The following is a 240,190-nucleotide window of genomic DNA, read 5'->3' on the forward strand; positions in this document are numbered from 1 at the left end:
AGGCCTATGGTATGTCATCATCGTCATGCTCACTCAGAGTGAGCATTTATTGAAGGATATCACTACTGAAAGATCATTATTACAACTGAGAAGGGAGATTGTAAATTATAGCTAATTGCTCTGTCCACTGTCATTCATCTGTTACCTGTTTTGTGCAAGGCATGGTGAGCCATGAAGCCACGAAGCCACAGAGGTGAATCCTACAGAAACTTTGCTCTCGAGTTGGCTAGCACTTTTGCATGTATATCCCAATTATGTGATGAGTTGCTGCATGGAGAAGTCACCCCATTGCACCAGCCCAGCTATGATTGAGTCAGGACTCTGTACATTACAGGACAATGTAAAGTGTCACAGGGTCTGATAGCCAACTCATTATTTCCTTTAAGGCTTTTTAAATTACCTCACCTTTGTCAGTGATCTCTGCACTTGGAAGAAGCCCAGGGCACCAGAAAAGAACCAATTCCTAGTGACCTCTAAAAAGGTGTTATTGTATGTCACTGATTCTAAGGCTCACATTGTTTTCACCTTTTTACTTCTGTGAAATCAGATGCAGCTAGATAGCCTTCACAGGAGCAAACATGATCATAGGCGCTCAGCAGTCGCTTCAGTTGAGTGATGTGCATTGTTGGTACCAAGAGACTTGAGATTTATTGTCTGTGAAAATGTCTTCCAAAAGATTACACTATGATTTAGATTAAAAGTTACTGTACAAACAGGAAGGCACAGAAACAGAGTACTGCAACATATGATTTAAAAAAGAACAACTATCCCTAGTGAGAATAAAAGAGAGCTTTCATTAAACCTAAAACAAAGTTCTAAGTGCTAAGACAGCGTGGGCCATAGTTTAGTTGGCAGCATTTTCTTGTTTCTTTGTGATATGTAGAATAATGTTTCATTTTACAATTAAAAGCTTCTTAGATTTGATGAAATAGAGTACATTTTAAAGCCCTAGAAATAATTAGGAGTTCCTAAAATAGTTACCTTGAAATTCTCCCCATCATTCCAAATTTCCCATTTTTGGCAGAACCAAATTCTGCCTACCTTCCTACTTGATTGATTTTTAAACTCATCTCATAAACCTAAATGCATTTATTTTCAAAGAGAAAGTGTATTATTCTTATAAAATGAAGTTTTTGATGTGCTAGTGTAATGGCTTAAATATGAATTACAATAAATGCATAATCATTATAATGAAAAAAAATAGGTTTGAAAATTTACCGCCTAAAATCATCTTACAACAGAATGCAGGATCCCTCGGGGGAAATCCCCCGTTTAGATGAGCTTTCACATGCTCAGATCCATCACTTCCTCCCAGCCACTGAGCCATTTACACCATTTCTAGTCTCTCTTTCTGCATTTGCTTTCAAGAAGTTCATGCTGAAAAATCCTGCCCAATCTGAACTCACAGAGAGCAGCTGCCAATTTAGTATTCAATTCCTCAGTTCCCCGTAATTCCCATGTTTATTTCTTTTACCAAGGGATAGAAAGTTGATGCGCTACTCCAGCTGTGGCAACTGACTCTAAAGTTGCCTGAGATTTTGCCATGAACTCTTACCAATGTTTTGACACTATAATTTTGGAACTTTGTAGAAGGTGTCTGATATTAGCCTAGGGACATTATTGTATGTATGGTACTTGTTCCTTCAATTTACTTCCCATTTGTAAACCCAGTCAGACATCTTCTGTGACTCAACAGAGCATCACTTTCACATTTGGGCAGGATTCTCATATCAACATGATGAGGAAATTCTGTTTATCAGAAGTGACACTTTCCCCACTTTGCACTTCCTACTAATTGTGTCTGTTAAGTTTTCAGCATCCTATCACAAAGAGCAGCTCATTAACTTTGATTATTTTTGAAGTTCGTTGGTTCCAATACAGAATGAAGCTGGCAGGTGCCAGAGGGTTAGAATTGCAAAAATTAATTAACAAAGAATGAAAGCTCTTATTAGCTGATTTTTTTTTTCTATCTTCCTTTTTCTCATTTAACCAGTTCAGAGTGGGCCTAAGACCCTTCAATCTGGAAGCAGGGAAAAGGTAAGAGATGAAGGTTCAAGACCCAAGAAATCCAAGTCTCAGGCCTCAGCCAGGAGCAGCGGACTTGGTCCCTTGTCCACCATTTTCCAACTAGTATATCATTGTCAGGTCTGGACTTAGAAAACCCCCAGATCAGTTGTGTCCCAAATCACCTCCAGCTGTTGTCAATGTTTAGTTGATTCCAGATAGAAGCTGACCCTTAAAAGCATAACTGGAATCCCTCTGGGTGGCAACCTGTTAAAACTACATTTCAGTGGCCGGTGGATGTTCTCTGCTCTGTGAAGATGTGGGCACTTTGCTGTTATTCATTAAACAGCAACCTGGTTTGAATCGATTGTGGTAGATTCCACTATTAAGTCCATGTCTGTTTCAATTTCTCTTTTTAAAAGTAACTTCCTGATGTGGCAAAGCAGTACTCTCCAACACAACTAGAGGCAGTGTAAATTGGTACGATCTGTCTTTCATTTTGTACAATCTTTCCTGAAAGAGAGCCAAAGGCATAAGATGCCATCAAGTGCACAGACTGACCAAGATTCCCACATGTATTTTGTCCAAAGAAATAGTAAGAAATGGGGCAAAGATTTATCAATAAGGAGGTTCATTGCAGCACTAATTATAGTAGTGAAATATTAGAAAAACCTAAATATCCCAACCACTTGAATATTATACAGCCAGCAGAAGTAATGTCATAGAATATGACACAGGAAAATGTTTATCTTATGTTGTAAAGTTAAAGAACTATGTCACACAACTATATAGTGTTTTTCTGATTTTTAAGATTTGTCTATGTTTACAGCACTTATGAGGGGTAGAAGTACCATGCATTTTAATTTTCATCACTGTATGTTTCTGTATTTTTCAATCTTTCTACACTGAAAACTATCACTCTTGTAATCAGAGAAGGAACGTTAAAGGCTTTTAAAAAGAAATAAAAGAAAGCAAGCATCTCCTTGAGGCATAGTACAATTGTTGAAATTATAAGTTTATCAAACTCAAAGATATTATTTGGCCAAACTACCAACAGTAGGTAAAATTAGATGAAAGGAAAATATTTCCAAAAGCGATTCCCTCCTTCATTCAACATCAGATTCATTGAGCTTCTGCTGTGTCCTAGGCTTTGTGCTTGACACAAAGAAGAGAAAATCGAATATGACCTGGTCCCTGCTCTCCACTTGCTGACATGAACACAATTAGATATACAGTGTTCCTCAGAGTGGTAAGTGCAGTGATAGAGTTATGACCAGTGTGCTGTAGAGGCATAGAGCTTGATAAATAGAGAAAAGGAAACTATGGAGCAATTTCAGTAATAGACATAGATTTTAAATTTCTAATAAATACTAATAAATAAAATAAAATACTGTATTACAAGTGGAACCTAGCAGCATAGTGAAGAAAATAAGGCCATATCCAAAAATGACTGATTTCAAGAATGCAAAATGCTTCAACAGTTTAAAAAACCTATAAACATAACAAGTTAAATGAGAAAAGACATAGATTAAGTGGAATTGTGTCCAGAGGCATTTGACATAAGCTGACATTCAGCAGCTCTTCCTAATAAAAACTTGAAGTAAGTAGGTTTAGCAGGATTCCATCTTAACATGATAAAAGATTAGTTGGCAAAAACTAAAAGCAAACATTGTATTAAATAATAAATTGTTAAATGCATTTCCACTTAAACCAGGAGTAAGATACCACTAGTAATCACCTTGTTTTGAAAGTCTTAGATAATAAAGCAAGTTTTTTTCAAAGAAAGAAAGAAAAATTAAGCATGTCACAAGCATCTAATTGGAAGCTATGATACTGCTATTAAAATAGAAGGGTGTTCATCATATATTATTAAATGAAAGGGAGAGGGGAAGCAAATTACAAAGTCCTGTGTGTAATGTGACCCTCTTGTGTGTGAGAGGATAAGAACAACCTCTGTGTGTGTGTGTGTGTGTGTGTGTGTGTGTGTGTGTGTGTGTGTGTGTGTGTGTGTACATGGGTGTGTACCAGCTTGTATCTGCCAGAGAAAGAAATGGCAGTATACATACTCAAATCTTAACATTAGTTATCTCAGAGGGGTAGAGTTAGAGAATGAGAGTTAGTGGACTTTTTATTGCTTTAATTATACATCTCTGTAGTACTTTTAAATGAGCACGCATCACTTTTATCATCTGGTAAAGTAAACAAAACTTTCCGTCTGTTGGGAGGTAGTCAAGGAAGCCTTGCTTTCTTTTTTTTAAATTGAAGTATAGTTGATTTACAATGTTGTGTTAGTGTTCGGTGTATAGCAAAGTGATTCAGTCATACATGTATATACATATTCTTTTTCACATTCTTTATTATAGGTTATTACAAGATATTGAATATAGCTCCTTGTGCTATATAGTAGGGCTTTTTTGTTTATCTATTTTATATATAGTAGTTTGTATCTGCTAATTCCAAACTCTTAATTATCCCTCTCCCCTGCGCTTTCCCCTCTGGAAACCGTAAGTTTGTTTTCTATGTCTGTGAGTCTATTTTGTAAATAAGTCCATTTGTCTGATTTTTTTAGATTCCACATATAAGTGATACCAAAGGAAGGTTTTCTCTAGTGAGGCTTGAGCTCAGTTTGAAAGATGAGCAGTAGTTTACTGAGGATAGAATTGGTAAAAAGGGTTTCTAAGCAGGAACAATGAGAGCAAAGGCAAAGAATATACTAGCATGAAAACTCATCAATTTTCTCTTCCTGGACTGAACTTTCTCACTGAGAGAAATCTTCCTCAAAGATAGGGCTGGAGAAGCACTTTCTGGCTGTGTAGCAGAGACATATCCCCAAAGACAGAGTCGAGACCAGTGGAGGGGGTGGCCTCAGGAATATGGCATCCTTGGCTCATGCTGGAAGGCCCTGGTTGGGGACACAGGCTCGCTGGAAGCAGGACACTCCTGTCCCTGCTTGGACAACTCTGGCCCTCAGAGCCTGCTTATTGGCTGCATAAGGTGGCACTCAGTCAGAGGGAGACCTTTTTGGGGTGCTGTGCCCTGAGAGCTCTCAACTCTTCCCCCTTCACCCATGTAGATGTCCCACCATGCTAGTGCCACTCTCTTCTCCCCTCCTTGTCCCCTCCCTTCCCCAACAGTCTAATCTTTTGCCTTTATTACACAGAGCAGTTCACCTGTCCCAAACCCCTGCTCCAACTTGCACACCCAAACCCATCTTAATTTGAGAAGCCATTGAGGTTTTTTCTTTAGCATAACCCATCCTCTTCTGAAGACGTATTTGAAACCATATGTAGCAATACATTTGGTTTGTTTTGAGTCACAATTATGGTTACTTCCTCTATGAAGAGTTTCTTAATTTTTCTATCCACTCTGTCTTTTCACCAACATCTCTGTTGGCCTCTCAATACTTTTTTTTCTTTTAAAATTATATATTTCATAGAAGAATTCTAATTTTCTAAGAAAACATTAAGCCTCACTCTAGAAGCCCAATTGATATGTTATAAAAATACATTTTCACTCAGTTAGATTCATTTACGAGATGGAGATATGTGTGCCTGCAGCCAGGCTGACACTTTAATCAGGAATTGTAATCAATTTCTTTCGCTTATCCCCACCCCCTGGCCAGGATTAATCTGTTTTCTGACCCTATAATTTTGCCTTATCCAGAATGACATATAAATAGAATCTATAGTATGTAGCCTTTTAAGTCTGACTTCTTTCACTTAACATAATGCTTTTGAAATTCATCCAGGTTGTTATCAGTAGTTCGTTCCTTTTTATTTCTGAGTAATATTCCACTGTTTGGATGCACCACAATTTGTTTATCCATTCACCAGTTGATGAACATTGGGTTGTTTCCAGTCTTGATGATTATAAACAAAGCTGTTGTAAACATTTATATAGGTCATTGTCTAGACATTTACCTTCTGTTAATATCTAGGAGTGGGATCACTAGATTGTAAGATGTTTATTTAATTTCAGAAGAAACTGCCTAACAGTTCTCTAATGTGGCTGTACCACTTCACATTTCCATCAGCAATGTGTGAGTGTTCCAGTTTCTCTGCATCCTTGCTAGTGCTTGGTATTGTCGGCTTTTTTTTAAATTGACATATAGTCAATTTACAATGTTACGTTAATTTCTGGTGTACAGCATAGTGATTCAGATATATATATACCTTTTCATTACAGGCTATTACAAGATATTGAATATAGTTATCTGTGCAGTAGGACTTTGTTGTTTATCTATTTTATATACAGTAGTTAGTATCTGCAAATCCTAAACTCCCAATTTATTGCTCCCCATCCCCTTTTCCCCCTAGTAACTATAAGTTTCTTTTCTATGTCTGTGAGTCTGTCTCCATTTTGTAAATAAGTTTATTTGTGTCCTTTTTTTAGATTCTGCATGTAAGTGATATCATATGATATTTTTTCTTCTTCTTTCTGGCTTTCTTTACTTAGTATGACCATCTTCAGGTCCATACATGTTGCTGCAAATGGCATTACTTTATTATTTTTTTCCTTGTATTTTATATATATATATATATTTATCCAGTTGTCTGTCGATGGACATTTAGGTTGCTTCCATGTCTTGGCTATTGTAAATAGTGCCGCTATGAACATTGGGGTGCATGTATCTTTTCAAATTAGAATTTCCTCTGGATATATGGCCAGGAGTGGGACTCTAATAAGTGTGTAGTGGTATCTTACTGTGGGTTTAGTTTTCACTTCCCTAGAGCTAATGATGTTAAGCATCTTTTCATGTTCTCATTTGGCATCTGTACTTCTTTGTGTGTGTGTGCGTGTGTTTGTGTGTGTGCGTGTGTTTGTGTGTGTGTGAAACATCTGCTCAAGCCTTTTGTTTGTTTTAAAAAACTGGGTTTTCTTATTACTGAGTTATGACAGTCCTTTATATATTGTGTATATATTTATTAGGTATGTGTTTTGCAAATATTTTCTTCAACTATGTGGCTTACCTTTTCTTTTTCTTAATAAGCATCTTTTGAAGAGCCAAAATTTTAAACTTTGATAAAGTATTATGTACCAATTTTTCTTTTATGGTTTACATTTTCTGTGTCCCTATATAAAAATATCTGCCTATGTTTTCTTCTAGAAGTTTACATTTTTTAAGTTTTACACTTAGGTATATTATCTATTTTGAGTATTTTTGTACATAATGTGAAGTATGGGTTGAGATTCTTTCTTTTTTCTTTCTTTTTTTGAATGTTCAATTGTTCCAGCACCATTTTGTGAAAAGACTATCCTCCCTCTATTAATTTCCTGAGTACCTTTCTCAAAAGTCAATTAACCTTACATGTGGGTCTGTCTATTCTACACCATTGATCTTTGTGTCTGCACTTTAGCCAGTATTACTGTGATTCGATTACTAACACTTTATAGTAAGTGCTTCATGAGCGCCTCCCTTGTCTCAAGGGTACGTATCAATTCATCTAAATCAAGCCTGATATTTCTATTCTATTTGTCAGAATCTGGTTCAGGTGTGATACAATCTTGGCTGATAAAACGTAAGTGTTCTGGATGGCTTCTAAAAGAGTGTTCCTTGGTCTTAAAAAAGAGACAAAGCCAAAAACATATTCTCTTCTCATTTGTTGTCACATGACAATGTAACATGTGGAGCTGCCACCACCGTCTTGTTTTCACATGTGAAAAGTTAAGAGAAGCAGAGGGATGCTCACCCTCCATGTACCCTGACATCATTGAGACCATGAGTTAACCAACTCTGGAATCTCTCTATCTCCAAACTTCTTGTTATGTGAAATAATAAAATTTCCTCAACTTATAAGCCAGTCTTAGTTGGCTTATGTTACTTGCAACTGAAAGCATTCCAATGCAGCCCACATTGAAAGCAACACAAAGGAGAAAGACTTTACTGAAAACACAGTAGGAAACATGAGGACAGGATTAAGAAAAGTAAGAAAAATGAAAAAGAGATGAACAGAGTTAAAGAGGATTAGAGAGAAAATTATAGATATAGAAAATAGCCAAGGAATGTCCTAATACAGAGACATTTAATGTTTTAATAGTGAGAAAAAAATATTAAACCTGAACATATATTTGAATATATAGAAAAAATTTAAACATTACTAAGGGATATCAAATAAGCATTAATCAAATAGGAAGTCATTTCCCATCCTAAGATAAACTCAACATCATAAAGGGGTCAATTCTCTTTAATCTATAAATTTAATGTGATCTCAATAAAACACTAAGATCTTTTTTCTTTTATCTAGGCAAATGGTTTTTCTAATTCAGGGGCCAGTAAACAATGGCCTATGGGCCTAGTCCAGTGCATTCTGTTTTTGTAAAAGGAGTTTTGTTAGAGCACAGCCACACCTACTGACTTACTTCTTGTTAATTGCTACTTTCACTATACAATGGTAAAGTTGAATAATTGCTATAGAATAATTGCTATATAGGGGCTGCAAAGCCTAAAATATTTGTTATCTGGCCTTTTACAGAAAAAAAATTTGCTGATCCTTGAACTATTTAATATGGAAAAACAAGCAAGCAAGAATAGAAGGGTAATTCTGAAAAGAGAAAATAATGAAGTGACTAGCCTACTAGCTCTTAAAATATATTGGAAGACTGTAGTAAATTATGAAATATGACACTGGTTCATGAATAGATAATGGAACAAAGTACAAAGACCATGGATAGAATCAAATACATATATAGGAACTGAGTATTTGGTAAAGGTGGTATTTCAAATGATATTTCTTCTGAGAAGAGTTGGATAATTCACTAAGTAGTTTTAGAACAACTGGGTAAGTATTTGGGAAAAAAATAAGATTGGTTCTCTACTTACTACTCTCATCAAAATAAATTACATCGAATGATTCCACCAGGATACACATTGGTTGCCTCCAGGGAAGGGAATTCTTGAGAGGCTTGGCCACAGTGATGAAAGGGAGACTTATTTTTCACTGATCATTCTTCTATACCCATTGACTTTTGTTGTAAATAAGTGTATTGCCTATTCAAAAAGTAATAAAGAAAAAAATTTTTAAGTAATCAGATCTAAAAATATCACAAATGATGCAAGGGAAGAAAAATCGTTGAAAAGCCCAAAGCCCTCACAATTTTTTATGTATTTCTAAAAAAATAACTATTAACACATCTTTAAAAATTTACAATAGTTTTTAATGTTTGTAGAAATTGAGATGCAGAGAAGTTAAATGATTTGTCCCAGATTCCGCAGCTAGTAAATGGCAAAATCAGAGTTCAAACCCAGGCCCACCCATTGATTCCAAAGTTCATGCCCTTTAGTTACATCATCCTGCCTCCGGCTCCCCTGGGAAATGGAAGTAGAACTGAAGGGTTGTATCTGAATTTACACACTTACCTCTCTTGCCAAGCTGGAGGAGGGAGAATCCAGCCCAGGACACACAGAACACTGGAGGTGGTTGGAGCATTTGTCCTGTTTCCACAGCCCGGTGTGGAACAGGGTAGGGAAGTTAAATTAGGGACCTCACTATTAATGTTCTTAAAATCTCATAGCTAGCTGGAGAAGCTCTGTTACTGTAGAACACATTTTATAAAAGTTTAGAGACTACATCTAGGTTTCAGTCAGAAAATGTTAATGGAAATATTGCTACATTGATACTTATAAGATATTGTGAGGTAAAAAAAGCCCTCCAATCTGATCAAGTTTCTGGAAACTGATGACACACTTTCATGACAATAAATGCTTTTCTTCATAATATGCAGTTTTCACATTTTCCCAAGTGAGCCCAAAATGTTCTTTACAGTGCATCTCTCCCAATCAGCTCCCAAATCAGCTTTCATTGCATCTCCTGGTTATGTCCTTCATATGTCTTTTGATCCAGTGTAGACCCTTTCTTGTCCTGACTTGATGGAAAAAACTGGCCAGCTGTTTTGAAGAACATCTCACTTCCTGGATTTTTTCCTGGTAGCTTCTTTGTAAAGTCATTTTACTTGTTCTTCTATCCTCTGTATTCCTGAAACTGGAAGATCTAACTAAAGGTGTGAGAGAGGCAAGGTAAACATTTTGGGGTAGAATACTTCGTGGATGATAATGGGTACTTCACGTTGCTTCACATCAGAATACGTATGTTCTGATATCTGGTTGATCCACTGTTAGTGATGGTCAGATTGACCCCTGGGCAATAGCTATAACTGAGGATTTTAGAGGGAAGGGGCAAAAGGAGCAATTGAACAGGAAAAGTGTGAATACAGCTTGGCTTCCTAACCAAAGCTGCAGGCGGTGGAACGCCAAAGTCATCCACCTGTGCTTCCCACTTTGACATCGTTTAGACTGTGACCGATCTTGCTGTCTTAAATAGAGAAAGCAAAAAAACAAAAACAAAAACAGAAACAGAACTTTGATAGGTCCTCAATGACCCTTAAGGACAGGTGTTTTACAAAGGGAACGTTTTCCTTTATAAAACTGAGCTGCACTGAGCGGACGCGGTAGTCCGTCCACGGAGGGCCACTACAACGCTCTTCTGTACAACCTGGGGGCAAGACCTCCAAACCCAAAGAATGGGGAGTTCTCAGTGTTTGCATCCACCCCTCTTCTTTTCAGTCGCAACCCCTCCGCGGCATCTGACCACCAGGGGGAGCTACAATCAAGCAACCGCGTTTTAGGCGAGCGGGAGCGCGTCTAGATGAATCTTGACAAGCCCAGGGACCCGTAGCAAGGTGCCGGGGCTGGATGAACCGTATTTCTGCTCTCTCGCGAGCACGCGTCGGCCCCTCCCCGCCCTCCCGCTCCAGCCCTCCTCCCCGCCTGGTGCGCTCAGGCCCTTCCAGGTGGCTCGCGGCAGGTGGCGCTGTCTGCGGCGTCGCAGCGGCCCTGGCTGCCGCGGCGACGATCTCCCAGCGGGCAGTGCGGCCCGGCTCTCCTGAGGCAGCGAGTGCCACGTCCCAAGTGCTACGCGGAGGAGAGGAGCGGACGGTGTGCGGGGGGCGGGGAGCAGCGCTGAGCCCGGTCCGGCCACACTAATCGCCCGCCGCCATGGGCTCCTCGCAGAGCGTCGAGATCCCAGGCGGCGGCACGGAAGGCTACCACGTCCTGCGGGTAAGGGCTTCGACGGCGGCCCTGGGGCGGCCGGCTGGAGGCGGGCCCCGGCCGCGGGGAGGCGGAGGCCCCGACGGGCCCCTTCCCGGCACAGCCAGGCCCGACCCCGCGAGGGATCGGCGACCGCGGGCGCTGCCTTGGCCCAGGCCAGTTCGGGAGGCCGCTCGCATTACGCTTCCCCGGAGCGCCCCGGGCCCGGTGTACGCCTCTCTGGCTGCCAACAGGCGGCAGGCGGAGACTTGGCCGAGGGCGACCCAGGCGAGAGGGGCAACCTTGACTCGTTTTTTTCTTCACGGCCTTTTCTGTCCCCTCCTCTCATTCTTAGCTCCCAAAGTTAGGGGAGGCTTGGGGGCAAAATCTGCAAAAGAGGTGAAGGTAGCATTTGAGTTGCCCTAGAAAAGGAAGCCTGGAACCCGCAGACCAGAGTTGGGGGATGCGACGGCAGGTGTTAATTCACCGCGGCGCTCTCTGGATGTCCAGAAAGGCCAATGAGGCAAACAAACGGAATGGCCTAGAAGGGGGTTGACGGACTTAAATCTACTAAATTTGGGCTGGACTTTTTTCTCTCCAGTGTCGCTCCTGACCTTCCTAAACCTTCTCTTCCACATTTCCTGGCGGGGAGAACTTCCGTTCTCTTTTTCTGAGACTGCTCAGGGTGTGGTGGAGATTATTGTTTAGATCCACAGTGTAAAAGAGCTACTGGCGAGGAACGTTTTTAAAAAACAACCCAGGTAAATGAAGGACAACAACCTCAGGCACCAGGATGCAGAGAGACATAGTATCTCAAAAAGCGTTAGCTAAGCCCTTGCAATGAACAGCCTGAGATACACGGAGCATGTGGTCCTTTCCTCCTGAAACTGGGAGTCTTTAAAAGTAGCATTGTTGGTTGTGTGCTGTGACACCTCCGTGAGTGATAACGTGATGGACTGTCAACAGAGTGGCCCCAATCAGTAGCGCCATTTCAGGGCATAGTGAAGTGTCACTAGGTAATTGCTCCTCACAGACAAGAGCGTTTTCACCGAAAATGGGAAAGTGCACTACCTAGTTCAACAGTCATTTTCTGCCTTAGGTCCGATGTTTTAGGTTAGACAACTTTTTTTTTTTTTTTTTGAGACAACATTCTTAAACTAAACTACCAGATATTTGCTTGATAGGGCTGTGATCAGTCACCTTTCTGATCTTCAGGATTATCAAGTCTAGCTGCCACTCCATCCCCCCAAAATCCCTCTTGAAGCTACACTCTTGGTAAGAAAGGATGATTTTCTCAAAAAATAAAGGGAATCTATAAATCATATTGCCTCCCTATTCACCTCAGCTAAGCCAACACACAGGTGCCACTCTGATTGGGGGAAAGGGAAGAATTGTCAGATCCCAGCTGTGAAGTGTAAGTTAGTGGCAGTACTTTTCTATTTTCTAGTTTGATTCTTAGTTCTCTGCTTGGGGTATGTTATCCAGTGTTACAGTCGCTGATTGTGGCCATGAGTCCTTAGGGACTTTGTGGTATGTTTATAATACATGCTCTAGGTAAATCAGTGAGTTTTAAAAGTCTGTTAGGAAGGTGTACATGTCAAAAGGATTCTGATTCAGTGACTTCTGTTAATGGCTATGTTTGATGTTAAACAAATTGAAGTGTGTTTTCTTTACATAAGTGCACTTCAGGAAATCAGCACTTATACATGATCAGTAGTATAGATTTTATTAATCTGTAAGTATGATTTTTAGAAGCACTAGGGACAACCTTAGTTTCCAACTGCGTCTGGAGCATGAATGTTGCAAAAGATGAAGTAATTCTTTCGTTTGAGTTTTATTAGAGAGAGCTTAAAAGTAGTAATCATCATCAAGTTTAGGAGAAGTTTTTTCAATATATGGCCAAAAGTTATCATAAGATGTTGACTTTACAACCTAAATATCCAATAGCTGCGGAATTGTTAAATAAATCAGGGCCTAACTACAGACTGGAATGCTCTGCATTCAGTGAAAATTGTGTTTCAAAATACTATGTGGGCATAGGTATGCTTCCATTTATGTGCAGGTACATTCCAGTGTCCAGGAAAATAAAATGGAAAGATAATAAGCTAGGATATTGAAAGGATTACTGGTGGATGGTGATATTTGTATTCCTTTTAAACTTCAATATATTTTTTAAAAGTTTAACAGTGACTGTGAAGTACTTGTATTTTCACAAAAAAGTTATAAAAATCATTTTTAAAAAGTAGACTCCTTGTGAAAGATTTTTAAATTTGTTCAGAATCTTTCTTTTAAAAATAACATTATATTTCGGATTCCCTGATGCAGTGGATCCAGTTCCATGTTCGCCATCCATATCATCCTCTTATCCCCATCCTCTAATCCTAACATTAGGCAGGAAAAATGTTAGCAAGGGCTTCTCAGTTTTGTTTGAAGTTATTGTAATTTACTACAGTTGAAGTATGTTGAATAAAGAATTCTTCTTTTCAGGGTTGGGGGGCGATTAGGTTTGTTTGTTTGTCTTTAATGGTGGTACTAGGAATTGAACCCAGGACCTCATGCATGCTAGGCAATGTACTCTACCACTGAGCTGTACCCTCCCCCCCAAAAAAGGATTTTTGCCTATATTTTCTACTATTAAGTGAACCCAACAAGACCATTTTCAAAATTAGGTTTGGGGAATTGCCTCATGGATGCCCATTATAAGATGTTTCTAAATCAATATATTCAAATTAATTTCAGTGTACACTTAATTCTCTTTGATTTGGGGGATAGCTGAGGATGTTCTGGAACCAGTGTTCACACCAGTATGGGGACATGGAAAATGTCATGTTCACTATTCCTTATAATTTCCTCTGAGAGAGATTTTGAGATGATGGATGTTTTGAAGGAAAGACCATTCAGATGAATTGTGTCTCCAGTGTAATAACAGGCCTTTATCTTCTGAGCCATTCGCTGCAGACTGGGCACCATTAGGTGTACTCTCCTTAGAGGAGAAAGTGACAGTTAAGTGGAATTATTTCCATAGAAAACGGAATACCTAAGTCATATCTACTGTTATATGGATGTGCTCTTTTTTAATGGTGCCTCATTAATCTATATGAAATCCTGCAGGATTTCAGCTTAGTACTTATTTTGAGAAAGTCAATTCCCATTATTTGATAGTCATAATTTTTTCTTTATTCTACTCACACGATGTTTCTCAAACCTTTTAAACTCATGTCCCCATTTGAAAAGCATTAAAATCTCACTATTATTTCCTTCTTGTCTCACTCATTTTGAAAACAGTGGGTGTAAAAAGAAAACCTTTGAGTTGTTTGATGTTTTCCAAATATAAAGTTATAACCGAAAAAGCTTTATAAACACCATCTAAAGATTCTGACCTGCTCCCAAAATTGATCTCTTCAAATAAAAGACTGTGAAATTGTTTAACTAATAAACATTCTTTGAAATTGCTTTCAAATCAAAAAAAAAAAAAAAAAAAAGAAATTGCTTTCAAATGTAGGAATCAGAATATTTCAGTTTATTAATGCCATGGGATACAATGTATGTGAACCGTAGGACACTTTTAGGAATTGTGAAGTATCATTAGACATAAACTTTCCCCAGTGTTAATAGACCTCAGACAAGTTAGAAGTGTCATGTTGTTTATATACCCTTTCATGTTTTTCTGATGAAGTGTGTTCTAATGTATGAATCCTCAGGATCTTCGTTTGGGGAGACTTGCTGTTGCAGGGTAATTATGGTTTCTGTCTCTGGTCAGTAAGTAGCAGAGTTCACAAGACTGGCTCCAGTGCCTTCTAGGTCAGATACTGACAGTGCTTTTTAATAATTCCCCTGAAATTTTCATAAGAGTTGAACTTAGAACAACGATTAACATCAGTATATTCAGCTGGCTGCCTTTGATATTCTACTAAAAGGGTTATATTGATTGATTGACTAATAAAATATTAGTTGACAATATAAACTAGAAAATATCCATTCTGTCCATTAAGATTTGATATGTGCTTTGGAATCTGACTATAGATTGCCTTGGGAGTTGTGATTTATCAGGTAGGTTGGCTTTTTTCCAAACAACATATGCAAAACCAAAGTAGTTACTTTGATAGGCTGTACATATCCCTTTGGCATTGCAAATAAATTTACTGCAGCATGAAGAGAATGATGCTAGGGTTTTCTTGTTTTTGTTTGCTTGCTTGCTTGTTTTTTTTAAGCACCAATAAGAGATCATTCAGGCACATTATCAGCAATAAGGAACCTTGTCATCCGTGGACATGGATACATTGAGGGACATCATAGTAGATCATTGGAGACCACCTTTGGGAATCACTGGATTCTAGTATCATCACTTTATTGCTTTTCCTTGGGCAAACCCTTGAACTTTCTTTGAGCTTCATTCTTTTTATATGAAAAATAGGGATAATAGTATTGCCTCTGTCACCTTTTTTTTTTTTTTTTTACTAAAAACTACATTAGATACTGTACATGAACATATTTTGGGAAAAAATGAGCACGTTAAATTTCTTTATTAAAACAATGCTGTCCACCTCATTGGTTTATCCTGAGGATTAAATGACATATTCCATGTAAAGCACTTAACGTCTGGTCTAGAATATGATAAAAACTCAATAAATGTTAGCTGTGCTTTTGTTACTCGTTTTGCATTATTGTATCACCCGTTGAGAACCACTATTGTAGTGGCAATACTAGTTAAAATATACTTATAAACATTTGAAGTAGTATTTCCATTTAACCAATTACTCAGGAGCTACTTTTTTCTATGTACCTCACCCTGTACTGCTGTTTAAGTTTTGGATCAAATCTGACCCACTAATTTCGTAAACGTGCCTGTTAATTTTTAAATATCCTCATTTTTGAGGAAATTTTACATCTGTATTTTTAAAAGTAGGTGAGTACCTGCCACAGTGTTACTAAACTAAAATGACTAAAAGTCTATAAAATTAAAGTGATCTTGTTGGGTTTGATCTACACTGTAGAATCTATAGATAGGTTAGCGACGGTTAGACTTACTTCATGGTGAGTCTTTCAGTCTTAGTATCTAGTCAGCCTCCTCCCTTTACAGCTAAAGGAAAGGAACACAGATTATTCCCTAAAGTCACACACAGCAAGTTTTCTTTCCCTAAGAAACAAATACCTTGAGCCGGTTTCAAGGTAAAGGCAGTTTGCCTTGCACAACCGAGTTTGGGGGAAGGCCTTTCAGTATATGAAGATAGGCTTGTTTCCCGAGCACAAAAACTGTGTTCCCAGCAAGGCAGATGAAGGAATTCTTCCACACACATTCGGATCCTAGAATGGAACATGTGTAAAAGATTTCATTCAGCTAGGCTAAAGTTGAAGGGGATCTCCCTAAAGTTGAAGGGAATCTAGTATTTGAAGAGTACAGAGTGTGGCATATGGTCAGAGTTTTAACTTCTTTTAGAATAGATTTCGGTTTCTTTCAACCTACAGATCTTTTCTAACCTACAGATCTTTTCTAGGAAGCTACTATGTAATGATGGGTTTTTATTTCATTTAGTTGTCATTAGAATTTTATTTCATATTGCTTCCTACGTTAGAAGTTATATCATTGGGTCAGTATCTGGAGAACATGCTCTTTGAGTTGTTTTGGTAGAACACGTGAGGAGAATGTTTTAGCAAGGTGAGCCTCGAACTCTTCTAGTCTCTTGCAGAATTATTTACCACACATTTGTGTCAAGTCCCAAATAGGGAAACTGGCCTTTTACAGATGTAAAAAAGCTCCCCTCTCCAAAAGTGCCTTTTAAAAAAAATAACTATGACGAATTTAGGGTTTATTTTTGTTACAGCACATTCTCAGATCTTTCCCTGTCATTTTGTTCACCTAAGCACATACATATAACATGAAGTTTTACGTGTTTAATTTAAATGAGTCATCATTTATGTCTTATTTGGATTGAATTTAATTTTTAGTCTTATTTAACATCTCTACTATTTTTAAAAACAGTACTAAGGCAAGAATGTTAACATTAAATTGAGAGCTAGAGGAGATGATGGTGCAAAAAAGTCATTCAAAGGGACTTATCTGCCTTGTATGTGTGAAGAAGGAGTTAGTGCTGCAGTAGTAAAGAGGAGACAGTTATACTTCCACTGAACCGATTTTATGGAAACATCTCCATGGTTAGAAAACTTAAGGGAGATAATTCACATGCGAGCCAGGAACTTGGGTATCTTTGTATATATCACCTTATAAAATACCTAATCTGGTAATATCCTGTGTTCGGAAAGTAGCCTGTGGTTTCCTTTCTTTGTTACTTTAGAGTATCAGTTGCTTAGCTGGAGGTACGTAAGTAAGTGGCCCAGATCAGTTGGGAGAATGCCTTACTCCCACCCCACCCCAACTCTTCTTTCCTTCTACTCTTCTGTCCCTCTCTACCCCAAGCCAGAATTTAAAAGAGAGATGGGTTCAGGCGAAATGACCTAAGCCTAGTATAAAATACTTTATACTTTTAGTCCTAGAAGAATAGATGGATGCTTCACTGGAAAACAACCAGTATAGAACAGTTAGGTCTGTACACAGAGAAGTCTGTCACAGAGACCATGTATTATACGAAATGTGCAGAATACTCAAATCTGTAGAGATAGAAAGTAAGGTTAGTGGTTACCAGAGGCTGGGGTTCGGGGGAATGGGGAGCAGCTGCTAATGGGTACAGGGTTTCTGGGGTGACCCTTATTAAGTTGTGAAGTTTTGTTGTCTATTCTGATATTTTTGTATTTTGACATTTGTCTAGTCTGTCATGATGCACTAAATCGATCTCAGAACCCACTCAAACTCCCTGTAGTAAGTGAATGACTCCACCTTAGGGATTATTTATGTAGAGTTGGTGATTCACAGTCCAGCTGCCAGTCCTTGGTGCTAATATCTTTCTATGTAACGGGGATGGCTGCCCCTTCACTGTGCACTTTCTATTGTAAACTCACATTTTACTTCTTGAGGAGTGTAAAATGTCTAGCAAATTTCATCTTGTTATAGCTGTTTTTTCTAGAGTGCTTATGAAAGAAGTATTTCTTCTCATGTTGTAAAGATGAATGAGCATTGGGGCAAGTTACTTTGCAGTCTTTACATTGACTGCTCACGGTGCTTTTAGACTTAATTGTTGGTTCAGACTGTGTTCTTTACAGTTGAGGTGTTAGGTATGTTCTTAGATTGTAGTAATTTGATTGCTACTTTTTGGATAGAGAGGCATATCTTAAAATTTTTTATATTAAAAATGCACATAAGTGTACCTCTTGATGTATTTTCACAAGCAGCACTCTAATGTAATCTCTTTCTGGTCACGTGCCAGCTTTCCCCTAACTCCCCAGAGTGAATACACTATCTTGATTTCTAACAGCAGAGATTAGCTTGGCTTTTTCTTACACTTTATGTAAATGAAATCATATGATATGTATTCATTTGTGTCTGGCTTCTTTTGCTCAAATATTGCTTGTGAGATGTAGCCATGTTGTTGTGTATTGTAGAGCTTTCATTTCGTTAACATATTTTATGCCATAGAATATGCCAGAATTTATTTATCTTTTCTGCTGTTGATGTTCATTTGTATGATTTTTAGTTTGGAGCTAATACAGATAGTGCTGCTGTGAATGTTATATTGTGTATGTCTTTTGGAGAACATATCCTGTTTCTGTTGGGGATACTAAAGAGTGAAATATTTAACAGAGGTGTGCATATTTTAACATTAATACATATTGCCAAATAGTTTACTGATTTCCATTCCCACCAGCAGCAGTTCAGATTTCTCATTGTTCCCTATCCTCATATCACTTAGTATTTTCCATCTTTTTGATTTTGGCCATCCTGATAGGTATGTAGTAATATCACACTGTGGTTTTAATTTGCATTTCCTGATGACTGTTGAACACATTTTTATATTTACTGGCCACTTCAACATCCTCTTTTGTTTAGTGTCTGCTAAAATCTTTTCTATTTCTTTGTTGTCTATCTTCTTTTTAAAGCAGCTTTATTGAAATATCATTTACATACCATTAAATTCAATGTTTTAAAGTATACAGTTCAGTGGGTTTTTTTGTATACTCACCGAGTTGTGCAACCATCACCAATATCTAATTCCAGAACCTTTTTATCACTCCAGAAACAAACTCTGTACCCTTTAACAGCTGCTCCCCATTCCCTACCCACCAGCTACTGGTAACTACTAATCTACTTTCTATGGATTTGCCTATTCTGGATATTTCATATAAATGGAGTTATACAATATATGGTCTTTGTGACTGGCTTCTTTCACTTAGCATAATATTTTCATGGTCTATTCATGTTGTAGCATGTATCAGTACTTAATTCTTTTTTTACTGGCAAATAATATTCCATTCTGTGAGTGTACTACATTTTGTTTATTTATTCATCAATTGAGGGATTTTAGGTTGTTTCCACTTCCCGGCTATTATGAATAAAGCAGTATGAAATTTGTTTACAGATTTTTACATGGATATATTTTCATTTCTCTTGGTTATATACCTAGGAGTGGAATTGCAAGGTCATACGATAACTTTGTGTTTAGCATTTCGAGGATTTGCCAAATGGTTTTCCACAGTGGCTGCACCATTTTACATTCCCATCATCAGTGTATGAGGGATCTAGTTTCTCCATATCCTTTCCGATCCTTGTTACTCTTTTTTGTTTTAGCAGTTTTTGTAAATGTGAAGTAGAATCTTATTGTGGTTTCACTCAGTCTTTCTTAATGATTGCAGTAATTCTGAATTAGTTCTGAATACTGTTCCTTTGTTGAATATATGTTCTATCTTCTCACTTGTGTCTTCTGATGAGCAGAAGTTGTTCATAGTTTTAGTATAGTTTATCAAATTTTTTTAGTTTATGGTTAGTGCTTTTGTGTTCAGTTTAAGAATTCTTTTCATACTTAAAGATATTCTATGTTTTTCTCTAAAAGCTTTATTGTTTTACCTTTGATCTTTAGATCTGCCATACATATGGGATTGATTTTTGAGAGACTTTTTAAAAAACTTTATTTTATTGAGTTATAGTCAGTTTACAATGTTGTGTCAATTTCCAGTGTAGAGCACAAATTTTCAGTTATACATGAACATACATATATTCATCGTTGCATTCTTTTTCACTGTCAGCTACCACAAGGTCTTGTATATATTTCCCTGTGCTATACAGTATAGTCTTGTTTATCTATTCTATATATACCTGTCAGTATCAACAAATTTCAAACTCCCAGTCTGTCCCTTCCCACCCTCCTCCCCCCTGGCAACCACAAGTTTGTATCCTATGTCTATGAGTCTGTTTCTGTTTTGTATTTATATTCATTTTTTTCTTTTTCTTTTCTTTTCTTTTTTTAGATTCCACCTATGAGTGATCTCATATGGTATTTCTCTTTCTCTTTCTGGCTTACTTCACTTAGAATGACGTTCTCCAGGGACATCCATGTTGCTGCAAATGGCGTTATGTTGTCATTTTTATGGCTGAATAGTATTCCATTGTATATATATACCACAACTTCTTTATCCAGTCATCTGTTGATGGACATTTAGGCTGTTTCCATGTCTTGGCTATTGTAAATAGTGCTGCTATGAGCATTGGGGTGCAGGTGTCTTTTTGAATTAGGGTCCCTTCTGGATATATGCCCAGGAGTGGGATTACTGGGTCATATGGTAAATCTATTCCTAGTCTTTTGAGAAATCTCCATACTGTTTTCCACAGTGGCTGCACCAAACTGCATTCCTGCCAGCAGTGTAGGAGACATTTTAAAAAATAACTTATCTCCTTTTCCTAGCTGACTAACATTCCATATCTTTTTTCTTTTTCTTAAGGGATGAGAGATAATTAATACAAGGTTATAAAGATAATGTAGTATCTAGAAATTAATTGGTTACAAAGATTTCCCCTCAGGTGGTGATTGCGGAGTTAGGAAGATGAGCTTAAGATTTGTAGGACTCCTGTCATATGTCAGAGACTTAGCTAGTCATTTCATAAATTTAAACTCATTCAGTCTCTTTACAGTATTCTTGTAAAGTAGATGGCAGTATCTTTTCCTTACAGATGAGAAAACTGAGGCCCAGCAAGATAAACTTTCCCAAGCTCAAAAAGCTAGTAAGTAGGCATACCATGACTCAAAACCAAGTCAGTCTGACTCTAAAATTCTATTATCTATTCACTGTACATTTTTTCAAAATCATGTAAAATCTTAATTATTAAACTTCCAAATTTAATCTGTTCATCTTAAACTGCTATATTTGGTCGAATAGTAAATGTTAAATAGCCTATGGAGCCAGGTATATATTCTTTTTTTTTCTTCTTCCTTTTTAAAAAAAATTAAGATGGTTTGAAAGAAGCAGACAAGGAATCAACAATCAAGAGATCTCATAGGGAAGGAAAGTATTGAGCAGTAATCTGATGCTTGAGAGATTAGGTGCCTAAGAGATTCTTATCAGTGGATAATATTGCCAGAGAAACTTACCTGTGTGGATGGTTTAATTTGTAGTGTTGTAGATCTTACTTTCCACGTTAAGAAATGTAGGAAATTTCCTTAAAATGTGTTAGTCAGTGACCATTTTCTAGGGCTCCCTCTGCTGGCTTCTTAGTAGTAATTAAGATAACTGGTTCAGAATTGTGCTGGTACTAATGATGTAAATAAATTTAGGAAAGAAATTAATTTCAAGGTCCGTTAAAAACAGAGAGGAGATTGATGTTTGTAGAAAATTAAAATGGGAAAATAGAGTTAGAGAAAGAATTATTTAAGTTTATTTATTTATTTTAGAACACAAATTTAGCTGCTGAATCTTTTTTGAGTTATGGGGAAGAATAATTCTAATGGTATTGGAGATTTTCCATTTCAAACAAATAGTGGTAAAACTCGATACTTGGATGGTAGCATGATGAGAAGCAGTGTGTGGGATCAACTTTCTTGGGTGCTGATGACATTACAAAAGTATTGTCTTTAGCCGTTTTTATCTAAAAGATAAACTGTTGGCAGCCTTCGTGGAGAAATCTGAAATAATCATTGGACTAGTTGGTTTCTACAGAAAATGGTCATTTGGAAAGATTCAGATTCAGAGAGTTAGATAATTAGATGTGGACCCTATTAAATGAGAAACTCCCCTCAGAGGGGGCTCCTAAGATCTGTGCTAATTATCCTCTTTTCACACCTGAGACATTTCACATCTAATTGATAGGCACCTACTGGAGAGGCATTTCACATCTAGGGGATCATGACTTCTTCCCAGCTAGCTGCGACTTGACCTCTCTCTTCTTGTAATAGCTCCAAGCAGCCACTATTTTCCTTTCAGAGTTGCTATTTGAGGAGAAATCTATCTGCCATTTTGGGTTCTAGACATTTTGCTTGATAATATATAGAATATAAAATATCCCTTATTTAAGGAAACTGAGTATAAAGAAACAGGTATGTACTGATTATTTTTATTAGAGCTAACACTTTAAAATCATAAGTCCCTTTGCTGTTTAACTTGTTTAACTTACAAAAATGATTTAGTCCCACATTTGTAGGAAATTGTACACAAAGCAATTTCAAACAGTTTCAGTAAGTTAAACATTGAACCATCTTTATAACGGGCAACTAACTATTCCTTACTGTGACAAATGAAGAAAATCTAGTTTCACTTCTTCAGAGGCAATGATAATATATTTTGGCTTTAAATGAATAAAAGGTAACATTATTCCAAAAGTAATGAGTGTGTCATTAATCCAAGATTGTCATTAATCCAAGATTAAGTGTCATTAATCCAAGAAGTCTAGTATTGGGAACAGTTTGGGTTCCATTTTGAAAGCATTAAAATGATTTGTTACCTTGTGAATAGCTACAAATGTATATATGAATGATGTGGCTCTGTTATTTGCATAGCCTCAGAATTGACTATTAGAACTGTTTAGATTATTATAGAAAATCAGCCTATAAATATCAATGTAATCTTTGTTTTCATAGGATAGTTTTGACAGTACTTAATAACATGAAGCAGAATAAAAATTCTTTAAAACATTATGAAAATATTTTAGAGGAAATGCAAAATGGTTTGTATTAACTTTTTGCTCTTTTGTCACATTACTACTGTTACTAGCTACTGTATTTGTATTACTGCAGATTTACAAAGTTTAATAGTTTATTTTAATCCATTTCAATTGTGAAATGGTAAACATTTGTGTCGTTGAGAAGCTAAGTAATCTTAATCTTCCATGTAAAGTCCTCTGTAAGTCTAGCTCCAACCCTTTTTTCCAGCCTGCTTACTGGACTAATAGTTACAAGATATACTTTTGAGTTTCACCTCTGCCACTAGCCAACTATGAGACCATAGGCAAGTCACAGGATGACTTCTTCACCTATAAAATAAAAGAACTGCACAAAATCCATGCTTTTAACACTTTATTTGGGTCATGGAGAAACCTTTTGAGAACTTGATGAAAGCCATGGACACCCTGAAAACTGCTGGTTGAAGTAAAATGTTGCATATTAATTTATTTCAATCCTATACCACCTGTTGTCTTAACTACACTATATTGTGATTCTCATTTTTCAGACTCCTTCTGGGTTTTTACTCATATTATCTCTTCAACTTTCAGATGTCCTTCCTCATCCTCTTATCCATCTTCACCGTTGAAAGAAAGTTCTACCCCCCTTTTAAAGCACAATTCAAATGTCTTTTTTTTTTTTTCCTGTGAAGTTGCTTCAATCAGATTTAATCTTCCCCTTAGAACTTTGTGCGTTTGTATAACCTTTAAGCTTTTTGGTCTTGTATTACAGTTATTAGAGGTCTGTGTGTCCTCTGTCTCGCCTTCTTATTACCTGTTCCTCGACAGATTATAAATGTTTTGACATCAGTGGCTACGTTCCTATGTTAGTTTTGTAACTAAATGGTGCCTTGCTAGTAGTAGTCGTGGAATAAATAGAACATAAGTTAATTTGAATTTGATGCTTAATTATAATGATTAACTGTCTGCCGTGACATGTGCTAAATTCTGGGAAGATTGTCCCCCTACCCCCCAACAAGTAGAAAGTGGTGTGAAATGGAACTGTAGAGGAAAAACCTCATATCTGAGGATGAGTTTAGAGAATGAGTAGAATTTAGGGAGCTGCAAGGGCATTACCTGGGAGTTGAAGAGAAATGAGAGAACTAGTGAGTACCTGTATTTCCTTATCAATGAAATTAATCTATTTTTACTGAAAAGTGATAGGTGTCACAGTTTGTAAGTAAGCTTTGCATTTTTCATTTTTGACATTTTTGTTTTTACAGGTACAAGAAAATTCCCCAGGACATAGAGCTGGACTGGAGCCATTCTTTGATTTTATTGTTTCTATTAATGGTTCAAGATTAGTAAGTTCAGCTTTTTGTATTTTTGCCTATGGTATTTTGCAATCTTTTGAAAATGGAAATTTTCAGATTACCTGGGATGGATGTTCATTCATCAGCCAATTTGTAAATGTAACCAACTGTGCGTTAGTAAACATATGAGAATGTCAAATACGGAATAGTATACTTCACGCTCGAGCAGTTATCTTAGGGGAAGAATATCACTGGAGACTTCTACTTTATATGTTAAATTCTCAAGTTTTTTCTGTTTGTTTTTTAATGGAAGTACTGGGGATTGAACCCAGGACTTCCTGCAAGCTAAGCATGTGCTCTACCACTAAGCTTTTACCCTCTCCCCTACTTTAAATGTTAAATATTTACTTTTTTTAATCAGGAAGACATGATTTTGTTGCTTTTTCAAAGAAGTCTGACATTTTTAGGTTATTGAGAAATAGATTAGTTAAGACTCATCCTCAAATAACTTGTCAGTTTTCTTGTTGCTCAGTTCCCTTCCCTGATACATAAAACTGTTATAAAAATGGACAGAGATGTGTTCCAACAGTGCAGAATTAAAACCACTTTTTATAAGTTGCTCTCAGTTTACATGTAGTGAATGTCTATAGGAAGGAAATTGTATAATTTCAACAAAGGAAATTCTTAATGAAAATGGCTAGTTGGTTAGTTTATTTTTTCACAATGGTCTTAAGTTTTTGTTCATTACTTACCAACATCTATGTAATGGCCTTTATTCATTTATGTAATGAAAATTTAACATACTGCTTCCATTTTCTTTTCCTGCTAGTTCATAATAAAGTGTACATACAGGAGTAGAGTCCAAAATTAAACTTCAATCCTACCAAATGTTTTAGATTTTAAAGTTAAAGTCATACCAATTCTGTAAGTAATATGACTTCTTCTGGGTGTTTTAGTTTTTTAATCACTGAAACCCTAGATCATTTCAAATAATGTTGAGTTGCAAATTCCATAATCCATAGTCAGCTATTAGAAAAAAGTCACATGTTGTTGCTAGCATAATAGTTGCTCTGAATTTCTTGACATTCTTTTACTTTGGGGAATATTTGAATGTTAATGAAACCTCTGCCTGTTGAATGTTTATGCTAATTATTAATATTACTCCAGTAGGGCTATAGGATGCTTAAACTAAGATTGTTAACATTAGCTTTTTATTTACTAAGAAAAATTTCTGTGTATTTACAGAATAAAGACAATGACACTCTTAAGGATCTACTGAAAGCAAACGTTGAAAAGCCTGTAAAAATGCTTATCTACAGTAGTAAAACACTGGAGCTGCGAGAGACCTCAGTCACACCAAGTAACATGTGGGGTGGCCAGGGCTTGTTGGGAGTGAGCATTCGTTTCTGCAGCTTTGATGGAGCAAATGAAAACGTTTGGCATGTGTTGGTAGGTATCAACTGTGAACTGTTACTTGCAGTTTAAGAAGCAGTGTACAAGGGCGTTTTAGCAGTGGTTGTCTCCAATTGGGTGAGATTATTAGGCTACCTTTAGTTTCTGAAAATCAGAATTCATTGCTTTTAAAATATAAATTAATAAAAAAGAATAACAACTTGAGGAAGAGAAGCAAATATGATGCCTAAGAACTTTTTTAAATGATTTATCCATTAGAAGAAGAAATGTTAAAGCAAATAGCTATAGAAATATTTCAAATATTTATTAAATATTATGTGATTTTTTTTTTTATGCTTGGGAGATTTGAATATATATATTCTATAGTTTCTGACATCTGACATCTCTAACAAGACATATAGGGGTATTAAAATCACTATAATTAAGGACTGTGAACTCTACAATTTGGTAGATTATTTTATATACATTAATTGGGGGGGCTGTTTTTGTGTCATCCTAGGAAGTGGAATCAAATTCTCCTGCAGCACTGGCAGGTCTTAGACCTCACAGTGATTATATCATTGGAGCAGATACGGTTATGAATGAGGTAATTAGTGTGTGTATTTATAATGAAAATTATTTAATATTTTCTTATTAATGTTTAAGTTCAGAAGTATATTTGGGTACACTTTACATTTAAAGTTGAAATTTTGGTCTTGCTGATCAAGACAGCTTATGCCTCATGGTGTAAAAAAGCTAACATCTGGGAGATGTCTTACTAGGTATAGCTGTGAGGAAAGACATGCTGTGTGGCAGTTGCAGAGATTTTGTGTATGGTATGTGGAAATCTCTTCTGTACCTCCAGACTAAATCAGATCCTCATTTTGATTATTGATTTCATTTTCTCTTCACCTTTCTAAGGTAATAAAATTGGCTCAGCTATATTAGTTGGATCCTTTTCCTTGTCTGTTAGCTAGTGGAGGTATATATTGCTAAATCAAAAATGAGAGAAAAAATAAGGTGCTCAGGTAACCAGATTTTAATAATGGAGAGTAAAAGCAGGATATGTAGAATTTGGGTATAGAAGAGTTTTACTAAAATTGCTAACTAGGTCTTCCAGAACTGGACATAAGTCCCTGCACGTAGTAGATAGGTAATATATTGAATTAAACCTTGTTTGGAGTATTGGTTTTAAGAAATGATTTTTATGTCTAGGGACAGGGCCCAGAATCTAGGGGGTTTTTTTGTTGTTGTTGTTTGGTTGTTTTTTAAGTTTTCCAGGTGATCCTGATATTAGCCAGGTTTGCAACCTACATTCTAAAATTCTGTAACAAAAAAATTTTCCTCCTATGATGCTTTTGCAGTCTGAAGATCTGTTCAGCCTTATTGAAACACATGAAGCAAAACCATTGAAACTTTATGTGTATAATACAGACACTGATAACTGTCGAGAAGTGATTATTACACCAAATTCTGCATGGGGTGGAGAAGGCAGGTAAGATCATTTTTTAGACTGAGTTACGACTGCTTAAATTTACCAGTCAGATATGTTGTAAGCATTGTTTGTTTTTATTTTGAAACAAGTTATTGGTTTGTGTTAAGACTTATCTTGTATATTCAAGACCTTGTAGTAGCTCACAGTGAAAAGAATATGAAAATGAATATGTATATTCGTGTGTGACTGAAAAATTGTGCTGTACACCAGAAATTGACACAACATTGTAAACTGACTGTAACTCAATTTAAAGAATAAAGAAGCTTCTCTTGAAAATGACACAATGTTGTAAACTGACTATATACTTCAGTTAAAAAAAAAGACTTGAGGAAAGAGCTGACCTAGAATATTAAATTCAATATATTTTTTTAAAGCACATATTTAGTGAGCATGGAATATATACTCTAGTCTTTTTTTTTTTTTAATTGATCCCTGTTTAGGTCTTTTGACAGTTTAAATTGTATAAATTTTAAATTATTTTGAAAGTTCTAACAGCCTTTTTTGAGGAATTGTTGAGCATAAGCCATAATTATAGGAAAGCCTAGGGTTTGGAAACTTCTTCAAATGTTTTGTGAAAGTTCCAACATTTGCTGGGAAAAGAGCCTCTGTTTGCTCACAATATCTTTACCCATACTGCCTGAGATTCCACAGCTGAATGTATGTTGCCATCAGAATGCTAACATGTTGCAATTTGAGAAAATGAGATAGAGCATCAGGCAGATCTGGGGGCCATACTTGATCAAGTCGTCATTGTCCGCTGTCCAGATTTGTAAACACACAGAAGTATGATCTTCTCAAGGTCCTCAAAGTTGATTCATTTCAGAGGTACTGCCTCATATAAACTAAATTTGCAAAGAAACTTCTGCATTCATTAGAACAGCAAATTTTCAGTGTACAGTAGAAAAATACCCCCTCTCCAGTTGGAAGAATACTTAGATCCGATCACTACCACAGGCGTGCTTGGAGAGCATGAAATCAAAGCCTAAGGAAAAGATTCTGCAGGTGGTGAGGTCCAGCCACAGAGAACATTACTAGTTCTTTAATTTTAAACTGTGCTGACTAAATACTGCTACCTTCGTGTTCTTGGAGCCCTTCTTTTTAGACTTTAGCAGTTACGTCTTTTCTGTGGAAGACGTTTTTCCTTTTGACACGGTTTAGTACCATTGGTCAGCCATTGCTTTAGACAGGCCCATAGAGACCATTTTCCTGAGTCTGTCCACATTTGGTATTTTTGTGCCTCTTGTTTTCATTCCTTCCTCAGAGGCTGACCACACTGCATTCATTACAGCACATTTTTCTTGGTTTCATTCTTTGGCTATCTTTGTTTGCAGAGGGTTTCTCTGTTGCCTCAAGTGCCTAATCTACCACCACTTAGTTATTTTGATTAATAAGCACCTTGTTTTGAAATAAGGCTACCTCTGAAAGGCTTTCATTGATCAGTATAAATTATTTAATCTTAATTTCTTCCTCTAAATCTATCTGAGGTCCAGTTCAGCAGGAATTGCAGTTTGATGGTAGAAGGGAAGAAAAGTGAGAGGAGAAGGAGTGAGTAATTTTGTAATATGAAACATTGATATTAAATCAGATTTGGATAAGGAAGAGCTGAAGTTAGCCGTTGCCTGCTCTCCCAGCTTTTGGTGGTAGTAGTACCCATGGAAATAACAGATGCCTTGGCAGGGGAGAAGCACAGAGATACCTGTGCATGTCCTACTCAGAAAGTGCAAGTAGTTTGGAAAATAAAAGCAGTCATAATGGAGGCATAAGTTGAAACCTGATTGTGAAAAGGTTTAAATACTGTGGTCAAGAATTTGGACATACTTTGGGCAATGGGACTGTGATACTATATCAGTGAGGATTCTTTGGTTCCAAACAGTAGAAACCAGCTGCAACAGACATGACTTCATTGCTGTAGAGTCACTCATATAATCAAAGAAACAGCTAAAACATCAGATTTCGAAAGGACAGGACTCAGAACACCTTTAGGGATTAGAGAGGAAGAACTAATTGGCAGTTTCATCAGTGTTCTACTAAAAGGATGAAGCCATTTGGTTTTTTTTTTTCTGTCACTCCCAAAATCTGAAGCCCTGGGTAAGAGAGGTAGATTGTCCTGGCTCTGGTCATGAGCCACTTCTTGGTTTGGGCAAGACAGGCCCCCTGATTGACAGTCCCACCAACACTGCATACAATAGCAGGGAAGTAATTCTCTGAAGGAAAAAGAAATGTGGGGAGGCCAGCAGGTTCTGGAAAGAAGCATTGTGATCATTCGTATCTTATTAGAAATATGTTTCTGATGGCATTGGGAGGATGAATTAGAAGGAATCTGGATTAACTTGGATTGATTTGTGTCAGGTTCTGAAATAGAACTGTGGGATGTGTAAATGATAACATGCAAAAGTGCTTGGGGCTCTTCAGTGGAAAGGCTGTATGTCGTTCATTCAGCAAATAATATATTAAGTGTCTGCCGTGTGCCAGGAACTGTTAAGGCAGTAAACAAAACAAGGACCTTAACATTTTATTGGGGGAGACAGAAAATAAACAAATAAATATGCAGTGTGTTAGGTGGTGATAAATACTTGAAGAAAAATAAAGGAGAGTAAGGTTAGTCTCCATGGTGGATGGAAGGGTCATCAAAGGAGACCTCTGATAAGATGACATTGTTTCAGAGAATGGAGATTTGTTTTTCTATTTCAAAACCTCAACAAATGCAAGCTGTGATTGATATGAATAACTACAAGAAAAAAATATTTTCATAGCCTAGGATGTGGCATTGGATATGGTTATCTGCATCGAATACCTACACGCCCTTTTGAAGAAGGAAAGAAAATTTCCCTTCCAGGACAAATGAGTGGTACACCTATTACTCCTCTTAAAGATGGGTTTACGGAGGTAAGATGACTTTACTACCCAATTATGTCATAAAGTTTCTGCCCAAACAAGTCAAGTGTTGTGTATGGTGGTAGCATTAATTGAGATAGGCAGATGAACAGTTAAATATTGACATGTTGGATTTGAAGTTCCTGTAGGCTATCCGGATGGATATCCTATGGTATTGGATTTCAGGAAAGAGGGCAAGGCTAGAGATACAGATTTGGGAAATCAACAAAGAGAGGGTAATTTAATCCAATGAGCATTGATAAAAATTGTCGAGGGATTGGGCTTGGGTGTGTCAGAGGACTGAGGCCAGAATCTTGAACATTCCTAATATTTAAATGGATGGGCAGAGAAAGGGGATTCGGCAAAGGAAGCTCAGGAGAAGCCCAAAGGAAGAACAAAGCTTCAAGAAGAGGGCCATAGGCAGCTGTGTGAGGTACTACAGAGAAGTCAGGTGAGAGAAGGAGTGAAAAAACATGCCCTAGGCTAGAGCAGTTTAAGTCTTGACAGGGTGCAGTTATCAACTTACAGGAGACAGAGGGTGAATGGTGGGTGATAAGGTGATGATAGCTGGTGCTTACTATTTCAGGCACCTTGACTGGAAAAGCAGAGAGCTAGCTGTGTGGGGACTATTACAGAATCAGGGTGAGGCTTTTTAAGGAATGAGCGGTGTTTGCACAGGCCTATAGGCTTTTAAAATGTTTCCTATGCAGGCCTTACAAGTCAGTTAACTCTTGTTTGCATGACTAAATAAAAAGCAAACATTCAAAAAAGAATGCTCCAGTTGTAAAGAAAGGGCTGCTGCCACTGTCATTTTGTGGTGCGTGGTTTGACCATCCCCAGTTCTAGAGGAAATGTAGGGGTGCTGTGGAGCAGTGTCACCTCTCCTCACTCCCCACCCTACCTTAAGCTCATGACCACAGAACCAGTGTTAGGTATTCAGACTCTTGCTACCATATCTGCTGCCCCTAATCAGTGCTCTCTGCCCCAGATGAGGCCCTGTGGGCAGTCTGAGTGGACCAGAGTGGGAAATGGCAAGGAGAAGGGCCAGAATACAAGTTGTATTGGAATGTGTCAGAGGGCACTGGAGCTGGCAGACAGTGGAGGATTCAGAGGTAAAATCTGTCGAGCCCATATAGACTCATTCTCACCCCCACCGCACCCCATCTCCCAAAAGATAAGAGATGCAGCTGCCACAGTCGTTGTGGATGAGAAAAGAGAAGACGGACTCATGAGGTTAGACATCTTAAGAAACATCTAAGGAATCTATCATAGTATTAAGACTTCAAATGACTTCTTCCATGAGCAATGAAAGTGAAAAACAAATAACTGGCTGAGAATTCAGAGAAGGGGAAAGCAGTTGAGTAAAATCATTTTGGGGTGACTGGGAAGGAGGAGAGAGTAGAACCTCCACCTAGTGTTGAAGTAGCACAGTGAACGCAGTGAGAGTAGACCAGTGTGTGTAATGGGCTAGATGCCGTGTGTCAGGAGACTGGAAGTGGCAGGATGGGGAGGAATTCACAGTGCACAGTCCTTGGCATGTATCAAAATCAGGAAGTGTCTGAAAGCCAGGAAGGAATGCCGGGTGAAAACCTTTGACAGTTAGTGCATGATCAAAAAGGTATCTCTAGGACCAGTGAGAGCCAATATTTCTATTTTCAAGTAAACTTGAGTAATTTTATTTTTTCTTTGTCTTTTTTTGGAAGGTCCAGCTGTCCTCAGTTAATCCCCCATCTTTTTCAACACCAGGAACTGCAGAAATTGAACAGGGTCTGTCTGGACTTTCTATTAGTGCAACTCCACCAGCTGTCAGTAATGTTCTCAGTACAGGTGTGCAGAAGAATGTATTCTGTTTTCAGTCTACTTTGTTTTACATGATATTCTTCTCTGTCCCAAGTCAGAATTTAAAAAATTAATGCCAGAGTACTTTGAAAACTGTGAACATGCTCTGCAATGACAGGCCCTGTCTGAAAGCTGGTACTAAATCACCTCATTTAAACCTCTCCTCAGCAAATTTTAGACCTTGGGCTTCTCTTGTTATAGAGTCAGGATTCTACCTTTAAATTCTGTTTAATTGCTCTGTTTAATTTACTTAGGAAATGTTTGCATATTCCCTGGGTAGTGACAAAAAGTGAGCAGGGGATACAAAAGCGGGAAGGTTACCATTCCTTTCCTAGGGGCTCAGTCTTGCTCAGGGGACATGTCTCTATCTCTCTTTTTCTGCTTTCCTTGTTCTACCTAATACAGTCCTTTTTTGTTTTAGTTTTTTTCAACAGCTTAATTGAGATGTAATTCACATAGCATACAATTCACCCACTTAAAGTATACGGCTTAGTGGTGTTTTTAGTGTACTTGGAGAGTTTTGCAACCATCACCTTAATCAATTTAGAACATTTCATTACCCCAAAAGAAACCCTGTACCCAGTCACTCCTTATTTTTCTCTAACCCCCCCAGGCCTAGACAATTACTAATCTACTTTCTCTTTCTAATCTGGACATTTCATATCATATGTGTAGTCTGTGACCTTCTTCTATGGCTTCTTTCATTTAGAATGTTTTCCAGGTTCATTCACGTCATGTATATATTAATACTTCATCCTTTTTAATGGCTAAATAATGTTCCATTGCATGGATATGCCACGTTTTGTTTATCCATTCATCAGTTGAGGGACATTTTGGTTGTTTCTACTTTTTGGCTATTATGAATAACGCTGCTGTGAACATTTTTGTACAGATTTTTACGTGGACATATGTTTTCATTTTTCTTGATTATATACCCAGAATTGGAATTGCTTGCTCACCTGATATAGTTCTTGGTATGTTGGTAGAGTTCATTTTTGTCTTTCCTAATTTTTTTTATTTTCTTTATTCATAACACCAGAGTATATTATAAATTCATTGTTGAGTAAGTAGATGAAATACTGACATGTTTTAGTTTTATTTTGTTAATAACCTTTTCTTCTTGAGCTCTTTTTAATATTTGTGTTCCAAATTTGCTCATTTTTCACTTTGTTCTGGAATGGACTTAAAGCAGTCCATCAAGATGCAGTTAAGGTTAATAGTATGATCCTTGGAGTTTGTCTCCTAGTTTCAAATCCCAGATCTTTTCAGAGTCTTTGTTTTATTTCCCAAAGACATTTTTCTAGATGAAATTTTAATTTTAATTTATTTTACAATTAAAAATTGGAAACATACTCAAAAGTAGATCAACATTAATAAATACAGATATTCGTTTGTGTAACAAGGAGTGTAACAAACCTGTACCACGTAGCCTCACCATTTATCAGTGTAGTGACATACTTCCCCACCCCCTACTCACTACTGGGTTTTTTCCCAGCTTTATTGAGGTATAATTTGTGTACCATAAAATTAACTCACTGCAGGTATAGAGCTCATTTTTTTTTGGAAATTTATGGAGTTGTGCAGTCATCATCACAATCCAGTTTTAGAATATTTCCTAGATGAAATTGAATATTAATGTCATCAGTATCAAGTCATAGTTACAGTTGGAAGAAGTTTTAAAGTTTATTTCATCCAAGCAGTGTTTCAGTCCTTTTTACAATATTTAGATTTTTTTTTTCTTACATCCCATCAGTAAGAAATGGTCCTTTAGTTTATTCCTGATTACCCTTAGTTAAAGGTGGGTTGGGTACTTCCCAAGGCAGCAACTCAATCTCTGAATAACTCTCACCAGGTTTTAGAGTGAGTGTTCAAATGCCATATGAGAGCCCTTCTGGTTTTAGGAGATAACTGACATTATCTCTTTTCAAGTTCCAGTTTCTTATTAGAGATGTTTCAAATCTCCCCTCGTTACATTACAGTTATACTTCTATACTTCTATTGTTACAAGCGCAAGCACTGAGATTCCTGGTCTTATATTGTAGAGAAGTGGCTTCTTGGAATATTAAAAGACAGAAACATAAATAAAGCAGTAACTGCTCAAAAGAGACCAAAAGAAATCAACATTTTTCACTTTGAGCAAATCAGCTTAAAGACACTCAAATATTCTAGCATCATGACATGTGAGAAACCACTTTTTCTTAGGCATTTATCTTCTGTCTTTGCTCTTAATTATATTGCTGCAAAGTAATCCAAACAGTAACCGCAGAAACATAGAAGTATGTGGATTTTTTTTAAGAAAATGTCTCCTGTGGATTTGAAAATTTTTGGATTGAGAAATTTTTAGAAAATGAAAATATCCTTTTGAAACGGCATTAATCAGTGTGACCTTTTTTGGTTCACTCCTCAACACTTCCTGTCTTCCTTCCTTCCTTGATTTTTCTGTGGCAAACTTAACATTTTTCACATGCTGTGTATTTTACTTGTTTGATATCTGTCTCCCTTCCTTTTCCTGCTCCTCATCAGAATGTAAATTTCCTAAAAGTAGTGATTTCTATTTTCTTTATGCTGTGAAGTCCCTCAGTGCCTAGAACAATGTCTAGTATATAGTAGGTGCCCCCTCAAACTTGAAAGGCTAAATAGACCAGCCAACCACTCAGCCCCTTTGAGAATCTGATAAAGCAGAGAACCCTCCTCTACTTTTGCATGCTTTCAACTTCTGCCAAAAAGTAAATACATGACGAATAAGTTAATAACTATCTGAAAATGGGTGCTTCATACTTTTAGGCACAATTCATTCCTGCTACCTTATTTAAGCAGATCTCTATAAGACAAAATCTAGAATCCATGTGCACTATGACTGTTGTTTGAACACCAACAAAACCTCCCACATGAGTAGGTGGTAAACATTAATAGGTAATCTTTATTAGGTATTATGCTAGGAGTTACTTAAATGTAAAGAACATAACCTCCTCAAGCCAACATCAGTAGAAATGGGAGTGCCCTAGACTTCAAGAGTGTCACAGAACCTAAGGTCAAAAGGAAATGGAGATTCAGGAAGCCAGGTCATTCTCCCCATCTCTGGAGTTCTGCGTGCTTATCTGCCTTTCAGGCCATCTGTGTCATTCTCCTCTTTCACAGACCCAGCATCTGTTTCACAGGTCACTTGGCCCCCCAGCATCCCCAGGTTTACATGGCCTTCTAGGTCAGGAGCCCAGTAGAGACTGGCTAGAAACCTTGTGTCCCGTTTCCTAATTTCCAAAACAGTTCTCTAATCCAGCCCTGCTTAAGCCAGTTGTAAAACTCTTGCCTGGTGAGCTTAGCTGCAGAAGATTTGCAGAGCCTCCCACCCTCTTGGCCCAGGCTCTGCTCGTGGTCTTTGTTAAGGGCTGAGGGCAGAGAAGGAGCAATGGCAGTGACGCAGCTGGAGACCTGGACTAACTGGGGTCACGCTGAGTGAAGACCTGCCTGGCAGAGGGGCGGGGGGCCAGGGAAGGGGGCTGAAGGCTATCCTAGATAGTTTGTTCATTCCTTAGCAACTGAAATTTTTTGAAAGATTGTGCTTTTATTTTAGGTGTACCAACAGTACCATTATTGCCACCACAAGTAAACCAGTCCCTCACTTCTGTGCCACCAATGAACCCAGCTACAACATTACCAGGTACGCGGCAGGAGACTGGAGATGTAGGAAATAATAATAGTTTTATTGATATTTTGCATCCTAGAAAACAGTGGGAAAAAACTATACCTATGTGTGGGACTTTTTATGTCTTTGATTCTCATTTTATCTCTGCTGTAACTTTGTGACAAGTGAGAGCGAGTGGCAGTGAGCTGCTCGTCACCAGCTAGTTAGCTGCTGAGACCTGGGCGTTTAACCCCAGCCAACTCTCCACCCTCCTCCCTAGTGCAGCCTGAGGCAGGAGCAAGGAGTGTGTGGAAGCTCCTTCTTCTGTACTTCCTTAGTTAGGGCTTTCTGGTCGTTGTTCAGTGAATAAGACCTTGTGTCCTGGGGGAGAGTGCTCCTTACTTGGGTCTTCAGTAGCTCTGACATTAGGTGAGGTTTCCGTGTATTTCTCTTACTGTTCCCAGTGAAGACCGAGTCCCTTTACCCACCAGAAGACGATCAAATATTATCAGTGATCAAATATACTTGCCTGTGAGAGCCTGTAATTATATGGCTAAAGATGTTGTTACACAGACATATTAAGCCATTAGCCAAATGTGTACACATACAGAATGATAAAGCAAGTGTGGTAAAATGTTCAAGTTTGGGGAACTTGAATGATAGGTCTACATGGGGGTTCTTTATATGAAATAGCAACCATGAGTCTGAAATTATGTCAAAAGAAAAATAAAAGACTGAAAGACTGTAAACCTCAACCATCAAAGAAAATTCAGTTCATACTTGCTGAGATGAATCAGCCCTTTCTCCAAGACACTTAGGCTAGCGACATTCTTGCTCTCGGGTTTAGAAGTATTCATACATTTTAACCCTCACCCACTTGGCTGTCTAATCACTTAGGTATAGAAAGATGCTTCACTTAGGTGAGAGTTTGCTGTTACTGTTGTTAGTATACAAATCTGCCACACAGTAAGTAGACTTCTGGTATGCTCACCTTAAGTGGGTAGTATTTTTTCCAATACACAGTGATTGAATGGTTTATCTTTTGTCTCTGCCTTCTCTTCAGGACTGATGCCTTTACCAGCAGGACTTCCTAACCTACCTGCCCTCCCCAATCTCAACCTCCCTACACCGCACGTTGTGCCGGGGGTCAGCTTACCAGAACTCGTGAACCCGGGTATGTTGCCCGTCTTGCCTTCCTAGGACTCTGTCTAGTAAAAAGCTTTCTTCAGGAACGGCAGTCCTCTATTTCAGTTTTTTTCTGGAAAGGGCAGGTCAGTTTAACAAATTTTAGCTGTTTTAATAAAAATTAATCTTTTTTATTTAAAAAGTTTGAAAAAGAAGAGGAAGAAGAAAATCTTTGTGATTCTTCTCTGCCTGGCTGCCTCTCTACCCACTTTCTCCTCTCCCTGCACCCTGACAGCTCAAACAGCCTAAAGGCTACTTGTAGAAATAAAGAGCAGTGACATGGTCCGGCTGTAACTGAGCTGGATGTCCAGTTTGCCCAGTGGAGGTGAATGAGCTCCCTGTGGTTCTCCTGTGTTTTGGGCAGCTGCCATCTAGGGGTAGTGATACCTGTTTTGCGTGGCCCAGAAACTTATCACCCTTGCTCAGCTGGCTGGGTTTGTTATTTGATAAACATTCTCCATTATTAATAAATGTTTATATAATAAAAACTGAGGGATTTTAGCTGCAAATAGTTGTTAGCAGAAATTCAGAGTGTTTCCACTCAGATTTTATGCCCTGATGAAAATGAAGCAGCAGAGTGCCCACAAGTCTGCTCTTTGGTTAATGATTACCCAGCTTACCTGTAGCTTTGAGACAGTCGTATGCCATGGCTGTCTTTTAATTGTTAATCTCGGTAGTTTGGCCCATCAGTGATGTCAGTGAGTGAGTTTATTCCACCATGGTGCACACTGTCACGTTTCTGTCTAAATCATAAATGCCCTTGCGTTAACACTCACCATCTATATATATTCACTGCCCATCCTCATAAACTCATTTACTTCTCAGCACAGTGGTTTAAAAAAACAAGTGAAGTCGGTAAACTCAAACTGATGTTTACTTTTTTTTAGCACTCCCTTTGTCTTTTCTTTTGTGCCCTGTATTCCTGGCTCCTGGCTCTGCCCTTTCCCCAGATTGGCAGACTCTAAGAGCACTGAGGGTTCCACCAGGCCACTGGTTGCCCTGAACCTGTTGTATAACCTGCCTTTCCTGTTTCTTAAAGAAGTAATTTTCTCTTCTTTCTGCATTTCAAAATCGTTACAATAAAGCCGCCAAGTATACTATAGTTATCAGTCAGTCTCAGGGTATGAATAAAGGCTGAGTACTTCTGGTGAGACCACTGCAGAGGGCTCCATGACAAGCCTCTCCCTCATGACACCTTCACGGGATGCCTGACCCCTGTGTCTCTTCCTGTTGTCTGTCCAGAGAGCAGCTTTAAGTCAGCCTGTAGCTTGCCTGGCTGAGTGGGAGTCCTCCTGCTGGACACAGTGTAGCTGCGTCGCCCGCTGGGTGGGCTCCTGTCTTTCCCAGCTGGGAGGTTCATTTCTTCCCTGAGTTGGGCTGAGGCACGGAGGAAACCTTTCCTCCTGGCTAGCTGCTCCTGCAGTGAATATTTAACTCTGTCCCGGCCTCCAGCTGAGGATAAACAAAGGTTGTGATTTGTGTTGTTTCTTCTCAGCTTCAGTTTTCTTAATGAAATGCAAATGAAAATAGTCATGTGATGACGACTACTGCTCTTTAAGTGCTGGGACAATGTGTGATCTGTGCCGTTTTTGTCCTAGGTTTGCCACCTCTTCCTTCCCTGCCTCCCCGAAACTTAGCCGGCATTGCCATGCCATCCGAGTTCCCCATGCCATCCGAGTTCCTCCCGTCATTCCCTTTGGTTCCAGAGGTCTCTTCCTCAGCAGGCTCAGCGGAGCTGCTGTCCTCCCTCCCACCCACCGGCAGTCCACCCTCCGACCCCGTCCCGGCCACTGCAAAGGCAGACGCTGCCTCCGCACTCACTGTGGATGTGACGCCCCCCACTCCCAAGGCCCCCGCCACTGTTGAGGACAGAGTCGGCGAACCCACCCCAGCCAGTGAGAAGCCTGTCTCTGCGGTTACGGATGCAAATGCCTCTGAGTCACCTTAGCTTTGGACCAGCCTTCGGAATTGGCGTGGTGTGCTTATGTAACCACAGGAGCGTGTCTGGAAATGCAAACTCGTTAATTTCATACTAGTTTGTACCGTATCTGTAGGCGTCCTGTAAATAATTCTAAGGGGAAAACTAAGCAAGAGGATGTGGGCTTGTGTCCTGCCAGGTTGGGGTGGGGCTCACCAGCTGGGGAGGGAACAGTCAGAAAGCGCTTGTATTTTAAGACAACCAAAAGAATAAGGGTGGCTTGCTGCCAGGTTTCCACGGCCATTCTTGGGGGTGTACATCTTTGGGAAAGGTGGTGATGGGGTGTCCACAAGGCTCCCTGTCCTCCTGCTGCTCCTTCTGTAAGAAAATGAAATATTTTATGCCTAATACCCACACGCAACATTTCTTATATTTTGTAAATCATTTGCAAGAATGCAGACCACCTTGCTGAACCGTGAAAGGGAAAGATAGTTTATGTTTGGTCTCTGTGAGCCACATCTCTATTAAGGTTTACACAAAAATTCCAACTAAAGATGTTTGTTAAAGTTACACAATGTGCACTATTAATTGAACATCTTTTTGTTCAGCCTATACACAGATGTTTGTTTTGAGATCTCAAAATTACTCAGACAACATTTTGTAACTGCTGCTGTTGCTTTATACGTCCACCATAAAATGACATTTAAAAAGAAATAAAGGAGATGTTGCACAGTTTTAAACCAGAAGGTGGCACTTTGTAGCTACTTATAATATTATAGCTATACCGGGAAAGCAGAGATACAGCAATAAATTACAGTAATTTTGCTTTTCTTCTTGTGGTACATTTAGATTACAGCTCCTGATTGCCACTTGTGCACTTGTTCCTTCCCCATGTGTCACACTGCACTAATGTAATTTTTCATGTCTGATGTCTGCTTTCTCCTAAGTTTTCTAAGAGATGGTAAGTTACGTGGAATTGACTTATTGAATGAAATTAAATGCATATTATATCTCTGTTTTTAAAAAAAGATGAAAGAGATTCTTCGGTTATTGACCTGGTACAATCGTGAACGTTCCTAAGGGAGCAGGGTATGGAACCGATCTGTGACCACCCAGCTGGAAACTAGAGTTATCAGCGCCCTCCCAGCACCTGCCACGTTTTAGGGTATATCCATTTCTGGAGCTAGGTTTATACTTAAAGCTAAATGATAAAAGAAGGCTGCAGCTCTGATAGCTTATTCTGTTTGCATTATAAATACTTCTAGACTATTTCTCTCAGTTACCAATCCTGTTTTTTGAAAAGGAGATTATAACAAGTAGGGGAAATAGTCACAAGTATATTTAAGTTACGATTTTTTACTTTCCAGGATAGGAGAAGCTGAGCAAGTTGTTACTGCTTTCTAAAAAATGTTCATTTTTTTTAATGTTAAGGAGATACCATAATGGAAAGCACATAAGTAATTTTTAAGCCTTAAAGATATTTCTTTTTCTAATAGCAGTTCTTCCAGTGCAGTGAGTGATTCTTAACTCTTATGAGGTCACAGTTCTCATTTGAGAATGATGACAGCCCTGGATCGTCTTCCCAGAAAAATGTCCATAAGCATGTAAAAAGTACTAAGCTCTGGGGAGAGAAAGGGATTCTTAAACTCACTTGGAAGTTGGGCACAGACTTGGCTGATTGGCTCATTTGATCTTCCTGAGGTGGAAAGCACTTATTTTAGATAGTCTCTGCTTCCTTCAGAAAAACCAGTTTTGGTATTTATAAACAATAGCAGGTCCTGTTCCAGGGGCCAGAAACCCAGATTAAAAGATAGCATCCCTACCAGGAGGTTACGTACTTGGCCTTCTGGAGGTCGGCGTTGGCAGTGAGTTCTCAGGGCACCGAGGATAAGTGCTCCAGCCATGGAGGGGAGCCCCACGGTGAGAACGGCCAGCAGCCAGAATTACCTTCCAACCCTTGGATCATTCAGTGGACCCACATTCACGCAAGAGGCACAAGGCAGTGATGAGGGAGGACATTAGTTTGAATAGGCTCAGTCATCATAACAATTCTCAAAATAACAGTGGCTGAAACAAGTTTATTTTCTCTCCCATGTTCAGAGAGTTGGAGGTGGTGAGGCTGAGGCAGGACCAGCCCACTGCGGTGTCAGAGACTGTGGCTCCTATTTTGTAGTTCTGCCTCGTGTGGCTTCCATTTCCAAGGTCATCACATGGGCCCAGATAGCAGCTGGAGCCCCTGCCATGCCCTCCTTGTTCCAGACAGAAGAGAGGCCAGCCCCCTTCCTTTGGGGACAGTTCAGAGATGTTTCACGCAGCATGTGTCCTTATATCCTTGTGGCCAGTGTGGAGTTGTGTGGCCACTGCTAGCTGAAAGGGAGGTTGAGAAATAAAGTCTGTCCTGCCACATGCCCAGCCATTACTGAGAAGGAAGAGTAGTGAGGCCCGGTGAGCAGCCCCGCTGTGTGTTGTGTGCAGCAGAGCAGAGCCGAGCCCTCAGGGGCCCCCACACAGCACCACTGTTTGCCGGAGATTTGATGGAGCCAGAGGAGGCACTTTGGCCAGGGCGCTGGGGCAGGGAGCAGGACGTTTTCTGAGATGACATTTGGCTTGAATTATTCAGGCAAAGGTGGGGCAGAGACCATCTGAAGTTAGGAAAAGTCTTAAGAGTGTTAGAGGAACGGCAAGGAGCAGAATGCACAGGGCCAGATCCTGAAAGGCCCTGAGTGCTGGGCGCTGGAGCTGGGGCTGTGTCTTAAAAACAGGAGTCACTGGAGGATTTCCATGGAGAGGAGCTCAAATCTGCCTTTGAGGAAGCCTGCCTGGAGGTGGAGGCTGAAGGGGCAGCAATAGTGCCTCCGGGCAGAGGACAGGCTGCTGTCACCTGAAGGCGCTTTGTAGCTGACACTGAGTCTGTGTTGCCTTCGCTTTTCCCCTTTGCTTTGTGTTCCTGTTCTGCGCTTGGTCCCTTACTAAAACACCTTCCTTATTTGTGTGACTGCAACTAATATTCAAGGATGGCCCTGCCTGGGCCCGAAGGGAAAGGCGTCCCCTTTACTTATCTGACTGCCCGGCACAAGGGGGTCAGGCCTGGCTGCAAATTAGAACCACCTCAATTAGAATATGGATTCCTGGGCCCTTGGAGTTTCTAGAAAGCTTTTCAGGAGATGAGAGCCACTAAACTTTGTCTCTTTCATTCAACCTGACCCTCCCCAGCCCCGGTGAGTAGCAGGTCTGGACCGCCTCCTAGCCTGGTCTATAACTTGAGGAAGTAATAAGGCAACAGAAGGGTCACTGTCTGCTAACACACTTTCACCACTTAGCAGGCGCACACGTTAGAGAAGGGACCCTTTTATCCATGGCACTGTTTGTAGCAGATCTAGGAAGAACAATTTCTAGTCTCGCTAACCATCATGTTCCTTCAAAGGCTTCTTGCACGTGAGCCAGTGTGATTAACTAGAAGAATGAGGAGTTAACGCCAGAACCTCAGGCCAGTGAAAGGGCAAGTGAAACCACTCCCAGGCTGGCGTCACTCTGGGAGCTGGAGAGAGGGACGGGGACAGAGAGAATGCGCTGTTCACAAGGATGCAGCCAGGCACAGGCACCTGCCTGCCAGCTGCGGAGGGCAGGGACAGGTTTATATCTGTTCAAGAGCAGCCGAGGACTAACAAGTGCAGAAAAAGCTGATTTTCTCAGGGGTTATGCGAACGCGGGTGCCCTCTGGCCACTCTTCACCAGTTCAAACAAAACATGAGAAAACATACCATCCACTGATGCACGTGGGCCAGGGATTCTGTGTTACCAGAGTTGAGGTTGCAGCATATTTCTTGGCACTAGACAGACACAGGCCCAGCTCCACAAAGGCCACTGGGTGTTAGGATAATAACAGTAGCCAACATTCCGTAAGTGCTCCTGGCTCATGGGGTGAATACTGAAGCGAGTACTGAGCCAGCTCTGGGCAAGCTCTTTTGTAGAAACAGTCTGCCCAGTGAACAAGATATGGTTCCTTTGAGCCACCTGTATATTTTTAAACGTTAATTGACTACCAACATTTACAAGTCAGAAGATTTCACATAAATCCGTATTTCTGGTTTTATGTGAAACTGGTTGCCCACCTCTGGCAACATTGGCTCTTCAGTCCCACGAGGAAACAAGTGCATACACCCTCCAGTTTGCCACCTCGCCCTCTGGTTTCTGCCACTTGCCCAGCGTCTGAGGTTCAGAGTTATCTTGGTAGGGTGGGAAGCCTGGGCTTCAAAGAGTTGGAGAGTTCAGAGCCTAGGGATCCAGGATCAGAAAACAAGCTCCTTCATGGACTTCATTCTTTTGGATCCATAAGTCATGGTGAAGTGGGCACTAAGCTTGACAAAATTTGAAGCAGTTGCCTAAACTATAAACCTGGGGGAGAAACAGGTTTCTCCCTGGAAACAGGTCCCTGGACAATAACAGGGACAGGGACAGGGACAGGGGTTGGGTTTCCTCAGCCTCTTTCGGAAGCCAAGTCTGGGACCAAGAACCCATTAGTTATCTACTGTAACAGCCAAATCTATTGAAAGGTATCATCAGTTCTCTTTTTTATGGACCAAGGAGTAGATAATGAGAGGTCCTGAATTCCCCAGTGACGTCCTTGCACTCCCCTCTCTATGGCCTCATCTCCTGGTAAAAGGGAAGCCATTGCCCGGCTCTGGCCAGGCTGACCTGGTTTGAGACCAACTAGTAAGTTCCTCCGAGGTTGGGGGGAAAAGTATCTTCAAGGAACACTTGAATTAGGCAGGGTTATGGGAACTTCTCATTTCTTCTCTTGCACTCTTGTGTATCAACAGAATTTTTAAGAGCACATTTGAATTACTTTCTAATCGAACACACTAGGATTATTTTCATGTAGGGGAGAAATGAGAGACTTCTATATAGAGCCAGGCTGCCTAGCCTGGAGGGGAGGTGCTGGCCATCTCCAGTGGCATTTAAAAGCTCTCTACTAAGAAATCCCTAACACTGGCTCTAGATTAGAATGATCAGTGATGTTTGCCTGAATAGACTTGCACTTTAATGATCTGCAATGTTATGTTGTGTTTGTAAATCGGTTTGGCCAGAAATGTCCCTGTGTGGTTCAGACAGCTATGCTGAGCAGAGAGGCCCAGAGACATGATGGCAAGAGTCCACATTGTCTCTAGCGATTGTTCTGGCATTTAGACATCCTGGAAATAATGTCAGCTGTCAGGTACATGAAGTAAACACAGTTCTAACATTGTTTCATTTGAGAGCAGCAGCTGAACAACCTGTGCACTTAGGGGTGGTGGGGAACAGAATTGTGAGAGCAAACCCCATCTGTCCTGTTAGGGAGCTGAATGAAAGCAAGAAGAAACAGACTCCTACTACATGAGTCCAGGGGCTCAGAGCTCATTCCAGTTTTAATAAACAAACATTTTCCCTCCTTGGTCTCTGCCAAGTTTTTGTTTTTCTTTTCAAGGAATGACCTGAAATAAAAAGGGCATGAAGCCTTAGAGACAGTGAAATCCATTTTTCCAGAATCAGATCTCTACTAGGCAAATGAAATGAAAACTCAACCCACTGGGGTCTTCCAGGAGAGGACAGATGAGGGTCGACTGCGGACATGGAGGGAGGCAGAAGAGAAGGGAATGGGACTGGGCAGGCACAGGTTCTGGATTTGATCCCATGGTTTGAGATTACCGAATGTACACGGAGAAAAGTTGTGTTTTCCAGTTTAGTTACTATATATATTTATTTGAGCGTGTATTGAAAAAACAGCTGCATTGGATGAGGCTAAAGTAGCTTCCTTTACAAATAAACTTTAATGAAACAAAGGAATCAATTTAAAGAGAAGTATTGAGTTGAGAGCAGGTGCCAGGTGCCAAACTGGGGGAGTTTTCCTAATTAATTCTCCCGGGCATCCCACAGGTGGTACCGATATCTCCACTAACCAGATAAGAAATCTCCTCCAGTTCCTACAGCGGGAAACTTTGGGGGTAGGAGCTGACTCCTAATGGGTTCGACCCGTCCCAAGCCTCAGTTTTGTCCCACAGGGCATGTGGCCGCAGGGCCCATCATTGACTGCAGTTGTCTCCACCGCCACGTGGAGCGGAAGCCCGGCCTGCAGCGCTCTCCGCGACCACTAGGTGGCGCCGGGAACCTGGAAAAGCCGCGCCCCGTCGGAGGCTGCGGGGTCTCCAGGCCGGCCTCGCAGGGCCCCTGGGCGGGGCTGGGGCATCGCAGGAGCGGCCCCAAGGGTGGGGGCGCTTTTTGTTCTTCAGAAAAGGGCTCGGGGACTTAGCCTCCAGCTTCCCTTCCACCGCAGGCAAGTTCAGCCGGATGGAGATGCAGAAACGCATTCAGCAACAGCAGTCCTGTTCCAACACAATTTTAAAGTAACTGTATCAACCTGAGGGTTGTTAAGATAGAAATGAAAATCCCTTCAGGTGTCTGTGAAACCCTCAGATACTTAAAGAAGCATCAGAAGTCTGAGCCCCTGGTGTGGGTGGTGCGGGGATCTTGCTCCCCATTCCGCGCCCCCACGCTCCCTCCCGCTGGACCCCCAACCTTAGGCTTCCCCCTGAGGTTAGAGCCTGGCCATGGTGGGCGCACCTCGCACCGCCCAACAGCCCTCCGTGGGCAGACCAGACTCGGGCCTCTCTCGTCCTCCCCACTACTCCACAAGGCAAACATTCCTGCTTCACAGGCAGGCCCAGGCGCGCCTACGTGGGGCAGCTGGGGTTCGACCCAGGTGATCCTAATCCAAAGGCCTTCCCCCAACCCCGCACCGCTTATAAGTAGCCTCCACGGCGGTGCGCACGCGCTTCGGGGGCCGGAAGCGGGAGAAGAAGAGCAGGAGCGGGAAGACTTGCACGGGGAGGTGACGTCAGGGCTTTAAAGGATGGATAGAGGCTCTCAGACGAAGTGGAACCAACTTGCACAGGCAACAGCACCCGCAGTGAGTGAAGGTACGTTGTACACAGAGTGTTCTGGAACTGCACTCGGCTCTAGGTGCCTGGAGCGGGAAGAGCGGCGCCTGCAGCGGTAGCAGTTGCCGCGGGGTCGAGGTCAGGGCCTTGGCTGCCGTGTTGAGGACCTCAGGCTGCACCTTAGTGGGGAGTTGATAAAAGCTTAGTTGTTTTTAGCAGGAGAGTAGAGTTTGCTTTTTGCAAAGATCGGTGGTTTAAAAATCTTCCTCTTTAGCAAGCAGACAGCCTTTTGAAAATGGAATATGTGGAACATAGACTTGAAAACCAGATCAAGGTGGAGCTGCTGGCAGCTCCGCTCTGAGCAGGAGGGAGAGGCATGGGCAGCATCCCTGAGGAAGGTGGGCACAGTCACCCCAGAGCTTTACGACGTGAGAGGAAATTTTAGGATCTCATCTTACCCCCAAAGAGACCCCTAGAGAAGTGCTGCAATGCCCTGATGTCCCGGCTCTCCAGCCTCTGGATCCACCTCATTCCCAGCCCCCCAGTGCCCTGCTCTCGGTGTGGCTGGGGAGCACCCGCCCTTTCTCCTGGTCTTTTAGCGGTCTGGGAGAGCCGGGACCCCAGAGGGGTGAGACCTCATCGTCTCCTGCTGCTCCTCTCCAGCCAAGGCAACCCTTTACACCTGGGCGCAGAAGAGCGATCCACGGACCAGTGCTTCTCAACCCCGGGTGCTTAAAAAAAAAAAAAAAAAAAAGCCAGTGCCTATGATCAGGGAGAGCAACTTGAGGGGCCTTGGAGATCTCCCTGAAGTTCTCATGTTACGGATGAAGAGAGTGCAATCCAGGGAGGTGAAATGACTCTCCCTCACGCTCACAGCTGTAGGGGTGGTAGAGCTGGGCCTAGGACCCAGGTGGGAATAGCAACCATTCATTTGTTTTTTCAGCCTGGCCGCAGCGTGTGCCCCGTGGGGATGGGAAGGGTGGAGCTGCTCACAGCCTCGAGGGAGACACACGGAGTTCTGAGGCCACCGGAGGGCTGGGTGGAGGAGGTAAGTGCAAGGTCCTGTGCGTGCTCATCGGGGATGCTTTTAAGGCAAACCTGAGCTAACAGGACCCTCACTTTTATCAGAATTTAAAATGCCAGTGATTTTTCCTTTTTGTCAACAGTAAGACAGTGCAGTCATCAGGAGTCAGTTGTGATGAGAATCTAAATTGAAGCAGCCTAGTCAAACGGTGGCCACAAGGGCGGGCTCCTGGAGGAGCTCCTATAGCTGGAGGGGAGCCTGGCGCTTGGGCTGCAGCCCTCTCTGGGCATTGGAGTCTTTCTGCCCCTGCAGACGGGCAGACAAGTGGATGTGGAGTGGGTGACGCGGGTGAAAAGGTGTGGCAATGTGACATTTGAGGAGGCGAGGCTGCTCCTGGGGTTACACCCCTCTGTTTTTGCTCCTTGGTGGCAGGGACAGTGCTGATGGTAACCATGTCTTCAGCACCTGGCACATCCCTGGCTCACAGCAGGCACCTGATGGCTGCTGAATGCGCAACCATCAGGCTTGGTCCTTGAGACAGGAGGGAAGGGGGCAGCACACCACCAGTGAAGGGATGGCACAGCAGTTGAGGACAGGACAAGCTGGTTAGAACCAAGATGGTGGAAGGTTAGACTTCCAGTGGAGCTTGAGCCTCATGGCACACCCACAGGCGCCATGGCAGTTCCTAGACTGACCTTGAAAGGCCAAAACATAGGAGTGAGGAGCTAATTCTTGGAAATCCCCACCCCTCCCCCAGTATAGTTGGAATAATCCTCCTGCTCATTAGCATGTGATATTACCGAGCCCATAAAAACCAACAACCGCCCCCCCCCCATCTTGGTTGCTCTCTCTCGCCTTTTGAGACAGCCCTCACTCTGTCTATGGAGTGTGTATCTACTTTTACTTTAAACTAAACATCTCCACCCCTCTTGGTCTCTTTCCCTCTTGCCTTTTGAGATGGCCCACATTCTGCCTATGGAGTGTTAGCTCCTAAGCCGCTCTCCTTTCTGAGTGAGAGGACCCCTGAATAAACTCACTTTACGATGCCTCGCTCCAGAATTTTCCTGTGTGAGGCAAGAACCTACTTTCCAGCATCATCCTCATCTAGCTTGGGGTCTAGCAGTGGGACCCAGATGAGAGTGAGTCCATGTGGTGATGGTTAGAGTAGGAAGGGCAGCAGAGGGCACCCACCCCCACATTGTCCCTCCCTCGGCCAGGGACCTTTAACAGGGATGTGAGGGGTAGGGGCATGGCTTCCTTGAAGGAAGTACAAGAAATGGGGATGGTGCATGGAAGGCGGGCTGGGGAGACCATAATCCTCCCTCCCCCAGGGGGTGAGAGCTTTTAGGACGAGAGCGCGGTCTGGCGGAGGTGTGCTGTGCATGTGACCTGGGTGACATGAGGGCGAGGGCTGCTCACACCTGCTCTGCCTCTCGCACCAGGGCCAGGCTCTGTATTCTTTCCCCATCTAATTGAGGGGTGAGGGGCAGGGAGTTCAAAACAGCAGGTGTTTTTGTTTTATTTTGTGTTAGGATTAGGGGGCTTAGCTCTTTTCTCAAAGGTAAACAGGAAGTTATAGGAAGGAATTGAATCTAAAGAGAGTCTCACTTTCAAAAGGTGCTATTCAGGGATTTATTTTTTTAACTTATAACAGGTGGGCAGAATTCATAAAGGTTCTCAGCACTGAAAAAAATACTGAAATATCTGAACATGTGAGAAACTAGCAGCTCTTTGGAAACTTCAGAGAACAGAGTGGTGTCTGGGCAAAACTGCATTGGATAAAACATTAGCAAAAGTATCAATAACATAACTATGGAAGGACTTAAGTTTATACAGGTAACAAAAGCAACTCAAGTTATGTGAGAACCTTGTTGGAGAATTACCAGGGAAAGATTTTTGGTTTAAATGATTTCCAATTTTTCAGTGCAAACATTTATCCAAAAGTTTCTCTTTTGAAAAGTCAAGGAGAACAGACTGTATTAAAGTGTATCTATGAGCTTCTTCAGATTAGAATTCCCTAAATATCTGGAGTATTGCCGGCCATTATTGCCAGTATTCTCAGTTGCAGCCTAGAGTATCCTTTTGCACTTCTGATAATTTTGTGGGTATGACTGTCATATTATTTCATCTCCAAAATGAGGAGTTTTCACAGTGAAATGGTCTTAGTTATTTTATGCTAGAGTAGCATGGACCTTTGACTTTTTCAGTAGCACTTATCACATTATTGTCTTACCACAAAGTAATTTCACTTTTTTGTGTGTGATTCTCTAATTGTCTGTTTCCTCTATTGGACTCTGGGCTCCACAAGGACACTTTTCTGCATCCTGTATCGTCAGAGCCAGCAAAATGTCTGAAACAGAGTATATGCCCTGTAAATTCTTTTTGGATGAATTGGAGGGAACTTTGAGGAGTTTTCAGACTAAATAAGACCCCATTTTACAGCATCCCTGAATGCACTATTTTCTAAATACTTTAGAAGAATGTGTAAAGGGTGGGATTCTCATTTAGCAGCCTAAGTAGCTTTTAAGTGATACCTTTTCTGATATTTTAAAAAATGGCCAATTTTATGATGATATATACAATAAACAAAGAGAACAAAGGAAAGAACTTTTTGATTCCTCATGAGTTTAGGTGTGGGCAGTTTGCATATCGAGGAAACAAAAATCATTCTGAGCAGTTTTTGAGCATTTTTTAAAATGTAATTTATACTTAAGTTTTCATAAAGGTCATTGAATATGGAAAATACTAGAAATTGTTCTGAGCAATTCCTTAATTTCATCATAAAATTCTGTTTCTCTTATCTTAGTTTTTTGTAATTTTTTTTTTACTTAATAGATACTCTTTATTATTAAAAACTGGAAATATCTTTACCTTTGTTTCTAATTATAAAACAATGAGTTTTGATTTTAGAATCTAAAACTGAAAACAGAAAATTAACATTTCCCCCAACTCATCAGTATTAGTTATTCCTTCACATTTAAAAATATCTAAACATATATGTGTACTTTAAAAAGTAAAAATATAGAATCTTACTCTTTGGCAACTTGGTTTTTTTCATAAAACTATATCATAGATAACTTTCTATAGCAGTATATATGGCTCTACCCCATTTTTAAAAATTTACATATATGTACTGTTCATTGTTTCTAAGAACAGTTTAGAGCTTTAGCTTTTTAAAACGAATTTTTATTGAAGTACAGTCAGGTATAATGTGTCAATTTCTGGTGTACAGCACAATGTCCCAGTCATGCATATACATACATATATTTATTTTCATTAAAGGTTATTATAAGTATTGAACATAGTTCCCTGTGCTATACAGAACAAACTTTTTTAAAGTCTATTTTTATATATAGTGGCTAACATTTGTAAATCTCAAACTCCCAAAATCTCAAACTCCCAAATTTATTCCTTTCCCAGTAACCATAAGATTGTTTACTATGTCCGTGAGTCTGTTTCTGTTTTGTAGATGAGTTCATAGTGTCTTTTTTTTTTTTTTTTAAGATTCCACATATGAGTGATATTATATGGTATTTTTCTTTTTCTTTCTGGCTTACTTCACTTAGAATGACAATTTCTAGGTCCATCCATGTTGCTGCAAATGGCATTATTTTATTCTTTTTAATGGCTGAATAGTATTCTATTGTATAAACACACTACATCTTTATCCAGTCATCTGTCGATGGACATTTAGGTTGTTCCTATGTCTTGGCTGTTGTAAATAGTGCTGCTGTGAACACTGGGGTGCATGTATCTTTTCGAATTAGAGTTCCCTCTGGCTATATACCCAGAAGTGGGATTGCTGGATCATATAGTAGGTCTATTTTTAGTTTTTTGAGGACTCACCATACTGTTTTCCACAATGGCTGCACCAAACTACATTCCCACCAGCAGTGTAGGAGGAGTCCCTTTTCTCCACACCCTCTCCAGCATTTATCACTTGTGGACTTTTGAATGATGGCCGTTCTGACTTCTGTGAGGTGATACCTCATTGTAGTTTTGATTTGCATTTCTCTGATAATTAGTGATATTGAGCATTTTTTCATGTGCCTATTGGCCACTTGTATGTCTTCATTGGAGAATTGCTTGTTTAGGTCTTCTGCCCATTTTTGGATTGGGTTGATTTTATTTTGTTATTAAGTTGCACGAGCTGTTTATATATTCTGGAGATTAAGCCTTTGTAGGTCGCATCGTTTGCAAATATTTTCTTCCATTCTGTAGGTTGTTGTTTTGTTTTGCTTATGGTTTCCTTTGCTATACAAAAGCTTACAAGTTTAATTAGGTCCCATTTGTTTATTTTTGCTCTTATTTCTATTACCTGAGTAGACTGCCTTAGGAGAACATTGCTAAGATTTATGTCAGAATATTTTGCCTATGTTTTCTTCTAGGAGATTTATCGTGTTTTGTCTTTAAGTCTTTAAGCCATTTTGAGTTCATTTTTGTGCATTGAGTGAATGTTCCAACTTCACTGATTTACATGCCATTGTTCAGTTTTCCCAGCATCACTTGCTGAAGAGACTGTCTTTTCTCCATTGTATATTCTTGCCTCCTTTGAAGATTAATTGACCAAAGGTCTGTGGATTTACTTCTGGGCTCTCTATTCTGTTTTATCGATCCATATGTCTCTTTTTATGTCAATTCCACACTGTTTTGATTACTGTAGCCCTGTAGTATTGTCTATAGTCTGGGAAGGTTATTCCTCTAGCTTTGTTCTTTTTCTTCAATATTGCTTTCGCAATTCTGGGTCTTCTGTGATTCCATACAAATTTTAGGATTGTTCTAGTTCTGTTAAAAAAAAAAATGTATCCTGGGACACACATAGGGATTGCATTGCCTTGGGCAGTATGGCCATTTTAACGATATTGATTCTTCTAATCCAAGAGCATAGGATATCTTTTCATTTCTTTGTCATCTTTAATTTCCTTAATCAATGTTTTATAGTTCTCCATGTGTAAGTCTTTCACCTCCTTGGTCAGATTTATTCCTAGAGCTTTAGCTTTTTAAACTTACATAGTTATCAAAGGAATAAAGCCAACCACAAAATAAGAATCAACAGAATATAGTAATCTAATCATAAAGGGCAGATGTGCATGCACATATTCAAGAAATCATTTAAGTTAAAATAATAAGTAGTTCATTTGTGTCCTTTTTTTTAGATTTCACATATAAATGATATTATATGGCATTTTTCTTTCTCATTCTGGCTTTACATAGAATGACAATCTCTAGGTCCATCCATGTTGCTGCAAATGGAATTATTTTATTTTTTATAGCTGAGTAGTATTCCTGTGTGTGTGTGTGTATATGTATATGTATATATGAAGATGTATGAGCTGTTTGTATATTTTGGAAACTAGTCCCTTGTCAGTTGTATCATTTGCAAATATTTTCTTCTACACTGTAGGTTGTTTCATTTTGTTGATGGTATCCTTAGCTGTGCAAAAGCTTTTAAGTTTAATTAGACCCCATTTGTTTATTTTCGCTTTTATTTCCATTACTCCAGGAGCTGGTTTAAAAAATATATTGCTGTGATTTATGTCCAAGCCCATCTATGCCCACTTTCTGGAGAGTTTTTATCATAAATGGATGTTGAATTTTATCAAAAGCTTTTCCTGCATTTATTGAGATGATCGTATGGTTTTTATTCTTCAGTTTGTTAATGTGGTGTATCACATTGATTGATCTGCAGATATTGAAAAATACCTGCATCCCTGGGATAAATCCCACTTGATAATGGTGTATGATCCTTTTAATGCATTGTTGGAGTTGATTTGCTAGTGTTTTGTTGAGAATTTTTACGTCTATAATCAGATGTGATACTGGCCTGTAATTTTCTTTTTTGTAATATCTTTGTCTAGTTTTGGTATCAGGGTGATGTTGGCCTCATAGACTGAGTTTAGAAGCATTCCTCTGCAATTTTTTGGAATAGTTTCAGAAGGATAGGTGTTAACTCTTCTCTAAATGTTTGGTAGAATTCACCTGTGACGACATCTGGTCCTGGACTTTTGCTGGGAATTTTTAAATTACTGATTTGATTCAGTACTGGTCATTGGTCTATTCATATTGCTATTTCTTTTTGGTTCAGTCTTGGCAAGTCATACCTTTCTAAGAAGTTGTCCATTTCTTCTAGGTTGTCCTTTTTATTGGCATGTAGTTGCTCACAGCAGCCTCTTATGATCCCTTGTATTTCTGTGGTGTTGGTTATAACTTCTCCTTTTTCATTTCTGATTCTTTTTTTTTTTCTTACGAGTCTGACTAAAGGTTTATCAATTTTATCTTTTCAAAGAACCATCTTTTAGTTTCTTTGATCTTTTCTATTTTTATTAAGTCTCTATTTCATTTATTTCTCCTCTAATCTTTATGATTTCTTTTTTTCTGCTAACTTTGGCTTTTGTTTGTTCTTTCTCTAGCTGCTTTAGGTGTAAGGTTAGGTTGTTTACTTGAGATTTTTCTTGTTTCCTGACATAGGCTTGTATCACTGTAAACTTGCCTCTGAGAACTGCTTTTGCTGTGTCCCAGTGGTTTTGGATTGTTGTGTCTTTGTTTTCATTTGTCTCACAGTGTTTTTTTTATTTCCTCCTTGGTTTTTTCAGTGATCCATTGGTTGTTCAGTAGCATATTGTTTCGCCTCCACGTGTTTGCAGTTTTTGCGGCTTTTTCCTCATAGTTGATTTCTAACCCTATAGCGTGGTCAGAAGAGATGCTTGGTATTATTTCAGTTTTCTTAAACTTACCGAGGCTAGCTTTGTGGGCCAGCATGTGGTCAATTCTGGAGAATGTTCCATGTGCGCTTAAGAATGGTGTTCTGTTGCTTTCGGATGGAATCCTCTATAGATATCAATTAAGTCCATAAGGTCTAATGTGTCATTCAGGGCCTGTATTTCCTTATTGATTTTCTGCCTGGATGATCTGTCCATTGGTGCAAGTGGGTTGTTAAGGCCCCTCACTATTACTCTATTATTGTCATTTTCTCCTTTTATGTCTTAACAATTGCCTTATGCATTGAGGTGCTCCTATGTGGGGTGTATGTATATTTACAGTTGTTATATCCTCTTCTTGGATTGATCCCTTGAGCATTATGTAGTGTCCTTCTTTGTCTCTTGTAACTGTCTTTATTTTAAAATCTATTTTGTGTGATGTAAGTATTGCTACTCCAGCTTTCTTTTGGTTTCTGTTTGCATGGGTTATCTTTTTCCATCCCCTTACTTTCAGCCTGCTTGTGTCTCTAGCTCTGAAGTGGGTCTCTTGTAGACAGCATACATATGGATCTCATTTCTGTATTTATTCCAGTCTGTCTTTTGATTGGAGCATTTAATCCATTGACATTTAAGATAATTATTGACACGTATGTTCTTATTGCCATTTTGTTCATTGTTTTGGGTTTGTTTTTGTAGGCCTTTTTTTTCTTCTTTTTGTTCTCTTTGCTTGTGGTTTGATGACTAGAGACATTCCTTTAACATTTGTTGTAAAGCTGGTTTGGTGGTTACTGAATTGTTTTAGCTTTTGTTTACCTGTGAAGCTTTTGATTTCCCCTCAAATCTGAACAAGAGCCTTGCCGGATAGAGTATTCTTGGTTGTAAAATTTTTCCTTTCACCACTTTTTGTGCCACTCCACTTCTGGACTGTAGAGTTTCTGCTGAAAAATCAGCTGATAACGATATGGGAGTTCCCTTGTATGTTATTTGTTGCTTTTCTCTTGCTGATTTTAGTATTTTCTCCTTATCCTTAATTGTTGTCAATTTGATTACTATGTACCTTGGCGTGTTCCTCTTTGGGTTGATCCTGTGTGGAGCTCTCTGTGCTTCCTGGATTTGGGTGACTGTTTCCTTTCTCAAGTTAGGGAAATTTTCAGTTATTATTTCTTCAAAAAATTTCTCAGGTCCTTTCTCTCTTCCCTTTCTGGGACCCCTATAATGCGAATATTAGTGCCCTTCATATTGTCCCCGAGTTCTCTTAAACTGTCCTCTTTTCTTTTCATTCTTTTCTTTTGTTCTGAAGTAGTGATTTCTACTAATCTGCCTTCTAGGTCACTGATCCATTCTTCTGCCTCATTTAGTCTATTCTTGGTTCCTTCTAGTCTGTTATTCATTTCAGTAATTTTATTCTTCAACTGTGGGTGTTATTTATATTTTCCAACTCTTTGCTAAAAACTTCACTCTGTGCATCTATACCTCCTCTCGAGTTCTCTGAATATATGCCACCATTATTCTAAATGCCTTCTCAGATAAATTATCTATGTCCTTATCACTTATTTCTTCTGGGATTTTATCTTGTGCCTTGGCCTGGGAGATGTGCCTCTGCCACCTCATACTGTCGACCTTTCTATTTGTATTTTTCGGTAAGTTAGTTACATTTCTCGATCTTGGAGAAGTTGCCCTCTGAGGAAGACATCCTGTGCTTCCCAGCAGTACCTTCCTCTTTTGTCACCTAAGGACCAGGGTCCAGCCAGTCCCAGTGTAGAGTCTTGCCTGTGTTTGTGGGTTCCTTCCACAGACTTTGGGATTGTTGTTTTCTTATTTCTGGTATCTGCCTCCTGGTGGATTAGGCTGGGCTAGAGGCTTATGCAGGTTTCCTGGCAGGAGGAGCTGGTGCCTGCCCACTGCTGGGTGAAACTTGGTCCTGGCCCTCTGGTGGGTGGGGCCGTGTCTAGAGGCTCAGGAAGTCTGCTGATGGGTGGGGCTGAGTTCCCACTCAGTATGTTGTTTGGCCTGAGGCTTCCCAGCACTTAAGCCTACAGGCTGCTGGGTGGGGCTAGGTCTTGGTGCTAATGACCCAGTCAAGATGTCAGCCTGCAGTAAAGCTTGTGTAGACGAACACTCCTGGAATGCCCGCCACCAGCTTCTATGTCCCCTGGGTGAGCTGCAGTCGTCCCCTACCTCCCCAGGAGACTTTCCAAACCAGCAGGCACATCTGGCCCAGCTTCCTATGAAATCACTGCCTCTGCCCTTTGATGTGGCGCATGTGAGATTCTGTGTACACTTCCCAAGAGAATGAAGCCTCTGTTTCCCCCAGTCTCATGGGGCTCCTGGAGTTAAGCCTCACTGGCCTTCAAAACCAGATGTCCTGGGGTCTTCTCCCAGTGCCAGAATCTGGGCTGGGGAGCCTGACATGGGGCTCAGAACTCACTCCTGTGGGAGGGCCTCTGTAACTTAATTATTCTTCAGCTTGTGGGTCACCCACCCAGGGGGTATGGGGCCCAATTATATTGTGAGCATGACCTTCCTACTGTCCCACTGTGATTCCCTCTTTATGTTTCCAGTTGAAGATTTTTTGCTAGGTTCCAGTCTTTTTTTTTTATTGTTGTTTTAGCAGTCAGTTGTGATTTTGTTGTAGTTGAGAGGCTAGCTCATGGTCCTGTTACTCTGCCATCTTGACTGGACTCCTAAATGATAATTTTTCCTATTTTGAAAATCCTTCTTTGATTTACTTGAACCTATTCATAACTTAAATCCCTTAGATTTGTTGACTTGTCTGATTTTCCAAGCAAAGTTTTTCCTTGAAGAAAATAATAAAATGATCACCACAATGTCTAGTTAACATCTGATACCACATCTAGTTAGCAATTTTTTTCTTGTAATGAGAACTTTTAAGATCTACTCTCTTAGCAACTTTCAAATATAGAGTAGTATTATTAACTGTAGTCATCATGCTGTATATTACATCCCCTTGACTTACAACCAGAATTGTACCTTTTGACCCCATTCATCCATTTCATTCACCCCTCACCCACCTACCTTTGGCAGCCACCAATCCTTTGTATCTATGAATTTGTTTGTTTTTTTTTTTTTAAATTTGTTTAGATTCTTCACCTACATGAAGTCATACAGTGTTTGTCTTTCTCTGATATATTTCACTTATCCTAATTCCCTCAAGGTCTATCCATGTTGATACAAATGGCAAGATTTTCTTTTTTGTTTGCATAATACTCCATTATATGTACATTTATATTTATCACATTTCCTTTATTCATTCCATCCCATCAGTGGACACTTAGGTTGCTTCTATGTCTTGAGTATTGTAAATAATACTGCAATAAACATGGGGGTGCAAATATCTTTTTAGGTTAGTGTTTTTATCTTCAGGTAAATATTCAGAAGTGGAATTGCTAGCTCATATAGTAGAATGATTTTTAACTATTTGAGGAACCTGCGTCTATACTGTTTTCGTGGCTACACTAATTTACATTTCCAACAACAGTGTGTGAAGGTTTCCTTTTCTTGATATTGCTCCAGTACTTGTTACTGTCTTTTTCATAAAAGCCACTCTACAGGTATGAGGTAATTTTGCAGTTTTGATTTGCAGTTCCATGATGATTAGTGATATTGAGCACCTTTTTATGTACCTCCCTTGGAAATCTTCCTTGCAAAGAAGTCTATTCAGATTCTCTGCCCATTTTTTTTTTAACTGGATTTTTTTTTTTTTTTTTTTTTTTTTTTTGCTGTTGAGTTGTATGAATTCTTTATATATTTTGGATGTTAACCTCTTACCAGATATGACATTCGCAAATATTTTCTCCCATTTCTCCCAGTCTGCCTTTTCATTTTGTTCATAGTTTCCTTTGCTGTGCAGAAGCTTTTTCATTTGATGTAGTCCCACGTATTTACTTCTGCATTTGTTACCTTTGCTTTTGGTATCAAATCCAAAAAAATCCTTACCAAGGAGATTACTACCTATGTTTTCTTCTAGGAGTTTGATGGTTTCAGGTCTTATGTTCAAGACTTTCATCCATTTTGAGTTAAGTTTTGTGTGTGATGCCAGATAGTGATCCAGTTTCATTCTTGTGCATGTGGCTATCTAGTTTTCCCAACACCGTTTGTTGAAGTGGCTGTCCTTTCCCATTGTATATTCTTGGCTTTTTTGTCATAAATTAATTGACCATATGTGTATGGGTTTACTTCTGGGCTCTCTACACTGTTTTATTGATCTGTGTGTTTGTTTTAATGCCAATACTATCCTGTTCTGATTACTATAGTTTTGAAATACAGTTTGAAGTCACAAAGCATGAGGCCTTTAGCTTTGTTCTTCTTTTTCAAGATAGCTTTGACTATTTGGGTCTTCAGTGATTTCATATGAATTTTAGGATTGTCTGCTCTATTTCTGTGAAAAATGCCCTTGGAATTTTGATTGGGATTGCACTGAATCTGTATTTTGCTTTGAGTAGTATGGACATTTTAACAATACTCTTCCAATCCATGAACATGGAATATGTTTCCACATATTTGTGCCTTCTTCAGTTTCTTTCATCAGTCTTACAGTTTTCAGTCTACAGTTTTTTTTTTTTTTTATCTCATTCATTACATTTATTCCTAGGCCTCTTATTCTTTTTGATGTGCCTTCAAATGGGATTGTTTTCTTAATTTCTCTAATAGTTTTGTTGTTACTGAATAGAAACACAGTATATTTTTTGTGTATTGTTTTGATGTCCTGCAATTTGTGCTTAGTTCTGACAGTTGTTTTGTGGAGTCTTCAGGGTTTTCTATATGTCATCTGCAAATAGTAGCAGCTTTTACTTCTTTCTTTCTGATTTAGATGCTTTTTATTTCTTTTTCTTGCCTAAATGCTCCAGCTATGCCCTCCAGTATTGTGTTGAATAAAAGTGGTGAGAGTGGGCATCCTTGTCTTCTTCCTGATCTTTGAGGAAAAGCTTTCAGGTTTTCACTGTTGAGTATGATGTGAGCTGTGGGCTTGTCATATATGGCCTTTATTATGTTGAGATTTGTTCCATCATTTCGTTGTGTTTTTTTTTTAATCATAAATGGGAGTTGAATTTTGTCAAATGCTTTTTCTGTATTGAGATGAGCATAGGGTTTTATTCTTCACTTTGTAATGTAGTGTATTAGATTGATTTGTGGATGGTTGAGTCCTTGCACTCCTGGAATAAATCCCACTTAGCCAATCATGGAGTATGATTTTTTTTAAAGCATTATTAAATTAGGCTTGTTACTATTTTGTTGAGGATTTCACATCTGTGTACATCAGTAATATCTGCTTGTAATTATTTTTCTGTATCGTCCTTGTCTGATTTTGGTACCAGAGTAATGTTAGCTTTGTAAAATGAATTTGGAAGTTTCTTCCCTTTTTGTATGTTTTGGAAGAGTTTGAGAAGGATTGATGAGTATTCTCTAAATGTTTGGTAGAATTCACCAGTGAAGCCATCTGTTCTGGCACTTTTCTTGGAGGCTTTTGGTTACTAATTCAGTATCCTTAACTAGTAGCATTTGGTCTGTTCAGATTCTCTATTTCTTCATGATTCAGTCTTGATAGGTTGTATGTTTCTAGGAGTTTATCCTTTTCTGTAGGTTGTCTAATTTATTGGCATGTAATTATTTATAGCTGTCGCTTATGATCCTTTGTATTTCTGTGATATCAGTTGTAACATCTCCTCTTTTATTTCTTTTAATTTTTTTTCCTTCCAGTTTTATTGAGATACAGTTGACATACAGCACTATATAATTTTGTGTGTGGTGGGGGAGGTAAACTAGATTTTATTTCTTTATTTATATGGAGGTGCTGGGGGTTGAACCCAGGACCTTGTACATGCTAGGCACGCACTCTACCACTAAGCTATACCCTCCCCTCTCCTCTTTTATTTCTGATTTTATTAATTTGAGTCCTTTTTTTTTCTTGGTGAGTCTAGATACAGGTTTGTCAATTTTTTTTTATCTTTTCAAAGAGCCAGCTCTTAGTTTCATGTTTTCTATTTTTTAAGCGTGTATTTATTTCTGCTCTGATACTGTGATTTCCTTTCTTCTACTAATTTTGGGCTTTTTGGTTTTTTTTTCTAGTTCCTTGAGGTGTAAAGTTAGGTTGTGATTTTTCTTGTTTCTTACTGTAGGCATTTATCACTATAGAAGTCCCTTTTAGAATGGCTTTTTTAAAATTGAGGTATAGTCGCTTTACAATGTTGTGTCCATTTCTGGTGTACAGCACAATTTTTCAGTCATACATGATTATACATATATTCATTTTCATATTCTTTTTCACCATGAGCTACTACAAGATCTTGAATATATTTCCCTATGCTATACAGTATAATCTTGTTTATCTAGTTTATGTATGCCAATCAGTATCTACAAATCTCTAACTCCCAGTCTATCCCTTCCCTCCCCTCTACCCTCTGGCAACCACAGTTTGTATTCTATGTGAATCTGTTTCTATTTCATATTTAAGTTCATTTGTCTTCTTTTTTTTTTTAATTCCACATATGAATGATATCATATGGTATTTTTCTTTCTCTTTCTGGCTTACTTCACTTAGAATGACATTCTCCAGGAGCATCTATGTTGCTGCAGATGGCAGTATGTTGTCATTTTTATGGCTGAGTAGTATTCCATTGTATAAATATACCACTTCTTCTTTATCCAGTCATCTGTTGATGGACATTTAGGTTGTTACCATGTCTTGGCCATTGTAAATAGTGCTGCTATGAACATTGGGATGCAAGTGTCTTTTTGAATTAGGATTCCTTCTGGATATATGCCCAGGAGTGGGATTGCTGGATCATATGGTAAGTCTTATTTTTAGTCTTTTGAGGAATCTCCATACTGTTTTCCACAATGGCTGCACCAAACTGCATTCCCACCACCAGTGTAGGTGGGTTCCCTTTTCTCCACACCCTCTCTAGCATTTATCACTTATGGACTTTTAAATGATGGCAATTCTGACTGGTGTGAGGTGATACCTCATTGTAGTTTTGATTTGCATTTCTCTGATAATTAGTGATATTGAGCATTTTTTCATATGCCTATTGTTCATTTGTATGTCTGCATTAGCAAATTGCTTGTTTAGGTCTTCTGCCCATTTTTGGATTGAGGTGTTTGTTTTTTTCTTAAGTTGTATGAGCTGTTTAAAATTCTGGAGATCAAGCCCTTGTCAGTTTCATCTTTTGCAAGTATTTTCTCCCATAGAATGGCTTTTGATGTATCCCATAAGTTTTGCTATGTTATCTTTCCATTTTTATTTGTCTCAAGGTATTTTTAAAATTTCTTCTGAGTTATTCTTTGACCCATTTGTTGTTCAGTAGTATGTTGTTTAATCTCCATATATTTGTGAATTTTCCAGTTTTCTTGTAATTGGTTTCTAGTTTCAAGCCAGTGGTTGGAAAAGATGCTTGATATGATCTCAGTATTGTATTTACTTAAGACTTATTTTATGGCCTAAAATATAATCTCTCATGGAGAATTTTGCATGTGCACTTGAGAAAAATGTGTATTTTGTCTTTGGATGGCATGCTCTGTTAAACAGTTGACCCTTAAACAACATGGGGTTTGAGCTGCATAGGGCCACTTACACATTTTTTTCAATGAATATACAAAAATATATGTGTAGAATACATATCACGTGCAAGACTTGTATTGAAGTGGATAGCCTATCCTGACATAGACATAAGGTGACTGATATTTAATATAAAACTGATTTTTTTTTACTGTTTTATAACTTTGCTTTCGAAGAATTACATTGCCATAAATGGAGAAACTGCATATCAAACTATCATCACAGTTAACTGTTTTTTTTAAGTAATAATATTACCAATACTATATTATGAATATGACTATAATCCTGTATGCCATTAAAATGTTTATAATGAGTCAGTCAATAGTGTATAGGTTAGGCTACTGTGAAGCATTCCTAGAGATTTCATGAAACTACCATAAAGCAGTCATATTACTGCTTCTTTGTTACCAGTGCATGAATTGTTACACTTGTAAATAAATGAATGTATTTTTCACATCATTTGTCACTTTTGTGAATGCCTAGTAATAATACTATAACATCTACGGTGTTTTGTTTAAGACAATATTGATGTAGGTACTGACAGATGATTCGTCTTGTAAACAATGTGAACTTACATTTAGAGTACTAATTTATTGATACTGTATCTTTTTTTCTTATCCTTTTTTTCTTATTTTCTTTCCTCTTGCTTACTGTATTGTAGGAATGCAGTATATAATCCATATAAAATGTATTAGTTGATTGTTTACGTTATCCTAAGGCTCTGGTCAACAGTTGGATATTAGTAGTTTTGGGCGAGTCAGGGTATATGTGTCATGGGAGATCGCCACCCAAAACCCTGTGTTGTCCAAGGATCAACTATTTGCTAACTATTTGTTAAGTCCACCTAGACAAATGTGTCCTTTAAGGCTGGTGTTCCCTTATTTTCTGTCTGATTTATCTGATGAAAGTGGGTATTAAAGTCCCCTGCTGTACTGTGTTACTGTTTCTCCCTTTAGGCCTGTTACTATTTGCTTTATGTATTTAGGCACTTCTATGTTGGGTGTATAAATACTTACAAATATTGTCTACTCTTGTATTGACCCCTTCGTCATTTTGTAATGCCTTTGTCTCTTATTACAGTCTGTCTTACAGTTTCTTTTGTCTGACACAAGTCTAGCTTCCATTTGCATGAGTATCTGTTTGCATCCTTTCACTTTCAGGCTGTGTGTCCCTACACGTGAAGTCTCTTGTAAGTGGCACATGGATGGATCTTACCTTTTTACCTGTCAGTCACTCTGTATCTTTTGATTGGAGAATCAAGTCCACTTTTAAAGTAATTATTGATAGGTATGTACTTATTGCCATTTTGTTTTCTTGCTGCTGCATTGGTCCTATGTTCCTTTCTTCTTGCTCGCGTCCTTTGTGAACTTTCTGTAGTACACTTAGATTCCTTCAGCTTTTTCTTTTTTCATTTTTTATTGATTTATAATCATTTTATTTTATCTATAATGAAGTCATTTCATGACTTTATTTTATTTTATTTAAACATTTTTTATTGATTTGTAATCATTTTACGTTGTGTCAAATTCCAGTGTAGAGCACAGTTTTTCAGTTATACGTGAACATATATATATTCATTGTCACATTTTTTTCTCTGTGAGCCACCATAAGATCTTGTATATATTTCCCTGTGCTATACAGTATAATCTTGTTTATCTATTCTACAATTTTGAAATCCCAGTCTATCCCTTCCCGCCCTCCGCCCCCTTGGCAACCACAAGTTTGTATTCTATGTCTATGAGTCTATTTCTGTTTTGTATTTATGTTTTGTTTGTGTGGTTTTTTTTTTTTTTTTTTTTTTTTTTTAGATTCCACATATGAGCGATCTCATATGATATTTTTCTTTCTGTTTCTGGCTTACTTCACTTAGAATGACATTCTCCAGGAGCATCCATGTTGCTGCCAATGGCATTATGTTGTCAGTTTTTATGGCTGAGTAGTATTCCATTGTATAAATATACCACTTCTTTATCCAGTCATCTGTTGATGGACATTTAGGCTGTTTCCATGTCTTGGCCATTGTGAATAGTGCTATAAACATTGGGGTGCAGGTGTCATTTTGAAGTAGGGTTCCTTCTGGAGCGGGATTCCTGGGTCATATGATAAGTCTTATTTTTAGTCTTTTGAGGAATCTCCATACTGTTTTCCACAGTGGCTGCACCAAACTGCATTCCCACCAGCAGTGAAGGAGGGTTCCCTTTTCTCCACAGCAAAACAAGCTTTTGGATTGATTGATTTTTTTCTATGTTTTTTTAAATCTCTATTTTATTTATTTCCTCCCTGATCTTTATAATTTCCTTCCTTCTGCTGCCTTTTGGGGTTTTTTGTTCTTCTTTTTCTAGTTCTTTCAGTTGGTGGGTTAAATTGTTTGAGATTGTTCTTCTTTTTTGAGGAAGGCCTGTATCGCTATAAACTTCCCTCTTAGCACTGCCTTTGCTGTGTCCCATAAGTTTTGTGTGGTTGTGCTTTCATTTTCATTTGTCTCAAGGTATTTTTTAATTTCAGCTTTGAGTTCCTCATTGACCCATTGGTTTTTTAAGAGCATATTGTTTAATCTCCATGCTTTCCTTTTTTTTCTCCTTTGTTTCTCTGTTGATTTCTAGTTTCATGGCATTGTGGTCAGTAAAGATGCTTGAGATTTCTCTTAAAATTCTTCTTCTTAAAATTGTTGAGGTTTCTTTTGTGCCCAAGTACATGATCAATCCTAGGAAATGTTCCATGTGCACTTGAAAAGAATGTATATCCTATTTTGGGGGGGGGTGTAATGCTCTGAAAATACCCACCAAATTAATTTTTCTATTGTATTATTTAATTTCTCTGTTGCCTTATTTATTTTCTGTCTGGAAGATCTGTCTAGTGATGTTAATGCGGTGTTAAAATCTCCAACTATGATTGTATTCCCATCAATATCCTTTACCTCTGTTAGTAATTGTTTTATGTATTTAGGTTCTCCTATATTGGGTGCATATATATTAACGAGTGTAATATCCTCATCTTGTATTACTCCTTTAATCGTTATAAAATGTCCTTCTTTACTTAGATTCCTTCATCTTTTGTGTATCTACTGTAGGTTTTTGTTTTGTGGTTACCATTAAGCAAGCTCAAATTCTTGTAAAGCTTTTTACTAATAACTGTACGTATATATTCTGTATCTCTGGGAAGGAGGCTCACAGGAATGAAATTCTAAAATATCCCTACTGATGTTTAAATTGTCAAAAAGAAACATTTTTTTACATCAGTCCAGCGACCACCATGGATGTTATTTAATCATGTGGCTTGAACATAAACAATCTTGGGATTCCAAATAGCATTTCTGAAGTAGGGGGAAAAAGTGCTCTGGACGGAGACCAATTAGGTCTCCAAGCCACGATAGTCATGTGCCTTGGATGTGCAAGTCACTGGATGTACAAACTCCCAGAATAGCTGCATGTACTATTATATGAGTAAAAATCATTTACAGAGCCTGTCTTGTCATTGATGATAGGCAGGGCTCATACTAAGCAGTTATGCCCAGATAAGTGAGTTAAAATACAGAAACATCTCCACACTGATTGACAAATGGCTGCTGCTTGGAGTCTTCTGAGCTCCTCACCCCAGTGGCCCTGACCCCTTCCTCAGGGACTCCACAATGACTCAGTGACAAGGGCCTCTTGACCCTCTCTTCTGCACTATGGCCAGCATTTGTTCTGACTGGTCAGAGCCCGTATCAGCTGGACAAACTTCTGAACTCACTTCTAGTGCTAGGTGCCTGCAAGTCAGATGCTATTACAGATGTAGAAGGAAAGCCTAGAAAAGTTAGTGACTTCTCTAAGGTCATCAATTATTAAGTAACAAAGCTGGGATGCAAAGTCAGGTCAGACTTCAAAACCCATGCTTTTCCCACTTTTTACGGTTTTGAATACCTCCTTAGAAGGAAGTTACTTCAGAGTCATTCTTTGGATCTGGTAATTTTAGTATCTGAGTTTGATATCTGTCACATTCTAGAAATAAATCCTCAGTATCTCTCTGATCATATCAAAAGTATTTAAACCAGACATACCATATACTCCACTAAGAACAGTGGGATGTTGGCCACACACATCTACTGTCTAGCTTAGGTATTTGGTGATGGGAACAGCCTAAGTTCCTTCAGGTAAAAATGGATCACATATTTAAAGAAAATTTTAATTATAGTTTTTTAAAAATTAAAGTTAAGAGTCATTTGAAGTCAGGACTACTCATTTGTGATTTTGGCACTGGAGCAACATACATGGGTAATTCCATTAGACTTAAAGACTTTTGAGAGTTTTTGACTTAATAAACTTTACAGATTTCTTCTTGGAGACCAACTGGTACCACTGCAGGGAGAGGAGACAGAAAGTGGGCTGAGGATGAGAAAGGTGAACCCCTCAATCCCTGTAAGTTAAGCAGAACCTGATCTGATCTGTGACTTAAAAATGCAACAAAAAACAAATGTGGGAACAGGAAAAGGTTTGTGACCCATACTCAGCCTTGCCTAGAATGAGTCTGGGACAGAAGCCCCTCTCAAATGACTCACAGCCATCAAGGCACAGCTCAGATGGCATTCTGATCTAACAGTTGAATTCTTTAGATTTCCTCTTTTATGGTGACAGGTAGGTTTGTATCTATTCATTTTTGTGTCACTTTGAAGAATCATGATGACTTAATACATTAAACAAATTTCATAATAAAGAGGCAAGATGTCAGCACAGTATGAAACTTACTCTAGGGTTCAGTTGTGATGTCATTTACTAGTTACATGGCCTTACCAAGTTATTTTTCTCCAAATTTGTTTCCCCTGCTGTAAAATGGGGATAATACTGCCTATTCTACCTCAAATCGTTGTTACTATCAAGGAAAACTCTCGGGAAGTATGAAAGAATTTCCTCTGATGAACTAGCATAAATGGTTCGGGTGTGGTCCTTCTGGTGACTATAGTTTAGACAATTACTTTTGTCACTACATTGCACTCTTTTATTTTCAAGTAATCTTATCATTGTTTGAAACTTGAGTCAAGTGTTGTAAAACTATTTCTTAACAGAAAAGAATTTATCACAGAAAGCAAAAACATACTGCATCTTATATATAGGCTTATATATAGGCTAAACACAACAGAATAATTATTGAGTTTAAAATAGAATGACGGTAATAAGACGTACTACAATGTGCCGGGCATGGTTCTAAGTGCCTTATATATGTGAGCTCATTTATTCCTTGCAGCCAGTCTGTATGATAGGTACTATTACCTTCATTTGCAGACGAGGGACCTGAAACACAGGTAGTAGATGGCAGTCAACATTTGAACCCAAAGAATCTGGTTCTAAAGTATGAGCTCTTAACCAGTATTACTGATATTGCCTCCCTTAAAACTAGTATGTACGTAGGCAGTGTTGTACATCCCTAGTGTTTTAAATGAGTGAGAATTTCTAGGTGAAAACCATGCATTTTGATCCTACTTTAAAACTAACTCTTCTAAGTTCTGTGGTTCTATGCAACCTTTCTGAAGTTGGTTTATACACATTTACTCAAATCTTTCCCATTCAGAAATTCAAGAATTCTCAGGGAAGAAAACCCTCAAAAAAAAAAAAAAGAGGGAAATGAAAGCAGGGGAAAGTAAATGGAGAGATGTGTGTGTTCTAATTCAAACTGACAGATGTTACATAAATTCTAAAACTGTTATAGAATTCCTGAGATCCAGGAACTGGAATTCTAATTTCACTTAAAAACTAGCTGCTAAAGCACTTTTAAAATTAGATTAAGCCACGAGAACACTAAAGTCTAGTATATTTGGAGGGAAATGATCAGATAACACATCTTAGAGTAAGATCTCACAATATGATTTTAAAGGTGTAAGAGTAGGGCTGTCTTTCACACACAAGTCAAACAGCAATGTAAATTCTAAGAGTAAACTAATAAAAGGACTGCAGAGTGCATTACCACTGCGCAACATAGCTAATAACATCTGATGGTAATCAGCATCATTGCATTTAATAAGTCACAATGAACAGCAAAACACACAATATACCCTTTAAATTTGTTTCACTGAAACTCTACCATTTTGGTTTCATGTAATGAGGTATTTGTAGAAGTATTTGTTCACATTATATGTACCATTCAAATTGAACTTTTTTTTTTTTTTAAGGAGAAGGGGATGGTGGCCAGTAAGAAAAATAGACTTGAGACTTTATTTTTGAAAAACAACCAAATATCTACCCAACTCCAGACATATAAATTAGGGTGGTTTCTACACTTACTTCCTCTCATCATGCACACAGTAAAGCTAATTCATTTAAAGATTTTAAATTATATGCAAAAACTGTACATTTACCTTACATCAGTGCTTATTAAAGGGAAAAGACCTTGGCTACTATCTTACAGATATAAGAAATGCTGTAATTTTAAGGACAGAATTCAGGAGACGAAAAAAGTTTAAGCTTCAAAAGATATTACAGCCAAAGATTGCCAGAGTGACTGAAATAAATGTGATAAATGCCAGTTTCTCAGGTGAAGGTACAGTATTCATTTTTGCTCAGTCAACATGCTGGGCTATGAGCATACCACCTAAAACCTGTAGCGTTTGTTTGGACGAACTTTAGGAGGACTAGATGGTCTTGAAGTTTGATTTATTGCCTATACATCTTGGATTCTAAATAGATGATTACCTAAACCCAGGCCAGGGCAGCAGTTGCATTTTATGGCTTGTTTCCCTCCTTCTCTGCATTGACAGTAGCAGTCACATTCATTCGTTTGAAAATAACCTGGTCACCACCAGATCTAGGTCTGTACTTCTTCAATCTCATGTTAGATGTGCATGTCCACTTAAATACCTCACCAAATTTTAAAAACCTGGGTATTTTCTTTTAATTCAGGACTTCAAATAACAGTTGCTATACGAACGTAGGATTTTATGATTCAGAAAGTGAAAACTCAAAAAATTTGTGGGCAGCACCTAAAGCACTCAGTCGATGCAAACATTCCATTACCATGTCAATTAAAAAAAATAGGATTTCTGTCTTCATCTACAGAGGAACAGGTAGAGCCCTTAAACCACTCCTGATGGGGCTAAGTGTTACTTACCCAGGATTAGCACTGATAACGGTTATTAGGTATACTTTAACAGCTTGAAATACTTCATACTTATCTTGAAGTATACTTGAAGAATTTATTCAGCTGATTCTTAAGGAGCTAGTCAACGTCCTAAATCTTGAAAGCTCCCTTCAAATGTTAACTTCATAGTCTTTAAATTTTAACTGTCATTGTTTATTACTGTTTGGCTACATTCTCTACAATTTCAGCAGCATCTTAAAGAGACAGTGTGTCTATGTACAATGAAGAACAAAATGACTTGCAACATCAGAAATAAGAGCCACAGTTTAACTGTACAATATTAAGGAGAATCTGTGGTAAGTTTAGCCTCCTTTTTCGGCAACATGGACAACTTACATTAAATATCAGCCTTATGAATGTGATGATAAAGAAATATTTCTTAGGAGTGAAACACAGCATCCTGAAAAAGAATGGTTTCTACCATACAAGGCAATTAGAAAATGTTCACATTTTAACAAATCTGTACAAATCACAAGAAACTTGTTTGTGGGACCATCATCCCACCTTGCTAAGAACCTTCTAGAAATGTAGAATAACCATGAATAATTTTTAAATCTAATCTATATGTGCTCACAGCCCTAGGACCCAAGACACTGATTTAGAGAACTCTTTATGTCCAACAGGGATCATTTTTACATGCCTTGATTGTTAATGAATGCCTGCTTTTATCATTCTATGATGTACAGTCAACTTGCACCTTTAAGGAGGTCATTCAATTTTTTTTAGCAAAGAAGCAACATCATTTAGCAGCAATTAAAGCGCCTTCAAGAAGACTTAAAAAAAAATACAATATCCAATTAGAAAAGCCGTATTTTTAAACATTTGTACAAGAATAAGCTGCTGAAACTTGGTAATTGAAATACAACATCTGTACAACAATTTACAATAGAGCTAGAAGGGAATTTATCATTATCCTGCATAGAACTGGTCTGCATTTGGTTACATACTGTCACTTGTAACAAGGCCTGGTAACAAAAGAAAAAGATCTGTTAACAATTCTAACACGTTGAAAACACTGGAGATATTATGATTTAGTGAATTCAACTGATTTCAAAACAAGCAGCTCATTTTGTCAAAGGTGTAAAGTATCTAGGAATAATAACTCTTCCTTTAACATAACCAGTGAAAAAACAGACTTTTGATTTCGAGGTACAACTTAGTAAAAGCCAGAACAGGCAGATGACAAAGTCTAACTTTGTCCAAAGACTCTGACTCCCACATTCTGTTACTATAAACATGACTGTCACTGTCATTCAGTTCTTACTTTGGTTTCAGCAGGTAAACTGCTGAATGCTGAAGAATGTATCCAGGCACTATATAGCTCTTGTGTTAGAAATATGTCTCATTTTTTTCCATGTGTTTTTAAATAATGAAAAACTACCCTTCGTATTAGAACTCTCTAGTAACAACCAAATGTATTATAAACGTTATTTACAGTGTTCCCCCAAACAAACAAAAAACCATTTCTCTTCTATTTTAACATGGTATTCCTGTTTCTGTGCAACAGGCAGTCACCCTTTACTGCTCAAGGTTACAGTCAGAAGTGTAAATTTATTCACTGTCCATGATCCACTCTCATACAAATGACGCTAGGAAGAACTTCAGTTCACAAACAGTTCTCAACCAAATCCTGTGTAAAAAAGAAAACAAAAACACTCAAATGCTGTCAAACTCGTGTGCATCTGGAAGCGATTCAAAGATACCATGCCGATTTTGTAGCGAAGTCAGTAAGTCATTATGCTTGAAGAAGGGGGCGTAGGGGATGCTGTCAGCCCGGCCATGTGTAAGTTTCCTGAAGAATTTGATCTTCTCATGTGTGGGAGAAGGTAGGGGTCATTTGCCAGTTGGTGCACATCAAATCTGTCTTCTTTTCGATATGCCAAGCAGCGTCTTATAAAGGCCTTAAAAAAAAAAGAGCAATTAAAATGTTTCCGTTTTCCAAATATCAATCAACTGAATACTACAGATAATGGACACATTTAAGACAAACAGATTTCATTCCATTGGGTATTTAAATATTTTTAAAAATTTTTTTTTGTAGCAATAAAATTATTACTTCAAATTCAACTCTCAACTCACAGCCCCTCATTTACAGTCCAAATATTACTGCTTCCATGTAAACTTACTACAGAAAGCTGCCTTTAAAAAAAAAATTTTTTTTGGTTGTGATTAAAATATACATAACATAAAAATGAGCAATTTTACCCTTCTGAATGTACTTAATGTCACTTAATTGTACATTCACACTGTTGTGCAACATCAGCACTATCTTATCTCTAGGACTTTTTCCATCATCCCAAACGGTAATTCATTTTCCTCCTTCCCCCAGCCCTCAGTAACCACTTACATGATCTGGCTATTCTAGGTACCTTATATGAGTCGAATTATACAATATTTATTTGTCCTTTTGTGTCTTTCACTTAATGTAATGTTTAAGAGTCATCCACATTGTAGCATGTGCCAGAACTTCATTCCTTTTTAAGGCCGAGTAATATTCCACTGCAAGTGATACCACATTTTGTTTACCATTTACCTGTTGATTGACATTTTGGTTGTTTCTACCTTTCAGCTATTGTGAATACTGCTGCTATGAACACTGGTATCTAAATATCAGTTTGAGTCCTTCCACTTTTTCTTTTGGTATTGACCAAGAAGTGGAAATACTGGATCACATGGTAATTTCAAAAAAAACTGATGTATTATTGACACAGTATATTAGTTTCAAGTGTTCAACATAATGATTCCATATTTGTATTGTGACATGATCACCCCAATTGTCTAACATCTGTCACCATATGTAGTTACAAAATTTTTTTTCTTGTGATGGGAACTTTTCTCTTAGCAACTTTCAAATACGCAATATAGTATTATTAACTATACTTCCTATGCTGCAACATTGTATCCCCATGATTTATTTATAACTGGAATTTTGTACCTTTTGTCCCCCTTCACCCACCCCTCACCCACTCGCCTCTGGATATCACCAGCGTCTTCTCTGTATCCACGAGCTTCAGGTTTTTGTTGTTTTTTTAAGATTCTACATATAATGGAAAGATTTCTTTTTTTTTTAATGGTCGAACAGTATTCCATTTATATATACACACACACACACACACACATTTTCTTTATCCATTCATCCATCGATAGACACTTAAGTTGCATCCATGTGTTGGGTATTGTAAATAATGCTGCAATGAGTATGGGGTGCAGATAGCTCTTTAAGATAGTGATTTCATTTCCTTTGGATATATACTCAAAACGTGAGTTGCTGGATCACAGGGTAGTTCTATTTTTAATTTTTTAAGGAACTTCCATACAGTTTTCCACAGCAGCTGCACCAGTTTACAATCCTAGCAGCAGTGCATGAGGGTTTCCTTTTCTCCACACCGTCATCAACACTATTTTCATCTTTTTGGTAACAGTCATTCTCAGAGGTGTCAGGTGATCTCTGTGGTTTGACCTGCATTTCCCTGATGATTAGTGGTTCTGAGTACCTTTTCATGCTACCTGTTGGCCACCTGTGTTACCTTCTTGAAAAACGTCTACTCAGATCCTCTGCCTGTTCTTAATCGGACTGTTTGATTTCTTTACATATTTTGGACATTAACCCCTTATCACATATGACATTTGCAAATATTCTATCCCATTTTGTAGGCTGCCCTTTCATTTTGTGCATGGTTTCCTTTGCTGTGCAGAAGCTGCTTCATTTGATATAGTCCCACTTGGTTTCACTAAGACTGATGTCAGGGAGCTTACTACTATGTTTTCTTCTAGGAGTTTTATGGTTTCAGGTCTTATGTTCAAGATTTTCATCCATTTTCCTTCTTGTGCATATGGCTAAGTTTTCCCAAAACCATTTGTTGACAAGACCGTCCTTTCGCATTGTATATTCTTGGCTTCTCTGCCATAAATTAATTGACCACGTGTGTATGGGCTTTTTCCTGGGCTATTCTGTTCCACTGACCTATGTGTTTGTTTTTCTGCCAATACCATATTGATTTGATTATATAGTTTTGAAATTACAGCATGAGTCCTTCAGCTTTGTTGTTCTTTCTTAAGATAGCTTTGACTATGTTTGGGTCTTGTGTGATTCTATACAAATTTTAGGATTGTCTCCTCTGTTTCTATGAAAAATGCCTTTAGAATTTTGATAGGAATTGTGCTGAATCTGTATATTATTGCTTTTAGTAGTATGAAAATTTTGACAATGTTAATTCTTCCAATCCATGAAAATAGAGAACTTTTCCACTTATTTGTGCCTTCTTCAGTTTCTTTCATCAGTCTTAGTTTTCAGTCTACAAATGTTTTTTATCTGCTTGGTTAAATTTATTCCTAAGGTCTTTTATTCTTTTTGATGCAACTGTAAATGGGATTATTTTCTTAATTTCTCTGATAACTTACTATTAGTGTACAGAAATACACAAATGTGTTGCACTGATTTTGTATCCTGCAACTTTACTGAATTTTATTTATTTATTTTTTTGGTAATGTCTTTGATAAAAGGCATCCAGATTAGAAAGGAAGAAGTAAAACTGTCACTATTTACAGTTAATATCATTTTATTTCTTTTTCTTGCCTAATGTTTTGGCTAGGACTTCCAATAGGCACTCTTCATTTCAGTGCACTTTGCTTTACTGTGCTTTGTGGATAAATCATTTTTGTTCTTGCTTTTTTACAAATTGAATGTTTGTGGCAACCCTGCATCAAGCAAGTTTATCAGCACCATTTTTCCAACAGCATTTGCTTTGTGTCTGTGTGTCACATTTTGGCAATTATCGAAATATCTCAAACTTTTCACTCTTACTATATTTGTTAAGATGATCAGTGATCTTTTAATATTGTAATTGTTTTGGGACATCATGAATTCTGCCCATATAAGACTGCAAACTTAACTGTTGAAATGACAACAAAGGATTTAGAATATTACATAAGCTTAGCTGCTAAAGCAGTGGCAAGGCAGGGTTTGAGATGACTCACTTCAAATTTTGAAAATTCTACTATGGGAAAAATGCTGTGAAATAGCGCTGTATGTAACAGAGAAACTGTTCATGAAAGGAAAAAGTCTACTGATGCAGCAAACTTCACTGTTGTCTTATTTTAAGAAATTGCCTCAGCAACCACCACATTGACCATTCAGCGGCCATCAACAGTAAGGCAAGACCTTTCACCAACAAAGATTACTACTGGCTGAAGGTTCAGATGATGGTTAGCAGTTTTTAGCAAGAAAGTATTCTTTATTAAGGTATGTACGTTTTTAAAGACATAATGCTATTACACACTTAGTAGACTAACATTATAGTGTAAAAATAACTTTTAAACATACCTAGAAACCAAAAATTCCATGTGACTTGCCTTCTGACAGTATTTTGCTTTACTGCGGTGGTCTGGAACTGAACCCACAACCTCTCTGAGGTGTGCCTATAACTGTTGAATGTACACTGCTGCATTTCTCCTTACAGTATTCTGGAGACTTCTCTTCCTGGAATTTTTCTTTTGTAAAACACTCCTCTCACCCTTACTCCACTTTACTGTCAGTGCGGTCAGAGAGTATGATGCCATTTTTGGCCATAATGTATTTTTCCTACTGAGCATAGAGCGTACAGGACAAAGTGAGTATTTAAGTAAGTGGCAACCAGATCAAGAACTTTATCAGAACCTCCTAAGGACTCTTCATGCCCCATTTTAGGCACTGGATCTGCTTCTAATCTGCTGGGGTAACCACTATCCTGACTCTGAACACCACAGTTGAGTTTTGCTTGTTTTGAGCTTTATGTAAACGTAATCATAGATTATGTTCTCCATTGCCTGGTTTGTTAAAAAAAAGAAACAGGGACCATACTTGGGTCCTTAAAAGATAAAACAGTCACAACCAAAGGCCTACGCAACTCTTCTCCAGAGTAATCACCAGCCCCCACAGGACAGATTTTCTTGTGGCTGCAATTCCTTTTACTTTACGTAAATTCTGTAAAATATATTTCATAAATTGTGTTTAAAACAGAGTAAGTACCTATTTACATAAATTTCATACCTTTGCTTCACTGCTTACAACTGGTTTTACAGGGAACTGGACTTCTGTGGCTTTTAATATTGTATTTTCTTGAAGAATGTCTTGTTGAGATTGATTGTGACCAAATGGCTTTAAAAAAAAAAATTTTCTCAATATTTTAATCTCACAAAAATATTTAAACAAATATTATCAGTTAATCCCCAAGATATAAATGATCTGTGTTCTAAAGTATCTTTTCTTCAGTTATTTGGAAGTTGGGATGCATTCTCATAGACTTTCTTGGCCTGCTATCAGTTACAGCTGTATTTCTATGTAATCAATCCTCAACATAGCCAAAACACTGAATAAGCAATAGAAAGTAATACTATTGCAATTAAGTAAAAAAACAAAACAAAACAAAAAAAACTTACAAAAAGAAACTTAATTTTCAAACATTGAGAATAAAGTTTTAAGTTTGATCAGAGAAGAGAGGAAGCAGTAGTGGAAATGTCTATGAAAAGGCCAAAGAATAAAATACTCTGAGCATGACACACTAACTTACATGAAATAGCTCTGGCTTTGGTACTAACATGCAGTGACTTCCTAAACAAGTTCATTAAACCTCTCTACTCACACTGAGAAACGGATTGAATGGGATAAAGATTTGAGAATATCTACAGTCACTTGTAGTTCTGACTTCAACATAAACAGAGGTTTGGAAAAAACTGGGACTAAGTTTAAACAGAGGCTACTGAAGTGTTTGACTCCATTATCCCTAACAAACAGAATAAAAATGTTATTTAGCACCATTAACACATTAGATACTTCTATTCCTTAAATTAAAAAAAAAAAAAAAGGCAAAAATGAGGCCAGATAAGCTGTTGTGACATTAAAATAATTCTGATCCGTGCAAATTTTAGGAAGTGATGATATATGTAAGATCATTTGAAAAATCTAAATGGAGTAATTATGGTTTAGGCATCCAACATGGAGCTGGGAGGCCACTACAGAAGTGGCATCACAGAAAACCTGAACTTTCTAAACTGTATCAAAGTCAAGGACACATCTAGCTGTTTTCAAAACCGTATCTGCTAGCAGCTGCCAGCTGCAACCTTGCAGTTTCAGAGTTCCCCTGCTTTCCTGGATTTCTACTTCCCAGGCTGCTCCTGACTCCAAATAAATGTTTTGTTTGTTTTGGTTTTTCCCTCAACCAAGTCTCCATTCTTGGAATTCTTGGGTAACAGTAGATATAGAGAAGAGGACTGGCACTCCTTGGAAGGATCTAAATTGACTTCAAGTTAACGAAACTTTAATATGGGAAAATTCAACTGATCTCTATACAGGTGAATCTGGTATACTTTAACTTACCTTTCTACCATAAAGACACTGAAAAAAGATGACTCCGACTGACCAAACATCAACCTTGTTGGAAATCTTTGGTGGTTCCTTTCCAACTACAAAACACTCAGGAGGTAAATACCTAGGGTTTTGTTTTTTGTGTGTGGGGGGAGAGAGAAAAAAAGGAAAAGGTACTATTAACAATTTATAACTTAAAACCTTATAAATGCAAAATCTTAGAACACTCATTTTATCCATACAGAAACTATGAGTGATTTCACTGATGAAAGTCCTAACTTCTATTTATTTTTAAATTGTAATTGGCTGTATTTCAAGTGTCAATTTCTGGTGTATAGCACAATGTCCCAGTCATGCATATACATGCACATATTCATTTTCATTAAAGGTTATCATGAGATATTGAACATAGTTCCTTGTGCTATACAGAAGGAACTTTTAAAAAAAATTATTTTCATATATCGTAGCTAACATTTATAAATCTCAAACTCCCAAATTTATCCCTTCCCACCCTCTTTCCCTGGTAACCGTAAGATTGTTTATGAAGTCTGGGTGTCTGTTTCTGTTTTGTAGATGAGTTCATAGAGTGCCCCCCCCCCCTTTTAAAGATCCCACATATGGGTGATATCATATGGTATTTTTCTTTCTCTTTCTGGCTTAGTTCACTTAGTATGATAATCTCCAGGTCCATCCATGTTGCTGCAAATGGCATTTTATTCTTTTTTATGGCTGAGCAGTATTCCATTGCATATATATACCACATCTTTATTCAGTCATCTGTCGATGGAAGCAAGTTAAATGTCCACATGTCTTGGCTATTGTAAATAGTGCTGCTATGAACACTGGGGTGCATGTATCTTTTCACATTAGAGTTCCTTCCGGATATACACCCAGAAGCGGGATTGCTGGGTCATATGGTAAGTCCATTTTTAGTCTTTTGAGGAATCTCCATACTGTTTTCCATAATGCTGCACTAAACTACATTCCCACCAGCAGTGTAGAAAGCTTTCCCCTTTCTCCACACCCTCTCCAGCATTTGTCACTCATGAAAGTCCTAACTTTTAAAGCATTTACACCCCTATATCATTTGACTCTAGAGCCAAAACATACAACTTTGTGATAAAGTATGTAATAATACAGTTGACCTTGGAACAATACGGGTTTGAACCTCATGGTTCCACTCACATGAGGATTTTTTTCAATAGCAAATACTATATAGCACTATACAATCCATGGTTGAACTGTGGATGCAGAGGAACCACATACAGGAAGAGCAACTCTAAGCTATACTCAGATTTTTGACTGTGCAGAGGGTTGGTGCCCCTAACCCCTGCATCATTCAAGGCTCAACTGTATATGGATTTATCTACAGGAATGAAAAACTGTCATTAGAAATGGCAATATTCTATTATTAACAGAAGTAATCTTTTCCTCTTCCCCTTCACCAATATTCAAACTGTAGGCAATTCTCTTGCTAAACATATAGAAAACAAGAATGGCTGTTAAACACTATGCTATACCATCTCTCAAGGTAGAAGGCTATCAGCAAGGAGAAGAGCGTAGGAATAGATACGAAAGCTATCCAGGAAAAATGACCACCAGGATTTAGTGGATGACTACATTTGAGACCTGTCAGGGAGAGACAAAACTCACTGTCTTCTAAGTTATACTGAAAACAGTTTAAGCTTTTGGGGGGATGAAAGGCAATCTGTGAATTCTAAAAGTCTGTACAAGACATCCAGTTTACCAAATACATAGCTAAAAAACTATGACTAGAAAACTAACCATTACTTTTTAGAACACTGTTTCTATGAGAAGTATAATTCCAGGTTACTAGATGGAAATGCCATGACATATCTCCTTCCTGCACAGCATCCTAAACATAGTTTCCGTGTCTCATGCCCATCTGTCAGGAAAATTTCCTTGCCCTGCCCTATAGTAGGGCAGCCAGAGTGAGAAGGTACAGTGGGAGTCTCTGCAGAGGAAGGATGATCTATTACTTACAGCATGGTTTCCAAGCTGTTGTCCACAGAATACAGGTTTCTACCAAGAACTGTTTCTTTGTTTATTAGGATTCTAAGATTTTGTTTGTTGTGGAAAAAAGGAGACTTGTTGCTAAAAGAGGAAAGTCTAGAGGCTACTGATTGAGGATACTGACTAGCTACTAGTTAAAATTAATAATGAAAAAAATCCATGATGTAATTCATATTCCTAAAAAAATGCCACATGCAGAATTTGAAATACTAAAATGGCTTTAAAAGAATACATGGCCATGACTCATCCCTGTTTTGAAAAGTAAAGTCCATTCAGACCTGTGGCATTTTATGGAACTGGTTATTACTGGCCAGGCTAATAGTGAAGACTGTTACAGAAAACCTAATGTCACAATTATGTTTGTAGTCACCATCCTGCTCAATGAAGGTGATTACAGTTACCTTCCTTCCAATTAAGATTGCATTCCTTTTGCTAAACTAATTTATTCTGAAAACTAAATTTGTTTTGAAACTTTATCACCTATGTTCTCCACTTGGGCATATTTGGTTAAGTTTGAAAATTCTCACTGAAGTAATTTTTGTCAACACCTAGGTACCCTAAGGGCATGACATTCATTTAGACTTATAAATCTAGATAGAACCCTAGATTCACAGATAACTCTCAGAACTCTTAATGACTTTAGATATAAGTCCAAGGACCAAGATTATGCCATATTTCTTCCTCATCTATGATCAACAAAACAGCCATCTCCAACAAAAAACTGTAAATTAAAAACCTCTACAGAGAGGACTTGATGATGTTGTATTATATTAAATATTTTTAATGATAAACATCACCGTAACATTATAGAAGAAGACTCATGAATTCTCCATGTTAGGAGTTTCTGGCTGGGAGGTAATGAAGTCATCTGCTAATGCCAAGATTTTCTTTCTCCAGGTTGCTCATATTTACAGTTAAGCCCAGATGAGAAAGAGGACTGGATGACAGTAGTCTCCCTCTCAACTCAGAGATTTCACCTCAGTACCCTCACCACACCAATTGCAAAGGTACATGAAAATATAAACTCTTATAAAAAGATTGGGCACTTATCTAGATAATTTAGTGTTTTTCAAAATGCACTTACCAGTAAGTGCCTGCCCCCTGGGAAGTTAGATCCATTCCATCTACACCATAGCTATCGTCATCCATAATCTTGGACAGACCAAAATCAGTGATTTTGATTTCTCCACATGCTGTTCCATCTACCAGAAGAATGTTCCCTAAAAATAAAGTATAAAGTTCTTTTAATGATACATAGATGAAAGACTTATCTTTACTACTAAAGCTGATTTTGGGGAAATGATATGTTTAATAAAATACATATGTAAAAATTTTAATGTAATTAAAAAATATATTTAAGATATGATTTTTAAATGTAGTGATATAATAAAAATATTTTAAATTCTACTATTCCACTGACTTTTAAACACAGAACTCAAAAACTTAATGACTTTTAAAAACTACACTCTATAGCTTAAAATTAGATACATTTTATTACTTACCTGGCTTAAGATCATAATGTATAATAGGGGGTTTGATTTCATTGAGATATCTTAGTGCATTGACAATTTGCATTACAATAGACCTAGCTTCTTTCTCTGACATTAATTTATGTTGCTTCAGATAGAAATCCAAGTCATTGCCTTCACAGTATTCTAACACTGTACAAAACCTACAATGGAAAAGAAAAAAAATTAGACATAAAATATTATCCAATAATTCAGAATCACAATGGACAAATGAAGAGGTTATATTATCACTACAGAAAGGAGAAGCAAAAGCCAACATGTCTTTTCTTAAAAAGTAAATCCTTTAATATTTGCTTACGTATCTGTATCCAAGGAGAAATAATCATAGAGTTTAACTATTCTGGGGTGATCCAGTTCTTTGTGTATTCTATACTCTCTGCAGGCATGTCTAGGAGAAGAGAACGTGTATTAATTCTCCATGACCATTACATACACTTACAAAATTGATTTAAAAAAAAGTCATAAAGTGTTAATATTTACTTGTGGTAGTTTTCCTTCTTCTCATCCCTCCAGCTTTTATTGAGCTGATGGATCTTCACAGCAGCGTATCTTTGTTCATAAAGGTCAAAAGCCTAGGATTCAAGAACAGAAGAGTTTGGACCAAAGCTGAAGAGATTTTTTTTTTTTTTGGTGCTAATCTTTGCTATATGAAATTAGAATATATATTACAGTTCTTGGTAGTCATCTCTGCTAAGACTATATAGTTCAGTGGCACATATAGTATCAGAAATAAGACAAATTACATGGTGCTAAATCAGAGAAAGCCTTAAAGTGAATGTTCATATTCAAGTTTCATAAATGCCAATATATTGAATCAAGATAAAACAATAAAGCTATCATTTGTTTTTAATATGGACCCGCTCCTCTGCACTGGCAGTAGCAGTAAGAGGCCAGGAAAACAGATGGCTGTAATGCTTTTTTTGGTGGGCTGAACAAAGCAAAGCCTCTTCTCTATCTTTACCTAGCAACTCCACTTTTTTCCCCCAATTTGTTTGAAAATTAAAAGTTCTTAACAATTTCCTAATTATTTTTAAAAGATTCTAAACTTTTATTATGAAACTGTTCAAACATAAACATAACCATATGTAATTATCACACCGAACTATTTTAGTAATAATTCCTTAAACTCTTCTCAAAAAACGTCTTATACTGTTTTATTCAAATTACCAGCCTATTTCTAAAATACAAGAACAGTATTCTTTTAAGACTTTAGGTGACTTATAAATGTTTTTAAAAAACAGTATCATTGAAGAAAGATTTAATAATTTAGGTTCCACTGTGACTTACACACAAAGGTACTCCTTTAACACTGAAAGCTTCTATATTTATTAGGAAGAAGGCCCGAGTCCCCCCTACCCCCATCAATTTAACCTTAAAATAGCAGTAGGGGTAAACTGCTTGTCACAAAATTATAAAAGCATGAAATCAAAAATAATATGGGATACAGTAATTAAGAATATTTACTTTGGAGCGGACCTTTTAGCTGCATGACTTTGTGCTAATACCCTCTTCTCCGCCTTGGTCTCATTTATAGTTTGGGTTGTTGAGAGAATTAAAGGGGGTAAAACATATCTGTGTATTTAAAGCAAGAAAGCATAAAGGATAAAATTCAAGGCACTCATAACAAAAGATAAGAGAAGAAAATAAAAGCCTAAGTATACTACAAATAAGGTTATCGTCAGTGTATATTGATTATAATAATACAATCATCTTTCTCCCAAGTTTAAGAGAGTATGGTACACCCTCCCATAAAGCTAACATGGTAATCACAGAGCAACTGATTCAATATTTCCTACTGTGGTATAGATAAAAGTCTGTTCTTTGACAACCTGCTGCTTTGTTTCCCAGTGGAACTGGCAACCATGAAAGGGCTTTGAAGAGATTGGACAGAGCTGTCATTAGTATTTAAGTTAGTACTGAAAGTTCAAATCATTAGGCTCCCCACAATCTGCATCTTCTAATTTCTATAAAAGTCTTCAAAAAGAAAAGCTCCTTTTAACCACTATCTGTGGGGCTAAACAACAGCTGAAATACTGTTGGGCAGCGGCAGAAGGCCGTTGTGAAAGCTAGCCATAGTCTCAGTAGCTATGCAACTTTCAGGCTGAGCCAGTGCTGGCCAACTGTACTTCTGGTGGTTCTTAGATCCACAGTGAGCTGTCAGGATATTCTCTACCTTACAGCCTGAGTAAGACTGCTCAACCATTAAATGCTTCAGGATGAACTATCTTTAGAGTCAGAGAAATAGGAATTGGAAGAGAGCTCAGAGATCAGTCTTGATGAATGAGGAAGATGAGGCCTATGACACTAAATACTTGTCTAAGTTAACAAAACAAAACCAAAAAATAGTTCAACTGTCAGATGATCAGAACTGAAGTTCCCTGAATCCAAATCCCATAATTTTCCCCAGAGTCAGAACTAGATAGATACACAGGTTGTTTTCTATAAACCAAAAAGACATAGTTCTTGTCCCACTGAACAGAGAAGACGTCTAATAGTAATCTGACGAGCTTACATTTACTCCACACCAATGTTTTATGTGATTTTACCTGTGATACTCATTTCATCACTGCAATGATCCTGTGATGTAGCTACTGTTATTGCAAGATGAAGACAGTGAGGTAGAGGATGGTAAGCAATAAGCCCAAATTTACATTTAGTAAATAGTCAGAATCAGGATTCAAATCCAGTCTATCTGGCTTCAGAACCCAAGGTCTGAACCACTGACTATACTAAAACATAATGAAGCACAAAGTGTCACAAGGAGCCTATACAACGCAGACTCAAAGGGAAGCCTTCTACAGGAACTGAAGTTTAAGGTGAGAGTATGACCTTCAACATGACTGTATCCTAAGAGCAAATACGAAGCCACTGGGGCTTATAAACAAGGGAGTGAGATGATCAGACTGCATTTTATAAAAAGGTCACCCTAGGCTGCAGCAAACATAAATGAACTGGAGAAACCCAATGCCTAAAAAAGGTGATCAGGCAGTGCGATGCAAACAAGAGATGATGAGGCCTTGAGCTAAAAGAGATAGGAGAAGGGTCATTGCGGGACTTAGGAGAGCTTAATGACATTGATAACAGCAGGCACCAGGGACTGGTTTATGTGTTGGGGAAAGGGGTTAAGGGAAAGGTGGAGTGAAGGATGGCTTTTAAGTTTTTCACTGAAGGGAATGGAGAGATAAATGGCAGCGCTGTGTATTAAAGTAGGGAGTGGTGTCAGAATAAGGGGCTTTGGAGAAGAGGAAGATAATTTCTATTTCAGATGTGTTTATAGTACTCATGAAACATCCATGTGAGGCAAACAGACTCAGTCATGTAAACCAACAGGTATGAAGCTCAGAAGGGAAGTGTGGGGTAGATATCTAGGTACCTGTGTATCTCTATCTGGGAGTGAAATCAAACAGATGGTAACTCAGTGCATGGGGAGGGATATATTTGCAAAGGAGAATAAGAATGATGAGGAACTAAAATATTTAAAGGTTGGGCAGAAACTGAAAAAAAGGTATAAAGCATTAAACATGATGAGTAAAAATCTACATTTACTCATACATATTTGAGAAACACTGACCTTAAAATAGGTAGAAATTTGGGTAAACTCAGGACATGTGAGACTTGTGACACATGTTTAAATTAAGGGACACCACCTTTTCATAAATGTACCATTACTAAATGGCTACCTGCCTATCTTGATGCTAACAGCTGTTATTATTTGTATCGGACTCACTAGTGGTAAACAGGTACCAGGTATCAAAGGGACTTCGAAGGCACAAAGATAGTTTTTAGACTCTTGAGATAAGACAACAACCTAAGCCACCACAGACCCTCTTTTTGTAAAGAGAGGCAGGACATAAAACCAGTCCAAAGAAAAAAATCATAAAATCAATAAAAAGACAAGTACTTCTTAACCAAGTACTTCTCTACCTTTGCTGTATTAGTGTGAAGAACAGAAAAAAAAAGTACATTACCTTATATACTTCACTAAAGCCACCTCTACCAAGCAGATGAAGTAATAAATATCTCTCATTTAACGTCGGATGATCTTTGAACCTTAAGGATGAGGAAAAAAACACTCAGCACATGAAAACACACACTAAAAGCTTTCTTCCACAATAAAGTTCCACTGTCTTATTTTACTCCTAGCTATTTCTGTTTCAGCTAATTTTGAATTCCGTTCCATACTTCTTTTCTTTCTCTACCTGCATGACTGTCACCCATCTCAATGCTTTGGTGTTCACAAAGCTTAACATTTATAGCTAAATATTCAGGTTCAATGACCAATGATAGCACTGTGATAAAGAGCTATCAACTATTGTATCACCAACAGCTTTATGAAATCCTGTACTTAGTCACAGGAATTACTTCCCTTAGAAAAATATACTTTTATGTTGGGAGTCACAGTTAATGAAGTTTTACAGTACTGACATGATTAAAAATAATTATACTTATAAATTGGTTTTCATCCATGATTAAATTTTATGATCTCTGCCTTCTATAAATAAAATTTTAGTTCCCAATTTAAAAAGGAAAGGTTTAAAAAAAATTTAACCACAGACAATACTGCTATTACTATTTAGTTATTTACTGCACCTGCTATACATTAAATAAGCACTCACATGTATTTCCTTTTAGTTCTTAACCAACCCTTTGAAGTAGGCCCTGCTACTATCTCTATTTTACACATGAGGTCACTACAGCACAGAAAGGTTAAGTAACTAGTCCAAGGTCAACAGCTAATATACAGCAGGGTTTAGCAGAAAAATGTGGTTCCAAAATGTGCACTCTTGAAATTGAAAAAAAAAAAAAAAAGTCAATGCAGCTCTATAATTCTTCATGCAAATACATTATATTCTATTCAAAATCATTGCAGCTTTGATAATTTAAGCTTTCCTTGAAAACTTGTACATAAAAGATTTCTGCTTAGTTTTAAAGCAAGTTATAAAACTGTAATAATTCATTTAATTTTCATCAAGTGGACCAAGTTATGTCCACAAACAAGTTTGGACTTAACTTTCAGAAAAGCCAATCATAAATTAGTTTTGTCTTACATGCTTTATTAGAGTTTTCATCTGGTACAATTAAGGATATTCCATAACTATATTATTTCGCTGACTTTATAAACTGGAATGAACTGTGTTCATACAGATGATTGTGAACAGGACTTCTTTTAGGCAAGATATTTATATTTCACAGCAGAAATAGGTCACTGCCAATTCTGATACTCATATTAGGTCATGAAGATTTAAACTATGTAAGTCTTAGAGGGAAAGTATAAAAAAGACATCCCTCCTCTCCTCTACTTTGCACTACTAAAGCCAAGTGGTGCCTTGCTTAATTTCCACTTTCTTCATAAAGCTCCCACCAGTCCAGATAATTTCTCTTCTTTGAATTCCTTCAGTATTTAATATCTATGGCTCTCATTTTGATAACTAGGGATTAAGTACAGAGACTATAACTTAAACGACTTTTCTATTTCTTCTCCAGTTTCTACATAAAGCTGGACACATGGCTTACTGAAATCTCTCTAGCTGAAATAATTTCTCCTTCAATACTATAATATTAACTTCGGTATTCAGTCACGTGCCAGGCACTGATCTAGGTTCTGGGGATAGAGCAAGAACAAAACTAAGTCCCTGCTCTCATGTAGCTTACATTCTAGTGGGAGGAAACCAATAAAATAAGTGAAAAAAAAAAAAAGAAATCTAATACCAGATAGTGATAAATGCTATGAAAAAATAAAGTAAGGTAAGGCTCCTGGGACAGGGAATGGAATGCAGCAAGGACTGCTATTTTTGACAGGGTGGCCTAGGGACAGCCTCTCTAATGACCACTTGGAGTAAAAATAAGAAATAAGCCACTCGGAATTTAGAGGAGGAACATTTCAGGCAGAGGAAATAGCAGGCACAAAAGACCTGAGGTGGTAAAGTGCTAGACAAGTTCAAAGGGGCCAGTATGTCTGTGACATGGAAGTGAGGGGAGGATGAGAGAGAGGGCGTTGTGAGGTGGCCAGAGACCAGATGAGACAAGGCCTTCTGAGCTGTGGACTTCCAGTCTATGATGAAAAGCACCCCCAACAAGGAAATACTGTGTTCATGCTCTCCAAGGGAAGAAAAAACTTTTACCATGTAAGACTGTGAAATACAAATAATGACTTACTGTGAATTATCTTCATTATTTATTCTTTTGAGCTCTCGAATGTGAAGATTCCTGACTCTTTCCAAACGTTCAAGTTCTGCCTGGATTTCTGCCTCTTCCTGAAAATGAAGAGAGGGGACTATAACAAGCTCACTTTATTTGCGATATAAAAAAGATATTTTTACCCATGCACCAATTTTTTACAGTGATAGGAAGAACAGTGTATTATAAAGTACCACTGAGTTGAAAGACCAAAGTGTTCTTTTCAATGCCTGAAAGATGGAAAAAGGTAAGGCAAAAAGCCTATTTCAAGAAACCATCCTCCACATGAAAATCTATACCTAATGAGATGCTGAGTTTTATGCTGTACTACAAGAAATCTATTTTTATGTCTAAACTGAAAATAACTGCAAGGTAGCCTGAAACTGACTTTAACACAAAAATTTTATTTCTGGTACGTCCAAATTTTAATTTAAGGGGAATAACTTACTAGTACAAAACAAATGAAATGAAGATATTTTACAACAGTTAAAAAAGGAAGAAAGAAAGAAGACAGAACCAATTATTCTGAGACCTTACAACATTTGGAATACACAAACACACACATATAATCTGACCTCGTTTTGGATAAGTCCCACTACAATCTTAAAGAGACTAACACAAAAATTTTATGGATAGCTATGGCAGATCCTTAGTTATCAGAGCAGATGCAGGAAAATCCTAAAGAAATTTTAACATTCCATTTAATCCAAAAATTTTGATGTTTTTCATGTCCAAAACATACAATTTTAGAAAATTAAACCAGACACCAAAACAATCACTCATCACACACACACACACCTTTGTCAATATAAATTTAAATAGTGCTTAAAACACAAGGATATACCAAATTTCAGTGGAAAGTTCTAGAAATGACCAATTTTATATTTTTGAATAAATGTGTTGAGTAAGTAAACACAGATTGCCTTGGCCCAGATGTGTACCACTACCATTATAAATCTTTACCACATGGAGTAAGAGGTATTTCAGAATACTGTACTTAAATATTTTTGGTTTTCATTAGCACCATCTCAGTGATTTATCTTCTGATATTATAAATCCTTTATCTCAAAAAGTTAATAATTCTGAAACTTACTTTGAAAATATAAATATTACTTCATTGTAAAGCAGATAGTAGTGATATAGTCTATAACATTTTCATCCAAGGCTTAAACTGAAAGGAATATTTTATGCATCATAAAGAAAAACAAATGTTTACAGATTAAAAAATATATTTCAGTATTTAAGTATGTTGTTTTGTATTCCACTTGACTTTTAAGGTTATTTCAATTATTTAATTCCTGCATAGATATCTGATGTAGATTAGGCATTAGACGATAAATAGAAACTTTCAAAATAAATTTAAGATAAACCTTTCTAAAAATTTGGGGAGTTTTCTAAAATAGGTACACTAAATTCTTCTAATTTAACTGATATTTCCTCACTTAAAGTAGCTTCAGTCTCAAATATTTCTAATTTTCATGAAAAGAGAAAAAAGATAAGGTAATATCTTAGGGGATTAAATAGTTGAAGATTCATTAAAAGGACAGGGAAATAGATTAAGAAGCTTTCGAACAATAAAGTCAAACCACAGTTTAGTTATATAAAGTAGAATATGAAACTGGCCATATAGGTGTACCCATGAGTATGAAAAAACTCAAATTCATTTACAACACAGAACACAGAAAGTGGTAACTTACTTTCTTCAGATTACTAACGTTTGCTGCCTTAAAACTTCCTATTAATTTCTTACATGTGTAGGAAGCTACTAAACACTTAGGAAGCTGGTGGGAATTTAAATAATCTGATAAAACTGTAAAATGCCTATTAGAATACCAGCTGAAATACTTATTTCAACTTTCATTTGAAATTCTAGTATACTATTGCAAAAGTGAATTTACAGAACTTAAATTTTATTAAGTCATAAATATACAATTGTAAGACTCAACTAGATAGCTGATACATAATCACTTTTTTTTTTGTAGTCTTCAGATGTTTATGCAATGGCAGTAATAAATACCACAAAATACTAAACCAAGAAAGATGTATGTCTGTGCCAGTTAAGCAAGCTTTTTATCCTCTATAAAATGTAACAAATGTGTCCCTAAGATCTTATACAAAAGCACAGGCAAGCTTCATTCAGTTTGAACTGTAAAGTTTACAGGAAAAAATGAAATGTCAGGAGCACTAGGGGGAAAAAAGCTGGATCCTAGGTATTTAAAAGGAAATGTCAAGAAAAGGAACTGTAACCAAGTCATACACAAATAGACATAAGTCCTCCATAGTCATCAATGAAATACATTTACATCTTCCATATTGTAACAATATTTATTCCACAACCTTGGACTTTAAAGTGACACACTCCTAGGGGAAAGACAGTTCAGCAACTCTAAGTAATTCTTCTCCAATCCCACTAAGAAAAAGTTTACATGCTTTTTATGCATTGAAGGTTTGTGTTCCTCCCAAATTTTGTATGTCTAAGCCCTAAAACTCAATGGGAGGGTATTTGGAGATGGGAACTTAAGTGAGGTAATTAAAGTTAGATGGGATCGGTGGCTCTATGAGGAGGAAGAGAGAGCTCCTTCCAACCCCTCCACCTCTTTGTGGGAGCACAGAGGGAAAAAAATCACGTGAGGACTTGAGAAGGCGGCCATCTGCAAACTAGGAAGGGAGCCTCACCAGAAACTCAACCCTGCCGAACCCTGATCTTGGGACTTCCAGCCTATATAATTGTGAGAAATAGATTTCTGTAGTTTAAGCCACCTACTTCCTCTGGTACTTTGGTATGGCAGCTTAAGCAGATTAATACACACACTTCTAGGCAAATGCTATGGCAATACTGCCTAGCATCCCCTCCTTAAAAGAATGGGGCAAGGCCCAGTTTAGGTCCGGCTCGGGTGCTGGGGTCTAGAACGCGGCAGTCTCAGCAACGGCCGCAGGTTCAGGGCAGGCCGCCCGCCCCTGCCCGAACCTGCCCTTATGCCCGGGCCTTCCTCGTCAGCGATCGTGCTTGGAGGGTTCAAGAGAAGCAAGGCTGACCTGGGCTCACAGCTGACCTGAATCATTACAGAATAGAATCCTCAAATAAATGGTAAAGGTAGGCCAAATTGCCAAAATAAAAGACAGGAAATACAACTAGCCAAATCATGCTTGGGTAAGAATACCAAGTCTTAATCCTCGAGTCACCCACAAGCTGAGCAATTAAAGGAGAGAAAGTCTAGAAGAAACAAACAGCATGTCTAGAAAGGAACTGATCTCTGTAGTCAGTTATGGTGTTGAAGGGACATGAGGAAGAAAAGACTGTACTAAAGAGAGGTAGGTTCGGTAATCACATACAATAAAAGGACATGGCTCTTTTCTGTTTAAACAAAAAGATACAGCAATGGAAAATTTAACAATACATACTACAACTATTTTAACAGTATTTTAAAATAAGCTCTAATATTCTGAATTACTTATATATATTAAAAAAAAAAAAACCCAGGTCACACAAATCAACAAGAGATCAATACTGTATCTTTTAAGTAACTTGAAAAAAACACCACCTTCCAAAACTTTTAACTAACTTTAAAAAATGTAAATGGATGGTAAAACTGGTCTGCCTCTCACCAGATATTCAGCATAGAAATGCTTTATATTTGTAATCAAAGTCCCTCTGGCAACTTAATATCCCCTTGGCTCAACATTCTAAGCCAAAAGTATCTCACAGCAATGTAGAAGCTCTGTAAAATGCCAGGTTAAAACTGCTAGGCAGGTTTGGGGTATTTCTGAGCAGATTCCTTAATGGCAGTTTTCAAACAGACAATTATTAAAAGAAAGGTGGGGTCTGTACACATTAAAGCTATAAAGCTTAAAGACTTAGAAAATGCTTTTTCACATGTAAAACTGATGCATTTCCTGAAAAAAAATTCAACATACTAGTTTAAACCTCTTTAATAAATCTTTCAGGTATGTTACATGCTAGCCCCACCTCAACCCCTCAGTGTTGAAGAGTTGCCTTTCTATAAAGCCAAGATAAGACAGAAAGTGTTTTCTGATGTATCATTCTCAGCTTGCCTATGATCCATGAGGGTTGGTAAAAGAAAAGAATTCTGTGTAGTATATTATGAAGATGGTGGAAGCAGAGAAAAAAGCATACCACTTCCAATGGTCTATTCAGTGGCACCATAACAACATTAGCTGGTCTGGGAAAACTAGTTCAGAATGAGGTTTCATCAAGTTTAACACTAAATTCATTGTGGTAATATGAATATGAATCCCTCAAAAGTTAGTATCCCTAGGTCCTCAAATTAAGTTTTAATTTCATAAACTATTTATAATGTCATTCTAAAAGTTTATCATCAGGAAAGTGAAAGCTGAAATTAAAAGGCACCATTAAAAGCTAATAGAAACGTCAGTACAGAAAAAAAGAATTAAGGAGAAAATTATTACCAATTTATTTCAAATTTATCCTTATTATATGTCCCAGATTTCCTCTATTATATTCTTTCATATATTTAACTATGGATATGAGACAGGAACCACTGGAAATAGGAACCAACCAACAAAAAAACCCAGCTAGACAGAATTTTGAATTTACAGAGATGAGTTTTGAAACTACTGCCTGTAATCCTATTTTTGCTTGAGCAATGATTGTGCAGATTGAGGAGCAGGGTAGAGAAGAGACAAAATTATGAAATTCCTAGGGAGATTTTCTTTCCTAACTATATATATATTTATTTCCTAACTAACTAACTATATATATATACATATACATATATACATATATGCTTCCTCCACTCCCATCCTCAGTCACTAGCTGGATATTACTGATGGGAGCATACTGTGTCTCCCTCAGGTGTGTTTAAGTGGCATTAGTAATTACTTTAAAAACCTTCGTGTTTTCCTCTCTCTGCACTTCATTTCCTTCTTTGGGGGGCAGGGGGTCATTAGTCTCTCTTCACATGCACACATACATACATTAACACTCCTAACTGGGGATAACTAACTGTTCAAAGGGTCAGGTTTTGATTCTGTTAGTTCCCCCATTCTGTTTAAAAAAACCAAACCCTATCTTCCCAGGAGCAAATAAATGTTAACAGTTCAACTGAATGGCAAAATTTAAATATTTAGTATACTTCCTGAAAAAGAAAGCACAGCTACTATTATTAGAGGGATGAAACTCCTTGATGTTAAACACTAACTAAGATGCTGACACCACGCCCTGGAATTTACAGAGGTACAATGCCTTACTGTATTTTCTCCCAGCTTTCTACTTCCTTTTAACCTTTTCCAAGATTTTGGTGGATTCTACTTTATTTAAAGTATGAAAAGATTTACCTTTCTACACAATAATGAGAAGAGCATAATGTTCTAGATTCTTTCTGTTCATTTGCATCTAAATGGCACTAGAATTGTAGTTCTGATGGCCAGTGGTCAAGTAACTGTTTTCTCTTTTTTGTGAAACAGTAATCTCTAGACTGAACTTACAAGCCTGAATTAAACCCTGCTCTAATCAATGGTTAACATGATTTCTAAGACTCTTCCCCAAATTTAAAACACTCCATTGCCTATACAACAACTGGATTAATATTAAACACTACAAAAGTAAAACACATTATCTCTAAATTTTCATTTTAGAAACTGAACATCATCTACTACCAAGTTAAGATGTATGACTATAAATGGGAAAAAAAGAGCCAGGAATATGTTTGTAGGTTCATGAGAGTAGGAAGAAGAATATAAAGACTGAGAGCTTTCCTAACCACAGTGAGTTCCATATTCTCTCAGCATAGTCATCTTTCATAAAATAGTATAGTTTTTAAATGAGAGGCAGTAATAAGGATAAAACGTCAAGTTTAGAATTCCAAAGCTCCTCTTGGCACTTTTCTTGCCCACACAATGCCAAGAAGTCAGGGATCTCATAATATTCTTCATGGGCTTAACGGTGACATTTTCATATAGTGCATTTTCACAAGACTTGCACTGAAAACTACTTCCTACACAAGTAGCACCCTGTGTTACGTTCTAGAGTAACAGAACGTACAATGTGATTGGCTTTAATTGAGAGAAAAATTTCCAAAAAATTTCTTCCAGTTACGGCCAGGAATATAAAGGTGAACACACAGTTTCACAGATTAAGCCCTCTAACATTATTACTTTCATATTTTTATTCAAACCTAAAGTGACAAGAAATGTCACATATGCAAACTTATTCTTTGTGGTCATACTGAGGATTTGATAAATCAGATGACAGTGGTATTCTAGAAAGAAAGACCAAAGGAGATATCAAACTTCAAGAATATTTGGGGTTAATTCACCTAAAACCAATGCCCTGTATTCTCCACTGTTCAAAAGGCTTGCAGACAATCCATTGTCTTCCATTTCAACTAGTTGCATGGTCCTCTGTGAAGGAGTGAAAAAGAGCTGTGTGCTTGTTCTTGACCTGTAAAGATTTCATCATGGAAGATTAATACTGATGCTGCTGCTGCCTGTTACTGGTTGTTTCTCTTTGCAGGTGCCAATATCGGTCAGAGAACAGGATTTCAGTGGCAGAGTTGTTGCTATACTGTTATCTCTTCAGAACGGAGGCACAAGGAGAGATGAATGCCACATCGCAAGGAGCAAAGGAGAGAGAGAGAAAGAAATGGTGTCAGGTGGCATGTTGGATGCGATTTTTGTTTTAGTAGAGATTGAGATGACTGCAATTGTTTAGCTGATTCCTTCGGTCTGCAAAGATACATTTGTGTTGGTGCTGATGTTTCTTGACTAATCCTGTTTCAATTACAAGTTGGTTATGTTCATCCAATAAAAACTTCTGGCACTTATATTCAGGGCATGTAAGTCTCTCTCTCACACACACACACTCACACCCAAAACACATACATTCAAGCTCATCCCTACTACACTAATATTCCATACTGAGATGTCAGATCTTCTATATATGCATTCTCTCCAACTAATCAAATATTTAAAATCTGGAAGGCAACAAAAATTCGAAGACTAGAAAACAAGGAGCAACACATATCCACATGCTTTTCACATCACAAACTTGCATAACAGCAGTGGCATGACAGTTATAGGTCCTAGTAAGTTTTAAAATTCTTATTTCCTCTTCATTTTTGGGTAACCTATCTTTTAAATAATATTACAGACTACAGAGAGAATCCATTACAAGAAAGACAGTTTTTTAGGGATTTTTTTTAAAAAAAGTTGTCTGTGTTAATTTAGTACGAATTCTTGGAAAGCAATCAATGTAATTTTCTTCAATTCCAAAAAAATTATCTGAACTATACAAATAACAATCTAGCAGAACTCCTCAAATTACAAAGGTAAATTACTTTCCCATAACTAGAACATTATCAAAGACTGGTATCAAAGCAGGATCAACCATAAAAGCTAACTGGTACATGGTTTATTTGCTTCCTTAAATCCACAGATTCCACATGTGGCACAAGGACATAAAGTGGCAGTGAGTAGCTTTGCTTCAAAGGAACAACTTTTTAAAGATAGGAAATTATTCCCACTGCAATTAGAAGCTTTCAATAAGTGATAATTAAGGAAGTTTCTGCATAATGACTGGTAGCAAAAAAAGTTATTTTTGAAAAAGTTTCAGGAATAATATGTATAATCTCCATATATTTTACTACAGTTCTTTCCTGTTCTACTTTATTAAATCCTTAGCTATATAAAAGGTAAAATTATGCTAAAGAGTATTACATATTTTACCTGAAAAAGTGTGTTTTCTGTTGACCTTTAAAAATAAATCTAGAGTGAAAAGCAATAAACCAGCTAATAATAAAGAAATATTCCAGTTGATCAAATAGTCACTAAGAATACCCGAGGAAAGTAACATATGACAGAAAGAAGTATGTATGTGTGAAAACCTTAACTGATCTCCTTTACCTGCAGTGAAAATGAAATAGCATGTTTCTGAAAAAATGAAAAGCAAACAACCACTCTTCTTTAAGATGCAAAGAAAGCTACAAGTACAAAGGATCAACTTGCTATCCATCTTCAACTGAAGAATTGTAGGAGTAAAGTATAAGGGTACTGCCACTGAAATAGAAGTGAGAAAATGGTGATGTTTTGGCTTTGCCCGTTACTAGCTGTATTAATTTAGACAAAGCAAACAGAGAAGATCTTGGCATTCAAAAGTTAACATTAATGTTCACTCTAGAATGGTTAAAACATCAAAGTCCATAAAATGTAATATTATGTAATTCTCCTGAAAAGCATTTTGAATCATGCCTGTATCAGGTAGTATGGAAATAAATCACTTAGTGAATGAGTGAGCAATGATTTCATACAATGATAACTAAAGCAACAAATACTAAAGAGTTCTTGATACAGTTTTAAAAAGGTGATGCTGCACAATAATTTTCCTAATCTTAGAGGATAATAAGCCCTTAAGTAAGTTTATATTTACTATTTGGTGCTAACCAGAAATAGGTATTTATTTTAGCATGGACTTACTGTTTAACTCTCATTTTTATATTTCTAACCCTACAGAACAGTACAGAATATGCACTGGACTTTATGATTTATTCAGTGGTAAATATACTTTTATGTATTCAGTTTACCTATTCAATTATTATGATTACCTTTACAAAATACAATGCACATCATAAATTACTAATTTTAAGAAAAAGTAAATAGGTCTTCTGGTCTCATATGTCTAAATGGCATGGGATTCCTCAACGACGGAAGTTTTTTTCCTTTGGTGCCAACAAATTTAATTAATAATTCCACCTAATTTTAAGTGTTTATTAAAGGGAGAGTGAAAGTCAGCTTTGCCAATGCAAGAGTATGCTGGGCTCTCAACGTAAACCCTAAGCTGATGTAGGTTACATGGTTAATTCTTATGCAGGTTACATGGACATCAAATACTCACAGATCAGATCCAGCCTACGGTAGAAGCTATATCGTTACAAGCTGGGGTATAGTTCATGTTGGTTTAATAACCCAAAGAGCACAGGGAGCTGATAAGACAAAGGTGATAACATCTTTTCTCTCAACACAAGCTTGTTTTCTATGTGTTAATAGTGTCCAATCTACCTGTGTTTTAGAAAACAGAATGACCTATTTAATGATCTACTTTCCAACTGTGCTTCTGAATGCCAAATAACTTACTTTTAACATATGTAACTTATTTTTTAAATTGTACAACTCAAAAATTAATTCCCACTGGTAAGCAGACAACTGCCATTTATTTGTGCTCTAAGGTGACACTACTTACTCAATTTTGTTCTCTGCATATACTACTAGCAACTTTCTTCATTATGCATTCATTCTTCTCACCCAAAATAGTCTCTCAGAAGAAAATGTGAGAATTCAAAACAAAGTTTCAGCATTAATCCATCCACTCTCCCCAACATATTCCATAATGGAGGTCAAAGAAAAGTAATGTTGTAAATTGGTTAAGAAGATAAAGTTAGAAATCTAAAACTACTCAGTAAATTTGATAAAAGCTGAAAAAAACAAAACAGGAAAAAAATTATGGAGGGGACAATTATTAGAAAGAGTGAGTAAATACAAAAAAATGGAGAAGTCAAACACTGGGAAAGAAGATAATATGGAGATGAGAAGAGAAGGTGTAGTCATCTAGAGCAGTTTACAATGTTTATGTAACATCTAGACATTTAGGTATATGTACCTCACTTTATAAAACAGAAATATTTCAGAGAAACCAAATATTTTCAAAGTACCAGGAAAACTTTAACCAATCAAACCACCAACCAACCAAAAACAGCAACAAACCCTCTTCTGAAGCCTTTTAAGAAGTATTTTTGTAATACAAACAGCTGATTCCTTATTTAACTGCTTTATAATTTGATTTTATAGCACTCGTTTTCATAAAATTACACAAGTAAAATCTCATCATTAGAAAGAGTAATTTGGAATTCACTATTATATGTGAAAATAACAACCTTCCAGTTAATTACATACTTAGTGTCCCATTATCATGAAAGGCTCGTTAGAAAATAATTCATGAATCATTATATGGGACATCAAACATAAGTCTCTATAAACTTATTACCAAAACAGCTTAGGTGGGCACACAAATACTTGTATTCATTCTGAACTACAAAATCCCCTCTTCCCTTCTATACTCCCATGACAACTTCACTGGTTAAAAAGCAGACTAAAATTGCCTACTGTATCTCAAAGAGCAAGAGAAATAGTTAATAAATAATAACAGAACAAAATACAAAAACAAAACAAAACAAAACAAAACAAAGAAGACCAGAATAAATCATTTAAGAATTTACTGTTCAAGTAATTTAGGTTGAAATTTTTCTGAACAGGGACACAGACAGATAATGGCATATGGCAAGTAAAGAACACTAATGCAAATTATACACATATATATGTATGTACGCACACACACACACACATATATATGTATAAAAAATATAATTTTTTCTGTTCCTTGTAATTAAATGGTAGGGATCTGAAGTACGTTGACAGCATTCCAAAAACAGAGTAATTTACAGTGAGATGGTAGCTGCTATTAGAATGGGTTTCTCTGACCTACCTCACCCAAGCCCAGGAGATGACTTCATAGATACTGTCTTCAATTAGTTTACTAACTCAGTTTTAGCTATAACCCAGCCTATTAAAAAAATGTAAGTAATCTGACAAGCAGAAAGCAGAATAAAAAAACTGGATCAAAGAAAAAGAATTTTATATCTGACAGTAACTTCATTTTTAGGGGGAAAAATCTATTATTATTTCTTTGAAATGGTTTGAACTAAAAATATGAACTGTTAAAACAATGAACTGATTACAATTTCAGAACTTACAAACAAGTAAGAAGCTATACATTATAAAAATTTACTAACATATAGCAACATTTTCCTAAATTATATCACTTCATACTATTACTGATGATCAGGCTCTTCTAAATTTCCCAATGTACATACTTTAACTGAAATATTTAATCAAGCATTCAACAGCTTTAAATTTAGGTCAAAGAAACATGTTTGTTATTAATTTATAATTATTTAAATTTATTATGAAATGGACAGAAACCATATGAAATCTTACTTTCATCTTAAAAAATGAAGCATTTTTCACAAAAAGATAGTATTTAAACACAGTAATCTTAAGACCCTGGAGATAAGGCCAGGAATCTCTACTATAGGGACATGTTATTATCAGCATCTCAAATATCTGTAAGTTGCCACAGGTAAAGGAATGTTATTTAATAAACTAAACATAAAAATGCAACTTTAATGCCTCTCTTTTTTTGTCTAAGTTTTTAACCTGGGTGCTTTCTCTCTCATTTTGACTTTGAAACTTAACAACACAACTCTCTACAACCTCTGGTAACAAACTAAAATCCAGCATATGCTTCACATACCTTTTTGAGATGTCCTAGTCTAAGTTTGAAAATTTCTTCCTGTTCATGATATTCTGCCAAAGTCAACCTGTCAAAATGAAATTGTAATTCTAGATATTAAGGTTAATACTTATATTTTATTAACAACCAGCAAAATAAGATAAATTTAATAAAGTAGAAATACTAAAATGTTGACAACTTTCAGCCCTAAATACATAAGCCAAAAGTGCCTTAAAGTATAAATTTTTCAGAATACTTCTAATACTTATAGATGGAACAACTGATTCATATCCAGCAACTATGTAATAAGTACCGTGAGTCAAGTGATGTTCTAGAATTTAGATCCTAAGGACACAAAGAAAAAGACAATTTCTCCTTACACTTTGGTTTGAGCTTACACCCCATAGCAGGGATAAGGAGGTAGAAGAGAAACAATTTGGTAAAGAAATAAAATAATCCTAAATAGCAGTAACTGTTATGAAGAAATTAGAAAAGGTGGTATGATAATGACTGATTGGATTTACACTAGTTTGCACTGAGAGTTAGGGAGGTGGTCTTGGTCTAAATGTCAAAAAGACAACCACAAGAGGTCCTGGGGAAGTATGTTCTAGACACAGGCGACAGCATGTGCAAAGATGCCAAGATGTAAATAGGCTGGCATATAAGAAGAGAAAAACATGCAAGTACCAGAACACAGTCACAGAGGCCATCAGCAGCAGAGGGAAGCTGAGATAGGGACTTTCAAGGAAAGAATTTCATTTTACTCGAAGAACACTGGGAAATCACTGCAAAGGGAATCAGTCCAGTTTGGGCACTGGTTTTATAATAAAAAGAAAGAAACTAAGATATTTTCCCCTTCTCTACTTCCATGTACCGAGTAAGTGAGATACAGGAATGCTAAAACTATAGTCAAAGCACCAAACTAGTAATATATATAAACAGATGTAAGACGTGAACATACTTTATGATTATTTTATTATTAATTTCAAATATCCTTATATAATTTGAAAAATAACTTAACAGTTGACTCCAGAACAACACAGGTTCAAGAACTGTGTGAGTTCATTCATATGAAGATGTTTTTCAGTAAATACATAGTACAGTACCACATGATCTGCAGTTGGTACCACATGATCTGCAGTTGGTACCACACAATCTGCAGTTGGTTGAATCTGTGGATGTGGAACTGCAGATACAAAAGGCCAACTATAAACTTACATGTGGATTTCTGACTGTGGGATGATTGGAGCCCCAACCCTCATGTTGTTCAGGGGTCAACTGCAGTTTAACGCATGTAGAACCCTAACAAGACATATACATATTATAACACTTTCTAAGAAAAACATGATTCTGTATCATTAAAGTGAAAGAAGTGAGGAGAAAAAAAAAACACTTAACAAAACAACTTCCATTTCATAACCAATATTGAACGAACTGCTTTTATCTATCACATTCAAGCCCCGTGTTTGTTTACTTAAGTGTTCTGGTATATTTAGTTAAACTTCTAACCCAAGTGTGATTTATTTATGTTTGGTTCAGGTCTCTCAGCAACATTTAGTATAAATACTATTTCCCTTTAGCTAGATGCTAATTAAATTTACTCATTCTAAAGAAAGGGTATTCAAATGAAACAAACAAAAACCTCCAAGAAATTCAATTAGTTTTCCATTAGAAATACCTTAAGAGTTAAAAAAATAAATATTTAAAATCAAATCTCTCTACTTAGTCTTAGGTTAACACAACCACTGGATTTTATTACACTGAATACAGCAACAGTGGATAGTTGCAGCAGTTGCTTAAAGTAAATTTAGAAAACTAAACGTTGCAGTGTGAATATGAAACATCCATGCAGCTGGAATGAAAGGAGAAGAGGGGAAGGCGATTTTTTTTTTAAATAACGTTTGGAAACTGAAATCTATTATATCTCAACTAACCCAGTAAAGTAAAGCTGTAGGAATTTTGGCAAAGAGCTTCTGGATAGGCATATATGCCACTAACGGACATTTCTTTACTTTGTAACAATGATCCTAACTTCCTATTCTTAAAGTATAGTTTTGGGCTTACTGTTAAGACTATAGGATGGGCTCGGTACAAACTTTTTAAAAATATGTTAATATTTCATTTGTTTCTATACAGGAATAAAATACAACTCTGTACCTTTGGTTTTTACTGAGTTACATAGTATAGCTGCAATTTAGTATTCATAAGCTAAAACTACTATGACTTTTGAGTTTCCTAAAATTTTGAAACTACTCAACTAAGAAGTTTGGCTATCATGCAAAATTGCACAGCTACTACACATGTAGATGGCTGGGAATTTCTATAATTTGAAAAGAAGGTATTTTGTTGTCTTGAGTTGGTAGCAGTTTTCAATAGCTACTATTCTTACGAATTAATAATAAATTAAAGTCAATTAGCTCCATGATAACTTAGTTTGTTAAATATTGTTTGGTTAATCTTATAGTATAATACAATGCTATTTACCAGCATTTAGTTCCAATTGTTAATATGTTCGTGCTGTGCTTCAAATATAAATCATTCACATCCCTACAGCTAACCCAAATGCACACAAATACTCCCTTCCCTAAATTTATTTACTACAGTGATACTTCACTGATTTCAAAAGCCCTGACCTCAGAGTATTACTTCATAGGTCTAATCCTAATATGAAACACATATAATTCTGACTAAAGATTAGTAGTAACTTTCAGCAGCAGAACTTTGCTATTTACTTACTGCATTTTGATTACTACTACTGTAAAGCTTCAAATAAATAGTAAAAAATATATATATATATTTACTAATTTTTCTCTGCTTGGTTTTAAAGCAGTAATAAACAAATTTTCCAGATAGTACTAAATACTGGGCTACTGACTTCCTTGGGTAGTGAGTGATTCTTACAATTTTATGATCATGAATATAAAAATAATCTAACAATTTATAAACACTCTCTCCAGAAAATTTCACATAAACACAATTTTGAGGTTCACAAATATCAGTTTAAGAATTCCTATTCCTGTTTCACCAAATAGAATGCAAACCCCAAAACAGCAAGAGACATTTCTTACACTCCCCTATCAGAAAGTACTTGACATACATTAACATTTTAGGTATCTCTGTTGTCTATTTCCATTAATGAAAAATGCTTTTAGATAAAATGTAAATGTATTTAGATAAATTAATTGGAGACAATCTTCCTTAAAGAAACAAGATTTTATTACATAGAATGAAGAGCTAAGCTAGGATAAGGTTAATTTTAATAGCTTTTAATTGCCACATCAATTATTTTTATGATGTGTTTTTTTTAAGATGCTTAAAAAACATCCACCCTCTTAAGCAAGTCAGTTGATTAAATTACTCAGCAAATCTCTTATTCACAGAGTGTGAAGATAAACTCAAGTAAGAAAACAAAATGAAATGCACTGAAATTGGAAAAGAAGTAAAACCATTTCTATTTGCAGATGACTTAATCTGTATGTAGAAAATCTCAAAGAATGAACAAGAAATAACTCCTAGCTCATAAACTCAGCAGAGTTGCAGGGTATGAGATCCATACACAAAAATCAGTTGTGTTTTTATAACTAGCAGTGAACAATCTAAAAAAGATATTAAGAATACAATACCATTTATAATAGAATCCAAAAGAAAACCTAGGAATAAATTCAACTCAGGAAATGATCTGCACACTAAAAACTACAAAATATTGCTACAGAAATGAAAGAATACTAATTAAAGGAAAGGACATCTATGTTTACAGATTAGCAAATTAATTATTATTAAGAGGGCACTCCTCCCCAAAGTGATCCATAGACTCAATGTAATGCTGACAAAAGTACACATGACCCAGTTTGCTAAAATGAAAAAGCTAATTCTTGAATTCGTACAAAAATGCAAGAGTCCTCAAACAGACAAAACAACATTGAAAAAGAAAAAGAGGACTCGCAATTTCAAAAATTAATACAAAGTTAGTTATCAAAACAGTGTGGAACATATATTCATGTATGACTGAAAAATTGTGCTGTACACCAGAAATTGACACAACATTGTAAACTGACTATAACACAATTAAAAAAGAAAAAAAAAGAAACAAAACAGTGTGGTACCACCATAAGGATAGACACACACTGTATAATTCTTTTTTATGAACTATCCAGAAGAGGCAAACACATAGAGAAAGCAGATTATTGCTTACCAGAAGCGTGTGGGAAGGGAGGAATGAGGAGTGATTCATTAATAAGCACCAGGTTTTATGGGTTAATAAAATGTTTTGAAACTAAAGGGAAGTGGCAGTTGCACAGCATTGTGAATACAGTAAATTTCACCTCAATTTTTTAAAGTATCACTGGAAAAAGAAAGAGGGGTGTATGGGAAGGATGAAAATAATCTGCCTCTGAAGAGCCCAATGTTCATAAGCACAATAAAAACTGAAAAGAGAACTGATGACTTACACTAAGTACTACTGTGGTGTGTAGAATAACACCACCACCACCCCACAAAGATGTCCACATCCTAATCCCTGGGCATGTGAGTACGTCAAGTTACAAAGCAAAGGAGGATTAAAGTTGCAGATGGAATTAAGGTTGCTAATTAGCTGACCTTAAAATAGGGAGTTATTCTGGATTACCCTTTGTAGGGCTCAATGTAACTACAAGAGTCCTTAAATGCAGAAAAGAAGGGCAGACCTGTTGGAATCAGTGATGTGACATGAGAAAGACATGCTTGCTACTGATGTCTTGCAGATGGAAAGGGATCACAAATCAAAGAATATGGGCAGCCTCTAGGAACTGGAAAAGGCAAGAAATGGATTCTCTTCTAGAGCCACCGGGAGTAACACAGCCCTGATGACATCCTGAGTTTAGCCCAGTGAGACCCATTTTGGATTTGTGATCTCCAAAACTGCAAGATAATAAACTTCTTGTTCTAACTTACTGAATTTGAGGTAATTTGTTTCAGAAGCAATAGGAAACTACTACAGATCTTCATACCTGGAAGTGAGATGTTACTATAACAAATACCTAAAAACGTGGAAGTGACTTTGGAATTGGGCAGTGGGCAAGAGGCCAGAATAATATTGAGAAGCATGATTAAAAACAAAAAGCTTAGATATATGCACCCCAATGTTCACAGCAGCACTATTTACAATAGCCAAGACATGGAAGCAACCTAAACGTCCATTGACAGATAAATGGATAAAGAAGATGTGGTATGTGTATATATACACAATGGAATATTACTCAGCCAAAAAAAGAATGAAATAATGCCATTAGCAGCAACATTACCATATTAAGTGAAGGAAGTCAGAGAAAGACAAATACCATATGATATCATTTATATGTGTAATCTAAAAAAATGATACAAATGAACTTATTTACAAAACAAAAATAGACTCACAGACATAGAAAACAAATTTATGGTTACCAAAGGTGAGGGTGGGGAGGATAAATCTGGAATTTGGGGTTAACAGTTACACACTACTAAGTATAAAATATATAAACAAGGACCTACTGTATAGCACAGGGAACTATATTCAATATCTTGTAATAACCTGTAACAGAAAAGAATCTGAAAAAGAATATATGTGTGTTTATATATATACACACACAAATATGTGTAACTGAATTACTTTGCTTTGTACTTGAAACATCGTAAATCAACTATAACTATACTCCAATTCAATTAAGAAAGAAAGTTTAGACTACCTTGAATAGATTCTTAGCAAAATATGAATATTAACAAACTGTGCTGGTGAGGACACAAGGAATTTCACAAGGAACATAGCAGAGAAAACATGTATTGCCTTAGAGAACACCTAAATTGTCATGAACAGACTGTTGGTAGACACAGGTCTGTTGATGAGAACACAGAAGGAAATGAGGAACATGTTACTGAAAACTGGAGGGATCCTTGTTACTATGAAAGAAGGCTTAGCAAAACTTTATCATATGGTTATGCAAAAGGCCAAACATATAAGAAATGAACTTGAATATTTAACTTAGGAGATTTCCAAAAAAAACTGCTGAAAGTGTGGACTCGTTTCTTCTGATTATACTAAAATGTGAGGAGAAAGATAGGTCAAAGGGAAAAAAATTTTCAACAAAAGGAAACAGGATTTAATGGTTTAAGAAATTCTTATCTTATTCAGAGCACAAAATGTACTAAAATTGAAATTCATGGTCAAGGCTACTCTTAAAAAGGAGTGTGTAGCTGGACAACTTTTTGCTAATATCCAGAGAAGTCAGAGTATTCAGTCACATAAATGGTTCTTAAAAAGATGAAGTGTGTGACTCATAGATCCCCTTAGCCTTCTCAGTAGAAGCCAAAACTAGTGATCAAATTACTTAGAAAAGATTTAATGGAGAATCAACCTTTTGTTTAATGGAATGAATCCTTGTGTCATACATGAAATATCCACAGGATTCATGAGAACTTTATACCTTCAGAAACACTGCCAGCTTGGATTTTAAGGGACAGAGAAAGTACAAAACGAAATGTCAGACACTCAAAACTCTACAGAAACTGGCTGATAAAGCTATTCAGCAACAATACATGTTAACTTTCATGAAAAAGCAATCTTCATGAAAAACAGAGTATATGAGCTCGCAGAGCCAAAAGCTACAGAAAAATTCTTACCGGATCTTAAAACCATAGTCTGCCCAGGTGGATTTCAAAACTGCTTGGGGTTAGTGACAGCTTTAATTTTTTTCTGTTTGAACAAGTGTCTAAAACTATTATCCTATGCCTGTCTCCACCATTGTATTTTGGGACATTGTATTTGGGTAACTTGTTTCTTCAGGTTCACAGGTTTATAGATTAAGAGGAACTGTATCTTAAGGTGGGTTATACACAGAGTCTCATTCATAACTGATTTACATACTAAGATTTAAAATGACTGAGCTGTTGAGATTTTGGATGTGGAATTTAGGCTGTAGTGAGGTTGAGACTCTGGGTATATATAGAATTAATGAATTCTGTGTGTGGGAAAGATGTGACTCTTGGGTCAGAGGACAGACTGTATAGGTAGAATAATGACTTCCCAAAGATGCCTCATCCTAATCCTTAGAACTTGTGAATATGTTACCTTACAAGGCACAGGATTAAATGGGGTTAATGTTGCTACTTTGCTTATCATAAAAATAAGGTGATTATCTTGGATAATACAGCTATGAGTACACAGTGCAAAGGAAAAAAAACTTATCTAAGGAAACTGGGGAAAGTCACAGAAGAGGTAACATCTGAGCTTCATTAAACAGGAGCACCAGAAGGAAGTCAGGAGGAAGAAACAAGGCATACGGGGCCATGGTGACCCAAGAGCACAACATGTAGATATATAAGCAAAAAACAAAACAAAAACAACAAACAAAAAAGAATGTACACTGTAGATTAAGGAAGTTATTTTCTACTGATTGTTTGCTAAGAGTTTTAATGAAAGAGCACTGCTGAAATTATACAGTATTTTTTATTTATGAAGATGATCATACGATCTTTCTTGTTATGTGGAAAATCACATCGATTTTCCTAGTGTTAAAACAACCCAGCATACCTAAAGTAAATCTAACTTTATAAAAACGATAATTTATCAAGATCAAGTATTTGTGCCTTAGCTGTTCTTCAAAAGTTTTGAAAATATTGATTCTATTTCCTCCTTGAATGGTTGGTAGAATGCATAGATGAAGCCATTTGTACCTGAAGTTTTCTATGATCAAACATTTTGATTACAGATTCAATTTCTTTAATAATAACAGAATTATTTGATTTTGTTCCTTTGTAGTGTTAATTCTGTTAAGTTGTATTTTTCTAGAAATTTATTCATTTCATAAAAATTTCAAGTTTAAGCCATTGATAATATTTTGTTTTCCTTTAAATATCTGTAAACTCTGTAGCAAACATTCCTTTTTTCACTCCTGATAATGGCTGTCTTTTCTCTCATTTCAATTTTATTAGTCCCCTCTCCCCCCCAAAAAAAAACAAAAAACAAAACAAAACAACAACAAAAAAAACCTCACACAGTTTTTATTGGATTGGTTGATTCTCTGTATCATATGTTTGTTTCCTTTATCATTACTTTCTGGTCTTATCTTTCTCCCCCTCCTTTTTTGGTTAATTACACTACTCATCTTCTGACTTGCTGAAACAGATGTTTAGTTTATAAAGTTTTAGTTTTTCTTCTTTTCCTATATATGTATATAAGGCCATAAATCTCCCTCTAGATATTGTTTCATGCTTATCTCACAAATTTTGCTACGTAGCACTTTCACTATCATTCATCTAAAAATATCTTCTCATTTCCACTGAGATTTTTCCACTATCTTTTTTGTTACTGATTTCTAGTTTAATTCTACTATGGTAAGAGAGCATGTTCTATTTAAGGAACATTTAAGGAAGAAACAATGCCAGTCTTACAAAAACTCTTTCAACTCTTTAAAATTTGCTGAGACTTTTATGACCTAACAGGGTCAATTTTTGTAAAAGTCCATGCTTAAAAAGAACATACATTGGGCAAATGTTAGGTGGTGATTTTAAAACATCTATAGTTATGAAATAACCATTTTATTTCTTGTATTTTTTTCTTTAACTTTTACTGTGTCTGATATAATACAGCTTTCTTTCAGTTGGCATTTGCCTAGAATAACTTTTTCTTAACTTTTATTTTTAACATATCCTCCCCTCACCCCTTTTTGACTGCTTTTGAGAGTTTTTGCTCATTTTCTTGATTATCTCAAATTTTATTATGGTGTTTCTGGGTATTTCTTTTTATTCATCCAACTTGGAATTCTCTGGCCTTCTTGAATCTATAGACTGATCTTGCTCTTGTTTGAAAATATTCTTCTTATCTAACCTTCAACTATTGCTTCTGCTCCATTCAAGATCGTCTTTCTACAGACTGTCAGCTGACTGACTGGTCAATAGAAACAAGCAGGAAGACAGAAAAATAGTACCTTCAATTAACTACCAACCTAAAATTCTAAAGCCAGTAAAAATATTTCAAGAATAAAGGCAAAATAAGGCTATTTTCAGACCAATAAAAACTGAAAGCTACCACCACCAACAGACCTACACTATAAGAAAATTTCTAAATGGTATTCTTAGGCAAAAAGATCTTACTAGAGATAAAATCAGAGATGTATGATAAATGCAGAGCAAAACAATGATAAATACATAGGTATAGCTTAGATGAACACTATGCTAGACAACGTGTGTGTGTGTGCGTGCACACACACATACTTCTAATAGAGAAAAATAATCGAATAAACAAAAACTAAGCAATCCAAGAAAAGGTAAGAAAAAATGACTAGGAAGGATAAATAGAAAGCACAAAGGAAGATCAGCTTTAAGCCCTAATAAATAAGTAAATACATGAAATGAAAATGGATTAAATGCTCCAATAAAATAAGTTTTTTCAGACAGGATTTAAAAAAATCAATCCCTATACCTTTGTCAAAACCCATAGAATATACAATACCAAAAGTGAACTTTAACAAACACTGCACTCTGAGTGACTATGACTTGTCAATGTAGGTTCATCAGAGGTAACAAATGTATCACTCTGGTGCAGGATGGTGACAGTGGGGGAGGCTGTGCATGTGTGGGGACAATAGGTTTATGGAAACTCTGTACTTGCCTGCTCAATTTTGTTGTGAACTAAATAAAACTGCTCTAAAAATAAATTTTATTAATTAAAAAAGTCAGTTATGGCAATTACCAGAGACAAGTAATACACCAAATAATAACTTTATGCTATATAAAATATAATCTTGAATTAAAATTAAAGCTTAAATGAGAAAACAGTGATCTTTAAAACTTCATTAACATAAAATAGAAAGTAAAATATTACTTTGCAAGTATCCTCTGTGAAACAGAATATAGATAAAAAATCAAAACAATTTAAAATATATTTAATATGAAGTTAAAATTTTGATTAGCATGTTTTAATAATATACAATTTAAAGCAAGAATCACTTAGACATTATTCATAGGTAATATTAGCTATGCAAACTATTTACTCTGAATAATAAGTCTCTGCGACTAAAATTAGAAATTACTACAAAAAAACCTGACTGAAACTTGCTGGTAGTTAAAAATTAGTTAAGTATTTTACGTGCATTACCTCATATCATCCTTTCAACATTATGATGTAGGTACTTTCACAAGAGAAGAAATGGAGGCTCTAAGAAGTAAAACAGTTTACCAAAAAACAACCTAGAAGAGTCAAAGTTGGATTCCACATCTTCCCAACTACATAGCTTAAAATCCTAACCACTACATAGCAGTAACTTAATTTTCTATGTTAAATTTCTCAATAGAGAAATAATGAAAGGTTTATGATCTCCATTCTAATAATTATACTATACGTTCTTCAAGGCAAAACCTAGTTTCCACCAAACAGTGATTCAAAAGAAATTTTTGGAAGACAGTTGCAGAGTATGGCTGCTAAAATCAAAATAATATACATGAATCTAAGTGCTTCTGTGGCTTTTTCCCTACTTAAATTGCATTTGTATAACGATGTAACCCAATTTTACGTAGTATTACTTTCATTGCCACTCCAAGAACACACAGCAGTATAACTTTAGGGTTAGTTCTACGTCAATATATGCACTAAAATGGGATGGAAATGAGACAAGTCTACGGTTATTAATAAACTACAGTTAGGGCTGTTAGCATCTTGGAAGACAGTGGGAAGCAAAATATCTGGGACAAACTAGAAAAATGGTATGTTGTGAAGAAGAAAAAGAAATTCAATCAAATGCTTATGTTTTGTAATTTAGTATTTACTGACCACTTTCATATGCCAGGAACTGTACCAGATATTGGACTACAGAAATAAAACAGTGAGATAAATGCTACAATATTAACAGGCGTGTACAAAAGGCTATGGGCACCTATCTTGAGGGCAAATGGGGAATAACCTAGGAAGAACAGAGGCCAAAGAGGACTTCCTGTTGAAATTGGTATTTGAGCAAAGCCTTAAAGGATGAATAGGAAATAAGACAGGTAAAGAAAGGTAAGGAACAAGATGTACAAAGGCACAGAAACAAGAAAGCATAGTCCATTTAGAGAACTCAAAGAGTTTTAATGTAGGAGATATAGGGCAGACACTGGAGAATGAGAGAAATGAGAAGGTCTATAAAAGGTCTTTATGACAGTGAATTTTATCTTGAAGGCCAGTGAAGGATAAACATGAATGTAACATAAGACACGTAAGAAACAGTCATCTAAGTTAAAAAAGAGAGACAGAGATGCCGTCCTATAGTAAGATAGTGGCAATGAAGATGAACAGATTAAAAAATGTTGTGGAAACAGACATAGAGAACAAGGGAAAAGCAAAGATGTTTCTAATATCATTAACTGAATGAACGATGATACTGCAACTGAAGCACAGAGGGCACTGTGGCAACATTTCAAAGTGATAATTAACTCCTGTCCCTCAGAGGTTAAGGAAAAGCTTTCAAGAGGAGGAAATATCTAGCATGGGATTTAAAAGATGAACAAAAATTAAGACAACAGTTGGAGTTTAAAAGTTGGTGGTGAGTGGGAGGCACTGGTTAATGATAAAAGATGAGGCTGGAGAGGTCAGAAAGTGCCAGATCAAGAGTGCTTTATAAGCCATTTTAAGACTTTTGGAGAAAATCATTCAAGCAATGGAGAGCTATGTTAGGTTTACAAGGAAGAAAAAGGATCATATTTTTATTTTGGGGAAAAAAAGACTGACTACAAGATGAAAATGGATTGGAGGATTAGACCAAAGCTGAAATGTGAGCGGAGTGGGTGAGGGTGGAAAAGAAAACATAAGAGATGGCAGTGGACACATCTGAGATCTAGAAGGACTGAGAGTCTGTCTATAGGGGAGGAGTTAAAGCTAACACACACTCTCTTCTCTATGACCACTCACCTGCCCACTCATCCATTTTTTTAAGCAATAAGTTTATTAATTTATGAAAAGTAAATCACTTTAAAAAAATATCAATAGCCAAATGCTTTACTTACACTTACAACAACACCCCCTTCCCTCTCCCTAAATTAGGAAAGATTTAAAGAAGGAAGCAGATTTTGGACTTTAAAATCTAACATTATCATCAACTATTTATTAATGGAAATAGATTAATAAAAAAACAAATAGAACCTTAATCTAAAATGCTAAGGGTGACGACCAGAATTTTAGCATGTGGAACTGAGAGGATGGCCACACCATTCACTAACAGAGAAACCACACAAGAAGGAAAGGGCAGGGTGTGGGTGTGTGTGTGTAGACAGAGAGAGAGACTGAAATATGAAAGAGAATAATAAATACAATTTTGTTGTGTGTTTGTGTGTGCTTAGTAAATGCAATTTTGAAAAGACTACATTAGAGGTTCTTCTGAGGCATTTAAGTACCAATATCAACTAAACAAAGATATGACATTCAAGACTGAGATATAAACCTTTGATACTTAGAGAGAAAACTGGGCTGGAGACAAAAATTTGGACATTAGTAGTATACACATGGTAACTGAAACCCTAGGAGAAGCTGATAGTCAAGGACACTAAATACGCAGAGTAAGAAGTAAGATGGCCTAGGACAGATCCTTAAAAATCCTACATTTTACAAACTGGTAGATTATATGATGTCCACAGAATAGACTGAGAAGATGCAGTCAGATAAGTTTGAATGAAAATCAGGAGAACAAGGTTATTTCAAAAACTAAGGCAAGAAAGATTGGGGGAAAAAGTCAGTCAACACTATCCAAAGCTGCCAAGTTAAAGACTCAAATGTCTATGGTATTTAGCATCAAGGAGATAAAAATCTTTTAAAGAACAATTTCAGTTAAGAAAGGAGAGAATGGAAAGTGAGGCAGTAGAGACTGCAAGCACTGGCAAATCTTTTAGGAAACCTAGTGATGAAAATAGCAGAATATGGAAAATAGATTTATAACAGCGAGTTTTTTTGTTTTGTTTTCTAAAAGTAAACCAGTAGAGCAAAAGGTTGAAGATGTAAGATAAAGGAAGTATAGCAGGAGAGGTCCCTGCTATAGCAGGAGATGGGATTCAAAGCACAGATGAAGTATCCTTCAACAATGGAGAAAAAGAATACATCCTCATAAAACATCAATCAGAGGGGGTGTGTATTTTCTACTCACACATACTTTATATTTAATACATATTTTAACATTTTTTTATAGAACAGAAAACGTATATAAGTTAGGTTGCATCTGTACACTGAAATTTTAACAATTGTATTATTCTCTGTGGGATGGGATTGTGGTATATATTGTATTATATGTTCTTCTATATTTTCCAAATTTTCTATGATAAGCATATAACTATTTTTTAAAATGTCTTTGTCCCTTGAATTATAAAGAGTAATTTATCATTAATGCAGAAAACTTAGGGGGAAAAAAGCAGAAAGGGGAAAAACAATACCTACAGCTTCCCAACGTGTTGCTTTCACAGGCTGAGAAAATATGTCAGTTATACTACTTAAACTAACATTCTCTCAGGAAAGGAACATTAATAGGAACACTGACTTGGAATAATCAAAATTCATGACTGACTTACTCAGACCTGGAAGAAAAAGTGGATTCCAGCTTCCTCTTAGCTACCTAAGCCTCCATTTTAAAAGAGGATTAGTAAATCTCCACTTACAAAGGTAGAATTCAGACATTCAGGGCTTATTAATTCGGAGGTAAAATTTTTAAATACTGCCCTGATTCCTGGCCATAATGATTTTTATATTCAAGTATTTAATTATCAGTAACATCCATTATACTAACATACATGCCCACTGGCAACAATTTAAAAAAAGGAAAAGTAAAAATGTAGGCTTACAGTTGTGGTAAATTTGGTCTAACGAAGGGATCATTTTCTGCTCCATTGACTGCTTTGTTTTTCCTTTGTTTTTGTTCAGAATTGGTAGAGGGTGCCTGAGAATTGTTAGCTGTGGGAGGTTTGCGTTTTGCTAGAAGTTTCCTTTGCCTTTCAATATCTTCTCTTTGCTGATTCACCCATTCTTGTTGCCTGAATAAAAATAAATGTAAAAAAATACATATTAACCTTCCATTACTTTTCACAGTTAAAACATGAAAATACATTAGTAAACATGAAAAATCATAAATATAAATTTGTAACCTTATGTCCTGCCCCTGTGAATCAACTAATTCTCACTGTCCAGGTCTCATCTGAAACATTCATTTCTAAACGAGGTCTTCCTGAAACCCCCTGGACTAGGGAGAGAGGTGTTGCCCTATATAATCTCACGCTATCCTGCAGCTCCCACCTCCTCCTTTCTAACAAGTATCATTCCTACGGACACTTGATCAGAATGTGTCTGGTGAGACTACATCACTCCATGAGAACAGAAACCACAATTCTTTTATATCCTCTTGTATCCCTAGTGCCCAGCACAGTGATTGGCACATGCTAGGCATTCAATAAATATCTGCTGAATGAAATAAATGAGCTACTTAAAAAAAAAAAAAAAAAAAGGACAGAGTTAAGTATGGAGTAGGTTTTATCCATGTATCTCATCATTTAGTGTTTCCAGAAAAACTTACAAAAGACAGATGTGAATTTAATGGAGTATTATTTTCTCAATCTATCTTTATCAAAAAGAAATTTCGGGAATGGTGAAGTGATATTTTGAAATGAAACAAAAATCGACCTTATATAAGAAATGTAGGAGGAAAGAAGGAATTTTGACCCTTTAAAGAAAGGAAATAGCAAGAAGTCTGCACAGCTTTGAAAAATGGGCAAAAAAATATTACTGCTTCCCATTCAAGAATCTAAAGCTTACCAATTCTAAAAACTAATAGATATGTCTACTATAAAAGTAGAGGTTGGAGATTTTAGCAATTTGATCAGAGCATGAAGTAGGTAACAGTGAAGCTTTAAAAAGCCACCCCATTATACAACATTAAGCTTGTTTTAATAGTAACCATGTTCTTAGGTCACCTCACCACGCTAAGAAAAAATTTTAAATTTAAAAATCTACATGGTTGTGATACTTAGATTTAGAACAAGTCAAATGCTTCAATCCTTTATTCCCCTACCCCCGTTCAACCCAGAACTAGAGAACTTCTACTCGGCTGGTACGGAACTGGCTTAAACACATTTCCTTGTCCTACGGTTCTAGCCAGATAGTAGTAGAACATGGTAGCAGTGAAAGAATGAAGAACCACCTAGGTAAAAGAGCAAAATGGGAGAGAAAAATCTCAAGAATAGCAAAGCTAGAATAAGATTGTAATCCAGTATTCTTTTGGAAGTATTAACAATTTCAGTTTATTTTTAAAAATTAATTTTAAAGCTAGTTTAGGGCTCAATCAAGATGTTACAAGTGAAAATAAGCAGCAATAACCCTACTGAAATAATGAGAGTAAAGAATTACTAGAATATATAGCTAATAACTGATTATTCAGGAATGACCATATAATTTAGAGATTGTTAATTTAGTATTACTAACTTTTTCTCTCTCTTCTCATCTCCAACTACTTTGGGTTATATCACTGGTATACAGCTTGATGTACACCGATAAAATAGCTTGATATAAAATGTATATGTAACAACACACAGTAGGCCCTCAGTAAATGCTTATTAGTAATAAAAAATGCAAGTAAGTTTCTTAAAAACTAATTACTGGTTTGTTATAAAAGGATACAACTCAAGAACAGCCAGATGGAAGAAATGCACAGGGCAAGGTATGGGAAAACGGTGGGGCGCTTCCATGTTCTCTCTGAGCCTGATACCCTCTCCAAACCTCTACATGTTCATCAACCCACAAGCTCCAATTTTGCTCTTTTTTGACAGCTCAATGGAGAATGTTTAACTGGCACAGTTTATATTTTAGATTTATATTTTTAGTTTATATTTAAGGTTATATTATGTAACCTCCTCTTTTATTCATTACCAGGACAACTGTATGTCTGGGTTTAGTAACTCATATAATACTCAAAAACCTTTAAGTTCTGTCTCAAATGTATTTCCTACTCTCTACTTTTACTGTTAATATTTTAGCTCAAGCTAAATCACCTTTCATTTGGCTACTTCTCCATCTGAATTGTCAACAGTTTATGTTCTTTACAATATTATTCCCACATTACCATCAGTCATCTTTCTAAAACTCAATTCTGACCACACATACTACATAAAAAACTTCAAAGTTCCCCATTATCCACAGAATAAAACCCAAATTCCTTACTATCACAAAGACACTATCCTTTATGATCGTATACCTAACACCCAGCACAGCTGTGTTAAAAAAAAACAAAACTTGAATAAATCAACCAAGATAGAAGGCCATTCTACGGTAAGTCCTGGGAACCAGTGTTTGAAACAGCAATGTTTATGTGATACTGTGTGAAATAAAGCTTTACTTCCATTTTCCATTTAAGTGAACTGACTCTGGCAAAGATGATTAAGTGTTGGCACTACTTGCTTTTCAGGTTTTTAACAGTTTTCCAGCAAAAAAAGGAGGAGCATATAGATCCCAGCTCTTTAACATAGTCAGCCTATCCTTATCCAGACCACCTGAACTCAAGAAAACATGGTAACGATTTATTTTATTATTATTATTTTTTTCACCCTTCATCTACCTCACTGGGAACACAGAGTCTCTGTGTTTGGGGGACAAGCCCATCTATATACAAAGGAAGGCATTCGCCCAAACTAGGTTTTACAGCGCAAACTTCCTTTAACTTGAAACTGGTTCTAGGAACAATGATTTATTTTAAACTTAACTTCAAAAATGTTAAAGCCACATATTCAAATGACTTATGAGTTATTGCATCTGAGGCTGTAGAGAAAATGTTTCTGTCTTTTACACAGGAATAGAGAGCAGCAGACAAGTGCTGAATATAAACATTGGAATAAGGATTAGGCAATGGAGATTGAGGGGAGGGAACCTAAGTAGAAAAATCCCAAAACATATATAGATATAAATCTTGCAATGAAAGTTAAAACTTTTAACAATTTCCTCCCAAATAATCTATAAAAAGCTAGGCCCGTTTATGTTTTGCAAGGTCCTTTAGAATAATACATCATACTGTATGGATGAATGCTAAACAAAAAGTTTGCTAACGCTAAAACTAATACCTCTGTTTTATGCCCCTTTCAAATGTACTAAATTCTGTGACTTTAAAGAGTAATAAGGAGTAGAGGTAAAACATAATTCCAAATCTATAATCTTTGAAAGCAATGAAAACCCAAATGAATACTAAATTTTTTAAAATGTAAGAATGACTAACTTTACAAGATTCTGAAATGCAAAACCATCTGTCCATTGTTCAGTAAATGAAGCACCATGTCTAACTGTTGTGAAATGCCCAAGGCGTAATCTGTCTTGCATACTCTTCTCTCGGCTTGACAGTTTTTCTTGTGTACTCTGAAAAAAGGAGGAAAAATTATCATTCAATTTTATTAATTTAAATTTTAAAAGCATACAAGGTTAAGAGGTTAGTGAAAGGAGAGGCCAAATGTACTGAACTTTTAACTTACCTTTTCAATAAGCAGTTTCTTGCTCATTGATATGCACTTATTTAATCGTTCCTTGTATTTTTCAAGTAATTTCTGTTGTTCATCTATCTGCCGTCTGAGATCACAGTTAGCCTACAACATGAGGAGACAATGAAAAAGGTCTAAAATTTGTGTACATGAAACACTTAATACTTTTAACATTCTGAGCTTACATAAAAGAATGATTAATAAGATTAAATATTTGAGTATGATACTAAAAAAATTGTTAAAACATCCACTTACCATGGGACAATATTGTTACGTGCTGCTTAATTGTGAAGTGGAAAGAGCATAGAATCCATACTCCATGGGTTCAAACCCACACTCTAAGGTATATAATCTTAGCTAAGTTAAATCAGTTATCTGAACCTCACTTCAGTTTTCTTACTTCTAAAACAGGGCAACATCATCTATCTCAGTTAAAAATAACTGAAGTACAGTAATATAAAGTGACACTTAAAAAGGAATTAGTTCTCTTCCACGGTTTGTAACTAATAAAACTTTTTCTCTGTTAAATGGCACTGCAGATGCCTATCCAATAGCCAACCAGTGTCACCATCTTTCTGGGCCATATGAACAGCAGTTTTATTGACTCCGTGGGCAGCCATACACTCACGGAAGGGGCCTCTCTCTAAGCTCAGAAGATGAGTGTTAGTCTGCTTAGTTTGGTAGAGTCACCAGAGAATAACCTGAAGAGGCTGTTGGAACACAGGTTGCTGAGATCCATCCTTAAGAGTTTCTGAGTTAGCAGGTCTAGAGTAGGATCTGAAAGTCTATTTCCAGTAAGTTCTCCAGTAATGCTGATTCTCCTGGTCTAGGGAGCATTCTTTGAAAACCGTAGGTCTAGGCAAATCATGGTGGAAGCGAAAAGACGGTGGTGTAATAAATCAAAAATGCTGGGAGAAAATATAGCTGCCAACCTAAAATTGTTTTTCAAGGAAAAAGGGTAAAATAAAGATACTTTCAGAGGAACATATATGGAATTTAGCACCAGACCCTCATCACTAGGTTCAATTCAAACAAAACCTCAAAAAAGCGCGCGCGTGCGCGCGCGTGTGTGTGTGTGTAACTTGAAAAACTGATTTTAACACTTCTCTAAGACTGCAAAGGGCCAAAAAATAGCCAAAAAGGAGAGGATATTTGTTCAACCACATGTCAAGATTTAAGATTACTAAGATTAAGATTAAGTAATTATAATCACCCAAGTCTATTTTCTCCTTTCTTAATAATGGAAAACCAACATTTTATTCTGGATTGACACTTGCTTAGCTAAAAGATCATATTTCTCAACTTCTCTTGCAGCTAATGGTGGTCATGAAATATAAGCACAAGTTGTTTGATGGAATACCCAAGAAGGCTATACACAGAATTGTTGCATTTTATGTTAGTCCCTTCTATTTACTGTTTTCTGCTTAATAACACAGGTATCATCACTGTGACTCTAATATTTCGTACCTTGATATCATCTTTAAGATGAATGCCATGTACTAAGGATGAAGGAGCAGAAAAACTGAAGGAGTCAAGATCCCATATTACACTGTGGAGCCATCACACCTGGGCTGCCCCCCTTCCATTCCTCTCTCAAAAACTGATACTGGTATCTCACTTAAAGTGCTGTTGTTTATGTTCTCTGCTACTAACAGTCAAAGCCAACTGCTAAAGATAAAAAGATGCTGTGGTATCAGTACAGGAATATACAAATAGAACATGGTATATAGCAGAGAATACAGAAATAGACCCACGTGTGTATGAAAGCTAGAGTGGACTTGTAATTAAATGATCTGAATAACTGCTTATCTATATAGAAGAAATTGAAATGAAACCCTACTTCACACCATACCCAAAAATGAATTCCAGTGAGATTAACAACTTGTACTGAAAAACTATAAAACTTTTAGAAGAAAATATAGAACATCTTCATGCTCTTAGGGGTAAAAACAATTCTTTTGGTAAATCTATGGTACAAACAAAATAAACTATAAACAAAAACATATGTTTTTAAATGATCTAGTCATTAAGACAATAGGAAGAAATAAAAACACAACTCACACTGGGAGAAAAATCAACATATATGATCAACTAGAATGACATCAATTTGAAAAAAAGACAGCAATACAATAAAAAGAATGAGCAAAAATATATAATCAGTTACATCACAGAAGAAATACAAATGGTTAATATTTTAAAAGCTTCTCAAAAAATAAAAGTGGATTCATAATAACAAACACCATGATATGTCCATTAAATTGACCCCCCAAAAAACTTATATATGATTATAATAAACCTTGGCAAGGATAATGAGGAGTAAGGTTATTTCTTGCCCATTCTTGGCGGGAGTGTAAGCTGACCCAACCACCTTGGAAAAAATTTGCCATATAAAGTAGAGCTGAAGATCTGCATGCCTTGTACTCTGGCCACATCTCTCCTAAGTATACACCAAAGAGAAATTCTTCCACATTTGCCATAGAAGACATGAACAAGAATGTTCTTAGACATGTACAAGAATTGTTCACATTAGCAAAAAGTGGGAATAAAATATCCACCAAATTAGAAAAAATAAAGAATGGTACATTCATATAATGCCTTACTATATAGCCACGAAATGGACAAACTACATGACAATCCCATGTAAAACGCTTAGTGAAAACAAGCAGGGCAAAAGGGTACATACAGTGTAATTTTGCTTATACGAAGTTCAAAAATAAACTGAAATAATGTGTCATTACGAATGTATACGATATATGGACTGTAACTACAAAAAAACCCACAAAAGGCATAAGAAATAAATACAAAAAGTAGACTAGTGATTAATGGTAAAGGGATGTGAGAGAGAGAGAGTGGGATGGGATCAGAAACACACTGAATGTTTCAAAAGTATCGGTAATTATGGTATGATCACAGACGATGGTTTCATTGAGTTTCTATACTAATGGTTCTCAGTGCTGGCTTCAATTAGAATCATTTTGGAGAGGCTTTTAAAACCACCAATGCCCAAGTGCTACGTCACATTAATTTAACAGAATTCCTCAGGGTGGAGTTTAGGCATCAGTACTTATATAAACCGCCTCCCATCCTTTCCATCTGGTGATTCTAAGGAGCAGCAAGGGGTGAAAACCAGTTTCATCCCTTACTCACATATTAAGTATACTTTTTGATGTGTCTTTTTATAAGTTTCCATTAAAAATCTCACTAGATTGCAGCAGTTACTTCATCTGGTATAGGACCAAATGGCAATATAGGTTTAAGCTTAACAAAATCAACTAACTTTAAAACTAACATGATATGGGTATCTGTCTTAGGATAGCTGATCAAATATAAATAAATTTTATAAACTTCCTCCTATTTCTCCAACTGTTTCTCATTCACATTTAAAGAGCTAATAAAAGTTTTTTCTTTAAAAAGTCGGTATTTTCAATGACGTATTACACTACCATAAAAAGCTTATTTTTTCCCAGCAATATATATATATATATATATATATATATATATATATATATATTTTTTTTTTTTTTTTTACAATGCTAAGTATTTTCTCAATAGTCTTACTATTGCCAAATAATTTACTCAATTTTTTTCTGCCCATGACTTATTACTTACCCTGAGCAAGTCATCTATACGACCTTCCTTCTTTTCCAGGTCCTGGTTTTTATTACTTTCTAATGCTGCTAATTTCAGCATTGTAAGATCAGTCTAAATGAAAGAAAGCTATTTTATTATCTCCATTATATACATACATACATACATATACATATATACATATATATCATTGCATGCAGACATAAAATTAAGATTTTGCTCTGATTAAAAAGCAAAGAAAATGTTAAGAGTTTGTATGTGTGTATATATGAAGGTATCCCAAAAGGTTTAGTTTTAACTTTTAATATTTTCAAAAGTACAAGTGCTACAAACTTAAAAAACATTTAAAAGGTTATTTAAAATTTTAGAATATTGATATGTTGTTCATTAAAATCCAATATAACCACTACTTTGTGCTATCAACTCTAGCTGATTTTTGAACATGTCAAAAACTTTCATGAAGTGTTTGCTGACTGAAAGCAATAAATCTGTAAATCCTCGCCTAAACATTATCCAAACAAAGAAGTTTTGATGCATGCACAACAGTCTGGACAAGACCTGACAAAAAAAGTCGAAAGGCAATAAATTGCACAACTAAGGTGGTAAGCAAGATGATCTACTTCTTCAATCCCTGGTCTGAGACACTGTCATCCAAAAACTGTCACATGTATAAAGTTAAAATGAAAAAGTACTCAAAATCCATAAAACTAATTATAAAAGATAGCTAATTAATTTTCAAATGATTTTTGTAAGTGTGTTAAGTATATATGAATATACAAAAACAGACACCCAAAATGAACTGCTTTAACGTCCATTTGTAACAAATATAACACCTTCATGAAGATATCAATTATATGTACTTTGATATTAAGTTCAGAAAGAATCAATAAACAGGATAGACATGGTTGTTCTATTTATTTAATTTGCTTAAAAGATACATATATTTAATCACTGTGTAACAAAGGACAAGCTGATAGTAAATTAGTATTTCAATTTCTCACCCCCTATAAATTGTTTCTTTTTGTTTAGTAGTTAGCTTTCTTGATATAGAATTTTACTTTATGACTACATCTAAAACAAAGAGAAGACATCTTATTTGTGATTACAAAGTTGGTCACTGGTTTCTTATAAGTCATACAAAGAAATTTTAATTACAACTTACCTGAGTAATTTTAAAGGATAACTGCTTTGGTTGTAAAACAGGGTGGTCCCCAAAAGCTAATGCAGTAGGAGAAGGGCTATTCGGTCGAACCTTCATAAAATATTAAAAGTTTTACATTAGCAAGGGAAAAAAAACAGGCTTCTACCTCACAACTAAACATTTCTTAAATTTTTATCAGGAAATTAAATAAATTAAAATAAAACTGACTTTTTAAAACTTCTAATCACCATTTATTCAATAAGCATTCACCTCCTTCACATCAGGCCCAGTGAAAGAAATAACCAGCCATATATTTCCCACCCTTGACAGCTTCCTTTATAGGGCCATAAAAGAAAATTTAATGTTTTCAATCTGTTGAATATAATAAGGCCAAATATATCATTTTAAAACAAAAATATTAAAAACAGATTATGAGGGTTCAAAAGTAAAACTAAAAGGACTTAATACAGAACTCTTTTAGTACTAGGGACAATAATGCACGCCCATATGTAGTACAATATCATTCACTGACAAGTGTCATGGTTTATCTATGCACTAGTTTTAAAATACATTCATTGAAAGCAGCAGGTTATATTCTGTACCAATGCTATCACTACAACTCAAAGTTATTGTTGTATCTTATGCTTTACTTGGTATATAACAATATGATGTGCCCCAAGGTACAAAATGAGTAAGACATAAAAAAGCATATGTCTATAGACAGGACTAGGAGGAGACACTGGAAGTAAAAACAGGGTACTTGAATAAATAAGAGATACTCTGATTTTTTAAAGTCTTTAATTCATCTTTAAATTACTGAAAACCAACATTGTTTTATGGTTAGACAATGAACTTTCACATAATGAAAGTAAAAATATAAAGTGAAATCCAAAATCCAACACAAAATAATTTGTATAAAAGAACTAGATCTTAAAAAGCTAGAAACAAACCAAAAAGTATTTATGAGATTTTTAGGTCCAAGATCCTTCTCCTATACCAAACTAAACTATCTGAGGCTGATGGCTGCCTATTCTTTTCTCAAGGATCCCCAAAAGGAATTATGCTATCATTTCAGTGGTAAGAAATTTAACTGATAAGAATGTTAGACATTAGAAATCAGTAACCATATGGACTGATACAAAGGATTCATTTTAGTCCACAGACTCAACAGCATTCTTTTACAGAAAACATTAACTTCTTGGATATAATTAACTTAGTAAATCTTTAAGTTAAGAATCTCACTTTCTGAAATAAAGTTCTAATAGCATCAAATCATTAAAAAAGATTCAACTCACCTTACAGAATAATTTTTTTAAAAGATAAACACTAATATATAAAAAGTCCCCAATAAAGACAACAAATTATAAAAGTTATTCATTCAATATACGTAACATCTGAGACATAAGACTACACATGTAAAACTTACAGATGAGGAAGGAGTGGAATGTGAATGTGAATTCTGAGGAGAACGGATTGCAGGAGGTATACCTCTTACTGGACTGGAGCCATTCCCACCTTGGTACTGAGGGAAAAAGAAAAAATATCTATTTATTAACAGAGGTTTAGACAGATGCTATTTTAGACACAGCATTATGAATAAATTTAAACATATCTTATCATTATTATTGTGGCAGACTCAAAGACAAATTCCCCTAAGGCGAAAAATGTATTTCATTTTTCTTCCAAATTTTAGAACAGTTCCCTTATAAATGTTTGTTAAACCAGCATGATCCTTAATCCCAAAAAACTTTAACATGTTTACATGTAGGTGTTAGTGAATATAAGCAACCATCTTAAAACAGAACTGTCATTCTCAAGATCTGTTAAATACCCAAACGTTCATAGCACTACATAAAAGAACTATATGGACCAAGTCCCCTTCCTTTTTAACAGCACAAAATCTAATAAAAATCAATCCTTTTTTACATGCATGACATGCATTACAGTGCATGACATAGCTGCATACGAAGAGAAGCCATCTAATCTGCTTCACAGCTTTCTCATTTCTCATGTTTTCTGAACAAAGAATGGGAGGAGAAACCAATTTACTGCTGATGGCTTCCTCTCAGGGAATCAGGTATGAACAAGAGATGGGGACTTTCTAATGTGCTCATTTTAAAAAACTTCCTGCAACATAGGGACTCTGACTAAATTTTTTTATCTGTAGTGCCTAGCATAATGCTCAACACATAGTAGGCATTCAAGACACCTGAGATTTATCTGAACTGATTCTACTTTTGGTAAAGATTTTTAAATGATATTGACACTGAAGGACTGACCTCAACTAATGGGCATTAGGTGTATCTTATAGTCAGCAACTGTTTTACCTTATATTCTGTAAACCCAAGAAAGAAACACAAAGGAGAATAAAAAAAAATATTCTGGAAATGTAGGCCTTTCCCTAATCAGCAAATTCTGCTCTCTCAAGTAAATACAAATATTTGTTGTTTTAATAATCACTTTAATATTTTGTAATTTAAAACTGGTAGTTAGAAATGTTTCTGTGTAGAAGCAAGGAAACATTCCAAATTGGGTAAGAATTTGAATTTACCACTGTTTATTATTTTCAGGGACTCTTTTAGATTCCCATCTCTGTCATTATTTATATTGGAGATTTCACATGCATATTTATATGTTATATTTATATACTTATATATATTTATATTTACATATGGAGATATACTATTATATATGGAGATATACTATTATATATGGAGATACACTATTATATCTCCATCCACAGGGCTCAACTATTGCTGTATTACAATAAAGCCTATACTGACAGCAGAAAGAATTCTGAAGTAGAGGCTGCTAGACTTGAAGTCCTACTCTTTGCTCTTCCATTTGGAATTTGCCTTTGGGTAGGCTACTTTACATCTCTGGTCTTCAGTTTCCTCATCTGTAAAATAGGACTACTAATACCTATTTTGCCTATCTCCTGGGCTGCTGTAAGCAAATATGTTAGAGTGTAGTTTGAAAATTATGATGTGTCATGTCAAAGTAAAAATAAATACTAATGTTCTTAGGAAGACAAGACATCACATAGTACTGAAGTTCTGCTTTAATCAAGTAGATAATCAAAGTTGACCTTATGCTTCAAACAAATTATCGTCCATAGCAAAATTATAATAAGAACTGAAGATATTCATCAAAAACTTACTTCAAAATAGTCACTAATTTTGTGGCCACGTCCCCCAATACTTTTCCCTAAAATATAAAAGGGAAAAAATTTATAGTCAGTCATAACTATCCATGATATACAACATCAGAAAGAAAATGTGCCAAATTTAACTTCCCTAATTAAAAGAATATGATGCTTTAGTTGGGTAGTGATGGGCATCAAAGGAATATTAAGTAAGAGTCCTTAGAGGGTCAGATGCCAACTTCAGAAATCCAAAAATCAAATGTTGTATCAATAGATACAGGTCAATTTTTTAAGGTCCCAATAACAGGAGATCAAACAAATCACATTAAAGGATCTGCTTTAAAAACTACATTATTTATATTGCTCAATGGCTACTAATTTCATAAAAGCAAAGCAACGAATTAAAAAAAAGAAAAGACAAGTGGCAGCTGCATAACTGACAAACCAATTCATGTCTGTAAATAATAATAAAGCTTGGTCAACACAAACCGTAACAAACTGACAATAACATGCTTTAATATGAACGCTATTTGGTAAAATGTTTTAATTTTCTAAAAGGTATTTCCAAATTAAAAGGATTTTTAAAAATAAACTAGATTTCAAATATTGTTCTTATATGATCATATTGATAAAGTGATCCATATTATTACAGATCACAGTTCTTTAATTAGAAGTTTTGCTCTAAAATGGACTTTTCATCAGTTTTATGAATACTGAATTAAAAAGTTGCTAAGAAATACAACTTTTTTGGATGGGAGGCATCCATCCTTCATTGGAATTATACTGAATACACAATTTCTTCAAGTTTCAAAAGAAAAACTAATGATATCACAAAGTCAAAATCTTTGGATAATACAAACATACACATTTACCAATTCAATACTGACTTATCTACATTCATTGATTTTATTCAACAAGATTTCTTGAGTGGTAACTACGTGCTAGGCACGACTGAGATGAACAAAAGATATATTTAAAAGTTCAGCAACCTTAAATTCCTTTTTGGGACAAGGCAGGGGGAAATCTTTAAAAAATTAAGAAGTAATCATGACTATAAATACTACCTAGAAATTTTGAACAACGGTTTTATACAGATTTATTCTGAGGTCAGAGAAGACTATAAAGGTTTTATATTTCCCTTCAACCTGTAACTTCCCTGCAGATTCTGAAGAGGTGCTATCTTTTAATGAAGACAGAGACTTTTTCTGGTTGCCTACCCGGAAGCTATTTCCCCAATTCTTTTCCCCTAATTAAATCCAAATTTTGTTGTTAGCATTCCCTCCTCTATATAGCACATGTAACTTCAGGGCAGTCTGACTCCTATCTGGCCCCCATTCCTAGTTTCCCTTCTCTCCTGATCAAAAATCCAATTTTGTTCAGGTATCTTGCCTTGTCCACAAGGCATATATATTTCTAAGGGAAACTTTACTGTGTTTTCAATTTCAGAGATGGGCCTAATTTTAAAGGCAATAATACCTCTCCTAGACATAACTGGTTTTGGAATGGACATATGACCCAATTCAGGCCAAGAAGATGACAGGAGAGGTTTGCTATGGACTTGAAGAAGCTTACTTCAAAGGAAGAAGGAAAAGAAAACAACAACAAAAACAAAGCACATGCACAGAAAGCTAGCCTCTCTCTAAAGCAAATATGAGAAATATGTGTGGAAAGTGAAATGAGTAAATGTAATCAGAACTGGCCACCATCCTAACTAAAAACATAAGAGAAAAGTAGACAATGCTGTGGATGGCAGACCACAAAGAAAAAATGTGGCTTCTTATAGAGACAGGTTCAATCAACCAACCCAGAAGTCCCAGCCTATTTTGGGACCTGCTTTTAAGTGAGTTTTAAAATTTGAAGATGGAACTATCATAACCAATAACTAAATCAATCTCCAAGTCCAATAACCACAACTTGGGGAAACTACACCAAAATCCAAAAGGACCTCGGGGCCGACTGAGCTACAAAGTACCATACACTCAAAGAAAAGTGCCAGAGTGACTCAACTCCCTCTTTCCATAAAGACATTTGCTGCCAATATGTTACAGTGCCACATGTGAAAACTAGTAAGCCATGGATTCATGGCCTTAGACTCTGTGGCTAAGAGTGGCTCCAAAACACATAATATATGTATAAAATCATCATGACATACGATTTAAGAGCCCAATTTATTGTATTTAATTTTGAGCAGCCAAATTAAATGACAATACTATTTTGTCTACTACAAGAAGTTTTGTAGTCTAATGAAAGTAATATTCTTACCTTATAACACAAAATGCAGGTGTGCAAAATAGGATGAAGAACAGGTATGGAAAGAAAAAGACGGTGCTTTAACGAAGTATCTATCATTTTTACATAGTCTTCTTTAAACAAAAGGGATGAGTAAGTTTGGGTACTTGTTTCACAGCAAGATCTATAGTTCTTATTCAAAACCAAGAAGCCATTTCAATACCATAATTCATATAAAAAGAGAAAAATGAAAGGTGATAAAGGTAATGCTTGCCAGGTCTAGACGTGACACTTGTCTAATTCTCAAATTTAAAAAATAAGGGAAATGTCAAAAAGCCTAACAACAGTAACCACAAACTAACTACCTGTGATACAAAAAGATTCCAATTTCATATTATCATTATTTCTTATACAAAATACATTCCTATACTATTATTAATGCAGAAACTACATGGTATCTATAGAAATCACAAAACCATGAAATTATTTTTTTACAGTTAAATTATTAATTGATTCAAAATCAGAGTATCTAATTGTAAATGCCTCTTTGGCTCTGAGGAAGAGTTTGCTTCACTTACCCTGACTACTTTCATTCTGGTTTTCTGCTTTTCTCTTTCTTCCTCTGGATGATTCTGATTGTTTCTTCTCTGGTGTCTACAGAAAGCAAGTTAACAGAACTTTATAGTTTTAACAGACAAAATTATTACAATCAGCATAAAAGTCCTTTTTATTTTTGAAATAAAAATTTTTGTTCAATAGTGTTTATGCAATGTAAATGTTTAATTATTTCCATAAAATTTACTTAAGCTAAAATTTCCATTGTGTAAACTTTTAAAATTTGAAGTGTTAATTTTGTATACATTACTTGAAATTTATGTTTACAAAATTTGACTTGAGGTAGATGAAAAAAATCTGAGAGTAATCAACCTTCAAAAGACGTCCTTCAAATTCTTAATTGGCTAGGGCAAAAAAATCCCACAAAATAACAACAAAACACATACGTTTTTCCTATTAAATTTTCTACTCTTCATATGTATTTAGTTTATAAGAGTAAATAAAACCTGGATGAGAAAAAAAGCACAGAACACAAACTTTGATCTATATATAATCCCTAATAAAAAGGACCATTCACCTAAATGCCTAAAAATGATTATCCAACAACCATCATAGCAAATTTGTAGATTATGCCCTAAATCAGAGGTCTGCAAATTACAGCCAGTTGGCCAAATTTGGCTGGCCACCTTTTTTTGTAGAGTACATAATCCAAGCATAACTTTTATATTTTTAAATGACTGAAACATATAAAAACCAAAATAATATTCTGTGATACGAAAATTATAAGAAATTCAAATTTCAGTATCCATAAATAAGGTTTTATTGGAATTCAGCCACACTTACTCATTTATGTATTATCTATAGTTGCTCTTACACTACAAAAGCAGAGTTGAGTAGTTTGAGTAGTTCTAACAGAAACAGTGTGGTCCATAAACCTAAAATATCTGGCCCTTTACAGAAAAAGTCTGCAGACCCCTCTCCTCAGTGATGGCTTATTCTCAAATTACAGCTTTGCTCTTTTAACTGATAGAAAGTATTTTCATCAAGCTAAACAAATAAGTAATTTCTATGGAGTCTGACAGAATGTTGTGCTTAGTAGAAAATTAAAACCAAGAGGAAATGTGCACAAGTCAATGGCACAGGGCCCTCAAACACTAGAAGTTTGGCATATACATCTGGTGCCAGAACAAAGAAAATCTGAATGAATGAAACATCAAGGCAACTTAAAATAAATCTCTAAAGGCAATGTAGTCCACCAATAAGGAAAGAACTTAATCTATATTTTGATGTCTCTGAGTAGTTCTATGATTAAATAGCATGAATGACAATATACAACCTAACTCATACTAAGCATCTACGGTTTCTCTAAGTATTATCTTGGGCATTTTAAGTTTTATCACTGCCATTTGTCAACAAGATAACAGATACAGAGAGGTTTAAGTAAATCTTACTAATTTCTGAACTCTTTCAAGACAGAAGTTATATCTTCTCCCCACTTACCCTTCCACGCCAAGCATATAGTTATTACTTGATAAATACATGAAGATTAAGTAACTGACTGAAGGTAACCAGGATTCAAATCAAACTCAATTCTGTACATTTCCAAGGCCTAAATGCTCTTTTTATTCTCTATATGTCATGATTATATGTCCTACATCACAAAGTAACTAAATTAATGAACTATACAAAAATATTTCAAATTTTCATTAAGTTTATAAATAAAATTCATTATATCCAATAAATCACCTATGTGTTTTCACATCACAAGCCTGAGATCTTAAAAAAATCCATCCTAACTAGCAATCTATTCAGGAGGTATACTGACATACTAGCAATTTAGGGTAAACAGTTCACTGGTTTAATTTCATTGTCAAAATTACCAAACTCAAATTTAAACAATAACCAATCTTCTGTTTTCTTTGGAATAAAATTACCACCAAATTAAAAATTCTAAGTTAACAGTTTTATAAAGAACACTAAAACCTATTAAAACAAAGGAGGATTCCCAAATAACAATTTATTCATATACCTCCCAATTTAATCTACATAAAAATATAATTTAAGGTCAAGGAAATATGGTTTTTCAAAACAGAAAACAGAACATTATGGTTTAATATTATATTTAAGCATGGCACAACCCCATTTGATTGCCATCTTAAATCCTGACTAGCTACTTTTGAATAAACAAAAAAGTCACACAGAATAATAAAATTCTGGAAGTTATATTGGAAACATTGTCTTTCTAGAAAACTAATGAATATATAATGTTGTAAATGGCTCTGTGTCATTTTCTAAAGTATATTCCAGGGAACACAGGTCAGCAAGAGACTGAGAGCTACATTTTAAATGGAAGGATACAAGGGTGGTTCAACTGAGGGTGAACAAAGTTAGATTTATTCACCACAGAGCTTCTAAGAACCATTAAAATGCTAACCCTCATTGGCCATCTCCAAAAGGGGGATGGGAGGATGGAAAGATACAGTATACGTAGGAATTCTCAGATTTATTTGGGATAATATTCATTAAATACTTCACTGGATATAGACTTCAAGATATTTAAGGTCTTTTTTGTGTGTGTGTGTGACATATAGGTTACTTAGTGAAAAACTTTTTCTCCAAGGAAAAAGTTCCCTAAATTTAAAATTTTCTGGAATGGGGAAGTGGGACAGTCTTTTGGGGAAAGTGTCACTTTGCTTAAAACAAACAAACTCTCAAATGCATAACATTTATAGCAAAGAAAAAAAGGTAAGAGATTTCCCTCTTTTAAACCAGAGAAGAATCTGAGGAAGGAGGATGAAAAGAAAAAGGATGATGAATGGAAAAAAAGGATGACAGGACTAAACAATTTTAAGACTAATCTAATACTAATGTGGGTAAGAAGTTAGAAATAGTAAATATAAAACTGAAAAGCTGAACAAAGCAAAAGATGAGAAAGGGAAAGCTAGATATACCTAAATTAGCCTAAGTAAATGCAGGCAATACAAACACATCATTTTGCCTTCCCACAAACTTTAATCTTATTTTACCCATGTCTTGGTATGACTACCTGGTGCTGACCTTTGACCTCATTCTCACCTCAAAGAATTTAGGGTTGTTCTGTCAGCCCTAATGGACCATAATTTCCTAAAAACCAATTATCGTGGGTCTCTGAAAATACAGACTAAGAATTCAACTCTGGGTCCACTATTTACTACAACCTTCAGCATGTTACTTAACCCAAAGCTCAATTTTTTCATCAACTTTAAATGTGATAATATAGACATAAAAGGACTGTAGGGATTAAATGAGACACATACCAGAAACATACTAGCATAGCATCTGGAACAGAGTGTATATTCTATATCAGTAAGCACCCAATTAATTATCTAAACTGAACGGCTATCCTTCTATTACTCCAAATATCAGTGTACTTTTCTGTTTTAAAACTTCAATCATATTAAATGATTAGCAGCTTCTGCCCTAATAGTTTACAAATAACTTGTGTGGCTTGTAAAATCCTTGTCAAGGTCCCATTCAACTCTGATCTCTACCAGCCACGGAACTTGCAGTCTAGGCCCAAAGTATTACATCACTAAACCTCAGGCAAATGTGCTTTAAAGTTTTCTCCTTTTGAATCAAATAATCTGAGTAACACCTATGTTGGAAAAAACCAAAAACTTTCAATGAAGCCTACTGCTGCCAATTTTCCTGAGTCATCCTTTGTATACTGGCCTTATTTGGAGATTTAAGAACTTACCGATTGAGGACAGGCAAAAAGTCACCAAGTATTTAATCTCTAAAATGGCTCATCACTGAGGAAAAATTCAGAATATCTGCGATTTTCAAATTGTACCCCAGAGACATCTTAAGGGAGAGGAGGTTGTACCTCAAAAGTTACTGAAGGGAAGGAAGGCGCAGGTGGCTGAGCTAAGGTTCTAGCCACCAGAGATATATCCTAACTCACCTCTACCCCTATCTCTGCAAACACAGTATCTCTTATTTTAATATCAAGATTCTATATTAAATTTACTTCAAAGAAAGAACTCAATGGCCTTAAAAAGGTTTGAAAAACCACTGATGCTGACCAATGATTCCCTAGAAAATCTAAGGGACATTACCCAGGCCACCTTTGTATTTTTGTAAGGTGTAAAATTTGTACATGTTAAGCATTTTAAATAGAACATTTTCAAGCTTATTACCATTCTCACTAATGTTATCACTTCTTTTCTTTTTTTGTATTTTTTTATTGAAGTATAGTCAGTTTACAATGTAAGGTCAATTTCTGTTGTACAGCCTATCACTTCTTTCTTTTCTCTACTTTTTCTTAATTATTGTACTATAACTGACCACAATAAAGGATTATCATGTAAGGTTACAAATAGTAGACTTGGCTTTAAAATAAAGATGGAAAGACTACACTAGTTATAAAAAGTCAAAGAATTCTGACATACAGTGAAGCAGTGGTTAGGAGAAAATGTTGAAAGAAGAGATCGGTGTTCTTTAAACCAATTTAGCTTTATAATGCTAATTTGTAATCATATCAAAACCTGAATGATTATTCTGGCATTTAAATGTTTCAAGATATCATGTGAATTTACACAGTATTTTCCAGTAGTCAAAAGTAAGTCCAAAAGACAAAGATATATCTAAAGGACTCAAGTGACAGTGACATATATATAACTAATGCTCCAATTTCATTTGGAATTTAAGTCAATGATTATTAAACAAGGTTTTCATTATCTAATCATGTGGGTTCTTCATTTATCTTACAATAAAAATAAATGTGTCTTTCTTCAATGCAAATAAGACCAAATATAAGAAAATAAGAATCTTAGCACTGTCACAAAATGAGGGAGAGAAATTAATATGGACTGTTCCATGAAAACATATAACCACCTCTATAAATCTCTGATGAGAGAGATACTTTAGATTATTGGCATAAATGCACTATAGAAAATTGTAACAGTATGTGAAAAAATACCAATATACCACCAAAGAGGAGGGAGTGGATATTAAAGCTTATTCTTTGACTCTACCTTAGGTAGAGTCCATCAGCCCTGATTGAAGAACAGGTAACAAAAAAGTCAGATAGCATCACCTGTAATACAATTACTACAGTTAACAGACATAGCTATACTTAATTTCTTTCTGTTAAATGAGAAAATACTTCAAAATAGAAAAGTTAGTCTAATATTAAATAATACCTGTAACAAAATATTCAATCCTCAAACTTGTCAGAATAAACTTCTTCTGACTGATTCATTTAGCTAAAGACTGGTTTCAAAAATGCAACTCACTGGCTATCAAAGATTCATATAGTTACTTGGGTATGAAATTCAAGATCACCATATTTTGAACAAACCGCACAGTAAATCTTTTTGCCTGTAGCTGGTAATAACAATGTTCAATTTTTATCCACGTTTCTAGGCAAAATTTGCTGAACTAGATGTGAGACAGGAAAATGAGGGAGAAATCGTTGTTACTTAATGGCACATATCAAAACAGCACTGAACGAAAAATCTGGAGCATTATAAAAATAATCAATGTAAAATACAGTAGGTGTTCTATTCAAGAATATCAAATGTACACAATACCATTTCTTATAAATTATTGCTATAAAAATTAGGCTACAATTAATGCACTATAAGAAACCTGAAATTCTGTAGTAAAAATTTTCTTGCTGCTTTGTATCCAATTTACATTCATATAAAACCTATCATAAAATAAGCATATCCTAATTCTAGGATGATCTTGAGCTGGCATGACCTGAAATTCAGTTTGTCTCAGCCTAAGAGTCAGACTTTAATACCAAGAACAATTATCTGTAAATGTTTGCTTGAATCTTTGACACCTAAAAAAAGATCTGTTATTACTGCTGATTTCAATACTTAGTATAAAAAGTTTATGTATGCAACACTTTTATCCTATCACCAAATAAGAGCATTTTCTTGCTGTTTCGAGTAAATCCAATCAACATATCATCAATTTTGAGTGTAGCCTATTTTCTACGGTATTGCATTTATTGTTCAGCAATACATAATATCAAAGATGGTGGAGAGCCAAAAAGATGAAACTGGATAACTCTCAAAACGTATGCTGCCTTACAAGTAAAAGTGTGCCAGCTCACAACATTTTAAAAAGCCTCGAGGATTTTTACTCCCTCTACAACTACATTAGCACCTAAAAAATATGATACTAAATCAATCTTAGTCTCCATTTTTAAAAACTACCTTGCCATCCTCACAATTGTACTTATTCTTAAGCTCCTCCTATCACCAGGACACATTTTAATTTACATTCATGTAAGCTGAAAAGGTGCATACTAAGTCCTCAATATTGATAAAGTACAATTTTGTTTGTCATTTTCTTATAACTTAATTACATAACGTAACTATATCTTGGCATTTTCCTTCTCTGGTTTTCCCTCTGACTTAAGGCTTTATTTTTAAATAGTACAAACAATAAAACTGGAAAAAAGCTGGACTTCCTCCTTTGTTCATATTAGTTTATAAGTAAAGTTTTCAAATCATACAATCAGAATAAAACAGCCATACAGAGCAACTGCTGTGGGGGAAAATGCAAATTTTCAAGATAATTTAGTCTGCAAATGTTGGCATCTTGAGAGTAACTATAACAGTAAAATTTAGAAAGTGATTTCACAATTCTTCTCCCATTGTGACACTCATGATGAAGTAACATGATCCTGTATAATATCCCTATAGATACTAGTTTAACATGAATCCCTAGGTCCTTATATGAAGACATAAAAATTATGTCTTTGGGATAGACATTTTTAAGTGTAAATGCTGTGCCACAATATTTAAAATTTTAAAGATACTGCAAAATTGTACTATCAAAGGCGAGATCAATCTGTATGCACATGACACCATAAAAGAATGCCCACCAATCCTATAAGATGTGTCTATTCGATGTGTTTAAAAAAAAAGTGTTATTTCATTTTACTGTTTTCTCTACAGCAATATTGCATTTATAGCCCAAAAAAAGTGGTTTGTTTCATTTCTTAAAAGAAACTGTTCTATTATTTATCTATCAGCACTGATTCTCAATGTTGGCTACACAACATAATCACTTACAAAGCTTTTATTTAAAGCTCATGCTGGCACCCCTAGTCGAAATCCAAACAAACCAAAGGAATCTTTATTTTTAAAAAGCTCCAAAAGTGATGCTGTTGTATCATCAGAATTAGCAATAGTCAATCTAATACATATCACGTATTTCTTGCACACTTCACTTTAGAGAATCTCTAAAATTAGTAAGTTATTCTTTAAATAGTCTTCCATTAAGAATTACAGACCAAAATTGTGCCATATAGCAGAAAATTCATTAGGACTTGATAAGTCTAATGGGTTGTCATGGTTACTCAGTTATTTTAGAAAATGAGAATTAATTTTAAAGAAAATTAGTAAAATAGTCACTGTTCTGCTGATATAAAAATACATCTAATATTAAAAAAAACTCTAATATAGTATAGGCATACCTCATTTTATGGAGCTTTGCTTTACTGTATTTTGCAGATACTGCACTTATTACAAACTGAAGGTTTGTGGCAACCATCACCTAGCAAGTCTTTTGGCACTTTTCCAAGAGCATTTGGTTACTTCCTCTCTCTATATTACATTTTGGTAATTTGTGTAATATTCCAAACTTTTTCTTTATTATTATATTTGCTATGGTGATCTGTGATCAATGGTCTTTGATATTACTATAATTGTGTTGGGGCACCACAAACTGTGCTCGTACGACAGTGAACTTCATCAGCAAATGTATGTGTTCTGACTTACTCCACCAACCAGCCATTCTCTCCCTCTCCTTAGTCCTCCCTATCCCCTGAGACACAACAATATTGAAAGTAGGCCACTTAATAATCCTACAATGGCCTCTAAGTGTTCAAGTGAAAAGATGAATTGCAAAAAGCTAAAAATGATTAAGCTTAGTGAGGAAGGCATGTCAAAAGCCAAGACAGACTGAAATGCTAGGCCTCTGTGCCAAACAGTTAGCCAGGTTGTGAACTGTAAAGAAAAAGTTCTTGAAGGAAATGAAAAGTGCTACTACAATGAACACAGAAATGAAAAGAAAGTGAAACAGCCTCATTGCTAATCTGGAGATTTTTTTTTTAGTGGTCTGGACAAAAGATCAAACCAGCCACAACATTCCCTTTAGGCAAAGCCTGATACAGAGCAAGGCCTTAAGCCTCTTAAATTCTGTGAAAACTGAGAGAGGTGAGGAAACTTCAGAAGAAAAGTCTGAAGCTAGCAGAGGTTTAAGGAAAGAAGTCAATAAAAGTGCAAGACAAAGCAACAAGTGCTGATGCAGAAGCTGAGCAAGTTCTCTGGAAAATCTAACTAAGATAATGGATGATGGTGGCTACACTAAACAGTGAATTTTCAGTGTAGATGAAATAGCCTTCTACTGGAAAAAGATGCCATCTAGGACTTTCACAGCTAAAGAGGAGAAGTCAACGTCTGCCTTCAAAGCTTCAAAGGACAGGCTGACTCCCTTTTTAAGGGTTAATGCAACTGGTGATTTGAAGTTGAAGCCAATGCTCATTTGCCATACCCAAAATCCTACAGCCCTTAAGAATTTATACTAAGTCTATTCTGTCTGTGCTCTATAAATGGAACAACAAAACCTGATGATAGTACATCTTTTACAATGTGGTTTACTGAATATTTTAAGCCCAGTGTTGAGTCCTATTGTTCAGGAAAAAAGATTCATTTCAAAATATTACTGCTCATTGATAAGATAAACATTTTCATGTCTGCTAACACCCATTCTGCAGCCCATAGATCAAAGAGTAATTTCAACTTTCAAGTTTTATTATTTAAGAAATACATTTCTTAAGGCTATAGCTGCCATAGATAGTAAATGGAAAACCTTCAGGAAAGGATTCACCATTCTAGATGCCATTAAGAACATCTGTGATTCATGGGAAGAAGTTAAAATATCAATATTAACAAGAGTGTCAAAGAAGTTGATTCCAACCTTCAATGATGACTTTGAGGGGTTCAAGACTTAGGTGGGAGAAGTAACTGCAGGTGTGGTGAAAATACCAAGACAACTAAAATTAGAAGTGGAGCCTGAAGATGAGACTGTATTGCTGCAATCTCATGATAAAACTCTGATAGATGAAGAGTTGCTTCTTACGAATGAGCAAAGAAGTAGTTTCCTGAGATAGAATCTCCTGGTGAAGATGCTATGAAGACTGTTGAAATGACAACAAAGGATTTAGAATATTACATAAGCTTAGTTGATAAAACAACAGCAAGGTTTGAGAGGATTGACTCCAATTCTGAAAGAAGCTCTACTCTGGGTAAATGCTACCAAACAGCACTGCATGGTACAGAGAATTCATTCATGAAAGTTACGAGTCAATTAATGCGTAAACTTCATTGTTGTTCTATTTTAAGAAATTGCCACAATCTCCCTAACCTTAAGCAACCATCACCCTGATCAATCAGCAGCCATCAACATTAAAGCAACAAGACCTTCTACCTTATAGCATAGGAAACTGTTTTCAATATCTTGTAATGGCCTATAATGAAAAAGAATCTGAAAAGGAATATAAATATATATATAAATGCATCACCATGCTGTACACCAGAAGTTAACACATTTGTAAATCGACTATAATTCAATTTTTAAAAAACCAAAAAAACCCTCCACTATGCTGTAAAAAGGTTACAACTTGCTGAAGGCCCAGATGATGGTTAGCATTTTTTAGCAATACTATTGCTACAAAATACTATTTAATTTTTAATTAAGTATGTACATTGTTTTTTCAGATATAATGCTATTGCACACTTAACAGACTACAGTATAGTTTAAACATAACTTTTATATGCACTAGGAAACCAAAAAATTCATGTGGTTCACTTTACTGTGATACTCACTTTACTGCAGTGGTCTGGAACTGAACCTGCAGTATCTCCAAGGTATGCCTGTACATGACACTGAAACTAAATTTCTCTGGAATGTCAATTTGTACTGAATGCCCTTAAATCTAAAAGCAATACTTATCAGAAAAAAAATCTGTTAAGTACTGTTAGTCCAGGCATATCCTGGACTAGGAAATTCGATGATTCCTATACATCATTTTATTCCACCATCTTAGCCGAGATCTACTATGAATCACCTTAAATCTAAATATTTCCAAAAAAGAAACCACTTTTTTCAAAAGACTAACTTAGGTCATTTGTCTAACTAATAAGTTATACACTATCTTAGTTACTCAGAGATAGAACAAAAATTGAGGGCATCACTTTGAAATAAAACACACATTGGAATCAGAATTCTGACTGCTCAGAAAGAGAAAGACAAATGCCATATTAAATCATTCATATGTGGAATCTAAAATATGACACAAATGAAACTATTTATGAAACAAAAACAGACTCAGACAAAGAAAACAAACTTACGGTTACCAAAGGGGAAAGGGGGTGACAGGGATAAATTAGGAGTTTGGGATTAGCAGATACAAACTACTATACCTAAAACAGATAAGCAACAAATTTCTACTATATAGCACAGGGAACTATATTTAATATCCTGTAATAAACCATAATGGAAAAGAATATGAAAAAGAACATATATATAGATATATAATACATATATAACAATCACTTTGCTGTACACTAGAAACTAACACAACATTATAAATCAATACTTCAATAAAGAATAAAATGTTTTATCAAAGAATTTTGATGGTTAAATTACTATCTGTGGGCAAATCAATGTCTCCGGGCTTCCGTTTTCATACCTAGAAAAGTGAACCTTATAGAGTAGTAATCTAGCTCCACAGGTAACACACTAAAACTTTATTTTCTCTCCTTCATTAATGTTGTGATTCTCAACCAGAGGAGATTTGCCTCCACTCCCAAAGGATATTTGGTAATTTCCGGAGACATTTTTGGTTGGGGGGCAGCAGTGGGCTACAGATGCCTAATGTATTAGGCAAAGATGCTGCTAAGCATCCTATGTTCCAGGGAACAACTCCCTACCCATCCCAAGAATTATCTGACCCCAAATGTCAATAATGTTAAGGTTGAGAAACCTTGCTTTGATGAATACATAAGAATCACATGCAGCTGACACAAAAACTACCTATATATTATGCTACAACTAAAGTACACTGTTAAGTATATTCATTCAACAAATATTTACTGAGCACCTACTATGGTAAAGTGCTATACCAGGTTCTACTTCAAAGTATGTCTTCATTCTTAAAATGACCGGGCATTTTTCTCTTCCTATCTTGTCTTCATCAATCAGCTTAGAACTTTCTTGCTCTTGCTAAATATACTTTAAAAAAGGGAAACATTTAATAGCTGTGTGTTTGCTGGCTAAATAAATGGCTTACAGAATCAGTATTTCAAGATTTATTGATTTATAAGAAATCAAAAGATTATCTAGTCAGAGTAGATCAGGGTTTCCAAGAAGGGAGCCTGGGTGCTTTTATTTTGAAAAGGTGATTCTGACAGACAGTCCTCTACCTTTATGGAAACAGAAGCACAGGGCCAGTCAGTATCAGACCCTCACGTGGTTTTTTCCTTCCAGGAGACTATGGACACACATACTCAACCAGGAAAGACCCATTTCCTTAGCTGTGAACCCTATCATATAACGTATTACAGGATTAGACGTTCTATAACTTCTATCTGAATATACCTCCTATAAGAGCAAGTCCTTTAATGTTTAGTGGTAGAATTAAAAACAGTTTTCTCTTTTTAAATAAAAGGAAAATTTACAAAGTAATTCCTGGTATTTCACAGGAACTGTCATTTGTTAAGTTTGAATATTAGTCTTAGTAGGGAGAGAAAAAGCAAACATGCCCCTACTGAGAAAATGTTCTTATTAGTGCTAAAAAATACACCATTCTGCATATACACAAAGTACTATCCTTCAAAATAACATTGTTACTGTACATTGTATATAGCAACACTGTTATCCATAGTGTCTTAGTAAAACAACAGACAATAATACCTGGTAAGGTTTAGGGTTTGGCCCACCTAACACAGTAAGAATAAGTGAGAAAATACTGCCAGAAGGAAGATAAGTAAAGGAAAAGACAGAGGAACTAATCAGGTAGAAAGCCACAAAGATCATTTATCAGGCTAAAACATTTCTGAAAATAATGTAGGCTACAGGATACAAAGACTATTTCTTCAGATTGATGAGGCACTAAACTAGGTATCTAACAATCTTGAGAAGCTAAACAGATTTAAACAATAAAGTAAAAAACAAGGTAATTCATTCAGGTGGGACTAGGCATAAAAATGTAACTTTCATTAACACTTTATATCACTAAATTAATTTTTCAAGTTTTTTTCTTTCTTACTGGTTCTCAGACTAACACACTAAAGAAAAGATCTGTCCACAATATAACAAATATATATATATGTAAGTAAAATGAATTGTTTTTAAAAAATTAACCTAAAACCTGAAATTTAAGGCCAGTATTACTGTTATTTTCAAGTAGAATCATAACTTCCAATCAATCCAGAGTATCTAAATGTTCACTGAGGAAATATTATAGCTAAGCTTTAACAGGGGAAAAAGAAATATGATAAAGTAGAGATGGATATGTATGTAAAAACAAGATAAAAACAGAAAATGCTCTCTTAATCCAGCCAACTCACTAAAATCAGAGACTTCCTATTTGATCAATTTATATATGTTTATGTATAATTTTAAAAATCAAAACAGAATTTTTACATTTTAAAAACCCACTAAAGAACTCCATAAATAATATCACTTGTTCTAGAAATGAAAATAGTACCCCCCCACCACAAAGCCAGGTCTAAGGTAGTTTTATTTCTAATTCTCCAGTGTTATTTTAATTTCTTCTTCCTCCAAAATATGAAACTAAGAAACACACACAACATGGGCCCTTTAAAAATTATTTTTAAAAAAAGAACAGAACAAAGCATTAATGCTTCAAAGTGTCTTCAACACCGTAACTTCAACTCAAATAAAGAGAAGAAAAAAATCTGATTTAAATTTCAAGACTACTTCTAGAAACTAAATTCAAATGAGAAAGCTAATCAGATCCTCCTTCATAAAATGGCCTTCACTGACCAATGTCTTAATAAATTAAGGCAATCACGGCACCATATCTATATTATATTCCTTTTTCATTACAATCATTACAATCCTGAAAGTGCATCTCTAAGTTTAACTGTCTCGATGTAACAACTGTCCCAGATTATGTCTATCTATAACTTAAAATTCTGACTCCTAAATAACTCAAAAATTACAAATGCACTTGGATCAAAAATAAACAGTAATTCAGCATCGGTAGACAGAGGGTTAAAGAACTGACAACTACCCAGAAGGAAGGGGAAAGAAACTTCAGTTCTAGAAAGAGACAATATATTTTAATTACATTTTAATTAATATTTAGTATATTGTCCAACTCTGATTCAGATTACATACAAGCATTATAAAAGATGAATATTAAAAATTAAATTGAGGTAAAATAGAATAATTTGACATATGTCTGCTTTACAAATATTATTACAAGTATATTATTGTATGGAAGGATGCATATAAATATATTTAAATACAATTCAATGATATTTATATTCAGCCCTATATTCGTTCACAAATATGCCAATGTCAGTAAGAAACAAAGCAGAAAAATATATTCTAGGACATCTAAAAGGAAAGGTAGAGAGGAGGAATGGTTATAGTATTAATATTGATTTTAAATTCCAAATGAGCTACAAGATACATAATTTATCTCACCATCTTGGGGTAAGATATGGTGGGGACAGCAACTGTATAGGATTTAGAGCAAGTGGAGAAGGTCTTTATGTTTAGAGAGAAGGGTCCTGCAAAAAGAACTGCAAATAGGTGGATCAAGGCAAGTTCTAAAACTTCAGAAACACTGATAGAAAGAAACAAGGGCTCCTTGTCTCATCTTCATAAAATAATCTGGACTTTCAGCCCGTAGACAGGGCACAAAGACCATGTTTCTAACTCCTTCAGGCATTCTGAAACATTTAAATAAGATGAGTGATCCCTCTTGCCCTGTAAACTCCTCCTAGGTCTCACCCAAAACATTATTATTCTCCTCACACCCACAACCCACTCATGATTCTTTCCTTCAGCTGATAACCTCTATTTTCACTGTGAAGTAAGAGAAAGATTATCAGGTATGGAAGTTCATCTCTTGGAGGAAAGGATGTTCCTAGTCAGTCCTGTCCACAACTAACCCTGTCCACCCAGGTCTGGATCTCACCATTCATACCACCCCCAGGAAAAGGTGTTTAGTTTTTATTCTATCTTCTTCTCTCCAGCACTTGTCCCATCACAGCTCTGCTATGACCTTTCCGCAGCACACGCTACATCAAGTCAAGCCTGTTAGAATAGACTCTAGATACTGCCTCCTATCCTTTACAGTCAAGCTGTTGCCAAGGGTAGTCAATATCTGCTCACTTTCCAATCACTTCTTAATCAAATATCATCTGGCATCTTGCTCCCATTGGTCTACTAAAACTAAGCCTGTGTGACAAATTCTTAGTCACTTTTTTAGTCATTATCCTAATTAATTTTTGTAAGAGTTAATTCTATCATTATTTTCCTCCTTCTCTTTTCCTTCTCCTTTTATCTACCTCCTTACCAGGCTACTACTTTTTATGCACAACACCCATTTTGCTTGCTCAGATCTCCCAGCATTACACATGCTGTCAGGATGAGTTCATCTGTAAAAGCAGTTTTTAAACTTGTGGGTTCCAGAACCCCTCTACAAATTCTTAGAAACTGTTGGACTCCAAAGAGATTTTATTTATGTGGGTCATAACTATTGATATTTACCATTTAAAATTTTTAAAACTAAAGAAGTTTAAAAACACCAGAATATGCAAGCCATAAATCATTAGAGTAATGCTGTTATCACATGTCTTACAGCCTCTGGAAATGTTCACTGTAAACTCATGAGGAAATGAAAGTTAAAAGGCCCAATGTGTCTTAGGCATTATTGTAAAAAAGGCAAATAATGTCTTAGCACTATTATAAAACTTGCTTCGAATTTGTGCACCATGAAAGAGTCCTAGGACCCCCAGGAATCCTCAGACCACCCAAGCCTTTAACATGTTTGCCAAAAACTACTAAGCCTTCATCTTTAGCCTGATCTCTTTCCTGAGTTCCACATAGCTCCTACTGCCTATACTTGGTCATTTCACAGATATTCAAACTCAGTGTTGTCCAGAATTTAATTCATTACCTTCTATGTTAAATCTTTTCACCTTCTCTCTGTGTTGTCTGCCTCAAAGGCACTATGATTCATGTAAAGCTAGCTACTTTTAATTAATCCTAGGCTCCTCCCTTTCCTTCTTTACCTTCATTCAGTCTTCAAATCATACTGGTTCCATTGTTAAAAACTAGTAGAATCTGAGAGCTTGTTAGAAATGCAAACGCTCACCCCAGACCTATAGACGTAAGAACCTCTGGTAATTCACTTGCACATTAAGGTTTGAGAAGCATGGGCCTCGGAGGTGATAGCATCAATAACCAACACTGGAGAATCTGAAGAAGGCAGAGCCCAAGAGGCAAACTTGAGAACACTATAATTAGAACCCCTACCTACGTGAAGGTTTTCCTCCTGTTAAACCTTGGAGGTTTGAAGTTTTGTAAAGGCAGCAGCATTCTTAACTAAATGATCTTCCCAACTTAGGTTTTACCTCCCTCCCATCCTATCCTCTACACTGCCCTCTGAGGGAAACTTCTTCATCTCTACTGATCTTGTCTTCTCTGCTTCAGTGGCTCCCTATCTCCCAGATAGAAGTCCAAATTCCTTACTATGAAATACAAGGGCATTCAAACCCTGAACTCTGCCTATCTTTCACTATCCTAACATATCTTCTCTATACCAGAAGTTTGCAAACCACTTGGATCACCTAGGGAGCTTGGTATTTTTTTAAGCTCCTCAGGTGAGCTAAAAGTAGTTAAGTTTGAGAATCACTGCCCTACATCTTGAACAAAACTATGTGCCATGTTTCCATGCAAAAGCAAAAGCATATCCTGTCCCATTGCCTGCCTTCTTCTTATACTTTGTGCTTGTCCTCTGGGATGAATCCATAGGCTTTCCTAACTCAACTATCACCTCTTCTTTGAAGGAAGATCTCTCTTTCTCTTCCTTCCCCTCCTTTTCCCTTGCAGGCAGATGGAATTAAGGGTTTCTTGCTCTTTTCTCCCACAGTACCTTGTGCTTATCTCTACTATAGCAAAGTCCACACTATGAAACAGTTTACCTGTCCTAAAAGACGCTACTCTTATGTGAAAGCAGGGACTGTATCCTATTTATCTTTATATTCTCTGTGCTTGGGCACAGAGGCTAGAAGATAATAAATATGTAATAAATACTTACTGAAAATACAGTGAATTTTTGGAGCCTGTTGAACAGACCCAGAGTGATAGAAAATAAGCTAAAACAATACGAATACCTTTCTATCTGCTAGACAATTTCATTATCAAAAGGAAAACCCTTTTTGTTCTACAATTCTACTCTTAAGAAATAAAAGGCAAATTCATACATAAAGCAATTCATATATAAGCTGAAATGAAAATTTTCAGCTGAAGTAGATTTAATCAACAGAACAGTGAATATATCAGATGATTTTCAGTTTTAATAGTAAAAGGACAGATGACAAGAAGGGTGCTGGGTATCTGAAAACAGGGGGAGGAGGACAGAAAGCAGTGAAAGGGGTATTAGTAGGCTAACATCTTCATAAATACTAAGAGGGAGTCAACAGATAGTGTCCAATTGATGAACCAAAATAGCAAGATATGCATATTATTTATATTAAAATGTAGAAATAAATACCAAGGAGAAAAGCTAAAGAAACAGAGTGGGTAAGGGTAGAGATGGGTGGTAGAGAACTGCTATTTTAAAAATTTTAAATACATATATATATACACACACACACACACATATATATATATATATATATATATATAAGTGCTACTTGTTCATATAACAAAAAGTATTATTTAAAAAAATATAATGGTTCAGGGGATGGATTACCAAAAGAATAAAATGACATCAGCAGACAACAGAATACTAAATAAACTTTACTATCACTTGTACTGGGGAAAGAAGAAGTACTTCTATCCTGAAATTGTTTACTCCCAACAGCTTTACTTCAATGACCTATGAATATCTGCATTCTGATATACATGAAATTTTAATCTGAAGGAATTCATAATTAAGGCATCTAGTATAGACATAAAACCTGGGAATCATCTTCCAGACAAGTTGCTTCTTAAATGGAAAAACAGACCTCCGTCCAACAAAAATATATTTTTTTTAAATTTTAAGGAAAATGTATAATTTGTAGTCATTTCTAAAATATCATGCCACTTGACTTAACCTTTAATTTATAAAAATTTCAGATATAAAACACAAAACAGCAAAAGCCAAAAGATTTTAAGATTTTTCTACTGAGGCCCCAAATTTGTCAAACTTTCTATACAAATAAAGCTAAGTACATCCAATGATTAATCAAATTGTATTTCACTGAAAATACCATTAATGTCTTTAAAAAAATTTTTTTAACTAAAAATACAGTCAAAAAAGGTCCTTAGAATTCTTTTAAGGGAAGTATTTTCTTATAGACTGATTCTTTTGGAAGAATTCAAATACTGCATCTATCCTATAACTTATATTAGAAATATGGATACCTATAAAGAACATGAAAATATATGTTCATTATAGGTGATCTAACTTTTACTACATTTTTCTATTTTAAAAAGTCTATTAAAAATACCAGGTCTGGTGAACAGAAAAGAGAAGCATCTAAAATTATTTCACTGTCCTTCGTGACATAAAAGCCTTTGAAAGAAGAGGCATGTGAAATTACTATTTAGACCTAAATCTGTGGAAATATCAAGAAATGTTCCAAAATCCAGGAAATATAAGGTGAAAACATTCTTGATATGGTTTTTGAAAAAAAAGTACTTTGATAAGATCTAAATCTGTAATTTTTAAGGACTTAATGTGTGTTAACTTGAAAAAAAAAACTAAACTGTGATAATCTGGTGCTACAGGGGCGACTAACGCTTACCTCAAGGGAACCTACTGCAGATAAAGTCCCGTCACTTGCACAGTCCTTTCAGCTGCCTGCCAGTTGTCTCTGTGGAAGGGAAAGCCTGATGAGTGAGAGCCCTATGCCATACTCCTTTGGAGTGTCAGGGTGCCTGCACAAAACTGCACAAGACTGTCTACCTAGAGATGCTTTCAATAACACAGGACTTAAAAAGATGCCACCTTTGATTATTCCCTTTCCACTGAACACCAAAGCCAAAGTAGCTGAGTTACTGGGTGCTAATGACCTATTGGTGTTACTGTCAAGATGATGTATCTACACTAACCCAGGCAAAAATAAAAGACTAAAATGGATCAAGTAGAAGTCAAGTAAACATTGAAAGAGGGGGAAAAAAACACAAAGACACAGACGCAAATGTTGAAAATTAAGTGACAGAACTCTATAATCTGAGAAGAGGAAACATTACAGGCTATATCCACAGAAAGTGAAGTTGCAGCAGCAACAAATGAACGTTAACACCCAAAGAACTTCCTGTCTGAACATTTCTAAAATGCCATCGAGAATATCCAGCTCAACATGAACTGTACCATGAATCCAAATACCTACTTATAAAGTTCCATGTGTTTTCTTAGTGGGGACAGTAAGTGGGTGGGAGGGGAGGGATTTTTCAGATATTTGAAAATATGTAAAAGTGAAAACCAACAGCATGAAATCCCATAAGAAATTCCAAAAAGAGAAAAAAATGCACATCTCTATCTCAGAAAGTAAATAAACCCCTCATCAGGACCAAACTAAGAAGGAAGTATAACAAGAAATAACAGAAAACTATGAAACAACATATTGCAAAAACCACATTCATCTCCTAGAATTATGAATGGCTAGGAACTTAAAATCTCTACACCACTAGTGCATAAGTTCAGGTACACAACCAAAGAAACTACATTTTCTTTCTAATGCGAAATAGTCTTTAGTCTAAATGCTGTGTTTCATAAGACAGAATAAAATGCTCCTACAAAAAACTTTAAAAGAATTAACCTTTTAGTACAAGGACTGAAGAAGGAAAAAAATTTTTTTAATTAAAAAGAAAAGGTGATTCCAGCTTTTACTTTAGTATCACCGTATTTTAAATGAAGTTACTTACCTCTGATTCTTTGTCACTCAAAGATCCCAAGCTTCCAAAACTGTGATTAGAGCTTTCATTATTTGTTGAGGCCTGTTAAAGATTTTTCAAAAGGTAAAAATTAGGAATAATTTTAAATGGAACATATTACAAAGTAAATAATCTATCTTCATAATTAAAAATAAGTATGATTTGCTTAAGCAAGGAAGACAAATGAAGTAAAAATAAGAAATACCAACTTCTTAACACTATAAGTATCTTAGAAAGTTTTATCAAATCAATTAAAGTTCTGCTGTATTTCAGAAACTGATTTGTGTTAAACTGATTTTTTAGAATATCAAATTCAGGAGTAAAGGAAATGGGCCATTGTTAGGATAACAAGGTCTCCTAAAATTACTACCCACTGTATAAAAACCAATGCTTCCTTTAACCAAAAGTATTATTTATTCTCCTTAACACCCATTTCAGTCTTCCATCATATCCATCTCATCCACTCCCCTTTGCCTCTTTTCATATTAACAAACCAGGCAATCTTTGGTTTTTGTTTGGTTGGGCTTAGCCTTTTAAGAAAATCTTCTTCTGTCCTGACTATTTTATAAGTGATTCACTCAAGAATTTCTACGTTTCCTTTCCAATATTTTTGAACTGTGACCAACAGAAATAAGCTATCACTCTGTAGGATGACATTTTCTATGTTTCCAGTATGTTTCTATGATGCTTATTATTCTGTGGACTTTTCTGGACCATCAGTACACTAGATCAATGTCTTACAGGAATGTTTAGACCAGAGGCTGACAGGCTATATAGCATATACGCCAAAGTATGAATGAACTTCATTTACAGGAAGGCCAGCTGATATTCCTGTTTCCCTTCAATATCTAAGAGTAGCTCCTAATTCTATTACAAGGTTGCAAGTTGGCCTACAGCTACCCTCAGACTGACTAATTTCCAAACTGATGACTCTGGGTCATTGCATATATGTCCAGTGCCACAGTGGACACTGTAAACGCTATTTTCAACACAAAAATAACACTGGAACTGATTAAAATTCAAGCACTATTTGGAGGAAGTTATAATCTAACGAGGACAAGATTATCAAACTTGAAACAGAGAACACCATAAATAGCAATTAGTAAGTGATAAATTAGAAAGATTCAGGGACAATGGAGGCAGGGCAACGTTTCTGAGCATGCGTAAATCCCTACATAAAAATATAAACCCCAAATCCACAAGCAACATTTACAACAAAACTAGGTGACATAAAAGAGCAAGTGAGTACAAATTACCAATAATTGCAGGACCTGCATAGTATGTGAGGAAGCAGAGGAAGCAGAAGGTGTCTCCCAAAACAGCAACAGCAAATTGACCAAAAGGTCATTCTGAGCACAAGCTGTAACTGGAAGGGTTTCTGTGCTTTTTCAATAGTGACTAAGTGCAAGGGGTCCATGGTGAAATCTGAGTAAGTTGGAGCATTTTGCTTACATGAACTCTTAAAACTGATCCTTCACTAATGGTGTCACAAAGAGGATAAACTACTGGATGTGGAATCAAAACTGAACACATTAGATACAATGAAGACAGAGGAAAGAGAACAGTAGGGAAAGAAGCAAAGCATAGAAATCACAGAAAGCAAATGTCACACTTTTGAAGAGTGCTCAAAAACAACAGCAGAGGGAGCTCTGTAAGAAAAGTCATCCTAAACCACAAAAAAAGTAACAGAAAATGATGTAGGTCAATCCTATGAAGCTCTAAGAGAAAAAAGAGTAAGATACAGAATTATACCCTGAAAATAAAAGCATATCAGGAATACACATCCACAACATAGGTGAAAATTATAATCTACTAATTCAAAATGAGCTAAAAGTCATTACAAGAATAACTTAGGACATGAAAGAACAACATAAATCAAATTTCAAAAAACTCAGTAATGTAAGGTAACAGAACTCAGGAAAACATCAGAGATTGAAAAAAAAAATTTCAGAAATGAAGATTAAGCCTGAATGAACACAAGATAAAATACATACAATAAACAATGCTTTAAGAGAACAAGAAGGTAAAAAAGAAACAGTTCTGAAATCAAAAGAAATGGAGAAATTAAAAGGATGAGAGAAAGCAGCAACTTAATGAACTAACAATGATCCAACATTCAGATATCAGAAGTCTTTAAAGAGCACTATCGTAAGAGAAAAAATAGTAAAAACTACAATTCAAGAAAACTTTCCTGAAAATTAAAAAAAGTTGAAACTACTGATTCAAGGAGCACCACGTTACACTCAAGAATTCAGTCTAGAAGGACAACATCAAAATTTTCAAAGGCAACACTTAATGCAAGAAGAAAACAGAGTAACAAATACCAGAAAATCAAGAAAACAAAATTTGAATAAAATACCTTATATTCAGTAAAATTGATTTTTAGCACACAGAGGACACAAATTGTTATCAAAATGCCAAAAAATTGGGAAATACTGCTCCCAAGAGCCCTTCCAAAAGAACCTCTAGAGAACAAGCTTTAGACAATCAAAATGAAAACTGTTTCAACCCAAGAACTGATGGTAAGCAATATTATTACTTACTTGTTGATAAATTTATATGGAACCACAGAAGTCCCAGAATTGTCAAAGCAATAATTGGGGAAAAAGAACAGAGCTCAAGGCATAACCCTCCTAGACAATACTAGAAAAACTACAGTAATCAAAACAGTGTGGTACTGGAACAAAAACAAGTGTATAGATCAATGGGATGGAATAGAGAGCCCAGAAATAAACCTACAAAACTATGGTCAATTAATCTTCAACAAAGCAGGCAAGAATATACAATGGAGAAAAGACAGTCTCTTCAGCAAGTGGTGCTGGGAAGACTGGACAGCTGCATGTAAATCAGTGAAGTTAGAACACTCCCTTATATACACACAAAAAAACAAAATGGCTTAAATGTAAGACATGACACCATAAAACTCCTAGAAGAGAACACAGGCAAAACATTCTCAGACATAAGTTGTAGCAATGTTTCCTTAGGTCAGTTTCCCAAGGCAACAGAAATAAATGGAAAAATAAATGGGACCTAATCAAATTTATAAGCTTTTGCACAGCAAAGGGAACCATAAACAAAATCAAGAGATAACCTACAGAATGGGAGAAAATATTTGGAAACAATGCAATAGACAAGGGATTAATTTCCAAAATATACAAACAGCTCATAAAACTTAATAACAAAAAACAAACAATCCAATCCAAAAAGAGGCAGAAGACCTAAAGAGATATTTCTCCAAAGAAGATATACACAGATAGCCAATAGGCACAATGAAAAGATGCTCAACATTGCTAACTGTGAGAGAAATGCAAATCAAAACTACATTGAGGTATCACCTCACACCAGTCAGAATGACCTGGTCTACATTAAAAAGTCTACAAATAAAAAATGCTGAAGAGAGTGTGGAGAAAAAGGAACCCTCCTACAGTGTTGGTGGGAATGTAAACTGGTGCAGCCACTATGGAGGTTCCTTAAAAAACTAAAAATAGACTTATCATACAATCCAGCAATCCCACTCCTGGGCATATATCTGGAGAAAACTCCAATTTGAAAAGATACATGCACCCCAACATTCATAGCAGCACTATTAGTCAAGACATGGAAACAGCCTAAATGTCCACCAACAGATGAATGGATAAAAAAGATGTGGTATACATATACAATGAATACTACTCAGTCATTAAAAAAAAAATGAAACAATGCCATTTGCAGCAACAAGGATGGAACTGGAGATTATCATACCAAGTGAAGTCAGAAAGAGGAAGACAAATACCATATGGTATCACTCATATGTGGAATCTAAAATATGATACAAATCAACTTACTTACAAAACAGAAATAGCCTAATAGACATAGAAAACAAGCATGGTTACCAGGGGGGAAGCAGGTGGGAAAGGATAAATTGGGAGTTCAAAATTTGCAGATACTAACTAGTACATATAAAATAGATAAACAACAAGTTACTGTTGTACAGCACAGGGAACTATATTCAATATTCTGTAATAAACTGTAACAAAAAAAATATATATGTGTATGTGTGTGTGTTATACCAGAATCACTTTGCTGTACACCAGAAACTAATACACATTGTAAATCAACTATACTTCAATAAAAAATTGTTTTTAAAGATTAAATAAGAAATACAAGGAAGAGAGTATAACATTTAATGGCTAAATGCATACAAAGCTGTTAATAATACAATTTAAAAAAACTTTGGAATGAAAATTTATGGAAAGCACAAGCAAAAGAATTTTTAACTGTTTTCAATAATCTCTTTGGTCATTGTGATAGTACACAAATTGTTATTTTGAGACTGCTGTGTATATGAGACATAGAAAGGAGTAAATGTATAGAATAGACAAACCAGTTCACACTGTATAGCACAGGGAACTATATTTGGTATCTTGTAGTAACTTAGGTGAAAAGGAATTTGAAAATGAATATATGCAGGTTCATGTACACTATGCTGTACACCAGAAACTAAAACCAACACTGTACACTGGCTATACTTCAATAAAAATATATACATACAAAAAAAAGTTCTTACACTCAAGGAACTTAAATTCTAAAAAAAAAAAGAAAAAAAGAAAGAAAAAGAAAGGAGTAAATGATGCACACACATAATGTACATATGTCAAGCTCTGTGACATTGCCAAGGCAAAGTCTGACCTTGTTTATTATGGTGGTGACCAACAAACCTTCCATTTTAAAGGCACATTTTCTCTTTTATAATTAATAACTAATGTATAGGATGAAGCTTTCAGACTTTGTAAATATGTTGTTGTCCAAAACATTTTACTAAATTATTTTAGCATTCATTGATGATCCTTACCTTAATCAATAATTACACTGGGAAATATTAAAAGTTGGTTTTCTGATTCTACATTAATGTTGACACACTTCTAAGAGACTACCACATAACAACAAACATACTTAGCTTGGTTCCTAAGTACCACTCCCCACTAAAATAAAGCAGGGCTCTTTGAAAAGATCTGTTCATGTTCATCACTGAGACCACAGTGATAACTAGAGAGAGATGGCAGAAATGTGTATGTGTACATGAGCACAAATTTGGCAAAAGTGTTGACATGTCTTAAATCTAGATAAAGAGTATGCAAGTATTCTTTGTAAAATGTTTTCAACTTTTCTACAGGTATAATATTTTTTTCAAAGTAAAAGGATGTTTAAAAGGGGGGGGGGGACCCTGAAGGATGTATAAATATCAGTTTGAGAGAACAGAAATCAATGAGTAGAGGGTCATCATAATACTAAAATTAGAATATGTAACTTTAAAACATCAGGAAAAACTCCATTTGTCCAGTGGAAAGCAATGAGTGGAAGGGACTAAAAGTAAAGTAAAATTAGAAAACACCAGACAACAGACGATAGATAGCAGGACCAAGTCAATAAATAAAAATAATTATAATAAATGTAATGGACTAAACCCATCACTTAAAGAGATTAAAATGCTTGTATTCCATCAAAAGAGAGAGAGAGAGAAAGAGGGAGAGAGAGACATGCTGTCTAAAAGAAATATATTTAAAAAGAATAAAAAAGAAAAATCATATACCTAAAACAATTATGAACAGAAAGAAAACTGAGGTTAGTATTCTTAAGATTTGAAAAAATGCTTAAAAAAATAATTATAGTCCTAAAAGGAAAAGCAGAGTAAGACACATGCATGTAAAAATAAAACCCCAAAACACATGAGGCAAAAACTGATAAAATGTTAAGCTGAAATACATAAATCAATAATCATAATTAAAGATTTTAAAATAACCTCCTCAGAAAAAGACAGCTCGAGCTGACAATACAGGGAGATTTCTAAGATCTGAACAAGTAAGAGCTATTGGATATGAAATATTTATATATTTAGCCACAAAAGCATTAAAATATTCAGGAATTAGCCCAAATATAAAAACCAGCCAAATATTAAGAACTCTACAGGGAGAAATGAATAAATGGAGAGACATTTCACGTACTTGGATGGGACAACCTAATCTTATAAAGATTTCAGTACTCCCAAAATCAATCTATAAATTCAATGCATTCAGAATAAAAATTCCATTTGACTCTTAAGGAAAGAGATTCAAATAAGTTATGACAGAAGAATAAGATCCAAATGCTAACAAGTAAATGAAGAGATGCTCCAATTTTACATAAGGGAATAAAGATCCAGAACTAATTAAATCAACCTTACAAAAGATTAAAGGAGCCTGACATGGGGCTCTATCATATAAAGATATACCAAAATACAACAGTATTTTTTTTTCAATGTTTTACTGGGACAAAAACAGAGAGACCACTGAAAATATAACAGAAATTTCAGAGACAAACTGGTATATATTACATGGCAACTTAATATATGATACAGGGGGTGTCACAAATCAGTGGAAAAATATGGATGATTTGAGAAGCACTGTGGAAAAAACTGGTTCACTAATGGAGAAAAATAAAACTGTACCTCTATCAATACTGTGTAAAGGAAGGACTAAAGAGCAAATACAGAAGTAAAACTATAAAATTACACAGAACTCTAGAATATCTTTGTGCCCCAGGGGTGGGGAAGAAATGTTTAACCTTTAGAATATCATCAGAATCCACTGGACCAATTTTACTTTTTTAGCTTCTTTTCCAAGTAATTCTAACTATTTGTAATAATTACTATTTCACAAATTTTATTTTTTCTTAGGGATCATCCAATGCATAAAAAAAAATGTATTTTTAATAGAATAAAACACATTCTACCTTGTAATTAATTACCCTTTCATAAATCTAAAACATTATGGGATCTTATCTTATTCTTCTTATATTTTATTATTATATCATCCTAGGAACTCATCATTACTCACCACTGTTCATCAATTACTACGAACTATGCTAAAACAAACAAACGAAAACCACTAAAATAAAAAGAAAATGAAGAATGATGGTATGAGAGGCAGAATAATGACCCCCAATGGTGCCAATGCCCTAATTCCCAGAACCTGTGAATATTGTTTTAAATGGCAAAAGGGACTTTGCAGATGTGATTAAGGGTAAGAATTTTTGAGATGGGGAAATTATAATAGATTATCCAGATTGGGTGGGCCCAATACAATCACATCAGTACTTAAAAGTAAAGAACTCTTCTAGGCTATGGTACAAGAGATGTGACTTCTGAAGAGTAAGAGATCCAACATTGCTGGCTTTGAAAACAGAGGAAGGAGACCACCAGCCAAGAAATGCAGGAAGCCTCTCAAAGCTGGAAAAGGCAAGGCAAAAGATCCTCCCCTAGAGTCTCCAGAAAGGAATGCATCCCTGAAGACACCCTGATTTTATTCCAGTGAGACCAGTGTCAGACTTTTGACCCTGAAAGACCCATAAGATAATAAATCTGTACTGTTTTGAGCATCTTATTAGTAATTTATTATAGTAGAAATAGAAAAACAATACAGATTTAATGACCTAAAAGGAGGATGCAATAGTGAAGTAAATCATAATCTTTCAGTTATCTTCTTGCTTTCCCAAAGTACTGCATCATCTTTCTAAAATGTATAAATGACTAAAAAACCACCTTTGTACTTTGATTTTAGCCTTCACAGACTCCAGTTGAGAATTAAGAAATTTTCACTTTCCAAGGTGGTCAAGAGAAGAAAATTAAAGAGGAAGGCAATTTATAATTATTAGATAAATCAGTACACATGACGTATGTAGATAAACAGATAACAGCACCTAAAACTGATGATGGTGACACTGACTATGCAAGTAAAATCTCAGAGTCTTCAAATGACATTATCTAGATGACTTTTCTAAAATTCAAGAATCAGTGGATTTCTGGTCAAGATGGCAGAGTAGTAGGACAATGAGCTCGCCTCTCCTCATGACCACAAAAAACCACAACCAACTACTAAACCACCATTGGGGGAAAAAAAAAAGACTGAAACCTATCAAAAAGAAATCCTCTTCACTGAGACACAAAGAGAGGGAACCTCAGAGTGATGGTAGGCGGGGCGTGCTCACAATATAATTGGGTCCCATACCCCCTGAGTGGGTGACCCACAAGCTGAATAATTAAGTTGCAGAGGCCCTTCCACAGGAGTGAAAGTTCTGAGCCCCATGTCAGCCTCCCGAGCCCAGGATTCCAGCACTGGGAGGAGACCCCAAAGCATCTGGTTTTGAAGGCCAGCAGAACTTAACTCCAGGAGCCTCGCAGGACTGGGGGAAACAGAGACTTCACTCTCTTGGGAAGGGCACACAGAATTTCATGCATGCCAGATCCAGGAATAAAGGCAGTGATTTCACAGGAACCTGGGCCAGACCTACCTGTTAGTTTTGGAAGGTCTCCTGCGGAGGTAGAGGGCAGCTGTGACTTACCCTGGGGACATAAAAACTGGTGGTGGACAGGACATTCGGGGACTGTTTCCCTACATGAGCTTTCCTGGAGGCTGACATATTGATTGGATCATTAGCACCAAGACCTAGCCCCACCCAACAGCCTGTAGGCTTAAATGCTGAGAAGCCTCAGGCCAAACAACATACTGGGTGGGAACTCAGCCCCACCCATCAGCAGTCTTCCTGACCCCACAGCCTCTAGGCATGCCCCTACCCACCAAAGGACCAGGACTAAGTTCCACCCAGCAGTGGGCAAGCACCAACTCCTCCTGCCAGGAAACCTGCATAAGCCTCTAGTCCAGCCTCACCCACCAGGGGGCAGATACCAGAAATAAAAAAACAACAATCCCAAGGTTTGTGGAAGGAATCAGCAAACACAGGCCAGACACTACTCTGGGACCAGCTGGACCCTGGCCCTTGGGAGACAACAGAGAAGTGTACTGATGGAACTCTTAAGACATATTCCACAGATGGGCACTTCTCCAAGGTCAAGAAACAAACCTACCTAAAAATACAAATAGAAAATTAGACAATATGAGCCAGCAGAGAATATCTTCCAGGCCCAGGCATAAGATAAAATCCCAGAAGAAATAAGTGATGAGGAGATAGGCAATCTATCAGAGAAAGATTTTAGTGTAATGATGAAGATGTTCAGAGAACTCAGGAGAAGTACAGATACACAGAGGGAAGTGTTCGGCAAAGAGTTAGAAAATATAAAGAATATTCAAACAGAGTGAAAGAATACAATTACTGAAATGAATAACAGACTAGAAGGAACCAAGAATAGACTAAACGAGGGAGAACAAAAGAACAACAGGTAAGTGAACTAGAAGACAGATTACTGGAAATCACTACCAAAGAAGAAAAAACAAAAACGAAAAGAAATGAGGACAGTTTAAGAGAACTCTGGGATAACATGAAGCGCACAAATATTCATATTATAGGGGTCCAGAATAAAAGAGAGAGAAAGAAACTGAGAAAATATTCCAAGACATAATAGCCAAAAACTTCCCTAACTTGTGAAAGGAAACAGTCACCCAAGTCCAGGAAGCACAGAGAGTTCCACAAAGGATTAATCCAAAGAGGAACACACTGAGACACATAGTAATCAAACAAACAAAAATTAAGGATAATGAGAAAATATTAAAATCAGTAAGAGAAAAGCAACAAATAACATACAAGGGAATTCCCATAAGGTTATCAGCTGAATCTACAGACCAGAAGGGAGTGGCACAATATCCTTAAAGTGATGAAAGGGAAGAACTTACAACGAAGAATACCCTATCCTGAAGGCTCTCATTGATTTGATGGAGAAACCAAAAGCTTCATAGATAAACAAAAGATAAAAGAACTCAGAACCACCAAACCAGCTTTACAACAAATGTTAAATGAACTTCTCCAGTCATCAAACCACAAGAAAAGACAACAAAAAGAGAGGGGGAAAAAAAAACAAAAAAAAGACCTACAAACAAACCCAAAACAATCAACAAAATGGCAATAAGAACATACTTTTCAATAATTACCTTAAAAGTAAATGGATTAAATGCTCCAACCAAAAAGCACAGACCGGCTGAACAAAAACAAGACCCATCTGTATGCTGTCTACCAGAGACTCACTTCAGAGCTAGAGACACATGCAGGCTGAAAGAAAGGGGATAGAAAAAGATATTCCATGCAAACAGAAACCAAAAGAAACCTGGAGTAGCAATACTTATATCAGACAAAATGGATCTTAAAATAAAGATAGTTACAAGAGACAAAGAAGGACACTACATAATGCTCAAGGGATCAATCCAAGAAGAAGATATAACAACTATAAATACATATGCACCCAACACAGGAGCATCTCAAAAAGGAGAAGTCGACAATAACACGGTAATAGTGGGGGACCTTAACACCCCACTTACACCAATGGACAGATTATCCAGACAGAAAATCAGTAAGGAAATACAGGCCCTAAACGACACATTAGACCAGGTGGACTGAATTAATATCTATAGGGCATTCCATCCGAAAGCAACAGAATACATGTTCTTCTCAAGTGCACGTGGAACATTCTCCAGAATCTATCACATGTTGGCTCACAAAGCAACCCTCAGTAAATTTAAGAAAATTAAAATCATACCGGGTATCTTCTCCAAATGCAATGCTATGAGGTTAGAAATCAACTATCAGAAAAAAACGGAAAAAACTGCAAACATGTGGAGGCTAACCAATATGCTACTAACTAACCAATGGATCACTGAAAAAAAATCAAAGAGGAAATCAAAAAAATCTAGAGGCAAATGAAAATGAAAACACAACAATCCAAAATCTCTGGCACCCAGGTGACAGGGCTGGAGTGTGTTAAGTGGGTGGTTTTGACTGCTTAGATTTTTCCTTTTTGGTGTAATGTTTTACAAATCCTTTAGCCTGAGAACTAATGTTAATTGCCTTAAATAAATTAATAAAAATCTAAAAAAAACAAAACCCCCAAACCTTCAGGATGCAGCAAAAGCAGTTCTAAGAGGGAATTTTATAGCAATACAGGCCTACTTCAAGAAACAAGAAAAATCTCATATAAACAACCTAACCTTACACCCAAAGCAGCTAGAGAAAGAAGCACAAACAAAACCCAAAGCTGGCAGAAGAAATCATAAAGATCAGAGCAGAAATAAATGAAACAGAGGCTAAAAAAACAATTTAAAAAAAGGTCGATGAAACTAAAAGCTGGTTCTTTGAAAAGGTAAACAAAATTGATAAACCTTCAGTCAGACTCATCAAGAAAAAAGGGAGAGGGCCCAAATTAATAAAATCAGAAATGAAAAAGAAGTCACAACTGACACCACAGAAATACAAAGGATCATAAGAGACTACTATGAGCAACTATACACCAACAAAAAGGACAACCTAGAAGAAACAGACAACTTCTTAGAAAGGTATAAAGTATAATTTGCCAAGACTGAATATGGAATAGAAAATATGAACAGATGAATTACCAGTACTGAAACTGAATCAGTAATTATAAAATCCCCAACAAACAAAAGTCCAGGTGACTTCACAAGCGAATTCCACCAAATATATAGAGAAGAGTTAATACCTATCCTTCTTAAACTATTTCAAAAAATTGCAGAGGAAGGAACACTTCTGAACTCATTCTTTAAGGCCACCATCACCCTGATACCAAAACCAAACAAAGATATCACAAAAAAAGAAAATTACAGGCCAGTATCTCTTATGAATAAAGATGCAAAAATCCTCAGCAAAATACTTGCAAATCAACCCCAACAATGCATCAAAAGGATTACACACGATGATCAAGTGGGATTAATCTCAGGGATGCAAGTTTTTTTCAATATCCACAAATCAATCAATGTGATACACAACATTAACAAATTGAAGAATAAAAACCATATGATCATCTTAATAAATGGAGAAAAAGCTTTTGATAAAATTCAACATCTATGTATGATAAAAACCCTCCAGAAAGTGGGCACAGAGGAAACATACCTCAACATAATAAAGGCCATGTATGACAAACCCACAGCTAACATCATACTTAATGGGGAAAAGCTGAAAGCATTCCCTCTAAGATCAGGAACAAGACAAAGATGCCTACTCTTGCTACTTTTATTCGACATAGTTTTGGAAGTCCTAGACATAGCAATCAGAGAAGAAAAAGAAATAAAGGGAATCCAAATTGGAAAAGAAACAGTAAAACTGTCACTGTTCATAATACTATACATAGAAAACCCAAATGAAGTGACCAGAAAACTACTAGAGCTCATCAATGAATTTGATAAAGATGCAGAATACAAAGTTAATATACAGAAATCAGTTGCATTTCTGTACAATAACAATGAAATAGCAGAAAAAGAAATTAAGGAAACAGTCCCATTTACCATCACACCAAAAGAAAAATACAGTACCTAGGAATAAACCTACCCAAGGAGGCAAAAGACCTGTACTCTGAAAACTGTAAAACACAGATGAAAGAAATTGAAGATGACATAAACAGATGGAAAGATATACCACGTTCTTGGATTGGAAGAATTAATATTGTTAAAATGGCCATACTACTCAAGGCAATATGCAGATTCAATGCAATCCCTATCAAATTACCAATGACATTTTTCACAGAGCTGGAACAAGAAATGTTAAAATTTTATGGAAACACTAAAGACCCTGAACAGCCAAAACACTCTTGAAAAAAGAACACAGCTGGGAGACTCACTCCCTGACTTCAGACTATACTACAAAGCTACAGTAATCAAAACAGTATGGTACTGGCACAAAACAGACACACAGGTCAATGGAACAGGATAGAAAGTCCAGAAATAAACCCATGTACTTATGGTCAATTAATCTATGACAAAGGAGGCAAGAATATACAATGGAGAAAATACAGTCTCTTCAACAAGTGTTGGGAAGGCTGGACAGCCACCTTTCAAAGACTGAAATTAGAACACACATGACTTAAATTTAAGACCAGACACTATAAAACTAGAGGAAAACATTCACAAAACACTCTGACGTAAATCATAGCAGTATTTTTTTCGAACCAGCTCCTAGAGTAATGGAAATAAAAGCAAAAATAAACAATTGGGATCTAATTAAACTTAAAAGCCTTTGCACAGCTATGGGTACCATCGACAAAATGAAAAGACAACCCACAGAATGGGAGAAAAGATTTGCAAATGATGCAACTGACAAGGGACTAATTTCCAAAATACACAAACAGCTCATACAGCTTAATATATATAAAAAAAGCAACCAATCAAAAAATGAGCAGAAGACTTAAATAGACAATTCTCCAAAGACATCCAGATGGCCAACAAGCACATGAAAAGATGCTCAACACCACTAATTGTTAGAGAAATGCAAATCAAAGCTACAATCAGATATCACCTCACACCAGCCAGGATGGCTATCATTAGAAAGTCCATAAACAATAAATGCTGGAGATGGTGTGGAGAAAAAGGAACTCTCCTACACTGTTGGTGGGAATGTAAATTGGTGCAGCCACTATGCAGGACCACATGGAGGGTCTCTAAAAAACTGTAACTAGACTTACCATATGATCCAGCAATCCCACTCCTGGGCATATATCCAGAGAAAAATATAATTCAAAAAGACTCATGCACCCCAATGTTTGCAGCAGCACTATTTACATTAGCCAAGACATGGAAACAATCCAAATGTCCACTGACTAATGACTAGATAAAGAACATGTGGTGTATGTATATATACAAGGGAATACTACTCATTCATAAGAAAAGAATGAAATAATACCATTTGCAGCAACATAGGTAGACCTGGCGATTCTCATTTGAAGTGATGTCAGAAAAGAGAAAGAAAAATATCATATAATATCACTCATATGCAGAATCTAATAAAAAAAAAAGGACACAAAAGAACTTATCTACAAAATAGAAACAGACTCACAGACATAGAAAACTTATGATTTCCAAGTGTAAAGGGAGTGGGAAGGAATAAATTGGGAATTTGAAATTTACCCCTCTTGGGGAGTGATGGAAATGTTAGCTACCTTGATTGTGGTGGTGGTTTCATTAGTGTATACTTCTATCAAAATTCATCAAACTCTACATCTGAAATATGTGCAGTTTACCATACAGGAATCATACCACAATAAAGGTGTGAAAAATTTAAAAACAAACCAAAAAACCCAACAACAACAACAAGAATCAATTAATCAATAAATTGGTCAATACATGTCTAAGAAAAGAAAGGAAACATTCTCATCAATCAGTCATCCAATTGAAGGACTACATCACATAACATTCTGCAACAAGAAAAAACCTGGACCATCTCATTATGTTCAAAGGACATAGGACAATATCCTTCGTCTTTTATGATGTTTGTGCACCAAGATTTACTTGATACAAGAGGTTTTAGTATGTTTAAATTCATATTAAAATTTCTAAGAAAGTTGGTTTTCATTACACTTTTATTCCCATTGCTATAAATTAGTGGTAAAATAACTTAAAATATAAACACAGCAAAAGGGTCTATTTGACCCAGATGGTTAATGATGATGACTGTTTTTCTTAGTATACCAAGAGTTAGGCAAAACTTCAGAGGTAAAGAATGTAAGGCAAAAAACTGATGAATTCAAATACAACAGAATTAGAGTTCTGTACAATGATGGACATCATGAATAAAGTTAATAGACACAACAAAATGGGAGAAGTTATTTGTATTATATACAACCAACATGGAATTAACATGTAGAATATACAAGGAACATGGGAAAATCAGTTTGAAAAAGAAAGATTTAATCCTGACAGAAAAAAAAAAAAAGGCAAAGAATTGTAACAATTATAAGAGACTCCCAGGAAGCTAACAAGCATATGAAGAAATGCTCAAAATAACTGATATTAAGTAAGACAATGATATATTATTTTATCCCTACTGGACTATCAAAAATGACAAATCTGATGATGTCAAATGTTTCTAGGATATAGAGATAGAGAAATACTTATGCATTATGCTGAAAGTGCAGATTAGTTTTCTGTAACTGTTCTGAATATCAATCTTGCACTATTTATTCAATTTGAATCTACACATACCCTACACCCTAAAAATTCTGCTCTTGGGAATATATCCTAACTAAATGCTCACAAGGTTCCATAAGGAAACAAGTACAAGAAATTTACTGCAGCGTGAGGCAGTGAGGAGTTGAAGACAACCTGATGTCTATCACTGGAAAGCCTTACACATACGCTATTAATTTTATGCAGCAGTTAGAAGTGGTGGATTAGTGTACAGAAAGAAACATACACAGATAGGAACATGTGTGACAGGGGCAAGGAAGAAACAAAGTACAGGAAAGGTAAAAATTATGTAATGGGAGAAAGGCAGTACAGTCTAAAATTCCTTTTTACCCCAAAACCTATTACGCTGTATTACCAACATAATGCCCCTGGAATATGTTATATTTGAAGTCAGTTATATAAACACTGAATTTTTTCCTATATATTATAAAAATTATAGTAAGTTATAATTTGTTGTTAAGTACATATGTAGGGATCCTCTACAAAATACATTTTATATCATTTAATGTAAGGAAAAAATGTCAAATAAAGATTACAGTTTTACTCACTTTAGCTCCAACACTGCAACTACCCGTGCTCCCAGTGCTTCCACTTGCAACTCCTGTGAATCTAGCTTCCAATAATTCTTGCCTTCTTGGATCCAGACTATGAAGTTCATCCATTGCACCTATTAAGAAAACAAAAAATACATACACATATATATATCTCTATATACACACATCACTATATATACATACATATATATGTATGTATATATATAGTTAGTTGAGATGTAAATATAAACTTAATGAACGAATTCTAAAAACAGATGAAAGTAAGGACTTAAAGATTTTTATAATGTCCACACTCATTTATCAAAACCACTTATGGTGGACTTCCAACACTTTTGACTACAATCCATAGTAAGAAATGTATTTCCCACCCAACTCAGTATATACTTACATACATATATTAAAGGTTCCACAAATACTTCTTATTTAGTGCACTCCAATATTTAGTTCTAGTCTATTCTAGTCCATTAAAAAAAGAAAAACACTGGTTGTGAGCTATTAAATTGATAAGCCATTAATAGATGCAGGTCCACAGTTTGAAAAATACCACTTCTCATAGTGTAATCTTCCTAGTTTTTATACAGAATTTTGGCACTAAGTCATATTAATTATTTTGCTTATATATACATTATCTGACTATATTTTAAACAGGGTAAGAGTGTTGTATTACTGTCACATCCCAAAGATTTTTTTATACAGTTGATAGTTTCAAACTGTTTTTTTTGTACAGTTGATAGTTTCTATCAAGTAGATGAAAAACACACTTATATCAAGCAGATCACTGAGGTAACACCTATTGTTAAACAATAACCCTGAGAATTAAGGGGGGAAAATTAGCATTCTCATGTAATTGCCACTATGCAGACTGAAGTATCACAAATTCTAGCTAAAGTTCCATTAAACGTTTAAAAATTCTTGTATCCATGTCTGCTAATTCTCTACTGATACAGCTTCAGAACTGACACAGATGAGTGGTTATCAATGGGAGCAGGGAGGATGTCATCAAAATCCAGAATCATATGTGGAACACTTTCAAAGTACACTAGACCCCTTCCATACACCCTGACACTCCTCTCCCAACGGTTAAGAGCTATTCCTATAAACTTTACCCTTTAAAGTTCCCTTCATTACCTTCCATCTCCATCTGGATAGAGGACTAGATGGAAAATGGTGATCCTTCCATGTTTATTAGCATTCCTGTACCTGCAGATATCTTCCTATCTACCCCTCCTTCTATCTCAGACAAAAAGGAAACTACCTTCAAAAAACTGGTGCCTTCAACTCTTGCTTTTGATCTCATTCCTTTTTGATATTCAAGGGATCTTGTATTTGCATGTATCCCGTTTTGTATCTTTTCCGTCCTTGCCTCCTTCTACCTCATTTACGTCTTTAAGAAAAATAAACAAACACTTTAGAGCTTAAACTTCATGCTATTATCACTTAATTCTTTCCTTAAACACGACTTATTAACACTCGCCTCCTTAGGTCCCTGGAATCTGGTTTCTATAAGCATACTCCTAACAATGTACTTTCAAGTATCATCAATACTTACTTTTTCTGATCCTGCTATTATATCAGAAACAGTCACTGTCAGATGATAGATTGAAAAAGGATCTGATTTTTTTCCCATTTCCTTTAGTGTTTTGACAAACAGAAGCGTTTAATTCTAATTTATCTATTTATGGTTATTGTTGTTCTATTTTTCCAAGAAAACTTTGCACGCCTCAAAGTAAAAAATATAATCTTTGTAAGTTTTATATTTTTCTGCTAAGGTCTATGATTTACCCTAAATTAACATTTGTATATGGTAATAGGCCAAGGATTTTTCTCCCATGTATTTTTCCTGTCTTATTACCATCATTCACTAAAAAACAAAAAAGCAAAATTCTGCATCCACCAATAAACAGTCTTGGTGGCTTTGTCAAAAGTCAAAAAAAAAAAAAAAAGTATATGATACTGGTATAAAGACAGACATAAAAACCAATGGAATAAAACAGCCCAGAAATAAGAGTACCAAGACCATTCAACGCGAAAAGGACAGTCTTTTCAACAAATGGTATGAGGAAAACTGGACATTCACATGCAAAAATATTAAGTTGGACGCTTAACACAAAAAACAAAACTTAACTAAAATGGATCAAATACTTATACATAAGACCTAAAACTATGAAACTCTTGGAGGAAAACATAGGTGGAAAGTTTTACAACACTGAATTTGGCAATGATTTCTTAGATATGAAACCAAAAGCTCAGGCAACAAGCAAAGAAATAGGTAAGCTGGACTTCATCAAAACTAAAAACTTCTGTGCACCAAAGGACACTATCAAGAAAGTGAAAAGGCAGCCCACAGAATGGGAGAAAATATCTGAAAGTCACATATCTCATAGTGGATTATTTGCAGACTATATAAAGAAATCCTATAACTCAACAACAACAAAATTTTTTTTAAATGGGCAAAGAGCTGAATAGGTATTTCTCCAAAGATAGACAACTGGCCAATAAACACATGAAAAAGAGCCCAATATAATTAATCCTTAGGGAAATGCACATCAAAGCCACAATGAAATACCACTTCATATCCATTAGGATGGCTATTATTAAAAAACAGAAAATAACAAGTGTTAGCAAGGATGTGGAGAAGTTTTAACCCGTGCGTGTTGTTGGTGGTGATGTAAACTGGTGCACAGCCACTGTGAAAAACAGTCGTGGTTCCTCAAAAAATTAAATGTAGAATTACCACATGACCCAGAAAGTTCACCCACAGAAGTGAAGGAAAGACTCAAGAAGATATTTGTACATCCATGTTGATACCAGCATTATTCCCAATAGCCAAAAGGTAAGAGCACCCTAAGCATCCATCAATGAATGAATGGATAAACAAAATGTGGTATATACATAAAATGGAATATTAATCTGTGTTAAAAATGAAGGAAATTTTGACAAAGGCTACAATATAGGTGAACACTGAAGACATTATGCTATGTGAAATATACCAGACACAAAAGGACAAATCTGTATGATTCCACTTATACGTGATTCCTAGAGTAGTCAAATTCACAGAAAGCAGAATGGTGGATGCCAAGGGCTGAGGGGCATGGTGGAATAGGGAGTTAAGTGTAATGGGTACAAAGGTTTGGCTGGGGAAGATAAAAAATTTCTGGAGGTACGGTGGTGATGGTAGTACAACAATGTGAATGTATTTAACACCACTGAACCTACACTTAAAAATGGTTAAAATGGTAAACTTCATTTATGTACATTTTATAATTCTTAAAAATAATTTTTAAAAAAGAAAAAGATAAATTGGACTTCATCAAAAATTTTAATTTGCTAGTTCAAAAGACACAGTTATAAAAGTGAAAAGGCAAGCAAGAGACTGAGAGAAAATGTTTGCAAAACATGTATATGCTATATATACTATGTCTATTCTTTGGCTTGGAAACTGGTTGTTGGCTTACTAGAATTTAGCAGGGAAGATGAGGACATCAGCCCCTACTTTGACCTGCACCAGGCTAACAATGTGGTATTTTGTTTCCCATTGTTTTTGTTTCTTAGATGCACAGCTTCCTCTAGGACCTCAACCATCTCCATGAGGTCTTAGAGGAAGCTATACACCTAACAATTAGTTTCTAATCAAAAACCCTTAGTATAAGTCCCAACCTCACTGTAGTCCTTAATACCATCTAACAAGTTTTTATGACACTTTAAAGATACAATATATACAAGAGCCCCTGGTATAACTCCTTACACATAATAGACACTTAACAAATATTAGTGTACCTGTCTAAAAACCTAACCTTGAATTCTAGACCTTGCTTCTCAAAATGCAGTCCATTGACAGCAGCATCTGTTATCACCTCAGATGCTTATAAGAAATGTAAAATGTTGGGTTCCACTCCAGACCTACCAAATCAGAACCCACATTTGCAAGATCCTCAGGCAATTACTAAGCACATTCAAGTTTGAGAAACACTGTTATAGAATAGGGGATACTACAAACTTTGTAAAGAGCCCAATCCTAAGTATTTTAGTCTCTGCAGGTCACTGGGCAAAATCATGTAGATGCTTATATAATAAGAGAGAGGAAAAACTTCTCATAAACTTTTAACTGACAAAATTTAAGCTATAATAATTACATATAGTATTTTATAATAGTTCAGTCTGCTAATGAAAAGAAAGGAACTGGTTGGGGGGTGGAGGGGACATTTCACTTATTTTGAGTTTCTTATCATCAAAATATATTGTAAATATTCATCTGATAATCATCATCAGATTTTATGTATTTATCTTTGAAAATGTCTTTTCTGATAGGTAGGTACTGCCAAATGCTGGTATCAATCCAGAAGCATTTGATGTTAATTGAGCATATTCGTTACTTCAAAGGCAGTTATAGAAGTTTATTAGATAATTCTTTTGATATTTGCCCTTCAGTCTGTCATTACGGTACAGATTAATCACTTCCAATTGAAGGTTAGTCAGAAGTTCTTCAAGTGTACAATTAAATGGATTTTGAATTATGGAAACCTTCTTGGCACTTTGCATCAACGTCTGAAAAATGCTACTGGAACTGTAGTTTGAAGTTGAAAAATATATTCATACAAATTCATGTGGGAATGAAGATCTCACTTTGAAAGGGTAAGAAGTGTATAAAGCAGCTTGATGTTACTTGTAATTCAGATACTGTTGCCACTCAAATGATTTTACTGAGACTAAATTTTGCATATGAAGAATTCTGCTTTGTAATTTTAGCTTAAAATTCATTTAAAAACATTTCCAAGTCTGCAGAAAAAACTAATTTCCAAAGCCAATCAGTATTTGATAACAGTGGTTGAGCACTGTCTTTTTTGTTCAGAAAAATTTCAATCTGTTTTAAAACTCAAGAAAATTACACTAAAATGTTACCACTGCTAAAGCCAGTCAGGATATTCAACTACTATTCCTAACAAAAATTCGTGCAGTTGATGCTTGTTGAGTCCATAAGAGCAAATGGAGTTCACCACTGACAACAGTAGCATATTAGCTACACGTATTTTTTGCAAAGCACCTGCTGATGAATAATACAATGAGTAACAGTAAGCTTTTGAACACCTCACATTTTTACAAGCTTTGTAAATGTCTCCAACTAAGCCTTTTTCTGTTTCACACTTATTATTACCACCATCAGTTGTAGCACATCTTAACAGATTCCACTTCAGATTATAGTGTTTCCTCAACTTTGAAGATATTCTTGCCTGTACTTGTTCTACATAGACTATTTATAGAAGATAATTTTTCTGCCATTTCAAACTTATCATTGACACCTCAAATAAACAACAACTGAGTAGTATCAACACAATCTGTGAACTTATCAAAAGTCAAGGAAAACCATTCTAAGCCTTTTGCCTTGTTTTTTAATTGACTATTGATGCTGTTTCAAATGTCCTCAACTTTTAAATCAACTATTCTTGCCAAAAAGTTAGCAGTCTAAAACAACTTTATTTTCTCTGGACACATTCCTTTGACTGCTGCAATCAAACACAATTTAATTAACTCACCATCAGTAAATGGCTTTCTTTGCCTGGCTAATAAATTGAGTCACTCTGAAACTTCTTTTGGTTTCTATGAAAAGGTTATGCTGTGATGAGATATTCCACTTTAAATGGACTGTGACTTTAAAAATTTGAGAGTTGAGAATTCTGTGGTGAATGCTTACAGTTTAGTAATGTCAACAGATACTGTATTCCTCTATCATAGCTACAGTGTTACTGCAAAGAACAATGTTTTGCTATCTAATTCAATAATAAACTAATACACACTCCTCTGTGCCTTAAAAAGCATGCCACTCAAAGTCCCTTTTTTTCTTCTCTTGTTTTGATGTGATGGATATGCACTGGTATAAAAAAGTTAAATATTGCAGACTGGCAATACACATTGCACTCAAAATACTGTCAAGTTATAACTGCAGTAATGAAATCTGCAGTGCACCAAAGCAGTACTAAGTGACAAGAATGCCATATAGGTCTCTGTCACAATTACTCAGCTGGGCCACCATAATGCAAAAGCAGCTGTGTTCCAATAAAACTTTATTTATGGGTACTAACATTTGAATTTCACGTCACAAAGTATTAGTCTTCTTTTGATTTTTTTTTTTTTACCATGCAAAAATAGGTAGTTTGCTGACTCCTGTTGTAGCTAACAGCTAACAAATTTCAAACATTTTAATCTTTCATAGAATCAAACTGGCATTTCTGACACATCCAAAAATTTGGCCCTCAATTACAAGGTGTGAGATTTTCTGAAGAGCATGTAATTTTACCACAACCTATTAAATTCCTCATTATACAATAAATATTCATACTTTTGAAAAAGATGAAATTATAGAAGCCACTATAAAGGCCATACCATCCTTAAAGATTACCCCATCTCAAAATACAAACCACCTGCATCCCAATTATGCTACTCTTACTAAACTGCTTCCCGAAATTTATCATAAACACAAAACTTCACATTAAACATATAACCAGAGATGTCACAACCCAAATTAGAGATCACACCCTATTTTATGAAGAACAAATTTAGAGAAACAAATAAAACCACAATTTGACCTAATAGAGCAGTTTGTCATGGCCCCTTCTAATAAACATTTTTCCTCTTTTTCCCTTTCACACACACTCAACAAACTCATTTAATAAATGTTCATTAATTATAAAAGAATGCCCTCCCAAAGTGGTCAGTCTAAAAAAGAATGTATGTATTTGGACACATTATTAGTTCTGATTAGTCAACATTACTTTATAGTTATATGACTTTTTCATGACAATGAATCAATTTTTCATTATGTCATTTTTAAATTACTGAAGTCTTCATCTTCCTTAGCAGATAGTCAAAACAAAATAGAAATATTTAGAAAGCATGTTTTCAAAAGGTTAATACCAAAATACCAGTTACCAAAAAGTAAAAGAAATTATTGTTAAATAAGACCTTTCTAATAGATTCATCTACTCAGGCATCACTTCACATTTTTAAACTTAAAACTTCCTTTAGTCTGAAAGTATTTTAATTCAGTCCAGATTTTAATTGTTATTTTTATATTACATCTGATAAGCTGATCTATATAGAACAGTTGTCTTTCTTCTATTAATACTCTTTAATTATGACTGATAAGGCAGAAAATTCTGATTAAAAACAAAAAACCATGATAAAGTTAGAAATTATGTCAACAAGATAAAATACTCCATTTAAATCATTCCTTTCCATTAGTTTTTAAATGCATTTTTTTTAAGTACAGGAAACAAAAAGAATTCAAGAAGTTTACACTGTTTAATGCTCTAGAATTATTTCTGACTCTTGTCTTTAAACATCCACTCTAACATAGCTAATAAAAGTATCTATTTTCATACAGTGCTTTGTATCATATATTTAGTGAACATACTTATTATTTTTGTTGACTACATTGCATTCCATCATATATTCCAGTTTCATCTCCTACTTAAAGCCAAATTATAAATTTTTGGCAGTTAAATGAACATGTTAAATGAGCTATCACAAAAGTAGCCCAATTCTTTAACTTACTAAACTTTCTCCCCCAGGAATCTAATAAAAACATCTCCTACACTTTTTGCTAATGATTTAAAATATTAACATTGGAAATTTAATCCATTTAGAATTTAACTGTATAAATCTAGAATTTTTTCCAAAGGGAAGTATCATACAATTTCTCACAAATTCAACTTTTCCCCATTGATTTGAAGTACCTCTCTGGCCACCTATCACATTCCCATTTAAACACGGACTTCTTTATACTTAATTCTGTTTCACTAAACTATTTCTGAGCCATATGTATCTAGCCATCTATCTACACATCTAAATATATATGTATTGTACATATACACAAATACACTCACACACACGCATCAAATATTTCACCTAGAATGAAAAGGATAAGTATATAAAGCCAGGTTCCTGAGTTTATTGTATACATTCAATTACATAAGCCTATGGTAAAGAGAAGACAGGTCTGATCCAAGTCAGATTAATACCTCACTTTAAGATATTGATTCATTTTAAAGACTTTAATGGTAATCCTTACAGCAAAGAATTCAGAAAACCTGAGACCAAATTTTCATATAAGGATATGTAGCCTGCATCTGAAGTAAAGCATATCATTTTTGTTCTCTACACTGTCTTGTCCTTGGAAGAGGATAATTTAATTTCACTTTTATTCTTATAAATAAAAAATGTCTGACAGCTAATTTTTCTTCCTCAAAAATAAACATGCACAGATAGGTAAGCTGTGTAAGCGTGGCCAAGTTCCTTAAGCTCTCCATGTTTTAGGTTACATATGTGTAAAATGGAGATAATAAAAGCACATACCTTATAGTTGTCAGAGTAAAATAAGTTTATATGAAGAGTTTAATTAAACTTGTCACTTAGTAGTCAATAAATGTGAACATACATGAATGCTAAAATACAAGTGCTCAATAAACACTGGCTTATATAATGTATATAAGCTCCCCTCCAGCTTTCTCCCTGAGGTTAGAAGTTCTCGGTAGGCAGAATGGTATATAATTCAATGCCTAATTTCTTCAATGTATTAGTAACATATCCAACTCCTCTTTCTCTAGTTTCAGGCTTATAATAATTTATTTTAAAAATCAATCAATCTACATATACATACACATAAATATACACATACATATAAATGAATGTATACACCCACATATATGTATCTTGATACTAGGCTATTTTTCTAGTTTAATATATAATTCTCATTTTAAAGATAAGGAAATTGACACACTGTGAGATTAAGTTATAATGCCTTTTGTTAGAACTTATACCCATTCAACTAAGCATCCCTGTCCCAAAAGAAGGGTAGAAAGGGCGCTGGGAGGTGCGGGGCAAGAAGGAGTGCATGCAGAAAGAGCACATGCTTGCATGTCTAAGAAGGGATGTTCTCCAAAAAAGCTCCAAAAAACAGGAATTTAGTAGAACCTCCTCACTACTAAGAAGTCAGCTGGTATCCTGTGCCTAACCAAAGTGCTACTTAAGAATTTTTTTTAGTTTCATGCCTTTTTCCATTATTAATATAGCACATGCCAACTGAAATAAACAGAAATATAAAAGTGAAACGTTCCAATACTTTCCTGTCTCCCAAAATTCCACTCCTCTGAGGTAACCATTTAATATGCCTTGAAAAGGACAGTGATGACTTATAGCCTACAATAGTCCTTGGTCTATTTTTCTATCCCAATAGTGCAGGATGAAAGAAGGGCTATAGAACAGTTTTTATTTCTTAGAGTCCACTTGCAGCAGGGAAATAAATCTCTAACGAAAAAAGAAGCTGCATGTACTATATGTAAGAAGTCCCACTTCAGCACTATTAAAACACTACTTAAAACAATGCATTACAATGAACAAGGATAACATATTCTAAATGTTTATACAGTGATTTCAACGTAAGTATTATTTCACCAAAATTAGCTCTATCACAGCCTCAACAAGACTCCAAAAATGGGATTTCTGTGGACATTTATTGTAGCAATATAACTTCAGGGATAAGATGGGCTCTCTGCTGCCAGACTGAGTTCAAATCCCAGCTCTGCCACTTAATGACCTCACCCATAAAGTCCTGGCAATAACAAAGCCTATCTCACAGGATTGTTAAGTGAATTAAGTGAGATAATACTTTTAAGCCCTTAACAGGTTTCTGGAATATATAGCCTCATTAATTTCAGCTTACTCTTACTGAATGCCAGAAAAATTAGCAACTTAACCCCCAAATTTCATGCTAAATAAGTGATATGAGAAGAGTAAGCAATAACAGGTTACCAGTGGACATTAGAGCACCACAGTTTACTCACTTTCAATGTCTATACCCTAAGCCTTCAAATAAGGAAGAAAATTATAGCAATTTAGTTTTTAATTAATAAATTACAAAATTTCCAATAAGCAGACTAGTCTGCTTAGGAACCTACCTGCTCTAAATGTCTACCTACATAAACATGTTTAACACAAATTACACTACTTGTTGAAAATAAAAAACAATCTTTAACCATCACTTTCAACTCTAAATTGCTGTAAAACTCCAGAGTGCGCCAAAAGTTTAGGATCCAGATACATAAATTAGCGCATAAATCCATTAAGATCCTAATATTCCTTTAGAAAGACACATTTCCCAATAACTGAATCATCCAAAAAAACCCAAATTTTTAATTTTAGTAATAGTTTCCATTTACCTGTAACCTTAATAGAAACGTAAACCTGTAACTTGAGATAAATATATAAAACAAGCTAAGTAAGTCAACTGGAACAAAAGGATTAAAAATTGTAATTTTTAACAGGTTCAACTGTATGAAGTTACAGATATTCAACCATTTTTAATCTATAAAATAGGTTCATATGGTTCAACCTAAAACTCAATGACCAGAATGGCCTATGGTATAATCAATCCCCTAGTCTTTACAAATAATTATGACTGCCTTTTTTTTTTTTTAGGTGTTCAATGACTCAGAGAAATTGTGGGTCACATCATTCTCATATATCTCATCTCTATTAGTGTATTAATCTCAAAATTGTCAAAACAGAATGACAGATATAAAGACTTACTAAGTTTACACCTTGTAAGGTTTGCCCTCAAATTTACACCACGGTCTAGTAAATCTATACAATCATTTAAAAAGTCTGATTTATACGAAGTTTTCTTTCAATTATAGTAATTTTCTGACATTTCCTTCCCAATGCCAATGTATTTACCTTATACAAAATAGGACATATATTTTCATAAGATAGTAATGATAAAGAAGCAAAATTTCAGTTCCCTTTTTTACCCTTGGTCATGAACATAAAATAGCCAACAATAAAGAAAGATGCAAAAATTCAAAAAACTAGGGCCTAAAAAAATCCCACCCATTGTCTACTATTCAAAGATAACCAATGTCAACATTCAGGTTTATTTTCTTCCAGTATTTTTTCTATATGCTTTTTATTCAACAATTAAGATTATACTTTATATAAGCTCCTGGCATTCATAGACATTTCCACATTTACAATTTCAACCATTTACAAAAGACCCTGAAAGTTGATGACATTTATGCTGAAGTACTACTAAATGAAAGAAACTTATATCACTTTCATCTTTTGAAGTCTCAGTTTGGGTTTGTTTTTCATCTGTAGTCATAAATCCAGAAACTCTCAGTTACCCCAATCCCCCATGAAAAACATTTTTTGAAGAAAATGTTCTCCCCAAATAAACCCAATTAATAATATTAACAATGAACATGGCAGTGGCAGTTCTTTGCCATAAAAAACAAGCTTCAGATAAATTACAAACTTATATATTTAAACAATATATTCACTGCCTGTTAATGTTACTATACCAATAATATAATGCAGTGTACATGTTTTAATGAAATGTATTTAAATTTCTTTACAAATAACTTCAGCTTTTGTGTTAAAACTGATGATGGGTACATTAAAACTGTGTGATGGGTACATTAGGGTTCACTGCAATATTCACTCTACTTCAAGAAATTAAAAATTTTTTCTGTAATAAAATATTAAGTTTTCATAATTTTCCCATAGTTTTGTAAGGAAATTTGTGTTTTAAGGGCATTTGCAAATTTCAGAACTAAGAAGTTGTCTGCCACCCATCTGTAAAGATCCCACACTAACTACTACTTTGTATCCTATGTTCTTCCATTTATACAAAAACGATTTTCTCCATCATGCTTTCATGAACATTATTTTCATGACCACCTAATATTCCATTAAATTGATGTACAGTATTTAATTAGTCCCCTACCATTAGTAATTCAAGCAGTTTCTAATTTCTTGCTATTAAAAACAGGGCTGTAACAAACATTGTTCTACTTAAAATGCTTTATTTGAACTTAAGACTATTTCTTTAGAACAATGACTCCCAAAGGGTGGTAAGAAAGACTACTGCAAATATTTATCATCTTTCCTCACACCCACTCTAGCAATCTCCATCCACAGTCAATAGGTCACTGTGCAGAAAAGAGTTAAGGCCTGAGGATGTTATCTTTATAAAGGCCTGCCAACAAAGAAATCCCCACCCTTCCCTAACTGATAAGGCTGGCTCACAGTGTCTAGACTGTATGTACAAACAACGTAGTACACCTCGAAGAAGGTGCCGCCAGTAAAAACCTTTAAGTGCAGAGTCTCTAGTGGACTTCTCTGGACAGACATATTGCATACATGTTGCTGTAATTTCACTGCTGGGGGAAGTGTGTGCACTCCATGTGCCCCATCTTGTGAGGGAGAGAACATAAGGAAGCCTATATATGGATCCCTCCAGACTCTCCCTACACCTTTTTCCCTTATGATCCGGCTGTGCATCTTTACTATGTCACTGTAATGTATCTCAACCATAAATACAACTATATGCTGAGCCACTAGTCTTGTCAGCAAACCTGACACAGTATCTGAAGCCCATAAGACCACTTTAACACAGTCTGAAAGAATACATGGTCACTAGTAAAGCACCATGTTCACAGCTCTAGGCAAGAATTGGCAATTACCCTGCTTTTTGAGATTATGGAGAACCCCTACATAAGTTAATTTTACATATCTCCTTCCCCTGTCAAGACAGGTGAATGCTTCCTAGTTTTGAAAATACTCGTAGGCAGCCAGAGCCATCCTGAGCCTGCAACTGTATCGATGAGCTGGCATATCTCCCCTCACAAGAATGTAAGCTCCAAAAGAACAGGAACTGGGGGCAGGGGGTGGGGGGCAGTTATTTGTTCACTGAAGTAATCAAGGTGCCTAAAAGAATGCCTAATACATAGGAGACTCTCAATAAATATTTGCTGAATGAATAAATGGGTATTCTCAGGCATCCCCAAATTCTCAAACTTAAGAAACCTAGTTTAAAAAACATAACTAAATTTGTAACTCAGTTCCACTGCCTAGTAATTCTCAACCTGTTCCCTCAAATGGAAATAACCATCTAACTTACTGGTGTGAAGATGAATGCAATACTATGTATGGATAAACTCCTAGCTAGCACATAATAAACAATCAATAACATAATAGATTTTATTTAGAAAACCAAGCAACTAATATCCTATAGATTAATGTGTAAATCTACATAATTTTTTAAAAGATACAAGCTAAGCTACTTTAGTCAAGTAGAGTATTAAATGCTGTTACTTGGGAAGTATGTACTATAGCTTCTGCATTTCTGCCTAATCATAGATTCCAGAGTGGATTCAAGGATACCAGACAGGCGGCTTAATGCAGTGATCCAAGTAAGAGAAAACAGCAGCATGAACAAGAGCAGTAGCAGATCAAAAAGGTAACCAAGAGGCAAAAAAAAAAAAAAAATGACAACGACGATGACAAAGGAGAGGAGAGGAAAGGAAAGGAAACAAGTACTTGGGGATAGACCGAATCTGAAAAGTAAGGGGAGGAAAGTGGTTCTGGATTACACGTGGATAGGTGGTAATACAGTCACTAAAAAGGACCTGGTATGGGAAGATACCATGAGTTCCTTTTTGAAGACACTGAATGTGGTGTGTTTAAGGGACAACAGTGAGTTTCTCCCTGCAGGTCTCACTTGTCCTATTCACCTAGCAGCCAAGACTAAGGCTCCATGAAAGGCCTATTCTATGAACAATGGTTCAATTATCATCAGCAAAGAGCATGGGGTGGCAAAAAGGAAGAAAAGGGACAAAGTAAATCCAGCTCAATATACAGAAAATACAAGTACAAAAGATGAGGAAAAACTTTTCACTGACCATCTAGATTTCCAAAAATTCATCCAAATTGTGATCATTTATATGATCACTGGGCCTTAAAGGTAATTAAGACAATGCTGGAACTCACACTATGAATAAGGAGAAAGCCAAAAAATGTATCAGAAAATAACTTGAAATGATTTTGGCTGGGTACATGAAAACTAATTTTATAAACCAGTCACCAAGTAAGTCTGAACAGTACACAGTATAACAACAACTCAAAACATAGTTGCTTAATGTACTATTTATTTGATTACAATATATAGGCAAGATGTGACTGAATAATTCTATGTAACACACAAAAATCAATCATGCTTCTTTTTTAGTCACATTATATGTACTTCATGTTCCCAGGTTTCTGTTCATATACTTTAAAAACAATTATGGAATGTTTAGTTTCGATATTAGATTTGCTTTCAGCAAATCAGAACTTCCACTTACTGTGCTCCTCATTCTTACAAGATATTACCCTACCTTTATAACAGTAAATTATGTTAATTTACTTATTTGTATTTGTAGACACACTGCAAGAGAGGAAAGAAATTTTACTGTTAAAAATAATATGGTCAGCTAACAAATGACCTGATTTTAAAATGGCAAAGGACTTGAATAAAAAATTTTCCAAAGATGATATACAAACAAACATGCATATAAAAAGATGCTCAGTGTCACTAATAATTAAGGAAATGCAAATGAAAGTCACAATGAGATCCTGCATCATACTCATTAGGATGGCCACAATTACAAAAAAAGAGTTGACAAGGATGTGGAGAAATTGGAACACCTGTGCACTGTTGGTGGGACTGCAAAAATGGTACAGCCACTAAGGAAAACAGAATGGCAGTTCTTAAAAAACACTAAAAATAAAATTACCATGTGGTCCAGCAATCTCACTTCTGGGTATATATCCAAAAGAACTGAAAGCAGGATCTCAAAGAGATATCAGCACACCCATGTTTACTGCAACATTATTCACAATAGCCAAGATACGGAAGCAAGTTAAGTGTCCATCAAGGGATAAACAAAATGTAGTATACACATAAAATGAAATATTATTTAGCCTTAAAAAGGAAGAAAAGTCTGATATGCTAAATAAACCTTGAGAACATCATGCTAAGTGAAACAAGCCAGTCAAAAAAAGACAAACAAGTATGACTGCACTTATATGGTGCACCTAGAGTAGTCAAATTAATAGAAGTAGAGAATAAAGTGGTGATTCTTTAGGGGTTGCAGGCAGAGGGGAACAGGAAGCTGTTACATTTTGTAAGGTTAAACAGTTCTGGAGACTGGTTATATAACAATGTGTGTGTGTATTAAACACTACTGAACACTTAGAAATGGTTAAGATGGTAAATTTTATGTTATGCGCCTTTTACTACCATTAAAACTTTAAAAAAAGTTTTTTTCACTATAATATAGAGCTAACAACTTTTCTCTTTCTATTGAAAGAAGAGAAACATCTACTCCTTAACTTAAAACTTAACAAAATTATTTGGATAAATGGTTAACATGAAGGGTTCACCTTCCTCAAGGAGAGTTAGTCTACACGAGGGATGTGTAGGACCACCTGTTTTTGTCTATCCACAAAGTAAGAATTGTTTTTAATTTTTTAAATAATGGGGAGGTGAGGTTGGGGCACGGGGGAGAGTCACGAGTATTTCATGACAAGTAGAAATTCATCATCTGAAATTCAAATTTTAGTCCATAAATAAGGTTTCATTGAAGTATAGCCATTGCCCATTTGTTCACATATTGTTATGACTGCACTTGCACTACACAAAGGCAGAGAGCAATTACCACAAAGACCTTATAGCCCACAAAGCCCAAAATATTTACGAACATGCCCTTTACAAAAAAAGTTTGTCAACTCATGCTCTATATCTAATTCCAAAATAAGGAATTAGGTGCAAAGCAGAAATAAAATGAAGTACATAAAAATAATAAGTATAAATTAAGTGTTAAGTCAGTGATATAAAAAAAATTTAAAACCGGTATTTTATGTGGCTTTTTATTTTACTTCTACCACCAAGACATCTCCACATACACAGGCACATGCACATATGCCTCATTTTTAATACCTACAGTACCTGGAGTAAGCTTCAATCTTAGGATAAGCCTTGATTAGTCGTTAAGCTCTTTGGGTACTCTTAATAAATACTGCTAATTGCACGGCTTTGTTTTTTCACACAACTGAGCTAAAGTAATTTTTACTTTATACAAATTTAGAAAGATATCCTTAAAATAGCAGTTAAAATATGCAATAAAATTGCTAAGAACTCATGTTAATTAATGAAAAGTTTGCATCACTTTTATTTTCTTGCTAAATGCCAGCTCAATGGGTAAGGGTGGGGATGTAATTAATCATGTTAGCTTTCACCAGACAATTAAAATTCTTCAAATATCAAGTTTTAGACAGTGTTCTAACTAGCCATGTATTTGTTTTAGCCAGTAATTTATTAACAGAAAATTTAAGAAAGAACAACATTTGTTAAAACTTAAGTACTTAAAACAACACACTTAACATATTTAACTTGGTTTCAGCAAGTAAAGAGCAAACTACTATAAACTGATCCTAGAAAGGAAACCACCGTATCATGGTATATCTGAAAAATGTCTATTTCAAACCTTCAAAATTCAGATGCCAGTATTTGGGGAACAAGCTGAAATAATTTATACTCGCTTAAAACTCCTGACCATTTTTTCCCTCTGCTGTTCCCTAATCTAGAGAAGTAAATTAGACAGTACAAACAAATGCAAGTAATTTTAACATTAGAACTGTCACACTCCTTGTAGTCAGTAAATATTGTACTAAAAGTAAGCTTGGGCAGTAATAAGCTATAGTAATGGGTCCATGGTATCAAAGATATGGCCTCAGTTAATTAACTCTGCTCCCTTAAAAAAAAAAAACTTATCTGAATAATTTTATGAACAAGCAATTCAAAATGTCAAACTTCTAAATAAATTTTAAGAAATTTGAATAATTGTTAAAACAAACCACAAAGAGAAAAATGTGATAACCATGTGGCAAATTGCTTATGTTCTTGGTAATCAAAAATATGCAAGAAAAATAACCTGAATACCACACTTACTTAGCAAGCCAAACACTTAAAGTAACACTAGACCACTAGAGCAGTGATGTTTCTACTGAACTGGTTCATAATGTGTCTTGCTGATGGTACTGTAAGTAGGTACAACTTTTACAATACAGCAACATCCAGAAACTCCTATTTTGAGTAAATAACTTAAAATGAAACAACAGGTACAATGTATGAGGCTTGAAAATTTCCAAAGGCATACAAAGTGTTTTATTTAGCAACCCTAAAAGTCTGTTTCTAAGGCTAAAACGGCAATATATTAAAAGAAGCACAGTAACAAAGTAAGGATATGTATCACATTTTTACCTACAGTGAAAAGAACTGAGAACAAAGAACAGGGAAAATAATCCAATCTTAAAGGAACAGTGTCTATGTCCATCAACAAATTGGATTCCAGCTATGAAATCATGACAGAAAGGTGCAAATATTAACTATGGCCTTTAAAACCAAATTCCTGAACAAGACAGAACTCCATTATGAGGTGTAACTCATTAGAAAACAGTCTGTTTAGACTCAAGAAGCTGTATTTGAATGGTAGGATTGTGTGCCACGTATGTTAGTTTAGAATTTTATATCTGCTGATTCCAGAACTAGTTACTGAGAGGGGACATTTTAACAAGCCTTTCTCTGAATAAGAGTAAATAAACAAAAGTAATGATAACAATTTTAAAAAGAAACAAACTTGATACAACTGATATACGTATTACACATCTAACAACTATAGCTGACAAAAAATTTTTTATCCTTTATACAAGGAATATTTAACCAAGACAGACCATATGTTGGATCATAAAGCAAGTCTCAAATTTTAAAGAACTGAAATCTTACAGATTTAGTGCTAATCACAGTCGCGCTAAGTTAGAAATCAGTAACAAAAAGCCATTTAGAAAAACATTATGTTTAAAAATTAATAATCCATAGCTCAAAGAGAAACCATGGAAATTATAAAATGTTTTGAGGTAAATGAAATGCACACACACACACCAACACACATAGATACCTGTTCATACACATACATACAAAAACCTGGGGGAGTAAATTAAACACTTTAAAATGATTAATTGTATGTTAAGTGAATTTCACCTCAATTTTTTAAAAAAGCAAAAGAGTCTGAGGAAGGAAGCCAGTCATGCTTAAGGAACTTTATAACCTCAAATATATGTATAGTGAAGAGGAGGCACTGAAAATCCAAGAATTAAATAAGCATCTGTCACAAAAATCTAGAAAAAGGAACACCAAATTAAATCCAAAGAAAGTTAAAAAAAAAAAAAGGAAACAATAAAATGAGAACAAATACCAATCGAATAGAAAACAAACATAAAATAGAATGAACAAAACTAAAAGGTGCTTCCATGAAAAGACTTATAAACTGGTAAGATGGGGTCAAGAAAAGAGACAAGAAATGACTATCTGGAATGAAAAAGAGGACATTACTACAGATCCTAGGCATATAAAGATCACAATATCTTATTATGCAGACATATTTGAAATTTTAGATAAAATGGAGGAACTCCTAGAAAGCACAATTTACCAAAACTGATATGAAAATTAAAACTCGAGTATTATGACATTATAGCAATCAAAGCCATTACTTAAAACGTCTTCATAATGAAAATTTCAGTCTTAGAAAGCTTCTTCAGTGAATTCTGCCCAATACAGACTCTACCAAAAAAAAATAATAATAAAGATGCTGTAACATCCTTCTTACACGAACTCTTTGAGATAAAGATAAAAAGAGAAAAAATACTTCCCAACTCATTTTTATGAAGTGTCACCTTGGTAAAAAACCTAACCAGGGCATTATGAGAAAGTTAAGTTATAGCCCTATTTCATGAACAACATCGGTATAAAAGTATTAAACAAAAGATAAGCAAAGTAATTTGGATAAAAAGAGTAATAGCTCACAATTAAGTTGGGTTTAGTCCAGGAATACAAGGTTGGTTTAAAACTTAAAGAGCAATAAAATAATTTACCATATTAAGAAAATCTGGAAAAAAGTTAACTGATTGTCCAAATGCAGAAAAAGCACTTGATAAGTCAAATCCATTCATAGTGTAAACAAACAAAAAAATTAGTAACTAGTCACAGAAAGGAATTTCCTTCACCTGAGAAATGATAGATCAAAAATACCTATTGTACTAAATTGTGAAAAACTGAAAACTTCTCCCCCCCACTTCTAAAACTAGTAACAACGCAAGGATTCCCACTATAACCAATCTATTCAATGCTGTACTAGAGGTCATAGTCAAATCTCTCTGACCTCTCCTTCTGCCCCATCTCTTACCTCTCCTTCTGCCCCCATCTCTCTTTTGCTTCCTTCTTCTGCCCCTTCTGTTTTTTAAGGACTTGTGATTTTATTGGGCCCATCCAAATAATCCAAAATAATCACACTATTTTAAGGTCTGTTGATTAGTAACTTTAATTACATCTTCAAAATCCCTTCAGACCACTACCTAGATTACTATTCAACTAAATGTTAAACAGGTGACAGAAATCTTGGCAGAATATCTTCAGAATTCTGTCTACCAAAAACCAAGAAAGTTTGTTTTACTGGATATCAACGTAATTATAAAACAATAGTAATTAAGAAAATAAAACAAACATGATACAGAATATAGAGCCGAGAAACAGACCTATTTCTGGGTACAGACACGATTTACAGACACTTGATTTACCAAAAAACGGTAGCACCACAGAACAGTGAGAAAAAAATAATTCTTTTCAGTAAATAGTGCTAGGACATCAGGATAGTCACACGGAAATGAAATCTATTCCTACCTTGCACCACACACAAAAAATCAATTTCAGAAGGATTGTATGAATCCTAAATACGAAAAGAGTAATAATAACAGTATTTCTGACAGATAGTATGGGAGAGTGGGACTTCAGGAATAGTGGACGATCTCTACAGTGAAACAACTAATTTAGTGAAAAAAATTGTTTAAACGACCAACCATTTAATACCTCTGGAAATTGTACTATGGGCATACAGCAAATGGAGAAGCATTTATTCAAGAAAATATACTAAACAGAGGTGAGAAGAGCAAGTTTCTGTGACATATGAGCCACAAGTCACTCCCAATTACACCCCATTACTCAAGGTGACAAAAGTTCAACACCAGACAGGTGCTACAGCAGCCCCACACTCCAGTCTAGGACTACTTCACCCCAGGAGAGAAAAGCCACTGGCATCTCTTACCTACTCCAACCTCTAGCTCCATGTTGCAGAAATTCTATGCCAGGCAGGCATGGATGAGAAGATTGGGGGAATCCCTCCACCCAGCCAGCCCCCACTTATAAGGCAGAAAAGCTCTACTCCAGGTAGAGTAGGCCAAGAATACTAGATCCCAATTGCTCACTCATAAAGCAGAGGTTCTTTACCAAGAAGGCCAGCTGAAAGTAGGATTCACTCTCCTTGCGCAGTGCTCTAGTCCTGGAGGGGGGGTGTCACCTCAAGAGAAGTGATCTCCTTGCCTTTGACCCCCAACTCCACTGGAGTAAGGCAGAAGTTCTTCCCAGGGTAAAAGGTAGGTCGTTAAGAACAGAAAACTGTTCTTCATCTAAAGGAAAGACTTTTACTTCAAACAGACTGTGGGATACTTCATTTCTAAGGGCAATGTCCAAAACTACGGCAATCTTGGAGATGACAACTATAATGAAGCTGATAGTTTCATGAGAGTAGTAGCAACAAGGAAAGCTACAAACCACCTACAACGTTTACAGAGAGAACTAGGTAAGAAAAAGGCAGTAAGAACCCTCAAAGTAAGCACAAGTCTCAAAGGCTAGCAACACGTAGCTTCTGCAAAGACCTAACTTAATGCAATCAGAGCAATTTATGCCCTGGGATGTTGGTGAAAACAATAGATCAACCAGCTAGCAATTAGTGGAGGCTGACAGTTGGGTGTGATACCAATAGAGGCAGACCAGCCAAAAGCTTAATAAGGTGATCAAGCAAAGAGGCAAAGAGAGCAAAGCCAAAACCACAGTCATCTCCAGTGGTCAGGGAGACTGCACATGACTTTTGAGAGCGCCCAGATGTTGGATTCAGCAGACAAAGAGTTCAAAGCAGCTATTATAAATATGTTCAAAGAACTAAAGGAAACCATGTTTAAAGAATTAAAGAAAGGTATTATGACAGTGTGTCTTCAGAGAATATCAATGAAAAGATAGATATTATACAAAATAATCAAATGAGAAACAATGAGTGCCAGTAAAGGGAGTATAATAGTGTATTTCTTCTCCTTTCTTCTCTTAATTGATTTAGAAAACAACTGCACATACAACGTGTGTAATTGTACTGTTGGACCTATCACATACAGAAACATACTTGACAATAACAACACAATGAAGGCAGGTGGAGACAAACTTTATTGGAGTAAGGAAACAACATCAGACAGTAAACCAAATCTATAGGGAGAAATAAAGAAAACCAGAAATAATAAAAAAAGGTTAGTATAAAAACTATAAATGTGTTTTCCTTTCTTATTTCTTTAAAAAGACTTTAAGTTATATAAAGTAATAATTATAACAATGTAGTCTGGGGTAACATGTATCAACATGTATAACCAAAAAATTGAAGGGCAGCATTATATAGGAGTAAAGTTTTTACATATCACTGGAACCAAGTTAGCATAAACCTGAAGTAGAGTCTGATAAGATGTGTAACGTAAACCTTAAAACAATCACTAAGAAAATAACAAAAAAAAGTTTAAAAAGCATGAAAGGAATGAAAACATTACACTAGAAAATACACTATGCAAAAGAAAATGGTAAAGGAGGTACCAAAGGATAAATAGATATGAGACACATAGAAAACAAAAAGCAAAACAGCAGGCATAAATCCAACCATATCAATAATGTTAAATGTGCATGGGTTAAGCATACAATCAAAAGGCAGAGACTGTAGGAATTGCTTTTTTTTTTTTTATTTCCACTTAAATGCTGTCTACAGAAGACATACTTCAGATCCAAAAACACAAACAGGATAAAAATGAATGGATGGAAAAAGACACCATACAAATAGCAACTATAAAAGAACTAAAGTGGATATACTGATATCAGATAGCTTCTAAAATGTTTTCAGAGGTGAAGAGGAACATTTTATAACAATTAAAGGATCACTCCAACAGTAAGATAAAAAAATTATAAATATATGCACCTTAGAGCCTCAAAATGCAAAAAACAAAACTAACAGAATCAAAGGGAGAAAAAGACAATCTGACACTAGCTGGAAGTTTTCAATACTCCACTTCCAATAACAAATAGAAGTAGGCAGAGGATTAACAAGGAAACATGAAACAAACAATAAAACTAGACCTAACAGACATCTGGAGGATACTCCATCCAATAATCAAATGAATACACGTTCTTCTAAAGCACACACAGAACACTCTCCAGGACAGGCCATATACTAGGTCATAAAATAAGCATCAACAAATTTAAAGGGATTGAAAGCACACAAAGTATGTTCTGTGACTACAATGGAATTAAATTAGAAATTAATTACTGAAAGAAATTTGGGGAATTCACAAATACGTGAATATTAACATACTGCTAAATCACCAATAGGTCAAAAGAAGAAATCATAAGGAAAACTAGAGAATATTTGAGATGAATAAAAACAAAAATACAACATATCAAAACTTACAGGATAAACTAATTGAATGCTTAGAGGGAAATTTACAGTTGCAAATGCCTACATTAAAAGAGAGAATATACAGGAAAAGATTTTTATGAACTTGAGATACTTCCTAAATATCATAAAGAAAGGGGGGCAACAGGCCACAGAACGGGGGGAGGGAAATGTTTACACTGAAAAACAGAGTATTTATCCAAAATACAAAAAAAAAATTTCATTTTTTTTTGAAAAGACAACACAAAGGAAAACTGATCAAAAGTTTTGAACAGGCGCTTCACAATAGGTAACCAAAAGTCAATAAAAAAAAAAAGGAAATCTCTTAACTCATGGAAATAAAAATTAAAACCACAAATACCATCTCATACCCATTAGAAAATCAAAAATAATATTAACAATTCCAATTGTTGGTGAGGAAGTAGAGCAATGAAAACTCTCATACACTGTTTACAGGAATGTAAACTGTTAAAACCACTTTGGAAAACTGGCAGTATCTACTAAAGGCAAACAAACACACAGCCTATAACCTGGTAAATTTATGATTAGGTATATTTCAACAGAAGTTAATAGTACATGAAGAGATACGTATAAACATGTTCATACAGCACTACCAGTAATAGTCAAGAAGCAGAAACAACCCAAATATCTATCAACAGATTGTATTAATAAACTGTGGTATATACAAAGTAATGTTAAAGAATAATGAATATAAACTCCAGTTACAGGAATTAACATGGACAAACTCAAAACCATTACATGGAGCAAAAGTAGCTAGAAACGAAATTTATATGATGTGAGTCCATTTATATAAAGGTCAAAAATTGCGATAACTAAATCAGAACTGTGACTGCTTAGGGAAGGGAGAAGGTAATGAGTGATGAGTGCATGAAGAGGGCTCTGAAATGCTGGCAATGTTCTTTTTCTTGACTGAGTGGTAATTACACCATGGTTTACAGTAATTCACTGAGCATTAATTTATGCATTATGCTTCAATAATGAAAAGTAAAGCACAATATAATATTAAAAAATAAAATCAACAGAATCACAATAAAATTAAGTACTTGAATTTAGAGGTTAATAACTGTTGAAGACTAATCTTTTGATATAAATATGAAGTTCAGTCTCACTAGCAATCAAGACATACCAACTGAAACAAGATAATACCATTTAATAGTTAAACTGGAGGAAAACTGTCTAATTCCCTTCTCCAGGCAGCACTCTATTCGTCCCACGTGATAAAAATACAATTTCCTCCCGTCCCACTTTAATTTTTTAAAGAACTTTCCTGTACAGATGAAGGAATGAAGCCTAAAAGTTACTTTTCAATGACTCATTATATGAGCTTGTTTTTTGTTCCTGCCTTTCTTCTCAAAAGAAAAAAATCACCAGTGCATGAACACATACACAAACAACAACTACAGCAGCAAGTAACTTGCCCAAAATCACACAGCTCAGAAGTGACCAAAAAAAGATCCAAATCCGGGTCTACTTACAGTAAACCCACAATCCTAACCTCTATGGCTACACTGCCTATAAACCCACTAGTAAACACACATTTTTAAGCACCTAGTCCACATAGAGCATTCTCCTTGGTACAAATAAGAGCACACAAAAACACAATGCAGGCCTCTTTTATGATTTTCAATGCAGTGCTGTAAAGTGTAATTCTGCATATCAAAAATAAAGCATAAACACTGCTAATCTAAATCTCGTTCTTGATGCTTGCTTAAATGTTATAAGCATGTCTCATGGTTTGGTCAATTCTCAAGCCAAAGAAAATTTCAAGAACTAAAATGCTGAAAGTAGCAACTTAGAGTATCATTTGATATTTGCCTCTGTCACACATAAACTCCACCAAAACTCTTCAATAAGCCAGGGAGACAATCTATGTCTTATGTGCTTTGACTGTAAGGATCTTTATACCCAGATAGTACTTGTTCCCTATTTTTGCTTTAAACAAAGAAGAAAAAATTTAAATTCTAAAGCATCTTTGTATCTAAATATAATAGTAATAGTTAACACACACTGACTGGTTAATGTACTACAAATTTCTCATTTAATTCTCACAACCTAATGAAGGAGCTACTATTACTTATTCCATCCTACAATGAAGAAAATCTATAGATGAGGTATTGAGAGGTTAAGGAACTTACTACATTAAGCGGCAAAACATAAACTAGAAGCCAGGTCTAACAAATATGTGCTTGTAACTACTACATAATAATGCTTCTAATACGCAGTATCAATACCCAAAAACTAAGTATAATGCTGTCAACTAGGTCAGAGAAGTAGGAGACATTGGGAGGGAAGAGGAGCAAGAGGCCAAGAGTTTGCAGGGCACTGCCATTTATTAGCCTTTGGTTTTGCTGTTGTTTAAAACTATAAAATTTTAAAATAGTGAGAGTTGAGAAATGTTCAGAGAAAATATAATAAAGTATTTGATAAGTTGAATTAGCAACATGGTCAGTGTCAGAATTGCAAACCCCTGGTTAAGTACAAGGCACTGTGTTAATAATATTTAAACCCAGTAATTCCAGGGATGAGATGAACCCTACCTGGTTCAAAAATACATGCCCTTTTCCGGCATTGCTGGTATATGAGCTCAAATATATAAATCAAATAATAATTTGGCAATAGTTATTAAAAGGCCCTTAACAGGTTTATACTTTTTGCTCTGATAATTCCATCACTGGGAATCACTGGGGAGGTGGGGGGCTTTTACTCAGAGACACTGATTATACCATTATCTATTAAAGCCAAAAAGTAAAATTAAAATTGTAAATAAAATGAAAAGATATCATCTAAATAACTAAATATAATAGTTAAGAGACAGAGTTTTCACCATGATCCTTTTTTCAGGAAAACTACAACTCACCTAATCTTTGTGATCTTAAAGGGACTGTCAATTATGGCTTTCTGTGGATTCCCCAAATCACCCTAACCACAGCCATAGTAGCTGCCTTGCCAAACTTCATCTGCCAGGTCCCAATGATTGGTTAAGGAATTGACAATCAGAATACATTAGCATCAACCCAGAACTGACATGTGGACATCAGGAAAGAGTTTTCTTTCAACTGTGGTTGCTAACCCAAAAGGTATGTGTCTGGGGTTCCTGAAGCAAGAGGTTAGAAGAACTCAGAAACAGAGTCCAAGAGGCTCAATGACATTATTTGAGATCTTGGAGCTAAGCTGCTTCCAAAGCCATTCCATTCTCCTCCATACATACAATTCCCAGTTATGTGAACCAGTACATTCCTTTTTTAACTTACCAAAGCTTGTGTTAAGTTTTTACCACAGGTAAGCAAAAAAATCATGACTAACACACTACCAAAAGAAGAAAGGTTAACTAAGCATATTATAGCACGTTCAATTTCCTAGTAGTTAAAATTCAACGGAATGATGTTGACGGAATAGTGTAACTGTTAAGAATATGCACTCAGGAGCCTAGTCTGAATTCTGACTCTGCTACATATTCTCTGTGCCCTTGGGTAAGTTGGTTAACCTCTCTGTGTCTCAATTTTCTCATCTGTAAAATAGGAATACACTAGCACTTATTTCACATGATTGTTAGAAATAAATGAGTTACTGTGTACAAAGTGCCTAGAACAAGTCCTACCATTAATAAGTATGTGCATTTTTTAAATAAAAAAAAACATAGTTAACTAAACCATATAATTATACTGATGTTTTTTTAAAATCTGTGCACAGAGAAAGGAAAAAATCTGTTCTTTAAAAAGGAAGCAAAGAAAATAAATGAAAATAAAAATAAAAAGCAAACATACACTACTTTCACACACACATACAAAAAAAAAACATTCCTCAGGTCTCATTAAAGACAGGATGGATCTGACTGGCTTCACCTAAATTCCCCTGATCTTCTCCAGTGGCACCATATTCACCATCACATAGGAAGCACATACATAGTGTCAAATGTGGAATGATGAAATCCAATGTATCAATTTAATCCTAGAAGAATGTCATTTCTCCAACTAAACTAGTTCCCAAGGAAAGGCAAAAGTTTATGAGTACAACCAACTCTTAATAATCCATATAAATGAAGAACAAATATTATAAGTCATCCCCTCTCCTCAAAAAAAACCACTCCTAGTTGGCTTTGTAATGCATCTTTGTAAAATACAAACATTTTCACTTAAATATAGGCATAACTTGTCTTTTTCAAATTCACAAAATTTGAAAAAACCTAATAATGAAGCCATTATTGGGAAGATTTAAGTTTCACAACCTACCACCTGTTTCAGCTCTGCATATCTTTTTACATCATGCTTTGAATTCCTATTAACCCATCAAATTCTCTTATCTCTCATTAGATTTACTAAATAATACATGTTACCAAAGGATTTGTTTTGTATGCGATAAGGTAATTAAAACTAAGTGTTTTAAAAAATACTTCTTATAAGATGAGCCAGACTGAGCGTCAAGCCTCCTTTCCTGCCGTACTGAATACTAGTAAGACTCAAACATCTGCCACTAAAGCATCTCAGATTTGTTCAGAGCCTCATGCACCAGGTTAAAAGCCTCCACAGTAAGTGGACTGCTTACTCCCGTAGGGACAGTGGAAAATTCTTCATTCAAATTCTAACATTTATTTGTTATGGCTATGGTGAGCTTATGAGGCCAATAGGTTAGGATAAATAGTAATCCAATTTAGATTATTAATCATGAGAGTAAGATTTTTTCATTAATGTACCTCTAACATTTTCCATGAAATATAAGATTTGCAGAGCTGGTACAGTTTTTTTAGTTGGTTTTGGGTTTGTCATTTAAAAAAAAAAAATCTTATCTTCACACACATATAAAACTATTGCAAAAAAATTAACAAAAGTTTAGCAGTAATCTGAATGAGCCTAAAAGACTGATTAGTAAATTAAAAATTGTTAAGGAAAAACTAAGAAACTACCCAAAATCACATTTCCATATCTTAGGCAATATATCCTAGTGGTTAAAATGCACTTGGTTCAAATTTCAGCCATTTATTACTTTGTGTTGCAATGAGCAAGTTTCTTTATTTCTCTGTGCTTTGGCTTCCTCATCTGTAAACTGAGAATAAGTGTATATACTTCAGCTATGAGAATTAAATGAGCACGTACAAACAATATGTTTTGCCCTTTATTTTTACTGTTATCCATCATCACTCTCTGAAATATAAATTGCCTATGAATTACTAAAATAAGTATCTTCCTGGGTCTGAAATACGTGCATACTAAGTGTATAATCACTCTTTAAAAAAAAACTTTAACAGTGCTTCAACAAAACTTTCTGTTGGGTGCCAACTCTACAGAAGCATCCCACTATGCACTGAGAATATGGAAATGAACAAAACACAGTCTGAATTTAAGACCTTTCTGTCTAGTAGGCAACATAAATAAAACTATAATAAAAGGTAGTGTGATGGAGGTGCTATATCGTAGACGATCCTATAGGCCACTAAGGAACAGAAGAACCAAACTCAGGGAAGCAAATACCCCAGAAATAATTTCTAAGGAACAATCACCTAGTTACTTCACTTCAGAGCACCACATTGCTATTTATACATATATATATTCATAAGTGTTTTAGAATGCAGATCATTAAAAAGACAGGATCACCCAGCACACTACTTACATGTTCATAAACTTAAAAATCTTTTAATAATAAAGACAACTATGTTCTCTTCACAAGCCACAACATAACTTTAAAAAGGTCACATTGCTTCTTCAAGAAGCATTTCTTTCACCAATAAATAAAAGCTACAAACTTTCCTCCAGTAAATTATATTAGGGCTAATGGCAAAAGAACAGTATTTTTGAGCTGATAGAGACCTCTGAGGGCTTCAAATCTAACCCCCTCATTAATGTTACAGATGAAAAAGAGCAACAAAGTATAATGGAAAAAGTACTAAGTTCAGAGTCAGAAAACTGAATCTTGGTTCCAACCCTCATACAGTAAAAGCCCGGGCAAATTAAGTTTCCTCATCTGTAAAATGAGTGGTTTAGACTCAACTGCTTTCAAGATCCCTTTCAGCTCTGTAATTCTCAGTTTATGAAAGTGAAGCAGAGAGAGAAGCTACTTACCCAAGGTCACCCAGCTAGTTAATGGCAAAGTAGGGACTACACCTGGATTCCAATTACAATCAATGTACTTTCTCTTCTGTATCTTACTGCTTCTTCTACTTCATAAAACCATTCCTCAAAATTGTTCTAAGACTTTTGGAAATTATTAATAAGCATGAAGGATTTTATGACACTAAAGGATTTATTCCGATCCCTGTTCTATAGAAAAAAACCAAATGCAACAAATACAAGAAGTCTCAAGCTGTGTGTCATTTACTACACTTAAGTTGATCTTAACAAAGTCATAGTTTATCCTCAACTTCTCAGCACCTAAAATCTAACCTTTTAATCCAACTCACAGAAGAGGTTATGTTCCATATGAAATTAAAATATGAATTGCTATAGGCAATCATAAACATTATATGCATAATTCTCTGAATAAGATGAGAATTAAAATTCTTCATTTTATATCCTGGTTATATTTAATATGCATTTTTAAATTCAAGAGAGATCAATTTAAACACTTCTTCATGTATCCTCTTCAGACTCTCTAGCTTTAAGACCATTAAAAGAGACTAACCATATTACTTCTGAAATCACATAAACAATTACAAATAAAAGGCTATACAGACTGCTGATAGTTCCTCTTTTAAAAATTGAAAATCAGCCCCCAACAGTATTTTAAAATTCTGTGCCCAAATATATTACAACTCTCCTAAACTGCATTATAAGCAGCATCTGATTCCCCAAAATGTCTTCAAAGCTTATTATATTTCACAGGGAACTTAGCAAGATTTCAGGAAAACTTACAGTATTGATTCCAGAAAATACAGGAAAATCCTCAGAGACAAAACACAATAAAAATGAAAAATAGTAATAAAGCCAACAATAGCTTCATACTACTGTCTTAAGAGAATATTTTAAAACATTCATGGATATATAAGCGCAGTTTAACTATATTTTATGATTTTCAAAGAATCACAGAATGTTTGCATTTTTTTAATTGGATGGGTCCATTAAGTCACTTAATCCAATAGCACACAAAATAAGAATCTACAGAATTTATCTCTGCCTCCTCCAAAAACATCCCTGTAGTCTGCTTTAAATTCTCATAGCCACATACTTCAAGAGGCAGTTCGTTCCATTGCTGGCCGAGTTTAATTGTTATACAGTTCTTACATTCCTGTCAAAAATTATACTGAATTCATTCTATGCCTTCCTAATTTTCACCTGCTGGTCTACCTTCTAAAATAGCAAAAATGAATCTATTCTCTTTCCTATTTATGTTTCTGAAATACTTGAAAACAGCTGAACTTTTCCCCACCTCTTTCTTTAAATGTACGGTCCACAGATTTCTTGCGGGTCCTGAAGACACTTCTGGAATAAAATGTGCCTCTACACTGCAAGTTATCTTTAAAAAACTTGCCACTTGTCGAATTTTGGTGTAATACCAAAGAATAAAGTCTGTAAAGGCTATTAAAATACTTCTTTACTAACTACATATCCATGTGAAGTTGGATTCTCTTCACACATCTCAATCAAAATATATCACAACAGACTGAAAGAAGCAAAATCCAGCTTTCTTTTACTAAGTCAGAAATTTAAGTGATTTGAAAAAATATAGAACAATGCCACCAGTCTCACTAAAATTTTTGTTTTAGAATATGTATTCTTCATTTAAAAATTTGTTAACATGTAATCAAGATTGTTATTTTTAGGTAAATATTTCTCAAGTTATTTTACTTCAAATGTAGTAAATATCAACAGACATAACCCACATAAACAAAATCTCTTTACGTCCTCAGTAATTTTTAAGGGAGTAAAGAGTTCCTGAGACCAAAAAGGCTAAAAAAAAAAAAAGCATACCTATTTCTCAGGGGCAGATTCCTAGACCTCTAACTACCTGGGATTTCACTCCTGTCTCTCTCCTCTTGTATGTAAATATGCCTCTATAAAGGAAGCACTTACCACATATTTACGTATTCATGAGCTGGAATCCTTAAACATACCACCCTGTCTAGCTCCAGCAGGTGACTTCAAGAAATTAAAGGGTCATCTGGAACTCCTAACTTTTAACATCTCCCTAGTTATTACTCAATCGTCTGGAGTCAAATACTTTAATTCTTCTGTCCAAACGATGCCATCTAATAAATATGGAAACAGCAACAGTTTATACTGTGATGACATCTTTTTGACCAAACTACTTTTGCTATTTAAATAAAAGTAAAGCAAATTATTCATATCTGACAAGATAGAACAGAAAAGACAAGTCTTTTGTATAATCATTTATTTGATTCTTAGCAATAGCCCATTCAAAAGTACCCATAGAAAAAAAACCATCTGCTCATCTAGCCAGTACACACCAGGTTCCTAGGCCTCAACAAACAAGACTGACTGTTACTTGAAAATTTAGTCAATTTCTCACCTTCCTACATCCTTATTCACAGGATTACTAGAAGATAAAATGGGATAGAGAATTTAGCCACAGGTTTAAAAGATTTAACGTAAAATCTGGAGCTACACTGCTGAGCACCTCTCAGAGAATTTTAAGATTGATAAAGGAAAAGCTTTGGGACTCCAAGGGGAAAAAGTAGTCTACACTATAGCATATAAATTTCTAAATTCTAATAAATTTCTGAATCTAATGATTTAGGCTTATGGATACTTATGGCATATCTTTAAAAATAGCCCATTTTCAAAGTTAAGTTTGCTTAAAAGGAGTTCATCACACATATAACCTATATATACATATATACACACGTATGTATCCTTCTTAAGTTTAAAATTTTCTATTACATATTACATTAATTTAATAGCTCAATTTTTAAGAAACAAAGTTTGTTCTCTCTTTGGCACATACATTCAAGTTCCATTCATTAATAGTAATAGTTCTTACTAGCAGTCACCAGAAATCAAAACTCTCAACTTAATTTATACAACATCAATTTATACAACACATTAACATGTACACCTAGAACAGATGCTAAGCACTCGTTAAAATAAAAACTAGGATCCCACTCAATAGAAAACATTTCTATCTTAATAAGTGAGGCTTCATATATGCAATTCCTGTTAGCATTAGTGAAATCTGAGACTACAGCTTCAAGATGAATCTATAACCTCAGAGAGGATTAACAGTTTTAATTTACTCGCTGGTTGGTCAAAAAAACACATACCACTGTGACCATACAGGTACTTGATGTGAAGTGTAACTTTCACGAAAGCATGTCCTGTTATTTCTTTAAGAGACTCACTATTTAGGTTACATAAAAATCTATTTGTAATCCAAATTGATGAAAAAATTGATTATTTGGAAGTTCAAGCTAAATTATTCCAACCCCTCAAAATTTTCAAACATCACGAAAAGTGCAGAATAGTGTTAAGTTTTTTAACTAGGGTTGAAGATAACTCAGAAATGCACAATCTAGATTTTGCAGCCCCAAAATTACTAATACTGATAACAGATGTTACAGATGAACAATTTAACACTAATCCTCAGTATCTAGTACAGCGCCTGGCTTACAGAAAATGACTCAATAAATATTTGAGAAATGAATTTTAAAAAGGTATAGCCTTAAAGTCTCAAAACCATCATTTACTGTCACTCATTACACTACCATTCATAACACTATCATTAAGCACTTTAATGAAAGTATTGACAAAAGTTAAAGCACGCTAAAAGCACCAACTGCTCTGTTTACAAAATAGATTTTAAAACATTCATTTACAAATTTTCAGGTGTAGAAAGAAAAGTCATCAGGTGTATCAAACGAGTTACTTAAACTTTTATATGCTTATAAAATAAACTTTTATCTACTAATAATCATAACTCAGGGGTGAGATGGAAAGGGAAAATGTCTGTCAACGTATTTAGCATGCTTAATGGGTGCCATAAATCAAATCTTTCCATGATTTTTCTAGAGCAAATTCATGCCAATCTTTGAGCCTATTGTCACTTTCACACATGCTCACAGGAACAAAATGACAAAGAATGCTATGCTTCAACTACTGGATTCAGGGCACAAAACACTTAACAAATGTCAAGACTCTAAGTTGTACATACTGACAGATATTTTCAAAATAAATTCATCCGACCAACTCCTACATAAATGAAAGCTCCTGATATCTTTAAAGGATTCACTAAACTACTGGACTTCCATACGTTATTTTGAAAATGTGGCTACAATCTCCCTGCGTGACACAACCGGGAGTGAACAACCCATTTACCAACTGCTAACGAATACCGTTAAACGTTTTCCAGACAAAAGAGCGGTAAATGCGATTCCATGCACTTAATTCTTCCCCCATAAACGCGTGTTCTCACAAATTTCATTTTATGTCGTATACTTAAAGTTAAATACAGCAAGTTGAAATTTTAGTCAAAAGCACCCCGGTGTCTTACTAGCTGTGTAATTGCTACATCTGGTGGCAGCACACTTGCATGCAAGAAGCCAGAAAACTTAGAAAACAATTGTAACCGATCTGGTGCGTGTTCGCAGTAACCTTTACGCACATATTTCCCACAAAACCCAGGACCGTGTCAGAGAAAAACAGTAGCCTACTAGCTGTAGAGAGAATGCACAAACACGCAGGAGGCGATGGCGAAGGAGAGAAAGTTGCAACCATCTGGTGGGGTGGTTTTAAAAGCCTGCCCACGAATCAGTCTGTCGTTTAAATTGTTCGAGGGGGCCAAGTAGGGGATCAAAGTCGGCTTTGGTAATTTCAGCGACTCTTCCCAAAGGGCATAGATCCTGCAAGCGAGGGGCATCCTCCAGGTCCCGGGCAGCAAAGCTCGCAGAGCGGGGACCGCCTCTAGGGGAGGAGTGCGCGAGGGAAGGGGAGGGGGCTCGAGGATGAATGCTTCACCGAGAGGGAAAACCCACCAGAGACCGGAGGCCAGGAGGTTAAGAGTACTGAGTGTACTAGCAAATGGAGCAGAAAGGGGCTCGCGTCCGGGGGGAGGCTTCCCACCCCAACAGAACCGGCTCTTAGGATCCTCGGGCGAGTCTCTGCGCCTCACCCCGTCCCCTCCAGCACGTACTCCCTCGTCCGTCTCCTCCACCACCCGCGAACCACCACCCACAACCGGAGCACTACCTCCTGGGAGCCCGGCGGCCTCGCGTCCACCTCGCCCCCATCCCCCACCCCGGGGTCGGGGGAAGGAAACCCGGGGGCGCGGGGGCTGCGGCGCGGCAGGGGAGGCCCGCGAGCGGGCGCGGGCGGACGGCGCTTACCTTCCCTGGGCCTCCCGGATGGCGGCGTGTGATTCAGCAGGGACCTGGCCGCCGCCGCCGAGCCTGGGGTTGGAGACGTGGAGAGCTGGGACCAAGATGGCGGCCCCTCCAAACTTCCACTGCTACTTTGGACACTCATCAAGCTACTTTCTGGGAACCCGACTCCCCCCCTGCGACGGCAGCGGCGGCAACGGCAGCGGCAGCGGCACCGGCACCCGCCTCCGTCATGGCGGGGGCCGCGCTGAGGGCGAGCGAGAGAGTGAGGGCAGGGAGGGGAGAGTCAAGGGGATGGGGGAGGAAACCCAGAAGGGGGGAGGTGGGGAGGGAAGAGGTGAGGGGAGGAGAGGGGACGGGGAGGAGGGAAAGGGGGAGAAGCGAGGGAGCCGGCGGGCGCGCCGGGGAAGAGGCGGAGGAAAGGAGTGCAGCGGCGGAGGCGTCGAGGGGGCGCCCGCCGCCGAAGGGGTCGGAGCGCGGGCGGAGAGCGGGCTGCGCCGGCCGAGGAGACTTCCGCGGGCGGAACCTGCCGGCACCTCTGCAGTGCGTCGGCCCCCGGCGTCGCCCGGGTGGCGGCGGCGGCGGCGGCGGCGGGCGGTGGGTGGCGGCTGAGGCGGCGGGGTAACCTCTGCATCAGTTACAGACGGCGGCGGCGTCACGCACCGCCTGTGCAAACACTATCGCGAGGCTCCTGCGCCTCCGGTAGCGGCGGCGGCGCCGGCGGCCGCGGGAGCAGGCTTGGGGGAGGGACCTGCCAGGGGTTGGGGGCGGGGGGGGAGGGAACGAGCGTGCGAGGGCGGAGACGCGGGCGCCCGGCGCTCCTGGCGCACCCACGGATCGCGACGCGGCGCGGGAGCCCTGGGCCAGCGGGCTGGCGTGCGCGGGGGCGGCTTCCCCGCGCCGGCCGGAGGGAGGCGCCCCCCGCACGCGCCCCCGCCGCGCTACACCGGCTCCCGCGCCCGCTCCGCTACCACCTGACTCCCCCTGTCTCCCGCGGAAGCGCGCCTGGCTTCCGACCCACACCCAGCCTGGGGAGAAATGCTTCTGCTCTAACTGGGCTGTCGTTTCTCAGGAGTTCTGTGTGATCATTTCGCAAAATGGAACTGAAAAGTTGAGAGTTGCTGCTTTCTTGCCTCTCCGTACTGTGAAAAAAAACACAAAAACCTATGTGCGTCTCCCAGTTTGCAGAATGGGAGTGATTACCGAAAAAAAAGAGCTAAGAAAATAAGTTGGGGGTGGGGGGCGTGGAAATAAAACTTATGTTTTCCAAAAAGGGAGACTCTACCGGTGTTGTGCACTCTATGTGGGGTCTAGCAGTTCTTTGTTTAAAAACTGTAGGTGTAAAATAAAAATAGAAAATTTTGATCACCGAATTGACATATTAAAGGAAACTAGCCAGGGTTCATCTTGTAGAAGAGGGTATGGTTTCTAGAAAGTTCCACTGCTGGTGAGTCCTGACTACAAAATCCTGAAGCAAATTACAGCATTCGCTAAAATTTATAGATACAGTGTAACTTTCCACACCCACACAAGTACAGACACATCAGGGGTTGGGCATCTTGTATGTAAAAGAACAGCCTAATAGTTCGGGAAAAATACAAGGTTATTGCTCTCTTTTAAAAAAACAAATTGAATAGAACACTAAAAAGATTATGATACAGAGCAACTATACAGGCATGAGGAAATGGCATGATTACCAGAGGGACAAAAATGTCATTTCTATTTTTTATGTTTATGACTTTGCATTTCTCAGAGTAATGTTTTGTTCTGATAAACTATCATACTGGAATAGAACCTCGGTTGTCAGTAATCTCCAGAAGTAATTTTAGTTTCTTATGGTTCAGATTCTTCAGTGAGTTATTAGTCATGTTCTGCCTTTAAAATGAAGAGGTACATCTCACAAATTAAACAACTTTAATGAGGTATAATTAACATACAATAAACTGCACATATTTAAAGTGTAAAATTAGGTAAGTTTTGATGTGTATACAATCCTGAAACCATCTTTACAATCAAGATAGTGAATATATCCGTTAGCCTTCAAAATTTCCTCTACCCCTTTGTAGTTCCTGTCCCACTCCACCCCCATCCCCAAGTAACCACAGATCTGCTCTCTGTCACTTAGAGTAGTTGGCATTTTCCAGAACTTTAGACAAATGGAATCATAGTTTGTACTATTCTGTCTGGCTTCTTTTACTCAGGATAATTATTTTAAGATTCATTTACATTGTTGCATTTATCAACAGTTCATTTCTTTTTATTGCTGAGTATTCCGTTGTATGAATATACCACACTTTGTTTATCCATTCACCTGTTAAGGACATTTGCATTATTTCCACTTTTTGGCTGTTATAAATAATGCTAGTAGGAATGTGTACAAGTCTGTGGATGTATGCTTTCCTTTCACTCGGATGCGTACCTAGGACCTTACCATTAGATTTTGATACCAAAGAACGTGCACCCTAAGGCAAAACAAGAGTTCCTATGTGATAGGTAACTGTGCTCTTTCTGTATTTTAAGCGTAAGCTTACTCAGCTGATTGTAGTGAAAAGAGCACAGGACAGGAAGACCTGGGTACTAGTCTCAGCGGGTAACAATCCTTCTTGATTCAATTTCCTCATCTATGAACAAGAGGTTAGAGTCATTAGATGATCTCTAAAGTTCCCACTAATTCCAGGACTTTATACACAGCTCAGCTCCTCTCAAGAGTAGTAAACAAAACCCAACCAAAGAGATTTGATAGTAGGTTATCTTCCTCTCAACCCTCTCCAGAGCCTCACATTACCTTTACACCAACCCCAGTTACATTTTACATGGACTGACTCCTATTTTAAATGGTAGCTAGAGGATCACAGCAGATAAATAATCCAATTACTTTAGATTTATTTTTGTTATGAGTGCTACCTAGGAAAGACAAATGATACGTTTCTGCTTTCTTGTAACTTATGATAAAGGTAGTCAACGCTGACTTGCTTATTAAAAAGAGGCTACTGCCAGCAACAGGAAGCTAATTAAATAAACTGGCTTAGTCTGAAAATGGAATGTCATGCCATCACTTAAAATCATATCTTCAAAGCATACTAAAAAAGAGTAAGATTTTCGTGTATATTGTAAGTGAAAAAGTGGGTATGACCCCGATTTGTTTGTAAGTGTTCTGAACAAATGCCTGCAAGGATGCACCCCAAGAAGTGCATGGCTAGCCTTGGGTTGTGAGATTGTGTAATTATTCCTTTCTCCTTTCTGCTTTTCCAAATTTTGTACAATGAATGAATCATATATTTCTTAAGTAATTTAAGCATAAAAGGGGTCTGGACACAAATTGTGCAAATACATAATTTTATTAAATTATTATGATAAATGAAAACTTCTAAATGGTAGGTAGAGGCTCCCCCACACCTTGCACATTGGCTCATACATAGGCATTCAAATCATGCTTGATAGAGAGATAGATGGGGTGGCTAGAGCGATAGCTCACACAATAGAAAAAAATACAGAAAAGTCAGGAGTCTGGATTCAGACAGAAAGGAATACATGCCATCCTGGGGAAGAAGAAATCTCAAGAAAAGCAAGAAAAGATCATTGTAAGGGGGTCTGGTCTTTGGAGAAATACTCCCAGTGGGGAAAGGCAACATGAAAACACAGGCATAAACTGAGTGAGTGCCTTATGGGCCTCCATTTCACCACCTTAGTTAAAAGCCTAGGGAAGTCAGAGACCTTGTCTGTCATGTTTACAGTTATGGTTCCAACATCTGGCACCTGCCCAGCATACAACTGGTGCTGATACATATTTGTTGAACCAATCAATTAACCACATAGCTGGTTAGTAAGCACTTGAGCCCCCTGAGCTAACCTGATGGTAAACAACTGGGTTGGCTACACTAGCAGAAAAAGAAAAGGCCAAATACTCCCCACCTCCTCACAGTTACACTTCATTGGCCAATGTTTGTGATATGGCAAAGTTTACCAATGTTGTTAGGGTTGCCAGATGAAATATAAATGTTGCATGGGCCATACTTACAGTAAAAAAATTTTTGTTGTTTACATAAAATTCAAATTTAACTGAGCACCCTCTATTTTTTATTTGCTAATTCTGGCAACCCTAGCCCTTTTGAAGGAAGCAAGAAAATAGTTAATGAAGTATGACCTAGTAAAGTTGAAGATACCATGACTTGGCAATTCCTCTCCAAAGAATATATCCTAGAGGAATTCTTGCTCATGTGCACCGGGAGAAAGGACAAGAATGTCCATAGCACAAAAACCTGGAAACCACCCACATGTCCATTAACAAAAGAATGGATAGAGTTATCTACATTAATACAGTAGGATACTATACAACAATTAAAATGTTCACAGGCATCGTGCTGATTTAAAAGAACAAACTAAAGAAGGATGAAGTCAGTTTGATTCATTTATAAAGCATTCAAAAACATTCACAACTAAATAACATAGTGTTCAGGAATATATATGTGGCAAAACTGGAAAGAATAAAGAAAAGGGATTGAGAAGCCAAAATCAGAGTAGTTCTTCCATCAGGGAGAAGGGGGATGTGATCATGGGGGACCCACAGGGGCTTCAAAAGCATCCATAAATGTACTACTGTTAAGATGGGTGGGAGTGTGGAGGTATTTGTCTTATTCTTTTCCTTTAAACTGACACATGTATATTATATCTGCTCTCATGTGTATGAAATATTACATTACAAATGTTTAGGAAATGAGGAGTGCTGGACCTTCTTATCAGCCTGTCCCCTTTTGCCCCCAGATTTGATTTTCTTCTTTTGTCTAAATGTATGCACACATAACCACAACTCTCAAGATACCTGCCCTACCATCACAACACATCCCCCTAGTAGTCTTTTTGATAGATGCCTAGACAAATGATTCCATTGTATTGGATTATGAAGAATTCTCATTTCACTGAGTTTGTTCTACCAGCCGTGCACAATTCACAAAGCCACCATCTGAAGATTTTGGTTTCTAAATCCCTGCAGAGATAGTTCCAGGGTTTCGTGCATGAGAGGATCTCTATAGCAGTGGAAGTGGTTTCCTTCAGGTTTGTCAACTCAGCTAGGGGGATGGAGGAGCCTTAGTCTATATGTAACAAAAACTGGAATTACTAGATTCTCAAAAATGATTCATTTTGCCTGAGGTTAAAAAATTACAATCAACTTCAGAATAATATTACCTCCCCCAGAGTGCACTAGAAGCTGTCCTCCAAGGACGTGAATATTATGAAATGTTTACAAAAACAAAGTACAACAAGCAAACGGTGCTCATAACAGATTTTAAATCAACAATGTACCTCTTAACAAAGCAGTCTATTTAGAAAACTGATTAAGAAAACATATAAAACCAATTATAATCTAGTGTTCCACTTCACTCATCTTAAATTTTACTGATTAAACTAAATATAAATTCATCACATTATAGGGAAGAACAAAGATTCCCAAAACCTTACTTATGCTGGACTTTGTTTCTGCAATACAAATTTTTTTGTCGGCAAAGAAATTGATGTTCCTTTTCATAGTAATATCAAATATTCTTGACTTTTTGACAATATCTTTCCAACTGTACAGTTTAAGAACGTTGAAAATCACTTAATGCTTTCCTAGCAAATAAAAAATGCTAAATCTTTCTTAGTTATATACATGACAAAAATAGTGTGGGATGTATATAACCTCATACATATTTAGAAACTTTGAAACAATACAAAAATGTCAAATATTGAGGAGAATTTCTTTTCCTTCCCCCTCACCCAAAGTAAAAAATCTACCATGAAGAAAGAGGGGTTTTCTGAGATGCAAATAATATTCTGTTCCTTAATCCAGGTGCTGGTTAGAAGTGAGTGCCTAATTTGTGAAAATTCATCAAACTGCACACTTATATAAAAAGTTAGAAAACAATTTTTAGAAAAAATAACCTGGTCTTTGTGATTCTGAGTACTTACACACATACATACACTTAAGGGAAAATTTGTTTAATGAGAAAATGAAAAGAAGTATTTTTCTTAAGGGAAATGTTAATGTGAGGGGAAAATGAATGGTTTCTTAAGAAGTGAAGAAAACAGTATCTTAAAATTAATAAACACAATGAAATTTCTAAAACTGCACCAGAAGAAAGTCCTGAAGTAAAATATTTATCTACTTAATTATTGCTAACCTTGAGTACTTAATGAAGTTGTTTGGAAATGTTTTATAACCTGTAAATTCATTGATTTCAAAAACAGTTATGGACTGATAATCTTTTGTTCCAGGAGTTACCTATTGAGCACTGATCCTGGGTAAAGCAATTTGCCAGGTGCTGTGAGGGTGCAGGTGTGAGTCACACATGGCGCTTAGAGGAGATGATCAAAGAATAGTCCGGCAAATGACTACCATCCAAAGTAGAAAATGATCCATTTTCTAGAAAAATGGGAGAATTTGGAGGCAGGAGAGATCACATTTGAGGCTTCCTAAATGAGGAGCAATTTGAGCTGGGCTTTGAAGTGCATCAAAGTGATCTAAATTATTATTTTCTTTTTAAGATTCAAAACTGAGCCATCAGAGTTGGGATGTATTCCACACACCAACTTAAGATTCTATTATATTTTTTATTATATCTTCAGAGAGTTTTGAGCATCTAGTTCAATCTTTGCTTTTTTCCCCTTTTCCCCCTTGTTTAAGGGCCCCAACACACTTTCCAATCCCTCCTAGGACTGCATCTTTCAATTTACCGTTGGCTTCTCCTTGCTATGTGGGTTGGAATGGATTGGGAGAAGACAGGGACACTAGCATCAAAAAGTAATTTTCCTCAGTGAAACTAAGTCACCTCCTATGCAACACGTAGAAAAGGAACCTAATTAAGTCAAATAAAGCATTGACTTTGTTGGTAATCAACAGCAACAAAAAAAATCAGGAACATTCTCTCATGAATGTGACACAATTTGATGAATCATACAATCATGAATCATTGAATCATAAAAAGAACTCATGATTTGGAAGATCAGGGTTGGAAAGAGTTGGTGGAGATGTCCAGAACAGACTTTAGCTACAGGTACAAGTTAATATAAACACCAATAATGAGAGATGAATTGATGTTAAGTCTGAAATGCTAAAAGAACTATAGCAACAATATAATTATATTGAGATTTTATTTATAATGATGGGGTTTCTTTTGGAAAGCAACTTAGCAATATGTGCCGAGTCCTTTAAGAAATGTATTCCTTTTGACACATCAATTTCATTCTGGGAATCTGTCCTAATAAAATAATCCTAAATTAGAAAAAAAATATGCTTTTTCTCCTTTTGCACAAAAATAATTCTATTCAACATTATTTATGATAATTAAAAATTGAAAATAACCTAAATGTACAGGAATGAAGATGGTAATAACTTAACATCTTATCCAATATGATAAGGTCATTAAAATCATTGTGAAGATTTTTGTATAACCAAAATCAACTGATTTGCTTGTAAAAGCATTTCAGTGAATAAAGCAGCATAGAAAAATCATATATACAATATAATCTCAATCATATAAAATGTATAAATTAAAAAGATTAAAAGGAAATATACTAAAATATTGAGTGGTTATTGCTATGGTAAAATGATGGCAAATTTTTGTTGCTGGCCTTTGTACTTTTTGGTATTGTCCAAATATTTTATAGGAATAGCAACTACCTTATGAGAAAAAAACTGTATTTTTTCAAGTGACTGGGTTTACTACCCCAGATTAGATTAATGAAGACAAACAAAAGGAGGGATTACCAGGGGATAGCGAAAGAAAAAAATGTTTGGTGCCTTCTTTTCCATAGAGTTTCCAGAAGTTATTGTTTGGCTTTTTAATAGGTACAATTAAACGAACGTAGATTTTTAAAGTATTTGCGGAAAGCTCTCAGAAACCCACCAGCAGAATCAGAGGAATGTCCACCTTCAACAATCACAGGAGCAAGTAAGAGCAAACAAAACCATGTCTGCAAAGCAAATGGCAAAACTGAAAAGAAACAGCATGCATATATGAAGACAAAGGCACAGAAACATGGCAGTAGGGAGACTAAACATGATCAGTTTAGTTATAAATTTAGATTCTCTATTAATAGAAAAATCCTGTCAGACTGTTAAAAATTAAAACCCAATACTTTGCTGCTTATAAAAAATACATCTAAATAAAATAACACAAAAAGACTAGAAAGAAAAGGATGAGTAAAATGTAGTAAGCAAGCTTGCAGTAAATTACAGATAGCATTATTAAGTTAAAAGAGAATTCAAGGGAAGAAATCTTAAAAGTTATTTTCATTTAATATAAACATTAGATTCTAAAAAAAGATAAGTGGCAATAGACACAAACAATTCACACAGTGGAAAATATGATTAGTTAATTAAGGGAACATGATGGCATCACTGCCTCTCTGGTATTTGCTTTTCCTTTCCACCCTGGGCACATGGGAAAACGATTCTTCCCAGATTCCCTTCAGTGAGGTGGGGCCATGTTACTGGATATAGACAACAGAACATGATCCGAAATTGCGTGTGTCTCAACCAGGGCAAGAATTTAAGAGTCAGGGTGCCACCATCTCACTCTCTTCTCTTTTTTCAGGGATTATAGAGACCACATACTAATGTGAAGTCACAAGATGGAAGTGACCTGGATGTCCCAGTCACTGCAGGGAAACCAGCTGCCTTATAAATTGGCCCACTGGTATCGGACTTATAAGGAAAAATAAACCTATGTTATTTTAAGCCTCTGAAGTTTGGTGCTTTATTTGCTACTGCAGCATAGTCTGTCCTGTCTTAATACAACAGAGAAATGGCAAACTGCCCAAATAATCAAGAAATTCAGATTAAACAATGAAGTTCCACTTTCCATGAGTTAAACTGAAGAGAGAAAAAAACCTTTAAAATGTTAATACCCAGTGCAGTGGGGGAAAGATTAATTTTTTCAATAAATTAGAGTGTGTCAAACAGATATCCACATAGAAAAATAAGCATCTTGACCCCGACTTTATACCAAATACAAAAATATATTGCAGATGGATTTCAGATCTAAATATGAAAATAAAAAATAAAGCACTTAAAAGAAAACATAGGGAAATACCTTCATGACTTACAGGTAGACAAAAATTTCTTAAACAAAATACAAAATGTGCTAACCATAAGGAAAGAATTTGACAGATTTAACAATATTAAGATTAAGAACTTCTCATCGCTGAAGACTATTTAAGATACTGAAAGCAGAGTGGGAAGATATTTAGAAACATATACCTGATAAAGGACTCATATTCACAACATATAAAACAGCAACAATAACCTCCTACACATCAGTTAGAAAAAGACTAACAATACAGTAGAAAAGTGGACAAAACTTGAACAGTTGCTTCACAAAAGAGAATATCCAAATGACAAAAAACATATGAAAAGATGCTAAACATCTTTAGTTAACAAGGAAATGCCAAATGAGATACCACTTGCCAGAAGACTAAAATGAATAAGACAAAATGTCAGCCAACATTTGGAGCCCCAGGAACTCCCATACACTGGTGGGAGTGAAAAGTGGTACCCTTGGAAAACAGGGCAGCTGAAAAAATATATGTCTTATGATCCATCAATTCCATTCCTAATTATATTCCCAACAGAAATGCATACATGTATCCATCAAAGAACATGTACAAGACTTTATAAAGCAGCACTATTCATCACAGCCCCAAACCAGAAACTACCCAAATGCCTACCAGAATAAATACATTGTGGAACATTCACACAATGGAATACCATACAGAAACAAAAGTTAACAAATCACAGCTACACACAGTGACAAGATGAGTTGTACAAACAATGATGAACAAAAGAAGGTAGACATGAAAGATTACATACTATATGATTCCATTTATATAAAGTTCAAAAACAGGAAAAACCATCCTATAGTGTTAAAAATCAAGACAGACATGGAAGTAACCTAAATGTCCATCGACAGATGATTGGATAAAGACGGTATGATATATATATATATAATGGAATACTACTCAGCCACAAAAAGGAATAAAATAATCCCATTTCCAACAACATGGATGGACCTGGAGATTGTCATACCAAGTGAAGTAAGTCAGAAAGAGAAAGAAAAATACCATATGATATTACTTATATGTGGAATCTAAAAAAATGAGACAAATGAACTTATTTACAAAACAGAAACACTCACAGACATAGAAAATAAACTTATGGTTACCAAAGGGGAAAGGAGGAGGGTAGAGGGACAAATTGGGACTTTGGGATTTCTAGATACTAACTACTATATATAAAATAGATAGACAGCAAGGTCCTACTGTATAGCACAGGGAACTATATTCAATACCTCTTGATAGCCTATAATGAAAAAGAATATAAAAAGGAATATATATATATATATATATATATATAACTGAATCACTATGCTGTACATGAGAAATTGACACAACACTGTACACCAACTACACTTCAATTAAAAAAATAAAAGAATCAAGACAGTGGTTACCTTTGGGGGTGTATGAGGGAGACTTCTGAGATGCTGATAATGTTCTATTTCTTGATTTAGGTTCAGATTATATAGTGTGTTCACTTTGAAAATTCATCAAGCTGTACACTTAGATTTGTATACTTTGGTGCATGTATATTTTACTTCAATAAAATGTTTAACATATGAAATAAAATATGTACATGCCACAAATACATAATACCAAATTTGGTAAGTATACGGTTAAATTTGCATTCTCATACATTGTCAGTATCAAGGAGAAACTGGTACAACCATTTTGAAAAGTAATTTGGATGTGTATGTGCAACATATGTTAACTATATAACACATGTGTATTCCCATTTCTGAGACTCTTTCCTAAGGAAAAATCCAAAATATGGGGGGAACTATAGACAAAAATGTTTATCACAGAGCTAAAGTCAACTATAACTATGGCATATCCTCCTGGTATATTTTTATTTAGTTACAGTTTTGACAACTTTGAAAACTTTAGTGCCACATGACACAAGCTTTTGGTATGATGTAAGGTGAAAAAGGAAAAAGGAAATTACATACACCCAATTATTATAATAAAATAAAGATATGTTAGAATAAAATGACTAGAAAGGAAAACACATGATATATATACTACATCCCTGCCTAGTCTCATCCACTCCATGAATCACATATGTGACGATGCCTCTTAAACCTGTATCTCCAGCCCACTCATCTCTTTCGAGCTGCAGGGTATTTAAACTGGCCACTACATATCTTCCTTTAGATGTTCCACACACGAGCCTAATTCCTCCTCCTTCTCTCTTTATATATATATATATATATTTTTTTTAATCTTGAGTAGAAATGTGGCCAGTAATAAGAACAGGGATAGAGATTCAGTTATCCAAACAAGAGATCAGAGTCATTCTTTTTTTCCCTCACTTCTCATTCCCAATACCCCCATCCTTTACATTACCTTAGTCCGCACTGTCTCCTAAAGAGCCCTTCGAATTCATCCATCCATCCATCCATCCTTCTGCCATTTCCTTTGTCATTTCCCACCTAGATTATTACAAGATCTTTCTAACTCCTCTTCCTGCTTTCGGCCCCTTTCAGTTCGGCTGCTGTGGTTATAGTTATAAGACCAAATCAGAATATGTTTTTCCACCTCAAAATTCTTCCACAGGTACTCCTAAGTGACTGGATAAAGTTCAAATTCTCTAGCAGAGCCCATGTGATTCTTCTTTATCTTGTTATCATCTACCTGTCTTTTCAGTTTTACACGCGGTTACTCCCTCTTGGGAATCCCACACTCCAGCAACACCAAAGTTATTATGGTGGCCAACAGGTAATACACTCCGTTTCACTTCCCTTGCCTTTTTCCAGCTCAGAATTCTCTTCTTTCTACCAGCTTTCTCTGACTCTATTTACCTAGCCCATCATCCAAGATTCAGTGCAAGACTTTCTCTGACTGGGAAACCTTCAGGGACTATATTTTTATATGGTTGCAATCATGGGATACACCCAGTTTTCCATCTTGTTCTATCACCAACATTAAAGCATGAGCAATTTTCTAGTTTTTCAAGGTGTTTTTCATAATTATCATTTAACACGCAGTAAGTTCTCTGTCTTCTCTGCTCCCACAGTAAACTGCATGTAACCTTTATTACATCACTTATCACTTTGTCTTGTAGCCATTCTTTTATGTGTTCACCTCCCCAACTAGGCCCTGAATTACTTGAGGGCAGAGATTTTTGTTGTATTTATTTCTATATTCCCAGCACAGAGTTTGCTGAAGAGTAGAAATCCACTAAGTAAAAGTACATGAATGACTAAATAGTGGTTGCCTTAGCACAACAGAATAGGCAATTTTTTTTTCCTTTTTTCAATTGCCAAAACTTTCTGTGGTTGCTTATGTATTTAGATTTACCATCTTAAAAAAAGGGGGGGGGGTATTTAGAATACAATTTTCAGTAATATTATATTACCTTTACCATTTTAAATTATTTTTGATTCATCAAACTTATTACAATTCCCAATTTTGCTTAAGATGTATGTATACAATGAAGACAGATTGACAAGCATTTGTTATCTCCTGTTGTATTTGTAACACACTTCATTGTGCCTAATTAACAGTTAACGCTCGGTCCTTATCTTACTAGTCCTTCTGATAGTATTTGACTCAGCTGATTACTCTGTCCTCCTTGAACCTCTGTCTTTCTTTGACCTCTGGGACACTATCCTGGTTTCCCTCTTACTTTGATAGCTTCTTTTGACCAGTCCTGTTGCTGGACCCTCTGCTTCCTCTTCTTATCCACTAAATATTGGAGGCCACCAAACGTCAATCCATGATCTCCTTGTATTCTCTGTTTCCTACAGTCAGTTATCTCACTCTCTTTGGCCCTGGTTCTCAAGCCTGGCTACACATTAGAATCATCTGAGGAGCTTCTATAAAGAAATGCCAAATCCAGATCCCTTTTGTATCAGAACCTCTGGGGGCAGAGCCAGGATGTTACAGGTTTTAAAGCACTGTAAGTGATTCTAGTGTGGGACCAGCGTTGAAGATCACGTCAAGTGGGTTTAAATAACATCTCTATGCAGATTAGTTCCAAACATATGTCCTTAGCCCTGACCTCTCTTTGAGCTTCAACCTCAAATATCCAACTGGTTCTCAACAACTTCTCCTGGGCTGTCAAATAACTACCGTCCAAAAATAAACTCTTGACTTTTGCCCCTAGACCTGCTCCTCACCCAGTCTTCCCATCTCTGCAAACAGTCCCATTATTTAGTAGTTGTATTACGTAGTTCAGATAGAAATGAGCACTGGGCAGGAGAGAGGAAGGGGAAAGGAACAATCCAGAGCACAAGGAACCTGAGCTGTCAATCAACCAGAGCACAGGGAACTTGAGTTGTCAATCAATCAATCAATCAATCATTCAATCAATCATGAAACCGGGATATAAAAAAAGGAAAAAGGGAACGGCGCCATTTTTCCTCTCTTGGATTGGCCCGCTCCCAATTCTCAGGAGTGTACAATCTCACTATTTTTTCTTTTTACTTCCCTAATGAAAATCTTGCTTATATCACGCTTTTTGTCTCTCGTCAAAAATCTTTTTTTTGAGTGACTAAGAACCCAGGTAACTCTTATTTTCCTTTTCCCACCAAAGTCCTGGGAATCCACATTTCTCTCACTTCCCACATCCAAACAATTCAGTCCTGATCTTTGTACACTAAATGTATTTTCTGAACTATACCATTTCTCTTCTCCTCCAAGGCTACCGCCCTAGCCTAGGCCAGTATCATCTCTTACAGAGCTGAAGCAATAACCTGGTTGTTGGTCTCCCTGCTTCCACTCCTGCATTCCCACCCTTCATTTTTTTTCCCCTTGTGATGAGAACTTTTAAGATCTACTCCTAGTGACTTTCATATATACCATACAGCAGTGTTAACTAAAGTCATCATGTTGTATATTACATCCCCAATACTTATTTACCTTCTAATCGAGGTCTGTACCTTTTGACTTCTTTTATTCAATTCCCCCACCCCCTACCAATAGTGCATTTTAGGCTCAATGAAATATGGTAGTCAGCACTCAATAAATAACATAATGGGCTGGGGAGACTGAATAAACATAAAAGTAATTAGAATAAATGTTGTACATCTGGGCCAAAAAGGTTATATCCTAGTTAACATATATGTAGAGGAAATGCACCATAAAAACAGGAAATTTTCTTTGGTGGGAGGAGGGCAGAAAACCCTGGGTTGCACCTCAAACACATGCACTGGGAGCCTAGGTGACTTGAGGGTAGAGGGACAGTCACTGGAAAGAGAAGTCACATTTGGAACAGAACTGGTCATCAAAGAAAAAAGTATCAAAGATACTGGACAAAGGTTTGTCCAGAACCTGCCTCTTCTCAACTAAAAAAGTGGTGGCAAGCACAGCATTTTTTTTTTTTAGGCTAAGAGTTGTTGCTAAATAAGGCCCCCAAAAGGATATGGGAGCAACTTCTACCAAGGGTATAGTGCATTCTTTTAAACACAAATAGTTCTGCATTAATAGTACCGATGTTTTATTAGCTAGTATTTTTTAATGCTTGCCATACGCCAGGTGCCCCGTGGAGTGTTTACATGCATTATCTAACTTGATCCTAACAGTAAGCTCTCTGGAACGGGTCCTATTGTTATCCTTGTTTTACAAGTGGGAAAGCCGAGGCTTAGAGGGATTAGGGAGCCTATCCAAAGTCATGCAGGTGTTAAGGGAAGAAACCAGAATTGAAACCCAGGTCTGCCTGAGACCAAAGTCCATGCTCTCAACTGCTCTGGTGACTGCCTTTTATACACTTCCATCCCCAAAGACTATGCTTCTTAATTTCTGGATGGAATGTCACAGAGCTTTCAATTACAGCCTGGAGCTGAGAGGAAGTGTGTTTTTCAGCTCCTCGCCCTTTCCTACTTCCTAACCCTCTTTCTTCTTCCTTGAAGAAGAAATACAAGATAAATAGGTTTGGTTGCAGACATATTTTGTGACAAAAGGGGAAACAAAAACGACAGAACAGGCAACACAACAGTGGAATATAACTCCAAACTTGACGATCAAGGTAACCGACAGAGTTAAACAAAGCATTAGCTGAAATGGATTGAGAATCAGTCAGCTTTATAGGGAAAACTACAGACAAGCTTAAGCTCTTACTTGCCTAAATAGAGTCAAACAAAGCTGCTATAATGTATATTGCTTTTATTCTTTTTGTTAAACATTTATAGACCTATTAAACCAAAGAAATATAAATGTGAGTTAGGTTTTGTACCACTTTTCTGGTTTGGGGTACCGATTTAACTTAACATTATCAAAACAGTCTTAATTTTCAAGTATTATAGCCTTTTACACTGCTGACTATTAAATTTTATATATACTTTTTATTGCATTGGATAATTCAGTGTATTTTCAGTGCCGTAATTTTGAATGACTCTTCCCAAGGTTCTGAGGTAGCTTGCACCTGCTCTGGTTACAGCTTTTTACAGCCTCATCTAATGATGGATTTGAAGACTATTCTCATATTTATTGTTACACCAGAATAGGTCTTATGTTTCATATGAGAAGGTATGGAATCGCAATTACCAACTGTATAGGGACATTGGCAATGCTATTGTGATGACAAGCACAGTTGTAGTAGTGTGACCGATTAGTCATTTCCTTAATAACCTTCATAGTTGTAATGAGTCATCCCTGTCTCTTAGTCTAAATTATAGGGCACACTTTTATTCCCAAATCAAATGAATATACAAGATGACATTTTTTTTTTCTTTCTCGCTCTCAGTTTAAAGACCTAATTTTTCATAATCTGCAGTTAAGAGCATTAGACAGACATGCGTTGGAACCTGACTAAGAGGAAGAAAAGGTTAGAGAAGGTGTGGATTCCTTCACTGCCCCCAACTTGTCCTTTAGGCATCATTCAGAGGCTTAGAAACATGGCCAGGCTCTTTGTTGCTGTGAGACTGACATTTAAGCAGCCAGCCTCTTCCATTCCTTTTATGAAAAAAGGGGAGGAAGAGAGGGAGGAGAGGAGGAAGTAGTTTTTGGTTTGATAATCAAGCAGACAATATTTGCTCTATACATCAATCTCATTATTCACAAATAAGGGATTTTTAAAGGAGCCATTAAAGAACACTCATCTGAGAAGACAGGAGACCACATCTGCTTTCCAGGCCCCAGTGTGTTAGTAGGTGGCATTTGTCATCAGAATTCAGATGCTGAGCTGATAAGAAAGAAAGCTTCAGCACATTATTAGCTGTTTTATCCATATTGTATTCTTTCTTCTGGAATATGGATAACTGATATCACAGATTAGCAACATAGTAGTGCTGCAAACTAAGGAGACCTATTGTTTTCTCCTGATTCCTGGAAACAGAGGGGAACTCTCTGAGCAGAGATTGCAACATGTTTTAACTTGTTGCTTCAGTAGCACACAAGGCTCTTCTACATTGGCTTAAAAATGAGCAACTCTTATTTAGACAAGATTAGAAACCAAATTTTCAGTCATGTAAATTTCTGCAAATGAATCATTTGACATGTTAGAAGGCGTCTATGGGCATGAAAACAACAGTAAGGGGAAGTTATGTTTGACTTCAACATCAAGTTCAAAGTTAGAGAAGATGTCACTCATAAAATAGAAAATTACAGGCCTAACGAAAATATTGAAAAGTTTGGAGATGATTAACTCTGATAATCATGACTGAGGAGTTATTATTTAGATGAAGGTATGGATTCATCTGTAAGAAACCTTGAGCACAAGAAGGTTTCTGTTTGGATTATGAACAAGAACAATAAAGGTCTGCCATTCGTTCTGAACTTTCAACAGAAGCTGGAAGAATTAATGTCTCATTAAGGAAAATAGTAGCTGAAACAAAATATGGTATTTCTTTTAGGAAGGGGAAATAAAACATCAAAGTTGGCAATGTAAAAGTCTAATATCACCAAGACCCCAAAATTGTCAGACTCACAAGTGAAGGCAATGTTGATTTTTCCTTGACTTCCATTCGTAAGGATCATTCCATATGCCTTAGCAGTGAAGCATAAATATAAAGACTCTGAACCATTAGTGAACATCTGAGAAATTCAAAGCAAAAAGCCCTGCCAACACTTGAATCCAAGTGCTCTAATGTCTTACATGTCTCCAGAGCTGCCCCTCCACCATGGTAACATCACCAAGGTTCTAGGTCCTCATCTCTCTCCATTTCCTCCTAATCTGTCAGTGCCTCTGGCTTCCCTTCCTACCTTATCCAGCCAGACCCCACAGTCCATCTCTTCAACCCCACTCTTGCCAAGACAATTAACCTTCCCTTGAAAGTTCATTCACTGAGCCCTATGGATCAATCAACCACTGGCTTCCCCCTCTTATACCTGAACATCTGGAGAAATAAGAATCGCCAGGCTATCAAAAATTAATATTAATAATAAGAGGGTAGAGGGTAAAGCTCAGTGATAGAGTGCATGCTTAGCATGCACAAGGTCCTGGGTTCAATCCCCAGTTCCTCCATTAAAGCAAATAAAACCTAATTACCTCCCTCCTCCCCCCAAAAGGGGGAAATTATTTTAAAAACAAAAACATAAAAGTACTTTCTGAAAAAATATTAGAAATCAGAATAAGCAGGCTATCAAAAATTAATACTAGTGATCATTTCATACTATATAGAAATATTAAATTGCTATGTTATATACCTGGAACTAACACAGTATTGTAGGTTAATTATATTTCAATTAAAAAAATTAATATTAGGGGGAGGGTATAGCTCAAGTGGTATAATTCATGCTTAGCATACACAGGTCCTGGGTTCAATTCCCAGTACCTCCTCTAAAAATAAATAAATAAATAAACCTAATTACCTCTCCCCTAATTAATTAATTAACTAGTTAATGTTAGTCATGGATATCTCCAGGAATACAGGGCTATAGGGAAATTTTACTCTCTGTACTAATAAATGTAGAAGGAATGATGGAATTAGAAAATCACTTTTTGGCAATCAGCACAGTAACAATTCAGGCAAGAGGAATCAGTGGATGCTAATACTAAAGTGTGAAAGTGGAATGAGGAACAGAATTTTCCACAGTCTCAAAACTACTTCCTTCAAATAGCTTTTAATTAAAAAAAAAAAAAGACTAAGTTTTCAGTTAAGACATCTGTCAGTTATAATCTTAAGCAGTTGATCAAATTAATGCCACCAGAAATGGGACAAATTGACATTATAGACTATTGGTTGGGATTCAGTAAGAGGAATCCAGCTTCACTTCTATGATGTTCCAGGATGATCTGGGTCTAATCATAAGGAAACTTTAAATAAACCTAAACTGAGAGACATTCTACAAAATTATTGGCCTGTAGTCTTTAAAAATGTCAAGGTCATGGAAGTCAAAGTAGGGCCAAAGAACTGTTTTGGGGTGAAGGAGACCAATAAAATGTAAAACTGAGTATAGCACCATAATATGTATTTTTGCAACATCACTGTGCAATTAACTCAATACTGACACCATCTCTCTGGAGACAGCATCAGATCCCACAGGTTAAGGACCCAGTCCAACAAGACTGCCTCCCCCACTTGAGATGACAATCACAAATCTAGGTTCATACTTGTACTTCTGGGTATAAATCAGAAGTTTCCACAACTCTCTCCTCAGGTTCAATTAATTTGCTAGAGCAGCTCATAGAACTCAGAGAAACATTTCCTTATATATATCAGTTTGTTATAAAAGGGTGTAACTCAGTAACAGCCAGATGCAAGAGATGCATAGGGCAAGTTATGTGGTAAGAGGTGTAGAGCCTCCACACTCTCTGGGTGTGCCACTGTTCCCACATCTCCACGTGTTCACCAACCAAACTCCGTCCTTCTCTGAGTTTTCATGAACTGAAATTTCCAACCTTCTATCACATGGTTGGTTCCCCTGGCAACCATGTCCCACCCTTCTGGGCTTATCAACTCACTTCAGAAACTCAGGTATGATTGAAAGAGGTTTGTTCTGAATATCAAGACACATTTTTCGCTTAGAAAATTCCAAGACTTTTAGGACCTTTGTGCCAAAAAATGGGATGAAGACCAAATAGACATTTCTAATTATAAACCACAATATCACAAACACATAAACCTGGAGTGACTCCTTTTGCTATAAAGAACATTATTGAGACAATTGCCAAACTTGAATAGGGCTTCTGGACAAAGGATATAGGGAGTTCTTTACACAATCCTTGCCACTTTCTGTAAATTTGAAATTGATTCAAATATGCTATTTCAAAATAAAAAGTAAAAAACAAAACCCTGCTTTTCCATTTTTAAAATAATGAATCATTGATACATACACACACAAAAATAAGTATAATGTACATGTAAGTTATGACATTTACAAATAAAAATGAACTCCTGTGAATTTACCACTCAATTTGAGAAGTTAGATATTTATCAATAGCTTTAAAGTTTCCAGTGTGCTCCTCTCCACCTCACCTCTGGCCCACAAGGAAACACTATCCTAAATGTTTTATCATTCCCTTGCTTTTCTTTAAAGATTTACCACATACAGAAAATCTTAAATAATATTTTCAAATAACTAAAGATGTTTAGCTCTTCCCCCTTCTTTATTTATTGGTTACTTTGATTTCTCCTTTAAATCATCTTTTTTATCATTTGCCCATTTTTCTATCTGGTTGGGTTTTTTCCTTATTGGTTTGTAAATAATTTTTATATATGACAGATATTATCTTTGTCTGTTACGTACATGGCAAACATTTTTTCCTAGTCTAATGCTTGTCGTTTAACTTTGTAACTTTTTGTGGTGTTTTTCATTTTACAGATGTTTTGAATATTGGATCAAGTATGTTGATAGTTTTATTTATGACCTCCAGATTTCTTATCCTATCCAGGAAGGTTTTCCTTATTTAAAGATATCCTCCTATGGTTTCTTCTAATACTTTGGTAGCTTTGCTTGTTTTTATGTTTAGATCTTTAATTCATAAGTACCTTATTCTTTGTTTATGGTATGAGGTAGAGATTTATATTTATATTGACATTTTTCCACTTGGGATAGGCAGAATAATGGCCCATAAGAGATGTCTATACCCTATACTCCAGAACCTGTAAATGTTACCTACATGGCAAAAGAGATTTTGCAGATGTGATCAAGGTTACGGAATTTGAAATGAGGAGATTATCCTGGATTATCTGGGTGAATCCAATCTAATTGTGTGACTCCTTGAAATTGGAGAAGCTGGGGGAGGGTATAGCTTGGTGGTAGAGTGCGTGCCTAGCATGCACGTGGTCCTGGGTTCAATCTGCAGCGCCTCCACTAAAATAAATAAATAACTGAATTACCTCCCTCCCAACAAAAAATAAAGTTGGAGGACCTTTCCTGGCTGTGGTCAGAGGGGAATATGGAAGAATGATTAGAGAAAGGCATTGTTTCTGGCTTTGGAGATGGAAGGGAGGCCAAGAACGAAGGAATGAGGATGACTTCTAGAAATGGAAAAGGCAAGGAAATAAATTCTCACCTACAGCCTCCAGGAAGGAATGCGGTCTTGCTGACACCTTGATTTTAGCCTACTGAGTCCCACGTCAGACTTCTGGCCTACAGAACTGTAAGATAATGAATTTGTATTGTTTAAGCCACCAGGTTTTTGGTAATTTGTTAATTGGAAAATTAATATACCCCTCTAACCAACACCTTTTTATTAAATATTCCATCCTGATCCTACTAAATTAAAATGCCATATTTATACAACTCCCGTGTACATGCAGGTTTCTGAACTCTTTATTCCAATCCATCAATCAGAATGGATCTCTTTTCCTGATCCATAACTATATTGTTTAATTCCTGTTACTGTATAATTTTTTAATGTCTTAAATCAATTTTGTCCTTTTAATCTCCATTCCTACCTCTGTATTTAAGACCTTGTCATTTCTCTCCTCTTTCCTAGCATCTTAACCCCTCTCTGTCTCCGGTTTCACCTTCCTCCAGTTCATTTTCCTCTCCATTGCTAGAATGACTTGAAATGCAAGTATCATCAGACTTCTACCCTTTAAGTCCTTCATGGTCATCCTTTGCCTTCAATTCAAAGTCCAAATTCCTTAATGTGGTACATAAAAGTATTAGGATAAATGATGCTGCCTATATCACCAGTATCATCTCCTGCCCCTTCCCAACAGATATCAAAGAATTTGAAGCTTGAAGAGTGACCACACTTTCAATCCTTTGTATCTTGGACATGTTGCTGCTTCTGCCTGGAATAGCTTCCATTCCTCCTCCAAGCAAGGGAGCACTGTACATTCAAAACTCAGATAAAAGTTCAGCTTCCCTCAGCAAACTTCCCACATTCCTCACTCTGAGATTGAACTAGTGCCCTTCCTTTGCATTCCCATAGCTGTGTAAATATACCCCTTCTAGAAGGCATGGACTTATGCATTTGTATTGTGATTGTTGGTTTACTTGCCTACCTCCCCCACTACATAGTTAACTCCTTAAAGACAGGAATTGCCTTTCACTTCTGTATCCACAGTACTTAAAACAGAGTGCTAACAACCTTGTAATAATATGAAGAATATGAAAAACAATGAAATAAGTGGTACCTGTTATTAAAACCTGGGCTAAGTGCTTTTTATAATTCAATAACTGTTAAGTGTCAGCTCATAATTTTGTGTTTGGTGAAACTGTTTTTAACTAAAAATAATATTGTCCAGCTTGTTCGTTCATCTTATTCTCAAGACTTGGCTACAAGTGACTTTGGGATGTTTCCAAAGGAAGAAAGTTTCCTATGTTGAATAATTTCAAAAGAACATGACTCAGGCTCTGAAAGTAATCCAGAAGAGAATTTCTAAAATATTTTGAGTAGGAATGGTATTATTGGATTATTTTGATAGGAATAACCCTTAAATGCCTGTGAGAACCACCAGACGGGGTTAGGTGCCCCTCCTCCATGCTCCCATAGCAATGAGCACACACATATCTAGCCTAGCACACGTCACATGGAAGTGAGGAACAGTTGTCCCCTTGTATCCCTTGGTATTGGTTCCAGGACCCCTGCAGATGCTCAAGACTCACATAAAAATTGTATAGTATAGTCAGCCCTCAGTATCCACCCTTTTGCGTCCGCAGAGTCAACTTTGAATCTCTTTCTGATGACCAGTGGTTCTCAACCAGGAGGATAATACACCTGCCTTTCCCTGCAGGGGTGTTTAGGGGAAATTTCTGATTGTTCTAATGATGCGAGGAGGGGGAGTGCCCCTGTCATTCAGTGGCTAGGAGCCAGATATCCTACATACTAATATCTTACAATGCTAAATATGCTAAATATCCTACAATGTACAGGACAGCCCTGGACAACAAAGAATTATCCTACACATGTTCACTAAACTCATTGTGGTACTCATTTCATGATGTATGTAAGTCAAATCATTTTGCTGTACACCTTAAATTGTACAGTGCTGTATGTCAAGTATATCTCAGTAAAAGTGGAAGAAAAAAAAATCCTGCCCCAAATACCCATAGAGACCCCATTAAGAAGTGAACTTTTTTTAAAAATCTTTGATTGCCCGTTGGTTAGGAGGAGCCCAGCACTAAAACTCACTCTGAACTGAAACTGCGAAGGGGTGGGGACAGGAATACCTAGCTATAGTTTGTAATTATGTGGGCTTAAATAATCAGTACATTACTTTGTGATTACTTTTCATAGTTACTTCTTTATTTCTCTCATATAATTGATGAAAGATTAAGGAGAAGAGAATAAAGTCATTAAATTCAGCTATCTCTTTTTCTTTTTGGGGGGTTGGTCCAGATAAGGTTAATTCTAATCGAAATAGCAAAAAAAAAAAAAAAAAAAAAAAAAGTACTTTCTTCCGCCTCCAAGAACTTCCCCAATTTGGCACCACTCTAAGAATTAGACCTTGGCCTGGAATATGTACACGTGATAGTGCCATTCCTTCAGGGTCCAAGGTCTTAACTGTCTGAGCTGATAATCCAGGTCACTCTCAGATAATGTGGTTTCTACATTGTATCTAAACTCTTCCAGTTTTAACAGTCTCTGATTCAATACCATTAAAAGTCAATAATATTTTCACAAGTCCTTCCTAAACATACTGATGACACTAAGCTATTTATAAGCATTAATAGTTTTTATAAGAACAGTGCCAGGCCCATGAGCTGAAGTGCAAGAAAGAATTCCAAGGAGAAGGGGGCACAAGATCATTTCAGTCAAATGGGAGATACTTTTTGAACTGCTGGATTTTTGGTTCCTCTAATCAGGATTTTTAGGAAACCAGCTCCCCACCTTTCCCTGGGTTCATTCCTAGTTTTAAAACAACATTGTTTATTGCTTGCTTCTGCTAAAATGTCAACTTCATGAGAGCAAGAACCTTGTCAGCCCTATTTGTACTGCATCCCCAGTACCTAGAGCTATATTCTATAGAGGCATTCATTAAGCATTTGTTGAATGAACGGATGAATGAAAAAGTAATTTACTACAAGTATAGATTTAATCACTTACCGATAAATGAATACAGTGATAATCATCAACAAAGGGAACATTTAGGTTGAGAGGAGATTATATGACATACTATGAACTCTGTACTGAATTGCAAAGTCATGGGAGGAGTGAGGAGCCGAAACCATCCATATGCATAACATGAAACATAAAAACAGATATCACTGAATTATAAGGAGCACTTAAAAATGGTGCAAAGGTGCAAAAGTCAAGTGAAACTCATTTATCCCTATGTCCAGTTGAGGTGAAGAATATCTGATAAGCTCTCAGCAAAAGTAAGCTCAATTTTAATATATTACCCTGAAAAGCCCAAAGTCCATTAGTTTCAGCAGTAATTCTGGACACACTTAAAATATTATTTTACAAGATCCTAATATGCACATTAAGGCACAAGCAAAATGCCTCATAAAGTAATGTTTAATACTTTACTGATGACATACAAAGAAATTAAAACAAACTCCTTTACATCATGTATGTTTAGTAGGAACCAATAATTATTTCCATTTTACAAAAGGACAAAATAAAGATAAATGAAATGTAAGTCAACCATGAAGATCACCTTAAGTCAATACCACATCCTAAATAAAATTTCCATGCAACCAGATAATAGTGAGGGAATTTAAATAAAATTGAAAATCAACTCAAACATTAATAGTATAATTTTAAAACTTCAAATATTTCCTGACTTTAAAATGTCAATGAGAAGTACGGGAAAGACTTGTGAACATGATGTACATTACTCATTGCATAGGCAACCAATTTTTAACCTCTTCCAAGTCCCACAGAGGATTACAAAAGAAATTCTGTCTCCTGGATCCTTAACTCAAAATCAATATCAAGGCAAGCGTTTTAATTTGTGATGGCTTTCAGCAGCAAGTAACAGAAAACATGATGAACTTTTTTTAAGTACCAACAGGTTTGAAGGTAGAGAATGACATCAGGCCAGGAGGCTTTTATCCTTCTGCACTTCTACCTTAGCATGCAGTTTTTGCCCTCGTGTTTTTGTTTTGTGGTCATAAAATGGCTGCTCTACCTCTGGCATTGCACGTGAGTTCCAAGCAGGAAGAAAATGACAAAGGACAAAAGGCATGTGCCAGCTAAAACTTGGAAAGAGATTTATCAGAAGCTTCTATTCAGTGACTTTTTGCTAAGGTCTTATTGACCAGAATTTGTCTCACATGACCATGCAGAGGTGCAAGGAAAGCTGTGAAATGCAGTTTTGCTGGCATATTGCCACCTTCTTGGTTTCTATAGAATATGTGCCTAGTAAGCTGTTCCAAGTTAATGCAGTATTGACTATGCAATTGGGAGATACTGAGTAAGAGAGGGTGTGAAACTTATAGGCAAATTTACCCTGATGCTACTGAAGCTTAAACCAGCTTCCCTCACTTACATGGACCCCTTCCAAGACCCTGCGAGATATTTTGGAAATATGTTCACAATGTCATATGTTTCTGTAAAATTTGCACAATTAAAATTGCAATTAATTAATACTACTTTTCGTTTCCACTCTGACTTCCCTACCCCCAGGACACGAGGTGAGTATCACTGGAGTGGCTGTGAGTATTTGGAGGATCAAGCTAAGAGGAAGCTAAATTGAGGACACATTCAATTTGGATTTAGTGGGATATATTAAGGAGATTCACAGGCACTTCTGTGTTTAGTTGAGTTACTACATCACAGTGTAGGAATTATTTTCAGAAACATTCCTGCTGCCCACTGTGCTAGTTCACCTGGCACTGGATATGTAGTGGCTTACTAATGACAACATAAAGGTGATGTTGGTGACAAACTGTTCAACAAATGTCTTCAAGTCAAAAATTATTATGTTAGTCACTGACAGGAAAACCTGAAATGCTCTGAAGTCTCATATATGAGACACTAGGTAAAAGTTTTCCAAAATTGGAAAAATAATCCTAAAATTTTACATGCCATTTCCAATAAGTTATGACGCTGAAAGAAACTTTTCTAAATGGTCAATAATAAAAAACAAATTTCAAACTTGCTAGAGAAAAGCCTGGATTACCTTTCTATTGTATGTAGTGTTATTTCAAAATTTGAAACCTTCAAATGAAGAAGAAAACAAACAGCATGTGGCAAAAAATATTTTGAAAAAGAAGTATGTGTCAGACAGTTAATAAAATTTGTGATGTTTTTCTGGGTTTCGTGATTTTCATGGTATTTGTCAGTTTTAAATTTTTAATTTGTTATGATTCCTCATTTTAAATAGATAATTGCTTTTGTTCCTAATTTTGTATTCTTTCTTGTACCAAGTTCCCCCAACCTCCAAATTGGGTAATTTTCAAGCCCCAAGGAACCTGGTTCTACCCTTTGGGCCTTGGGATCCCAGTGAGCCCCCTAACAAGAAGCAATCTCTAGGGCCCTCCAAACTTAGCTCCACATCTGTTGTAGGAAGAAAGTGCAGGGAGAGTGCCGTTCTCCTAAGTCAGAACTAGAACTGGCCAGAGGTGCCTCCTTCACGTGTCCTTTCCCCTGAGCTGCACCCTGAATTCACTTAGATTCTTAAACCATCCTCAGATGAAGGTCACCCTCAGGCATCACACAGCAGCCAGGAGAGAGCCACAGAAAGACAAGAGAATTGAGTTGTAGATTCTCTTACTCCTCCCACTGAAAACTGAACCCGTTAGTCCCACTTAGGAACTCCATTTTGTCGTCAACTCATAATAGCTGTCTTTCTACCTGAATGTAAGAAGTGTTCACCAGCATGGCCAACACACTTCCCAAACGGTGTCCTGTGAAACATCAGTCACAAATCTCTGCTCCTTTGGCATTATAAATTGGGGAAATGCTGCATACTAGAATCTTCTCCGCTCGCTTCGGCAGCACATATACTAAAATTGGAACCACACAGAGAGGATTAGCATGGCCCCTGCACAAGGATGACATGCAAAATCATCACACATTCCGTATTTTTTAAACAATATATAAAATAGATAAACAAGGCTCTACTTTATAGCACAGGGAACTATATTAAATACCTTGTAATAACTATAGTGAAAAAGAATATGAAAAGGAATATATGTATGTATAACTGAAACATTATGCTGAAATCCAGAAATTAACACAACATTGTAAACCAACTATACGTCCAAAAAAAATTAGAATCTTCTCCAAAGATTCCCAACACACACTAGCATCTTCAAAACTTTCAGGAGTACAGGAGTTGACATTGATTCTGCATTTTCCAATCTAATTTGTCCATAGGATTCTTTTTACCCCAGAATACACCTTGAGAATTGTTGCTCTAAATACATGTACAAGCAGCAGCAGCAGCAGCATCATGATCATCATTATTTTCATAACACAAGTGGCAAGCCTCCAAAGGGCTTTTGGATTTTAAAGATCTCTTGGTAACAAAAGAAACTAATCTGTAACATTGGATTTGAAGGGGTCATGGCCAGAAGGTTAGACATAGTTTAAGACCATAACAGGGTACACGCTTCAAATTCCAACATCTTAACGGCTTTTGTTCTAGCCATTCCTAAGACGGGCCTTGAGCCTGTTCACAAACGAGAGGATTATAATGGAGGATGTTGTTTGTTACTTGATTATGTTTCCATGCTATTATTCTCATATTTGGAATTAGTTGGCTAATGGATCAATAATACTTTAACACATGCACTTTTTAGTTTTTAGTTACAGATCTATGGAATGCTTAAGATGTAAAGGCTGCTAATTTTCCTTGATTAATAATAAAGCCAATTTAAATCACTCTAAGAAATCTTGTTTAAATTTGCTCTTTAACACATTCTGCTCAGGTATAAACTTAGACAGTATTGGTAACCACACATTTGGTAAAAGAAGGAAATCTGTGAGCTCAACTATATGCTAAGATAAATCAAGTATATGAGGCCAGTAGCCATGCTTAGAAATATCAACATGAGGAGTGAAAGAAAGGCCTACCGTAGGGGGAGTGGACTCACCAGGACTTCATAAACCTTAGCAAAACCCTCGTGTCTTAAATGACATAAAACACATCTCCATGGTGACTTTCTTTTTTTGATTTTATTATTTATTTATTGCTTTAATAATGCAACTGCCTTGATCTTTTCTCCCTCTAGTGCTAAAAGCAAACCGTTTACATGCCAGTGTATGGAAGGCATAGTTGGGGTTCTCCATTGACAAAATGTATTTCTTTAGTTTCTGTTTGTATTAATCTGCAAACACAATGCTCAGGAAATGTAGGAAAATGAGGCTCTTCTATTAGGGCTGCCACATATGGTGGTGCAGGCTGTGGACTGTACAAGCTGCAAAACTACACACAGCAACTCTACCCTGCACTCTTTAGTGGGGCCCTGTGCTCCAACCTTCCACACTAGCAGAAACAAGCTGACTGAAGAAGAGGGGCATGTAAAAGAATCTTAAGAAATTCTGTGATTTTTTTTCCCCACACATGAAGCAAAGTTGATCATTCATTATGTAATTTTAAGTTTCACATTCTTTATTACGGAATAAACCAAATATTGGTGGTTGAGAAAGAAGTTCAGTGAAATAAAATTTGAATAAAAATTAGATGTGCAAGGCATTGTAATTATTTTCTATTAAGAGGAAAAAATACATTTTTTTTAATATTAGAAAAAAAGAGGGGGGATTGATGTGCCAGTTTCTTGGCAGCCACTACATGAATCATTATTCTGCTCATTCCTTGCTCTTTTTCTAACACACCCTCTTCCTCAGTCAGTTCAAAATGCATAATGTCTGTGGCTGGCAAGTGGAGTCAGCAAGAAAATTTCTCTGAGATGCATTTTTATGTATCTGCTGTCAGTAGAGATGGAACTAGTGAAATTCTTCCAGCCCTCAACATTAAATACATGAAACTTTCTTCATAACCCCAAACACCCTTCTCCCAACAAGATATTATCAGACAAAGAAAACAGCACCTCAGCACAATCTATAGTTAAATATATATCATATTCCAGGGGGCCATAATTAAATATATCATCTTTTGCTCCTGAAATTAGCAAAGATTGTCCCTGAATAATCAACACTGTTTATTTCATGAGCTATTGTCTTCTTAGATCTCTTTTCGGTTGAGCATATGGATAAACTCCTAAAAAGGATTGCTCTTGTAAGATTTTCTGTTAAGACCCCAATTAGCTCAAAGGCATCATAGCTGCTTTAAGTAAGATGAGGTGGGACTGTTTCCTTTCATTTAAATGTAACGTGGAAGTTGTCTCCGCCTTATTAAGAAAACATCAAGTCCATGAGGATTTTTTAAATGGTCTCAAAAATTGACATATATTTGTCAGTATTACATATATAATATATGGCCGCCAAGTAACTGTCAATTTATATATGTATGTATATATGTATATGGATCTCCTCAGATGCATGAATAGAGGTTGTAGCGAAGTAAGGCAAGGGGAATGGATTTCGTCTCTGTAGGGTGACCTAGGACATTCCTTTAATGGGCTCCAAAAGACTAAGCAGCCAGCAGCTGAAATACAAAAAAGGTGTGCAAGGAAGGAAGAAGTCTTGAGGCCAATATCAGCCTGGTTTTAAGAGAGACTTCACAATGAATTGGAAAAGAAAGTTTAAGGCTGGCATTGGGGTGGAGGGTAAGGTGGGGGGCTCTGCCTGATCAAACTTAAGCCTTAGTGAAAAAAAAAACCCAATTCGACTTGTATGGATAGGGCTCTAAAAACTTACTTGGTGAGATTATTTAATGTTTTGCTTTGTTAAAACTGATTTTCATAGCCTCTTTCAAAGTAGTGGGCATATGGCTAGGATCTGCACCTCACAATTTGGGCCTTTAGTTGGACCAGAAAAACTAAATGTTCCTTTTCTCACGGAAGTAGGAGACCTTATTTGCAGGAAAAGTATCTGCGAAGAAAAAACAGACTCAGAGTAGTAAACTTTGAAATCTGAACTTTTACAAAGTGATAACATTGTTGTAATAGTGTTATAAGGTGTTTAATTTTATGGTTTAAAGGGGGGAAGAGGAAGGGAAGATACATGATAAATTTCTAGGTTTTTAGCAAAGTACTTATACTTTAAATCTTCTTATACTTAACTGGTAATCTCTAACTACGAGAAGATGTCTTAGTTAAAAATGACAGGGAGAAAAAATATTTTTGGAAAAGGAAACTGGTTAAATACCATTTTCCTTTAAATAGGATTTTTAAAAAAACTTCACGGTAACAGTCCCGAACTACAGGCACAAGTATTCAACATTCAATAGGATTTAATGTGATGTTTTAAAAGTTTTATCAACAAGCTACCTGCATCAGAATCACTAGGAGGATTTACTAAAATGCAGTTTCTGGAGCCCCACCCCAGACTTTTAAAATTGGGTTAAGTGAGAACTCCAGAATCTACATTTCAACTAATACCCTCATATGACTCCTAAGGACACTAAACTATGAAATCAAAGTTTCTTGTGTATAGAATAGATACAGTGTACCCATTTTTGTATCTTCAATACCTAGCATGCTGCCTGGCCCAGAGAAGATGCTCAATAAATGTTTATATAAGCAACTTGTATAGGGTGGATGATCTTTCTCCTCTTAATCATAGCTTAAGGCCAGGTGTTTAAAGAAAGTATTCGTCTATGCCTTATAGTTACCAGGGGAAAAGAAATACAGAAGAAAAAAGTGAAACAAAGGATGTGGGCTGGCCAACTGCAATTACATTATAAATGTATTTGACGTGCATATTTAATGTGTGATATAAATGCGTAAGCTCAATTAATGTGCTATAAATGTGTCAGCTCAATTAATTAAAGCATGAAACTTCTGCTCAGAGGCACCATTTAAGAAATAGAAATGGATCAATATAACCCCAACATCTCAACTGCAAAAAATACGTAAAATATTTGCATCTTATGATGAGTAGGATAATTTTCAATATAAAAAATAGCACATTTAAGGCTTCAATGGAAAAATTCAAGAACGAATGTGCCAAAGTAGAGGACTGGAGTGGGTTTGGATAGGATGTATAAAAGGGCCATTATAACTATTCAGTTAGCAGGTTGTGAGACAGCTGGGCTGGATACAGTTGGTGGCTGGGTTGGCGGTGATGAGAATGGGAAGTTACACCAGTATCCAAAGATGCACCAGAAATAGGTCTGATTGACTAAAGGATGGAAATTAGAAATGATTACAAATGGCCTTTAAAGCCCTGATGATCAAAAAAATCTCATCCTAATAATTTTTTCCTCCAATCTGTAAAAGGAAATGTTTGTTTATTTTAGCTCTTTACTGATTACAACTTAAAAGTCTTTCCTAACTATTTACCTATTGATTTTAAAGTTAATGTATAGCACATTTCTGCAGTTAAGGGTTTTGTTCAACAGATCAAAATGAACAAAGCATGGCTCTGATAACACCAGAATCAACTTTTTTTGGTAATATGTAATGTGAATCATTAAAAAATATAAATCAAGTCCTGTCTACCCAGTAAGTTTCTAATGAAAGGGTCATGTGCCCAAATTCATTTTTCAAAATAACAAAAGACTTTTTTTTTTCAGAAAGGCATCTGTAACTAAGTTGTTTGCTACTTGGAAGTATTTCTCTTAGAAGTAGTCATGTGCATATGTATATTAGTCTTGTGCATGTGTATCTTTTAGATCAGTTTTCTAGGCCAGCCCACAAAATCATGTCAGGGTCACTCTGAACTCAAAAATCCCCGGGGGGAAGTGAGTCCTTCTGAGTCTTGAGATCTGAAACCCAGAGTTACTCTAAAGTTGGAAGGATCACTCAGCTAGTTGGTCTTATAGAGGTATGTTTTGGGGGTGGGGCACAGTCAAAGCCCCAGATCCAGTGGTCCTCTTTGTTGGGGAAGAAGTTTTCATCATGGGGAAGGCTCATTTTGCAAATTCAGAATCTGGAAATTTCAGAGCCTAATCTTTTGAAAATGTTCTACAAGGTGGAAATCATAGAACATAAGGTTTGGTGTTTTCACATCTTCACGGTACAGAATACCAGTGAACAAATAACCTGAGATTTTGTTGACAGTTTAACTAGAGCAAGTCTAAAAGGGAAAAAAGCTATCCTCTATTGGGTAACTAGCAACTTCTCAGCAGAAGGCAGACCTTTGACACAGCTTACAATAACGGCTCAGGGACTCCATTTTCCTTGAATACATGGTAATCACTAGTATTAAAGAGGGAGGCTGGAAAGAGAACATGGCAAGAGTTTTTCCCCCTAATGAACTCAGAAGCAATACTAATAGAAAATAAATCCCTGTTGAAATACACAAATAAGCATATTGCTTCTTAGAAAACATGACAGAAATAAAAGTTGTGGGGTCTTCATTTTCCCCTTCTATGAGAGATGCTATTTCTCAGCATTCCACATATTTAAAGTGTGTTTAATCCTTCAGGTGTTTTTTTTGCCATCCCATATCCTGGGTTGTTAAATGTTGAGTGATACTTTTGCATACAGGAGTTTTAAATTTTGGTCTGTGCAGCAATAATGATTTAAGTTTACAGATATCAGTTGACTGTTAGGAAGCCACGGTTGTTTTCTTTGCACACCATTAGGATGACTTACACAGCTCACATTTTACAATCTTGGTGTGATATACTGCAATCCATAAAGGTAGGTTTGAGGTTAGGAATTTTAAGATTCAGGAGGGCTAAATTGCACAGAATCAATACTATTTGGAAGAGTCATATGAGATCTTAATTAGCATAAGAAGTATATTGGGATCAATCAGTTTCAACTTATATTATTTTTTATTTAGCTGAATCATTTAAAAATTTCTCCTAAGTCAAATTGGGCACTTGGCTGAAGTCCCATTTAATATTATCTGTCTTCCTCACTTAAACTTCATCACAAAAGCCTGTACATTCATAGAGTAAGTATGTAATTAATTTTAAATTCAATTTGCCAATGATTGTTAATTAATTATGATTTAATTGCTATCTCATTGTTTACAGAGATACATGCAATATTTCATCATCATTATCGAACATTCTTTGAAATCACTGGATGGAGAACCACTATTTGGTTAAGAGCCACAACACTAACCCTGCCTGACCTAACTCCAGAGCATTTGAGAGGACAACTGGGTCATATCTATAATCATTCAATTAAGAAATCACCTTTATGACATGTTTGATGGAGTCATTCAGCCTCAGTTGGCAAAAAACCTACCATTCTTCAGGCTTTTGCCACTGGATCTATAGACTGCTTTAATCCTTGAGACTTGTCCTCATAGTGGGCTAATAGTTGCTTCCAAGTTACATTTCTGCTTGGATCTAATCTTTGCTTTGGTCCAACTTTCAAGAAATCTAAGTGATTCTTTTACTTGGTTTTCTGTTCTTTAAAGGGAGCTGTTCTATCACCCTGGAGTTATATCTCTTCATGCTCAAATCTCCCCAATCTTTATTTCAGTTTAATCAGACCACAACAGACAGAGGTGAGACTTCCAGCTTCCTTCGTCTAGAATTCACTACTAATTTAGCCTAAAACTACTTCCCTCTCTCTCTCTCTCTTTCTTCCTTTACCTACACAATTTGCCTCACACTGGGGGCTCATGCAGAAGCTCGAGTTTGGGACTGTTAATGCGTTTTCTTAACACTGACTGAATTCCTACTATGCCTAAGACATAGGGTTGTCAGATAAAATAAAGGCCCTTTGGAAAAAAAAATAGGACATTCAGTTACATTTGAGTTTCAGTTAAACAATGAATAATTTTTTAGCATAAATATGCCCCACATATTGCACCAATATGCTAAAATTGTGCATTGTTTATCTAAAATTTAAAATTAGATTTAAGACATTAACTCATTTTATCTTCATAATAACATGGTAAAATTAGGTATAATTATACTCCCATTTCATAGACGAATAATCTGATGTTGGCAGAGTCCCCTAGTTAGTGACCATGGGAGTAGGGATTCAAACTTAAGCTGTCTAAAACCACGTTTAACCCAGGCCAAAGGTTAGGACAAATACAGATGCCAGCCCAACCACGGATGTACTGCACTAGAATCTTCAGTGCAGAAGCCCAGACATCTATCTTTATCTTTAGATAGAGCAGCAGATAATTCAGATGTGCAGCTAGGGGTCAGAAGTTTTCACCTACTGCTCCCAGATGTTTTCACGTGAAGTGCTACAAAGCCCATGTTCCACTTGAGAAATTAATTTTTTGAACACAAAAAGCCAAATTTTCTATTTACTGGTAAATTGTTAGATTTAGCCCTATTTTGATAGCATTTTAAGGTATTTAAAGATCTTAAATTTGGTACTTTTGAAGATCTTCATTTCTGTAGAATAATGGTTTTTAGTTTCTTTTAGGGTCACATACATTTTTGGGAATTTGATGTGAGCTAAAGATTCTCTCGCCATGGGGGAAAAACCACATATGAACACCCATGCAATTTTGCACACAATCTCAGGGGTTCTGCAACCCATTGATAGATCAAAAAAATCCATGGACTTCCAGGTTAAGAATCTATTCTTAGAGGGCTTTTCCACCTTCCACTGCAAAATTTACTAAAAGAGCTGTTTGATAAATTGTTAAATGTTGCTAATTCTTCTAGTTAACTTCATTAAACTTTGAAAAATAAAGCTATTGCTTTTTCCACTGTAAAAGGAATTTTAGGAGAAATAGGTACTTTCATACCCTACTGTTGAAAGTATAAATTTTAAAAATATCTTAATTGTGGTAAGGTACATTTAACATAAAATTTACTGTCTTAACTATTTTGAAGTGTACAGTTTGTAGCGTTAAGTACATTCGCATTGTTTTGTAACCAATCTCCAGAGAATGTTTTATCTTGCAAATATAAAACTCTGTACCCATTAAACAACAACTCCACATTCCCCCCACCCCCAGCCCCTGGCAACCATCATTCTACTTTCTAGCTCTATGAATTTGACTAATTTAGGTAACTCATATACATAGAATCATACAGTATTTATCTTTTGAGACCAGCTTATTTCACTCACAATAGTGTCCTCAAGATTCACCTATGTTGTAACATGTATCAGAACTTCCTTCCTTTTAAAGGCAGAATAAACAAACCATTTTATGTATATGCCACATTTTGTTTATCCATTCATCTGTCAGTGGACACTAGGGTTGCTTCTTCCTTTTGGCTATTGAGAATAATGCTGCTATGAGTATGAATGTGGAGGATGAAAGTTTATACAGAATTTCTTGGAGGAAATTTAGAAATGTCAATAAAGTTACTATGGATTAGTGATTCATAAGACAAATAAGCATTATAAAAGAAGGGGTGATAAAATTATGGTTAAGTGAAGGGTTAAACATTTAAGTAGGTGTGTTGTATAGAAAAAAAATTAAAAATTTGTGTATTGGATCAGAATTTTGAAGGCTTTAGAGTTCAATTGGAATATTACTGTTAAAGTAGATAAATTAATAAAAACTCAAAATTTTCTAGAGAAATACCTTTTCTAGCTCTGCCATCAAGGTGGCCTAGCAGTGTTATTGTCGGGGCTACATGAGGATGACACAGAATGATCTAATTTGTAACCTGGGTGTGTGCCCAGATTTGGCCTTTAATTCTAGTGGCTATTACATATAGATAATTCCATGTCCTACCATAGGGAGCAAAAATCAAGGTAGGCTTAATATATCTTAATATTTTCAGAAAGCAAGGATTTTTTTTAATAATGTTGAAAGGACAATGGAATCAACTTAAAGTTAGTCCTGGTTAACTTCTATCAATTTGAACTTTCAGAAAAAAAAAAAAAAAGATAATCACAGCTAATTGAAATGAATTGCATCTCTGAAAATCCATGAGTCTGTAATGATACTCAAAAAAGAAAAATCTGCGTACACTATGTAAAAGGAAATTGTCACCCAAATACAGTGAATACAATAGAATATGCTTAATTTTTAATGTATTTTTAATAAACAGTGAAATGTTGACATTTGTGGATATCCTATTTTTCCTATTAAATATATGACAATTAATAAATGTAGATACATATTTGTTGACTCTAAGACAGTTTTTTGTTTTACATTTTAACATCTCTGAAATTGTGCTTCTGCAGGGAATGGCCTTTTCAATTGCTGTTAGTGAAGAGATGTGGGTTCATACTTGGTCAGAACTGTTTATAATGTTTTCACTTCAGTTAAATAATGTTCAGTGTTGTTATTTTACAGGTTGAATTTAACTACCATTTGAAATGTTTGAAATTTTTTTCTACTGTAATTTTGGCATTGAAATGAGGTATTGTGTACACAGAAAGGCAGTGAAACAGAGCAGTGGAATGTGCATTTGATATTACCGAAGATTTTGCCTTTGGAGGAATGTCAACATATTTTCCATATTTTCTTTCAAAGCACAACCAAGTGCTTTGTGGAAACTGAGAAAGAGATACTCACAAATAGATGAAGATATGTTATATTTTGTTACTAAGATACATACAAAAAGATTCTTATTACTCAACAAGAAATACCACTGAAGGCAAGAGAAATTGCCAAATCCCTTGCAACAATTTCAGAGCAATAAGAGGCTAGTTTAACTGATTCCTAAGTCATGTAAGACTATTGGTAAGGCATTGTGTCATAGCTTAATTAGTTTTTTCCTTCTTATATAAAGGAAGATATATAAAATAAGAGAGCAGCTGACGATCAATAGCATCTCATGTTTGAAAAAGTATGGTATGCATTTTTCTCTATTTGATTTGAAGGGAAAGGAAAGGTCATGACCTGTGAGATGGCCAAATAATGATGGAAAAAATGTAAGAACTCTACAAAGATAGGAAGAACTAGGAACAAGTATCCAAGAGAGGGTAGAGAGATGGTGAATTAGCCACATGTTCCAAAGAGGCAGGCTGGCAGCACAATCTCTATCCCTTGTCTCCATAAAAATGAATCTTTATAAGACCTATTACTTCCAGGACATTGTAAGGCTTGTCTAGTTTCCCAATAGTGCTGAAGACCAGGACTTAATAGGGACATGAAACTGCATTCATATAACGCTGACCAAGCAAACCAAAAAGAAGTCAGTTGACCCTTGAACAACATGGGTTTGAACTGCATGGGTTCACTTATAAGCAGATTTTTTTTTTCAATAGTAAATACTACAGTACTATACCATCTGCAGTTGGTTGAATCTGAGGATGTGGAATCGCAGATAATGGAGGAATCTCAGATACAGACGGCCCTCTGGAAGTTATACTAAGATTTTCAACTACACAGAAGGTCGGTGCCCCTAACCCCTGAGTTGTTCAAGGGTTAACTGTACATTATTTCAGGAAAAGAGATCATCTTGCAAGAAACTAAAGTCTATATGAAGGTGTAGACATGAAAAGTCCCCTTGATGTGAGTGAAATCTAACTATACAAAGAGACCCAAGTAACTATACAAAGGGACCTTGCCCAAGAAGACATACACATGGCAAGTAACCATATGAAAAGATGTTCAGGATCTATGTTATTAGGGAATTGCAAATTAAAACAACAATGAGATATCACCATACACCTCTTACAATGGCCAAAATCCAGCATAGATGACATCAAATACTGGCGAGGATGTGAAACAAGAGGAGCTCTTATTCCTTATGCTGGTGGGAATGAAAAATGGTACAGCCACTTTGGAGAACAGTTGTAGGTTTCTTACAAAATGAAACATACTCTTACCATGTGATCCAGCTTATGTTCCTCAGTATTTATCCAAATGAGTTGAAAATGTATGTCCACACAAAAATCTGCACAGATCTTATAGCAGCTTTATTTATAATTGCCCAAACTTGGAAGTAACCAAGATGTACTTCAGTAGGTGAATGTGTAAACTGTAGTATATCTAGACAAAAGAATACTATTCAGCACTGAAAAGAAATGAGTTATCAAACTATAAAGGACATGAAGGAACCTTAAATGCATGTTACTAAGTGAAAGAAGCCAGTCTGAAAATGCTCTAGACTATGATTCCAACTATACGACGTTCTGGAAAAAGCAAACCTATGGAGACAATAAAAAAGATCTGTGGTTGCCAGGGGTTAGATGGGAGAGGGGGATAAAAGAGCAGATCACAGAGGATTTTTCAGGCAGTAAAACTACTCTGTATGACACATTAATGGTGGCTACAAGTGTACAATACCAAGAATGAATACCTAATGTAAACTATGGACTTTGGGTGATGAAGATATGTCAGTGTAGGTTCATCAGCTGTAACAAATGTACCACTCTGGTGGGGGATGTTGATAGTGGGGGAGGCTGTGTATGTGTGGGAACAAGGAGTGTATGGGAGTTCTCTGTACTTTCCACTCAGTTTTTCTGTGTATTTAAAACTGCTCTAAAAAAGAAAGTCAATTTAAAAAAGAGAGGTGGTGGGAGAGGTATTCTGATGATGGATGATTTAGTTTTTTGTTTTTGTTTTTCAATCTGGATGATTTAGTTTTGAGTCCCCTTGGAAGATACAATTACAAGTCACCTAAATTGACAACCCAGGCTCTCTAACTTGGTCTGAAGCAGTTTTTTTCTTTTCCTTCTTTACTCATAAAATTATCAGAAAAGTAATAATCCTGGGAAAGTATAGAAATTAGTATTATTGCAGCCTTGGAAGGTATGGGAACAAGAATAGAGATCTTTTTTTTTCAATGAACTCATGGTGTTGCTATTTTAAAATTATTATCACTGCTGATAAAGGCATGTGAAACATTCTAAATAATCCTTCATATTATATTAAATTTATAATTAAAATTTTAAATTGTTGAAGGAATTCTAATTAATTGTTTTAGAACCAATTTTAAATGCTTAAGGAAAATTGATTTACTAAGTTTTGTTTATTAGCTAGATAAGCTTAGAGCATTAATTACATCACCGGAGTGGAGAGTGTGACTCTTCAAGCTTAAAAGCTCATGAGACTTCAAGAATCCCTCAAATAGGTTGTACAGATCAAAAGCCCTATAAATGCAGATACTCCTGGAGCGACATAATCAACTTTGGGAAATTTATTTTAAGGAAATAAAATATGAGCAAAGGTATAGCTCTAAGGATATTAATCTTAGTACTGTTCAGTGGAGCAAAAGTGGAAACAACTTAAATATTCAAAAATGAGGCATTTGATATTGATAAACATTTAAAAGTTTGCAATTTATCTTACTAACGAGGCTATAAAGAATTAGTCACTGCCCACTGATGGGACTGCAAACTGGAACAGCCCCTGTGTAGGGCAACTTGGTCGTGTCTATCAAAATTACAAATGCAATTTGACTCAGCAATCCCACTCCTAGGAATTTATCTTAGCAATACACCTGTACTTGTAGGAAATGACATATGTATAAGTTTATTCTCTGCCTTTCTATTTTTAATTTTTAAAAAAGATGAGAACCTTCTATAGAGGACACTGGTTAAAGAAACTATGGTTCATCCACACAATGGTATATTTTGTGGCTGTAGGAGAGAATGAGGATGCTCTTGTGGTACTGATAACAGAGAAGCTCTAGAAATATACTGATTAAAAAAAAATTAAGATGTAGAGCAGTGTAAATAGTGTGTTCCCTTTTGTGTAAGAAAGCAGGGGAAATAAGAACGTATATTTGCATTTTCTTTTATTTGCATAAGAAAAAACTGGAAGGATACAAAAGAAAGTAATAAAAGGAATTATAAGAAAAGGGGGTAGGGTGAGAATGAGAATTCTCAGTGTTTATTTTTATGTGGTTTTGATTTTTTCAGTGGTATGAATATATTTCTTATTCAAAAATTAAATTAAAAATAGGAGAGTTGTAAAATAATGATGTCTGTATGATAGAATACCACATAATGATTAAAAGTGATGTTATATGTGTTTAAATATATAGAGAAATGTTTAAAGTGTATAATGGGGTAAGAAAAATAGGTTATAAAAAAGTAATGTATGATTCCATAATTTGAGGAATTATATTTAATTCTTTAGTATAGCTTCCTAAAGGTAGAATAACCCAGTAAAGTGTCCTTTTAAAAAATCTATTTGTTTAAGTCCTAATCCCCAGTAACCTCAAAATATCACTATAAAGACAGGGTCTTTAAAGAGGTGATTAAGTTAAAGTGAGGTCATTAGAGTGGGCCCTGATCCAATAGGACTAGGTGCCCTTATGAGAAGAGGAAATTTGGACACAGGTAAGTACAAAAGGAAGACGGTGTGAAGACACAGAAAGAAGGTCATCTACAAGCCAAGCAGAGAGGTCTCAGATGGAACCAACCCTGTCTCCACCTTGATCTTGGACTTTTAGCCTCCAGAACTGTGAGAAAATAATTTTTCTGTTGTTTAAGCCACCCAGTCTGTGGTAGTTTGTTCTGGTAGCCCTAACAAATGAATAAATACACTGCTGATCCACATTCTCAAAAAATTTCAGTGTTGTATGAGAATGCCTGTTTCATACCTTCTACTAGTTAATGAATCAGCCAAAATATAGTATCATATCCTAATTTGTATTTCTTTGCATTTTCCTTGTGTTAAAAAGTTGTTATGGGGGGACAGGTATAGCTCAGTGGTAGAGGGTGTGCTTAGCATACATGAGATCCTGGGTTCAATCCTCAGTACTTCCATTAAAAAAAAATTGGAGTGTAGAGGTCTCCAACAGGCAGCAGTTCCAGCCAACTAAAACTGAAAAAAAAAAAAAAAAAAAAAAAAAAGCTGTATGACTTCTGAATTTGAATGTCATTACACTGCCATGATCAGTCAACCAACTGATTATTCTTAGATGAGTAAAGCTGAGCTGGACTGTGGTGACCAAGGTATGTATTCATAGTGCCCCGTTCCCCCACAAGGAGCAATCAGTTATAATGCTACCCACACCTTCATGGTCAATATCGCTCCCCTGTGTGTGACAGTTCCGGCCAGGGCTGCTCCCCACCATTCCTCCTCTCACCACCCCTCTGGCCTCAGGGTGACTGCTGTTTTTCCATCTTTAACACCAGTTCTCCCAGAGACCACACCTAGGCAAATATGTGGGACAGGCAAGTATTTCAATGCCAGAAATAATCGGAAAAATCTCCATAATGAGCACATCTAATGTGCTGAACACCACAGTAAACAAAGACAATTTCCCTTACAGAAACAAAGCAAAGCAAAATAAACCAAACTCCCAAACCCCAGTCTTAAAGCTCAGGCATACTTTGGACTCTGAAGTTTTTTGCATTGTATTGCAACATCCTTGTAACTGAACCATCTAGTGACTAAATTAGGATGCTTTACAAGGGAGAGCTTTCAGGCTAATTAAACTAGGGCAAGGTTAATTCATTGAGAATGCCATGAAATGTGAAAGGGAAGCTAGGAACCAACAGGAAACAGGCTTCTCTGACTGTTACCAGCAGGAGAATGGAAGCTGCTTTTGACCCTGAATACATCCCGGAGGCTGAGGGTAACTTCACCCAGCAGGTGTATACAGCTGGGCAGACCAGGGAGAGCAGGTAGGAGCAGGCAGCCCAGAAGGCAGTTCTAAAGATACGTCTACTTTATCTCGTAAGATCTCTGTGGTGACCTCCTTTGGGTGCATGAAAACCTTACTTCTGGTTGATTTCTCTACTTCCTGCCCCATGCTACATTCTTAGAAACTGAAAAGTGCTCTGAAGACAGAGGCTCAACAACTCAGAGAACCCGAATCTTATATGATTAACAATCACCACCTGTAACACAGCACATAGTTGCTGTACAGACTTTCATACAACAAAATTTTAAACCATTGTTTTACTACTTACCTGGCTCCCTTTCTATAACAGATTTTGGTGTTAGGAAGCCTTTTGGTTTTCACCACGAATTATTTCAAACTGTTTACCATGGTAAATTCACTTCCTCTTCCTTTTCTTGCATAAACTCATCTGAGATGCCACAGTGCGGTTACCCCACATTCTAATACACCAGAAATAGAAATATAATGCTCCATTGATGTCCACACCAAAGTTTAATTTTTCAATGCTATTTTCCACTGACGATTCTCAGGCTAGTACTCTACCTCATAACATATTTAGTGACATCTGAGTTAAATGAATGTCCCTTTTCTCTTGCCTCTCAGTTTAAAGCCCTTCTAACAAGCCTGGCTAGTTTGGAACTCCAGAAAGTGATTAGCATCTGCGTAAGTGCAGTCTGGCCTCCCCAGCAGTTGTGTTTTATCCTAGAAAAATATTCCTGATTCCCTCCTCACAACCTCCACTCTTTCTTCTGCTGACTTTTTGCCACTTGAACCTAACATCTCCAAATTTCCTGAGATCTCTTGGGTTGATATTATCTTTATATCTTGTAATAAGTCCTGACGTTTGATTCCATTGTCTCTCTCTTGCCTGGGTAAGTTAATATGTTCCCCCAAACAAATAAGAGACATCCTATTAGACTTCCTTTATCAACATCAGTGTGGTCTGAGGGAGAAGGATTCTGAACCAGGAGATAGAAGATTTCAATTCCAGCACCAGCTCTTTTTATAACTGGTTATGTGACCTTGGAAAAGCAATTTAAGTCGTCTGTACTTCTAGCATGTAGTTTCCCAACTGTAATAAATATTATAAATCCATTCTGTCCTCATCATTTTTATCATCAAAGAACATTTATCAAATGCTTTCTTGGTGACGGCGCCTTGCAGGGTGAGGCAGGCAGTCAGCGCCCTTGTCAGTTAGGGGTCTAAAGCAGAGCATTTGAGCCTCATACGAGCATTTGACCACAAAGTTGTATTGTTCTTTGAGGGAAATCAGAGGAAAACATACAGTAAAAACTTTTTTTAAAATCTAAATTTATTTAATATTTTGAAAAATTGTCCTTTATCTAAAGATTATAACTAATATGTATTTTTTGGTATAAAAATGTCATATCTTTGAAAAATGTTATTTCTTTATGAAATTATGGTCATCGTAAATGTTACTTTCTAAAACTGTCCTCACCAAAATATACAATTTTTTCTTTTAAAAAACATTTTATCTCCAAAAGGTTTTGGTAATGAGTGAATTTCAAGTCTGAGCTGAAGACGGGGGCCTTATCTCCCTGTTTCGAGAAAGGGTTTGCATCCCGCCTCCAGCAGCCAGCCTCCTCTTGCACACTCTGTGGTGTGGTTTAGAACATTCTGAATTGGCGGCCTCTGGGCAAGTGGGGACTTAGTGTCCATACTGCCTTTTAGAGTATGCGTAGTGCGGTTCAGGTCTTTAATCTCTCTGCCCCTCAAGCTCGTCATCTGTAAAATGGGGTTGAGAGAGGTCACCTTTTATCCTACAGGGTGACAAGGACTCTTCTTGACCTACCTCTGGTCTGGCTCCTCTAACTCTCAAGGCCTGGACCTCGGGCTCTGCCCTTGAGCCATTAGTCCAGTTTTAGCAAGAATCCTGCTGGGTCAGTTTAGTGGAAAATCCCACACTCTTGGTATCTGATCAAATTCCTCCTTCCCCCACCCTCAATATCTTATCACTCTGGCCTGCCTTCAGCAAGAATCCTGTTGAGTCAGTCTAGCAACAACCCCATTAGCCTTGATATTTTATCTTAGTAACTTTCCATACACTGATTCCCATCTTGCTCTTTGGCTATAAATCTCCACTTGTCCTTGCTGTGTTAGGAGTCGAACCAGATCTCTCTCCCCTCCTACAAACCCCATTGGAGTAGTCCCCTTGAATAAAGTCTTCCTTTTAACAAGTGTCATGAATAATTTTTCTTTAACATAGGACACCTGTGAATGACATGTGTATTTCCAAAGTTCTCTAGGCCTCATTCCCTGAGCACTAGTTGTAAACAACTTCACTGGTCTCTCTCTCCCTTGATAAAGCACACCTGGATGCCAAGTGAGTTAAATCTATTCTATTTTAACAGTGGTTCTCAAACTGGAGTGGGCATCAGAATAATCTCTAGTGCTGGTTTATCACAGGTTGCCAGGCCCCACACTAGAGTTTCTGATTCAGTAGGTCTGGGGTAGGACTTGAAAATTTGCATTTCTATTAAATTCCCAAGTGACACCACTGCTGCTTGTGGTCCTGGAACCACATTTTGAAAACCCCTGTAGGGGAAGAACTTTGAATCCACTAGGATTTACTAATCAACCAATCAATCAATGATTCACAAACTGCACTCTTATTATTTGTAATAAATTACTTTCTACACTTTGGTTCAACTGCTGAATTAGTGACCCCTCAAGGGCCTTCCAGCTAAACAGTTCTATGATATTTAAGTGAGGCAAGATGATGAGTCTTGATTCAGTTAAGACCTGGCTCCCTCTGCGATCATATGCTCTTTCAACTCTTTACAGTACCCCATCCACCCCACCTACCTAAAGACTCTAGCACTCAGTGCCACAGGGACCAAGGATGGTGCACTATGTCTTAGTTTCCTGCATAAAGACACAATGGAGTGCTCTTCTCCAGGCCTTGTCAGTTGTAATGAGAATCTTGATGGGGCACAACCCAGGGACTCAACCCATTTTCCTCAGAGATCTCCTAAAGGGATCAAATTTACTTCTGGCTCTTCTGAGGCTGGAGGGAGGTCACTCCAGGCCCAGCAAATGCTACGGTTTGTTTTTAAGAATGTCCAAGACAAGCACCACAGTGATAATTGCTCTTTCTCTGATAAAGCCTACAGGTCATTTTAAGTTGAAATCCAAAAGGAATCAAAGAAAATTTCAATTATATGTGTGTGTGTGCATATATTTTTCCTAATAGTGATGTATTTTGTGTAAAAAATATTTCAATTAATTGTTCTTCAGAGGCCGATTGTCTAAAAGAAAGAAGAAATATTTCTCTGGGAACTTAGGAAGCCTATTGGGTTTATGGTCTGCCAGAAGCCAGGAAAGACAACTTAGCAGCACCGAGAGTGAGAAGTACACGAGGCAGCTGCCCCTTTGAGACAGGAAGGAAGGAGACAGGACACATTCCATTAAAGGAATGACACAGCAATTAGCACCAAGATGATGGAAAAGTCAACTCCCAATAGACCTTGAGCCCACAATGGCAGGAGATTCGACCTCCAGTGGACCTTGAGCTACATTATACACATTGTAATGTATTAACATGGTGAGTGACACACCAACAGGTGCTAGGACAGTTCCAAGGCTAACCATGAAAGGTCAAAAAGAGGGCCATGGCCCAATTCCTAGGAATCCTCTCCCCTTCCCCAAAGTAGTCGGAATAATTTTCTACTTGTTAACATATAAAAACTAGCAACACTGCATCTCTCTCTTTTGCCTTCTGAGATGGCCCACGCTTTCTCCATGGAGTATCTACTTCCAAACAACCCCACCCTCGACGCCTCATGGCCTCTCTGGCCTTCTAAGATGGCCTACACTCTGTCTATGGAGTATACACCTCTTTTAATAAATCTACTTTTACTCAACTCTGGCTCACTCTTGAATTCTTTCCCGAGTGAAGCCAAGAACCCTCATTTGATGGGGCACAACCCAGGGACTCAGCCAAGACCTGGGACATGGCCATCCTCTTGCACCCCCCCATCTTTTCCTGTATCACTTTCACTATTGGTCCAGTTTCTCGTAGAAGGAGACTCTGGTAGGTGCATTCACACAGTGGAATGCTTTATTCCCTCAGGCTTTTTTTTACAACAAACCCACCATCATGTCTTTCTAATGGGAATTGATTATAAGAATAGTCAACTCATGGTTACTCATTTTTAGTTAAAAAAGCTAACATGTATCAGAGTTCTCTGTGTGGCAGGCATTATTATAAGTACTTTCCTGGTATCAATTCATTTAATCTTCACAACAATCACACAGGTACTATTATTATCTCCATTTTATAGACAAGGAAAGTGAGGCACAAACAATTAATTATTTTGCCCAAGGTCACACCAATTAGTAAGAGGTAAAGGTAGGATTCAAACTAACTCTGGCCCTACAGTTGAATTTTATATTGCTTTTTTTTTTTTTTAAACAGAGGACAACAGCCTTCCAGATTAATTAAATCTGTGATTCAGATGTTATAGTGAACTACTTAGCAAACAGAATCTTAGCAACCCAGTCATGGGTTGAATTGTGTCCATTCCTCTACCCTCATCCCCGCTGTGAATATCTCCAAGTCCTAACCCACAGTACTCCCAAATGTGACCCTTAGAAATAGGGTTGTTGCTTATGTAATTGGTTACGATGAGACCGTATTGAGAAGAGTAGGCCCTTAATCCAGTATGACTGGTGTGCTGATAAGTAGATGGCCATGTCATTTGCAGTAATATGGATGGACCTAGAGATGATCATACTAAATGAAGTAAGTCAGACAGAGAAAGCCAAATATCATATGGTATCACTTATATGTGGAATCTAAAATAGGATACAAATGACCTTACTTACAAAACAGAAACAGACTCACAGACATAGAAACAAACCTGGTTAGCAAAGGGGAAAGGTCGGGAGAGGGATAAATTAGGAGTCTGGGAATAGTAGATACACATTACTATATATAAAATAGATAAACAGCAAGGTCCTACCATACAGCACAGGGAACTATATTCAATATCTTGTAATAAACTATAATCAGAAAGAACAACAATAACAGAAAGATGGCCATGAGAAGACAGAGACACACAGAAATAATACCATGTGACTATAAAGGTAGGTACTGGAGCTTTGCAACTGCAAACCAAGGAACACCAAAGACTGCCAGCAAACCATCGGAAGCTAGGAAGAGGCAAGGAAGGACTCCCCACCAGGGTTTAGAGGAAACGTGGCTCTGCCAACCCACATCTTGATTTCAGACAGCTAACCTCCAGAACTATGGAGAGATAAACTTGTTATTTTAAGCCACCACTTTGTGGCACTTGGTCACAGCAGCCCCAGGAAACTAATATAGGACTGAGGCGTTTATTCTGCATTTTCCTCACTTCTCCCTCCTAACTTCCGACGGCAGTGCTACAGAACAGCAGCAGGTCTACTTGATAGGATAAGAAGCAAAACTCTGAGTTGTTCAATCACTGAGTTTGGTAGGATCCCTGGCACATTGTAGATGCTTCATAAACAGTTGTTGATTAAATGAATTCTTCCAGCATTTACTAAGGGATACTCTTTGCCAGGATTATCTAAAAATGGGACAGGAAGTCTTAAAAATCAAGAATTGACAGTGAGTAACATTCCACATCTCAAATTTGCAGATGAATTGATAAATATAAGCCACCAAACTCTCTTCTAGAATCGAACACAAGTAAACGTTACTGTGTTAAGATTTGCTTTCTAGGCCCTTCAGTCTCATTAATCTATTTTAGAGCAATGCTTAACCTCTTTTCCATTTTCTTGCCTTCCGCTGGTGGAGGTGCTAAAGACTGGAGAAAGGTATGAAAAGCAGACAGTGGGAGGGAGACGGTCAGCCCCGAACCTGATCACAAGAGCTTGCACACTACGGTCAAACTGTAGAAAAAGCACTCTGAACACATTTTAGACATTAGTATCTAATGAAGACTTATCAAGGTGCTCTAAAAAAAGGTTTGCCTAAAGATAAGGAATGAAATTATTTATTCTGAGAGTACATTTATTGAACATATAGAGTGGAAAGCAAAGAAAAGCATGTGTAACATAGTTTCATTTTTATAAAACAATGACAAAAGTTCCTGTGTATGTGTGTATATCTGTGTGTGTGTGTAAAACTGTTTATCTACATTTATGTATATTTAGGATGGTATGAAAATGGAGAAAGAGGTGAGAGTATACTGTATTAGTTTCCTACAGTTGCTATAATAAATTGCCACAAACTTGGTGCCCCAAAACAACAGAGAGTAGTTAAATTCATACAGATAGAAAGAAGGATGGGGGGAGAGTATAGCTCAGGGGTAGAGTGCTTCCTTAGAATACACAGGGTCCTGGGTTCAATCCCCAGTACCTCCATTAAAAAATAAATAAATAAATAAATAAACCAAATTATCTCCCCCCTCAAAAAATAAAAAAAGAAGAAGCAAGTAGAATGGTGATTTCCAGGCATTGGAGAGCAAG

The 240,190-nt window shown here is 36.1% G+C and overlaps 2 protein-coding genes and 1 non-coding gene across 5 annotated transcripts; 2 read left to right on the top strand and 1 right to left on the bottom strand.

Annotated features, from left to right (window-relative positions):
- Positions 1 to 10,848: 10,848 nt before the first annotated feature.
- On the top strand, positions 10,849 to 39,381 carry GORASP2 (golgi reassembly stacking protein 2). Of its 2 annotated transcripts, XM_074363878.1 has the most exons (10): positions 10,850 to 11,059; positions 24,287 to 24,367; positions 25,562 to 25,765; positions 26,229 to 26,315; positions 27,073 to 27,203; positions 29,957 to 30,089; positions 31,781 to 31,904; positions 35,488 to 35,574; positions 36,602 to 36,712; positions 38,322 to 39,381. In XM_074363878.1, exons 1-10 carry the CDS (start codon positions 10,997 to 10,999, stop codon positions 38,669 to 38,671), a joined length of 1,371 nt encoding a protein of 456 aa, XP_074219979.1. In that variant the 5' UTR covers positions 10,850 to 10,996; the 3' UTR covers positions 38,672 to 39,381. The 2 variants fall into 2 exon arrangements, with proteins under 2 accessions (XP_074219980.1, XP_074219979.1); XM_074363879.1 differs by lacking the exon at positions 26,229 to 26,315 and having other exon boundaries at positions 10,849 to 11,059.
- Positions 39,382 to 66,819: 27,438 nt separating this feature from the next.
- Positions 66,820 to 193,270, bottom strand: TLK1 (tousled like kinase 1). 2 transcript variants are annotated; one of them, XM_074363876.1, is made up of 21 exons: positions 192,912 to 193,270; positions 159,159 to 159,277; positions 143,675 to 143,746; positions 124,513 to 124,588; positions 121,721 to 121,767; positions 119,987 to 120,082; positions 118,582 to 118,671; positions 117,441 to 117,533; positions 113,826 to 113,936; positions 113,576 to 113,712; positions 110,166 to 110,354; positions 96,384 to 96,450; positions 85,022 to 85,119; positions 82,834 to 82,915; positions 79,346 to 79,437; positions 79,164 to 79,253; positions 78,839 to 79,008; positions 78,421 to 78,556; positions 75,315 to 75,426; positions 73,989 to 74,096; positions 66,820 to 69,861 (listed from the first exon to the last, which is right to left on the bottom strand). In XM_074363876.1, the coding sequence occupies exons 1-21, from the start codon at positions 193,048 to 193,050 to the stop codon at positions 69,685 to 69,687; spliced, it is 2,301 nt and encodes a 766-aa protein (XP_074219977.1). In that variant the 5' UTR covers positions 193,051 to 193,270; the 3' UTR covers positions 66,820 to 69,684. The 2 variants fall into 2 exon arrangements, with proteins under 2 accessions (XP_074219977.1, XP_074219978.1); XM_074363877.1 differs by lacking the exon at positions 73,989 to 74,096.
- Positions 193,271 to 219,208: 25,938 nt separating this feature from the next.
- On the top strand, positions 219,209 to 219,313 carry LOC123615397 (U6 spliceosomal RNA). Its single transcript, XR_006722959.1, has one exon. It is a non-coding gene; the product is annotated as a U6 spliceosomal RNA (small nuclear RNA).
- Positions 219,314 to 240,190: the final 20,877 nt, after the last annotated feature.

This window comes from Camelus bactrianus, chromosome 5, assembly GCF_048773025.1.
Source record: "Camelus bactrianus isolate YW-2024 breed Bactrian camel chromosome 5, ASM4877302v1, whole genome shotgun sequence".
NCBI lineage: Eukaryota > Metazoa > Chordata > Mammalia > Artiodactyla > Camelidae > Camelus > Camelus bactrianus.

Coding starts and splice junctions, on each gene's coding strand:
- GORASP2 (XM_074363878.1), top strand. CDS start 10,997: ATGGGCTCCTCGCAGAGCGTCGAGATCCCAGGCGGCGGCACGGAAGGC. Junction 11,060..24,286: donor AAGGCTACCACGTCCTGCGG/GTAAGGGCTTCG, acceptor TTGTTTTTACAG/GTACAAGAAAATTCCCCAGG. Junction 26,316..27,072: donor CAGATACGGTTATGAATGAG/GTAATTAGTGTG, acceptor ATGCTTTTGCAG/TCTGAAGATCTGTTCAGCCT.
- TLK1 (XM_074363876.1), bottom strand. CDS start 193,050: ATGAGTGTCCAAAGTAGCAGTGGAAGTTTGGAGGGGCCGCCATCTTGG. Junction 159,278..192,911: donor ATCCGGGAGGCCCAGGGAAG/GTAAGCGCCGTC, acceptor TTTTCTTAATAG/GTGCAATGGATGAACTTCAT. Junction 113,713..113,825: donor AGAAACTGCTTATTGAAAAG/GTAAGTTAAAAG, acceptor TCCTTTTTTCAG/AGTACACAAGAAAAACTGTC.